This window comes from Microtus pennsylvanicus, chromosome 17 (assembly GCF_037038515.1).
Source record: "Microtus pennsylvanicus isolate mMicPen1 chromosome 17, mMicPen1.hap1, whole genome shotgun sequence".
NCBI lineage: Eukaryota > Metazoa > Chordata > Mammalia > Rodentia > Cricetidae > Microtus > Microtus pennsylvanicus.
The window spans coordinates 3371271-3659628 of NC_134595.1; the positions used below are offsets into that span (position 1 = coordinate 3371271).

Sequence of the window (288358 nt, forward strand, 5' to 3'; positions counted from 1 at the left end):
AAGTTTAAACAGAACCAAGGAGGGAGCCTCTGACAATACGATGATTAAACATGGTATGACACCTGAGATGCGATCCTGGGTTCAGAAAGAACATTAAATAAAAATATAAATAACCTGTGAACTTTAGTTAACAGTGACACACCAATACTGATTCATTAATTGTAAGAAATGTCCCTTCCGAAAATAAGAGCACCTTAGGCACAGGGTAGCCAACTCACTATGCCATTGGTTCAGTTTCTTTATAATTCTAAATCTTTCCTAAAAAACTAACATCAGTTTGGCAAAGAAGAGAAAACACCTATAGAATATTCCTGGCCATGGAAGTGGGAAGGAGTCGACTTGGCAGTGGCCCTTTTAGGAAGAAGTGACTGTTGTCAAGCACAACGCCTGTAGCTTGGTCCCGCTGCCCGTAGCAATGCCGAGTGCTTGCTCGCTTTCCCCAGGTTGGAGTTTTGGCAGGCTGCGGCAGCATTTGCACTGATTATAATTCTGAGATGCATTGTCGGTAACCGGGGTGTATAATGGATCCTCAGCTCTAATTACTCCTCTCTCCACAGGTGCCTGGAAAGGGTCCAGATGGAAGCACACACAACCTCCGCTTTGAAGGGATTGAGAGGCAGTATGCGTCCTTACCCAGGTAGGGTGGAGCGGGGTCTCCCATCCCCTGCTCATCCACAAATGAAGTCTTTAGAGATGTCTGTGTGAACTAGAAATGTGGCTTTGAGATGGGGAATATGTTAGAGTTTTGCCGTACTGCCATCGTCACAACTGTGCTAATAATTGGAACACTTGGGGGTTCTTTTTTAAGGGGAGAAAATAGTATATCACTGCAATTGAACATGTCAGGAAGAATATTGGATACTGAATGGAAACCCTAAGCCATTGCTATAAAAATGGTATTGAACATCCTGCACCAAGCTTAGAGACAATAAAATGGTAAATCCTGTGGCCTAGAAGATTCCTGAGAGAAAGGGCAGGTGGGTCTTAACCTTGGAGCTTCAGGGAGGTGTCAAAGAGCAAGAAAGAAACGTGAGCCTGGAAGGTGTTTCAGAAACTGACTTGTCCTCCAGGCAGTGAGCGAATGTTGCTAAGAGGCCCAGATAAGTAGGGAAACAGAAAGAACTTCGTGGGAAAAGTTTGCTTGGCCAAGCTGGCCTAACTTGATCCTCGTATGCTGTAACGAGACACCCCTGAAAATGAGATACAGTTCACAGAGGTTGGGGTTGTTATCTGAGCGGTAGAGTCCAGTCTTGCTAGTCTACAATCAGGAGCACATGACAAAGAGGGACCTTTCCAAGATGCCTTACAGCCCCCATCCCTGGGAGTCTGATAAGTTGTGAGTGTGAGCACTCGTGATTTCAGAAAGGAACAAAGAACAGCTAATGCCAGCCACCAGCCTGAAATAACTGAGTCTCACCTTAGAGAGGGCAGGCGAGGCTTCGCTGTCATGGGAGCTGAGCTGCAGAGCGGTTTACTCGGAGATGCAGTTGCTCTTGAGTGACATGTGGACTCTACTTCTGCAGGTGAAGTGTCAAAAATAATATCCTGAATTTTGTGTCAACCACAGCCTAGGTGGCCCTCTGTTCTTAGGAAAAGTGTTAGGGCTGGAGAGATGGCACATTGTTTAAAGTGCTTGCCACGCAAGCATCTAGCATGAGGACCAGAGTTCGGATCCCCCAGTACCCAGGAAAATGGCAGGTGGGGTGGTGTCCTACCTGAAATTGCTCCACTCCTACGGCAGAGGATCTCTGAGGGAGCTGGCTAGCTAGACCAGCTGTAACTGCAAACTCTGGCCTCAGCTGCGATACCCTGCCTTAAAGAGGAAGATGGACTTCAAGGAAGAACCCCCCATGCCAGCTTTAGGCCCTACCTGCACATGAACAGATGTGTGTGTACCCACATAAGTGTATTTACGCACATACGTGCACACGCATGCATGCCTGTGCATGCACACACACATGCACCCCACATACACAAGAAAAATATGTTTGTGTTCAAAAACAATAAAGCCTTATATTTACCAGGGCACCAATTTTTAACATTTTCCATGGTTGGATATAGGAAGTACAGGCTTTAAAATGTTTGATGCAGCTGTATTTTATATATCTCCCTGTTTCCTTTGTACGTTATCATGTAAGGTTTTTTCCCCCTCATCTTTGCTTAGTTTCCTGCCCCTGTTTTTTTTCCCTTGGCTTAGCATTTTGTTTTCATTTTGAAAAATGGAGTCATTTCCAAAACTCATTTGAAATATAAGGTTTCCGGCGTTCACTGTTGAAGTCTATGGAAATTGTGGTTAAGGCAAAGAAAGGAGTAAATTCTTAGGGGAAGTGGAGAGAGGAGGGGAAAAAATCATTTTAATGTCTTCCTGGCTAGCTTGCATCCTGAATTTAGAAACTGTTTGTGTGTGTGTGTGTGTGTGTGTGTGTGTGTGTGTGTGTGTGTGTGTAAATCAAAAACACAGAAATAACATTTAAAGTTCTATAAATATCACTCCCTTATTAATTCCCCTGTTCTAGGGATCACTTGCGGTGTAGAGAGGGCCCCAAGGATATGGAGGTAGACATGGTCCCAGTCTGTCCTTGGGATGCTGTTTGGTGATGGGAGCAAGCAGTAGGTGTTTTCTGATCAGATGATGTGCTCAGAGTACCAGCTATTAAGACAAAGGCCTGTAGGTTTCCAGTTCCTGTTTATTTTCCCTAATTAGCCCTGAAATGTCCCATTATGGCTGCCTCCAAACAAGTCTGCTTAGGAGTAAACACTGCTGGAGGAGTTTGGTGACAAAGACAGTGTGGAAGCTGTTTGTGGTGCAGGAGCTTTCAGGGCAACGGATGAGTTGGCAAAACCCTGCCAGCTCTGAGACATCAGTGTGGCGACTGGAAATAATGCTGGCACCAAGTCCGTTCCCACACACAATGACAGGCCTGATTAGCCGCACGTGCAGCCTCTGCGGCTGCCTTGCGGACAGAAGAAGCCACGATGGAGCGCGGACAGATGTGCCAGAGCACCTGTAGTGAGGGGGGCAAACCCACGTCTCCGTTTGGGGATCCAGAACGAAACCACACAGTTCCCTCTTGGGATAGGGGCGCTGTCCCTGGGGCCCATGTTTGCCCAGAGAGAAGTAGAGGTGAGGAGACACCTGACCTTCTGGCACCTGAGGTGTGCAATCTGCCAGTCCTGCCGAGAGCCTGTGATGTGGTTTTCTCCATCCCTGCCTGGGGATTCTCCTGTCCTCTTAACTGAATCACAGTAGCTCCCTGCTCTCTCCCATTGCGAGGGGTGAGGAAAAAACAGATCTTTAAACACAAGGTTCTTTGTTATCACAAAAACAGGAGAGTTTAAATATTTGTGGAATTAATTTTTTCAATTAAAGATAGGACTAGGTCGTCTACGGAAAGCCACTGGCCGTCATTACAGAGGATCTAGTCTGCCGCTTGCTGATGTCAAAGGAGTTTTTTAAGATGAAGTCAGTAACCTTGACTTATATGTCAAATTTGGAAACATAGATATAAAATGCATTCTCATCTAGGGGTTCATTCCTCAGCTTTTGGGGAACTCCATCATCTTTAAAGCAAGCCTGAGCGGGCGGCTGTCTAACTAAATGACACCACACAAAAATAAGGCAGAACCCTGGCTAGTGCGGGCAAAGACAATTCCTGGCGCTGGGTAGTTAGGAGCTTGCCTGAGGCTAAGGGCTAAGCAATGTTAAGTGTTATTGTTAAGCAATGTTAAGTCTTCTGCCTCCAAAGGAAAATGACTTTATTTCTTTTCTCCTGAGGCTGCTGTTTCTGGAAAGCTGGGTCTGCTTGTAATACAACCTCATTAGCAAACCCCAGGCCTTGACTAGGGCCAGTCTTGCCAGCCTATAGAGTCTCAGTTTTCTTCGGTAGTAAACAATGAAATCAGCATCCCCTTAGTAACAATGAAATCAGCATCCCCTTAGCAACAATGAAATCAGCATCCCCTTAGCAACAATGAAATCAGCGTCCCCTTCGTCTGGCCTGACACAAATCATTACCCACCCACTCACTGGGAGTGAGCGGTGCTTTCTGGGCTGTCCTAACAAGTAAACACCAACACACACATTTCCACTAAGGGCTTCTTTCCCACTCCAAACTACCAGCCCCTTCCAGTTCTCCCAGACTCCACTCTCATTTCACAGGCCCCCCCAGCTGTGGGCTTCTCTGTTCCCCCATCTCTGGAGCCTCCGTCATTCATTCACCTGACCCAGTCCTGGCCCCCTGGGATCCTATTATCCTCCTCCCTACAGACGGCTCCCCACATCACCACACGATGCGATGCTGCTCTTCCAGGTTTGCAATCAAGTGTGAGGTCGTAAGAAATGAGCAAGACAGCAAGACACAACGCAGCTCATCTGCGGTCCCCTGTGCACGGAAAGTGGCTGGAGAAACTCATAAAACCCCTTTTATCAGTTCCATTCCAAAATTCACATCAGGCAGCACCAGCTGGGCCCCTACTGCTGGCCAGCATTCCTTTGAATCATGTGATCAACTCCCTGGACTCTCCCACAGTGGATGTTCAGACCACAGTCTACCAAGATGACTAAACATTCCCAAGCCTTGTCTCTAGAGATGACCTCACTTCCTTTCCCTTACGACCCCAGGCATCTGACATTAGCCTCCACTTCTGCTCCCTGCAGCACGGTCTGCTGTCTTCTCCAGCACACACTTCCCACAGGAACCCAGGAGGGCCTAAGCTTGGAGCCAGACCACGGGCGCAGCCGGGTTTAGTCACTCCACCTGTGTGGCCTTGGCCAGGAATCCAACTGCTCCAGGCTCTGCTCCCTCATCTGCAAACTGGGGATGACGTGGGGGTCTCCATCTACTGGTGGCAGCATACGGATCAAATGCATGACAGTAATGCAATCAGTGAATAATATTTCAGGGATTTTTTTTTAGCTCATTTTTATTTGATCCCCATGGATGAGAGTTTCCTTTTTATAATGAAGTAAGCCCATTCTCACTGGTGCCTCTGGGACCTGGGAACACCGACTTTCCTTCTCTGGGCTTCATCTCTTCAAGCAGACTCCCGCCCCCTCTGGCTTTCTTCCCTTTGCCTGTGATGGTAAACACAGAGGCTCATCTGCACAACTTGCTGGATGTCCCTTCCACCCTGTGGGAGATGCAAGGTTCACACCTGCTTGGAGACAGGCTGAGGGTCCTAATGCAGAAATCATTGCTTGACCCTGGGGAAGTCCCAGGTGTCCCCACAATGGAGAAGAAGACAGCCTAGCAAACAAGTGTGATTTAGGGTGCCAAGCTGTGCTAACAGTCTAGGGGACAGTGGTTCCTATAGCTGGAGGATTCCTACAGCAGGTCCACAGTATTGAGTTGGGTCTAAAGAAGAAGACAGGGCCTCTATCCAGCAAGATGTAAGGACAGGTCTAGGATCCTACTCATGGTAGAAGGCTAGGCATGCCACTCTAACTGCTGGAGCAGCACCCTTTGCTCCTGGAAGGATCCCCAAATAGTTACCTAGATCTGAGCACCGTTTTGGTTCAGGACAAGGAAGACAGACGTACTATTCTAGGGCATATACCTAGGGAGGGCGAGACCATCTCCACAACCCCGACTTTTTTCCTCAGCCTCCCGACCTCCTCGTACAATGTCCACATTTCCTAGAGAAACGTGACCTGTAAATGTTGCTCCTATTCCCACGGGACACTGCAGCCTCCCGCAACAAGGCTTCTGATCACACTCTGGTCCTTCCACCTAATTCCGCTGCTGCTTCCTTGGTGTAATTATCTCCTATGTCTCGAAGGATTCCATTCTAATCATTGTGATAAAGGATCCAGTGGAACAGCTAACCTCCATGCCTCTCTCTTGCTGAGACCATGATCACAACTCTCTGCTTCACACATCCATCTTTGCAGCAGGGAGCTCCCATGCCAAATGTAAGTCCTCTCTATCTATCATTGGTCTGTCTGTCTGTCTCTGTTCCTCTCCCTCTCTCCTCCTCTCCTTTATCTCCCATAGTATTTTCCCCAGTCCTCCACACTACCATTCTAAGCACTGAATTATAGAATTCTCCACTGCCGTGTTCTGCTCTCATTGCACTAAAATTCCTAGAAGTGAGAAACGTTGCCTTATACTCACTATTATTTGCTCCCATCCCTAGATGCAGGCCCACACATATAGTGGGCTCTTAATCCATTGGTATAACGATGAGCATACATTTGTTTTCATTCAAGTAATTTAGGAGAGAGAAATTCTCCAGAGCTTTCTCGACAGTCTGTCTTAAGACTGTTTTCCAATATAGTAAAGATTTCTCCATGAGAATGTCTCTTTTTCCTGGAATCAATACAAGTTCAGACTTCTAAACGGTTAACTCTTCATAGCATTTACTGTGTACCTGGTACCTTCCTAAGCACTTTGCATGGATTGGCTGACTGGCAATACCCGCTTTGACTCAGCGGCAGTTCTGCCCTTACCGTCTGCTCATGGGCAAGGACTCTGGGTTAAAGATAGTAAATTGCCCGAGTTCAACAAGGAAGTAACAGAGATGGGAACTGAACCCGAGTCCTGTGCCCACCAGTCTGCAGAGTTAACCACTGCAGCTCAGTTTTCCTGGCCGTGAAACTCCCTTACATTATTTTATCATCGGCTTCTCTTCCTCGCTAAACTGTAAGTGCCTTTAAGGACAGGGACTGTGTCTTATTCATCTTCGTATATGACACAGAACATTCCTAATATCCAGGTTAAGTAATGCCTTTCAACCATCTCTGTACTACTGTCATAAAATCAATTCCTTCCTCCTTCCCATGGGCCCTTCATTTGAAATATGAACAGTTTAATGTGTAATTGCTAGATGAACATTAAGCAATATACTTTGCCTACCAAAAAGAGAATCCTGTTTTGTTAGAACGCTCCTGAGACTTGAAATAGCAATGTCTGCAAATTGGTACTTTGGTTCTTGAAGATTAAGAATAATATCTTCTCAAAAGGAAAAAGATTATACAAACGCTTTTGGCAGAACGTTGTGTAGAGAGCTCTCTCGTGGAGAAAAGGAACCCAACTCCCAGGACGGATGAAGTACCGCTGCAGCCACATCCACTCTCTCGTCCCGCCGCTGCACTAGCCCCTACAACAGACGTTATTTGGGAGGAAAAACTGTATCCTTAACATCTCACGCAGCTTTCGGCTGGGCTGTGTGATGAGGTGCAACCACTAGAGTTGATTTCAGATCAAATGAGCAACTTTAGAAGGAGGAAAACAGCCTATTCTTTCTTCCTGGGACCCCAAAATAAATTTGCTTCTAAGTATGTTCCCAAAGTTTTCGAATTAGGTATAATTATATTCCGATCAGAAGCTTCCAGAAGAGTATCTACTGTCGTATTCCAGCCCATTCAATTAGGTGATTTCAGCTTTCTTGCCTGGGTTTGCCTTTGTCTGTCCTCAGGAAGTCCCCCAGCCCAAGGTCATGGCTAGCTGGGACATCTTCTGCTCACTGTATTCTATCATTCCCAGCAGCAACCCCCGGGACACTCCCTGTCATTTCGTTCCATTCTGAAAGGCTCTCCTTTGCAGATTCCTCTGTCTTCTTCTCCTGTGGCTTCCGCTCTGCTTGCTGATTTGAGCTCTCTTTGCCAACCTGGCATTAGCTATAGCACTTGCTCTTTAAATTGCAGCAACATTCAGGCTCTGCAAGTATTTCCATCAGTGCCACATTGAGGGTCTATACCTGGAGAGAGTCCAGCTCAATAATTCAATGAAAACTTGAGCAATCGGCACATTGGGTGTATATGGAGATAGGGTTAGTCATCTGAGTCTCTAAGCGCCATAACTGACGACTCTCTGCCACACGCCAGCTTGTCAGATCACATGCTGTGTGGGCAGATATGGACTGCTCCTAGCAGTCATGACGATGGGATGCCTTCCCAGAATCTGGGCCGATTCAACTCAAATACTACTTCCCTAAAATCCTTAATCAGAATTATGGCCTTTCTCTAGACACCGTTCTATTGGGGCAACTTTATCTCTGGGACCTAACTTACCACTAGAGACCTGCTGGGCTGTGAATGAGACCGCCATTCTATATGCAAGAATGCTAAGACACTACATAAACCTGTATAGATGGAATCTTGCACCATGGCCTTTGACAGAGTTTAATGCCTTTTGAAAATCAGTTGTAAGTCCTCCTGCGCCCCTCCTGTGACACACCCTCCTACACCCCCTGGCCTGATCTCTCTCATCCGTTCTGGCCAAGTTCACTGTTTTGAAGATCTGGTCTTTGGTCTCCCTCCCTAGTGGCGTGGACTGCCTGTTTGAACGACCTCTGACACTTCCTCCGTCTTAATGCCAAGGACAAAAATGATGAATTAGCAGCAATTTAATTCTTTGTGAGATGACTGTGTGCCCAGTGTCAACTCAAACTTCCTGAAAATGCAAAAAGCTCTTGCATGGAATGTCGCTTTAAGATGCCAAACAGCTGAGATCAAGGGTTAATGCTACTGCCATATCATTTTTATGTCACTTAGTTCCTCAGATAAAAGTCCATTTTAATCAAACTTTTCATCATTTCCTCATAGGCAATATATCCTTGATGCCAGATAGAGTATTTGATATTAATTATTCAGTCGAAGGCCTCCATTATGAGTTTAGTTGGAATATTTGTGATTTAAAACATGTTAAGACCCATTACAGTACTAATGTTCCCAAAGTAATTTTAACTGAATCTTGATGGGCCATATATTAAATTCTATACTTTTTTTTTTTTACTTTATGTCTCATTTTCCATAGCAAATTCTAAACTGTTACATATTTGTTGGCTAAGTACTCTTTTCAGGGGAGGAGTATGTGCCTGCAATTTCAAGAGTGCCAAATCTAACATTACCTTGGACTTGAAATATGCTAAGCTGGGTAAGCTGGCTCCCATGTTTTCCCTCTTGCATGTATTTAAAGGGTGTCAGCATTTCCTTCCCACGTCTCCAGCCAACAGTAAGGAAGGTTGTTTTGTGCATAGGCATCTGCTTGGTTTAGGCTGCTGCTCTCTCTCATGTCTCATGTTCCTTGGTAATTCTTGGTGTTTTCCTGTTCCATTCCCATCTCACCATCTGCCTCCAGAAACTCATGCCCTGCGATTACGGTGGTGCTTTTCTGAAATGTACTGCCCTGTTCTGCACAGTGTGTGCGCTCTTGCTCTGCACCCACCTCCTGCTTGGTTCTGATATACTGCCAGCGTTGTGTTAGTGTCCCTTGGCTCAAGTTCCTGGATTTGTATTAACTTACTGCGTATAGGTGATTAATTCATCCTTGTGTCTGATGCAAGTATTTTTGCTGTCCGTACCACTTGATTATTTCAGATGACACAGCATCACTACAACAGGTGAGCATCGTAGATAAAACATCTGTGCCTAACCAATTGTGTGGATATGTTGTGTTAGTCTATAGGAATCATTAGCAGTAAAACCCACTAGGTATGCTTCTCCTCTTTATATGCCAATATCCACATGAAACTATTTCAAAGATACCATGTCTATTCCTCAGCTAAGCCATAAACAGTTGAAGGTGGGGTGGTGGCAGGTATGTGAAATGCTTCAAGGACTAGTAATCTTGGTCATTGGTTTGTTTTCATAGCATGGTCTTCCTCCCCAGCTAGCTGGGCATTAGTCATTATGATGCTCATTTAGTTAACAATTACAAACTCTTCAAACTGGAAAAAGCAGGACCAGAATCCAAACTCATCTTTTTCTGCTTTCCAGAGCCTTTTCCGTTTCTTTTTCCTAAACCATTAACTCAAATCTCAATTGGTTAGAATGTTGTGCCTTCTTTTTTCCTTGCATATAGCTTGTTTATAGAATGAAAGATGGCCTAGGTCATTTAAAAATGTATCCGTAAATTGGGGTGTAGAAGGGACAGAGTCCCTGCCTAGCATACTGGAGGCCATGAGTCCCCTGCACCAAATACATCCACATTCATTTGAACATCTTTCCAAAGAAACTGGAAGATGAGAAACCAACAAAATATAAGACAAACAGAGAATTTATGAGGGAAGAAGAGGATTTTCAATGCTGGATAGCATAACGTTTATTCTTTTTTTTTTAAACTTAAAAATTTCCACCTCCTCCCATTTCCCTCCCCCTCCTCCCCCTCCTCCCCCTCCCTATAGCTTTTATTCTTATATCACTATAATAGTCTTTTCCCAAGTAAAACCAACTCAACCATCTTTTCCTTATTAACCATTAAATTGTTCCTATTGGGAGCAGATATGGGGAAGTGGATGGCTCTGGCTGTACAGAACGTAAGCACTCTGGACTCATGCGCCAGGTCAGGGTTCCTAGACCCCAAATTTGACTTTGCAATACTCTTTTACATTGGGACTTGTAAATGGAACATTTGATGAATATCTATTATGTTCTAACTAAATGCTGTGGGGAGGATGTTGATTTAAACAGGTCGCTTCATCCATTTCTTGTAATGTCTTGATGTTTGGATAAATAGAAAGACACTTGGGGATACAAAGTAACATGGCCAAGATTGTGGGCCTTTCTACCTCTGAGATCTCTGCACTATGTCAAGGTGTCTTGTTCGAGCCTCACTGGAAACAGTTTGGAGAGATGTATCCCATAACCATCCACAATGAGGCAGCCCTCCTGGTACTGAGCCTGTCCTAAACTAGCACAAGAAATAACTCGGGGACATTAACAGGAACAGGTCCCTAGTAGGTATTCAAGATTACTACAAGCAGGACCCATGAACCATGGAGCCCCCATAGCATACGTGGTTAAGCACCCACCTACTTCTTCCTGCTGAATTACTTTTGTAACCGTGCAGTTTTTTAGACACTGCATCTGTGTTATGCAGAGTGGTTAAAAGTGTGTGAAATAAGTTGGTCCTACTTCAGCAGCTCTTGTAGCTGAGAGAGAATTCTTGATCCGTTCAGGGTGTGGTTCTGGCAGATCCTTGAGGAGACTTGGCTAAGATGAAAATACCAGATCACTGTGGGAGATTTGCTTCAACCGACTCTGCTACTTCAAATACTGGTAAGGGGGATTGGCAGTGGATTGCCATGGCGGTGCCACAGGCGCCCATCTGTGCCCTCATTCTCATGTGGCACAGGCCCCACGGCCTCAGTCATTATGCTGAGAACACCTTGGTCCAACGCCATCATTTCCAGCAAAGGCAAACATTTGTAGTACAAATGGAAAAGGGGTTGGTACAAAAAGAGCAGCTTCCAGAGTGCATTCTGGCTTATATTCCAAGTCTTCAATTAAGCCCAGACAGAAGTGGCTGGGGCTGGTCCCAACAGACCATTGTCCTGTGCCACAATTAGTACAACTGACCCTTGTGGTTGAGCGTGGAATAACACGTTAAGTAGGTGGAGACCCAGCAATTCTCATTGGCCATGCTCCACCAAGGGTACTCTGAGGCATCATTAGTCCCCTTCAAAACCGGCCCGTGCTTGGAAGTAGACAGGGTGGTGACTGCTTGGAGGTTTCTGCCTGCTAATTGCCTACATGGAGAGGAAGCAAATGCAGACCCACGTCCAGAAATGATAGTGTCTGACAGCCTGGTTTTTACAAGAAACTAGAAGGAACTGTAATTGTTCTAGCGGGAGGTTAAAATGGAAAATAAGCATGTTGCGCTATTTTGAGAAGGCATTTGCTGCAGTGAAATTCTCTTCCTGGAAGCATTCGTGTAAATCCAGAATGGAGTTTGTATCGAGCTTCTCATACGTTTCCACTGGAATGCTGGTGCCTTTGATGATTTAGGCTAAGTGATCTGGACTGTGGGATGACCCTGTACAATACTTCTAACATCAAAATCAAATCCATGTATAAGACAGAGCCTGTAGCCAGCACATTATATGAGTAACTTCCCGGTGTGCTGCCTTCACTGGGGCATAGACACTGTGAAGACTACCTGCTGTGGCCAGTTACAGTCACATAGGTCCACCCCTCATCAACCGCTTGGAATCCTCTGTCCATGTGATTTCTTCTTTCATATTTACTTACATTGGTAATCATGATAATGAGGATGTTGATGATGATGATGATAATGATGATGATGATGATGATGATGATGATGATAGCAGGAAGTCACCGGGACTATGGTGATAGGTGACAGGCAACTTTATCAGCCCAAATAGATGAGCTAAGAGAGGAGCTGACCTGTTCTTCGTCCATCACTCAATAGCTGTTACTGAGTGCTCGCTAACTTCATGTGCCCTGTGAGCCCGGAGAGAACCACAATAAGCCCAGAAGGGCACGGCTCCTCTCCCATAGTATTTATATTCAAGTGAAAAACAAAGTAACTAATCAATAACAAATAAATGGGAAATTGCCACACTGCCCAGCAAAAAAAAAAAAAGGACAGATGTATTATTCCAAAAACATAACGTGAATTTGGACTAATTAGAGAAAGAGACGTAGAAATGCATCATCTTCTAAAGGAGGTTAAGAAGAAGAAATAGAACGTGTCAGGCCGAGACAGCATGTGTTGTGGCTAGGAGGAGGCTTGACAACAGAGCTGGGAGAAAGCTGTGTGGCTGGAATAGAGATGGTGAGAACTGAGCAGGCGAAGCCAAAGTCAGATTATACGTGGGCTAGTGAGTGCTTTTTATATTTACTCAAAGATTAATTAGAAGCCGCGGCTGAGTTTTAAATAATGAGAGGATGGAGTCAGACATGGCTTTGCAATCTTGTCTAGCTGCGGGGTGAGAACCGAGGCGAGCAAGCTGGTGAGGGTGCAGGGCAGTTGGGAGAGATTTATAGCAGCTCAGAGGAGAGCCGCTGGAGGTCCACACAAGGGTGGGGGTGCTGAGGACAGAAAGGCAGGAGGATGGTGGGGGAAACGCTGACAATGCAAGATGCTGGATCTTAGTGGGTGTGGTGGGGTACGTGTACCCCCGTGTCAAGAATAAATCTGCACACAGTTGCTGGAAGGTAGTGAGTGCCACACCTGGAGAGGAAAAACACCGAGAGAGGAGAAGGCTGTGGAAGATCCTGAGTGCGGGTTGGGAGGTTTGAAGTGTCCTTCATCCCTTGCGATGCTGGAGACAGAGCTTCATGTGGATAGAAAGTGCAATGGCTGATCAAGGACGCTACCCAATGTATATTCATGAAAACTGAACCAAGTCCCCGGGGCATACCAGGGAAAGGTGATGTGATAAAGTGCAGAATCTCATCCTCAGAATGCAGAAAAAGAGGCAGGAGGATGGTGTGGCCCCCAGAGGCCTGGGCACTAGCCTGTGGCTATGGCCTGCCATCACAGTTTGTGTGGGCAGAAAACCTTATGTAGCACTGTCTCTGTAATTTTATTCTGGAAGTAATATTTTTCTCAAGTAGGAAGAATTGAGGACTTAATGTCATCTGGCATTTGGTGACTAAGCATAGCTCTGGCCCCATTTGGCCTAATCGTGAGGGTAAGCAAGAGAGTGGTAGTTATTTAGCTGTGTGCACTGTGTTTATAGAATTGAAGGTCCTTTTTCTGAAGAGCTATGTACTGGAGTGCGTGTGGATGAAGAGGCACAAGCGTTCAGTTCACTCCTAAGTGGTTTGGAAAATAGCGTCACATCTACAGACTAAATGTATGTGCAACTTCAAGTGTATATAGAAGAGAGGAAGGAAAAGGGGGGAAGAATGGAAGAGAATGGCTAGAAAGAATACATGATAAAATGTAAATGGTAGGTTTGAATAAAGGACGCAGAGCTGCTTGTACGACTGTCACAATAGTACGTGAGTAGATGTCCCCAGAAAGTCCCAGAAACCATTCAGAAGTTAAAATGTTCTCATTCTGGTGTGTTAAGCTGGGTTTCCATGCAAAAGTCCACTCTGAGGCAGGGATCTTTGTGACATGAACCCAGCAAACATCTAATACAGTGGGGATAGAAAGGGAAGAAAGCCCTTTAAGGAGGGTTTATCACTTTTTTAGGGCCTTCCAGGACAGCATAGCCACCTCACCCAAGAGGCAGGAATGTTACGGTGTTTTTCTTTCAAGTTCCATTAGTCATCATTGCCAAAGGGATTCTCAAGAGGTGCCAGCTCCCATCACCTGAGCCTGCCCTCTGCACCTCTGCTCAGAACATCTGTAGACATAGGTGCTGGGATAACGGAGGGCCGTAGCCCCGCTGCTCCAGTGAGCAAGGTTCCAGAGTCAGCAGTGAGCTGATGTCCTAATGGCCTCCCATGAAGGAAAATACAGAGTTATAAAGTCGCTACAGACTCTTCTAATATCTTCTGTTTATTTCTCGGGTCTATGGCTTGGTGGTATCCTGTGTGAGACACAATTGACCACCTTTTCCATCAGCAGAGCAGCAGGGATGGGCAATCCTGAATGAAAGCATTACTGAGTTCTCTTTGTTTTACTCAAATAAACAATTCATCAGAAGGATGGAAGGTCTTTGGCAAGTTCATTTTATGTTAAGCATGTGCTCTGGACATCACCAAAATGGAGCTGCACCTCTGAGATGCTCCTGAGATTACAGGGAGCCTGGAAAATGGAGTTTGGTTTTAAGGTATTTAACTCAAGCACATCCATCAATGAAGGATGGTGATCTAAGTCTCTATGTCAAGTACCTAGCACTGTGGTTTTCAATGCCCACATAGTAAAGTTTTGCATAGATTCCTGTTTACGCCTCTGCTACAGTTGAAGAGCAAGTGGACTCAGTGGCTATAACTACACACAAGCATAACACTGGACCTGAGTTCTATCTGCAGACCCCACACTAAAAGCCAGGCATCGTGCTGCATCTGCAAAGGGGAGGCAGGAATAGGAAGATCCGCTGGGCTGGCTGCTCAGTTAGCCAACCAGTATCCAGACGCCAAAGAGGCCTTGTCTAAAAAAGCAAGGTAAGACAGCTCCTGAGGAGCAACACTGAAATTGTCTCCTGGCCACCACATTCTTCCCCTCATGTGGGCGCGCGCACACACAGACACACAGACACACACACACAAACTTGATCAAATGCAGGGTTTCATCTTAGAACCTGGGTCCAAATTCTACAGTCTTACATCAGCATTAGTTGTTCTACTTGACCATCCGTGTTGTATCCACGAAGCCCAGAAATCAGTTACAGCCAGTTCAGCTAAGATGAACTCTAAACCAGAAGTACTTGTCAGAAGTCAAGAAGGCTGCAAGATAAAGTCCTAGTGTGTAATTGGCAGGTCAGAGAATGTGGATATATTTAAGTCACTCATATATGGTTAGACTGACCATATATGATCTGTGCCAGCTCTATACCACTACCAGGACAAGTGATCTTTGAGAACCTATGTCAGGCCAAGCATAGCGGTGCTGTGTAGCAAACATGAGCACAAACTGTTTTAATTTGTATTGTATTTTACTCATAGTGAGAGTGGATATTCCTTTTTTTATCCAAGGTGAAATTTCTTTCTTATGGTGGCTCTTCCCCTTGTTCCTCTTCCAGTGGATCTAATGTTCTGCATCATGGGCAAGTGGACTTGTTGTCATGCCCTATATCTTCTGGGCGACACATTCCTGCGCTGCTCAGCTCTAGTTCCTAGTAACTCGAGAAGGGCTCCTTAGACACCACCTTTCAATCACTGGAAAATGTCATTCGTTCTGCTGGATCAGGAGAATCACCTACAGTAGCCATACTGATGGTATGAGCGAGTAAATTTTATTAAATATACAGCAAGTCAAAGAAAAAGAGAGGAATGCAAAGGTGGGAGGAAGGGAGGGAGAAATACTAAAACATCATATTGGATATGGGCTGGGGAAGTTAAGGCAGTCAGCTGGAGTTCCAGACTGAGTGTTCTTCCCATGGCTGGACTTCTGGCTTCTCTTTCCCACCCCAGGCATTTTCATATCATGGGATAAGCAACAGCAGCCTCTGTTGGGAATAGCTTGCCTGCTAGCTGTTCTCAAGGGCACCGTCTTTTAATCTTGGCCTGTTGTACTGTTCTCTTCCCTGCTTGTCACACACTTAGGGGGCCCAGCCCATTCCCAGACAAGACATCTTAGAAGACATTTGGTATAGAGATGCATGGTTCTGAAGTGGTGAGGACCAGTTTCCCTTCCAAAGTTGGCTTCTCAGCAAGCTCAATAGCACAGGAGAAGGTAGCAATGTACATTAGACTCCCTCAGCTCTGGGAGAAGGGAGCTGCTGGAAGCCTTGTCTGGCAAGTGTAGGTGTTAATTTGGCTAAACCAAAAGGATTCTGAAACTTGGAGATGTTCTTCATCTGGGGGCCTGTGTGTGTCCAAACTGTCCACTGATTGGTTGCAGAGGATCATCAGGCTTTCTGAAATCACATGCCAAATGTTTTCTGAGTGACATTTTGCACACATTCCTACTAGAAATGGCAGGCCAATGAGTTTTGTGACCCAACAAGTTTAAGATTTACCAGATTAGAGAATTTACTGCAGAACCGTCTTTAAAAGGGTCATTTTTTTCAATTCTCAAATTCGGATTCCTATGTTACTAATACCCTTTTGCCACAGATTGATAGGGACTTCAAAGAGTATTCAATTTGTAAAATTTTATGAAAACAGTAATATTCAAACGGTAGCTTTTGGGGCTGCAGGGTTTCTTTAGTATAAAAACTATATAATCATTTCAGCAAATGACCTAATTATGGTTCACCTTTTAGCCCCACACAGCAGTGTGCATGTACTTCTTCTATGAATATAGTCTTGACTTGTGTTTAAACACAGTGAAGACTTCCCAGCAGGCTGAATGACGTCAAACTCTTGTTCGTGTGCCCTCACGTCCTCCCACAGAAGCACCTGCTTAGGCGGGAAAGCCAAATTTGTACAGGAATCAGTACTGCCTAAACAAGGAGTCACAAAGCTAGAGATGTCTCAGAAGGGAAAACGCATTCTGTGCAGGCATAAGGAAGTGAGTTTGGACCCCTTGCACACCCATAAAAGTCAGGTATGTTGTGGTATAGTCTCATAACTCATCCTTGGGGACACAAAGACAAGAGGGTCCCAGGGATTCACTGGCCAGCTAGTCTAGCCAAAATGGTAAGCTCTGAGTTCAATGAGAGATTTGACTCTAAAATTAAGTGTAAAGCAATAAAGAAAGGCACCAAAGACAACCTTTGGCCTCCACCCCCACACACGCACAGAGACACGAGCAAGCACGCCTGTGTATTTCATGCGCACACACACACACAACATACACACAGAAACACCAAAGATAAATAACCTTCCCAGAAAGCAGGAAGGAAAGGAAGGATTCACAAGGGTGAGCAGGAAGCAAACTCCATGGGAACAAACAGCATTGTGTGGATCCCACTGTAAATGATAACAGCACAACGCAGTGGTAGAACCAAGGAAAGTAGAATGTAAACGTTAAACCATGCTGCCCTGCCGTAAACAAGTGAGGTAAAGAACCCACTTAACATATGGGGGACATTAAAATATATTTATATCCATGTCCGCATTGTGTATGGTTGCTTATGTGTCACTGGCGATATTTTACACTGAAAAGATACAAGACATTGCCTGCTGGTGGAGGGCAAATGTGTTCTATTCTTTCCTAAAAGCCAAATACCCTCAAGTAAAGGATTAATCAATGGCCAAAAGCTGAAGAGCTGCTGCGTCTCTGCTCATAATATGGACCTGAGACCTCCTCTAGCCTTTAAAAAAAAAAACACATTTTGCCTAGTAGTAGGATATGAATAAGAGAAGGGAGTTACACAAAACATCTTCAAAAAAACTCACCCTTTTTCATGTGAGTAATTTCAGGCGGCTAAAGATGAGACGGATGAACCTGAATGCAACAAGCTCACTGTCTCGGGCAAATCAAGGTTAATGCTAAGCCATGTCACAATGGGCATTCTTACTGGAGAAGTCAAGAAGGCCGAGAGTCAAGTCAGCAGGCCCCGGAGTGCAGCTGCTGGACCACCTCATGCTGTCCCTAGGGGACCAAAGAAAATATCTCAAAGAATCGACATCTAGAGTAAAACAAAAATAGCCAGATGTCCCAGAAGGCCCTCGTGGTATTATGAAGAAGGCTGGGGCAGGAATAACAGCCTTTGGGTTTTATCAACCTTACTAATAAAAGTCAGTTGGATCTCCATTGAGAAGAGCAGTTGGTACAATATGGAAAGGTTTTAAAGACCATTAATTTCTTGAAATGAAACAGCTGGCCTTATTGGCTATTAAATAATGAGCCAGATTCTCCCCAGTGCCGAAGTCACCCTCTGGTAGTAAATTAAGCATTTAGGGAGGCACATTAACTCTTTAAGAAGATTAGAGTTCAATTTAGGGCACTTTATGCGTAGCAGGAACACTATAGGGAATCCGGCTGCAGCTAAGCAAAGGAAGGGTGAAGAAGAGATGAATTATGATGGCAGAGCTACACCCACAGCTAGGCCTGACTGAATGACTCAGGTGCACACGGGAAACGGGAAACGCTGAGTTGAGTGATGGTCCATCTATTGTTCTCTTGTTGGATGGGACCGTGAGGGCAGAGTTGAGCCTCCATTCGGGAGACTTTGAGCTAAGCCTTGTCATATAGTGAGGAAGGAGAAGCCAATAAATGGGTGATTGCAATCAAGTACAGTAAGTGCTAAAATGGAATTCAGGATGGAGAGGAACACCATGTACAAGGAGCTAAGGAGTTTACCCTACCAAAAAGGGCCCAACGGCTTGATTCTATTTGCATCGTAGAAAAGGTTCCTTGATAATTTCATGGAGAATCACCAACTGAAGGGGAAAGAATGAAGTGGAGAAAGCAATGTGAAGGTGTTGGAATAATTCCTAGGAAAAATGCCAAATAACTCTAAGCTAAGCGAGAAATGGCAGAGACGGGAGAAAGGACTGTGCTGAACAGTGGCTGACTAGAGGTGCCCAAGAAGGTAGGAGATGGCAGAGGTGGAGCTCTGAGTCCAGGGCTTGGGCAACAGCATCGATGAAGACATCAGTTTCCTGGTGAAAACATGATATGGAGACAGTTTTGGGCCCCAGAAGCACGTTGAGATGGCACACAGAGAACGATTCAGTATAGCTATGAATCATCTGCTAAGACTCACGAGGGTGCACTAAAAAGAATCTGAGATTCACAATGTGGTACGATTCCTAGAAGTTAAATTGAATGTCTAAGCTAGTCTAAATAGTGTTTGGTTTTGTTGTTCTGATCTCTGCCTGAAGGGAGGGACTTCAACGATACTGATGTCTGTGAATGAGACCCTGTCATTGTCAACCATTAAGACCATTAAAGGCGTGGGAAATGAAAAAGTAGAAATGATTGTCTCTAGGGTTAAAAAAAAAGCCTTTTTCCTGGGAATATCAATAGTTAATAAACCACGGATCTGAATATCAGGCAGTGTGTGCTCTGTGCGAGAAGGAGAAAATTTCACAGGTTGTGGACTAGACAAATTAACAGTTCTCCTCTGTCAGCACCTAAAATCTATACCATGGCTTCTCTCTATGGTATGAGGCAAAACGTGCCAACAAATTGGCTTAGATGATCTCTCTGGAAATGTGGAAGAAATTATATACTGGAGAGAAAGGGGGAAATTCTTGTAAGTGTTGACAACCTCACCGCAGCGTAGCAAAAAAAAAAAAAAAGGCCTTAAAGACAAACACTCGAATTTCAGAAATGCTGTTACAGAGGTATATGCTATATGCTGCAAAAGTTGCATTTTTCGAAAGAAAACTGACATCAAAGTTGCCCAAACCAATAGCCCTTGTGGCAGCTTTGTGGTGAGAACCTCATGCTTTAGGAATTTGAAAAGCCTAAAATTAAAAGGGTGGAGAGCTTGTGCATTGCCGAAAGAGAATTTAGCAAAGACAACAAGACTAAACCTGGCCCTGAAGGGTTTTGCAAGTCATGGAGTCACCTTCATAGTTACAGATATAGAGTTTAAGAATGATATTTCTTGGTCTTGAATGTCTATGATGATATCTTGTTTTCTGTTCCAATAAGGACTCAAAACAGGGAGGCATTCAAATCTACAGGAGCTAGAAGGAAAAAAAAACACTGAAAAGTTCATCAAAGGGAGATGCCTTGCTGAAGGTAGTATTTACAGGCTTAAAAACAACCGTGGGCCCTGTGAAGAAAGGGTCATCGTGTCCTTTTCAGTTGACAAACGCCCTTAGTGGAAGGGGAGAGAAAACCACCACCCACTTCTTAGACCATTTGCTGCCGATAACGGAGCCCCATGATACATTTCCCCCTAAATTCTATTTTGAAGAGACTTAGAAACTGCACAACAAAAATAAATGAAAGCTACAGAGAATCCTTGTGAATCCCCTACCCCCATGTGTGCATGATACCCCGCCATTGTCAACATCCCCCAGCAGAGTGGTTCGTTTATTATGACTGATGGCGGTACATTGGCTTCATAAGCAGCCACAGCCCTGCTTTATGTTAAGGTTCTCTTCTGGTATTATGCCGTCTATGGATTTTGACATAGGTACAATGACACACATCGACCACTGTGATGTCATACAGAGTAGCTGCATTATCCTAAAGTTGTCTGTCTTCATCCTCCACCTACCCCCATCTCTGATGACTAGTGATCCTTTTACTGTCTTCATAGTTGTAATTCTGAATGTGACATGGTTGGATTTGTATAAAATAGAGGGGCGGTTCTCAATCTTCCTAATGCTGTGACCCATTCTTCATGTTGTGGTGACCCCCAACCATAAAATTATTTTTGTTGCTACTTCGTAACTATAATTTTTCTACTTATGAAGCATAATATAAATGTCTGTGTTCTCCAATGGTCTTAGGCAACTCCTGTAAAAAAAGAAAAGTTGGTCCACTCCCAAGGGTCACAGCCCACAGACTGAGAATGGTTGACACAGAGCCTTGTCAGGTGGGCGATTTATTTAGCAATATGCATTAAAGTTTCCTGCATTCTTTAATTGCTTGATCAGCCAAGGTTGACTAACATTCTGTTGTGTGGCTACATCAGTTTGTGTAACCATTCACCTACATCTTGGTTTTAGCTGCTTCCAAATTTGGGCAATTAAAAACCAAACTTCTGTAGATATCTGTGTGCGCAGTATGTGAGAGCCTTAGTTCTCACATCCCATGGGCGAACTCAGAGGAACAAGATCACTGGATCTTATGTAGGAACAAGCTTAACTTTGTAAGAGACCACCATTCCACCTCCCAAAGGGGCCGAACTTCTGCATTCCAGCAACGTGGAGCATTCTGCCGGTGGTGTCCGGATTTGGCCATTCTTGTGGCTGTGCCATGGCGTCCATTATAGACGGCAGAGCATCCTCTCGTGTGTCTGCTATCTGTGTATCTTCTCTCGTTTGTGGCTGTTAACATTTGAGCCCTTTTTTCAAACTGTGTCTGGGGAATCCCTTGTACATTTGGCTATCAGATGTGTCTTTTGAAAATATTTCCTCTCAGCGTGCAGCTTCTCTTTTCATTTTCTTGACAGTGGCTTTCATAGAGCAGAATCTTTTTGTTGTATTTTTTAATGAAGTCCAGCTTATCAATTTTTTCTTTCCTGCCTTATGTCTTTGGTTTATCTAAAAAATCACTACCTTGTCTAAGATAATCTATCTTTTATTTTATCTTCTACGAGGCTTACAATTCTGTATTTTGTATTTATGCCAATGATCCGTTGTGATCTGATTTTTATGACAAGTGTGAGGTCTGAGCATAGGTCCAGTCATGCTGTGGACGGGTGTCCTGTCCTGAGTGTAGGTCTGGTCATGCTGTGGACGGGTGTCCTGTCCTGAGTGTAGGTCTGGTCATGCTGTGGACGGGTGTCCTGTCCTGAGTGTAGGTGGTCATGCTGTGGACAGGTATCCTATGCTGAGTGTAGGTGGTCATGCTGTGGACGGGTGTCCTGTCCTGAGTGTAGGTCCTATGCTTTCAGCACATTTTTTTAAAGGCTGCCTTTGCTCCATGATATTCATTTGGTCCTTTGACAAAGGCCAGTTGAGTATTTTCATCATTCAATATCTGGGATTTTTTTTTCGTCCCATTTCATTGGCCTGTTTATCTCCTCTTTTGCCAGTACCACACTGTCTTGATTCCTCAAACTTTATGGTAAATTTTGAAGATCATTAGTGTCAATCCTCCACATTTGTTCTTTTTCAATATTTTGATGACTGTTGTTCTAAGCATTTTACTTCTGCATATAAACCTCTTAATCTGCTTATCAATATCCACACGGGAACTCTTTGAGGGTTGGACATCTTAGTTCTTTCCTGTTGCTGTGGTAAGATACCCTAAGAAAAGCCACAAGGGAGAAAGACTTACAGGTTAAGGTTCTATCCCAGCAAGGTTGGGAAATTCACAGAGGCAGGGTCTTGAAGCAATTGGTCATTTTTCATCTATAGTCTATCCTCTCCTTATCAGGACAGATGTTCTCATCCAGTTGGATCAGATAAACTTCTGTATGTCAGGTTGCTGTATATAAATTCCGAATTATAATGTAACATCTGGAGTCATTCAAAACAGGAGGTGTGTGCCTCTTATCAATTAAGTAAGTATATGCATTCAAAGAACAAGACAGCCAGGCTATCCTCATTTATACACTTGTGGTATTTATAAAGATATGTGTTCTACTCCTTGCACAGCTTAAGGGATTGACTTAAATGCTAAGAGAGTGAAGACAAGACAGACACATATATCTAGATACAGAAAGGCTGGTATCAGTTGGTAAAAGATCATGAATGGAGAAGCCACAGTGTGTTTATTGTATACAGTTAAACAGGGAGGCAGGGTTGTTGGATAGAGCTCAACAGAAACACCATGCTTATAGTGTACAGCTGAACCAAGAAGGCAGCGTTAGCTAACCCCAGTAAGAGCAGTCTCTATAAGGAAGCAGTCTTTGAATTGTAAACATCTGGGATAGAAGGCTAACCTGAGGAAGGCTGGCCATCTCTCTGAGCTTCAGCCAGAGAAGACTTGGCTACTCTCATAGGGATGAAGCATTGGCTCTTTGGCATGTTCGTACCAATGACAGCAGCACACATTCACTCAGGATTTCCTCCACAGCCCACAATCAAGTATCATTCATCCATAAAAAGAATAAAATGTTTTCAGGAAAGTTCATGGAACTGGGAGATACCGTGTTAAGTGAAATAAACCAGGCTGGGAAAGACAAGAAGCACATGTTTTTTTTCTCATGCAAGGAGATGAAAAAAAATGTTTTTATCTGTTAACAGAAGCAAGACTAGGAATTCTTAGGAAAGGTGAAGGGAAACAAATGGAAGTTGGAGGGAAAAAGTTAAAAAAAAGAGTAAACATAATCAAAGCATGGTATGTAAGCATATATTGAAATGAAATACATCCATTTGTGCAATTGATATGCATAAACAGCTATAAATAAAAGTGAACCTTACAAAGTTAGGGAAAGCACACCCATATTCCTCACAATCATTCCGCCGTGTGCAGAGAAAGCAGTGTACAGTACTGCCGAAGGGCATAGTGAAAGTCTGTTAAATATAAATAAACTGTCTACGTCCTTATAGGTCAGAGCAACTAATGTAAACTCGAGTCACAAGGTTAGATGATAAGCACTCGGGAGGCAGAGGCAGGTGTGTCTCTGTGAGTTTGAGACCAGCCTGGTCTACAAGAGCTAGTTCCAGGACAGGCTCCAAAGCTACAGAGAAACCATGTCTCAAAATTCCAAAAAAAAAAAGAATAGATGATAAAATTTGAATCATAAAACCTAATATTCATGTAACAGTATCAGAATGAAGAATGGGCTCCAAAGCTCCAAGCTGACCATGTTATATCCAGATTCTACTGCAAAATATGATAAGGTATAGTTTAACATATAGACAGCCAAAATATGTGTCATCCTGACATGGGTTCCTGAGCTGACATATACTGTTAAATTATGTTTCTTTTCTCCTTTTTTCCCCTGCATTTTTAACATATCTTCACCACTAAAATGTATAAGCTTTGAAAGGGTAAGGACAATGTCTTTGGTCTCTACTTCCTAGCTATATAGTTTAGTATTTGTTTTTAAATTTTTATTATGTCATAGTTACCTTTAATACTTTAAATATTCAAGTAGCCCAAGGCAGTGGTGAGGCACACCTTTAATTCCAGCACTCAGGAAGCAGAGGCAGGCAGATCCCTGTGAGTTCAAGGCCAGCCTGGTCTATAAGAGCTAGTTCCATGATAGGCTCCAAAACTACAGAGAAACCCTGTCTCAAAAGACAAAAGAGAGACAGACAGACAGACAGACAGAGAATCCAAGTAGCACAATAAATAGTGAAGTGTGACTGTATTTCCATCTAAAACAGGTGTTCAAGACTCTAAAATGTGTTCTTTTTCCTAGAATTTTTATTTTTTTTCCTTTTGTAGACCCTGGATTCTCTTTTCAAAACAGAAAATATTAAATAAGAATTACTTATAACCTACATGTTGGGAATAAGTGTGGATGAGATACATATCCAAGATAAGGAATTAATAGAAGAATCTAGACAGGTTCCTAGGGGAGAAAGAATCCACTGCGTCCTACCTAGTTAGCCTTTTCTGGCCTAGCTTGTCCTCCTCGGGAGATGAGCTCTCCATGACCCGGGGCACCTTTGCACTGCTGGTTTGAGAATTCAAATAAGCAGGCTTTGGGGGTGCAGTCCTCACATGGGTAGCTTCATGCCCATAGGGAAGAAAGTCAGCTGTGGTTATGACCCAGCATGCACCAGAGGCCACCAAGTGACGGGGGCTTCTGCTAAATGGATGCGAGTTTTAATTTCAGTCCCTGGCAGAGGTGGTACCCAGCCAGCACTACTTCAAAGCAATTTTGCAAATCACATTTTGTGGCTGAAATCTGGATTAGTGCCTCCGTCCCATTTTGAGGTTAGAATTCCCTGGTTTGTGGTGGTGTCTTTGCTGAGGTTGGGCAGCAGAACAATGATCCTCTCTCTTCTAATTGAAATGACAGCTTATTCTCTCACAGATTAGTTTTAAATTATCCACGTTTCTCTGCTTTAATCAAGATGATAAAAACGGCACACATAATTTTCTGCGCTATTTTTTTAATTTTTTTCAGACTAATAACAGCCAATTGGCTCTTGACATTTATTACCACACATGGCACTTTCATTCCAAGCATGCTAGCTTGGACTGTTGATCATTTTATTCTTTGTTATTTTTAAGCTTAATTTTGTATCAAAGTAAATGAGGAATAAGGCTTAAAACATAGACTGTGATGAGACTCCTCTCTGAACTTAAAATTGATGCTATCCTAAAGAGAATGTGTCCCCGGATGATATGTCACGCTGAAATAAGGGCCCTCTTACCGGAAGAAATATTTCTTTAAAATGAGTAGTTGCAAGAAGAGCTCATCTGTGAACTTCTACCAATTAGAAATGGCTCCACACTTAAGATGCTTTAATAATGTCAGTTAAGCAACATTTTAGCTCATTTTTACAACGCATTCAGGTTTGGTGATTTATATTAAGCATTAAACATAATAAATTTAGATCTTTATTCCAAGTATGAGGAAGAGCATGTCTGAATCACCCATTTAGCCAAGTGCCTCAGGAGGTCTGATCTCACACGGTCATTCACGGCTGGGATAAAACACGTCCCTCCTGTTTCTTCTTTGACATCCATAATCATGGACATGGCATGTGTGTTGTGACATTGTAATAAAGGGGCATACTGACGCGGCTTCATGGCTCAGACCAAGGGTCCGTGACCAAAGGGCAAGTTGAGGACATGCATCAGTGACTTCTCTCTCAAATTTGTCACCCAACGCTATGCTAATGTCTTTATTTTTAGTCCCATAAAAACCCAAGAAATAAAGAAAGAGAATCCTACTCAATATAACCAGCAGTTTAGAAGCAATTAATTTTTTAAATAAAAGAGCACTAAAGCACAAATGAGAGCGGGAGAGATGATTCAGAGCGCCACGTGCACGAGCGTGAGGACGGGAGTTGGAAGCCCATCTAGGTGTGACGCTGCCTGCACCTGGAGGTGGAGCAAAGTGGGCCTGCTAACCAGCGCCTGCCAGCTGCCACCTCACCAAAGCATGGAAGCTCTGGGTTCAGCCAGAGACGCTTACTCACAGGAACAAAGTGGGCCTGCTAACCAGCGCCTGCCAGCTGCCACCTCACCCAAGCATGGAAGCTCTGGGTTCAGCCGGAGACGCGTACTCAAAGGGACAAGACTGAGGGTGCTAGAGACGGGCCTGGTGGCTTCCTGCAGCCACATGCATATACAGACAGTACACGTGCATTTAAAACACACACACACACACACACACGGATCTGCTAGGAGATAAGACCTCCCTCATCAGGCACATAAGAGTCCCTGTTTTAGCCACTCCACTGACAGTTCTTTCCTTTTCCGTTTATTAAATCACGGGAAGGCATAAGATGCTGAAATACATTGGGGGAAAGTATTCCCTTTGATGAAACAATCATTGCAATAGTCTTCTGTACAATTATCATGACAAGTTTAATTCTGCTCTGTTTCATTCTGAAAATGATTTGCAACGAAGTTTCAACTTCAGTGAGTATAAAATTCCCGGATGCTTGTGAGAATACATAGGGTAACTGAGAAAAATGTTCATACTTCCAGTGTTGTGATAGAATGGAACATTAATTAACCCTTTAGTTTAAAGATGCCTTGGGCGGGAGCATACTCGCTGCTCTTGCAGAGGACCCGTGTTTGGTTCCAAGTACCCAATTCAGACAGAACACAACTGTCTGTACTCCAGTTCCAGGTGATCAAACACCCTCTCCTAGCTTCCATGGAGACCCACATACATTACACAGTCTCTCTCTGTCTGTGTGTGTGTGTGTGTGAGAGAGAGAGAGAGAGAGAGAGAGAGAGAGAGAGAGAGAGAGAGAGAGACAGAGAGAGAGACAGAGACAGAGAGAAGGAAGGAGGAAGGGAGGGAGGGAGAGAGGGAGGGAGGGAGGGAGGGAGGGAGGGAGGGAGGGAGGGAGGGAGGGAGGGAGGGAGGGAAGGAAGGAAGGAAGGAAGGAAGGAAGGAAGGAAGGAAGGAAGGAAGGAAGGAAGGAAGGAAGGAAGGAAGGAGAAAAAGATGCCTAGTCATCTCAAAGGTTTCATGACATTCTCAGAAGACACTGCCTTCCTCCTTTTGTAACACATGAGTTTATTTCTGAAGCAGCCTTTGTGGACTGGGGTTAGAGATGGGCTACGCAGCTTGGGTGTGTGACTTAGATTAACCGTCCCGAGTCCGCCCTCGTGTACTTGCTCCTCAGGCTCATCCGGATTGGATTGTTTCTCAGCCTATGTGGATGACAAGTGCTCTGGAATTTGATGTGTTCCTCTCATAGCAATGAAGTTCTGCCCTGTGAGAAGGAGCCGGGCTAGCCCACTACATCACTGACATAGCATCCTATTCAAATCTCTTAACAGTGTTGCCTTGAGACACTGGCTGACCCACCTTCCCCAGGGCGAGCATTCTCTACAAATAACCAACTCGGGATAATTCGTGCCCCTCGCCTTGACACACCAGAGCCTGATAAGAAATGAAAAGAAATGAAAGGAAACAGAAAAAGGAAGCATTGCTTTTAAGAATGTCATTACAATGATAGCAATTAAAGCATAAAAATATAAAATTGAATAAGTAATTATGCTTCATCTATTTTAATAATTGTGCTTGAGAAAAAGCAGGTTCAATCAGAAGGATGAGGAAGTAACTGGAAGCTGTGTTTGAGGTTTGCAGTGAAGCATCTGGCCTCTGTCCATCTGATGACTTTGGTTCCTTTGACATTTCCTTTGGTTTTAATAACTCGGGAGACTAGCCTGGATTATTGCCTTTTCCTTATATGCTTTTAGCTATGAGACAAAATATAAATGGAACCAAGAGAAACAAGGGGAAGTTTTCTTAAGGTGCCTGGGAAGGCGTGTGAGAGATAGGACAGCAGAGACGGAGTTTAGAAAGTGGTTGGCCTCTGATGGCACTGACTGGGGGCTTCAGGTGTGGCACGGAGAAAAACTGGGCGTGCTCTGGTGACTGATGTGGGTGAAGTTCAAAGCACAGAAAGATGGGAAAGGGGTACAAAATACAGGCCATCTGGACAACTGAACTTATCATAACCAAGGTAGGAGGGAAAAGCATGCAGCGTGGCTGTGGGAGGGGATATGGCTGTGAGGTATATATATAATTATATAGAAATTTAACCTCATTGCTACAGAGTATGAGAAATTGGTTGTTCTTGATTTGTGCAGGGGAGAAAATCCATGGTGTCTGCACTCTGTGAATTCCTTATTGTAACAAAAATGGGAACATCACAAGGGCTTTGAGCCTGCATTGACCCACTCTGCAGCAACTCCTGAGTCTGGAGTTTAATAGTCTGTTGGGAGTGGGTGGAAGAATCAAAGATCCTTGCCTCTTATTTCTGAACTCCAAGCTCTTGCCTATGTCAGTAACACTAAGGATTAGATGGCACCAATACTGGGAACCATCTGTAAGCAAAGATGAGAGTCACCTCCCTCCTTAGGGGTGTGAAGGTGTGGAGAGGGAGGGAGGAAAAGAGGGAGATTTCTGAAAGGCATGAGAGTGAACATCATGATGATAGGAGTTTGGAGGAATGAGAAGAAGCCTATGTTCACTGACTGCTTGTTCCATGCAAAGCCTGGGGCTAAGCGCAACATATGCTAACTTAGTGAATTCAGCTTCAGCTCCCCAGAGATGTCTCTGTCATGTCTTCATTTTACGACTGAAGAAAGATGAACTCTTAGTAAATTTTAAGGCAATAACCCCAAATGCAGCCAACATAAATCTGATCAAATTACCTAAAGCCATGCTTATTTGGATGAATTGGAATGACCAGGAGACTGAGAGCAAGGGACAGATCTGTCCTGGCTGACACCTGCCCTTCCACCTCTCTTTCAGTTCCCATTGCCCCTCTCCTGACGCTGTCTACACAGTAAACTCTATTCCAGCGTGCTCCTCACAACCCATACTAAGCCACTGAAGACATGTTCTTACTGTGTCTTTAAAGCCCAATATTTTTTTTCTTTTCTTTTCTTTTTTGTTTTCTTTTTTTTTTTTTTTTTTTTTTTTTTTTTTGGATTTTCGAAACATGGTTTCTCCGTAGCTTTTGGTTCCTGTCCTGGAACTAGCTCTTGTAGACCAGGATGGCCTCGAACTCACAGAGATCTGAAAGCCCAATATTTTTAATATTCAAAAGGGTTTTTAAAGGTTAAAAATCTAAGCATCGGGGTTAAGGAGATGGCTAAGTGGGTAGAGCCTTACAGCCAGAATTGGAAACCACAGAACCCACATAAAGCCAGGCAGAAGTAGCAAGCCCGGCAATGCCAGCTCTTAGGAGGGAAAAATAGGGACTATCCAAGGCAAGGTAGCTAGCGAGGCTGGCCAGAAGTGGTGAGTTCCAGCTTCAGCAAGTAACCTAGCCTCAATAAATAAAGTGGGAAGCAATCAAGGTGAACAGACATCATTTTCAGGCCTCCACACATAGGCACACACGTGCAAAATATGTACTCACATACCACACACCACATCCACATGCAAAATATGTACTCACATACCACACACACCACATCCACATGCAAAATAACAATAAATTCCAAGTAGTCAGTCACCTTTGAAAATAATTCTTTGCAGATGAGCACCATCCAGTATGGCAACCATCGTGGCCATGTAGCTAGGAGGTAGGAACTGTGAGATTCTTGCAGTGTAAAATGTACCATGCTCTAAAGCTCAACACTAGTAAAACTATAAATTATACTGACATCAGGTTGAAGTGCTAATGTTTTGGATACATTGAGTTAAATAAAGAATATTTCAATTAGCTTTATGTGGTTTATTGTTTTTTGAATGTGACCACAGAAACATTCAGGTTGTTTCTGTGGCTTGCCTTGCTTTCTCTTGCACAGAACTGCTTGGATCTACAGCAGTTAGGATCGAGGTATATTTATTTCTGGTGGCTTCTGATGAGTTGCCCAGCTGAAAGATTGAAGGGGGTGTGTTCATCCCAAACCATCTTTTTGGAAGGACACTTTTTCTCCCTTAAATTGTGCATAATACCGGGCACACCTGGATTTTTGATAATTGCACCCACAAATGACTACTTGCAGACAAAATTAGGTGCTTGCAACCTGTATGACAGTGCAGATGTCTAATTGTGCCCACAAATGGCCATTTGGCAGGCACCACTTGTGCACACAGCTAGCTGATTAGAGGCAGAAAATGGCACCAACCAACACACCCTTGGCAGAGGCATTAATAGGTCCACAGAGGGATGACATAGGTCAAGGGTAGGTCCACAGAGACATGACATAGGTCAAGGGTAGGTCCACAGAGGATGACATAGGTCAAGGGGAGGTCCACAGAGACATGACATAGGTCAAGGGTAGGTACACAGAGGGATGACATAGGTCAAGGGTAGGTACACAGAGGGATGACATAGGTCAAGGGGAGGTCCACAGAGGGATGACATAGGTCAAGGGTAGGTCCACAGAGGGATGACATAGGTCAAGGGTAGGTACACAGAGGGATGACATAGGTCAAGGGGAGGTCCACAGAGGGATGACATAGGTCAAGGGTAGGTACACAGAGGGATGACATAGGTCAAGGGTAGGTACACAGAGGGATGACATAGGTCAAGGGGAGGTCCACAGAGGATGACATAGGTCAAGGGGAGGTCCACAGAGGATGACATAGGTCAAGGGGAGGTCCACAGAGACATGACATAGGTCAAGGGGAGGTCCACAGAGGGATGACATAGGTCAAGGGGAGGTCCACAGAGACATGACATAGGTCAAGGGTAGGTACACAGAGACATGACATAGGTCAAGGGGAGGTCCACAGAGGATGACATAGGTCAAGGGGAGGTGCACAGAGGATGACATAGGTCAAGGGTAGGTTCACAGAGGATGACATAGGTCAAGGGGAGATCCACAGAGACATGACATAGGTCAAGGGGAGGTCCACAGAGGATGACATAGGTCAAGGGGAGGTCCACAGAGACATGACATAGGTCAAGGGTAGGTACACAGAGGATGACATAGGTCAAGGGGAGGTCCACAGAGACATGACATAGGTAAGGGGAGGTCCACAGAGGATGACATAGGTCAAGGGGAGGTCCACAGAGACATGACATAGGTCAAGGGTAGGTCCACAGAGACATGACATAGGTCAAGGGGAGGTCCACAGAGGATGACATAGGTCAAGGGGAGGTCCACAGAGGGATGACATAGGTCAAGGGGAGGTCCACAGAGGGATGACATAGGTCAAGGGGAGGTTCACAGAGGGATGACATAGGTCAAGGGGAGGTCCACAGAGGGATGACATAGGTCAAGGGGAGGTCCACAGAGGGATGACATAGGTCAAGGGGAGGTCCACAGAGACATGACATAGGTCAAGGGGAGGTCCACAGAGACATGACATAGGTCAAGGGGAGGTCCACAGAGACATGACATAGGTCAAGGGGAGGTCCACAGAGACATGACATAGGTCAAGGGAAGGTCCACAGAGACATGACATAGGTCAAGGGGAGGTCCACAGAGGATGACATAGGTCAAGGGGAGGTCCACAGAGACATGACATAGGTCAAGGGGAGGTCCACAGAGGGATGACATAGGTCAAGGGGAGGTCCACAGAGACATGACATAGGTCAAGGGGAGGTCCACAGAGGGATGACATAGGTCAAGGGGAGGTCGACAGAGGATGACATAGGTCAAGGGGAGGTCCACAGAGGGATGACATAGGTCAAGGGGAGGTCCACAGAGACATGACATAGGTCAAGGGGAGGTCCACAGAGGGATGACATAGGTCAAGGGTAGGTACACAGAGGGATGACATAGGTCAAGGGGAGGTCCACAGAGGGATGACATAGGTCAAGGGGAGGTCCACAGAGGGATGACATAGGTCAAGGGGTGGTCCACAGAGACATGACATAGGTCAAGGGGAGGTCCACAGAGGGATGACATAGGTCAAGGGGAGGTCCACAGAGGGATGACATAGGTCAAGGGGAGGTCCACAGAGGGATGACATAGATCAAGGGGAGGTCCACAGAGACATGACATAGGTCAAGGGGAGGTCCACAGAGACATGACATAGGTCAAGGGGAGGTCCACAGAGGGATGACATAGGTCAAGGGTAGGTACACAGAGGATGACATAGGTCAAGGGGAGGTCCACAGAGGGATGACATAGGTCAAGGAGAGGTCCACAGAGACATGACATAGGTCAAGGGTAGGTTCACAGAGACATGACATAGGTCAAGGGTAGGTCCACAGAGGGATGACCTAGGTCAAGGGGAGGTCCACAGAGACATGACATAGGTCAAGGGTAGATCCACAGAGGGATGACATAGGTCAAGGGGAGGTCCACAGAGGGATGACATAGGTCAAGGGGAGGTCCACAGTCTTGATAAAGATCTTCCTTTAAAACTCAGAGGTGCCCACGTAGGTGTCTGTGACACGAGATATGTTTGCTTTATGGAGGCTGGGCGATAAAAATGCATGTATATGCCCCACCTCACTAAATGAATGCTTTCTAGGACTTTGAAGTAATTGGGGCACACAAACCTACACTGTCAGTCTGAGTAGCTTTAGAAGTAGATGGAGCCCACCTGCTGGGCCTCGCTGTTTTTAATAACTAAAAGATGAAGCGTATACATACATATAAGAATCCCCAGGGACCCTTGGGTAAACAGTAGATTTTAAAGGGTTAATCCAACTTAATGAATCATTTAATGAGGATGAGAAAGCCAGAGTGGTAGCCTCAGGAAGAATCATGGGCAGGGATTTAGGCATGGAGCACGGATGGAAGAGGGAGGTCAGCATCCCCATGTGAGGAGTAACTGATATCCCCAGCTCTGCCTACAGCTGAAACAACAAGGCTGGACATGGAAACACGTCCTCTTACACAGATCCCAGTGTCTACAGGAAATGTGGGCAGGCACTTGGGCCCTGCCTCCTGGACGTCATGCTAAGTCCATGAAGGGAGACTTCAGCAACCTGATTTCAGTAGCTTTACCAATCAGCACTGTTGATCCTAAGAATCATATGGCCCAGGCCGTATCAGGATTGGTGACCATGAATTTTTTTTCCTCAGAGATGATGCCATGTACCATAATCACTGGTCTGAGCATTGTTTTTTGACTCTGGGAAAGTTATAAATCTCTTAGAGCATGTTGGGAAACTCAAAGCATGGCAGCTTAGCTTAGTTTCCCTAGAACATTAAAAAAAATGTTTTGTTTTCTTTTGTTTGCTAATGAGTGATTGCCGTTAGTGGTGTGTATTTATTTGCAATATAAGCAAGCACAAGATTTACCTACCTTGACAGAGCCTCCGTCTTTCTTGGAGCTTCACGTCCTTTTATGTCTGTTCTTTATTTATGATGATAGCTGCCTATTCTTGAATGGCAATGCTATTGTAATAAATCTCCATAGAAAGCCAATTTTCAGTTCAAGCTACTGTGGGCTGCATATGAGCAAAGCAGCCTGAAAATACATATTGATTGTCCTTCTTCAGAGACTCCATGACAGGCTCAGCTCAGGGCTGCTTTCCTTTTGACTGGACTGCAGCTCAATCTAATGTCAACTTACCATAATTCTTTTATGTGAAAGGCTATTATTCTATTATGATTTTCTCTTTTGTCACCTAATATCCACAGAGGCTTCTGTTGGTGAGAGATTACTGGGGAATTTTCTCCATCTCAGATATTCCATCTTCTTCCTTTCCTTACTTAAAGGGCAGTGGAAAATGTTCTGTTTCCTATTATCAACTTCTTTTTTATACATTGCCTTGAAATATACATAAAATATATGTAATTTATTTAGGAGTTTGGCATAAAGATAAAAAATGATTTACATTTCACAATTTTATAAATTCCAAGTCACGGTTTTCTTCTATTTGACATGTTGCCTAGAATTCGATGCTGATTTAATGGAACAATTTAGCTCTGGATGGGACTATCATGGGTGATGATTTTTCTCGTATACACGTATACAAATTTTTAGTCTGGGTCAAGCAAAGCTGTACTTTCTTATTACTTACAACGTTTTTAACAAGTTGTAAACTTTGATACCAAGAGCATGCAGCAGTTACCCAGCTGAGCCCTTCATCTCTCAAAATCCTTGAGTCTCTTCTAAGAAGTCACCCAAAGAACTTCTTTGCCAACACGTCTACTTCCACCCTTGGGTCTCAGGAGGAATCCTCACACTAGTGTATCTCAGTATTCTCAGGAACCACATTTCCAACACAGTTCATCAGAGAGCCCCGAGGACTGCCAGGTGCCTGTGAAATCTAGGCTCTAATCTAACACAGATCTAGGTCTCAAAGACCTAGAGTGGTTTTGGAATGAACTACTGTGTACTGGAAAAATCACAGACAGCATTGTTCAGAAGATAAGTGCATAGTTCAACTCTTCTGGAATTTTTTCATTTTTTTATAAGCCACAATTATGTTTGTGGTGGAGACTTGGTTTTACTTCTTCGTGCTTTCATAAAAAAAAAAAGAAAAGAAAAGAAAAATGAAAAAAAACTTACTTCAATGGGAAGGATGCAGAAAGCTTATTCTGCCACCTCTACTGACGACCATGCATGCTAGGGTACCTTGTGCCTACAGTGGACTATCATACGATGTGTGTCTGTATTTAGTCAGCAGCTCTACAAATGTTCTGCATAGTAATTCCCCAGCCATGAGAAACTTTGTGCCCTTCTGCAAATCCATGACATGCACAAAATGCATTAATGGCCATTTGCGGCAGCTCATTGTGTTGACCTCGACTCTACTTCCTGCCTGCACCCTTTACTTCCTCTAATGTGGAAAAGGCTGAGGGGGGCTTTGTATGTTCAGTCAGACTCAGGTGCTGGACTAACGCCTGTTTCGTTCATTTGTCTGTCTGTTAGGTTGTTGATTTTTTTCCCATTAATTTATGTTTTTAATGTCCTCTTCACTGTGAACCTCAGCCTTGACAAATGATGGGGAAATGGATGGAATCGTTACTATTCATGAAACAGAAAGTATTCAGTCAGCTGTTTTTAATCTCCTTGTTTCTGGTTCTCTTTCCCAGTTCCCCACGTATAGCCTTCCATGCAGAGAGGGCAACTGTTACTGCGTAAGTGGGATGGGATTAAAGCGAGTTTATGACCTATAAAGTGAAGGCGACAAGGCCTCGAGATCAGGACTCTGCCTTGTCACCGTGGTGACTTCAGTGTGGTAAGCACTCAGCACATAGTGGGTAGAGTAGAACACAAGAAAAACTATGCAAATGATGGCGAATATTCCAGAGTTTCTCCTGGAAGCCGTCAGGAAGGACAGCTCTCAGTTTCCCACTATGCTGAGTGGACATTCTGTTCCTGTACGTTTCGTGGACTTTCTTGTTAAGCTGTGAAAATTGTTTCACTGAGAACAAATTCTTTGGGGGAGGGGGAAGGAATTTGTATTTTTGCTATTTTCTTAAAAAGCAACAAAGCAATCAAATAATTATGACTGAGATGACATGACATGTCCAAGTTTCAATAGTTTGTATCTATCCCAGAAAATTTTCCTTCCAAAGCTCAATTTCTCATTTTTGTTCTGCATCCAGACCTGGAATTTTAAAACTATATTCATCAATTTTTATCAAACATGAGTAACTGGAGTCTTTCCAGACAAATTATGTTTTCTCTAGAGTCTGGAAATGCCAGTTTTGTTTTGTTTTTGTTTTTGTTTTTGTTTTTTTTCGAGACAGGGTTTCTTTGTGGCTTTGGAGCCTGTCCTGAAACTAGCTCTGTAGATCAGGCTGGTCTCGAACTCGCAGAGATCCGCCTGCCTCTGCCTCCCGAGTGCTGGGATTAAAGGCGTGCGCCACCATCGCCCAGCTGGAAATGCCAGTTTTAAGGGTTAGCAAAAAAAAAAAATTAAATAAAAATAAAAAAAGGACCAAGTAGCAAAGTGGAATTAACAGTCACCCTTGTCCTTGATTCTGGAGATTCAGATGTGCACGCATAGAAAACCTCAGGACCTGATATTTAAGATGCATACACCCAGTGTCTGTAAATCCTACATGGATATTTACTATAAATTCAAATAAAAGAACGGTCCATGTTTTCCAGGGCTGGACTTGCCAAGCCCTGTCATGGTTGGGCTCCAGCCTTTGGGGAATCACCTAGTACTATGGCCCCAACTTGCTCCAGGGAAAACTCCCGCTCTCAGAGACCCCCAGGAAGCCCTGGCTCTATCCTCTTTTCAAAAGCATACAGCAAAGAGCCCCGGAAAGTTGGCTGCTTTGTGCTTCTCCTTAGAAACAAGTTTCCATGTTCTTAGGCAGTGGAACAGTCTGTTTGCCATTCAAATAAACATCACAAGCCTTATTACTCTTTTTATAAAATCAGTATGCCGCAAGATGAGATTACAATCTCGCACAAGTCAGGCTCCCCAGACCTCCGTTCCCACAGCAACTCCAGATCCAAACCCATCTCAAATGGTGAACATAAACAGAGAGGCAGACGGAGATGAGGACCTGATTAAGTCTTCGAGGTCCTGCAACTCAAGAGATGGGTGTAAGGAGGAGGTCATTCTGCTAACTCCCTCTGTGTTTATTCTTCCTGCTGTGAGCAGGTAGGAATTTCTCTGCTAACCTTCATAATTATACACCTAATTGTGAATTACACACCCCTACTGATGTCACTTACAGAACCGCTGGAGTTAGTGTCTGGGAACATTCCCTTTCCTAGAAATAGACCACCACAATTGCTTGTGTTATGAAGGTCAGTCACAGGCTCCTATCCGTGCCCAGGGAAATGTATCCGAGTACCAAAACTCCACCCGGCACCAGCCTAATTTAAACACCAAGCCTCATTACCCATCCAAGACAATTTTATCACAACAGGAAGGATTATCCTAAGCCTTTTGCTTTCCTCCTTCTCTACCCTGGGGATGCTGGAAGCTGAGACAATATGGGCTGCGACAGATCCTTTGTTCTCCCTGTGTGGTTTCCAAGGAGAATGATATCTGTTCCAAGTAGCTCATTCTATGGTACTTGTATTCGCAACAGCCCATTCTCTTCTCCACAACACACAGTTAGACAGCATCACTGACCACTGCATACATTATATGAACATTTGTATACCCCTAATACAGAAAAAGAAATTGACTAGCAAATATAGCTTTTAAATAAGCCCCCGGACAGATTATCTTCACGCTCAGTTTCCTAGGACCTCTGAGACACCATCATCAGCATTTGCCTTTCTCCTCCTCACCTGTTGACTCTTTTTGTGTTCTTTTATCCCAAAGCGGCTCCCCCACCCTGGTGTCAACAGGGACACTCATGGCAACCAGTGTATCTCTTCTCAACCATCCACAGCGGAGGGATTCTCCTACTTCACTCTACCCAGCAGTCAGGGACTTTTTCTTTGGTTTGTTTTTATTGGTGTATGTCCTTAACCACCAACAACCACTGTGCTCAAGGGGATGGAACATTCCAGCTGACTAGGTATGTCACAAGCCAGTTCTGCAGTGGAAGGTGGTGTGACTCCATCTGAACCACATGACTGAAGGGAGGCGTCAACTGATTCTCAGAAGAACTGGGTGCCACCACCAGGATCAAGTAGGGCAAAACGGAGACAGGCAAAACACAACAACTTTCGACCATCCCAACTGTGATGACAGGGCAAAAGGAAAGGCAGTAGCAAAGATGGAGGCCAGTAGGAACTGCTGTCCCCTACAACCTTGTCCCATGCTCATAAAAAGTAGAGTGGGTGCGAAAAATCCACCTGAATCCTGCAAAGCAACAGACCAGACCCTTCTCTTCTTCCAGGTCTGATTGTCATCTACCCTTATAATGCTTCCTCCCTGCCTCAGCCACCCAGATAGTCCCATATCAAAGAAAAGACAAGGAGACCGGATGTTTACTTGCTGGTCGTTTGGCTGCTGGCCAGCCTCCTTTGCGTTTAAATGCGTGAGCACACAGCTCACTGCAGAGCTGCACAAAGAAACTTGTCTTTTCCCCGTGACTCCGAACAATTGCAAGCTCAAGTCCATCAGCAATTCTGTAAGCAGCGACTTCAGTGAGGACCCAGACATAAGAAGCAATTGAAAATACGCTATGTAAGCAGGGGAGAAAAGAGCAACTGTTCGGAGTATACGCTGTAGTGTTTTTGTATACATTTCTTAAATGCACACAGTCCATAAATTTTGGGAGAGTGGTGATAACTTGCCTCGCTTCCATCTGGAGGAAACAGATTTTTTAAAGAAGAAACAGACTTCAGAACATATGAAAATATTTGTAAGACTGGGAAAAGCACGTAAGAAGTTATGGAATAACAAATAAGTAAATAACAAGTTAGAGCACGGAGAATGATGATAAAAATGACATAGCCTTATTGATCACTTTCCATGTTCGGCCACCATGCTAAGTGCTCCTCACAGTTCTCATCTAACCCTGCTGCTGACCCAGGGGAAGCAGACAGCCTCACCACCCGATTTATAGATGAAAAAACTGAGCTATGGCGTGAGGATAAGTAACTCACACAAAGTCAGAGGTTCACTCCGTGGAAGCCCAGAGCCCTTTGCTCCTAATTTCATTCTTTCACCTTTCAGTAATCAGGGAAGGCTCTGTGTTGGCAGACAGGGCTGTTCAGCTCCACTAGAGGTGTGTCGAGCCTGGGATGAAAACGTGGAAGCATGAGATCAGGAGAGACACCTGGGTACCAGATTTTTTAAAGTCTGGTGGTTTGAGTCCTGAGAGAAAATAAAATCTATGCAGTTTGGACAAAAATCTAAGATCTCAATTGGCAGAGAGCAGTGTATTTTCAGGGGGTCTTTAAGGGACAAAGGCAGTTTTCTGCTGCTCTCAGAATATCCAACAGCAAATCAGGGAAAGGACGCCATGGCTTGGAGGATGTTGATGGACAGGATGAATCTCAGAAAGTGGAGTGGCAATTTACAATTGGATAGTGCTTGATTGGCTGCCTTTACTGTCCCGTGTTTCCCTAATTTTGTCTCCTAACAGCCCAGTATATTGTACACACCAATCCATACTTCACTTTGTCGTTTCATTTGACCTCAGAATCTTACTTTTTCGGGCAGAATCTGACTGTGTAGCCAAGGATAGACCAGGACTTCCTGAGATGGGAGCTTTAGCACTAGACAGCAGCCTGGACACCGACTGGGAAATGAGATTTCCCCATCTGAAACCCAATGAGATTCCAGTTCAAAGAAAAGAGAACTTGGCAGATAATATCCACTACTAGATACTAGGCCATGTGTCTTGTGCTGGCTCCGGGTGGGTTACAAGAACTCAGGAGAGGCCCTGGCTGTCATGAACCCCTAAGACTGTTGATGTCACACAAGAAAACAGATAAATATGACTAGTCATCCCATAGAGGCAGAATTTTATTTAAACAGTATTGAGTCATCATAATGTTAAAGTGTTTGTGTGACCTTTTATGGTCACACCAAAGAGCTTGAAACAGAGCATGGCTTAACTTTCCGTCTACTGCAGGGCTGAAACTCACAGAAAGGGCGTCTGGTTCAGGGAGCAAAGGACCAGATGCAAGAGCATTTCACTTGGCCTTTGACCTTACCCCCCAGTATTGCCTTTTGGTTCCATTCCCAAGATGCACTTTCTTCCTTATAGAAAGTCCATTGTTTGTACCACATATGGCGGTTTGAAAGAAAATGCTCCCCAAGGGGGGTGGTACTTTTAAAAGGTAAGGCCTTGTTGGAGTAGGTGTGGCCTTATCAAAGGAAGTATGTCACTATGGAGGCGGGCTTTGAGGCAGTTTTTAATACATGCTCACACCATGCCCAGTAAGACAGTCTGCTTCCTATTGTCTACAAGATGTAGGACTCTCAGCTACTTCTCCAGCACATCTGCCTGCACCATGCCCCACCATGATGATAATGGACTGAACGTCTGAAATATAAGCGAGCCACTACAATTAGATGTTCTCCTTACAAGAGTTGCCATAGTCATGGTGTCTCTTCACAGCAACAGGAATCCTAACTAAGACACCAGGTTCCTAAGCCTCACTCAGCTTCCAGCTTCCGTGTTGTTTTGCTCCTCACTCCACTGCAGTCCAGGTGGGCAATATAATCTTTGAGATGGGTCTTGGGCTCTTTTTTTTTTCTTTCAGCTGTTTGGTGAGATCCGGAGATTGGTTTATCACTTCGCTGTCCAATCAGCCAGATGGCCTTCTAGAGCAAGCTAACGGTAGGAGCTTAATCAGTCCAGATTTAGAACCACCGAAGAGAGATGAGGGGAAATATTTTAAGGAAATTTGACATCTAAAAGCAATGCTAACCACCTATCCCTGGCAATGAAAGGGAACTCTGCAGCAAACCAAGTAATAGATTTAACTTTAGTTAATTTTCCCCCAACTTGATTCCCCCTATTATTTTTTAAATTTTTTCATTATTGCCAAGATTTTATTTAACCTCAACTGAGTAAATTAACAAATGGCTTTAGACTGCTAAAATTTGAGTTGCTATTTTTTAGCTTCTGGTTTTACCAAGCTGTACTTCACTAAACTAGTCTTGTATTAATCACCTAAGTAGAGAATCCCCCAATGGGACGTTAGTGAACTGTATGTTGTAAATAAAACAATTAAAGGGCTACTTCACACCTCATCAAATTGCTTAACAGCCTGATAACAGTTACCCACATACATTCCTCATAAAGCCACGGAACCAGGAGGTAAATTAGAGCCCAGCACCTCAGAAGTGGGCCACCTTTGCCCTTCTGCGCTCACCCTGCTGAGAGCGGAGATAAAATCTACAATACTACCTTGCTGTCTGTGAAGATGGTGGGCATGAGGCCTCTCAAGGGGCTGCAAATTCTGACCCGTTCATCCCATTAGGCAAGGCCGGCTTCCCTTCGTAATTATTGCACAAGAGTAATATAAGATCTCAGACTCCTTTTATCCCAACTTTCTTCCACAATGCTTTTATCTATATCATTTCATTTCTTCTAAAAAGAAAAGCCCGTGTTACTTTACCGATGGTGAGACCAAGGCTCAGAGAAGTAAAGGGATCCAGTCAGAGTTGAGTTTGCACGGGTCAGGCTGAAAGGCAGCAACGTGAGCTGAGGTCACCTTGAAGCTCCTGTGTGGTTCCTGCGGGGGTCATGAAATGGTAACCTCCCACAACTCAGCCGCCCTTGCCTATTCTATTGCCTACACTTTGCAGAGCTGAAGATACTGTCTGAGAAAATATAATGTCTCGTCTGAAACTCCCCAAATATGAGCCACTCTTTGGAGCCACTCTCTGAAGTCTAGATGAGAAATACATTTCTAATGATTTAAAGTGGACTGGGTAAAGTGGAAATTGCAGGGCCCTCCCAGAAGCCTCACTCTTTAAATGAGAAAGCATGGCTGGTGCACATCTTCAAGGGGGAGATGCAAACTGGATTTGATGGTGTGGGAATACAGAGAGTGAGATTTCACCACACGAAGCAGAGACCCTGCGCCTAAGTTACAGTGGAGGCTTGTGGGAAATGCTGTGAAAAGCAAGAAGAAGCAGAGTCTCAAAAAGACAAAGACCTTGCCTGGAGAGGAGAGAGAACTCCAGCTGACTGTGGAAAGTCTTCAATTTCAAGAAAAGTGGAAAGGCTGAGTTTTCACATGAAAGACTATTTCTTTTGTGAAATCACTTGAATTTCAAATATTAGGAGCCAACTGAAAAAGAAAATCCAGCGCCACATAGCTCTGTCTGCAGTGTGCAGTGTGCATATACGTGTGCATGCGGCTATAAATCACCACATAGCTCTGTCTGCAGTGTGCATGTGCATATACGTGTGCATGCGGCTATAAATCACCACATAGCTCTGTCTGCAGTGTGCAGTGGGCATATACGTGTGCATGCGGCTATAAATCACCACATAACTCTGTCTGCAGTGTGCAGTGGGCATATACGTGTGCATGCGGCTATAAATCACCACATAGCTCTGTCTGCAGTGTGCATGTGCATATACGTGTGCATGCGGCTATAAATCACCACATAGCTCTGTCTGCAGTGTGCAGTGGGCATATACGTGTGCATGCGGCTATAAATCACCACATAGCTCTGTCTGCAGTGTGCAGTGGGCATATACGTGTGCATGCGGCTATAAATCACCACATAGCTCTGTCTGCAGTGTGCATGTGCATATACGTGTGCATGCGGCTATAAATCACCACATAGCTCTGTCTGCAGTGTGCAGTGGGCATATACGTGTGCATGCGGCTATAAATCACCACATAGCTCTGTCTGCAGTGTGCAGTGGGCATATACGTGTGCATGCGGCTATAAATCACCACATAGCTCTGTCTGCAGTGTGCAGTGGGCATATACGTGTGCATGCGGCTATAAATCACCACATAGCTCTGTCTGCAGTGTGCAGTGGGCATATACGTGTGCATGCGGCTATAAATCACCACATAGCTCTGTCTGCAGTGTGCATGTGCATATACGTGTGCATGCGGCTATAAATCACCACATAGCTCTGTCTGCAGTGTGCATGTGCATATACGTGTGCATGCGGCTATAAATCACCACATAGCTCTGTCTGCAGTGTGCAGTGGGCATATACGTGTGCATGCGGCTATAAATCACCACATAGCTCTGTCTGCAGTGTGCATGTGCATATACGTGTGCATGCGGCTATAAATCACCACATAGCTCTGTCTGCAGTGTGCAGTGGGCATATACGTGTGCATGCGGCTATAAATCACCACATAGCTCTGTCTGCAGTGTGCATGTGCATATACGTGTGCATGCGGCTATAAATCACCACATAGCTCTGTCTGCAGTGTGCAGTGGGCATATACGTGTGCATGCGGCTATAAATCACCACATAGCTCTGTCTGCAGTGTGCATGTGCATATACGTGTGCATGCGGCTATAAATCACCACATAGCTCTGTCTGCAGTGTGCATGTGCATATACGTGTGCATGCGGCTATAAATCACCACATAGCTCTGTCTGCAGTGTGCAGTGGGCATATACGTGTGCATGCGGCTATAAATCACCACATAGCTCTGTCTGCAGTGTGCAGTGGGCATATACGTGTGCATGCGGCTATAAATCACCACATAGCTCTGTCTGCAGTGTGCAGTGGGCATATACGTGTGCATGCGGCTATAAATCACCACATAGCTCTGTCTGCAGTGTGCATGTGCATATACGTGTGCATGCGGCTATAAATCACCACATAGCTCTGTCTGCAGTGTGCATGTGCATATACGTGTGCATGCGGCTATAAATCACCACATAGCTCTGTCTGCAGTGTGCAGTGGGCATATACGTGTGCATGCGGCTATAAATCACCACATAGCTCTGTCTGCAGTGTGCATGTGCATATACGTGTGCATGCGGCTATAAATCACCACATAGCTCTGTCTGCAGTGTGCAGTGGGCATATACGTGTGCATGCGGCTATAAATCACCACATAGCTCTGTCTGCAGTGTGCATGTGCATATACGTGTGCATGCGGCTATAAATCACCACATAGCTCTGTCTGCAGTGTACACAGCATGGGGAAGACAGAGAGACTCTACCACTTGGGTGTAAGGGAGAGACTTGTTTGCACTTTATCCTAAATATTTGGCCAATAACATTTGACTCGACGTCATAAATACAATTTTACTTCAAAATAAAACTGTGAGTTCAAATTCATCTGGAGTGAGACCCTCGGTAAAAGCACTCTTTCCATTTGCTTTGTCTGCATCAGAGCCCATCACTGTAGGAAGGGAAGAGGGAACTTCTCAAGATCCCCACTTCACATAGGACACTGAGCCCTCTGGATCAGACTCTGAGCTCTCCACCTCTAATCCAGTTCCTCCTGCTGTGCTGACCCCCAATCATAAAATTACTTTTGTTGCAACTTCATAACTGTATAATTTTGATATTATTATGAATCATAATGTAAATATCTGTACTTTCTGGTGGTCTTCGGCGACCCTTGTGAAAGGGGTCTGTGACCCACAGAATGAGAACCACTACCCTACACAGTACCTGCCACCTCTGCCTCTCCTGTTCCTCACCCCATCCCACCATGCACCAATGGGTAGGGACATCCTGAAGTCCCTCAGACAGGCTGAGAGTACCTGTGCACGCAACAGGGCCGCAGAGACTCGGTGGGTCAGTGGGTTTAGAAGGAGGAGGAGGAGCACCGTCTCTCTTAGACCCCCAGACAAACTGGTGTGGATATATGGGAAATGACATTTTATTTGGTAATAGCTCTTTAGTTTTAAATCACTTCAGCATTTACTTTTAATTAATTTCTTTAAATTAGATAAATCATACTTGTAAATATTTGCTTTCCTGAGATAAGCTTTTATTTAAATTATTAATGCCACGGTTTCATGCCCGATTTTAAGGATTGAGGTTGCCACTGCTCAGACAGAATGCATGTAGTACAGAAGGAAGGAAAACCGTCTCGCGCTGGTACACACACCCGTACCAGACATGGCCAAGAGCAAAGCAACATTCAAAGCAATAGGATGCAGGGTGGGTTTTCAGTTTTCTCTGACTTGTTTGAGGAAAGAATCAATAACCCAAGGCATTCGGGAGCAAACGTAGGCTGGGGTAACAAAGGGAGGAGCCCCTTCACCATAAAAGCTTGTCTTTCTGTCCGTCTGCGGCATGTGCTCCTCAGTGACTCCGGCTGCGCATCAGTGCGGCTGTGTGGGGCTACAGGTGGGTGTGGAGGTCTTGGGACAGTAATTGCCTCTACGGAGCAGTAGAAATGAACGAGGAGAGCAATGAGGAGGAGAGGACAAAGAAAAGAAAATGATGCTGAGTATAGGGTGATTTCATAGTCCACCCATCAGTTTGGGGGATTATAAGCCTTAATTTGCTAGGTGCTCTTTTTTGCCAGCACCAAAGCAAGGCGGGGCCCAAAGAAGCCAGGCTGATGTGCAGTACTACAACAGAAGGGAATGAAGGCCCAACAAATCTTATTTTAATAAAAGATAAATTGAAAGTTAAAGGTTAGTAATGACATTAATAGCTACTCTTGCCAGCCACACAAAGTTCAGCCAGAGAATTTAGGGACCTCAGCAGGATGGGGAGCCCAGCCCAAGTCACCAGGACCTATGAATCCCTTAATCACCTTCATCCGAAAATGCCTTTTCCTAAGCGCTACACTACTGAGAGGATCCTAGGCTTAGTGGGCCAACAACTCAACCGCAGGTGTGCATACGGAACCCAGCCTGACACCTCAGAACCTGCTTAGTGCAGACAGGAAAAGAAGGCTGAGAACCGTCCTCTATGTCACAGTGAAAAACACCACGAGATACTGAGGATCTACGTCAAAGTCAGCACAGAGAGGCTAACAAATTTCCCCTTCCATCAGCTCGTGGAAACCGGAGAGTGGGGGCTGGAGGTGGCCACACTGCCTTCGTGTGGGGCATCAGGACAGCTGTTCAATGAATAACCCTAAAGTTCACCTCGCCATGTTTGTGAAAGAGTAAGTTTCACCACCTAAATTTCTCCCAGGAGACCTATGAGTCCACACAGTGCTGCCCTAGAAGCCACGCCCCTACACTTGAAGGTGGCACCAAGAAGCTCAGGCTACTCTTGTGAAAAGGGTACTGGAAGCTGCTTTCCAGGGAAACCCCGCAAAGAAAAGGAGACAGAGGCCGTACTAAGAGGTGCTAATAGCAAATCCTTGCTCCCACTCCTATGGTTCCCAGGTCTACCTGCCTCTTAGCCACCTTGTTCCCACTAAACTGCATGCCCACTTATTAGAACAGAAGGTGACCTAGAAGTTCGCAAAATGGTCGAAAAGCTTTATTTAATCTAATTCTCATTACTAGATGTGAAAGTAGGAGGGGCTCGGGGCATTTTACATATTGAAGCACACACGAAAATTGACAAGACTTCAAACCTGACAACATCACATTCAAGCAGTGTAAATATTCATGAAGTTTCCCCAAAGGTCAAAGTCGCCCGCCTTAGAAGTCATACCATGTTCTCACTCGAGAGTTCAGTATGTTCAAAATTGCTTCAGAGCTGGTGATCGCCGTCCAGCTGCCCTTTGGGCCCACAGGCACACCTTTTCCAGTGCTGGGCTGTAGAACTGCACTTCCTGAAGTGGACTCCAGCTTGCCCTGCTTGTCTGTGAGCCCAAGTGACTAGTGCTGTCGTAACTAAAATAAAACCACAGCAGCGAGCGCAGGGAGCCACAGATGTGAGGACATTGGCTCAACCAGGATGGCTGGGCTGGAGAGGGAGTGAGATAGCAGTCTGGGTTTCTTGTGGTCCACAAGCTATCATGGCGTTCTCCAGAAAGGCCATGGCAGGCGGCTGTGTGTCCTACAAACCTCACAGCCATGGTGGAGTTCCTCAGAGCCCTGTCTAACCTGCATCTGTACCTTCAGGGCCACTGGGAGAAACGGTGTTTTGTAGCCCCATCAAGTCTGCGCGGGTTTTGGAGAAAGGTGTTTGCTGAGTAAATACACCCTTGGGTATGGACACTGGTATTAAATATATTGGACCTTGAACACAGGACCATGCAGACAGAACTATACAAATATCTGATCTGGCTTTCCGAAAAGGGACCAGGAAAGTCCCCCTTCCTACACTGCTGGCAGCTCCGAGTATCTGAATAGGACTTCTAACTCGGACTCCTGGGTTTTTCTTTGGCATCATACCAAAACCTCCAGAGTGTCTAGCTGCGAGTTTCCCAAAGCCAAAGCACTTACAGGAAACTCTCCTTTGCCTCTTTTCAGCCACTGGAGTAATTTCTAAAATGTGCTTCTAAGTATAAAGGCCTTTTTCACCCAGCACCAGGACCCTGTAAGCTGGCACAAGCGAGGACAGGATTGGCAGTCAAGCAGGAGGACAGACCCTGGGCCCTTTCTACCGCCCCCACTGCCTGTGGGCTTTCAATCAAGTCACTTGACATCTTTGTTCTGCCTTTCCTGGTCTCAAGCAACGGATAATAATGGTGTCTGCCCTATCACACTATTATGAGGAATAAGGAGGTTAACGTGGAAAAAATGCTTAGGATGGGGTTTGGTTTGCCTTGGGCACTTGCGAGGGAACTATTCTGCTCAGCTTGCTTTGAATCTTTGCAATTCTAAACCACCTTCTGATGCTGGTTACAGAGCCCGTGGAGCGCAGAGGCACAGGGCCTAGCTCTTAACATTTCTCTTTCTGGATTTAAGTAATATATTTTCAGTGCCAGAATCTTCCTGTGTCGTCTTTCTGTGTCCTAATAAAACCATGAAGTGGAAGATCTTCTTTCTCTCTCTCTGTCTCTCTCCTTCCCTCCCTCTCTCTCCCTCCCTCTTCCTCCCTCCCTCTCTCTCCCTCTCCCTTTCTCTGTCTCTCTCTGTCTCTCTGTCTCTCTGTCTCTCTGTCTCTCTCTCCACACACACACACACTCTCTCCCTCCCTCCCCTCCTTTCCTCTCTCCCTCTCTCCCTCTCTCTCTCTCTCTCTCTCTCTCTCTCTCTCTCTCTCTGTGTGTGTGTGGTGTGTGTGTGTGTGTGTGTGTGTGTGTGTGTGTGTGTGTGTGTGTGTGTGGAGAGAGAGACAGACAGACAGAAAGAGACACACACACACACACAGAGAGAGAGAGAGAGAGAGAGAGAGAGAGAGAGAGAGAGAGAGAGAGAGAGATTTGACTCTCTCGTTGCACTTCTTGCCCAGGGTGAGAAGGGATTGTAATGATTATAGGTGATTTACATCAAATTCTCAGGCTTTGGAAATTGATGGGAGGAGGGGAAAGGGAACATGACTCATTTAATTTATATTAATTTAGAAATCACTCGAAGGAATAAAGAGGTGTACGTGAATATCTTCTCCGAGAACTGTAGGCATTAGCAAACTGTAGATTATATGTATATATAATCTACACATACAGCAGGGAAAGGCAGCTTTTGTGAATCTGTGTTTTACCTCAGGAATATCCTGTCTACAGGAAGTAACCTTGGGCAGGAGTTCTATAGTGCTTCCCCTGAGGGGCAGAGGAGGCCCCGACCTGTCAGCCCCTTGAGTCTGCCCTTGAAATGTTACCGTACTCTCCTGTGTGATGAGCAGATGGAATCCTCCATGCTTAGATAATGACATTCCAGAACTCCTGATACAGTAGGGAGAAAGGAAGGTGACTTACTGGCATGGTTGGTCAAGTTACGATTTCTTTCTTTGGTCACCATTCTCTTTATATAAAGCGCCTCTCTGGCTCCAGAAACAACAGGGGAATTATCTGCTAGTTTGTCTCTGAAATGGATTCCATGACGGGTTTTTGCAGTCAAAGAATTCCTTCTCCCCCTGTGTCCTCACACTTGTCCTTTCTAAATGTCCTTGACAGGATACTTTAGAAAACTCTCAGCTCCTCATAAAAGAGGTTATTTAAGCAGGATCACTGTTACCTGACAGGATGAAGTACTCTAACGGCCATTTTCCATAGCTCTCTGCCAGGCTGATGGAGAAGCTGAGACTCCCTGTACGTGTCATTTGTTCTGAAATGCATTCTATTTGTGGTGGTTGATGAAAGACACCGAGGGAGAAATCAAACGGGGGTGATGGAAGTGGTGTTTGTCTTCCCAGCACTCCACTGGCAGCTCTCTTCCATTTTCTCTGGAAACATCCCCTCGGTGTGTAAGAGGGACCAGAAGTATCTGTAGTGACACTCGCTTCTGCTTTCCATTGCCTGCAACGACTGATGTGAGTGATGAAAGCGGGAATTCTTTTCTGCAATCATTCCTGTGTCGTAGGTCATCAAATGGTCATTATAGTTTATGGCTCTGTAAAATCTGCTGAAATCAAAGCTATGTAATATGCTTTGCAGAGGGCTCCGCTAATCCAGGCCAACCGCATTCGTGCCTGGACCACGGATGGAGGCTTGGTAACTGGAAACCTGACCCTGAAGGAATTCCAAACACAGACTAAAAGCGTCTGTCCACATCACATGGGCAGCTGAAGAGCATATTCGTTTGCACTGCCTTTTTTTTTTTAATCTTTGGATACTTTGCAAATCCTGGGGCAGAGACCCAGTCTGTATGGCACATTGAGAAAGAGCATGGCTTTACCAGTGTCCGCATCCTGCCAACAAGAACACGCTTGTGAGTCACACACCACCAGGAGGCTTGCACCATAGGACCCCAAATTTGGTTACAATCAATTATTACCAAGAAATTAAAAAAGAAAACCCATAAAGCAGTGGTTCTTCCTGACGCTGCCACTCCTGAGTGCAGTTCCTCATGCTGTGGTGACCCCAACCATACAACTGTTTTCATTGCTGCTCCGTAACTGTAATTTTGCTACTGCTCTAGACTTCAATGTAAATAGTTTTGGACGCAGAGGTTTGCCAAAGGGGTGGTGACCCACAAGTCAAGAACCACTGCCATAAAGGAAAGAGGGGGTTGGCTTTACTTTGGTTGTCTTGTTTTGCTTTGCTTTTTAAATTGTCTTTTGTTTAGGCTACAACACACATGGTATCTTATAGAAATTAACAGGGACGAGAATTTGGCCTTTGGAAGTTTATCCAAAACTGAAAATAGAAAAGGAAAGAAATCCATTATCTATGTCTAAGGTGGGCAGAGCCCTTGCTTATAAATTCCTGTGGCTCCACACTTTGTGCTGCAAACCTTAGTTCTTTGTCTTCACACTGGCTTGTCCCTTAGTTACCGCCCCCCCATTCAGCTTCAGTGTACTTTCCTTGCCCTACAAGGAACTGTTGGATGAGATGCAGACATGGTCCTCAGCCCCAGACCTGACACATGCGTGTCTCTGTCAGCAAGGCAGCTCGGTGCCATTAGCAGAACAGAAGGCTGCGAATAGTTCCCATCGTCCCTCAGCAGAGCAGGTCCAACTATCCCCAACGCCTCTGTTCTCTCTTTGCTGGGAGGAAAGGACATTGAGTTACAGCAGGTGGGAGACAGGTTTGCATAATCCTAATTCCTGCCTCTCTTGGGCATGTGTGGTTTATATGAAAGTCATCCATCATGTGTGCTTCTGTGGAGAAAAGTGGGTTAGTGCTGGGTCCGAGGGGCAGTGGACATCACCTCCACCTCTGGTTTATCTTCATCAATCAACCACGAAACTCAGGGCTTGAAGCTATGCACATTGCACGTGAGCTCAACAGTCTCCCTCCAATCCCTTATCTGGAGCCTGATCCTGAACATGAATCAAGATGTTCCTACATTCTTGTGTTTATGACAGAAATAAAGAAAAGTTCCTCGCCAGACTATTGTGAAAACATTCCTTAACTGATTCTTAAATAAGTGCACATAACCTGTACCTAGTAAACCCATCATTTAAAACAATAATAAAATAAAAATAAACCAGATCATTTAAAACACAATTTTAACTAATTAACCAAGGATTTCATTATAATGCATTTTGAACATATTCACCCCATCAACTCCTCTCAGTAACCATCTCTTCCCACCCAATTTTGAACTTTCTTCTTTTTTTTTTTCCTTTTCCCACTGAGTTCAGTTTGTGCTGCTCCAACTGCTTTTGGGAATATGGCCAACCTCCTAAGGATCCCATCTTTAGGAAACTGACTTTCCCTCAGCCCAAGGACAAAATGCTGATAGCTTCTCGGCCAGTGCTGGGCTTTCCTGCCCATCTTGTCTCCTCTATGCTGGAGCTCTGACTAGCTAGAGCTTGCACAGCTCTGATGTGTGTTGTTACAATTGCTGAGTTCAAATGTGCATCTTCCCTGTTGTGCCTGGAAAATAGTCTTTCTATGTTGGATCTGATCGGACACTTTCCTCACCCCTACCTTCTTTCCTCCGGAAACATTAAGAATCACTCTTACTTCAGGCATCATGGATCCCTGGCTCCAAGTGAGCCTGCTCTTTCTTCTTCCTCTGCTCTCCTCCTGCCTGTCGCTCACCGAGCCCCACCTACTGATCCCCGCTTACCAGGTCCACCTGGGCATCTTCCCTTGAAACCCTCAGCGTACACTTAGGGAGCACCATGAGACAGAAGCCCTGTGCTGAGCTCCAAGGCGATTGCCAGAGGCATAAGAGTCAGTGGCAACTTCCCAGATACCCACTGTGTAAGTTCTTCAAGGCCAAAGGAAAGACAAGAGCAGTGAGGTCAACTAACTGTAGTGTCTCAGTTAGGATTTGTTTTATTGCTCTTACTGAGCTCTGCATTTTTCTCTGCTCTCCTCTCTTCCTCTCCCCTACCCTTCAGCCCTCTCCCATGGTCCCCATGCTCACAATTTACTCAGGAAATATTGTCTTTTTCCACTTCCCATGTAGATTAGATCCATGTATGTCTCTCTTAAGGTCCTCATTGTTGTCTAGGTTCTCTGGGATTGTGAATTATAGGCTGGCTTTCTTAGTTTTATGTCTAAAAGCCACTTATGAGTGAGTACATGTGATAATTGTCTTTCTAGGTCTGGGTTACCTCACTCAATATGATGTTTTCTAGATCCATCCAATTGCCTTCAAATTTCAAGATATCATTATTTATTCTGCTGTGTAGTACTCCGTTGTGTAAATGTACCACGATTTTCTTATCCATTCTTCGGTTGAGGGGCATTTAGGTTGTTTCCAGGTTCTGGCTATGACAAACAAAACTGCTATGAACACAGTTGAGCACATGTCCTTGCTTGAATATCCTTTGTGTATATACCCAAAAGTGGTATTGCTAGGTTTTGAGGAAGGTTGTTTCCTAATTTTCTGAGAAATTGCCAGACTGATATTCAAAGAGGCTGTACCAGTTTGCACTCCCACCAGCTATGTAGGAGTGTTCTCTGTACCCCACAAACTCTCCAGCATTAAGTTGTCATCAGTGTTTTGATCTTAAACATTATTACAGGTATAAGACGGAATCTCAGAGTTGTTTTGATTTGCATTTCTCTGATGGCTAAAGATATTGCGTATTGCCTTAAGTATCTTTCAGCCATTTTATTTTTTTAACATCTATTATCAACTTTTATTTTATTTTTTTCCCACTTTTTTATTAAAGATTTCAGTCTCCTCCCCGCCACCGCCTCCCATTTCTCTCCCCCTCCCCCTATCAGGTCCCCCTCCCTCGTCAGCCCAAAGAGCAATCAGGGTTCCCTGCCCTGTGGGAAGTCCAAGGAACCCCCACCTCCATCCAGGTCCAGTAAGGTGAGCATCCAAACTGCCTAGGCTCCCACAAAGCCAGTACGTGTAGTAGGATCAAAAATCCATTGTCATTGTTCTTGAGTTCTCAGTAGTCCTCATTGTCCGCTATGTTCAGCGAGTCCGGTTTCATCCCATGCTTTTTCAGACCCGGGCCAGCTGGCCTTGGTGAGTTCCAGATAGAACATCCCCATTGTCTCAGTGTGTGGGTGCACCCCTCGCGGTCCTGAGTTCCTTGCTCGTGCTCTCTCTCCTTCTGCTCCTGATTTGGACCTTGAGGTTTCAGTCCGGTGCTCCAATGTGGGTCTCTGTCTCTATCTCCTTTCATCCCCTGATGAAGGTTAATATTCAGGAGGATGCCTATTTGTTTTTCTTTGGGTTCACCTTCTTATTTAGCTTCTCTAGGATCACAAATTATAGGCTCAATGTCCTTTATTTAAGCTAGAAACCAAATATGAGTGAGTACATCCCATGTTCCTCTTTTTGGGTCTGGCTTACCTCACTCAGGATAGTGTTTTCTATTTCCATCCATTTGTATGCAAAATTCAAGAAGTCATTGTTTTTTACTGCTGAATAGTACTCTAATATGTATATATTCCATACTTTCTTTTTTTTTTTTTTTTTCTTAATCCATTCTTCCATTGAAGGGCATCTAGGTTGTTTCCAGGTTCTGGCTATTACAAACAATGCTGTTATGAAAATAGTTGAGCATATACTTTTGTTGTATAGGGCATCTCTTGGGTATATTCCCAGGAGTGGTATTGCTGGGTCCAGGTGTAGGTTGATCCCAAATTTCCTGAGAAACCACCACACTGCTTTCCAAAGTGGTTGCACAAGATTGCATTCCCACCAGCAATGGACGAGTGTACCCCTTTCTCCACAACCTCTCTAGCAAAGGCTATCATTGGTGTTTTTTATTTTAGCCATTCTGACAGGTGTAAGATGGTATCTTAAAGTTGTCTTGATTTGCATTTCCCTGATTGCTAAGGAAGTTGAGCATGATCTTAAGTGTCTTTTGGCCATTTGAATTTCTTCTGTTGAGAATTCTCTGTTCAGCTCAGTGCCCCATTTTATAATTGGGTTGATTAGCCTTTTACAGTATAGTTTCTTGAGTTCTTTATATATTTTGGAGATCAGACCTTTGTCAGTTGCGGGGTTGGTGAAGATCTTCTCCCAGTCAGTGGGTTGCCTTTTTGTCTTAGTGACAGTGTCCTTTGCTTTACAGAAGCTTCTTGGTCTCAGGAGGTCCCATTTATTCAATGATGCCCTTAATGTCTGTGCTAGTGTGGGATTTATTCAGCTTCTTTATGTAGGCATTTAATGCTCTGATTTTCTTTCAGCCATTTTAAATTCCTCTGTTTAGGTCTGTTCTCCGTTTTTTGTTTTTTATTATTGGATTATTTGTTGTTTTGATGACCAATTTCTTGAGTTCTTTGTATATTTTGGAAATCAGACCTCTGTTTGATCTTTTCTTCTTCTGTAGGCTGTCAGTTTGTCTTGTTGACCCTGTCCTTCGCTTTACAGAAGCTTTTCAGTTTAATGAAAATAACCACATAACACACCCAAATTTATGGAACACAATGAAAGCAATGTTAAGAGAAAAGTTCATGGCATTAAATGCCTACATAAAGAAGCTGAATAAATCCCACACTAGTGAATTAACAGAACATTTGAAAACTTTAGAACAACAACAAAAAAGTAAACTCACCCAGGAGAACTAGACTGCAGGAAATAATCAAATTGAGAGCTGAAATCAACAAAATGGAAACAAAGAAAACAATATAAAGAATCAATGAGACAAAGAGTTGGTTCTTTGAGAAAATAGACAAACCTTTATCCAAACTAACCAAAAGACAGAGAGAGAATATCCAAATTAACGAAATCAGAAATGAAAGGGGGACATAACAACTTTCTGGATAAATATCACTTACCAAAATTAGTTAGGATTTCTATTGCTGTGAAGAGACACCGTGACCATGGCGACTCTTACAAAGGAAAACATTTACATGGGTGCTTTCTAGTTCAGAGGTTCAGTCCATTGTCATCATGGTGTGACATGAGGCAGGCAGACATGGTGCTAGAGAAACAGCTGAGAGTCCTACAGCTTGCAGGAAACAGGAAGTAGTCTGTCTCACTGGGAGTGGCTTGAGCATATATGAATCCTCAAAGCCTGCCTCCACAGTGACATACTTTTTCCAGCAAAACCACACCTTCTCCATCAAGGCCACACCTCCTTATAGTGACACTTCCTTTAGGGGCCATTTTCTTTCAAATTTTCTCTCCACTGAGCACTAGGGATGGAGATTTTCTCTGTCAGAAGGGTACAATGATAGGGGGATGGACACTTGCCTTGTACCTCTCTCTACTCCACTGAGAACAGTAACCTACTTCTTCATAAATAGAATTATAGGGATCTGTCCTTCCAATATCATCCCCCTTCCCGAGCATAATTGTTTAACCAAACAGAAGCATATCTTCCATCCTTCCATATATGATGATGACTGGCCCCAGGGATTAACTGATCAGTGTGGGCTCTCATTTCCAAGTCTTTTCCATGAAATGTAAACTAGTTATATAGTAAGATGCCACAAAAAGAAAGTTTCCTTGGAAAGCACACGATCTATTTGTTACTTTATGTGTAAATAACCCATGTCTTTGTCATGTTTTGTTATTATTTGCACTGTTGCATGCATGTGTGGTTTAAAACATACCTGGAACCATTGCTGTGAGTTTCCAAGCAAGCCCTAAGTCTCCAGATTCCAGAAATGATCCTACTCAGAAAGGAAACAGGAATTTGAAGTGAATTTTCTCACACATTCACTCAAAGTTACAAGAAAAACAAATACAGTCATGTTTCTCTTTCCTATAGTAAATTTGGTTTCTGTGTAGTAAGATTTTAAAGTTGAGCAGCGTCTTCTTTATTTTAAAGAAATTAATAATACATGCAAACAAGCCTCATAGGGTCACATGAAAAATCTGGAGTCCTGAGTTCCTGACACACTTGCCTGTTGGGTCCTTGTTATAATCAGATAATCAGAGTCTCCTGAGGAAGCTGCCCTGGATGTCTTAGGATTGGCTCAAGGCAGGACATGTCAGTCCCTCTGACAGGTCTTCTCCAGAACAGACTGAATTTCTCCTCTCCTCACCAACACTCAGTCTCACAGAGATACCCTATAAAAGAAGACACTAAAGACTAACAAAACAACAATAGCTCAGCTCTTTCTTCCTTATTCAGTTACATGGCTAAAGAGGATGTTTTATGGTTTGAACCTATGACTTTGTTTGAGGAAAATAATTAACGTTCATCTTTTTCATAGCTGCTTGCATCCCTGTGATTTGGAACATACCTGAAACCATCCCTAAGAGCTTCCAAGCAAAGGCCTCCAGAAATGAGCCTACTCAGTGGGAAAACAGAAACTTAAAGGGAATGTTCCCCTCACAGGATCATTGGGTTTAAATATTTGGTACCCAACTGATGGCACTGTTAGGGAGAGTTGTTGAACCGTTGGTCTATGTGACCTGTCTAAGGGAAATAGGTTGGCCTGGAGTGGACCTTGAAGGTAATGTCCACTTCTGGTTCCCATTAGTTTACTGATCCCGCATCCATATGAGGAGCTTAGCCCTACACTCCAGTTCACCACATCTCCATCAGGGTGACTGTTCCCTTTGAAACTGTGAGCCAGAATGAGCTCCCTCTCCCACCATTCCAGTTGCTTCTGGCCCACTTCTCTGTGGTGGTCAGGGCTGCAGGAGGGACTCATAGAGGAGGGGTTTTTTTCCTACTTAAAAATTGTTACTTTTTAAGTGTGTGTGTGTGTTGTGTGTGTACACATGTGTACATGAGTGTAACTTAGATTTTATGGAGCTAGAGCTACAAGAGGATGTTAGGCCACCCATGTGGGCTCTAGGGAATAGAACTCTGGTCCCCTGCAAGGGCACCCTTAACCTCTAAACCATCTCTCCAGTACCCCAAAAAATGGTTCTTTTAAATGTTGACATGAGCATGCTCATGTGATAATATTAGCAATAGTTTAGAAGTGGGTCTGGTGAAAGTCTGTAGAAAATGATAGGCTTTCAGGTGGATGTCATAAACAGCAGCCTAGGAGGAGAGGTCTCCCAGCAGTCTCTGAACTTTCAATCATGTTTTTACAGGGCAGCTCATTGTTTTTCTTCTCCCTGAAAAAATTACAAACAATAACTGTTATGATGAGTTCCACAGAGAATGACAATGTCCATGCCACCCCTGCTTGACAAAGAGCAGCACCTCACTGTGTCTGCCACATGTAAGCAAGCCTCCCAATTTATAATCCAACAGAGAAGTCCTCTGGGACCATGCTGCTATCTTGGGGTCTCCCTCTCTGCCCTTGGACCCCTCCCTCCTCCTTGCAGTGAGTGCTGGCTAGTGGCAGGGTGAGGTGTGAGGGAGGAGATAGTCTCCTCTCTGACCCCACATGCAGCCAGGCATGCAGGGTGGCTTCTCTCCCATCACCACTTGCTCTGGATTTTCTCCACAACTTAAAAAAGAAAGAAAGAAAGGAAAAGCAAACCCAAAGGCATTCTGTCTTTTATAATGTTCTGTTTTAAAAGCAAGAAATCTTTAGAGAGAGACCAGGACCACAGGAAAAAAAAAAGGCCTGGAATTTCTCCCTTCTCTCTTTCCATTTAAAACAGGAAACATTCCTGCTAAGAGAGTCCAGAGGGAGCGTTGGTTGTGTGCTGGGTTGAAGGCAGATAATGTTTGTGTGTTGCAAATGTCAGTGATTTATCCTAAGGACTTAAAATGAGGACAGAGAAACCACATGTTCCACTTCATGCAGAGAAATACCTCTGGTCGCTTTTGAAAGGAAACACAGGTTAAGGAATTTTCTTAAGTGTTTCTGCAATCTACAGCTTGAGCCAAAGGAAACAGAAATGAGCACGGTGGTTGAAAGACGAGGTCTTTAATTTTTTTTCTTTTTCTTTCTTTCTTTTTTTTTTTTACAGTAAAAGATACAACAAGTGCTGGAAATTTTCTAAATAAAAAGATGAAATTGTCAAGGAAAGGGATGGTGACAAATGGGTCCTTTATTTCGCAAGGTCCTAGTGACAGGTGATTAGCGATGTACGCCTGCTCTATTTGTCATGGCAATTTAGCATAGAGCAAAGCGGCCCAAACTGAATAGGAACCACTGATGGCTATGGACAATTTGTACGCAAACAATTTGATTTTTGATCTGAAAATTCTCACTAACTAAATTACCCCAAATTCAGGAATCCATCGTTCATTATTATACATAGCAAACAGGGCGCACACACCTCCACAGATAATTGTAGACGGAAGACTAGATTGTTCATCCTTAGGACCACATTCACAGGTGGCTTTCCTCGGGTTCCAGGCGCTCAGACTTGTCAAGTCTTCATTGATTTGGGGGAACAGGGTTATTTTAACATCCAACTCCACAGGTCACAGGGTGATTTGGGCCCTCATTGACGATGTCTGATTAACCACAGGTATGGTATTTGTACAGACCTGTCATTGCTGTCAAGTGTACAAGCAGTCTGTACCCTGACATTGGCGGGCTTTTCAGTGGTCATTATTGTTGGTAAAAATCACGAGGAGCAGAGAAATAAGAAGGGGGGGGGGATCTGGTGGCGTGCTGAGTGCCACTGGCCAATACGTGCGCGTGCGCAGAAGCTTTACTGGGATTTCAAGGGCTGCAACAGAAGACACTGTCTCACCCCAGGCTCGCATATTGTCTGGAGATGTATTGTTTCTGTTATGGCCAGCAGATCAGATAATGCTTGTCTTCAGTAGAAAGTTCCAGACAGGCTCGTTCCCCATTAGTATGTGTTCTTGCCCTAGACCTTTCTGTATGCAGCCTCTTATGCGGGGCACCGTGGTTTTTGCTACTAACTTTGTGGTAGACCGAATTACTTTTATCACAGTTCCAGGTGGGCAATTTCCCAGCTCTGAGTTGAGAGTTCTTTGGGGAACAGTGGAGGGAGGCACACTAATTCAAACAGGGATGTGACAGCAGCCACCGGACCTAGCCAGGGCCACACACAGCCCTTTCAGCGAGCACCCCTGCCATCTAGGAGGGAAATGAGTGCGGTTTCTGAGGACCCCGGCCCAGAGTATTATTGCTGCCGTCTCTCTTACAGACTCGGGTTCTCACAGCCACAGGCTTAACGGGGCCAAGCATCCCTCGTTTGATTGCTGTAATGAACGTGAATATAAAAGGGCATAAGCAACACAGGAATGTATTTCTTCTCGTGTACCAGTGTGAGTGTAAGCTGCCCTAGGTGGCATGGTAGCTTGTCTGTCAAGGACCTGCGTTCTTGAATTCTCGTTGCTCTGCCTTCCCCGCACATGGTTTTCACCTTGAAGTCTACGGTGGCAAAGAAGAAGAAGGTCCCCTCTCCCATTGTTTAAGGGCACACATCATATCTGCTCATACACCCTGGCCCAGGCCTAGGGTATGGTCACAGCCGATGCAGTCAAGGCAGAAGCATGGGGTCTTCAGCTGGGAGCAACACCAGAGTCCTGATGCATCTCTCTGCTTTTCTTACTAGGGGAGGCTCCGCAGATCCTGTGGACTACCTGATGGCAGCACCCCGAGGGCGCTACAATGAAAGAGAGCTTCCGTACTACCCCGGGCCTCATCCTGTGCACCCCCCAAGAGGGGGCTATCCCCGCCCCTCAGATCTGAGGGCGGCTGATCTCCAGCGTCCTCAGTACTACCCACGCCCACCAGCGCATCAGCACAGAGGACCCTTCAGACAAGACGTTCCACCTTCCCCACCGCAGCACCACAGAGTTCCGGTCTATCAGGAGATGGGCAGAGCAGGGCCCCGAGGGGGCAGCCCTGACCGGCACCGCTATGGTAACCAGGATCCCAGGCAGAAAAACCCCATGACTGCAGCCGTATAGCTGAACATCGCAGAGATCTTCCAAGCAAGGAAGCTATCCAACACCACCTTTGCCCTTGCTAGACCCTAAGGCCTTCTCTAGTTTAAGGTGCTCCAGTACAGAGCGGCCCTTGCTCACTGAGGATGTTGACACTTGATTGCTAATCAGAAGAGGGAAAAGGGGGACAGGGGGTTTGGGGATGTGGACTCCAAAGGAAGAAGGGGGAGGGGTCATAAAAAACAGTACTTCCTGATACTTGAAAGGCTGGTTGATTGAAGGAGGGTGGGAATTGATTAACAATCAATGGAGTTACACTATAGTAAACCCTGGTTAGAAAACCAGAGCTGGTTACACCCCCCCCCCCCACCTCATCACCACACAGAGAGGAAACAGCACAGAGGTCCCTGTCTCGGCCAGGCCTAGTCACCCTTTCAGAGATGGAGCTGTGAGATCTACACAGTGACAAAGTAAAGAGGCTGTGAACATGGGTGTCTTCATAAGAACGGTGTTTTCACTGAGAACCAAGTAACAATAATCGTGACCAGTGACCTCTGTGAGACTTTGGAGCCCAAGGAAGACTGCGTTTTCTTATTTATAGTCTACCTTGGCTCCCTGGTACTGCTTGTTTGATATAAAGTGTCCACATTTCCTTGCTTTTGATGTAAAAGCCAGTAGAATCTGAGTGCAGCATTAGCGTCCTGGGAGGATGTGGTCTTTCCAGCCAAGCACCACAGTGAGCAGGTGAAGAGGGCTGGCTCTCCCGTGGGCCTTGCTGGTCTCCCTCCCAGGCCCTGGCATGCATGCTTGGACAGACAGCCGATTTCACAGTCCTCCCCAAATGCCTGTCATTAGCTTCACTGAGACTTCTACTTAAGGGGGAAAGTATACATGTGAGTAGCATGGTAAAAGGAAAGAGAGCCTGCTGGTCAGGCCGCACAGAGAGCAATGTCCTAGGGATGTCAGTTCCAGACTCAGTGCCAAACAGTACCCATCTGCCTCTGCCGCAGGGTCAGGGTCAGTGAGGAAGCTGGTCACCAGAAAGTAGGTGGAAGTGTGTGTGTGTGTGTGTGTGTGTGTGTGTTTCCAAACACATGTGATTACCGGTATGGAGAGTAAAAGAGAAAATTGCCTTCTGGATGTTTGATGAGGAAGAAATCAGAGGAAGTAAATCAGCCTGCATCTGCTCTGTCTCATTAACAAACGTCAGGGCCAAGCCAAGGGCTCCACCTGATTTAAAAGACAAAGACAGAAAAAGTATCTGGCTCTGGCACAAGAACCTGAAAAGCCACCCTTGCTCCCTTTGAGCTTTTCTTCACAACAGAGCATCTGAGGCTTCCAAACTGATCCAAGTGGGAACACAAGCAAAAGACTGCGAAATGGCAGACACAGCCGGCTCTCAGGATTTCTCGGTGTCTGCTAAGCTGTTCACATTCCCTCTTCGCCCCTGTCCCCAAAAGGTCTTTAGTTCAATATAGGCATATTTTGGCTGAGAGTAGAATACCACTGACCGACAGAATTTATTGCATTATGGTATTCTAAAATACATAGAGTAGTCATCTGGCCCAATTTAGTCTTTTTATTTTTTTTCTTAAATAGTTTTGTTACCAAGAATGATGCAACCGCCGGTTTTAGCCGTAAATAGTGTCATTTGCTGGACTTCAAGAGAGATCATTATCTAAACCACAATTATGGTGGCCCTCTGAAAAATTGACTGTCAAGTTGCTTTTTGTCCCCTGCCATCTCTCCTCAGCCAGAACCCTTACATCATATGTAATTTGTTCAGTGGAGTGGGGGAGGTCAGGATCTACCCAGCAAGGTGCTGCAGCAACACCACAGGGTCCCTGGCCACCAGGCTGAAAGGGCCTTTTCTTTGGGAGAAAAGACCCAGTGAAGGAAATGCAGCTTTGGGGGCGGGGCGAGCATTAGACCAAGCTTAAGCCAGATAGGGTAGCACAGGCCTAGAATCCCGGGAGGCAGAATTCAAGGTGGAGGCTAGCCTGGACTGCAGGGTGAGTTGGAGGCCAGCCTAGACTATATAACCAGACCCAGTGGTTTGTGGGGGGAGGGTTGTTGATTTTTTTTTTTAAGATACTCTTTGATGTGGTCTATATTTTACTCAAATTTCGGTAAAGCACTGATTCTGTCCAAGGCTGAAGTTTCCCCTGGCAGGAAGGCTGGAGCACTTAGTGGGCCATGGGTAGGTGACCGTGGTGAGCTGTGGAGAAGGGCACCTGCATAGTGGGCCATGGGTAGGTGACAGTGGTGAGCTGTGGAGAAGGGCACCTGCATAGTGGGCCATGGGTAGGTGACAGTGGTGAGCTGTGGAGAAGGGCACCTGCATAGTGGGCCATGGGTAGGAGACAGTGGTGAGCTGTGGAGAAGGGCACCTGCAGATGACTGCTCGTGTTTCCAGCTCCAGCACTGACACCTTAGGCACACAGCACCCTATATGCAGGCTTCAGAAAAGCTGCTTCAGACCTTGGCTTTGTGCTGTGTACACAGTCCGTCCAATAGCCACTGTTCCCGAGAGGCCCTCAGAGGCTCAAAGGTATTATTAAAGAAAACAAAACAAAAAAAGAAATGATAACAGCTTTCTTTTCTTGCTTAAAAGTATAGCAATCTCTGCGTTTGATCCTGCCCTAAAGAACTAACATTCTATTTGTGACCGAGGCTGCACCAAGCCGGGCAATGATTAAGAACAGCTCGTACAGTAAGCTTTAGAGATGCCTGAGTACTATCCCTCCAACTGTCTCCTCTCCACGTCATCAAGACCATTTTCCGGTGCTCTGGGAGAACAGGTGGTTATCTGGAAGTCCATGCTATTATGATCAGCAGGTCCCCTGAAGAAGGAAAGAGCTCCGCGATATTTACAACCTTGGGAAAACTCACTTGGGTATCTCTCTGTAGTTGGAAACTGGGAGAGGGCTCATCAAAACCTGTAAACTTGCCTCTGGGCTGCTCAGCTTCACGGGTCCTCTTTCCTCCCTTTTTTTCTATGACTAGAAAGACAAGAGAGAGAGAGAGAGAGAGAGAGAGAGAGAGAGAGAGAGAGAGAGAGACCACCAAAAACCTTTAGTCCCTAGAATTCAGTCTTCTCCAAGAGAGAGAAACACAGCTCACTGGTCTATCACATCCCTGGACTGAGGCAATCATCCCTCTTGGCTTAATACAGTTTCCCTCCAGAATTGAATCAGGGGACAAAGGAACGTTTTCTTAAATCATGATTTCAGAGTAAACAAAGCTTAGGGAAAAAAATTATTTAAAATCTCTTTATTCTTAGACTTTTCAGAACATCTGTGTTGAGCCCACAGCACCCCATGGAGAAAAAGTCTGATGTATTCAATAGAATTCTAGAGAAACAGAGCCTTGGGGGCTCCGTTGGAGCCTTATTTCCGCTGCCGACAGAATAAAGTTAAAACAAGATCCACTGCCTTGAATTTTCTTAGCTAAACCTACCGTGTGAAAGAAATCCTCCTGCAACTTCAGGATCCGAGAGCTGGCTCCTCTGTTCCCTGGTCTCAGAGAGAACAAGACTATAGAGAAAATCAACACCATTCGGTTTTGTGTGCCTGCTGTTTAGTGTTTGAGCAGTGTTACTGAGTTTCAGGCCTATGGAAGGAAGTGAAGAGTAGTTGATAAAGGAATGTGTCGCTGTAACACGAGAAGCACTGAGAGCAGCTTTCGAACTGGTGTTAAATTGGGTAGACATCCCACCGCCTCCCCGGTCCTTGTGAACAGAAAGGCCGAGTTTCACACAGTGAGGCGGGAGGGAGTTCCATTCAGAAAAGTCCATAATGGTGTTTCTCCATTCTCAGTTCATTCCAGCCTTGCGTAGAGGCGAGGCTACAGTGAGATGGGGACGGGGATTCTTCATAAGTTATCCCTACAGAGTCACCTTTCTAGTAAAAGGGAGGGCAAAAAAGTTGGAGATCTAAAAATAAGCCAGGACGCTCACATGAAACTATGGCTTCAAAGTGTAACTTTCTCCCTCCTCTCCTTAAATAGACATGCAGTCACCCACAGCCTGGCTGTTGAAGTCGAGTTTGGCCACTAAGCTCCAAGTGGGAAGTGAACCATTCCCAAGGCCTTGGCCTGCCCTTCAGAAAGTGTTCCGTTCCATCTGCAATGCTGGTGATGGCTGGAACACAGCACAAACCCTGTTCTTTATGCCCGCACTTTCTCTAGTCTCTCCCGTTCTTCTGTGATCACCAAGTCACCTGTTCACACAGTCTAAAGATAAATTATGTGAAATCATATTTTGGCATACGGGGATGGAGAGTGAATTCTCTGCAAACTTTTTAATATGGTTCCATTTATATCACTGAAGACATTTTGGATGTTATTGTATATGAGTATATAAATTTTTCATGTTTTATTTTGCATTAAAATAAAGCTTTATTCAATCAATGATACATCAGCATCTGATTTGTTTGGGGCATCTGATGAATGATTAGGTGGGCTTGTGCCTGCTCACTCTGCAGCAGCAAATCTAATGCAGCGGTTCTCGAACTTTTTAATGCTGCCATCCTTTAGTAGCGTTCCTCGAGTTGTGGTGACACCAACCATAAAAAAATTATTTCCATTGCCACTTCATAACTGTAATTTCGCTGCAGTTAGGAATAGTTGCGTAAATATTTTTGGAGGTTTGTCAAAGAAGTTGAGACCCACACATGGAGGACACTGATCTAATAGTTAAGTGCTTCATAGTGACGCCTAAGAAGAGCATCAGGGCACAGGAGCTTCTGCTGCGTGCAGACGAGAGTGGACAGAGGCAGGCTGATCTGCAATGCGCTCAGAGTACTAGTGCCAGCCACGTCCACAGGAAACTCTGGAGAACACTGGACACTCAGAGCTTCCTCGAGTGAGGATGAGAGAGGTCTTTATGCCACATGGCTATTCTAGGAAGAGAAAAAAAAAAAACTAAGGTCAGGCAATTTTCTTAGGCTCAGGCATGTTACAACAAGTCTCAGCCCTGAAATAATCACACAGAAACCATATTATTTGCAATACTGTTTGCCCAATAGCTTAAGCGTATTTCTGGCTAACTCATATCTTAAATTAACCCATTTCCATTAATCTGCGTATTGCCACAAGGCTGTGGCTTACCAGGTAAAGTTCCCATATTTGCCTCCAGCAAGGCTACATGGCTTCTCCTTGACTCCGCCTTCTTTCTCCCAGCATTCAGCCTAGCTTTTCCCCACCTAGTTCTGTTCTGCCCTGCGATAGGCTCAAAGAAGTTCTTTATTAATCAATGCTAATCATAGCATACAGAGGGGACACCCACATCAGAGGCACCCCCAAAAAGTCATAGCAGCTGGGACCATTTTTGGTTGGTTCTCACAGCAGCTGAGAAGGTTTTTCTTTTATGGAGGAAGACCAAAGGCCACCATCATGGTATCCACATCATTCAACACATTCTAGAACCACTCTCCCCTCATCTGCCGAAGGTCATCTTCAACAACATCACTGCCTGTCTCTCTCACACTTATTTTCAGCCCTTTCCATATTTCTAGCAAATTCATCTATTTGGCAAGTTCCGCAAGGTTTCATTAATCTCCCAGGTCTCTCTAGGCTGTCTGCTGTAACCCACATCTTATTCTGAACATCCTTTCTTTCTGTCTGGGCATCAAGGCAATAATGACCCAATGACCCCACAAGACCTCTAAACTCAGCATGCCCATCTTTCTTCCGATATACCTGTTCTCACAATTCTGTTTGCTTACTACTGCCAGTTACAGGGCAGAAATCTGGAACCTGCCACCCAACCACGCCCGTGCACCGTATACACTCTGTAGACACTGTTCAGCAGTCCTCAGACATGCCCACACTCCCCGGTGCCGTGGCATAGCTAGGCTTTCTCTCCTCAGCCTCTTCCATTGCCGTCTATAGCGTCTCCTTCATCTCTGAGCTTACTCTCTGCAGCCCTCCTCTGTTCTCCAAGGCCTGCAACCTGCTCTCGTGAATACCGCTTCCCAGAACACCTCCACGCCCGCTCATTTTCGTAGTGGTTTAGAATTCTTTCACATGCTATCACCCACCTCTAACTCTATTCTTGGCAGGGTTTTTGTTGTTTTTGTTTTGGTTCATTTTTCTGAAACAAAGAACTGGCCATACTACCCAGCTTAGGGCAGCAAAGTCTTTTAAGAAAAAAATATTGAAAATTGGGAGACGTGGATTTAAAACATTGATTAGGTGTTAGCTACTAAGTCACTGTGTAACCTTGGGCAAAATACTCCTCTCTCTGGCATTTCCTGTGAAATGAACTCGGTATTCTCACCGAGGAGCTCACTGTGTGCAGCTCCTCCCAGCACTGCGCTGAGTGACGGGTGCTGGCAGCCTAAGACAAATCAAGTTGGAAGTATTTAAACCACAGGTAACAGATGTACGTGGCATACATGAGTGTCTTCTAGTCTGGAGAATAAGGTATCAGACTTTATCCGAGTGCTGTGGTAATAACCCTCAGGAGAGGGCTGGCAAGGCTTTATCATCAGTGGGTAAAAGCACTGGCCAAGCAAGCCCGATTACCTGGAATCCACAGGGGGCTTAGAAAATGACTCCCAGTGTTGCAATCAAACTTCCACAAGTCTCTGTGACAAGTACATGAGCATGTATGCATGCATACGCGCGCGCGCGCGCACACACACACACACACACATACACACACACACACATACACACACACACACACATACACACACACACACATACACACACACACAGTAAAACTTCTAAAAAATATTCAGAATATTCACCGCTGGGCAGTGGTGGCCCGTGCCTTTAATTCAAGCCCTTGGGAGGCAGAGGCAGGAGGATCTCTGTGAGTTCGAGGCTAGCCTGGTCTACAAGAGCCAGTTCCAGGACAGGCTCCAAAGCGGTACAGAAAAGCCCTGTCTCAAAAAACCAAATCATCATCATCATCACCATCACCAAAACCACAATCTCTTCCTGCTTGTATACACAGGTATGCACATACAAACGTACATCTTCAAACCTCTCTTGTATACACAGGTATGCACATACAAACGTACATCTTCAAACCTCTCTTGTATACACAGGTATGCACATACAAACGTACGTCTTCAAACCTCTCTGGACCACTTGCAAGCCTATGCTGTAAGCAGCCCCATCTTCCCTCCCTGTCTCTCACTGTTGCTCATTTTCCATCCGTGCTACTACCATTGTGACGTCTTAAATCTAGTCTGGCAATACTGCACCGTGGCTTGACAGCAGAAGCATGGCTCGCTCTGCTTACCTGCCCTAGAATGGACTTTTCCTAGGCCCTGAAGTCCCAGGGCAGGCAGCTCTTTCTCTAAAAGTCGGGAAGTTATAGCCGAGTGAATGCTTTCCTGACCTATATCTCACCTTCGAAATCAGAGAGTCCTACCAGCTAGATGACCTGGTGCTGGAGAACACATTTCTTCACAACCTGACTTCTACACAGGGCCCAGCTTTGACAAGGCAGGCTACACACCTAAAGAGATGAGCAGGTTAGCCATGCTTCTGCTCCAAACCTGGTCACAGAGCCACTGGACTGTGCTGCAGGAACACACAGACCGCAGCTGCATGGGGACCCACCACCATGGAGGGTAATCATGAGGTTAGCATGGGTCCCACCTGAGGGAAGGTGATTCATTCCTGCACACTGGAGTCTCTGACTTTCTGGTCATCCCAAGAATAGCAGCCCCCAGAGGGCTAGATCTGTTACTGTGACCTTATTCCTGTACCTTTTCCCACAGAGGTACAAGGAGCTCAGTTATCTGCCACTGAACAGAACAAGACATGGTCCGAGCCCCTCCTCCCAGCACAGAGTGGGTATTTCCACACTGTATGTTACTGAGATACCTTGTGCAGATCCTCAATAAAACTTTTATGACCTGTATTACTGTGATTAGTTTCCAAGTCTGTGTGGCCATCTAAGGTGTACCGTGTTTGTAGCACATTGCCTGGCTCTGGCTTTATGCTCTAGAAATATTTGTTGAATTCATCCGAATGAAGAAATGAGGTGTGAGGCTCTTTCCCTGAATTTCTAGGAAGCTGACATTCCTCCTCCAAGCCCAGACCATAAATCTCTAAGCTCTGTTGTTAAAGGTCGCCTGGCAGTATTCTTGAAGGGAAGGGTGTTAGCTCACGTGGGCATGCCGGAGCCTAATTTAAAACACGGAAAAGCAGGCCAGGAGATGTGAACGCAAGCGGTGGTGAGCACATTATTTAGAGGGTAGAAGAGACTTACGTAGAGGAAGTGCGCTACTTATGAGCGACGGAGATGGAAAGACTTGTTAGTCACACATGATTACTATTATTATTGTATAATTCCCGGATGTTAGCAAGATCTTTGCAGCCACTCGCATTGCTTGTTCCTTTCAAGAGTCCTGGATGGCGAGATGGACAACTCTCCGACCTTCCACACAGAAGCCAAGGACTGCATACAATGTTACTAAAACAAAGGCTTAATGGAAGCTGTTTGGACACGTCCAGAGAAGCCACAGGTTACTTTGTCTTAGCCACTGAAATTCTCTTTCAGTGGCCGTACTTCTTCTGACTAATTATTGTTCACATCTCCTGCTGAATATTTTATGATCACAGTAATTTGGCTTCTCGGGTAGTCAAAGTATATCAGGTTCTTACTTATTTTACACACGACAAAACCGAGGCATTCAGAAGTCAGCAACTTGTAACCTGGGGCTGCAAAGGAAGATGGGAAAGCTGAGTCCACTCCATCCCTTCTCTTTCAGAGTCCCTTCTCTTTCAGAGAGCCTCCTATGTTGTAGGCACTGGGCTAGGCGCTCTCCCTGCAGCTTGAGTGGGCACCCCACCACACTTCTTAAAAGATCCCCTGAAACACAGACCATCCATGCTTCCCATGTGTGCTTCCCTCCTCACTGGACTCTCAGAGGTCACACAGGTCATGGTGAAAATGCTTCTGCTGTTGCCATTTCCAAGACTGTTGTGTTGGCTACTCTTGCTGCTGTGACAAGAGCATCTAAAGAAAGGAGGATTCTGCTTTGCTGGTTTTGATGGTGGTTTTCCTCACTCTAAGGGGACAGAATCCATTGCGGCAGAGGAGGTGGCAAGACTCTGAGGCAGCCCGGCAGAGAGAAATAGATGCTGGCTCCTGGTTGTCTTCCTGCTTCCCCCATTCTATTCCAGCTCACGGGACGATGCTCTCCATATGTGCAAAGTGGGTCTTCCCTGCTCCAGTAAGCATCTCTGAAAATGCCCTCCAGACATCCCCAGAGGTATGTTCTCCATGACTCCAAATCCTGAAGAGCTGACGTGAGGATTCACCATTGCACCATTTTAAAAATCGCCCGTTGAACTTGAACCTTTGGCTACTTCAGAACACAAGCCTAAATACTCAAGTTTACTGAAGAAGAGCTAATGTGTGCGACACCCTTACTGTTAACTGAACCCTGTCAACCCTTACTTAATTTCTGAGCCCTTCTGCCCACTCCGTCTCATAAGAATTACAACAATAAAATGACAATGGTAGACCAACAGGTCCCAGAACAGCCAGCCTCAAGTTCAAACTGGCAGGCTCTGGGAGGAGAAAGCCATACTCACAAGAGCAGAGACAGAGCTGAAGGTGAAGTGCGGTTGAGGGAACAACAGGGCTCAGAAGGAATCCAACTTTGACCATAGAGTCAGGGAGTTTCTATGAAGATACAGTGTCTGAACCACGCTAAAGGACAGGAAGAATAGAAACAGGGCTGACAAAGGGGGACATCGTCTTTCCAGGTAAACAGCAGGATGGGAGTGTCTAGGTGGGGCAGGAAGCCCCCAATAGATGTGAGCAGGAGGCAGGAGGAGGTTTGTAGTTGTTGGTAGTAATCAACAGCTTCCAGGTCTGAATCAGAGCCTGAATGCTTTTTCCTAACTTTCCCATAAGATCCCCAGATTTACGATGTATAAATCAGAGCCATAGTTGAAGGCAACTTGCCTTTAGGATTTCAGATCCAACAAAAACAAGCTACTGAGTTTCTTGAAGGAATCCCTCACACAAATGAATGCTTAAAAAATAACGGCCTTGTAAAAGCACTGTGCACATAAAGCTGGAAAAATGCCAAAGCCAGTTTGTCCTAGAAAGGAAAGGGAGCCTGCTCAGTCAGTGTGCAAAGCTGATGATAGTTTCCATGTTCACTCGGTGGACACAACCCCTTTGTACAGATGAGAAGACTGAGGCCTTAGGAGTCAGTGAATGACGCATGCTAGTGCAGAGTCACATGACTTTCAAACCCAACTGTGACCTATACCCTATATTCCCTTTTGTTGTTGTTGTTGTTGTTGTTTTGTTTTTTGAGACAGGGTTTCTCTGAATAACAGCCCTAGCTGTCTTGGAACTCTCTCTGTAGACCAGGCTAGTCTCAAACTCACAGAGATCCACCTACCTCTGCCTCCTGAGTGCTGGGATTAAAGGTGAGTACCACCTCTACCTGGCGTACACCCTGTATTCTCTCTGCAGTGATGGAAAGACAGCGGGGATTAAAGGTAAATCCCACTGTCCTTTCTTTTAATTATTCCATGACGATGACCTTTTAAAGTGTGTGCAACGTAATTCCGAACCTGCAAATGCAGGTTTTGACGTTTCAGTCTTGGGCACAGTCAGCTTCGTGTTAGTTCCCCTATATATGAAATTATAATCTACATAGACAGCAGTTTTGAACGGTATCCAGGCAAGTAAGTTGCACTTCTGGGTGAAGTCAGACAGGTAGATGAAACGTTGATGACTTAATCCCTCCAGCGATTAAAGGTATAAGCAGACCAGGGCCCTGTGCTGCAAAGAGGCTGCCAGAAAATTTATTAAGAGCCATAAAGTGCAAGGCCATAATTTCAACAGGTTATCTGCTTCCACAGCTAATTGTTTTCCAAGGCTTCCCAGCTCAGACCCATTCAGCATTCTTATCACCTGGGAAATGCTTGCTCCCTGGGATATTTTCCAGCAGGCGGGCCACCTCTGTCCCTGCAATCACAGTGATATTTCTGCTCAAAGAGTTGCGGATTAGATTTAAGGGCCGTCCCAGTCACAATGCGCAGCCTTGCTGATCTTCAGTGAGAGCTGTGGCGTCGCCCTTTGATTTATGGCGAGAGCTGCTCAAGCCAGCCCTCCGCTTTATTAAAGCAGCTTTTACTCAGCATTAAGCATCCCCAGCTTCCAGGCTCCCAGGAGCTCCACTACCCCACAGTCAATGTCCCTTTGATGTGCAGCATTCTGGGTGAGTGCAAGCACAGTGACTGCTTTGGGCCCGCCCACAGTCTTGCCTCCCTTGACCTTCCAGGTGTGAGCAGGGGGTTCCAGAGGAGGTAGGGTAAGCACAGGCCCAGCCTTCCTCATCAACTGGCCTCTCAATATCCGTTTTCTGACCCCATTTGACCTTCTCCGTATGGCAGTGTTTGGCCTGAGGCTATACCTCTTCATGGTGGATTTCTTTTTCTCTGTTGCCCACTCAGGCTTTAAAGGGGAAGCCTCAGAGAGAAGCAGACACCCGGCTTTGGGACCTGCTTTCAAAGGCACTTGCTCTCTGAACTGTGTTTTTGAGAAACCAAGTGAAAGGAGGGAGGACCTCCTGCCCCCAATAAAGGGAACCGTTAGATCAAAGGGCATTTACACGCCTGTCGGTGAACAGTCATTTGAGGGGCTCAAGTGTGCGAAGCATGTTATGAACATGGGAACTTCGCTGGTGCCGTTGTCTTACCTCTTCCCATAACACACAGCCTGGGCCTGTGCAGGGGAGGCTGAGAAGGGACAGTATTCACTATAGATGACAGCCAGGCTCAGTGTCCGTGCTTTTACCAAGTGCTTCCCCAAGATTCCCCTCCTTTTAGTCATTCCAGGGAATTCTGTGCAGCAGGGCAGAGAAGCATGGCCAGCTTGGGGGAAGATGGAGCAGGAATCCCTAGCAGAGAGAGCCTCCGCTTTTTCTCATTGCAGTTGAGAAGAGCCAATCGGGCACGCAGCTGAATGAGTTTGCAAGAAACTCTGGCACAGAAGAGCTGGGTGACCCAGCCAGTGACTGACCATCTGCCAGCCTCTGCTAACTATTACCTACCTGTAAAGTGCTGACAATCATGGTGACATCGAGGGTCCAGTGAAGACCACAGGAAGCCTTTAGCACTGCGGCCGAGGAGGACTCCCTGTTACTCACCAGCCCCAGCCTTGGTTTTCACAAAGAATCCGAATGAGGGTGCCCATAGCATGCAATTGCCAGGAGACCGCAATTTCCTCTGGATATTCTACTTACGGCAGCATGATTAGCGTTGCTCAGCCCAGATAATCTGGCCCTACCACCGGCTAGGATTCAGTCAGGTGTCTTCAACACCCAGCTATGCAGACATGCAGCTGGCGTATTTCTTCTCCGTTAGTGAGCCGGCCTCTGACTGTGTGGTCTCCATCTTTTCGTTACTTTGTTCCAGGAGGTCTCAGCCTCTGTCTACTGTTTCTAGTTTTGGCCTCTTCAAGGAACTGAAGTAAAGCTTTGCAGAGATTGAAAAGTAGAAAGGAAATTGCTTCAAAAGCAAAGGGCTGGGAGGCGGGGAGGGGGGACACGGACATGACAACAGACAGATCAGGAAAACCACATGAGTTAAGGTACTCAAGGGCCCCGATTATTGCTGGGGCTTCCTTTGATGGAGTTCAAGAGAAAGGGGACTTTGGTTGCCACAGGGCATACACAGCACAGTGGTCTTTTGTTGTTGTTGTTCACAGACTTGAATTAAGCCTTTGCTCCCTACATGTCAACCTGTGTCCTTCCCCAGCATACACATGCCTAAGTATGCACAGGCGTAGGATAGTGACAATAGATTCTCTCTAAAAGTCTCTGGGAGATACAAATAACTTCATTGTGCACATACCCCAACCCAGTTCAGCACAGATCAGCCTCCTTGTTCTCCTACCTGGTTCTAACTAGGAATATGTTTGAATAAAAACTGCCCAGGAAAGAGAATTTTTGATGGTTTGTCAGGGGGGAAGGAGTGTCCACGCACTTTGAAACACGTGGAATCCCAGGTTGCCAGATGTATTGTCAGGAGAGGCGTGTGTGTGCATACTGGCTGAAAGTGATGATCCCGGGTAACTCAGTGCATAGTCAGGAGATGTTTAGAGCCTGAGCCAATCAGCATCCAGACTGCACCTCCTCCCTGGGTTTCACTGCCTCCGCTTTGCTTTCTGTGCTAATCGTATTACCATTTCCTTAGAACAAAATGATCTTGATTTTTTCCAAGGTACTGCAGTGAATCTTAATTAAAAATAAATATAAGTGAATGCCCGTACAAATGGACACAGGAATAATTAGTGTGATTTCTGCGAGTCTCTGAGACTTCTTGCAGGTAGAGCCACTCCTGAGAGATGCCTGTTGTGCACCTGAATGCTAGAACTGCAAGTATCGTGGAGGTGGGGCTGGGCCGGTGTGTGAAACAGGGTCAGGACGTTCTCAGTCTGACACTCTATGTTCTAGGTTTGCTCCACAAGGAGGGCTGCCTTGGTCCCAGCTTCCACCTGCCCATGGGTCCTTGGCTCTGATGGTTCTCCTGGAAGCCCCAAAGACAAACCGGACTGTAAGCAAGGAAGGGCAGCAAAAGTGATTGCTCCCGTAGTCCTTTCCCAAAACCTGAGAATTGCATTAGCATCAGAACAAACCACAAAGTTCACCCCCTTCTAGTGTCTTTCAAGTAGATTTTGACCTTGGCCCAGACTAAGACATACAAGTTACATCTCAACCTATTACATATGTACATTTATGCATTAAAAATCAGGTTCATAAAATAGTACTGACTTGTGTCATTCTATATTCTGCTTCTTTTTCATCAAAAATATCGCATAAAAAGGTTCTTGTGACCTGTATGAATTGAAACTCAGAATGTTAAAAAAGTAAGATGCCCCTCCCACCCGCCACATGACATGATTTGCTTAAAGTCACCCAACTAACTGCCATCAAAATTATCAAGGGTTACCATACAAAATACCAAATGCTAGGTAGCCTAAAACTTAAACAACGTACTGGCCACACCCATAGATAATAGAAGATGGAAGTTGGGTGTCAATAGTCATGATTCCCCTTATTGGGGGATCTAGTCCACGTATCTCTCCTACATTTGAGATTCTTGACATTTCTTGGTTTTAAAACACTCCATTCTGATCCCTACCTCTACCACCAAATAACATTCCGTCATTGTGTTCAAAAATCCCCTTTTTACAAAGCTGCTAGGCTCAGCACACCTGTAAGCAGGGGTCTTAGAAGGGAGAAGAAGGGAGATCGGGAGTTCAAAATCAACTTCACTATACAGTAAGATCAAACCTAGCTAAGGCTATCAGAGACACTGGCTCAACCTCCCTCCCCACAACCCCAGTACAACTTCATTTTAACTGAATTATATTGGCAAAGACCCGATTTCTAAATGAGGTTACTGTTAGGAATTTTTCCTAACGCGAACTTTCTGCCAACGCAAAATCCCAATCAGGCCAAATCAAAACAAGCCAAATTAAGAAATATCCAGGTTTAATGGGATTTCCGCACTTTCGGGTGGCCCAAAGGGGGAACCGGGAGGCCACAACTGCAACCACCAGGAGGAAGGAAAAGAGACCATGTGTTCCTCTTTTGGGAATTCACTTAAATACTGTGTGGGAGTGGTCCTGGCATGCTGGGATTTGGAGTCCAGACCAATACAACTCTCAGGCCTGGGAGCTGGGATAGATGGGAGGGACTGGGGTCTATGCTTCCAACTTAACAGTTACATTTACAAATGCCAAGGGTTAGGTCTTAAAAATAACTTCAGTCTCGAAAAACCAATAAAAATAATAATAACCTTTGGGACAAAACATTACAAACTAAACAGTAGCTAATATTCAGAGAATTACTCTGTTGTATGTACCTCAGTCAAAGTCTTTGCCTAGGGTGCAGCAAAGACTCTTGCAGGTTGAACTTCCAGCTACTGATTTGCAGAAGCTGCTGGTGTCTTCTCAAGGTCAGGAGCGGGGCTGGGTGTGGTTGTTCGTTCTCCTTTACAGAAAAAGAAATAATTTTTTTAGTGGGTGCTGGAAAGAATCATGAAGAAACTGGGTACAATGCATGTCTACCCTCCCAAACCCTTGCTTGTGCAGAAACAAGATATTTGCTCCCCCTTCCAGACAACACAAAATCACGCAGCAGAAGAGACTGAGGGTTTCTGGGAAGCTTCTTGCTTCTTCCTTCTCTGTGTCCTTTCCCGCCTACAGTCTGCAGAGGAGAGCTACAAGTACCAACAACTAGCTTGTGTGTACAGGCCAAGCCCAGCACGCTAAGCATGATGAAGCAAAAAGAGCACTGAAAGCAGTCAGCGTCCGCTGAGAAAGCAGCTCCGTGAGTCAAGCACCTGAGACAGGAGCATAAAGATCTCCACTCTGCTCCCAGCACCCACACAAAAGGACTGCACATGGCAGCACACAGCACGGATCCCAGCACAAGGAAAGACAGGGATGAAGAAAGACTGACTGTCAACCTCTCCAAATCTATACATGTGCGTGTAAGCCCACACACTTACACACACACACAAACATGCATAAAAATAAGGATAAGCTAAAGGGCAAATATTAAACATGTGATATGCAACAGGTACCGTTATGGGCACAGGAGATATATTAGCCTTATTGGCTAAATACAGTAGTATACTCATTCATGCAAGCAACCCAAAAAAAAAAATGAAACTTAAATGCTTTTAGGGTCCATGCTATTAGCTACTAGAGCAGTGGTTCTCAACCTTCCCAATGCTGCGACCCTTTGATACAGTTCCTCATGTGATAATCACCCCTAATCATAAGAAAGGAGAAAGGAACCTGGGGTTCTGGTGGTACCATTTAAATGTTAGATGGCTCATTTTTATTTGGTTGCTACCAATATTTGCAGCTGATTTCATTCTTGGCTGACATATGAATATTACATCAAGAGGAGTGGGTATGATAATACGGAGGAAGGAAAATGATGGCAGTCAATTAAGAACATCTAAACTCCAATGGTTCTCTGCAAATACCTGGGTTTAATGTTTAACCATTTCAAGAAGCAGGTCAGTTAAATGAATAATGTGGCAGGCAGATAGCATCATCACAAAGATACTCACGTCCTAGGAACCTGTGAATGAGTCCTTGTTACCTGGCAGAGGAGACCCTGTAGCTATGGTGAAGTTTATTGACCTCAAGATAGAGAATTGAGTTTGTATTAACCATGTGAGCCCACTCCAATGACAGGGGTCCTGAAATCCAGGAAAACACACACAGCCCTCCCCCATCACCCCCCAACTCCAATGAGGGAGAATTAATGGCAGTCACTTGCAAGGTGGCAGCAAAAGAAACTTCCAGTGCTCGGCTGTTGGTTTGGAGCTGTAGTGAGGAGGCTGAGTGTAGGACCAGAGAGGTCTCAGGAGTAGGCAATCAGCAAAAAAAGTGGAGCGTGCAGTGCTTCCACTGCTGGAGCTGAGTTCTGCTAACACCTGAGTAAGAGGAGGAGATAACTCTCGGCTAGGACCCAAGGAAAAGGGCAAGCCCTGCCTGAACCTCACAGAGCCACGCTGGACTTCTGACCTAAACTGTGATGGGGTATTTCAATAATTTAAGCCTTTAAGTCTGTGCTATTATGTTATGGTTACAGCAGAAGAAACCTGAAGCCAATCAGACATGATCCAGAAATTTAACAACCTTTTGGAAGCTAAGACCATAGCTTAGCATAAGGTGACAAGGTTTGGGGTACAGTTCTGTAGTTCATCTTGTTTTAAGGCCAAGTGCAGGCTTTTTGAACATCCCATTCACCTCATCCCAGAGGAACCACAATCAGATTGGAAACAGGGCCTGATGCATTGGAGAGAAGAAGACAGGGGCCTCCCTGGGCATTGCTGGCCAGCCAGTCCAGCCAGGTACTGTAGGAGACAAGAGCGTTGCTAGGTAGCAGGGATGCAGACCACAGTGGGAAAGCTGGCTGGAGCTGGGAGGGCTGGGGTTAAACTGGGCAAATGTCTGTGCAGGTGTCCACAGTGGCCTCTCTGAAAGCACCTAACTTGTACCCCAGTGATGCTGGTATTTGATAATGAGTACAAAATGCCACCGTCTAATGTCAGAAACTCCATTTAAAAAGAGAAGAAAAAGAAAGCTCCGTGTGGTTCTTTCTCCCACTCAGTCAATGTGGTGAGTAAGTTGGGGTCACTGTGGACATTGTGTGGCCCAGCTGCTGTCTCTCTCAAGGCTAATGAACAACAAGCCAGTCAGGTTTCAGTCTGAAGGTTAAACTGAGGACAAAGTTGACTTTGAGGTGACAAGGGTCTGCCTGTATTTTAAATCAAAATTTGATAACAGAAATATTCCGGATCTCAAGAGAAATGTCTGTCCATCGTTAACATGCTTCTTAGGGCAAGCATCCTTCTAATTAGAGATTTGGAAAGCTACGGACGTCGTGACCTGCAGCGATATAGATTACAGAGCTGGTTTGTCAAACACAGCTACATCTGCTGACAAGAAACCAGCTATGTAAAGATGCGAGAAATGGAGATGCCGCACCAATTTTCCAGAACCAAATCTACCTCTAAAAAGGTGTAACTCCATGCAAAATCTGCTTCATCATTTGAATAACAAAATAAGATATGCAAAAGAAAATAAGACTCCTCAAAGAGAATTTGTATTCAGGTCACAGTGATTACAAGCAGGGGGAATGAATATTTCTGCTGCTGTATTCAAATGTTTTGTGAAGAAAAGAATGCATTTTCGAAATGGAGCTGAGATAATACCAGGGACTTTGCTTCTGTGACTATAAAGGAAGTTCCCAGGCAGGTTTTTTTCTGTTTCTTATAAATTCCTGGAGGTAATGGCAAAAGCGGCCATTAAAATTCATTAGATGAAAAGTAAACCTCTTTTGCAATTGATGGCGCTCTCCCTAAACTGTTAGCCCCTTTACGGAGACACCTCTGTCTGCCAGACTCTATCTCTGGTGTCTGTTTCTTTCTAAACAGTGCTCTTACTCTTTAATCTTAGGAATGTCCTTCCAGAATAAACGTTCCTTCAGGCACCACCTATCCCTCTCCGGGGCATTCCAGGAACTCGCCTCAAGATGCCTTGCCTCTGCTTTTACAGTTTTGAGGTTATGAGGAAATTTCTCTGTCCTGAGCATCAAGGTTGGAAATGAAGAATGACAGAAAAGGAGACTTGTTATATTTTAGTGTGTGTGTGTGTGTGTGTGTGCGCGCGCGCATGTGCACGGAGACCTGAAAGCAGCACTGGGTGCTGTCTTCAGGAATGTCATCTACCTGCTTTAAGACAGGATCTCTCATTGGCCTACAACCCACCAATCAGGGAAGAACGACTAGCCAAGCATCAGGAATCATCCTGCCCCTACCTCCCCAACGCTGTGCTCTCCCATATCCACCTGGCTTCTCTTCTCCCCTTGCCCCCAGATAGGGTTTCTCTGTAGCTTTGGAGCCTGTCCTGGAACTAGCTCTGTAGACCAGGCTGGCCTCAGACTCATAGAGATCCGCCTGCCTCTGCCTCCTGAGTGCTGGGATTAAAGGCGTGCGCCACCACCGCCCTGCCCACCTGGATTCTTATGTAGGTGTTGGGAACCCAGACTCAGATCCTCTGGTCAGAGGACCTCTCTGTCCATGAAATTCAGCTGCACCAAAGCCCGGAAGCAAAGAAATGGAACAGAAAGACCTCTCTGACAGTGCCCAGAGGAAAACCCCTGCAGCAGGCACTGAGGGAGGGAAAGGGGGTGGAATCCTCTTTATGCAACCACCTGCTTTGTGAGCTGAATGAATAATTGAACCATTTGAGCTGCAGTGTCCTCATTTATGCGAAGGTGTTAATTTCTGCCTAAGGGCATGTTTAAGAAGGTGAATGATATCTTTTTAAGGGCCAGCCTCCCCATGCTCTTTGAGGCCCAAGGTTTGGTCCCCAGAAATGGGGAGGGGAGTATACAGTTACCATTTGGGGAACACTATGGGAGAGGGATAACAGAAACTTAGAACACGTATAAGTTTTAAAATGCCATACTGAAATCTGTTACTCTACATGCTAGCTTGTAAAGAATATGTTTAAAAGTTCACCTGACAGACCGTCCAGCAAGTCTCCAGCCTCTCCCCTCCTCTTTTGGGCCTCCTTCTGAACAGCCTAGCAGCTCCCAGAGGTGGCAACTGCTGGGGTCTTTCTCAAATTACCTGGTGTGAGTGAGAAGGAACCACAAAACTTGCAACAAACCCGCTTAGTTTATTAGAAGGGGCAAGCACAGTTCTGGGAAGTCAGTGAGCAGAGAGCAGGAGGAAGATTGTGGGCCCAGTCTTTAAAACCTGCCTAGCGCATGCGCACAGGGAGTTGATGTGGCTACGTCATATGCAGATGACGGGCTCGCGCATGTGCACAAGTGCTTAGCTGAGTCACGTGGCTATAACCACTTATGTGGGTCACGTGGGGCCCTTTAACATTCAGGCACTTCTGCCTGAGGGCTTGTCTGCACGTGCGTGGCTCTAGAACCCAGAGTTCAGCCTTATTTGTGGCCGAATAATTACACTCTCCCTGTGTTACCTCCACCGTTCTTTCTAAGCTGTGCATCAGGAGTTCAGACATAGAGAGAGAGCCCCTCCCTGAGGAAAAAGTTGACTGTTGCTTGGTGGGGCATTCATGGGAAGATATCCTGGCTCCACTCTCCTGAGATTTACCTCAAGAGAAAGCAGCATAAACAATAAATACTACACTAGAGGGAACACGAGGGGATCAGCGCACAGCCAGGCACCGTCATATGCACCTGTAATCTAAGTAGTCAGAAACTGAGACCGGAGGACCAGTCTGGATATACAGCAAGGCCCTGCCTCAGAGTAAACAGATAAGTAAGCACACTGACAACAACTACTACAAATTCATGAGCCCAGAGGTGTTTTTTTGTTTTGTTTTTTTTGTTTTTTTGTTTTTTTTTTTTGTCCTTGGAAAACAGAAAGTTGGTTGTAGGTAACTTGGCTTGAAGAGAATGAGGGCTTTGCTCTCTGCCTGCTGAGACAGTTGAGAAGTTCGGGCCCTTGGTATTAGCTTCACACTGAAAGTGAAATTGATTTCAAGTCTGTTCATAAGCCGGCTCCGCATCTCACCCTCTCAGAACCTGCGGCAATAAAAATAATAAAAATAAACACAAGAGAAGCAACTCAACTTATTTCATTACCTTAGATTTTACACTTCATGTTTGGTAGCTTGACAAGGAATGCCACGATCTTTTATGATATCAATCTTTTGTGATATTCTTTTTATTACACTAAACGGCAGGGGAATTGCCCCAAATTAATAAAAACCATATGCTGGGTTTTGATTAGAGATCGCTTTGGAATAATGATGGAGCTGGCTGGGGAGAGAGCTAGGCACTTCCCTTCCCATCTCGGTCAGTCTTGCAGGGTCCCTCTGGCTGTCCTTCCTCCCTGTCTTTACCTTTACAAACGAAACCAAGATAATGAAAGGTCTTGTAACCTCTGGTGTATAGACTGGTTACCAAAAGTCGCAGTGTACTCTGCGCTGTTTGTAGCACTGGGGGCCATACTAGCAATGTTTCACGGCTATAACTAGACAGTGGCATATGTGATTCAAAGGGTCCTCCGAGCACTCAACATGTGGCACTGGCAGAGACCATTCCTTCGGTGTCTAGAGAAAATGGGGAATTTCTCCTGCGGGGAAAATAAACTTTCCTACATGTCATACGTATGTCTCCAAGTGTCTCCCTGCTTTTTGGCACCAGCCTACCTAGAAACTGATTTTTAGTCTTTGACAATGCTGCTAGCAACACAAATAACTGAAACCCAGCAAGATAGTCCATCTTTCTTTCATTCCCTACTTCAGAGCCACTCCAGCTGTAAAGGTAACCTAAGAAATGCATTAAAATTCTGGTTCTGGGGCTGAGAGATGGTTCAGCTGTTAAAAGCCCATAATACTCTTTGGAGAGGATCCAGATACTGATCCAGCCCTCTCATGGAAGCCCGCAAATGTCTGTAACTCCAGGTTCAAGAGAACTGATTCCTTCCACTGGCCTCCATAAGCACCAAACACATCCACAGCACCCATACATCCAAGTAAAATACTCATTCATATGAAATAAGAATAAATATATCTCTGTTTTTTAAAATAATGATTCCTGAGTCTGTCTCCAACCATTTAGTCACTAAGGCTGGAGCTGGGCCCAGGAATCTGCATTGACAACAAGTGATCCTATACAGGTAAGCTAGATATCACTCTTGAGAAGAAGCTCAGCAGGAACCTTCAAAATGTCTCAGTGTGACTCAAATCACTGTTTCTAAAATGAAGTCTAAACCCAAATCCAGCCCTGCCAAGAACAAGCCCTCTGATCCTGGGACGTCATCCGCTGTAAACTTGGTTTCCTACTATTGAAAATGACTCCAAGACACCTATGTTGTGTGGAGGTTAAGGTTATTTGAATTCTAAAAACTTTGTTTAGTGCTGTGCTTGGTATTTCACATATCCCACATCTAGGTAAATATTCCTGAAGTCAAAACATGCTTCAGAGAAGGGAGTGTAAGTCCCAAGTCCCTGTCTCTGGCCTCCATCTTTGGAGACCATGTCCCTGTGCCCACCAAGCCTTGACCCCCTCCCTGGAGGAGTATCAAGACAGCCCCCCAAAGTCTTGTCCTCCAGTCTACTTAAACTGCATCCCTGGAAGGTCCCCTTGTCCTCCCTTTCCTCTCCCTCCACCCCACCCCAGTGGTTACCTTCGCGGCCTCCCAGTTCCCCCCTCGGGGTCACCCAGAAGTGCAGGAATCCCATTAAACCTGGATATTTTTTAATTTGGCTTGTTGTGATTTGGCTTGATTGGGAATTTGCGTCGGCAGAGAGCTCATGTTAGGAAAAGTTCCTAACAGGGAGTTCTTATGGTTTAGGTCTAAATGTCTCCCTCAGGAGCATTGGCTGTAAACACCTACCTGTTCACCAAGTGGTGGCGCTGTTTGGGCAAGTGGTAGACCCTTCCAGATTCAGGGCCTAGCTGACAGAGAGGGCCTCTAGAGTCCAGCCGCTGAAGTTTGCAGTCATTTGGTCCTGTTCTACAGCCACCGTGTGAACAAGCCTCTACCACACACACCTGCTACCTTGTCCACTGTGCCAGACTGCGGCTCTTAAAGCGCAGACTAAGAGAAAGCTTTCCTAAGTTGCTTATGGAAGGTATGGTATCACCACGGTACGAAAAGTGACTAATACAAGAATTGTAAATGAACAAATAATGGAGATAAACCAAGAAAAATCTTAGGACGATCTTAGGTCAAAACTTGAGGAAAATGAAAGTAAAATGAGAGAAGGTAAAAATATGATAAACTATAAAATGTTGCAGTAAATTGAGAAGAAATTCATAATTGTTCTCATTGGATTCTGGACAGTTGTGTTGTGCTAGGTAAGAACATGCCTTAGTTCTTGGAGACCAAGTATGGTTCAGGTTTTTTGTGTTTTTTTTTTTTCTTTTCTTTTCCTTTTTCTGAGACAGGGTCTCTCTGTGTAGCTTTAGAGCCTGTCCTGGAACTCTCTTTGTAGACCAGGCTGGCCTCAAACTCAAAGAGATCCGCCTGCCTCTTCCTCCTGAGTGCTGGAATTAAAGGCATGTGACACCACCACTCAGTCCGAGACCAAGCATGTTTTAAAGAGATTTGAATGGGTAATAAATTATCAAGAAGTGGACCAGGACGACATTTTGATATGTCAACTTAACTATGTTATAGTCTCCACTCATTCGAACACTAACTTAAGTGTCACTGTTAAAGGGCAGTAGCAAATGTAACTGAGGTCCTGATCAATGGCTTGAACTTAGAGTTTGCCCTGCTGGCCCTGGGTGGCCAAGCAGACTGTCCTGAAAGCTAGCTGAAGCTTTCCTAAGATGGGGGAGGGGAGTTCAAGCCTGTGCCTGTGGGCTTCTAACTTGCCCCTAATTTTCCTTTCCTGTTGACCTGGCAAACGTCTAATACAGTACATAGCAATCCATACCTAGTATCTTTGTCGTGAGTGAAACCACATGGGTGAGTATACAAGAGAATTATATGACAATTACTGGTTGCCTCTGTCTCCTGCCCTATTTGCAGCCAGTGTCAAGTCACCATAGTGTCTAAAAGAAATGACAAATGATACAGCTCCAAAGAAGCACAGACAATGTTTAGAAAGACACTCTCTCCTCACCTTGAAAGTGACTAACTGTTAAAATCTGCCTTGGACAGTAGCTTGGAATTCTGTGATAAGTACTGAGGAGACGGCAATGAAGTAATGGATTTTTTGTTTGTTTGTTTGGTTGGTTTTGGTTTTGATCATTCTACTATTAGTCCAAAGAAGTTCACGATTTTATTCTACTATAACTCTGGAAATATCTCTCTGAGGGATTATGACAGGCATCCGTGGCCTCATGGTATGTAAGGAAACAAAAGTTGGAGGAAGGTTGAGCTGCTGGCCACTGTGTAAGGCATGTTCTGGGAACATGCGGTCTGAAACACTCACACCCGGTTTGTGGGAGAAAGGATTGAGAGGGGGGTGTTTTATACTTTACTTGAAGTAAAAAGAGAAATACTCATGAACGATAGATTTTAAAGAGAAAAATACATGAGTATGACATGAAATTCACATTAAAGAGTTTCTCAATGCGCCACAAACTGTAAAAGGATTAAAGTACAATTCCTACTGGGCTCCACCTTCATTTCTAGAAGCATAGGGAACATTGACATTGAACTTACTGAGTGAATTCTTTTCTGGTTTTGCTTCTTCCTGCTCTCAGTTTCTCTGCTGACGTATGTGCTCCGTGCGTGGATGCATGCATGTGTGCGTGTATAAAAATTATTTTCTGGTAGTCTTTATTGCTCTGGTAAGAGTCAAGAAAGAACATCGGGACCTAAGGATCTAATGTTTTGTCTACTTCAGAGAGCACAAGAATCCCGGGAGAGTTAACAGTGCCCATTCCCTCCATCACTCTCTGCCTCGACTCCCGACATCAGAGGTCACATGAGGTGCGGTGGGGATAAGGATGACTTAAAGTAAGTTTATCCAAGATAGGAAACATAGACCATGCTCACCCTCCTGAGTTAACAGAACTGGGTGCAACCTCAGACCATCCATCTCTAACACACTCCCACCGTGACTCTTTCAAAAACCAACCCAGGGATACCATTTTGAGGAGTCACTTGACAAGCACCACTCCATGCGGAGAAGAAATCTATCTCTATGGGTTACAAAGTACCCAATGTGTTGACCCGAGTGACTATAGGAAACAAAGTGGCGGTTACCAGAGGCAAGGGCAAGCAGGGATCAGGTACAAAGACGCTGAATGAGTTAACTCATAGGAAGAAGCAAGACCGCTGGTGTTTAGTCGTAAAGCAGGCTAGTTGTAGATTGTAATGTACCACATATCTCAAAAAGCTAGAAGAGGGGCTGGAGAGATGCTCAGTGGCTAAGAGCACTGGCTGCTCTTCCAGAGGTCCTGAGTTCAATTCCCAGCAACCACATGGTGGCTCACAACCATCTGTAATGAGATCTGGTGCCCTCTTCTGGCATGTGGGCATACATGGAGGCAGAATGTAGTATACATAATAAATAAATAAAATCTTTTTTTAAAAAAAAAGCTAGAAGAAAAGATTTCTGAATGGTCTTACTGTAAATAAATGATAAATATCTGAGGCTATTGAGGAAACCCTGATTTTAACATTATATAATAAATACATGAAGTATATCAATACTTTACATACGGCCCATTAGCATCACAAGTTTCTTGTTCTTATGTGCCATTTAAAGTTAATAAAGGTTAGATGACAAATCAAGAAAAGAAAACCGAATGTTAACTTTTGCTGTCTCCAAAGAACAAAGCGACACTGCCCATGCCTGGCGCCCCCGAATCTCATGTATGCACTTCTGCTTTTGAGCTAAATGCTTCAGTCCAAAGTGTGGTCTCAGACCGCAACAGCCACATCACCTGAGTCAGCTGGCGATGGAGACTCCTGGTTCACATCCCAGACCTCTGTTTGGTGCTGATGGAGATTTACAGCCATGGCAATGCAGGGTTACAAACTCCCCAGATAGGTCTTTTTCAGAAAGCCCTGTGAAGAGGCTTGTTCCCAGACCTCCCACGCTCCCTGACCACAGGGCAAGCCGCAGCCCCCCTCCCCCAGCTGAGGTCTGAAGGCCAGGTCAAGGGCATCCTTCCCGTGTGGATGTGTCTGTTGTCTGTCTCGGCCAGCAACTTCCTCCAGTGGCTTCCCTTGCCCAACCAGCCAGCTCACCAAGTCCGGAGACACCCATCAAAGCCTTGCCCTGTGGCTGAGCCAGGGTGGGCTCCGTCCATTCATTTCCCAGGCCCCTCCCTCTGGCATCTTGGATAAACTCAGACAATTTAAGTCATCCTTATTGTCACACCAGCAAATGTGGCCCTATGAAGACAGAAACACAGGAAAAGGCCAAGACAAAAGGGAAGAGGGCATAAACCAGCACACCACACCCTCTCTGCGAGGCCAGACACTCTTTCCTTCTGCCCAGCAGGATGCAACACCTCTGGCTATTTTCCCTCCTCTTTGTGCTCTTTTCTCCTTCGCTTTTCAAATAGGCACATTTCAAATGTCAGTGGGTGACAGTGGGGCCAAGTCAAACGGGGAGGAGACCAAAAAGCTAAAGGATCTGATCTTTGCAGTAAAGTTGCTTCCAGGGAAACTCGGGACCCTGCCCCTTGCAGAGAATGGAGAATTTATGAGTGGCTCAAGTGGGCATTTGTTGTGCTAACTCAGGCTCTCTCGAGCTAACCTTCATTTACAGACCTGAACCAAAGTGGTTAAATGCCTGAAGAGAATTCCTTCCGTTCCTTCCACAACCCACTTCCCTTCCCCTCCCCAACTCCGGAGGGAATGAAAGAGAACAAGACAGAAGTTAACTGAGGCAGACAATACAAAGGAGGGGGTTCCCATCTAAACCCCCAGTCACTGACTCTCCTCAGTTTTTCATGGCTCCTTCAAAAAGACCCTGAGAGAGACTTAAGCAAACTGGTTCTCTCCTTACCGAGACAGCCAATTGAAAATCAGAGTCCAAACATTGCTGTCCCCTGAGAGAGGTCAAGACTGCTCAGGTATCTTCTCAGAGGGCCTGAGAGTCCAGGGACATTCCATATTTTAGATGACTAATATAGACTTACTTGTCTAATGCCTTACTGAATCTCGTCAACACAGCAGCCAAGTAGAAATTATGTCTGCGTGCTGTGCAGGGCTATAAATCCAAGGTGCTCTGACGTTCTCAGTCCATCCATATTTCAAGGCAAGGAAGTTTATTCCTACAAGGAGGTTAATAAAAAAACGTGAATGTACAAGAACGGGAAGCTTGCTTCTACCACAGGCCCCTCACAGACCCATCCTCGAATCTGAGAATCTGAGGCATTTAGGATAGGATTCCCCGTGGAACACTGATTAGTCACCATGCTTATCATAATGTCCTGTCTGAAATTACCTGGCGCGAGTGAGAAGGAACCACAAAACACACAACAAACCCGCTTAGGAGTTTATTAGATGGGGCGTGCACAGGCCTGGGAAGTCAGTGTGGAGAGAGAGGAAGATGGCCCGTCTAGCCTTTAAAACCTGCCTAGCACAAGCGCACAGGGGGTTGACACGGCTGTGTCCTACGCAGATGACAGGGCTCACGCATGTGCGTAAGGGCTTAGCTGAATCCCGCATGAATGTAACCACGCATGCGCGCACATGGGTCACGTGGGCCCTTAAACATTCAGGCACTTCTGCCTGAGAGCTTGTCTGCGCATGCACGGCTCTAGAACCGGAAGTGCAGCCTTATTTGTGGCTGAATAATTACACTGTCTCTTCAAAACCTTGCCCCTCTCCACCCATACAAGCTGGTCTTACCCTCCTCTGTGTTTCCCAACTACTCTTAGTAAACTGAGATCACATACTCCTCCCACAGAAGGGAGTCTAGGGCCAAGGGAAAAAGCAGAGCCTAGGATGCGAGCCGCTACCTCCGGTTTCAAGCCTGGCTCCCACTTACAAGCCGAACTCACTTGGACAAGCTTTCTAGCTCACAGCGCCCGCGGAACGAGACCCACGGCACCACCTACAGCAGTGGTCACAAGAAAGAGGTTTCTATGGCTCACTTCAACTTTCAAAAAAAAATTGACAAATTGCTGTTGAAAATAGATTGACCACGGGTGCTACATTGTTGGGAAATTTCCATTTCTCTAGCAGACAAAATTTCCATAATTAAAAATATATATACAGGAAGACATTCTGTTTTCCCCCATTCCCAAACCCAGTGGTTCACAAGTCTTAAGTTTCTGATGTCAAAAAGAGAGAGAGGGAGGGAGGTTGAGGGAGGGAGGTTGAAGGAGGGAGGGAAGTTGAAGGAGGGAGGGAGGGCGGGAGGGAGGGAGGGAGGGAGAGACCCTGCCTAACCTGGTATTTTCCAACTTTATTTGACCATGAGGTCCTTCTCTCTCTTGTAAAGCCTTTCAACATCCCAGCGAATTGTCTGAGGTTCTAAGGAACACACAGCAACATTTATGTGTTTTTCCTCTTATTTGTCTTTCACACCCAGAGAGGAATATATTGACTTTCTTTGAAGGAGTGTGAGCACACTCGCGTGTGTACCTAAAGGCCGCTCAGCTCAGTGGTGTGCCAGATGTTCACGAGTCAGCTGCTTAGTGAGATTTTAAGAGCTGACTCCTTTACACAAAGATATAAAACGCACAACTTACATTTAGTTGTACACACATTAATTAATGTTTCTTCATGCCCCATTTAATCTGTACATAGGCTGTTTTGGAGGTTAAATGTTTAATTAAAGCCTTCTGAGCCGGGTGGTGGTGGCACACGCCTTTAATCCCAGCATTCTGGAAGCAGAGGCAGTAGGATCTCTCTGAGTTCGAGGCCAGCCTGGTCTACAAGAGCTAGTTCCAGGACAGGAACCAAAAGCTACGGAGAGGTATACCTAGTACAGATGTCTGCTTAGTCTGGGATGTCAAACCTTGCTGCTCTTGCCTGTCTTCGCTCCCTCTCAGTTGGTGTGAGCTTCCCAGGTCTCCATTTCCTCAGTGTGAAAAGCACGGGGCCAGCTCACCTTGAGAGCCTATTCAGCATCAACACTTATATTTCAGAACCCTTGCCCCAGCCAGCCTCTCTCACCATGACCGCCGCTCTGTGATCCAAATATTTGACTTGTAAAATGCGAACAGATTTCATTTACTAAAAGCCTCTAATCAAAACCAAAACCTTTTACTTAAACAATTAGAAAACAATTAGCCAGGGGAATAAAAAAACAATTTTAATTTGCTAAATGGGCTTCTTCCCTCCTAATAGATATGGACAAGACCCCAACCGATGCTCCTGACCACACGTTAACCGCCCAGCCATCACTGAATCTGCGGATGGAGATGTGGGTTGGCTCCATTTCCTATTAGGAAAAGGGAAAGTGTCCACTTTAACCTCGGGCTACCACGCTGATTCATGTTTAAACATGTGCCTAACGTTAGTGATGTTAGTGCTCTCTGAGCATCGATCTGCCCTGAAGCTGAAGCACAGATGGATCTCACACTAGCCCCGCATCCTGCATACCTTTGTCCTCATACTGGTGCAATGGCTGGGGACTAATGAACCTCTCCTGAGACACCATCTCCCTGAGGGTACTGTTGAGCCCAGTTGAGATGAACAATCAGAGCCCCTTTTAATTAATGAAATGTGAGGGCAGTTAGCCCAAGTTCTAGTAGATTCTATCCAGGAAAAAAAAAGGAGTCTTTATTTTGCACGACACTCAAAGGGATCAATAAGGAAACCTTCTGTTTGCAACATGACCCAGCAGCAGCATGGACTGTATTTAACAGACTACCTTTATTTGGCGGAAAGAAAATTTTTTAGTTTCGATCACAGAGGGAGCCCTTTCTGTTTGCAAAAGTTCTCATAAACTGACCTTTCCTCAGTTCCTTTTCTTAGCCTCTGATATCCGCAGATTTTAATTCGGCAGATTATTTCATCCCTCTACATTGTATATTTCTGTTTATAAAGCAAAATAAAGATGTGCGGCGTCTTGGTTCTGGAGAGTCTTTGTGTTCACCTTCCTTTAGCCTCTCAGAATACACCTACTTTCGTCCCAAGCAGGTGCTTCACCTCTCCCAGGCCCAGTTTGTCTCCTTATGAAATGAGAAGGGTGGATTCGAGTTCTTGTGACTAAGTGAATTCACTGTAAATACTGGACTCTGAGGGCCTGGACCCCGCGTTGCCACACGAAACAGAGTACATGACAGAATTATGTTGCTGCGGCTCTGACGGTTAGAGGTCCAAAGTCAAGGTTTGCGGCAGACTGGTTTCTTCTGAGGACTCTCTCCTCTGCTTGAGATGCTTACCATCTCACGGCCACCACATTCTCATTTCTACTCTTGTGCTCTGTGTGTCCTAAACCTTCCTTAAGAGGACACCAGTTATACTGGATTCCAGCACATTCATCCAGTCCTCATTTTTCCTTGTGATTTCTAGAAAGTTCTGCTTCTCAACAGTCACAATATTGAATCACTGGCAGGTAGGACGTCAACACGTGATTTTGGGGGCAACTACGTGCATTTAACTTTTCTTTTGTTTTTCTGTCCTTTTCAACTTCTCTTGTATTTTCCTCCCCTCTTCTCTTCCCCATATCAGTCCAAGTGGGATGAAGAGGGCCAGCAGGTCCCAGACCACCTGGATCTGAAGGTAGTCCTGTGTCTGACTCTAAAGCTGTAGAGGCCATAGCCTGGCCATGAACTGTCAACTAAGACATAAATTTCTATGTTACAGAATTCTTGGAAGAATCCCCTGGCTTCATTCAGATGAAGCTGTCCTGTAGAGTCAGGGTCAGTAAATGTTGGCTCTTAGCATTCTCTTTATCTGGACATGACCACAGGGCTGGCCATGAGGGGCCAACTTGTACAGAAAAAAAAATTGTGAGACATTCTAGTTGAAGGAGCCTGAGATGGGACAAGAGCAGCACTCTGAGATAAGAAGACAGTCAAACATTAGTGCTAGATTGCATCTCTCAGTGAGCAGGATGGAAGCCTGTGGAGAAAGATGGGCTGGAAGGACAGAGTGGCTTTAGGGGACTTTCTGGGTAATAAACCATCATTTATGGTGGAAAGTGGGAATCTCCCTATTCCTTCTGCCCGAGGCCCAGGATAAAAATCTTTGTAATGAGCCCCACAGGAAGCCTACCAACTTTGGATGCACATAAAGATGAAGATGAGGGACACCAAGAGCTGGAATTCTGGGCCCCGACATCAGCCTTCTCAGGGGATTCCAGACCCAGGGTTAGCGCTGGGGAACTGTTTAAGCAGTGAACACCATCAGGTGGATGAAAGATTTAAGTAGACAGGCCATAAAGAAAAACAAGATAGTTGCATCTTTGGCCAGCAAGATGTCAGGAATGAACCCTCCATTGCAGCTGGGCAACCAAGACGAACGCCTTTAGTCCCCGCACATAAGAGGCAGAGGCAGGCAAATCTCTGTGAGTTAGAGGTCAACCTGGTCTGCAGAGTGAGTTCCAGGATGGCCAGAGCTACACAGAGAAATCCTGTCTCAAAAAAACTGAAGAAGGAGAAGAGAAAGAAGGAGAAAGAGTAAGGGGAAGAAGAAGAGAAAGAAGGAGGAGGAAGAGGAGGAGGAGGAGAATGAGAAGCCCTCCATCATTCCAGACAGAATTGGCTAATGAAATTTGGATGCTGAAATACTGTGACCGTGGGTATGCCGGGGGTCGGGTAGCACTCTAACTTGGGTAGCACTTAGAAGTAAAGAGCAACTGCTCGTCCCAAGCCTAGATGCACATTGCACACATTATCCAGACCAGAAACTCCACCTCTGAAACACATCGGCAGGTTCCTCATGGATGCCTGGTAAGTCCACGTGGAACACCGGGCTTTGACATCATAGCCCACTCAGCTTGCTCTACCCCTTAACTAAGCATGAGTAAGTAGTGTTGGAGTGTGGGTATAAAAAGGCACTCCCAAACTCAAGTGTTAATGTCTTAGTCCACAGCACTATTAAGGGGTGACTGAATCATGCAGATGTTAACATCTGCTGTTTTCACTGACAAAAACCATTATACAAGTGAGCAGATTGTATTTATGTTTTTAAGAATATATATATATATATATTTACACTTATGTATATATATTTTATATGTATGTAACGACAATTGTAAAAGAGGTCATGGATTTGGAAGGAGGAAAGGGAATGGGTAAATGACCTAGTTATAATCTCAAAAAAGTTAAATCTATTCATGATTTTAGAGATGAATGCGCTATTAGGAAGTAGTGTCTGGATGGAGGAAGGAGGTTTCTGGGAGCACTGGGGATGCGTCTTTCCCTGCCTTCTTCCTGTTGCTTTCTCTTTCTGCTTCTGGCCGCCATCTGGTAAAGGCCGTGCTCACCCGAATTCATTCATTCTTTCTTTCTTTCTTTCTTTCTTTCTTTCTTTCTTTCTTTCTTTCTTAAAGATTTCTGCCTCCTCCCCGCCACCGCTTCCCATTTCCCTCTCCCTCCCCCGATCAAGTCCTTCTCCCTTGTCAGCCCAAAGAGCAATCAGGGTTCCCTGCCCTGTGGGAAGTCCAAGGACCACCCACCTCCATCCAGGTCTAGTAAGGTGAGTATCCAAACTGCCTAGGCTCCCACAAAGCCAGTACGTGCAGTAGGATCAGAAACCCATTGCCATTGTTCTTGAGTTCTCAGTAGTCCTCATTGTCCGCTATGTTCAGTGAGTCCGGTTTTACTCACCTGCATTCTTCTTCCATAATGTTTGTGTTGTCACAGGCCAATAGCCGCAGAGCCAAATGACCATGGACTGAATCCTCTGAAACACATAAGCCAGAATAAACTTTGTCACAGTGATCCAGAAAAGGACAGCCTGAGTGGTACCACAGAGAGGGGTCCTTACATCTACGAATGCTCCCGCAGGCGGGCAATACTCTCTGATGCTGCTTCTCAATCTAGGACGTCAAGGGAAGAAACGAGGCTAGGAGTGTTACACGAAGGATTAGCCACACGAAAGGAAAAAGATAAGGCGTCTGGCTCCCTAAACAGCCTCAGCTGGAGAAACACATGGGAACACTTGGATACAACAGTACAAGCATGTTGAGCTTATAGTGAGCAAATTTAGGGTCTGAGAAATGATGGGGGACAGACTAACAGAGTTTTCATTTAGATTGCAAAAATGTCCCTGCCCTGTCTGAACATCTCAAGGCACAGCCCAGACTCAACTTGTGCCTGCTGTAACAATGCAGGGCTGGGTACCAGCCAAGCTTCTGAATTACAATCCTTTTTGAAATGTGAGGTCTGACTGTTATTAATAAACACTGACATGGGACTGGGGATTCAGCTCAGTGACAGGGCACTCACCTAGCATGTACAACGCCTCATGTTCAGTCTCTAGCATCTTAACAAACTAATGAAATAGAACTCCATGTTTAAACCGGATGTGAACTTCACAGATCTCACCCGGGGGTCACCAACTGTGCCCTAAGAGAATGTATCTCGAAGACAGTGGACACCCAGCACCCTTCAGTAAAGGGCAAAGGAAAACGGGGAGGTCCTTCAACAATAAGGAGTCCAGGAAGGCTAGGGACAGAAAGCAGCGTTTTGGAGGACCCTAAAGTCCGCAGATCTGAGAGACAGCGTCAGAGCCCCAAACAGAATCATGGACTTTTATTCATACATAAGGGGATATAAAGGTTTCTCATTGCTTGCCAGCCTCGGCCTGCTTCCCCAAGCTCACACTCTCTATTGTCCTTAGCGGTCACACTTTAAAGCAGAGAAACTGAGCAGCTGAGCCACCAGTCTGGGAGGACATCCTTGTCCTTCCTTCCTTCCCCTTGGCTCCTCTTCACTCATCGTTTCCAGGGCTAGCGCTGGGGGCAGAGTCATCCAAAGGCCTGCTCTGTCCTCCACCCTGCTAGTTCAAGGAGCCTTTTACCAACCCCTCCTTATTTCAAGCACCAAAACCTCAGAAGGAAAGAGATTTCAAAGTGCTAGGGCCCAGTTTGATTTCTGGACATGGCAGGTCTCTCACTCAGCAGTGGGGGCAGAAGGAAAGTGTGAGTCCACCACCCCTGGTGATCCTCGGGTTCTGCTCATGCCCGCGGAGTTGCCAACTGCTCATCAGAGCACTCCACTCTGCTGTGAGCCTTCCCTTTCGGGATCCTTCCATCTTGGCTTCAAAGCAGAGCTCCCCTGTAGCTCTGACACACCCTCCTGCTCTGTGGAGGGTCCCCTTGGAGCAGCACAAACAACAAGGATGCTGACTTAAGCTTTCTTTGGGTCTTGAGACCCAGAAGTCAATCCCTGGCCCAGCTCCTGGATTTTCACTTCTTCTTGCCCCTCCTGGTTAGAGGCCTATTTCCTATAAGCATACATACCTAAGAAGGGTCTCTTCCACAAACCAAGTACCAACGTGACTTATCTTCCTGCTGACGACAAAGTGATTGAAACGGGACATGACCACTCCAAGGTATGTTGAAGGGGTGGTTTTTATTATAGCTATGAGGGAGAGTCTAGTCGAAGGCATGTGGAAAAGTCCAGAGCAGGGAGAGAAAGGAGTAGACTAAACATGGCCAGTGGACTGAAGCAGGCCATGAAAGGGCTGAATGAAAAAGGAAGAGAGAGAAAGCAAAGGAGACTGAGTGTGTGTGGACCAAAAGAACCAAGAGAGTGCGTGGCCGAAATGGCAGGGTTATATAAGAATGAGAAGCTGGGGGATGAAAGGCCATGAACTGGAGAAGTTTAGGGTGGGGATGGGATGAGAAGCACTGAGAGGAGCCACTCTGGGAGCCTGAGGGAGTGGACCTGAAGGCCAACGTGTGCTCTGGAAAGGTAATAGTCAGCACACTTACACAGTCATTTCTCTGAGCCACCTGATTTGTGTGTTTTATTCAGTCTATTCTGCACATTGAAGCTGAGATGAATTTTCAGTGTGTAGATTTTAAAACATCCATAGGGTGGTCCCATGAGGACTGCATACTGAACATCAGCCACGGTTTCTGCCTGTCATCACCTTCTCATTTTCTTAGGTGAGAGACTGAGCGGAATCCCTGGACAAAAGCATGTCCTTAGCCTGCCTAGGTCAAGCACAAACAAAAGGCAGCGTGGGGCGTCAAACGTGGATGTGTAAGCTGTCCACCAAATGACTGCAAATCGGCTAGATTTTTGAGCAATGGGTTTCTGATCCATTTATAATCATTATTTGCAACATTAGCTACCGTAGACCCGAAGGTGATCAGTCATGAGGAAGAACTGTCCATGAATCAACCAAAAAGCTGAAGACAAACTCTTACCTTATTTGTTATTTCTGAGTATTGTATGTTTGCTTGCTTTCTGATTTTTTTTTCTGCCCTAAATCTGTATCAGTTTCTGCTTAAGGACAGTGGGTAAACTTGAGCAAAATGGAGCTGTTCCTTGACTCCCAGCTAACTTCCTAGGAGCCAAGACATCGCATCTCGCTGGCTCTCACCTCTCCCACTGCTACCCCACCTAGCACATCCAGGAAGGCCGCGTGGTGGACACCTTTGCAAACGTGTCACGCCGTCTCTCTAACCTCAAGGGCCTCATTCAGGGCCATGCAGATGCCACCTCACGTGTGCACTCCTTCCAGTACATCAGGCCAAGTTCAAATATACGGGAACTGACATGGAGGTCCAATGGGATTCAGGCCTCAATTCTTCTACTTATCATTAGCTGTGTAACATAGGCCCATTTCTTTACCAAACAGGCAGGTTATTTATTTAAACTCTAAACTGTAGATAGTAAATCTGGTGTTTAGGGAGAGTTGTAGGTTTTCAAAGCCCTATAGGAAAGGACCTTGAAGTGACGGCGGATAATTCTGTGACTGCCCACATCTCCCTTCTTGTCTTTGCTGAGAAGCCACCATCCAGTTGTAGGGCTTGGCACTGACTTCCTGGATGAGAGCAGCTTAGCAGCAGCCGCCCCCACCCCTGTTCTTTGTTACTCAGCACCAGTGAACGCTGAGCCTGAAGAAACACCAGTGCCAAGATCCTACCTCCCTTTAGACTAGAATCTGCCTATGGATGTGGGTATTTTAATTTTTTTCTCTTTATTTATTTATTTATCGTATGTGTATGGGTATTTTATCTCACACATGTCTGTGTACCATACAGATGCCTGATGCCCACCGAGGCCAGAAGAGGTCTTCTGTCATGACAACAGCCTTTCCTCTGTGTACAGGGATGAAGGTGAAGTCTTCAGACTTGGGCTCATAGGCTACACGATAATGAGGGGGTCGTGACTTCAGTGTTTCTTCCCATTTACTCCTCGGCTGACCAGTCAGTAGAACAGTGTTTTCCAAAGTTTTCATGTCAAGACACACAGAGAAGGTGAAAATAGCTGTAGAACATTCAAAGGGAAACATGACCGTCTCGGGTGCTTCATCCATCTCAAGAGAAGAGCCGATCCCCCACAACACACACTTACCTTGCTTTCAAGGCCTGCTGGTTGAGGGTTGGGCAAAAAGAGCAAGTTGGGAAATTTGTGTCAAACCAGTCTCTAATTACAAAGTAGAGCTAACAGGAAACAACATGCTTCCACCTTCTCATTGCACAGAAGAAAGTGAGGCTATCCAGGTGCAATAGCTCACTCAGAACATACCAGATTGGTATGAGCCATAGCCTTCAGTCATAATCAGATGCAAGGTCCAGAGGCTGCCAGCCTTCTTCTTGATCACAGGCAGTCATGAGAGAGAGCACGCCCATCCCTGTCAGGCTTCCATCCCCACGGATGACCCATTGATTCATTGGCACCACACTCTTGCAGCCCAGGAGGCTGGCCAAAAGACAGCTGTCCTGGAGCACAGGCGCCTGTGGGGAGTGACAGCAGGCAAGTCGCTTTCTTCCTCTTCAATCTGGGAAAGCTGCAGTGAATGAGCGTATGCGGAATTAAAGCCAGGATTTGGGGACAGGAGCATCCTCAGAGCGCCATTCAGAAACAGACAAGCCAGCCATCAGCAGGCTGAAGTCATCTGTCTAATCGGAGGATCACTTTTCTCCTTTAGGTTTATTTCAGATGTGGAATGGCCGGGGTTCCAGGAAACTGTTTGGGTCCTGACACTTACGCTGCTTCTGCATTGCTGACTTATAACAGCCCCTTCATGCTGAAAATGCTGGTTGCCTTTTTGTATGCATCTCAGACTCCTTACTAACCCATCGCCAATTCTGTTTCCCCAGCGCTGCACGGAGATGAAAAGCCAGAATATAAAATGTGAAATCTGCTGTTAACAAAGAGAGGCCAGGAAGCCACTGGTCACAGGGGTTTGGAAGTGGAAGCCAGGTGCATTCTCTCCAGTACGGCTGCAGAGTGTCTTTGAAACAGATGTCGCCTGCCTTTCCCCTACCCCCTCTGCACCATTCTTTCTGCATAGAGGAGGCGCCGAGTTCCCGAATGGGAGACAATAGGCATTAATATCCATTGGAATGACAGCTGCTTATGACTAGCTTTGCTCAGGACACGTGTCCCCCAAGCAAAATGATTAGCGCTGCAGCAGAATACGATATTTGTGGATAATCAAAAGTGAACGGCAGATAGTTTGGAGTAATGGGAAGCAGGGTTCACATCAACCTTTCTGGAAGTTCCCACCAAAAATAAATATTAAAGTTAGTTCATCGCAGTAGCCTCCCTCCAACTCATAATATGGTGGATTTGTTTAGTGTATCCTGGGAAAACATACCTGCCTTGCTGGAGTGTTATGAGGATTAATTAATGTTTGTAAAGCACTTGGAATTCCACTGAAGAAATGTACCTTGTTGATGCAAATTATTATCATTATATAGTGCCTTTCATCCCAGAATCTCAAAGTGCCTCCCCAACAATTAATTAAGCCTCACTACACCCCTGTGAGACAGTTAAGCATCATTCTGTCCTCACTAATACAGGCAGCGTCTGCACCTGAGTCACAGGGCCTAATGTTCAAGTCACTCTCCAGGAGGGAGTGAGGCTCCATTAGCAACCACCCCTAAGTGCTTCATAAGGCACCGTCACTAACAATGCAAGGCAAAACGCTATAGGCTGATACCACGGCCATAAGAACTTGTTTCATTTTGTTTAATCTTTAATTGTTTGGACTACTTGTTTCATTTTTATCCCTCCCTGTAAAGCAATAAGGTGTTTGTTGAATGAGAGCCCAATTAACCAATATAACCAGTTATATTGTACTAAAGACACCTTCTAATCCCTTTCTTCAGCATCTGAAACTCCAGGCATACACTTCATCCCTTCCCTCACTATTCATACCTCTCCAAAGGAGTTAACTTTCCTTTCCCAACATTTTTATGGCCTTATGAACAGAATGAACATTTGGGTATGTGTTTGCAATCTTGGACAAGCATGTCTACCTCACATGGGAGCAGCTCAAGTAGATGTAGTAATTCTCTTATCAAGGCAAGTGCAGTAATTCATAAACACAAATCCCTTGTATTGACTCCTTTAAATGGAGCCTGGAAATCAAGTGAGCATGTGTTGCATTCCAGGGTGCAGTTGTGCTGGAGACAACTCCGCTGCACAGCCTTTACAAAATGCATTTTGAAACAGAACCTTTCGACATTGTTTCTTGACAGGAGATTCATTTTTTATAATAATGAAGTCATGAAAACTTGGGAAGAAAATTACAGTTTCCGGTTCCCTGTGAGCTCCGTGGAACCCTGCCATACATCCTGCTCCCAAACTTGGGGAACTTGGGGTACATAGGAGAACCTTCATCCAACAACAGATGGGAACAGAGGAAACGACCCACATCAGAGCACTGGACTGAGCTCCCAAAATCCAGTTGAAGAGTGGAAGGAGTGAGAGTATGAACAAGGAATCAGAGACCATGAGGGGCTCATCCACTGAGACAGTTTGCTTGAACTCACCAACTCCAACTGGACTGGAAGTCAACTCTGAAGGGAATTGACAGTTGGGGCAGACTGGGGGGCCACTGATAGTGACACTGGGATTTGTCTCTACAGCATGTACTGGCTTCTTGGGATCCTATTCTCTTCAGATGTAAGGCTTGCTCAACCTAGATGTAGTAGAGAGGGCCTTGGACTTTCCAGAGGGCAGGGTGTGTGGCTCTGTCTTAAGATTGGAGGGGGGTGGGGTGAGAGGGTCTGTGGAAGGGGTGGGAGGGGAGTGGGAGGGGAAGGAGTAGGAATTTGGATTGGTATTTTTTAAGTAATAAAATAATAATAATAATAGAAAATCACAGTTTCCAACTCTACTCCTACCTTAGTGGTGGAGCCGCTGCATGGTATCAGCATCATCTCCTGAGGTCCTTGAGGCTCCATCTTCTTCTTGTCCAGATCTTGGAGCTGGGAGGCCTGGCTTTCTAGTGGAGGCGACTGTTTCCCAATCATGGTACCTGGAGAAATCACTAGCCTCCTTGAGATCCCGTTCCCTCACCTGGAATGATGGCATCAGCCCTATGACTTTCCACGTTGCTATGTAAATGGAATGCAATGATTTTTGTGTAGGAGCCTTTTGTCAAGCATGGAAGCTCTCCAGGTATAGGTAGCTGACGACAGCTGGAGTCACGGCACTGTAAGGCCCCCTGTTCACAGCTCTGACCCACACTGAAGAGCCAACCTCATAAGATACTTATCAAGTACACTGGCCAGCACTGAGAAGGAAAATCAAGACTGAAAACCTGAGTTGCTGGTTGTGGTCTTATTGGTCTAACTTCCCCCACCCCACCCTATCTAGTCTCCTAATTCTGTTCAGGAGTTCTCCCCTCACACCGTATAATGTGGTTGGGCTTTCATACATGGTGTCTCACCTATTCCTGCAAACAGAACGAGTAGGAGACTTAGGTAAGCCAATCAGATTATTCTGTCCTGTGGTCTAAGGACTGGATATTAACCCAAGCATAGCCATTTAGATATTTTTTTTGATGATTTATGTGTAACTGTGAGTAGAAAGAAGTCCCATTTTCAAGATATTGCTAAACTGAGAGGGTGTGAGTGGTTTGTCACTTGAACAAAACCTGCTTGGGAATGCTGTTGTGGAATATTATTTTAAGATGTGTTACATTCATTTATGCTGTGGAATATTTGTTTGATGACGCAAAGATGGGCCACATTCTTAATGTTGCATTTATTTAACTCTGTGAAGCTGTGTTACTTCGCATCATAAAACATCTGATAGGTCTAATGAAGAGCTGAACGGTCAACAGCCGGGTAGAAGAAAAACCAATAGCTGGGTGGGACTGACAGGCAGAGCGAATAAACAGGAGGAGATATCTGGGAAGAGAAGATCTGGGAATGAAAGAAGACGGAGAGGAGGATTCCAGAGACAGCCAACCGGCTACACAGCAAGTCACGGAGACAGAAGTAAAAGAAAGGCGTGTAGAAAGAGAAAAGCCCAGAGGAAAAAGGCAGACAGAATGATGTAAAGAAAAGCTGGCTAGTAATAAACCAAGCCAAGAATAAGCCTCAGTGTGGATGATTATTTGGAAGCTGGATGGACACCCCCCCAAAAAGAGAAAAGAGTAAAAACGAAACAAAACTACAGAATGCCACCAAGCAAAAACACGCCAAGGAAGGAGACAGTCATTTAGAACACACGTGGGCTCGGGGACACTAGTTCAATCCTTTGACATCATTGACGTTCCTGGATAAGCTGTGCTTTTATTCCCGGTTCTCAGAAGAATCAATGAATTCTCCCCCACTTAAGGTGACTTCAGTTGAACATCTACTCCTCCCAATAGTGAAAGGCTTAACTAACACTGCTGCAAATCAGTGAACAACAGATAAGACTTTCCAGTTTGCTTTACGGAGAAAGCAAGCCATAGAACCCCAACTTCTGACTGGAGGAGACAACTTTCTGAATGGCTTCACAATTCTTAGGAAGCAGAAAGAAAAGGCGATTTGAAATCACCCTGTTTTTCAAAGGCTATAATATCGTAGACCTCCTCATTTGCTGGAGTTTCGTTAGAAGCTGGAGATCGGCAGGATATGATGGTAAACACTTTTAATCCCAGCACTAGAGAGGTAGAGGCAGACAAATCTCTGTGAGTTCAAGGGTAACCTGATCTACATAGTAAGTTCCAGTTCAACCAAGGCTTCACAGTGAGACCCTGTCAGAAACAAAAACAAACACACACACACACACACACACACACACACACACACACACAAACAAAAATCCTGAGATGCATTCTTCCAGTCTGCTTCTTCTACTTAATCCCTATTGCCAACTACTAACCCTTCTGATGTGAGTGCTTTCATTTGGGTCCTCTCTTCTGCTCCCACCCCATCAGAAGTTTCTTCACACCCCATTGTTCCGCCTCTTGCATCAGGATTCTGAATAGGATTCAGTACTGTTCCATCTGCAGAATAGAAACTCTTTAAATACAAGGTCAGAAATCCCAAATACTTAGTGCCCTACTTGGCTGTGCCAGCTTGTTGCTGTGGTAAAACACCTGAGAAAAGTGACCAAAGGGTTTTCCTTTGGGGATGGGGGTCTATAGTTTCAGATGTGCCAATGAATTGTCAGCTGGCAACCGTGAGTGCATGTGACAAGACAAAGACATTACGGCGGAAGGGCAGGGTGGAGGGAAGCTGCTTGCCTTCTGGAAGTCAGAAAGCAGATAGAGATGAACCATTTTTGGCATAAGAGAGCACCCTCAAGACAGCCTCAGTGACTCACTTTCTTAACCAGTTCTACCTCCTAAGCCCCTATTTAGCCATGAACTTAATTAAGGATTAACTCACCAGCGATGCTAACACCCCTGCAACCCAATCCCCTCCCATTGTCACCAGCTGCAGGTGGAGCCTTCAACAGATGAGCCTTGGCAAACATCTTGTATCCAATGAAAACCTGATCCATTGTGGGAGTCGTGCATGTGCTAAACTGTCATTGGTTGTGACATGTTACTTACTATATTGACGGGAACACTAAGCACAAAAGAATCTCTCTTCTCTCTCTCTCTCTCTCTCTCTCTCTCTCTCTCTCTCTCTCTCTCTCCCTCCCTCCCTCCCTCCCTCTCTTTCTCTCCGTGTGTGTGTGTGTGTGTGTGTGTGTGTGTGTGTGTGTGTGTGTGTGTGTGTATTGACTCACAGATTTTTCTTGACTGGATTGGGATATGTATATACAAGAGTACATGGCTATGCCCTGTCCATGCCCAATTGCTTGGGTTTTAATACTAGCAAATTGCATGACTTTGGGCTAAGTAATAGCACTGTGTGCTTGACTCTTCTTATCTGTAAAGGGGAAGGCAAAACTAAAACTCCAACGTCATTAGTGTGGAAATTAAATAGACCGCTCTAGGAGAGTATTGGAACAGTGCCTGGATTGTAGCAAATTCTCAATTGATGTAAGCTGGTGTTATTATGAATGACATCCAGCCTTCAGAACACTTTCAGCTCTAAGTATATACATGAATCAATCAGCAATTCTCTACCACTCAAGATACACTTCATATTTTTCTTTATTCTTTGGCCAAGAAATCCAGATACTGTTTCTACACACTGAACCACTGTCCTATGGAGTTGGACAGCAAGTGGCATGCTCATGTAAGGTGATCATTTTGTATGACAACCAATGGCAATTCCAGATGGCCCCCTGAGGTGCACACCTCAGGATGAAATTGGCAGTGCTCATGAAGCTCCCATCAAGAATCACAGTGCTCTCTTCTTCTTCTTCTTCTTCTTCTTCTTCTTCTTCTTCTTCTTCTTCTTCTTCTTCTTCTTCTTCTTCTTCCTCTCTCTCTCTCTCTCTCTCTCTCTCTCTCTCTCTCTCTCTCTCTCTCTCTCTGTGTGTGTGTGTGTGGGTGGGTGTGTGGGTGGGTGTGTGTGTTTGCCAATAATCCCCTCTGGCTTGCTATTTTGTGAACATTTGCTTTGCCTTACCACGCTCCCATGGTTGATTTTAGGTCTCCCTTTTTGGGCACACACTCTTCCCTTTCACCCAGTCGCCTTCCCCACCAGCCTTCATTTAATCTTTTCCTACATCCCTTTTGCCTGCATGAGAAACATAGTTTGATGTGAGTGTCAAATGGATGAAAGGTTTCTCCTAGTAAGGCGAGTTTATGTGTCCTTGGGGGTCTCCCTCAAGGTACCTTCTGACCTACATTGCACTCTATTCCTAGAGCTTTGAAATTTGTTCAGCTTGCTAACAAGTCGGAGAATATTTACAGAGCAGAGATGAGTCAAATGGGGAACATGAACAGATGGAGGAGAGCCAGTTGTTGCGCTTCAAGTACATTTCCCACGTTGGAATGTGTCAATGCCTGGCGGTACACACTGCCGGCAAGTCACCCACATAGTATAAAACTGATTTCATTTACTAACAAGCGCCTTTGTTTTGCCATTACATAATCATAAATGTGCCCCAAAGAGGAGCCATTAGAATGTAAGCCAGGGCAAGCAGCCAGACAGACGTGAGTTCTAGTCCTCTTATGGAACAGGGCCTACCATGTTCCTACAAATCCTCAGTGGCCTTTCAAACCTGGGACAGGGCCATGCTGAGGGGCCTCTCTTGTCAGATGGCTCGTCTTCCCTCTAATTGTCTGGCGAGGCAGCTTCCCACGTGTGTTGGGAAGGGTATGTGAGGGATGATTGACATTGGTGCCCTGAGGGGTCCAGACCTATCCAACCCTACACCATGCCTATTCCAGCAAAACCTCTGCTCCAAGAACAGAGCTCAGCACACCTTGAGAAGAGCTGAAGAGGAGCCCTTGCCCCATTTCCCCCTAGGCCTTGCTGTTAATCTCCACAAACTGAAAGAGCAAATTGTCAGCCATCCACTTAGCAGGCTCTAAACACCTCAGTCGCATCCACCCAGAGGAAGGAAATTGCTTTCAGGGGATAGATGCATCTCAAGAAAGTTGGCTACAAAATGGATTTCTATAAAAGAGAATTCCATTTTCTCTTGGCTTCCATTACAAAATTGGAAAATTTGTCACACTGGAGGGAAGAATCCTCACAGGAGATTTTAAAAAAATGAACATTTTGGATGAAAGGAAATTAAGAAAAAGCTATCGCATTGGCACTCTCTCTGTGGAAAACGCTGGAGCCAGTTGGGAGCTCTTGAGCCCTCACCCCAGTCATCTGTAGCGTCGAGAAGAAATGTCGGAACTCACGGTCCTTACCAGCACCTTCCATGCCCCTCATGTCTTGTAGGATTTCCTAATGAGCGGGAGTCCCAGGTCTGTGTTCTTGCACCTCACAGGGCTTGCCATTGCTCACCCATGTTGGCCAAGGGTGGCTTTCGTCTGGAGCATGGCCTCACTCACTTCTACCCCACTTCATTTCAGACATAATGTGATGTGGCTGACAGGCAAAAATAGGACATCTGGGTTTCATTTTTCCATGCATTTCAGGCCTAAGCCTATTTATTTGACCTAATTCAGTCAATTTTGACATTTTAAGATCATGAGCCCTAAACACTAAATACTAAATTTCAATTGATTTTTTTTTTGGAAGAGCCTGAGAGGTCATGACATCTGTATCACACCCAATTCAGCTCCTACCATCCCCATTCCTGGAAACAGTCATTCTTACCTGGCTCTGAAATGACCTCCTGAGAGGCTGTGTAGAGCTTCCTTTGTGGACTGGTCCATGAGATGTCTTCACTGAAAACAAAGCCATTGAGTTTCTCAGTAGGCAAAGAAAAGTTCACGTCATTGGGAAGACTCTCACCTATTACCTGGGTCATTCCCCACTGCTAACAGAAAAGATTTCCCCGAGACCTGAGGCATTTCCAGCTTCTCGTTCAGCTTGTCTGTGCTTGCGTCAGCAGCAGGAGTTTGCTCTCTGGACCCCAACCTGATACCACTTTTCCACCTTCAGATGAAAGCTTCTCATTCTTTATCACTCACTCTCTGAATCAGTGGGATTTTCTGGAGCCAGTCCACAGGATCTCCAGCCCTCAAACTTCCTTTGTTGTCATCTATTTCTACTTATTTCTGATTTTTAAGTGAACAATGTCATAGAAAACCTTCTCTTGGGTCCCTAGGAGTTGACTATCGTTGTCCTTTGAGAAGGGCGAAGGTGTGGTCCAGGACACTTGGCTAGCAGCTTAGCTTAGCTGACATCCTGAGCCAGACACCTCTGATCTCTCGCTATACACATGGAGGTGAGGTGAGTTCAAGAGCACCTTCTGCTGCTGGTCTGCTTCAGACTTCTAGCGAACGGCACCTGTCACTTCATCCCCGGCCCCACAGAATGATTTGCTCGCTCGAGATGACTGACTCCCGAATCTGGAAGGCTCTCACCACAGAGGTCTCACATGGCTCACCTACAGCCAGGCCCTGCTGGCCAGCATTGGGGCAGCCTTGGCCTGGCATGTGCCACTTCTGTGGAGACAGCATAGAGCAATAACCAGACACCATGATGCTTTCCAGGTATCCACGGATGTCGGCAATGCGACCTCCACTCACATCCCACTTCTGATGTCAAAGGTGTAGACGTTAACACTACTCCTGGGAGAAGGCCACGGGGAGCACATACAGCAATCACGCAGTCCATCCCCATTGGGGACCTTCTAGCTTTAGGGCTGCCACTGAGGACCTAACTTCTTTATATCAAGTATACATAAGCTATTGGGTTACACTGTCTAGGTGGTTGGAATGCTGACTTACTTCCATTTCTTCTTCTTCACGCCATACCATCCCCGTTCTGCCTCCCCAGCCCTACATTACTCAGCACCCGAGCTTTCATTGCCAGGTTTACCTGTGTGTGTTACCTGCCTGCCCTCAAAGGCTTCCTCTAATGCCTAAAGGAAGAAGTGGTGACATTCTCATGAGCTTTCCAGCTTGCACATCCTCTGCTGGGGAAGCCTCAAGTCCTCTTGGTGAAAGGGAAAACAAAGAAAGACCAAAAGATCTGGACTTCAGGGAGCCCTCTACTTTTGCCCCCCCCCCGACTCTCTCTCTCTCCCTCTCCCTCCCTTTCTCTCCCCCTCCCTTCCCCTCCCCCATCTCTCTCCCTCCCCCTCCCCCCTCTCTCTCCCTCTCTCTCCCTCCCTCCTCTCTCTCTCCCTCCCCCTCTCCCTCCTTCTCTCTCTCTCCCTCCCCTTCTCTCTCTCCCTCCCCCTTCCCCCCTCTCTCTCCCTCCTTCTCCTCCTCCTCCTTCCCCTCCTCTCTCTCTCTCTCTCTCTCTCTCTCTCTCTCTCTCTCTCTCTCTCTCTCTCCCCTGTGTGTATGTATGTGTGTGTGTGTGTGTGTTTGTGTGTTCTGTATTTGTCTTTGCTTGGACCTCAACGGGTAGGGCAGCTAGTTTCCACACGTGATCCCTTGCCATCCTCAGAAGGGTACCATTCAAATCCACTGAGCTGACTGACTCATCCCTCCTTCCCTATTTCTCCTCCACACTTTCCCCTCAATCCCTAAAGTACCAATACTTCAGTATAGTTCTTAGGACCATCCTTCTTCCCGGAGAAGCCTGGTTCAGAGAACACTCTTAGATTCTGTGCCCAGTGTTGCAATCTTCCTTAGCATTGACTGATTATTTCAGATCACTGTATACCCCGACCCCAAGTCCCGTGAGGCCATGAATTTCAGAGGATTAGCCTAATAAAAACTTACATGTTCCAGGACTTGCTCCTGTGTACTAACCATCTTCCTCTAGTCACAGTCTGAACTCTTCCCAACCTACCCTCTCTTAAAAGCCCCCAGACCATATGACTCACAGAGTACTATAGTCATAAGGAATGTAGCCATTGACCCAGCTCAAGAACCTGCATAAGCTCAGGTATGCAGTTGTCTTGGTTTCCACCAAAAAAAAAAAATATATGTGATCTTTTGATTCTCATGATGCATGCCTATCCTTGTGCCTAATCCTGCATCTTTGGGATGAAAGATGCTCGACTACAAATTGCCCGGCTCTTTCTTCCAAAAGATGGACAAATCCAAACACTTTGAACAATGAAAAAACATGCCCTGAGAGAAGGCTATTGATCCAGAGGTCCAGAACATTTGGAGAACTGTGAAGTGAAGACAGCAGTCGTCCAAGAAGACCAACCCATGCTCCCCATTTTATAGAAACAGAAACCCAAAGACTTTCACAAAGTATGTCGCTTGCCTTCCCATGACTGTGACAAAATACCCGAGCAAATCCATCCAAAAGGAGGGTGTACTGTGCTTCAGCCTTCAGTTGCTTGGCCTCATCACTTCGGACCTGTGGAGATAGTGGTTCTCTTGGTAGGAGCAAAGTGCAGAGGGAGCATTCAGAAAACAAAGAGAAATAGGAGAATTGCCAGGGTCCTACATCTCCATAGGCACTTCCCCAGTGGTTCTACATATCTCCTCTGGACCCCACCTGCCAGTAGCAGGCTGGCCTCCAAGCCCTTAGCATGTGACCCTTTGGAGGATATGCCAAGTCTAAACTAAAACAGGTTGCTGGTGAATAAATGATAATCTAATTGCCAAGTCCCTTTATTGCTAAGCACAGAAAAATAAAATTAAAAAAATTAAAATCTGAGGGAATAGCAGTCCATAAGGAAATACCTGAGATATCCTAATTCTGAATGCTGCATGATAAACAATGGAAACTTTCCCCACTGTTATGAGTTTACTTCACTTAGCTCCTATAGGAACTAGCAGAGATAACAATCAGTGCTTCTCTCCATGACCAAGCACATCCTATGTTTGATTTTGGATGAGATCTTCCAGTAGACCAACTCCAGAGGCTAACCATGGCCAGACTATCTGGCACTTGCTCCCTGCTCTGTCTAGAGATGTTTGTGATACACATATGCTATCTGTGGAACATATGGGAACTTATTGTCAGGTGACATATTTGTATTAAGGCGCTGATAACTTCTGTGTCTCTCTCTCTTGTTTTTTTCTTTCTTTTTTGAATCAACATTCTGGCGACAGATCCCAACTTGATCAGTTGATGATAATTTGTGGTTATGTTACAAGATTTCTTTTCAAATCTATTACCAAGTTCTTTTATCAGTGTGTATGTAAAGAGAACTTCAGAAAAATGTGGGGAGGGGCAGAGCTGGAATCGGAACATTGTCCGGTGGTGAGAGCACAGAACTTGGTGTCAGACGTTTAGAGTTTAATTTCCTGCTCAGCCAGCAGTTCCTCGTGTGGTAAATAAACTGACGTCCCTGTACCTGTGGCAGACAGATTGTCTAAACTACTCCAGAACAAGGGGAGATCTGTTTATTTTGCAATTAACAAAAGGTAAAGGGTCTTGTCTGGAGCTTTTAGTTGGGATTCCAGACTTGACACTCATCCCACTGACTGTACAAGCCTTTAAACAAACCCGCCACCACTGCCTTTTAAGGGCATCCTAAGACTTTTACAGTTCATGCTAGCAAACACGGTCATGCTGTTGCAAAGAAGCCCGAGTACAGCTTCCTGGGAATTCGCTGGCCTGCAAGCTGTCAAGTGACATGCTCGGAGTGAGTGAGGACAGTCAGCTTTAGCTGCCCTCAGATTTTAGCATACTTCACCAGAACGTGACTGATAACTCGGTTCTATACAAGATTCTGAGATGAAAAACACAATCTCCAAAGCTGGAATGGCTTAGGGAAGGACCTGGGACGAGTTTTCATTTCACATGCCTTTCTGTGGGTAATGTACTAAAATAAAATAAAATAAAGTTTGACTGTATTGAATTCCCCTGACCTGAGCAAATTTGCCTTGTTAACAGAAATAACAGAAACAATAGCAATATAGGCAATAACATAGAACAATGCAAGAGTCTTTCACAGCTCTGCAAGTTTGATCTAAACAGTGGCTTTAGAACCAATTCTGAGAAAATACACTTTATTTCATTTTCTGTCAATCTAAACTCAGAAGGCAGATCAACTGTAGACTCCATATTCATTTTAAATTATAGGCTTCCAATTCAAATATACTTTGATTTACGTGAATGTGATCTCCCATATTAAATCCTGAATATGAGCACTTTTATGTGAGAAACAAGGTGGGCTGTAATGCAAACAGGACCTCAGTCATCGGCGTGTATTGGGTGAGAAAATGTCGTGCAGCTGGCTGGCTGATGCCTCCTCATGGCATGGGTATCTCTGCCCTTCTTCGGAAAAGGCAGGAAAGTGTGGTTATTGGGTGCAGCAGTCCTAACTCTGAGACAATTTGCCTGGTCATGGATTTTCAGGCAATTAAGGAAATGGACTTGAAAATTAACTCACAGAGATGTTGGTTGGGCTCTCAGCGGGGTCCATTGCCTCTTGCCTTTCTTGAGGATAATGTATCGTTGGTTCTTCAATAGGATCCGCACGGTCCAGTTCTCCCTTCCCAGTGGAGTCAACAAGGGTTCCCAAGAGAGAGATGGAAGACCTGGGTCATCTATTTCTAATCAAATGTGTAATTTAGGAAAATGATTCTAAGATGAAAGAGCTAGAACAGGGGTTGGGGGGTGAGAAAAAGATTACAACTGCTCTGAGAAAGATGACTTAAGAAATTATAGTTCAGGAGATCAGAAGAATTTTCCAGAAGGCAGAATTACTTGGGTCCCCAAGGACAAGAAACAGAGGAAAGAAAGAAAAAAAAACCCTAGTGATTCTTTTTTTTTTTTTTTGAGACAATCCAAAGGGTTTGGGGGGGCCACAGTTATAAGAAGGCAGTTTGATCTATTTGGGGAAAACACTTGAAGTCCCCCCTTCTAATATTAATACAGTTTCTGAAAATTCCAAGAAAAGATAGTTTCTAGTATCATGAGATGGTAGACCACTGTAATTCTGAGTTTGCTTCATGTGGCTGGCATTTGGAAAAAATAAAACAAATTACTTTGTTATGTCAACTCGTAAGGTTTTTAATGATTCACGTTAGGTTGCTGGATTTATTAAAAAGTCTAGTATGTAAATCTAATTCTCATTAATTTTAGAAACATTTATCAAGAGTCGTCAGTCATAGTGCCTGAAACTAAGTTCAACACTTGGATTCTCTGGTGGGCAATACTATTTATTTAATGATAGTAAAATCAAACAAAAATGATACTATATTTGACTCTTGCTATAAAAATTTATAGAATCAGAAAAAAGCTTACCATCACAAAGGCCATATAAACCATGACAACCCATGAGGAGGGACACATTTTCTACATAGCCTCATGGGTGTTTATGTGTGTGTAAAATACACATGTGAGTTTCTACATGTGTGTATGTGTGGAAATTAGCTCAAAAGTCAACACCCTTCTCCTGATTAACTGTGGTTTTTAAACGTGGATCGTGTTCCTCTAAACTGACTTTATAATCTACTGATGGGTCTCGGTTTAAACCTTGACACACAGGATTATGTCAGAAATCCGAGTCGTAAAGACAGATGTTCCTTACTTGTTTTACAGCCTTGGTGAGCAGAAAGGCCCAAGCAGACTTCCTGCCTGATGGTTTGCCGGTCTCTGGCACATTCTCTTGTGATATTGTCTTCTTAGAATTCACCATCTCCAGCTGTGCTAGTCCAGCTTTCTGCCCAGATTCTTATCTGTCCCTCTGCTAGGAAATAATGTCCCTGACAACATTGTCTCTAGGCTACTTCCAGATGTTTCTCTACCCCTGCAGAGTTTGGCATATAATACATGCTCAATAAATGTATGTTTTTAATGGGTGAAAGCTCTAAACTGGACTCTGCTTCCACTGAGTGTAGATTCAGTTAAGGGGTGTTGGGGAGCCATTGCTGAAGAATGCCTTTTAGAGTGAGGAAACAGAATTCTAAAAAAGGATTTAACCCAAGTTACCACCAAGTCAGAAGCAGACACTAGGCGATTGGGTTCTAGGTGCCCCATGATCTATGTTTTCATGGTGTTTACCTAAACACTACGTGACTAGGTGGGGATGTCTAGAATACTCCTTTCTCCTAAATATCACTGGCTCTATTTTCTGGGTGCTGAGGCTCCATGTGTCAGAGGCCACATTATTTCCGCCAAGATACTCCATTTCCATCAGCCACAGCCAAAGGGAAACATACTTCCAGTTGTGCTGCAAAGACAAAATGGCACTGACTTCTGCATTATGATGAAATGAATGGGAGATCAAATATGTTCCATGTTTGCAGCCAGCATCCTCGCCAGAGTAGAACAGAGAGACACAAAAACTAAGTCAACTTGTAATTAAGTGGGGACCTCGTTTAAGAGGGTTTTTTTTTGTTATTGTTGTTTGGCCAAATATGAATTAGAAAATTTCTTAGGAATTAAACTCTCAAGAATGTATGGGACACCAAATAAGGGAATCTACAGAAAGGTTGGAGAGAATTTCTCATCCGACGTTCCAGGGGCAAGCTTGGAATTCTGCAAAACGACCAGTTCCCAAAAGCTGAGTCCCACCATGTTGAGGTGGTTGAGAACCAAGACGGTGCCTAGAGGGGGTGTTTGTTCTGGTTTTGAAGAGCAGCGCTAGGTGGAAAGTTCAGCCTAGCGTCGGAGCCGTGACCCTTCTGGATCATGTGTAGCAAACCCTAGGCAGAGGCAGCCCAAGCATTGCTGGCTTTATCTGGGTCCTCTAGACAGGAATTTCCTAGAGTTTTTGTCTCTTTTAAAGTTGGGGTCGGGACATTTGGATTAAAGACACAAAAACATTAACTAAAGTGATAGAATTCATTGAGCTCTAGAAGCAAGTCTCCGTTTACCGTCACCCCTGCATTCCATTCCACAATGCAAAACATAGGGAACAGAACTCCCATGAGAGTTTGTTTCTGTTTAATGTACCTGGAAGTGGGGGTGGGGCTCAGGAACATTAAAGCACAAGCTCAGAGCGTTAATGAAGTTAACCTGGCAAAGCCAGGGAGGTTTGCCCGAAGTGCACCTGAAAGCGCTTTGATTATGGCATCAGCTTCAAAAGAAACCGTTCCCGGTGTCTGAGCTCGGCTGCACTGAGAAACAGAATTATACCTTCACATTCAGGCTAATTCTATGGCCTTGCTGAGGGCTGAAAGCATTCTAGAGAAGTAAGGGAGGGTGATGCTCCTTCCCCCCCAACCCCTCCACATCACAAACCCAAAAGGATAGAAGATGCTTAGAAGTTCTAAGAATGTAAGGTCTTAGCAAATGCCTTCGGGTTCAGAAAGAGATGAGGCCCTGCTTTCTGCTAACAGTAAACTGGTTCAGGTTACACAGATTTGTTTTAAACACCACACACCACACACACACCCTGCACACACGCATCATGCACACCACACACACACCCTGCACACACGCATCATGCACACCACACACACACCCTGCACACACCCATCATGCACACCACACACACACCCTGCACACACCCATCATGCACACCACACACACACCCTGCACACACCCATCATGCACACCACACACACACACACAGCCATCATGCACACCACACACACACCCTGCACACACCCATCATGCACACACACACACACACACACAGCCATCATGCACACACACACACACAGCCATCATGCACACACACACACACACACACCCATCATGCACACACACACACACAGCCATCATGCACACCACACACACACACACAGCCATCATGCACACCACACACACCCTGCACACAGCCATCATGCACACCACACACACACCCATCATGCACACACACAACCCATCGTGCACACACACACACAGCCATCATGCACACACACAACCCATCGTGCACACACACACACAGCCATCATGCACACACACACACACACCCATCATGCACACACACACACGCACCCTGCACACAGCCATCATGCACACCACACACACACCCATCATGCACACACACACACACACACCCATCATGCACACACACACACACACACACCCATCATGCACACACACACACACACCCATCATGCACACCACACACACACCCTGCACACAGCCATCATGCACACCACACACACACCCATCATGCACACACACACACACACACACCCATCATGCACACACACACACACACACCCTGCACACATCCATCATGCACACCACACACACACCCTGCACACAGCCATCATGCACACACACACACCCATCATGCACACACACACACACCCATCATGCACACACCACACATATGTACACACAACACACACTCACATGCACACACTTCCTTTAGCTTTTTAATGCTATTACCTCATCTCCCGTTTCCTTTGATTTTGTGATGCTTCCGTTAATTTTCTCCTTTTTTCCTTTTCTCTGTAGCTGATTTCTGTTCTTAGCATTCCTTCCTTTTCCTTTTGCACCCTAAAGATTTTAGCGCGTCCCTTTTCCTTGAGATTTTCTTTTTTGGTCACAGCTGCCCCCTAATGGTTTTCAAGCCCATTACTGCTGTATGAGGATGAGAGGGAAAGAGCTGGAGCAGGGAAGCTGGGGAAAACATCGGCAATGCCTTTACTTTCCACCTGGAATATCCTTTCAATAACTATGGAATGGTTCCAGCAACTTACAGCAATGGACAAAATGGGGAAGGTGACATTTTTATTAATTATCTTTTTATGCTATTTGGATTTATTTAAGAATGTGTATGTAAAATGTATTCTTTTTCTTTTCTTTTCTTTTTTTTTTTTTTTTTTGATTTTTCAAGACAGGGTTTCTCCATAGCTTTTTGGTTCATGTCCTGGAGCTAGCTCTTGTAGTCCAGGCTGGCCTCGAACTCACAGAGATCCACCTGTCTCTGCCTCCCGAGTGCTGGGATTAAAGGCGTGAGCCACCACCACCCAGCTGTATTCTTTTTTTTTTTTTTTTGCAAATTTAGAAACAAAATAGAATCATAGTATCGAAAAGATAACTGAAAAGAGGTTGCCTCTGACTATGCTTCCCTGATTTTTGCAGAAAGCCAGCCTGTTCCAAGCCCCTTCCCGGTCAGTGCGCTCACCCAATCCTAAGGGTTGATTGGCAGTTCAGTAAACTGTGTAGGAGGAGAGTGAGAACTCACGACTATGGTGGATATGGAATAACCCACCCTGGAGTACCCTCAGTAGCCAAAGGTCAGCTCCCTGGCTCCTGCTTTTCCATCACGACTCTCATGCTCAAATTAGCAGCTCTTGCCACCATGATGGAACGTGTAGATGCCTAACTAAGGCACCAGAAGTTACGGGTTACACATTTGAAAACAGCAATACTAAACAACAACGACAACAAACTCCTTTACAGTTCTGTGGGGGGATCGATAGGGTGTGCCTGCACGCCAGCGAGAGAAAAGCAAAGCGCTCTCAGGGAGGCGGGAGTCAAACTCCCAGAGAAAACTAGCCCATGGGTTTGATAAGAGAAGGAGAATTTTCAACTCCGAACAAGGTTGCCAATATATGTGTGTGCGTGTGTGTGCGAAATATATGTGTGTATGTATGTAAGTATGCATGTGTGTATTTGAGATTGTAACCCTAACATCTCCAATCACATACACACTGTGAAACTGCAAGCACATTCAACTTTATAATGCTTGCATAATGCCCCCGTTCATACATTTCAGTATTAGGGACAAGTAGTAATTTATGGAGCTTCCCCAGGATTCTGCTGCCCCACGTGCTTCCTACAGTGTCTTCATGGGCTGGAGTTCCAGTGAGGAAGTCACAGAGTACTGGGATAATTCTGATTTCTTATGAATGTTCTAGAAAACTCATCTAAGAAAGCTGAACAAAAGCACATATTAGATAATATGAGCTGTGCCTTCTTTGGTCAAACAGACCCCTCCCTGAATTTTCAAACCATGCCTTGGCAGCCAGAACTTCCACAGGTGCTGAGATTCCTCATCAAATGCCCAGCTCCCCATCAAAGGCTGCTCTGTCCACACGGTAGGTGGTAAACACAAATCAAATGTAGATTAGCAGGATGAAATACAACTTATGATTGACCTAGTCCCTTGGTCATGCTACCTACAGTTCATATACAGAAGAGCCAAATAGTGTGTGACAAAACTTATCCTGGAAAGAGGCAACACACAGGTATACTCACCCCAGACAGGGACCCCACAATAGATAAGGATATAAAGTAAGGACACCAACCAAGTTCATCTTGGTGAACCAACGAGTTTTAGCAGCTTCTCTTACGGGAGTATTGGTGAGGGGTTACTTACAGGACCAGAAATGACTCAAAGACAGCTGTGGCATCAAAGCTCACTCCAGCATGTGACAGCTCACAAAACTGGGAACCCAGAGCTCACTGCGCAGCCTGCAGGCTGTTCAACAGGTTGGCAAGGGGGCCTTTCCAAGTGGCTCTGGCCTAAACCTCTTCCAGGAACACTGTCTGATTTTGGAGTCTTCACAGCAGCTCAGCTTCCTGCTGTCTTAGAAGGCCTCTCTCAGGGTTGTTTACTCTGGCAGGGAGGGTCCTAGCAAATCTGGTCAGTTTCAGGGGCTTCCGGAAGCTGTTTTGAGTTGTTCCCTTCTGGTTTAAAAAAACTTCCCAGCCAGCACGTTTTGATCTCAGAGGGAACCATTACGCAACACAGATGAAAAGCGCGGGTTCTCCATTACGGTGGGGAGTTGCTTTGGAAAAATCCTCCTTTAAAGGACAGGGTTGGTGGGCTGGGTCTTTTTGATGTTCCAAAGCTCCAAATGTACATAAATTATCATAGCAGAGGGAACCTTGCATTTTGAGGAAGCTAAGGAGAGGGGAGGAAGCAGACTGGCTTCATGAACTCAGTTTGCCAAGGGATATTTGGATACATTTTGCATTTTGTTGCCGCTTTCTTGTTCTTGTTTTCATTTACAAAGTTCCCTCCTCTCAGATTTAGGTCTAAGACTGAAGAAGACCCAAGATACATAAACACAGCAATTAGGAATAGAGAAGATTTCAATACCTCATGAAAACCTGCAAGGGTTCCGGGAACTCACCAAACACAGTATCGAAAAAGAAACAACTTGGTGGTGCTCAAGAATGTTAAGAAACACAAATGATTGTTTTCCAAGTAAGTGTTTTGAGCGTGGGGGTGGGGGGCTCCTATCGGATCAGAACCCAGAGTTCAACTTTAAACAAGAGAGAGAATACAAAATGAGCATCTATTACATTTTAACCAAAGGTTTGCTTCTGGGACAGCTGCAGCTAAACATTAACTGGGACAGAGCAGTAAATTACAGATTAAGATGCAATTATGCCTCCTATCTCCCCCTTCCAGGGTGAGAGCTTGTCGATATGAGGGCTCCAATCAGGGAGCACCATGTGACAGTGGTGTCTATTGTGGAAGCATGAAACTTCTGGAGCCTTTAGATGCCACGTTCCCAGGAGGCAGAACGCCATGCCTGTCTGGTTTCATGCCCCCTGCATAGTCACACATCTCTGAACAGTTAATACGATCTGATGAACACAAACCGAAAACCATACCTGAGAGGCAGCTAGCAGCAACCAAGGGCTGTGTGGAGCTGAATCCAGCACCACAGACCCCACTGACGGGCCCTCCCCTATCCCAGGTCAACTCTCAGGTGGTTTCCAAGTAGTCTAGACCCACAGCTTCTCAAAGTCACAAAGAAAGCCAGGACACCCCTGCCATTCGAGCACTTTAGTTGATATGTTCTTGGTGGGGCTCTCCAGAAATCCGAAACATCAGACCCCATCTGAAAAGTGTTCAAAGAGGAAGTGTGAGGGAATAATTCTCCAAATATCCTTCAATAGAGGATATATTGAAGGCTGTTCAGTAAATGTCATATTTCAGAATTATTGTTCAGTTGGCCTATGGGTCTTGGCAACAGAATCACCTAAAATGTGTGTGGGGGAAAAATTCCGGATGCCCAGAAATCCTTCCAGACTAAGGGAATCCAAGCTGCAGGAAGCTCATGCCCAAGGACCTGAATTTTTAACACCTGCCTTCTGTGAGTCTGATGCCCCGCAGTTTGGGACTGTGTGGCCGGGAATCCCCTAATGTCCCGCAAGGGACGGCCAATGGCAGCTTTCTTTAGCATCATCTTGAAATTTTGTGTTTCCCCAACCCACTTTCTTCACCAAAGGAATGTATGGTGTGGCTCTCTATTATTTTCCACAATTAAAAAAAAATCATATGAGCATCCCAGGTGAGTGAGAGACGTGGTGAGGAATCCGGGCTTCACTATTAGCTGATTGGGCCCAGTTCTGTGTTTCTCTTTACAAAACTATCCATGACTTTTTTGTAATCTAGAGTCGGGGATTCGGATGCACAGGGAGAACTCTGGAACCCCGTTCTTCAACCACCTCTGGTAAAAGCCATACCCAAGGCAGCAGAGATTCCACCCTAGATAAAAGCAGTGTAGACAGGCCCCAGCCAGCCACAGCCATATGGGTTCTGCTCCGCAATCCTAAGCGAAAGCAATTATAAGCCGTCCAGAGACCATTGAGATGTTGCTCAGAGCGGGCCAGAGGAGAGCAGCCTGATTCTTGAACTTTCCCCGCTCTGCGGAAGCCCTTTGAAAGGGCAGGAGCTCATCACCACGTGTAGAGGCCTTTGGTGGCATGGGCATTATTTATTGAGTGCTGCCCCCTAGAGGATTGTAAAGGCCTGGCCACTTGGAGTCCCCAGGGCGGGGAACCAAGGCTTTCTCCCTGAGGCCATCTGCAGAAAATGAGGCCTTCATTCCAGAGGGCTGCAGTGAGGTCTTACTTGAAGACACACGGAGGCTCCCAGAAAGCAACTTAGCGCCCCCTTTAGGACACCTCTGAAAAAAAAGAAGCTTCTTAATGACGGAAACATGATCCTGGAATGGAGCACTTAAAATTACTCTGACTTTTCCCAGAAGCCTGGAGAACCCTGGAAGTAGCCAGATGGGGGTCCTCAAGCCTGAGGCCCCAAGACCAGCAGTCCAGGGCTGTCGTCCTGACGGTTTCCCAAAGCACTTTGGTTTTCTTTCTTTCCCGTTTTTTCCATTCCCCTTACCTAAACCCTCTTTGTAGTGTTCTCAGAAACCCTCTAGTCGGGGCTGGACTGGTTTGGTATATCTAGAGAGCGGTGCCTGCCCTGACACTAAGTAACTCTTTCCTTGCAGGCCCTCTGAGTGCATATAGCGTTATTTGTCCTTAGATTAGAATTTTGGCAGCAGCTCAAACCGGGATCTGTGTTTGAGGTCCAAAATCCAGGCTTTCCCCTCCCTTCAACAAATAATTGGGAGTAGGAGTCGTCCTTTACAATTGGACTTTAAACCAGGAAAGTAAATCTGGAGTTTTTAGTGATACGGATTTTCCTCGTAAACCTAGAAAAGCAAACAGGGAAAGGGAGAAAGAAGGGAATCAAAAGGGGTGTGTGTGTGTGTGTGTGTGTGTGTGTGTGTGTGTGTGTGTGTTGCTCTCTGGCAGAACTCGGGGGGTCCTCTGACCCCTCCTTTGTCTTCAGGTATCTAAGATTACTGCCCTGTGACACTGAGCCTGTGGACTCCCACTGTAAAATCCCTCTATGGCATCACTCTACTAGTGGGGAATCACTTCTGATTCGGTTTTGTGTGGGTTTATCTCCATGTAAATAAGAGTGAATTAAGAGCTACCTGGATGTGATTAACAAAGCTAATGGCAAGTCCTGCTAAGGAAAGAAACCACCCAGAAGAAACCTCAAGTGCAAACCAGGGAGAAATGGTATAGTTAGATGTGTGTGTTCCTCGACACCCAGACTTTATATTTCTTGATCTGCAGGCTACTAGGGAAGGGATGGCAATGTTAGCCAGGTGTGCCTGGTGAGGGTAACAGTTGGGGAGCACCAAACCACCCTTAAGAATATAGATGTGAGTGTTTCCCCCAACTGTTAGCTTACAAGCACACGTTTAGATAGTTTTCATGCCTCCACTTAAAAATAGTTACCATAATGCTATTTTCTTTCTGTCAACACGGTGACCACATTTCCTTGGGGAACCATGAGCAGAAGTAGTTCCAGTGGCATTTCCAGAGGCCTTCATCTACCTGTACTATGTGCTGAAGCTTGGAGGTGTGTTGGGGGGAACAATTTTATTGCTTGGAGAAAATTTTTATTGAATAAAATCGTTCCTCGTCTTAAGATAACTACAAGTTAAGGGCGCCGGGGTAAGTAAATCCTTACCCAGGTAGCAAAGGAGTCTGCTTGCGACACAACAAAGGATCTGAGTAGTAAACACAGGAGTGTTTGGGGTTTGCTTCAGCTGGGGCTGACAGTGTGTGTCGCCTCCACGCACTGCTGCCTCTGGGACCACAAGGCTGAGCCGCGAACTGATTCCATACCCCAAACACAGTCTGCCATCCAAACTCCTCCTGTAACGCCAATGCAGGTGGCATTGTGTTGAATTCTGCGTGTGTGGCATCAGAGTTTAGGAATTTAGGAGGAACAAACATTTCCTGGGCTCTGCGGAGTTTCCCACCCGGCAGGGATAGCGCGCCCTGAAGGGAGGGCGCTCCTTCCTCGGGGTGTGACACACCCGCAGCCCTGCACAGCGGTGCGCTGGGCGGGGAGGAGGTGCGGGGTGGGAGAGGTGCGGCGGTGCGCGAGGCACCTTAACTTTGATCGCGCGGCCACGGGGTTGTGAGCCACCACCGCCCCGCCCGTTCTGGGTGCCGCGGCCCTCGGCTCTGCGCCGCGCGCCTCCGCCGCTGCCTCTTTAATCAGGAACACAGAAGGGGCGGGCCCTGAGCCGGCGCGTAATCGGATCGCTCTGCCGCGGCTCTGACATCCACATGCTGCTCGGCCTGAAAAGGCGAGGGGGGGACCTGGAGGGGGAGGCAGAGGAGGCGAGCGAGGCATCAGCCCGCAGCCCGCCCCCGGCACATCCTCAGAAGAGCAGACACTCGGCCAGCCGCTGGGCGAGGTGGAGGTGAGGGCGGGCGCCAGCGAACTCGGAGAGCCGCGCGCACACTCGCGGGCGATCCCTGCCGCCGCCGCACCCGCAGCAGCACCGGCCGCCGCCGCTTCCTGCCTCGCACTCCCCTCGAGAGACTGGCCAAGCGGGTGTAGCTGCCTGGGGTGGCTCCGGCTAAGGGAACCGGGCGAGGACAAGAGCCGGGAGGCTAGCTGCCTACCACTCCGCCTGTCCAGCGGTCGGTGTCTCTGCCCGGCGTGTGTGTCCCGGGTGCTGGAGGGACCTGTGTCAGTTTGCGCCACTGAGATCACACAGCTGCCTAGGGGCCGTGTAATGCAAAGGGCAAGTCTTGGCTTTCATTTTTATTATTATTACTATCTTACGCTTGGCTTTCGGGAAACCCTCGTGATGTTGTAGGATAAAGGAAATGACACTTTGAGGAACTGGAGAGAACATACAGGCTTCTGGGTTTGAAGAGGAAACCGGTCCCCGCTCCCCCCAGCTTGCTCCCTCTTTGCTGATTTCGGGAGCTATCACCCAGTGAGGTGGGGATTCCAGCAAGAATTAAAGGTGAAGACAGACTGGCCACCAGGACCAAGGAGGGAAACGCTGATCATTAGAGACCTTTGCAGAAGACACCACAAGGAAGAAAATTAGAGAGAGGAAAAACACAAAGACATAATTATACGAGATTCCACAAACCTGGCCACGGAGAAAGCCTCTCTCTCAAAAAATGGATATGCTCCCTCTTACCTGGGTTATCTTAGCTCTGTACTTTTCAGGACACAAAGTGAGAAGTCAACCAGGTAAGCCCTTCAAAGTTTTTTCTATATTTTTATGTGGTTCCCCTTTAAAGGCGACTGGTAATGCAGAGAAGCCACGCAAAACCGCTCTGGAGGAGGCTCCCTCAATGCTCAATAATTTAAAGGGAGATCTTTACACCACCAGGGCTGCGAAGCCCAACTTTTCTCTCTTGCTAGGAGTGTGTGTGTGTGTGTGTGTGTGTGTGTGTGTGTGTTTTGTAACAGAATTTGGCGGTGTTCAGATGTCACATATGGACTGAATCAAAGGTTTAAAAATACTACAAAGCCTTTGCATTACAGTTTTTGGGATTTTTTTTCCTGTCTTGAAGCAGAACACATCTCCCTCGAGTTTCTTCAACCTAGACAGTGAAACATAAATCATTTACATTCCCTCCACTTAGCTACATTGAGCAATGTTGGCTGAAGGACTTGGAGGGAAAGCGGGAGTCTAGCTTTGGTTTTCAGATGTGTGGATTCTTTTCAGGATGGGTGGGTACCTCTCGGAATCAGAAGACTGAAGTTAGCTTACAGCTAAGATGGGGCTTTCCTGTGGGCAGTTGGTGGTCCCCACTCTCTCCATGTGTTTTCCGGGAAAGCAAATCATGTTCTTTAAAAAATTTACTAAAAAAAAGAAAGAAACTGCATGCCCTGGAAGGTCTCTCCTTCTTGTGAAGTGGTTAGAAACTTTTGAGTGGAATTTGTTCCCAAGCACTGCCAAAAAGGGTGTGTGGACACAGGCTGCAGAGATAAGCACAGTGGGGCCTAGAATAGTCCAGGGCCGGCTTTTGTGGATACCTCCCTGAAAACAGGTCTCTGGTCTCAGGGAATGCGGTTCTTCCTCCCTGAAATTGCTCCGGGGGTGGGGTGGGGGATGCCTTTCTCTGCTCTGAGACAGTATCAGGAACTGACAAAACTCTTAGCAATCGTGGCTACAGGTGACTGTGGATGGGATTCTATCTACAGGAAAATGATGAGAGGAGGAAAGAGGAAAGGCAAAGACACTTGGATAAGTGTTTTTTCCTCGAGGCGCTTGGGAAGTGACAACCAGCCGCAGTGACGGGACTCACTCCCCACAGCCACCCCGCAATCCCGCACCGTGCTTAGCCCGTCCTGAGGAGAAAGCTAAATGCTTTGCCAGGCTTCTTGTCCCTTCCCCAACACACACCTACAACCACTTATGTGGGAGAGATGTGGGTTTTATTTTTGCTATCTTTTAGGTTTGTTTGTTTGGGGGGGGGGGTGCCTTTGAGACTCAAATCCAAGCCTTTGCAGTTTCTTCCCTGCGGTAATTGGTTCTACAGGCATAAGCTAAGGGATGGGTGCAGGTCCGTCCTGGGGAAAATTTCTGGGCCTCACATTTGGTCTTGCCTTAATTCTGAATTCCCAGCTTGAATTGAAATTAAATTACCTCCAATGGACCTGAATGCTGCGTAAATTATGTATGTGTGTGGTTTGCTGTGTATGTGTGTGTGCGCGCACACACACACGCGCGCGCGCGCGCACGCGCTCCCTCCTTGAGAATGCCCAAGGTATATTATGTATTCAGAAGCGGACCCGGTAGGCCCGGGTGTGCGAGTGGGAGCTCACTGGCACACACACCATACAGACAACTTCGGGTTCCCTGTAATGTGCAGAGCGGAAGGGGTTGTGAGGACTCGGGGACCATCTCCTATCCCAGATGTTCGCACATCTGTCCCTGAGCGCAGCATGGAGCATGTGTACATGTGTGTGTACAATACCATCTCGGACCCACTCCTGCTCTGCCACCTGCCTCCCGCTCTCTCTGCAGAGCCCCCTCCAATCCCAATCCCTGGTCTCGCTGCGTCACTTCCAGAGAAGCTCTAAAGCGACGAGTGCGAAGCAGGTCACTCACTAGAACACCGTGGGCAGCCTCGGACCCGGGATGGGATCCGCCCAGAGTAGATATTATCCCGCTCCCAGAAAAGGTGATCGATCACCGGTCACAGTATCAATCGAGCAACTGACTGGTACCCGGAGACCTAGCCCGGGTGGCCAAGGGCGAGGCCAAACTAGACCTCTGACTCACCCTATGTGCGCCCGCCAGGAGGTGGGTTGGTCCCGGCACTACGGCGGCAGCGGGAACCTATTCCGAGAAGGAAGTCAGGAAAGAAGGTGGCGGGCACACGTGGGGGCAACTGAGCAAATGCCCGGGCAGTCCCTGGCAGCAGGAAGGCAAAGTGGGTACCGTGCACCCGGCTCCCAGACGCGTAGCCTCCAGCCCGCTCGGAGCTGGCGAACTCTGGGGAGCTGGGCTGGGCCGGTTCGGTGCGCCCCCTCCTGCCCCCCACGCTGCACTAGGCGCCGCAAGCTTGCCGCAGCCCTTGGAGAACTGCCTTGTAGAAGCTGAGGGTCTGAGGCCGAAAGGTCCCCGCGCTAGCCAGGCGGGGCGGCAGGAAGCCGGGGTGGGATTGCAGCACCGAGGGCGGAGAGAGCGGGAAGCAGCTAGGCAGTCTAAGCCGCAGGAATGCGCGCAACTCGCACAGCCTGCGGGAGGACAGTGCGGCTAGCGCCCGCCTGAACACACGAACAGGTGAAGAGCACGCGGCGCGGGCATCCACGTGGCCGAGACGTGGGCGCCCCCCAGCGCTCCCACACACACACCCCCATCCCCCAGAGCCGTCCCTACCGCCGCATCGATTTGTTTGGGCTACGCAGCAGAAACAAAGCTGAATAATCCATAAACATTCTATTTCCAGCAAAAGCAGAACCAAGACTACAGCCTCTACTAAATTTGCCTCCAGGCCGGTCCCCTTCTCCAGACTAAGGACACCCCCGGGTAGGAGCCTGCGGCATTTCCCTGATGCTGCCCAGTGCCAGAAAGTTAGGTCGTGGCTGAGGCTGTCCTCCAGAGCAGGCACTGCTGTCGCCTGCTGGTGAATTGTGCCCCCCCCCCCCCGCTCCTGGCTGCCCGTGAACACGTGAAAAAAAAAAAAACGGTGTTCACGACCGATGCTTTAGTTTCCCTGATTGATTTCTTTTTAATATCGACACAAGTTAATGGAGGCGAGGCGCGTTATGATTAAACGGCTGCCCCCACCTTTCGCCTCGGACTGACTGCGTCCCTAGTAAGTCCCACCAGCACCTAGGCAGCGTCAGAGTGGAGGATTCAAGTCAAGACTGTCCTAAGGTGGGCGTTGCGTGTGTGAGGAGGCGGAGGATTAGGCGACACTTTGGGAATCTCCGGGGCTCGGGGCACTGGAATCTGCTTTCCAGATCGCTTAACCGATCCTCCCACTCTTGCCGCAGCTTCTGCGGCTCTGGCTAAATTTCTTCTGGAAAGGAAGGAAGTGGACGCAGGGTTTATTGGCGTGGACTGCCAGCTTGGCTCGCTCCCTCTGCCTCCCTTCTCTTCAGTTTCTAACAGAGGAGAGCCCCCTGGCGCTAGCCATTCCCCAGCAGCTCCGCGCCACGAAATTGCTGTGGTTGAATGGATCCGCTGGGGCTTTAATTCTACCAGGAAATGGCTCGGTCTCTGCTTTGGGTTCTTCAGAAGGTGGCAACTCCCCGACTACGCCCCCTCTCCCCCAGCTCCACGAGACCCATGGCTTGGGGCCAAAAGAAGCCAGACCCCATAACTATCTCCCCCTTCCTTCTTACTCCAGGAGATCTTTGATCTGTGATGGCCTTTAACACCATTGCCATGGACACGGGCTGACTCGGTCAATTCAACCTTCAGTCTGAGCTGAGTGATCAGATAAGAGGTGTAAATTGGCTGTGGGAGACAGGTCCGAGTTCAAATAAATCCACTAAGAGAAGCAGTGATAGTCCAAGGGCTTGGTGCGGGGTTTGATGAGTGTTTTAGACTGTCTCCCCCAGAATGTTCCATAGCCGCGGATGGATATAATCCTTTACAAGTAAACAGTAAACTCCCGGATTATGAACAGACAGCCTACTCGGAGCCCTGGGGACGGTCTCCTGCCCTCATTGAGTAAGTGCCCAGTCACCTTTTCCCCAGAAGCAAGCACTGGAGGTGGTGAGGCTGTAACCAGTTGCCAACTGAGTACACGGTATAAAACCGAGGAGAGCGCCCCACGGGGCTTCAAGGCAGGCCCTTACTTGTCCAGGATGCACCAGGTAGAATAGTGAAGGCCCAGTAGCACCTCCAGTGTGAGGTTTTATATCAGCCCATGGAGCCCTCAAAGCATTCATGGCAAAGTGTGAGATTGGAAAGCTGTCGGGACTGGAGACTGGGCTCTCCGGAAAGGGCCCTGCTGCCTAACAAACGGCTCCAGCCCCCTGCTGTTCAGCGGTTAGTGGGTACTCTTCTGCTTCTACCTTCCTGATCTAGGGGAAGAGTGCAAAGACCAATTCCTAGGCAATGAGGCATGAAGGCAAGCAGCAGTAACTGGGGGGGGGGGTGGGGGCAGTGGGAGAAGAAACCGAGGTCCCAGATGTTTTTCATCTCATTCAACTCTTCATTAAAGCAATTAAAAGAGTGAACCGACCAAGTGAGGGACGATTCCAGAGCCAGGCTTAGTGATGGTTTTCAGAACATGTTCCCCAAAGGTCCAGTCTGGAAAGATACAGAGGTGGGAGTTTGCTGTGCAGAAAGCACAAAGCAAGTGCCGTTAAATGGATGGGGCCGAGTCACAGCCATCAAGGAGAAGGTGGCTTTGTTATCTGAACAGCTAAATTTGAGTCCCCTTTGCCTCAAGCAGGTTAGAAAAGTAACCTGGCCAGTTCTTGTTTCCTCTGGCCTCTTGTATAAAACACCTCACCCCCTCTTCTGATAGGAGCCTTGCTCCTTCTATAGAAAGGCAAATTGCAAGATTGTGAATCAAATAGAAAAGCCAGAATCAAATTTACTGTTATTTTGTGTTTTGACAAGCACAACACATTTGAAATCCATTGAACAAAGGAGTACTAAAAAGTGACTGTGGAGCAGGAGTTCATAGTGGCATGAACATATTTGAGGTATTTTTCTCATTGGGCTATCGTTTGCCAGATGAGGTATCTACCTTGAGTGACAGATGTGTTTTCTAAGCCCCGGGAGTTAGCCATTGTCCTGTTCCTTCCAGGAAAGGACTTGCTTGCTGCTAGCTTTTGAAAAAGATAACTAACCCATTTTTGGAAGACACTACAAAAGTTGTGTGTGTTTCATGCCCTCTTTCTCCCCCAACTCTGAGTTCCTACTGCATTTCCCAAGACTATCTGTCTTGTAGAGAAAGGGCCCAGCATTTACCGGTTTCATTCCCAAGCAAGGTGTAGTGGAGTTGGATTCCAGGACACGCTGGCCTTGTCCTGTGGCTGGCCCAGGAGAAAGCTTCTAAAGGTTTAGGAAGCTGTCAAGTTTAGATAAGACTGAGCCCTTATCCTATGGGACCTTGGTTGTATTAATAAGGAGAAATTAATTTTTAACCACTGGGAATGTTGCCAAATTATGTGACCTTTGGCAGACCAGCTGTGCTATAAAAATAAATCCCCCATTTCTGAAAATGCTGTTTCTCTCCAGTAGAACAATAACAACGTGGCAGTTGGGACAGAGACGCACAGGCTGCAGAATAAAGGGGAGGAATGAGTGTTGACAAAAAAAAAATTAGAAGAAGTCTGTGATGCTATGAAACGTGACTACCAGACCTGAGCGTCCTACCAGCCTCTCCCATGGGAGGACTTCCAGAATACAGGAAAGAGTACTGGCAAAACAGGGAGCCAGGAGCCTGTGCGTATGCAGGCAATGGAGAAGGTGCTAAGTGCTTCCAGCCCGCTCACACCCAGTCTTGAACACATCCCTCATTGTTCACACTGGCTGGTTACTGGCATGGGCAGAGAAAAGGGGTATTGACTGGGGCAAAACATTTATCTTTCCCTAAATGCCACCAATAAGTGTCACTGGAGTTCAAAAGCACTGGTGTTGGATCACTTAGCTTCTCGATAATTGGTAGCCGGCGCTGTGTTTTAAGAACTCTGTGCCACTAGAGCACTTAATTGGTTTTTGCCTCAGTTTCCTTATCTGTGAAGGGTGTGTTTGATAACAGTGCCTACCCAGGATGCTGTACCGCATGACATCACGTAGAAGGGATGCTTGATGAGCCTGTTCTGCTGTTAGTCTTGGAGACAGCTAAGCGGGGTTAGCCATCTCATGCTCACACACAGCACTCTCCAACAACTCTGGGGGGTATTTCACTTTTGTGAGATTTATTCATTCTCAGCTGCTCCCTCACTGACCCTCTGTGTGTGTGTGTGTGTGTGTGTGTGTGTGTGTGTGTGTGTTGTAAGCACCAGTTTCTCTCGTTCACAAAGTTCTTCACAGGCCAGTCGCTCCTGCTGGATTTCATCTCCACAAAGGGTCGTCTTCTCTTTGCATTCTTTTACTTCCATATTCTATTTTCCATGTTCTTGCTTTCACTCCTACCCCTTCAAATCTGTCTTTTTTCATTCTATCCCCCATCCCCACCCCTTCCATCCTTTCTGACTGGAAGTGTGCTCAGCAGGGGATGCTGTGTTTAAGGCACTGTTTCGAATTTGTAATAACTTATTCTCGGGCTTTAAGTCCCTTCAATAACTGAAGTAAAAAAAAAAAGTCATCAGAAAAACAAAATAGCTTTTACCCAGCAAGACCCTTAATAATCCCATTTCCCTCTGGGTCTTTATAAAAGAGGCAAGATCTAATCCAGAAAAAAAGGGGGACAATGAAAGGAAAGCTCTTCCCATCTGAGAGAGAGAGAGAGAGAGAGAGAGAGAGAGAGAGAGAGAGAGAGAGTGTCTCTGGTACCCTGCTCCCAGCCCCCAAAGATGTTCTGATAAGTATGTTGGGTTCTGGAGAGAGCTAGTCCTCGAAGAAGATAAAAGGAATTGCAAATTACTGGACCAAACGATCATAATTGTGAGAATAAATGGACGGAAAATGAAGCAGATGTACCCTGAAGGCAGAGTAGGAGCCAGCGATAAAGGCACAGGCCAGATTTAGTGGTGAGAGGCCAGTTGAAGACACATAGGAGACTACCCGCAGTGGCTCACTGATGACGTTGTGGTTTCGCATCTTGCCGATACTACTGATAAATAAATATTTGGAAGTTACCTTTTCGAATGAGAAAAGACAACTAACAATAAACAATCTTCAAGGAAAATATTGTGTTTGCTGTTGCCAGATAGAATGTGCGTCGCCACTGAACTTCCTCATTACTTAAGGTTAGGGTGTCCTTGGAGATCTAGTTCACATCAAGTCCTCCTTGATCTATGCCTGTGTGCTATTACCACAGATGATTAATCTGCCACTTTAAAATCTGTATTTAATAGCAGTTGATGATAGAAAAGGAAAGGGTAGTGGCTGGTGTTTTATAATTTGTGGTAAAATGAATTTTTGATATCTGGTGATGCTCTATTGTGATAAAATATAGTTCTACTTCCATCTTAATCCCTTAATTGGCAAAAGTTCATTGACTCTGACTGTTGGGAAAACTGTGGATTTGATCACGCAGGGCTTGCCGAGGACGGGTGGGGAAGGAAGGATCCTTGGCTTTGGGTGGCTGGTGGCACAGCAAAGTGGACGAGGTCTCTGAACTTTTAAGTTCCTTAGAAGATGTTCATGACTTTGGCTTTTGAGGTAGAGAAGGGAGGGCAGTCCCTGGCACTCCTGGTGTGGAAGTGAAGAAGGGTCCAATACAGGTGAGATTTCCAGCCAAGAAAGCATTCAGAGGAAGGGGCAAGTGACATGCTCACTGGGTTTGTTTAGGGAAGCTTTAGCTTAGAATACATGGTTAGAAATGGTTGCCAATAAAGTTAGAAATGGTGGCTTGGGCTTAATTCAAGACCCAATTTGCAAGGCCAGGAGTTCAAGTTTCATGTGCTAACCAAGGGGGAACAATTGACATTTCAACCTAAGCTTTAGTTCATCCAAATAACTGAAAATATATTTTTTATTAGCTCCCCCTCCCTTCCTTTGGTTATTGGAGATACCTCAAAATTATTCTTCTTCTGTTTCCCTTCCCAAACGTCTGTTAAAATGGTCAGGATTTGTAATCCCAGATCTCTCATCAATGGCATCAAACCTGCATTTGCAATGAGGTCTGGAAAAGAGCAGACATAAAGACAAGCTAATGACGTTAAATCTGCTGCCCTATTGGAATTGTATTTGTTTATGATATAAGGTGACATATAACAAGGTTACCATAGGTGGCATGATTCGAGGTCAGGGGAGGCAATCACGTCAAACCCACATTTTCCCGACTAAGTGCCTGGTCATTTTTAGCATCCAAATCGAAGGGGAAGAGGCGTGCCAAAGGCCCTGCTTCAGCCCTGTCTCCCAGTTGTGTCCAAGGCAAGCTGAGGGTGTGGAACAGAGGGTCTGCTCTGTTTCTCCCTTCCTTCCATACACACAGGCTTGCTTCCTCTCCTGCTTCTGGCTCCGTGTCTCCCTCCCTTCCCAGATGGTCCTTTTATTCAGATTGTGAACTTTATCATGGCAAAGGTTCCAGGGGATTCTCATTTGCTGTACCTTCAGGAGTGCATTGCTCACTGCCACTGCCCCATAAATTGAGTAGATTGCACCCCCTCCTAGTTGCCTGAGGAAGTGGTCAAACTGCCGGCCACATTCCTGGGCTGATGGATTGGCTCATTTCTTCCCAGCTTAAGCCAAGACATGGATTTTATGAGACTGTTTTGTGACAGGCTGAAGTCGCTTTGAATAAAGTAGTATCTCCACGAAGCTCATCCTGAGTGAGTGAGCAGAATCTGGCTAAAAGCCCAAGCAAAGGCCGTAGATGGTGAAGGATTTGCTGCTGCTGCTCTTGGTCTGAGTTTTCGTTCATCCCTGTTGTTGACATGCTCACACAAGGAACTGTGTCTCCATAATATTTATAAACAAGCAGCCAGAGAGCCAGTAAGAAAGCTCCCGTCGACACAGTTAACATGATGAAGAGAGACATTCAACTCTCCATAATGCAGCGTAGCTATGCTCAAGTGGAGGTCCCAGCATTTGTTTCAGCTTTACCAAGTAAATGAAGCAAAAGGTTAACACCTTGTAACACCTTGAACACGTGACTTGTTTTCTTGGAAGGAAGTAACTCCTTGGAATTTGAGGTTGCTTTACAGGTTATAAGAACTTTACCCCAACTCATGGCACAGCCTTTGAATTTTAGAACTAGAAATAACCTTTCAGAGGAGAGTCTCAGCATGGTCTGCTCACTTACCCAAGGACCCCCAGCTTGAGAGTGGTGAAACTAGATTTGATTACGAGGCTCTTTATCCTCACCCAGTGCGATTCCAGTTAACCACCCAGAAACAGCAAGTGGTACGAGAAGGTCACAACCTCCTGTTTAAGTAAGGGAAGAAGAGCATCTTCTTTGCCTTGCTATGAGTAATTAGGTGGAAACAATGTTGTGGGATTCAGGGCAGGGTGGAATTATGTTGTGAGTAAAGACTGAGTTGTAAAAAGTTTCCAAGGGAAGTGACACAGTGGCCCTCAGGTAGATAGCAACCCTACATGGCTGCAAGGAATAGTTCTGCACTCCCAGCAGATGCTTGAAACCATGAATAGTGTCCAGCTTAATGGACTCCACCTTTTGCTATGCATATGTACTTGTGACAAAGTTTAATCTAAAAATGAAGCACAGTAAAAGATTAACAATAGCTAAAAATAAAATATAGCAATTACAATTGCATGCCACAATAAAAGTTATGTGGATGTAGCCTACCTATCTATTATCTACCTACCTACCTACCTACCATCATCTGTCTATCTGTAGCGAATGCATTCTCCTATTGATGATGCTGTGTGCTATCACACAATGAAGCGAATAACTCAGAGTGACTGAACAGCAGTGTTAGGCTGCCATTGACCTCCTAACCATGCGTCAGAAGGAGGATTATCAAGGCATGGATGTCACTGACCACAGGTAACTGAAGCCACAGAGAAGTGGGGGTTACTCACACGAGAAATAGATGTCTCCAATCTGCCTTCTTGTCTCCATGCCATGTTAAAATCACAGACAGAGATCCAAGCTCAGTGGGTTTCAAGCAGATCCAGGAGGTCCCAGAGAACCCCATGAGAAATGAGGGTAGAGCCTAGAAGCCAAAGTGACTTTCTTAGCTTTCTGGTTCCTTTCCTTGGAACAATTAAGGTGAGTTTATTTTTTACTTCCGTTGTTCTTTGGTATTCTGGGCAGAGTTTTTATCCAAAGGGAAAGAACATGACGATTACACACCTAATGCAGTCCACACCTTGAATTAAATGCATAAAGGTGAGACCCTGAAAGACTTCACTCAAGTAAAAAGTAAGCTTCTCCCCTTGTTTGGCCAATGTCAAGCGCCCACCTTCCCTTTTCATGGTAAGCACACACATGCATACACGCATACATGCTTGCACGCATAGGCATGCGCACCTCACTACTCCCAGAGTCGTTCAGGTACCAAGTGTTCCTGCTCATGCTTTCTTTCAGCTCCACTAACCTGGGGGACTACATGGTCTTCATCACCTGTGGTCACAGGACGCCGGCTGCTGAAGCCAACCATCAGAATTCGGATTATTTAAAAGTCCTCACCACAGGGGCCTGGAGAGATGACTAGTTAAGAAGACTTGGTGCTCTTACAGAGAGGGTTCAGGTTCAGTTCCCAGCACCCACATGGTCACTCACAACCATCCAGGAGAGTTCCGAGAGATCCAGTGCCCTCTCTGACCTCCAAGAATCCCAAATATATATATATATATATATATATATATATATATATATATAGATAGATAGATAGATAGATATAGATATAGAGAGAGAGCCTGCATACATATAGGCAAAGCTCTCGCACATATAACACATATAAAATAAATAAATCTAAAAAGGACAAAATTCTCCCCACAGCCTGCTCTAAATCCTATCATCAAATTCAGGCAATACCCTTTTCCTCTAAAACAACCCCAATTAAATGTCCTAGATGGCAGACTAATTTGTAGGGTTCTTCTGCCATTTTCTAATATCTCCTAGAAATCAACTTATTACCAAGGAGCTCTGTCTAATTCAGGCTCTCTAGGAGGGCCTAAGTGAAGGGGTAGGAAATTCTTTCATCTTCAGTGGTGCGAGGAGGGGGGTAGAGGAGTGGGGGTGAGGTAGAGGACTGGGGTTTTAGGGGGGGAGGTTGAGGGGAGGAGGTACGAGAGGTGGAAGGGAAGGGAGGTAGGGGGTGGGAGTGGAGGTGAGGTAGAAGGGTGGGGGAGGTTGAGGAGAGGAGGTAAGAAGGGGTGGAGGGGAGGGGAGGTGGCGGGTGGGTGTGGAGGTGAGGTAGAAGGGTGGGGGAGGTTGAGGGAAGAAGGTAGGGAGAGGTGGAAGGGAAGGGAGGTAGGGGGTGGGTGTGGTGACAGAAAACCCATTGGCAGAGTCAGATGGTGTTTGATTAGGTGATGTGAGCAGGAACATAGAAATTTAGGAAAAAATATATTTGACATTTTACTTTTAATAATAAAAGTGCGTAAGTATTTACTATGAGGGAAAAGTCTAAACTCCACATTAGCTTTCTCTTCTCTAGAAGTTGTGTGGCGTAGAGGCGTTTCATCCGTCCCTCTCACGCACTGACCCCTCACCTGCCCTGCTCACCCCTCCGGCTTCTCACCCACATGGACCTTGGCCCTTCTCTTTGGGAAATGAATTTGCCCGAGGTGAAAGGTGTGCACAAAATAGTTGCAAAATGAAATATCTTGTCAACTCACCAAACAGGCTCAGTGGCTCGGGCTTCATCGGGGTCTGGGTCCCTCCCTGTGTGAGACTGGCCTTAAGGGGTTTGCCCTTGAGTTCAACTTTCTCTCCACTTGGTTTGATGCCTCTGAAACAAGACAGAAAGCATTTATGCAGCTCTTTCAGAGCACAATAAAGGCCTACAAAGTAATGGGCGATCTAGCTCTTCACAAGAAACTAGCTAATTCTTATTGGGACATGCAAGCCCCCCCCCCAACTAGAAACAAAAAGATTAATTATCAAGAAGAGATGTAGAAGGATTTAGTGTGTTTTCTTTACAGTTTTCACTGCTGTCTTTCAAGAATTCCATTCTCTCCAAGAAAAATAGAAACAGAAATTCTAGTATTTGTCTTTGTGGATCTACGTCTGTGCCAGTGACGTGTGATATTTTATGAGTGGGTACAAGACTGAAGTGTGACCCACTGACATGTTTGTGTAGTTGAAGGGAGTATCTAGGTGTGTTTCTGAGTGTGAAGGCAGTCTCGGCAAGAATGCCCACTTATAAATGCATGGCTGTTGGAGAGGTCCCCAGCACACAATGAGGCAGATGCTAACAAGTCCACGGGTATTTCATTAATGTCCTGATTTTCTTCTGATAAAGAAATGATGTGTGGGGGGGGGGGAGACAGAGGAAAGCAGTAGGGTTTTCCATTTTGCTTTCAGTTAATAAATTTCAACAGCAGGAGTGCAGAATACTGGCTACAGAGTGTGGTGGAGTTAAACAAAATTCCTTTTGTGGGGCAGTAGTTACGCTGAGTACAGATAAGAAATGAAACCTTTCTGCCAGGAAGTCGTGCTCCGACGTTGCCGATCTGTGTGTATGGTCTAATTACCGAAAGCTCAACCCTGGGCTTCGGGAGCTGAGGGGAGAAAGTCTTCTTTTAAGAGTAATTGACAGAAGCAGGGGCGGGGCTTGCATAATTGGGGAAACCATAAGGTTACTAAACAGGAGCTCTGCTCAGGTCCCCCCCCCCCTCGTGAGTTCCAAGACACAAAGCGTGGTTTGGGGGTGAGGCCAGTCAGTTTTCTGCAAAAACTGGGGTTAGCCCAGTAAAACATTCTTTCTTCTGCTCCTTTGGCGAAAGAGCTAGCCATCTAATACCTGCTTGTCTGCCTCTTCAGAGGGCTTCTACCATCCCCTTCCCCACTCGGAAGCCAAGACTAATGGACCACCCTATGACCAGCTGGAAGATACTGGTGCCCGTGTTGGCGGAGTGCTTTGGGGCGCCTGCAAGGCCTGCAGGCACGGGCTGCAGAGGCAAGGGAGGGGAGCTGGCTACATCTGGGTGGGAGGGATGGACCCCATTGTCCTCCAGGCCTGGGGAGGATGCAGGGTCATTAGGTAGAGGATGATTCTGTCGCTGTTAGCCCGAGGAAACGGCTCACTTTTGTTTTCCACCCAGTAGGAAATGGACCTGAATCCATTAGATTCTGGGCAGTTCAACCCGGCACAGTTTGAGCCCTTGGAAACTAGATGCCAAAAAGGCTACTTGTGTGGATTTGTGCCCCACCACCATTGTGCAGCACGCCTATCATTTACGCGTTTAAAGCCTGTCAGGCTGGCAGTGTGCAGCAGAGGGCTGGAAGACGGTAATGCCAGCAGACACGGGGGTTGGTAAAGTGCACCTGTAGAGTTAAAAATGCATGACCCATTCGCTCTTTGAGGGAACACAGGAGAGAGACCCCTGTCCTGGCCGGTGTCTGCTGAGATGTAATACATAATTCACGGGCCCATGCTGCTCCATGCAGATGGCGATATTAAATCGTGATTGATGCTCAGAGACAAACAACGTTCACCAAGGGCTCCAAGAGGCTTCGGAATATTACTACGTCTCTTGTGCTCCTCTGCTCTAACCGTGGTATTAAGCAAACCCCACTATTTCCCAAGAACCCCTGCTAGGGACTGCAGAAGTTCCCTCCTGGATAGATGAGAATCTTGAAATGTCATCACCTACCTTTTCTGCCTTTGAAGGTTGTCCCTTCCCTTCTGACCCACTGAGGAGAGGGGGAGCCAGTTCCACCCCTACCTCTGCCTTTCCAGAAGCACCAGCACACTCTGGTGGCCACGGAGCCAGAGGGACGGTGGGCAGAAAGCACAGAGAAAGCTAAGGCGTCTGTCCACCCAACACAAAGCACCTTTGTGGAAATGCTGAGATTGGAGCCAGCAGATTCTCTGATAGAGATTCTTCCACTGGGTGTATATTGAAATAATAAATCAAATCTGTGGGGTGTGTGGAATTCAGTGTTTGGGGAGGTCTTTAAAATAAGCTTTAATCACTCTCCAGAGCCTGTTTTGGCCCAAAGCTGAAAGTGCCGCCCTGCACCTCTTGTAATTGTTGCCAGGCTTGCTTGTGGGTTGGTACCACAAAACCACCATCGTCAGTTCCTGGAGCCCGGCTGCTGGCTGACTGTGCTGGCCTAGGAGACACCGAAAATTAAATGAAGGATTTACGAGACCAAGATAGAGATGGGAGGCTTGACGGAAGAGAGGAAGATAGCCAAGAAAGTGAGACAGGAAAAGGCAGGGAGAGTTCTTAAGAGTACACTCGTGTTTTTATAATCTCCAGCCTTGTAATTGTAATTGGAATATTTATGACCATTTTCTAGATTATGCGTGTGCGTGTGCGTGTGCGTGTGCGTGTGCGTGTGTGTGTGTGTGTGTGTATGGCTGGGTGGCTACAAGGAGTGAAGAGTTGAACTAATCTCTCCCACTGAATGAATAAATAGGTTAGTCTCTCCTGGGCTACCATAAAAGGTTCGTAAAATAGTAGTGATGGTCACCGGGAGGGAGGCTGCTGGAGCTTGTCTCAAGTTCTTTGGGGGTGTTGCTCTCTCTTCCAGACCCACCCTGCGGAGGTCGACTGAATTCCAAGGATGCTGGCTACATCACCTCCCCAGGTTACCCCCAGGACTATCCCTCTCACCAGAACTGTGAGTGGGTTGTGTATGCCCCCGAACCCAACCAGAAGATCGTCCTCAACTTCAACCCTCACTTTGAGATCGAGAAACATGACTGCAAGTAAGTGCAACCCTCCTGTCTGGGGACATAGACATCGGCCACTGTCCTTATATTTTGTCTTTTTGTCCATGAAGGGCAACAGTGGATCCCAGCCGCAACGGGACACATAAAGATGACATTACCTTTTAGGAGAAATACGGTGGAGTTGATTCTAGGGTGTTGTGAAAACTTTGTGGAATAAGGTACAGAAAACAGTGGTACCCTGTAAGGAGAAGTGGAGAGCGTTTCCGTGGGGGCGGGAAGTGGGCTACAAAATCCTACTTACTGGCTCTATGATTTACGTTTCCTGGGAGAGCTCCTCCATTTCAACCGTTGCCTTATTAGGGAGCCCTGCCAGCTTCCCAAATAAAATAGTAGCTGGTCCTTAATATATCCAGCATTGGGGATTGGCTTCTGAAGGGACTGCTCGTTACTTAAAAAGAGTAAGAAATACTGACTTGATGGAGGCAGGTTTGAGACTCCAATTGATTCTTGATGTCTACGCTGCCCAGGTTACCATCAGAGATGTGGGTGTGGATTTGTTCTACAAACATAGTTCCAATTGCTTTACAAATAACTGAGCCGCTCGGTCCTCACTGTGGCCCTGGGAAGTCAGTGCCATCATGATCTCTGTTTTAACACCAACACACAAAAACACAAGAGTGGTCAGCCACTCAGGGAGACTCAGATGATCTTAGCACAGGATAACATCTTTGGAGACGCTGTGCTGCGGGGCGGGGGCGGGGAGCAAGCAGGGTAGTCGTGCAGAGAACAGAGATGACAGAGTCGTCATCAAAGGTGAGAGAAGGTACCAGTGACAGTTTTGGTCTTTGTACCATAAGCCCCAGTAAGTGTTCTGTGTTTACGTTTTGGATAAGCATTCTTTACTGTGACCAAGAACTTGTGAGTCCTGAATGATTAATAAAGGGATAACTTGTGGGGCAGGTATAAGAGAGCAGGCGACACACCGGCCTCCATTGCAGAGCAGGCTTCGGTCCAGGCCAGCACTTCCTCCTTAGGAAACGAGGCCCGTCTGTAACTAGCGCTAAACTCTAGGCCTGGTGAGCTGTTGTCCTTATTACCCTCCCAGGACCATTTTGCACCTACAGAATGGTTTCCTTCTCACAGGAGGTAGTCCCTGTTGAAAACCAAAAGTTTCCCGGATGGAGGCTGCATGTGATGGAGAGTCACAGGATGGGATGGGGTTTCTAACTCCAGGGCCAGGCTGGCTGCCTGGATGACACAGCATGTGAAATCCCCTTTGTCTGTGTTACACAGACACGCCGGACACATTGACTCAGCATCCCTGGGCTCCCACTTCCCTAACAGTGGACTTTACAAAGACTTGGGGTTAGTACCGTTTCTGGAAAAGGTATTTTGGTTCTGGGAACCTTTGGCTAGGCTACAGAAGGCTGGCACCAGCTGAAGCACAGGGTACAGGGTGCCTGAGAAGGAGCGCAGAGAAATTTGACTAAGCATCTCTCTGGATGGAGGGCCAAATTCGGTCCTGCTGACACCAGCAGAATCTCTGGGGGAAATTGCTAAGAGACTATTTTATGGATATTCACGATGACAGAGGGAAAGGGCCCCGTTTTTTTTAAAGACTGTTGGGCCCAGATATCAAGGAACAAAGCTTCAAATACATTGGAAAGACTGAAAGACTAAGGAAGCACACTCCAGCCCCAGGACCATCCCCCAGGGTGGGGAGAGCCTGGTGTGGAGCCTTGGTCAGCAGAAGGGACACAAACCTCACCCTTGCCGGAGCCTGAAGAGAGGAAACAGGCAAGTTACAGGCTATCTCCCAGCTTCTCCGCCTTCCTAGGCAGCTTCCTGTTTTCCTCTGCACTCCCCATCCGTGCTGCTGGCTTCAACCTAAAAGGTCGAAGAGGTCAGAAAAAGCTCTTTCTGGAATCTCTTTCCCCCAGTGTCAAATTGTCTGCAAGGCTCCTCTAGGGTTAAGCTTCTTCCACTTAGTCTTGCTCTCGGTCCCCCCACTTCTCCACTTCCCAAAGTCTGTCTCTCTCGTGAGTTCCCAGAGTTAGAAGGCCATATCTGGTCTCAGTCTTTTACTCATGTACATTTGCACGCAGAATAAGGGGCTTCCCCTCCCAATGCCTTCCTCTGCTCTCCTGGGAAAGAGCACTTCACTTCACTAAATCCCCCAGAGTTGTTCTGCTTCACACCCCTTGACTCCTCCCCCAACATTGCATTTTTTTTCCTCTGAAAAGTTCCTGATAGCATTCTCTATCAGAAGATATCAACCTACCATTCTTTGCATCTTGAGTACATGTTCAATTGTCTACCTCAAAATTGAAGCAGTAGCTCCCTCACCCAACAGAAATCTGCCTCCGTTGCCCTTCTGCAGCTGGGCAATAGCTCTTTGCAGAAAGGGGAAACGAAGGCCTTCATGACTGCCCACGTTTTTTTTCTTCTGCCTTCCATTCATGCAATTAACTACAGAAATTGCCCTTTGACCAAAGACCAGGGCCCTGACAGGAAGGATTATTCTGGTGTGTGGTACCTAAACCTTTGTCTTTCTGTAGTTTGGAGTCTCTACCCCAAAGGTCAAGACTGTTACTGAGCAAACCCCAGACAGATCTTTTCCTGACCACTACTTGTTCATTTTGTTCCACCGAAGCTTGCTGTCTGCTCGGAAAATTTCGCTCACGAGCATCAGCCGTTCTGTGCCAGTGCAATCCAAAGCCACTGTTAGCTTTGTCTGCCTCCTCCCTCGGGCTATCCACAGAGAGCCAAACCCCGAGCACCAGCATGCTGTCCTGGGGACCTGGTAACAGCCACAGGCAGAAGCAAAGGCTGCTGTGGCATTGCCAGCTGCCTGTGTCAAGGGACAGAAAGACAGGACTCAGGGCTGTCTGGGCAAACAAGAGAGAATCCAATCCATCCCCCCTGGGAGCAGAAGATACCAGGAGGCTGCTGCCTCGGCAGACAGAGAGGCCAATTGCTTGAGTCATCAGCCAGAGGGTTCAATGTTATGGTTTTAGAAACACACACACAAGGCTGAGTATTTTTCCATTTCTAAAGTTTGAACTGTATGTATTTTTTAAAGCACTTACCAACATGCCATCCTACAAGCACCAGTCTTCAAGCAGGCATGCACACGTATGCACACACACAACACACACACACACACACACACAGCATTGCAGAGGCCCAACCAGAGGTAACTAAAATCAAGAGCTAGTTCCTTGAAAGAACAAATACTTACCAAATAGGTATCTTGAAAATATTTTTAGGAAGTTCTAAAGCCACTAGCAAGCCATGAAAGTACATTTCTTAGGTCAGCGGCCTCACATGTAAGTCTACATAGACTCAGAACAAAATGACCTCATTCATATCAAAATGAGCACTGTTGAGGAACGGTGGTTTTCTGGGTGGAGTTCCTTGGTGAAAAGTCCCAGAATGTCTTAAATTACATGCCACGCTTCCCTGTTCTCTTAAAGCCAACAGTTAAGAAGAGTACTTTTTCATTCTTGATAATTCAAAATAGTGATTGCTTGCTTCTTCCTGAGCAATGGAGTCCAAGTAATGTCCTCTTTGGATGTGACTCACACTTAGGGATGTGAGCACTTGAGTGCAGTACTGGCAGAGGCCAGGAGAGGGCACAAGACCCCATCGTGAACTCCCTGATGTTGGTGCTGTGAGCAGAGCTCATGGCCTCTTCAAGAGCAGTGTGTGCCCTTAAACCCTGAGCCACCTCTTCAGTCCACATTGGGGTTCTTGTTGAGCTTTTAAACTTTAAGTTATCAGTTTACCCCTTTCTCAAAACCATGACAACTGCTTTGTTGTCTCTTGTTGATGTAATCACAGTAAGTTAACAAGCATGTTAAATGCCTTTGCACTGTATCATGGGAAACTTGAGACTATTTTATCCCAGTATTTTTCTTTTTGAACTTTTTTATTTGTTTATATTTTATGTATGAGAAGCTCTACATATGTACCCGTGGGCCAGGAGAGGGCATCAGATCCTCTTATAGAAGGTTGTGAGCCACCAAGTGGTTGCTGGGAACTGAACTCAGGACCTCTGGAAGAGCAGCCTAGTCTGAACTGCTGAGTCATCTCTCAGTCCCTTCTCCTGGTACACTTGCCATCACTTCTTCTTATGAGGAGCCTTTCTCCTACAGCTTTCCTCTTCTGACTTTTATTTATTTTTTCCTATGTATCAAATTTGCTATAGAAAATCTTTGCTGAATGTGTTAAAAAATTAAGTCCTGGGGTTCAAGATTTCAACCCTAAGCCAGTGCAAATTCAAGATCAACATTTCTCATTTGCTTCATTCGGCCAAGTTTACATCAGAGTAAAGTTGACTCCACCCTGTCCGAGCACAAAACAGCATCTATATTTCTGGAGGCTTTTGTTCTCCCCAGTCTGCTACATTCTGGGTGTGGGTATTTGACCTCTGGCCAAGTGTCCTAGCTAAACAAGGTGCTCCTGTGTTTACTTACCTGCCGAGGGACCCTCTAAGTCTTAGAAGATGTGTCTGTAGGAGACTATATTTTAAAACAAATAGCAGATTACTGGGCTAATAAATTAACAATATGCTAAACAGAGAAAGGAACCAGATCTCGAACAATTAGTCTTTCCCATGCCCAGTAAACTGCCAACACCTCCAGGAACCGAACACAGCCTTTCCTCTGTGGGGACACCTGAGCTCTGACTGCATGCACTGTCCCTCCTTCCCTGCCCACTCTTCCCCTGGGCTCCTCACTCCATCTTCTTGTCTTTTATTGGCCCCTACTCCAAACCGCCTTAGCTCTTGGTCTGAGTGGACAAGCTCTCCCGTGGCACAGGCCTCCTACTTCATCTCTGAACTGCAACACGTAGCCCTGGAGGGACCTGAGTGGTTGTGTGCCAACGCTTGACTTATTGATATATTACCATTGATTGCACCAGGGCATAGGTAAGTGTAGTATGAACGGTGTTGGTAGGCAGGCAGGGCTGTTTTTCCCATTCTCCCATCAGAGATTACAAAAGGATCATAAAATCTAGGCTATAAATGTTGCTGACTACTCTAACTTGTGCCTGTCACCAACAAAATGACATCCAGGAAGTTCTGAACAAGTACCTACTTAGTACAAGCTTGAGGGCCCGTTTTTGAAATATAGAGGTTGGTATACCATACCCTTTGACCTGGTAGACCTTGGGATTCCAGAATAGGAGGTGATGAGGTCATGTTGCCCCAGCTGGCATAGAACGTCTGAGCCTGGCCGCGGATTGGCACTTCACAGTCTCTGTCCCAATTAATAGTGGCAGAAAGACACATGAAGTGGCTACCCTCTTTCCTGCTCGCAGTGAAGAAACATAGCCTCGCAGGGCTCAAGCAAGTGGCCTTAGACCCGGCCCTCTGAAGGAGCTGGGGAGGGATTTGAACCCTACTTTTCAGTCTGCATTCTTTACTCTGAGGGTGTCTGCCTTCCCTCCCCTACGCTACGTGTTATGACTGTGGCATGATGGGAACCTGGTATATGAGTCCACAGTGCCCAGATCCAGGCCAAGGTTGCAAGACACAGGGAGGCGCCCTGGAAGAGGTGTTTCCTATACTGACCCTAGAGCAGTCTTCTAGGCAGGGGGGAGGGTGTAGGTCTAATGGCCCCAGCAGAGGGTGACACACTCAACAACCTGAAGAGGGGCAGGTGTTCGCTCTGGGAAGCACAGTCATCAACATTGCTGACCCCCATTTCCTTCACTATGAAGATTGTAAGGGCAGGAGCAAAAGAAGGCTGCCCTTGTGACTTGTTGCTATAAACCCTCTTCCTGGCAAAAGGTGCCCGATGATGTTACTTAACTCTACTTCCTGGCCAGGCCACTTCCACCTCCTCCTCAGGAGAGAGACCTAGGGCAGGAAGCAGGAAAGGCTGAGATTATGGGCCTCTGTGCCCCCACCCTCCCTGCTATTGTAGTCTCTTCAGACTATGTTCCCTGTGTCCAGATGTCCTTAGTGCAATGCCTGAGAGTGTGCTTTGCTCTGGGAAAGTCCAGGTAACAAGCTGGATCAAGTCCTCATCAACTTGGTCTTACACAGACTTTCGATCTCTTTTCTTTTCTTTGAGAGAGAAACCAAATTACCCATTTGGAGATGTGGCTTCAGTAGGGGTTGCCTGAAGTCAGAACAGAGCCAGTCTCTGTGGTGCAAGATCATGCTGGCTCAGGAAAGACCCTTGGGTTGATTACTCATGACATTGTGACAGATTTACTGCCTACCCACCACAAAAATGTCCCCATTCTCTGGGGCTCCAGTGAGCATTAATATTTTTCTATATTGCAACAACCCTCCTAATGACAGAAACAGACCCACCTCTGGGAGCATGGTGCAATAATGGGACTAACCCCGTTAGCCAGGGCCCAGCTACCAGCTGACCTATCTGTCCGCCACAACCTTGGCCAAGGACTCCCTCTGCCCGGCAACTTCAGCTCACCCAAGAAGGGGAAAACAGCAACACACAGACTGTTCTCCTTCTCTCACCAAGGTTAGAGAGCAGTTAGGACAACAGTTATTTTTGGCTGTTTGTTTTTAAACATTCGATGTTGCAATCGTAACTCTCGCCCTGCAAGCGATCTTCACTATGGCTGTCTTTCTTAACAATGTGTTTTATCTTCTGATTGAGAAAATCACTTGAGATTTTGTCATACGCGATCCCCCTTGCTCTGCCTCTCAACCTTGGCACTTTCTTGAAAGCTGGGGATCCCAGAGGAACAGCACCTCGCCCCATGTAACTCCGTGAAATTCTCTCATCTAATTACAGCGCAGGCTGTCTCAAGAAATTCAGAGGGACAGGGAGCAGATAAAGGTGTGGAGGCGGTAAGGCAGGGAAGGAAGATAACACGTCAAGACCTCAGACTTCTCTACAGAGGGATTTGTGTTTTCCTGTGGCCATGAGTCCCATAGGGGGGAAAAAATCTGCTCTTTTTGTTTGTTTTAGAAGTAAGGAATCTAGACCTTGATGGGAGACCCTCAAGAGATAACTTAATTCCATTTTTCTATTCCTGCCTAGATAAATCACCATGCACTCACAGGCCTTGTCTTGTCTTTCAGAGGAGAAAAAGAACTTCATAATCGCCCTTCATTAGGAGACCTTTTGGCTCACAACCCACCCCAGTTGATTGCAGAATAAATGGCTGTATTCAATTTACATCATCAAAATTTTTTCCTAGAAGGAAAAATTCATGAAAGAATAGTTAGCTGGGTCAAAATTAAATTTTAAGAAACTAAGAAAAAGGAAAAAGAAATAGATCCAGGTTTGACTTAGGTTTGAGGGGATCCCATGATAAAAGAAAAAACACACGATTTCTTAATGCCTTGTCTTCGTGGCTTTGTGCTCAGCCTCTGCAGTTTTCTGACTCTCAGCTCTGTATGTTAGAGGCCCAGACGTACGGTCGTGGGGGAAGATGGTCAGTAAGACAACAGCAAACACCGATGGCATTCTCAGAGACATAAGATATTGTCCATGTTTACCTCCCAGAGCAAGCTCTGCACCCAGCACCGATATTAGTCCCACTGACCAGAAAGAAATACTGAGGCCTTGGGAGAGCACACCCTGTACTACAGTGGTCTGACTGGAAGCCAGGTGGCCCTACACTGCTTCTGTGTGCCTATGTCAACGTGCCGAAGGCAGTCACCTGCTGTCCAGCACGCGGCAACGCTGGCCTGACTCCCTTAGACACTGTCCTCTTTTTATAGCCTTGCTCAGCCTCTTCCTGCTGCTTGGTCACTTGTGGATGGTGCAAGGCACTCGAGGAAAGAGAAGTCTTTCTAGGTCTTAAAGGACAAGCTGGAAACCAGATTCAGTCAGTAGTCTCCATCTGCCTCCTACTCCCCTGAACTCCCCCCCACACAAAAACACACACACACCATATAGGCACACACACACACACACACACACACACCATACCCATAAGCACCACACATCTGCACACAATATACACACACCATACACACACATATGCCACACAGGCACACACACCACACATATATACATCATACCCATACTACATACATACACCATACACACACCTCACACAGGCACACACATGCTCTCGCTCTCTCTCTCTCTCCGACACACACACACTTACACCACATACTATGCACATACACACATACATACTCACATGCACACATACAACACACACACAGCACACATAGACCATACACACCACACACCATAAACCCGCCCCCCACAGGCACACACCCATGCACAAACACACATGCTCACCACCCTCTTTGGGTCTCCACCACCACCTTTTCTTTCCATCTGGAATCTGAAGCTGTGAAGGCCAGTAATGGAGTGTCAGCGGAAGTAATTGATTCCTCACACACAGAGAACGCTCCTGACTTTAGTGTCAGTGGAGCTGAACCAGGTTCTGGGCGGGTGAGAGAGCCGTGTAAACAGTTCATGGCTGAGCTGTCAGGGCCAAGCCCGACACTGCAGAGAGTGAGTGGGAGGGGAACCCTGGAACACATAATTGTTTTATTGGGAAAGAAAGCAGTAAATAATATTTCAACCCAGGGATGAAGACTGCATAGGGGCAGAAGGAAGCAAGGCCCAGGTTTGACTGGAAGAGGTTTTCTTTGTCTCAAGGTGGGAGGTTTCCTTCCTGCCCCACCCCCATTCTCCCATTACCATCATTAAAATAATTACCGTAACAATTACAGTTGATGAGCCCTCTGGTTTACGGAGCACCTTTCATCTGAAAGTTCAAAGTGATTTATCTGTGCGTCAGCCTCTGAGAACTGTAGGAGGGTGAGAAAGTATTATTATTATCATTACTATTATTACTATTACTATCATTATTATGATTATTTTGGGGGGTCTCCTCAGGAAACTGAGATCCTGCCAGATAGAAGGCTCTGCCCAACCTCAGAACAGCGGCTGGGTTAAGTGCTGGGGGATAGACTTCTCTTCTGGGGTCTCCACTATGACATCCTCCCAAGCTGGCCTCTTATCCACACGCGGCTCAACGCCTTCCTATGCCATGGGATTCCCACTGGTCGCTCCAACATGGTGCCCAGACAGCCGGCAGATCCATACAGAAAACAAATGGCCTGTTTAGAGCTTCGGGATAAATACAAGTCCATTAAGTCCAACCCATACTGTTTCTTTCCATCCAGCTCGGAGACGTCCGGCAACCTGCTTCTCTTGTAGATAGAAGCTGTGCACTTTCTAGACAATTTCTTCACGGTTCAGTGGGACCGTCTCCCAGCACCCACAGTCCGGAGTGCTGTTCATCCAACCAACCCTGGGCTTCAACCCAGAGCAGTATTTCCGCCGTGCAGCGTTCCTGACTGGTCTGACTTGACCGAGTGCAGTCAGGACACACGTCAGGGCGCAGGGTCCAAGTGGCTCTTCCAGAGGAGGAAGTAGTTCCAGATGACTGGCCACCAAGGGCTACATTCAGAATCTCCACCCTGGCGTGGCAACAGCCCCTTCCTCCTGGACATTAGTGTGTGACTGTCATTTCCACACCTCTGTAACCTGAAGCGCCAAGAGAACAGGATCCCAAATCAGGCTGTCAAACCTGCCACCCGCTCCCAAAGGCCAGGGTGCCCCTGTCCTGGAATTCTTCAGAGCACATTTTTCAGACAAGTTTTTCGTCTTGCCAGTTTTGTTACAGAGCCTAGGGGGGATATTAAAGTAACTGGAAACCCATCCCCGGAAAATGCAGATGAACTCTGACACAGTGATTGGTTCCCTGGTGCCTAGCTCTCTTGTTCCCAGCAGGCTTCCATTTTTCGGACAGATGGGAGGTTATGATTTCTCTCTTACAATTGGCTCCACCGGGAGGCAGAGTTAGTGAACTCCTTACCCAGAGGGAGCCCTTCTCTCAGCCAAGTGAAGGGATGCTGCCAGCACACCAGGGCCCCAGGATGACGTGCTCTCATTTCCCCTCAATGACTACCAGTTGCCTTACGCCCCTAGTTGGTCCCAAGAGGTGATGAGGTAGGTACGAGCCCTGTGCCCATTTATGAGGTGAGGTAAATCAAGGTAGAACATGATAGAACCGGGCTAGCATGAGACAACTCAACAAGTCTCGGCTCTGTGGGGTACCACTTTCAACATCAGAGCATGAGTTGTTGCTGCTGCCTCTGAAAAGAAAGAAGTAAATGTAAACCATGGGGGTTCTTCTTATTTTCTTAGTACTCTGGCATCATTACAAAATGCTAGCAAGGGATTCTTGAAGTGGACACCAAAGGACAGAAGTTCTATAGTCACAGAACAGACTAAAGGAATTCTGACAATCGTGCCCAAAAGAGTCAGCCTCCATCCTTCAACTTCACCAGTTGCGTAAAAGCCATCCCTTACGTAAGTGTTCCATCTCAGCAGCCTCCTGAGTGCATAAGTCCAACAGATCAGTAACTTTGTGGCCTCAGAAATGCACCTTGCTGGGAAGCCAGAGCAGAGGGGAAATAGTGTGTACCTACAGGGTCAGGGCAGAAGTGTTGGAGGCTTTGTTGTGTGCCCTTCACTTTCTGAAAGTTATCCACAGCAAGGCTTCTCAGAGCTGCGTCTGGAGCAGCCTGCTTCCTCACGTTGAGAGTGTTCTTGGCAGCCTGCAACCTGAGGAACAATGAGATTCTGAGGCCTCTACATCATCCCAGGGCTTCTGCGGAAAAACAAGCAGCAATTATAAATAGATGGTATTTGCAGTTTCCACTTTCTTGCCTTCAAGGTTTTTTAGAATAATTTCTCCAGTTTGTTTTGGGTTATTCTCTGTGCATGCTTCCTTTGCTGGGTGGTCAGATTTCCTCTTTTCCAACAAGCATGGTGACCCTGGCTGGGAGGGGACTGCAAACGAAAAACTGCAAACATCAGAGATTTGTGCTTTGAAGAAACGAAGGAAGAGAATGCAACCGCAAACAGCTGCTGTGGAATCGGCACTGGGTCCTGATGCAAACACACAAACAACCCTAGAGTGTTGGGAACGCAGAGGTGCATGAATAATAATGATGACACTAGCAGCGGTGGCCACTTCTACTCAGTGAGGATGGACTGTATGTCAACTGGGATACCCAGCTACTCGTGTGCCTCAGCTCAGTTGACTGAGGGCAGAATGGGCGCCCCACTGCTCACAACACAGCAAAAGAGACTGGAAGTATGAACCAGTGGCAGTGGGGTGTCCTAGCACACAGGCCCTCAGGCTCTAGGTTCAACCCAGCACCATTTAAAGACAGATAGATGGATGGATAGATAGATAGATGATAGATTAATAGATAGATAGATAGATAGATAGATAGATAGATAGATAGATAGATGGATAGATAGATAGATAGATAGATGATAGATAGATAGATAGATAGATAGATGATAGATAGATAGATAGATAGAAGATAGATAGATAGATAGATAGATAGATAGATAGATAGATAGATAGATAGATAGATAGATAGAGAAATAGATAGATAAAGAACTTTCCAGACTGGAAATGTAGCCCAGTTGATAGAATGTTTGCCCAGAACACACAAATCCCTGGGTTCACTTCCCAGTGCTACATAAAGTAGACGCGGCGTACACCTCTATACCTCCCATCCCCTATCCCCCCCCCCCCAAACACACATACTTAGGAGATAAAAGAGAGCAGGCAGGAGTTCAAGGCCATTCTCAATAACAAAGAACGGTCAACCTAAGCTACCTGCGATCCTGTTTAAAAACAAACAAAACCCAGTAAGTAGCTTTGAACCCGTCCCTGGCAGCCTGGACCCAGATCCCAGGCTCAGAACTTCGAGACTAAGATAAATCTCCAAAACTCGAGTACATGGATTTGTGCAAAAGGTAGATTTGTGGAAATTAAACCCCAAGGTTGGCAGCGCTGGACTGTAGCTATGCTGTAGCTAGGGTTATTCATGGCATCTTTTCTAACTCCAGGATGCCGTGTGTGTGTGTGTGTGTGTGTGTGTGTGGTGTGTGTGTGTGTGTGTGTGTGTGTGTGTGGTGTGTGTGTGTGTGTGTGTGTGCGTGGTGTGTGTGTGTGTGTGTGTGGTGTGTGTGTGTGTGTGTGTGGTGTGTGTGGTGTGTGTGTGTGTGTGTGTGGTGTGTGTGGTGTGTGTGTGTGTGTGTGTGGTGTGTGGTGTGTGTGTGTGTGTGTGTGTGGTGTGTGTGTGTGTGTGTGTGTGTGTGTGGTGTGTGTGTGTGGTGTGTGTGTGTGTGTGTGTGGTGTGTGGTGTGTGTGTGTGTGTGTGTGTGGTGTGTGTGTGTGTGTGTGTGTGTGTGTGTGTGTGTGTGTGTGTGGTGTGTGTGTGTGTGTGTGTGGTGTGTGTGGTGTGTGTGTGTGTGTGTGTGGTGTGTGGTGTGTGTGTGTGTGTGTGTGTGTGTGTGTGTGTGTGTGTGCGCGCGCGCGTGTACACAAACGCAGCTCATCTCTCACCCACCCTTACCACCGTGTCTTGTTAACGTGGTGGCTGTAATAAAAATAAAACCTCTCTCTCAGGCATTGGGGTCTTTGCTGGACCTCAGCGGGGCTGTTGTTGTCTCATTTTGTAGATGAACAACTGAGACCGGGTGAAGGTACGTGTCTTATCTCCAGCTTCGCTAGTGGCTAATGCCACAAATGAACTGGCTCTGTTCACAAAGTCCACTTCTTGTGCCTTTTCCCCAGAGTACATCATGGCTTCTTAGACATGGATCTCTAAAATAGTTATTTCAGCTTGGTCTTATCACAGATCCCGTCCCTAGAAAAATATACCTGCATGGGAAGACACAAAGCTTCAGAGTGTGATTGTAGGGGCTGCCCAGCCCATTGAAATTCCTGCATGGACCATATTGGAGATCTGTGAACTCAGAATATGTGGATGGCACTTGGAGCTCTTCTAAATACACTGGATCCTATTTTCTCACTTGCTGGGCCATATGTTCGCATTCGAGTGTACACACACTTATAAAAATACTGCGCTTACAGATATTAATATGTTATTCCATCTGAACACTGGAGCTGCATTTCCACCATTTCCAATGGGCAAATCTTACAGCCACGCATTTTAAACCTGCTCGCTGTTCTCACAGGTGACCTGTCTATCACTGTTCTCACTGGTGACCTGTCTATCAATCACAGTTCTCACTGGTGACCTGTCTATCAACCACAGTTCTCACTGGTGACCTGTCTATCAATCACTGTTCTCACTGGTGACCTGTCTATCAATCACAGTTCTCACTGGTGACCTGTCTATCAATCACTGTTCTCACTGGTGACCTGTCTATCAATCACAGTTCTCACTGGTGACCTGTCTATCAATCACAGTTCTCACTGGTGACCTGTCTATCAATCACTGTTCTCACTGGTGACCTGTCTATCAATCACTGTTCTCACTGGTGACCTGTCTATCACTGTTCTCACTGGTGACCTGTCTATCAATCACTGTTCTCACTGGTGACCTGTCTATCACTGTTCTCACAGGTGACCTGTCTATCACTGTTCTCACTGGTGACCTGTCTATCAATCACTGTTCTCACTGGTGACCTGTCTATCACTGTTCTCACTGGTGACCTGTCTATCAATCACAGTTCTCACTGGTGACCTGTCTGTCACTGTTCTCATGGTGACCTGTCTATCACTGTTCTCACTGGTGACCTGTCTATCACTGTTCTCACTGGTGACCTGTCTATCAATCACTGTTCTCACTGGTGACCTGTCTATCAATCACTGTTCTCACTGGTGACCTGTCTATCAATCACAGTTCTCACTGGTGACCTGTCTATCAATCACTGTTCTCACTGGTGACCTGTCTATCACTGTTCTCACAGGTGACCTGTCTGTCACTGTTCTCACTGGTGACCTGTCTATCAATCACAGTTCTCACTGGTGACCTGTCTATCAATCACAGTTCTCACTGGTGACCTGTCTGTCACTGTTCTCATGGTGACCTGTCGTCTATTAACTTTGGCACGTCCTGTAGGCTTAGTTTAATCGGGATGGCTAAGTAAAAAGAGCAAGGTTCTGTGAAGCTGCTTTCTACTTCTGCCCACTTTATAGAAAGCTAAGGATAGAAGGCTCCTTCCACCTGGCCCCTCTCATGCCTTTGTACTGCAGCAATCTGATGTATCCAGATAATGAAGCAAAGGAAAGGAGGTGAGGTCTGTGTGCCAAGGGTTCAAATCTCACCTCTGACCCATCTTCATTGTGAGTTTGGGCTGTCAACCTGAGTTGTAACCATGACCAGTCTGTATTAAGTTAGGATTAAATGAAGTAATATCTAAACTGGTGGGTCCGGCCCCATAGTAACTACTCAGCAAAATACAGTGACATTCCATTGATTTGCTTACTAAATGAGCAACAATGGAAGGCAGAAATTCAAGGAAATGAAATGTACTTCTTTATAAAGAGCTAGTCCTACAGCAAGGCGATTTCTCCGTAAAGACTGGACCCAAGAAGCAGGTGGCCTGGCTCTGGGCCTGTGTTGTCCAGAGACCTCGACACTGTGCCGACCCACACGGCAGCTCACGAGTCTCAGGAGGCTTCTTTGTTGGGAGTTTTTAGGCGCTGCAAGCGGCTGTGATGGCATTTCCTCCGATTTTCCCTGCAGGTTTTAATGTAAGGATTAATAAGACAGTGTTTGTAGCTGTCTTTGAGCTTTCTGGAAGAAAGGCACTCCGGGAGGTGGCAAATTCTCTGGCCTGGATAATCCACTCATGAAATATGGAACTTTGAAAGTGTGAGAAAAATCTCCAATCACTTTGACAGCATTTTAATTATAGTTGATTTGTTTGCCGCTAATAGTGAAAATGCTGTCAGCAGGATTTGAGATGTTTCTTCTTCACAAAATGTTATATTTCGTGTCTTTGTGGCACAAAGCAGCATTTAGGTTTCCACATACCACCAGAATAGCTCAGGAGACGCGCTAGGGTGCAAAGTCAGAAGATACACCAGGGGCAGACCCACCATGCCCAGAAAAAGCATATTCTGATGCACAGCACCAACTGCAAATCCCGTCTTCATTTAGTCCCTCAATATGCGGGATCCCTGTTTGTGTCGCGGACCCCAAAATATCTCACTGTAGCCTCCCCCTGCTTCCTTCCTTGCGAAAGAGGCAGAGTTGAAGAAATAGACAAGATGCAGGTAAACCTTTCCATAAGGAGATAAGCAGAGGAAGGGTCCGCCTCCTGAAGAGAAGGGCAGGGCAGGCCTGAAAGAAGGGAATGGGCCACAGGCAGAGCTAATGAGTATGGCAGACACAAGAAAGAAAGGGGAAAGGGCCCGAAGATTGGGAACACCCTCTATCTGTGTCATAAACATCAGCAGCATGAAGGGAGGAAGGGCTGCCTGCCAAGGAATCCAGTTTCTCTGGGTGCAGGCATCCCTGTGTTCAGATCCAAATCCCGAAGTTGAGTGTGACACCCTTATAGGACCTAAGAATTCTGCTTTTGGTATACTCTCTTCTTCCACAGACATCTGTGTACCCAGAAAGGCAGACGAGACCCAGGCTACTCCTTAAACGGCTCTGAACAAGGGTCTTAGCCAGGGAGCTCTTCCACACCCTCAGCAGTAGTCAGCCCTGTGAGAGATGGATGCCAGAGAACCTGTTTCCATGTTTTCCAGGGATAGGAGGGAGACATGAAGCTACTGCCCCCCCCCCCGCATTCACTCTCTCCCCTTGGACTCAGAAAATTAATTCCACTGTCTAGGTTTCCAGGCCACCCCCGACCCATGTGGATTTGAGGAGATGCAATGAAGACTTGGAGGCTAAAGGAGAAAGCAGAGGTGGCATTCTCTAGACAAGCCCCGCCCGTGCAGATATCAGCAGCTGTACAGAACGAGAAAGTACTCGAGGACCATAGAGAAAGATCAAGAGTGAGCTAGAGGTGGCTACCTTGGCTCAGGGGAAGAAATAAATAACCAAAATAATAAGAGGTAGTGTTAAAGCTTCGAAAGGAATTTTTTCATTTGAGAGAGATTATGGATAATGAAATACAAACACTGTAGTTAATATGTCTGTTAGCTGCTCGTGTTGGCTTCTGGGAGGCAGTAATGGGCTGGGTGAGGGGGCAGCTTTCAAGTCGGCCCGTTTCACTGTCCTTGGGGTGAAGCTCAAGTCTGTACCCCAGATTTCTTGCTCAAACAAACACTGGAGATTCAAGGCTGCGCACAAAGCTTGTATTTATTCCAAAGCCACAAACTTCCTGAGCCTCCTCAGAGCCCTTCACAAAAGAACCTGACAACATGGAAATTTCTGAGGAGATTTGCTCCAGCTGCAGCAAATCCCCAATAATAAAATATTTCCCCAAATGGGTCTGTCACATGGGAGGTAAATGAGATATTCTGGATGAAGTCAGCATGTCACTTGAAGTGTGCCCTTTATAGCAAAAGACCAGCCAGAAGGTCACATGGTTAAGTGGACTTGTCCACAGGGTGCAGCCAGGACCCTGCAGGGAGAAGGAACTTGCCTGCCGACTTGTAACTCCTGTCTCTCTCTCATGTATACTTGATAGAAAAATCCAGTTTCCTAAGAAGTTCAAGTTCAAGTTCAAGGTTATTTGCTTCACAAAGAGACTCATGGAGGAGGAGGTGGTGGGGAAGATGGAGGGGTTCCCTTTAATTCACAAGCACACACACGCACAGAGAATTGGTTACTGGCTTAGAGGAACAGTTACTTAAATTGTATGGCCTTCACTGTAGGTAGGTGGTGTGTGTGTGTGTGTAAACATGGAGTTGTTGCTGGGCAAGTCTCTCTCTCTCTCTCTCTCTCTCTCTCTCTCTCTCTCTCTCTCTCTCTCTCTCACACACACACACACACACACACACACACAAAGCCTGAGGGAGGCCTGATCTATAAGTAAACTGAGGCAAGCTCTGAGCAATGGCAGTTGGTTGTTGGTAGCCCTGCCTCCTGGCTGATTCTGTCAATCCTCTAAATGACTCCACTCACTTCTAAGGACTAGCCAGTATGGTGGCAGGGCCTCTCTGTCCTTTGTAGAAAAATCACCAACACAAAACCAGACTTTTGTTTTTGTTTTTATTCTATTTTTAAATATTATTTACTGAGTACGCTATGTGAAATTCTATTCCTGGGTTTTTGGACATGCCATGTCTCACGAGGCCCTAATTCTGCACACCCCAGCTCAGAGAGAAGGGTAATAAGGAGATAGTGGAAAAGAATCCACACCTGCGTCTGCTAACTTTGTTTTCCACTTATTGGGTCTTTGAGACAGACTATTATGTGGCCCACATTGACCTTGAACTCTGACCCTCCTGCTTCAGCCCCCAAGTGCTGGGATTTTTGGCAAGTTCCATTATGTTCATCCCTGCTAAATCCTAAGGGCTTGTTTTTCTCAACATTTCTGCTTTAAAAACTTAAGGAATGTAGCTTTATTTTTATGAGTCTGTCTTATTAAAGAAATGTGAACTTGTAATAATTCAGATAGCAGAAGGAAACAAAGAAGGCACAATCAGCCTGTCAATGGTGTGTCTCCGCCAGTATTTTAGATGTAGTTTTTCAAATGCTTTCTGAATTTTTATGCAAGAAAATAATGTGTGCATTTTAAAATGGACTTTAAAAATCTGTTCTTTTTGCATTAATAGTATATAATGCAATCTTTGTATAAAAAACAACCCAGTCCTGCCACACTATTTTCTGTAGCAACTGAATATTTCACCTTATAAATATAGCAGGATTAGTTTACTCTCCCTGTCTGGTTGGATTTTTCAACACAATGCTATCTATAAAGGAAGCATCTTCTCATTTATAATATACTTTTAAAAATTCACGACGATGCATATACATCTGTACGTGACCCTTTGATTGTTTTCTTGGCGGAAAAATGTCCTAAGGATTCTGGTTTAAAGGCTACAAATATAGTAACTTTCGTCGCTTGCATTTGCCCCAAAAGTACCTTCCAAATGTTTAAAGCGATTTACATCTCTACCTTCACTGTGCCAATATCCCCAAGACCTCTTTCTCTTCAGACAGGCGGAGTCTATGTATAGGCCTCAACCTCTCTGCTCCCGGGAAATCGGTGTGAGAATTCGACAGACTGGTTAGCTTTCTTAACCAGAGTGCTGGACCACAGAGCCATTCTTGATGCAGATTAGGTTCAGTCAGGCAAAGCTCACGACTGAAGGAGGTGGCTCCTAATAGCTCTCTTTTATGGTAGCAGCCTTCATTTGAAAAGTATCTGCTCAGTGTGTATGCCAGTGTCAGGGTACCGTGTGAAGACAGAGGGCAATCTTGGGCTCCACACTGTATCCAGACTTAGCTGGTTTAAGAGGCTCCTGGTCAGGTCCTCACGCTTGGACCCCAAGCACTTTTCCCTCTAAGCCATCTCCTCAGCCCTATTCCCCCTATTTTTTTTTGAGGCTCAGAAAGATTCAAAGCTTAATTTTTCTCAGTTCTTTTGCTTTGAAAAAGAAGTTTTTAGTGGATATAGCTTTATTTTACAGATGGATGGCTTATTAAAGAACTGTAATTTGGGTTAAGAAATAGAATGCAACCCGCCCAAGTCTAACCCCAGGTCTGGGATCTGGCACCCAGAGAGAAAGTTCGTGAGGAGTGAGTAAGGGCTGCTTGACTTGTGTTCACACAGCTTGCTGCGCCATTGCTCAGCTGACACCTCTGGCTTAACTAGGAGAGGAACAGCAAGGAGGGGTTTTCCAGAAGGGGTTGGGAATTTCCCCTAAGAGCAAACAAGTGTCTTTTCGCTTTTGTTTTGGAATTGAGGAAGCTTACTTTCAAAATCAGTACTATCTCCCACACTGAAAAAAATCCCAGATTTGAGTAGCTCCTTTACCCCACCCTGGGCCTTTGGAATCTGGCTATCTCACCAGAGCTCCGGTGGAAGCTTCTATCTCACCAGCTCCACCTCTCTGGAGGAACCCAACACCAGCCTTGCTGTGATGGCAGGAGTCCATCCCTCCAGGGCCTCAGGAGAAACTGGCCCTGGTAACAGACTCCTTCTTCCTCCTTTACAGCCCTATTTATTCAGAAACGGCTGAGCAACCTGAAGTACGGCCCCTGGAGGCTGAGGTTCCAACCCCTTGTGCAGGCCACCAGCTTCCACAGACCTGTGTGACAGGAGCTGTAGGCCACACCCCAGGGGGCTATATTGTCGGTCCCTTCCTTATCCACATGGAGGGAATTTCTTATGTGTTGTTTTTACAGTCTGATGCAAAATAAATCAGGGGAGAGGAAAGAGGGGAAGCCGGGTTTTGAAGAAGAGTCCCACTTGGGCTGTGGGAGTTAAGTAGTAACTGGAAACATACAAGTGCAGAGAAGCTGGAGGATCTTTGCTGCCATGCACCCCAGCTGGAAAAATGTGCCCGTCAAGATGGGCATCGGTCTATGAAACTGGCCAAGAAAGACTGTGAGGCATCTATGTCCACGCCAGGCCCATCTGACTCAGTCTGAAAGAGCACAGGCCACTGATTGGGGGAGACCAGCCAGCCATTGTGGGTGCACAGACACGGTCGCTAGAGAGTCGCCAGACTTTGGGGGAAGTTTTTATTGCCTTATCTGAGTTAGCTCCAATCCTCTTTGAAACCATGTTGACTAGATAGTGTTGACCTTTGTAGGCATATCTCAGGGAAGGAGGTAACCTGCAGATGGGGACACTGCCAAATAAGAACAGGAGGTGATGGCCCAGGAGAACACGAAATCAGGGCAGGGGGCAGGAGAGAAAACACCGCTGAAGCATCCCCAGGGTGCCAGTCCTGACGTCTAGTTTCCTTCCCATCTTCTCGCCGATTCTCACGTTCAAGGCAATGACAGAGTTAAGGAGAGACAAAGATTTAGAGGGGTCACAATGGAAATAAAAGTATGTGCTGCTGCCACCCAAGGACAAACAATGCTTGCTCTGAGATCCTGAGAGAACGAGGCAATGCTCTTCCGTGAACAAGAGATAAGGCCGCCCACCCACGCACTCACGCGGTGTAGCTTGAAAGCAACTTCCCGCGTCTGTGTTTGCCTGTGTACCAAAGCAAGCAGCGTGCCCTTTGTGGATCACTGCAGCACCTGCGTGTCTGAAAGAATGGGGATAGTGGTCCTTCCCAGATCTTCAGAATGATCTTTTTGTTCATCTGTGTCCTTTTCGCTGTCCCCACCTAGGTATGACTTCATTGAGATTCGGGATGGGGACAGTGAGTCAGCTGACCTCCTAGGCAAACACTGTGGGAACATCGCCCCACCCACCATCATCTCCTCTGGCTCCGTGTTATATATCAAGTTCACATCGGACTATGCCCGGCAGGGGGCAGGTTTCTCCCTACGCTACGAGATCTTCAAAACAGGTCAGTGGGGTCGGGAGTAGAGGTCAGAGATGGGCATCATCGGGAAGGTGGGACAAAGCGGGGAGACCTGGTCTGCGGACAGCATCACGTGGGAGGACTTCAGACATCTGGCTTCACTGTGGTGGCCCGGTGAAGAGACGTCTAAGGTGAACCTAGGAAGGTCTGAGGAGAACCTGGAAATGCCTCCTATGAAAAGGCAGGTCAGGTGACTTCCAACTTGAGGGGAGAGGTGAGGCAACAATCCAGAGGGTACTGGAGGGCAGGAGGAGTAAATACAAGAACATCTCTTGAAAGAATTGGATTTTTGTGTTTTTAAAATCAGGCTGTTCTTCATGGCTGAACTTGGTTGAACTTTATTCCAACTCCTTCATGGTTTAATACTGTCTTTATTTGGAGTTACATGGTGCTGGAGGACATAATCTTTTCACTGTTTAGGGTTTCTGAAGATCTCACCATGACCCCTAGAATGAGGTCAGTCATTGCTTTTAAATTAAATTATGATTCCAAGACATTCTCCTTGGCCATCCATTTACCACCCTATACACTGAACTCCTATTTTTTTCCGTATGCCAGGGAGTCAGATGGTCTGAAGTGCTAATGAAAGATACTGGAAATCGGGGCAGAAAACATAACACTGCTTGGGGTTGACTGCTGGACCCCATCTGTCTCAAGGCCGTTATGGGCAGTCCTAACTTCTGCGGGTCACTAGGACCGCTCTCACCTGAAGGTGCCACATTAGGTCCCCTCTCCCAGTGGCATGTCCTTCTGTCTCGTGTCAGTTCCCACAATGGCTGAGGAAGGAATGTCCTCCTTTCCTGTCCACTCCTTACCTCAGCAGCTCTGCCCCCATCTTTGCGCATTTTCTTTCTTTAGGAGTCCAGGTTTTATAACTCCTACGTGGAGCCTGAGTCCAGGTGATGTTGTCACCCTGTCGTTGAGAAACCCAAGTCTGGCACCTGTTAAATTCAGTGCAGAGGGAGCCATTCATCTGTATATATTTTTTTTGTTGTTAAATAGTTCTTGGAAGGAAGTGGTGGCTGTTGAAAGTACTTTTTATATCTACCCTGTCTAAATACTTGGTGGACTTGTCTGCCTTTGAAGGAAGAATCAAATGAAGGGGCGTGGTTAGCAGAACTGTATTGTGCCAGAGTGGAGCCCTACGCTATGGTCTATGATGGCCCGTCCGCCGTGCATTCTCATGTTTCTGGCCACAGTAAGGACTTAGGAACTGATCTGTGTGTCCTGGCTGGGGCTGGTGTGAGCCCCCTGCATAGCTGGAGTCGCATCTCTTTGGGTCCCAGTGCAAGATGCAGACCAATGCACCAGCTCCAGGGAGCATTCTCTGATGAGTGTTAAATTCAGTGCAGAGGGAGCCATTCATCTGTATATTTTTTTTTTGTTAAATAGTTCTTGGAAAGAAGTGGTGGCTGTTGAAAGTACTTTTTATATCTACCCTGTCTAAATATTTGGTGGACTTGTCTGCCTTTGAAGGAAGAATCAAATGAAGACGGGATGAGGAGCTTTCCTTGTCCTTGGCTTGTGGGAAAGGCAGGCGGACAAACCCTCCCCACACAGTTGCTCCGTCAGTATTATTGGTGATATTTAAAGGAAGATTGTACTATGACTAAACGTTATGTGAGGACACATGTCACTTGTTACTGTTCTGGAAATGCAATTGAGGAACTCTGTAACCTAACAAAAAAACAGCCCCAAGCGCTGAGCCCATTACTCAGTTCCTCTGCCTCAGCCTCAGAAGGAAATTAGCTCACGCAAGACCTTCCAGGGAGCTCGCCAAGGGAGTCAGAACAAGAGTGAGCAAGGCCCTTAAACTCATCTCTGGTCTCATGGCTCTTACCACAGTGTTTCACAAAGCACGATGCCACACTCTCCAGAAAGTGACAGAAATGGAGAACGTTCACTCCATCCATCACACAAACGTGAGCATTAAGAGATAAACACATGAGGGTAGTATGATTCAGCCTGCTGTTTGGTGGCATGCAGAAGGAGAATTTTAAATAAGGCAGCAAGTCTGTGAAGACCCTTAAACAATTGTAACCGTCAAGAGAAGTAGGTGGCGTGAGCGTGGAGCAGTGGGGCAGCCATTTTCAGGATTAGGATCACCCCTGGAAGAGATGCTCTAGTGACAGCCCTGCCCAAAACCACATGGCTGGTATGGATAAAAGGAGAGAGCCCAGGAGCCTCCTCGGGGCCATCTGGCCCATCAGCAAGGCTGGCTATTGGTATGAGGGTCAGTCCAGTAAAAATAAAACACAGGAATGCACAAGGGAGCAAAGCGTCACAGGTGAGATGCTTAGGACGGTAGACGTTCTTCCAGGTAGGCGCCTTGTCTCCTGTCCCAGTTTCCAGAGCTGCAGTCCTGGGAGGAAATACACAGTTTACATCATCCACTGAACATGAAAGAAATGGGTGGACATGCTGAAAAAATCCAAACACACACAGCCATGTTTGCCAGTTCGATTCGTAAAAAGAAAGAGGGAAACTGTAAACACAGATACGCAAACAGCCACACAGAAGGCCCTGGAAGCTTGGCTTTCCCCAGGCTCTGCCACGGGGTACACTGAGGGGCACACTCACACAGAGTTACACTGAGGGGCACACTCACACAGAGTTACACTGAGGGGCACACTCACACAGAGTTACACCGAGGGGCACACTCCCACAGGGCTGGGGCAATCGGAGCACACGGCTGGAGTGGAAGGTCTTGGCTGCCCTAAAGGAAGGACAAAATATTGTTGACATCACCAAACTGTCTCACCTGGAAAAGGGTAAAGCAGAAAAAGATTGCAAACCTAAGCAACCCAGAGTCACCAAATCCAGAGTAGAGTAGAGAAAGAAAAACTTTAAAGGAATATGGGAAGGCAGAATCAGCAGGAAATGTTTGTTTTTCTTCTCTTTCTTTTCTGATGTTCTTTTAGCAGAAATTCAAGACCCACATTTCCCTCCTGTGTCAATTACTTGGTGGTATTTCTGATAGTAAAATTGTAGGGCTTGCTCCCAGGCAGAGGAAACTCTGAGCCCCTAAATAAAGGCCTGATTCCCTCGCTTGTGGTCAAGTCAAGCTTGACTTCAGATAAGGCCATTGTATTTTCATATCTTCGTATGTATAGGGTCCTCTTCAACTTGCAAGTTATAGATGAGACCGTCCAGGGACATGGAGTTGACATCCTGCATGCCAAAGTCTGAGCACCTGGGGTAGGCATCCTGTGTGCCAAAGTCCTTGAGAATGGAATTGTTTACTACAGCCCCCCCCCCATTTCAGTTTTGTGTTGTTTTGCTGTCTTATGAGACAGGGTCATTCTGTACCCCAAGTTGTCCTAGAATTCAATATGTAACTCAGGCTTGCCTGGAACTCCTGGTAGTCCCCCTGTCTCAGTCTCCTAGGATTACAGTGGTTGATGACAGGTATAAACCACTTCCAAACCTCTAGCTTGTATGAATAATCTCAATAGTGAATTGACAGGAATATTTGTCAGCTGGTATTTTAAATTTTTTTGTCCTTTTAACCTGATGCAGAAATGGGTTGTGGATCAGTCAAATTCTAGAAGATGCATTTTTTTTTGTTTGTTTCCATGATCCCTTTATTCAGTTGTCATTCTGGTGCTTGGACAAATACATAAGTTTAATAGATACCAGGTTTTTCTGCTTGCAAAGGATAAAACAATAATGCTTTCTCACCTCCTTCAAAATAAGCCAGAGAATGTACTCGCTTCTTACCATTTATCAGACAAGCATGTTGTTGGTTTCTTTGTTGTTTGCTTGTTTGGCTGTAAGTACTTAAAGCTGAAAAATCCCTTTTGGTTACATGCAAGACCTGGGGATCCTGAAAGTAAATGGTTTAGGATCTCACATTCTCTGGGGCCCATCTTGGGCTTTAAATGTCCATTGTTGAAACACTTGTCCCCCTGGATGAGAAGGATCAAAGATGCTACCGTAATTCCCCACTCCCAGGGTGGTGCAGAGTCCCTTCTAGACTGACAATGGTGCCCACTCTAGGAAGGGACTCTCAAGAGGCCTCGGCTGACTCCCAAGTCCGTTGTGAATAGAGAATTAATTTCCAGCCAGCGCCCTGAGAGGCTCCCTAAGAACCCCGTGAAGAAGCCTGCTTAGCATCCTTAAACTCTAACCTTTTCAAAATTCTTCTTGGCCCCCTGAAGACAGAGGGCCAGCTGGCCTGGCTTTCCCAAATTGCATCACCCCAGGCCGCTGAGGAAGCCCTCAGGAGTTGGAGGCCTGATGGTAAACAAAGCTGAGGGGGAGGGGAGGCCACCCCAGCTCATCCCGCCAACCCTGTTGCCCACTGGCAGCTCCAGCCTGCCCTGCTGTAGCTGGATCAGGGAGTGAAGTGCAAAGCCTCTGAGATGTGGTACCCAGACCTCCAAATAAGGCAGGGAAATTTGCTCTTGCTTCTGGTCCTCCTTCTGTGCACAATCCAGCCCCAAGGGGAAGCACTGCCAGCAGAGAGAAGATATCCGATGGGTAGGAGGAGATTCTGGAATTTTCTTTGCTGCCTGAGCTACAGAAAGTTATGAGCCTACCCCAAATGCACGCATACTTATTTGCATGGTACCTTTTCCAAATCACATATTTGCAGCTATCAATAGGGAGACTCGCAGAGGGTCCTGCTATGGGAGCTGCAGAAAAAGCGATCGCTGCAGGCTAAGAGCGGCATATTGACATCCCATAGTTCTTTATCAGTGTGATCCCCAGAGGACACTTCTTGCCAGTAAACACCTGGTTTATTGAGGATTTCTGTGTTGGTGGTGGTGTTTTTCTTCATGCTTAAGAGTGTCTATTATCCCCTTTATAAATCCTGCTTCCTTTTCTTATTTTAGAATCCAAATCTATTGTAATTACCAGCATTTACCTCCCTGTCATTAACTTGTAGCTCTCCTTGCTTTCTCTGTATATGCGGGGTCCCTATGCTTCCAGGCTTCTTTCCTGGCTCTGCCCAGAGGAGCAGTTGCTGGGTTAAAGCTCCAGGGCTCTTCTAAGAGGACTCTACCTAGAGGCGTTGGGAGACTGGGGCTGTAATCCTCTTACTGCTCCTGATGCTGTCCCAGCTAGCAGCAGGCTGTGCATGTGTGTCACGGTTCATCAGGACACATCCTCAGAAAGCAAACCCAAGAGCTTAGGAGAGAAACACAAGGCCGTCCCCACCACAAAGGCACCAGAAGCCTTCCAAATGTCAATACACTGCTGTATTTTTCCAAACTCGCCGTCCAAGCGGCCTTTAACATCCTCAACGCCCCACTGTGATCCACCGGCTAAAAACCTCAATTGTTAATTGTCCCGCCACTACAGAGCAGCCCGTTTTAATACAGTCAGGACATGAATGAGGCTTGGGCTCCCCTTTGCCCCTCCCCTGAGGCACCTTGGAGCTCTGGGGGAGAAGGGGCACTTAGCTGGCTGGGGTACAATAGAGGCTAGTGTTGAGGTCAGCCATAAATAAGGGATAACATTGTTTTCCCTGATGGCAACCAGCAAGCCTTCCTTAAGGATTGAAATAACTTACATTTCTGGAGTGAGCAGCTGAGTAATTGAAAGAAGACTCTGTTCTTTCTCTCTCTTTCACTTTCTCTCTCCCTCTATCTCTTAGCCTCCAGTCCCTCGATGGCTGGTCTCATTCTGATATACAAGGCAATCAGCCTCAGCTTCCTAATTTCTTTTTAAAAGGGAGGCTAGCTTGAGGGTTTGAAACATAGATGGGACGGGTGTGTTGCTCCAAGGGCCACTTGAGCAGAAACAAAAACCTTGTGAGTAGAGGAATATGGACCCAAACATTTAAATAACCCAGAGGCAGAGGAGGCAGCAGAGAGAAGCTGCGCCCTAATGCTACATCTTTTTCCCTCCCCACTCCCTCTCCACTCCCTCCCTACTCGTCTCTCTGGTACATAGGCTCTGAAGATTGTTCCAAGAACTTCACGAGCCCCAATGGGACCATCGAATCTCCTGGCTTTCCAGAGAAGTATCCGCACAATCTGGACTGCACCTTCACCATTCTGGCCAAACCCAGGATGGAGATCATCCTGCAGTTCCTGACCTTTGACCTGGAGCATGACCCTCTGCAAGTGGGAGAAGGGGACTGCAAATATGACTGGCTGGACATTTGGGACGGCCTTCCACACGGTGAGTGAGTGCTTCTGCTCAGCTCACTTCCTCCTTTTTAAGAAGTTCAGGATCCTACTCCAGGGAATGGTAGCACCCAAGGTCTTCCCACTTTAGTTAGCTAACCAAGGTAATCACCCACAGATAAACCCAGAGCACTGTCTCCGAGGTGATTCCAGATTTCATCAAGTTGATGATTGACATTAACCCTCAGAGGTGACAAAATTCTAGGTGATGTCCCATTCCAACCAAGTTATTGGGATAAAAGTGAATCACTAGTCAAATGTTGTGACCACATAGAAGGACATAAAGCCAGGCTGACTACTTGAATGTCTCTGCTGTGCAATCCTGGCGAGTTATTCATCCTCTCAGTATCTTGGCTTTGAAATGATCTGTCATCACTATTATCATGAGTTCCATTATTTCATTCATACTATTAAAATAGTCATCGATGTTGAAAAGGCAGCCATTCACAGCCAAGAAGAGCCAATATAGATTGGGTGAAGACCACGCAGAGCTTAGGTGTAATCAGTATTGGAAAGGAAATAATTTGTTCATCTTTGTGGTTGTTCTAAGTGTTTTCTGATATAAAGGATACTTGGTAGCTCTGCAGCAGCAATTTCATCTTGGGAAAAGCATAAGACTTAGGCAGGCAAAGTAGGGTCTGGTTGCCAGCTCTGCTATTTCCTAGCAGTGTGTACCGGAACCTTGAACTGGGACTCCTGACACCCTGAAACTCATTATTTTTTTCCTCTGTAGAGCAGCAGCTGTAATGTTGTATACTGGCTCATCACTTGGGGATGGGAAAACGGGATGTAGCCAACTCAGGGAAAGCACTTTTTAATGTCCAAGGAAAATATCAGATATTATTCTCAAAGCACTCCTTTGGTATTTATGCCAATGTATTGGCAGTGAGGTTCGCAATGGTGAGAAGAGAGAAAGCATTGAAAACCAGTTTTAGATGTTCACTTCCTCTGTCCACTTTTTTTCCTCCGTATCTAGTTGGCCCTCTGATTGGCAAGTACTGCGGGACCAAAACGCCCTCGAAACTCCGCTCGTCCACAGGGGTCCTCTCCCTGACCTTTCACACGGACATGGCAGTGGCTAAGGATGGCTTCTCTGCGCGCTACTACTTGGTCCACCAAGAGCCTCCTGACAGTGAGTTGGCCATTTGGGATTCCCTGTCCTGTCTTCTCACTAGGGACATGAGAGGGTACAGGTGAAGGGCTGACCTCTGTGAAAACAGTAGACAGAGAGGCCTCAGACTTTGTGGTGGCTTCTGAGTTCAAGAGCCATGCCTTCTTTCCCAGCCAAGATGAATGAGGAAGGACCAGTGTCCATCTGGTGCTCTTTTTCTTAAGAAAAAACAAACAAGTATGTGTTGTTCCCGGAGAAAACTGTGGACCATCTCAAGCCTCCATCCGCCCATCTATGGATAGAAAAGGGTTGTTAGATGGAAAAGGGTTGTTAGGATAACGGTGGAATGATGTTTGTGGAAACTAACCCTCCTCAGACCTGCACCGGTCCATTAGTCTCCAGACCTCAAAAGTATCAAGACCATCGTGGCGAAACAGCCATATGTATCTTGACAAAAGTCCTGTAGCTCTCAGTAGAGATTCCCTGGCTAGACAATGCAACCCCTTGGACTTCAACTTCACACAGGCAAGAAATACAGCTTTGAGAAACTGAGTGCTGGGCACTGTGCATAGCATTATCAAATTCTGCTAAGGGCCTAGCTGTTTGGAACCTGCCACCTAAACCACTGGTCTCCCATCCTGAGGCCCATTTTCAAACTATCTACTTCTTGGCCCTACGCTTAAGCTGCACTGTCAGGACTGCTTAGAGATCCAAATGGTCTCCTGGAGGACAAAGAGAAGCACTCTGAGATGATGAGACTGAGAAACCCGTGTCTCTGCCGTGGACAGCTTACGACCTATGTTCACTGCGGATGCAGCAGCCTGGCCTGCCTGAAAACGAGCCAGCTCTGCTCTGCCCTAGGCTTGGTTTCTTCTTCAGAGGTCCGGAGGACTGCACGAGAAAGAGGGCAGCCAGCTGCAGCAGGTTCGGCAAATGGCCAGTGCAGGCTCAGAAAAATCTGACACCTCAGAAGAGTGTCCAGTGTTTATTGAACCCATGTCTGGACAAGCATTGATCAGTGTCCACGGCGTCCAGGTGAAAGACGGCAGTTTTGCTGGTGGCACAAGACCAGAATCAGAGTCTCCTAGGTCTGTCAGCCCAGACGGGGGCTGTATAGGAACACAATGGGGCTTGTATGTTCTCACAGAGAAGTTTCCTAAAGACGGGTGTTTATACTTTGTAGTGTCTGTCTTCCATGCCAGAAATCAGAAAACACTTGTGTGAAAGAGAGAGACGTGCGAAAGTGCCTCTGGGTGTGTGCAGGCTTCCCACGATGGCTGAGCCCACCCAAATTGCCGTGTTCACCTGTACCCCACGGCTGGTGCATCTGGCACCCGAGAGCTTCCATAGCCTGCAGCACTTGCGTTTGAGATGGTATTTTTAATTTATATGATGATTCTTATTTATCTATCGCCTAATTTCTTTTAGGCCCAATTTAGTTCCTTGAAGACCCAGAGGGGTTGTTAACTCTGTGACTTAGTGTAGTTGTTTTTCAAATGCTAGCATGTAATTAGATTCAGGATGAGGGAGTGCCTGCAAGGACTTGTCCCTAGAAGGAGACAGTGGGGGGTGGGCAGCATCTGACCTTAAGTTACCTAACTCTGCCCTTGACCAATCTCCACTCCCCAGACTTTCAGTGCAACGTTCCTCTGGGAATGGAGTCCGGACGGATTGCTAATGAACAAATCAGTGCCTCATCCACTTTCTCCGACGGGAGGTGGACTCCTCAACAGAGCCGGCTCCATGGTGATGACAATGGCTGGACACCCAACTTGGATTCCAACAAGGAGTATCTCCAGGTGCTTACCCAGATACTGGTGTGTGTGTGCACGCGTGCGTGTGTGCGTGCGTGTGTGTGGTGTGTGTGTGTGCGTGCGTGTGTGTGTTGGGGGTGAGAGAGAATGTGATGATGTGATGTCTGTGTTGATGGGATGGTGATGTGACCCCCTCAGCTAGAGTCAAAAGAGGATGCTAAAAAAATAAACACAGAATGTACAAGAATTACATCCATCCATCTGTTCATTCACCTGTCCCAAAGGCCCTGTGCTATGTTAAGCATTGTGCTGTGTGCTGGGATAAGTTTTAGAGGACCACTGCACTTGCCCTTGTGCGGATTAGTGGGTCCGAGGAGAGTTGTTTGGCCATGATCCTGCTTACCCTATCAGTATCAAAGGAATGTTCCCGAAATAGTTCCAGATCTTCCTCACTCTTGGCACAGGAAGGCATCAGAGATGTGGGAAGAGCATTTTCCTAAAGGCAGGTTTGTTGGGCGCTAGCTGAATATGGCAACTTCTTCTGATCTTTGCTATCTGGAGGGAGCCTGCCAGGGAGGTTTTACACATAGCTATCAGAGAACACATGGGAAAATGTCACGATGGAGAACGAGAACTCGCTCCCCAGATGCTCGGCAGCGTCTTTTCAGACTATTGTTTGCTGTCTTCCTGAGAAAGTCTTGCAGCTCATGTTGAGTAATCTTCCTGCCCTGCACACGGGCTCAGCTCTGATCCCCTGGGAAGAAGTAAACAGGGGGAGAACAAACTGCCAGTTCTATACCAGAGCAATGTCTGCATTTATGACACACAGAGACAGCCTTGTGACCCAGGGACAAGCCTGTCCCAGCTCTGATGCGACTTGGTAACCTCTGCTCTGAGACAGATACTGCAGTGCAGACAGCAGGGAAGGGAGAAAGAGCACTTAGAAACTCCAGGGGGCCACGGGGCTCTAACAACACAACTCTCGGGTCATTTGTCACTGTCTCTCCCTCTGCCTCTCAAAAAATCCTTTCATCCTGCAAAGCTTCTAGCAAGTTCTTTGTTGTTACACTCTATGTACTATACCCCTGTTTTCACCCCTTTAATCGTCTAGTTTTTCATCATAGCAATCTACCTTTTCTAGTGTACAAAGAAGTTCCTGCGCATGTCTCTTGAATGTTTCATGATGCCATGCACACACTGAGTAGCCAATAAGTGCTTACTAAATTGTCTTTCATCAGTTCACAAACACTAACGCACTCACACAGAGGCTGCCATTAAGTAACGCCAAAGACCACACTGACAACATCCAGTAATTTCCAAGTGGTTTTGGCATTGTTAGAGGGGAACTACCTCCTCACAGGGTAAAAGGTCAAGACTTGGTGCATAAGCCTAATTAGTTGGGCAGACTCTGCATGCCCTTTGACCCCTTGGTGACCTGAGTGATTACAGATACAACGGAGTGTGGGAATAAAGGGAGAGAAGACTGCTATGAATTGTCACTTCTAGAGAGTTACAGTCGACCGCTTTGGAGTATGCTGTGGGACAATGGCCTTTTATCCTGTCATTTGTATTATTCTTAATAAAACATGGATTGGCCAGTAGCTAGGTAGCAAGTATAGGCGGGACGACCAGGCAGGAAGTAGAGGCAGGGCAATGAGAATTCAGGGAATGAGGGAAGTTTAAATCTGCAGTTGTGATGCAGCCACAGAAAACACAAGATGTGACTGACTCATGAAGAAAGGTACCAAGCCACATGGCTAACACAGACAAGAGTTATAAGTTATAAGAATTAATCAATAAGAAGCCTGAGCTACTGGGCCAATCAGTTTATAATTACTGTAGACCTCTGTGTGTTTATTTGGGACTAAGTGACTGGGACCTGGAGGGATAGAAACATCTGTCAACAGGAGTAGAGTAGTTTTTTGCCATTCAAGGTTCCTATAGGACTCTTTTGCCTTCATGGTCAGAAACAGACTGTCGGTTAGTTAATGAAGGGGTCATAAGTCTAAGTGTCCGCTAGTTAGAAGAAACTGAATATTATCCATTCAGTTTTGCAAGTGGAAAAAAATCAAGTGCTGTTTTTCAAGGAAGGATGCCTACCCTGGTAAGAGTCAATTGACTTTAATTGTCCCCTGTAAGTACATAATGACGATTCTAAATACAGACCGGATTGTGAATTTAGCACGACAACCACGTCCTTTGCAAAAAAAAAAAAAAAGCCAATGTGTTTGGGAGTACTGGCCCTCTTACCTTCTGACTTCTCTTTCCAGGTGGACCTGCGCTTCCTAACCATGCTCACGGCCATTGCAACACAGGGAGCTATTTCCAGAGAGACCCAGAGGGGCTACTATGTCAAATCATACAAGCTGGAGGTCAGCACGAATGGGGAGGACTGGATGGTCTACCGGCATGGCAAAAACCACAAGGTAGGTGGCCTTCCCCCAGAGTGGGTCCGGGGAATTTCAGGCTGACCCCACGAGGAGCCTTGGCTTACTGAGGCTCAGAGAGCTCATGGAGGCAAAGGATACACTGTTACTGAGATTTTCCTTTTTTTATGTTAAAGTGATTGGAAAACTCCATTTCTCCAGCAGCCTAGCTGCTGTTGCATTTTGCACAGCAGAGAGGGAGAGAGAGAGGAGGGGGACCGATAGAATGTTACCTAACTGCAAATGAAGGAGAAAACGCCTCCCCCGCTCAAGCTTCCCCACACTGCACAGGACTCACTCGGTGAGCATTTATGGCCCGAGTCTCTTCCACACGCTGGGCTAACAATCACAAAACTGCATGAACCTACAGTTCAGGAGTTACTGGGGTCTGAAAATGAAAGGATACAAAGCCCTAAGAGGGAGTCCCCGTGTCCCTGAGAAGAACCAGGACAATAAATAATGAGGAGAAATCCTATTTGTTGGGGTTTGGATCTGAACTGGCAACTGTGATTATCGGGGAAGCATTGAACCCTCCCTGCTGGTGCCTTCAGTGTCTGGGGCTCCCAGGCATGCGGTCCATGTGACCAAGATGAGGCTTTTGTTGTAGCGGGGATGAGTGTCTGGCACTCGGCACTCTGAAAACACGTGGCGTTCTGTGTCTGCAGCTGGTAAATGAGCTGCATTTGGCATATGGAGGGCTCAGTGGAAACACTCTGTCTTCACCTAAGTGGGGACAGGAGCCTCTGTACTGGAAGTGAGCTCAGGTAATCCCTGCAGGCTGGTTGAGTCTCACATCAGGCAGGTGGGGGAGACATACTGGGAACTCCCAGAGCAGGCTGACCCTCCCACAAAAGGGAATCAGAGTGCTGAAAACACAGGTCTGTTTCTCAGCCTTTGCTGCAGTCCCGCCAGGTGCAGGTCTGCAAAGGTATAAAATATCAAAATAAGGCATCTGCGACCAAAAGGGCATCTCTTTGGTCCATGTCACCGTCCCAAAGCACCACGCTCTCCAACTTACACATACAACTAGAATCCTTGGACCCAGAAAATTCAGCCCTATGATGTTGCGATCTCTCACATAGGAGGAAATGTGCGTTTTTAAAGGAGTAGGTTTTGTTCGCTTTTTTTTTTTAAATCAAAAATCGCCATAGTAACATGGCACCATTCATATGAAAGCATGGTTCCTAGACATTTCCGGCTATCTCTCTTACATACAGACTGCATGTGACCTCATACTTCATGTAACTAGTAAAGAAAGTGAAACATTTAGCACTGGAAAGACACCCTCTCCTTACCTGTGAGCTAGGTCTGCAGCTTGAGAGGCTGGGTACCAGTCAGAAGGGATTGAGTCAGCACTGGAGGCCACAGGAGCCCAGAGCTGAGTCCTCATCTCACCCCGTTCCTTTCCCCCCACTTTCTCTCTCTCCACCCACACTTTCAATAAGAGAATGCTAAAACCTGGGAATTCAGCTAGCAGGTAAGGGCCAGCAGCCAGGTAGGAGTGGGTGCAGGGGAGAGGCACGAGGCTCCCTGACAGTCTCCTTGGCCAGGTTCAATGACTAAGCAGTGCTGGCCAGAGGGACGCTGTAGCATAAGCTGATTTTAAAAGCACACAGATGGACCGGGATGCTATTTAAAACACCATTTGTAGGAAATCTGCTTTTGGAAATACCTTAGCACTGCACATTTTGATAGGACGCCATCCTCCTGGCTTTATCCCGGCTATTCAATTTTGCAGGGAAGATATTCCTGAGCCTGAATTGAGCCTTCTAGTTCTTCAGACTCATCCTTTTCAATGTTTCCAGGTTGAATACATTCTCACTATCTTCTACATCCTCCTCCCACCTTTGGCAAAATGTCTCTCCCCAGTAGGCGGTGGGTAACTTGAGGGTCTTGTTTCTGGTTTTGCGTTAGAGGATCAGTTTTGCCCACATAAAAGGAGCTGGGGCAGAGGAAAAGCCCTTTCTCTTTCCATTAGAAACACATTCTCCTGGTACTTAAAATGATTAAGGAAACGGAAAGCCTACCAGTTAGGCTCACCCCATTGTGCCTGTGGTGGGAGGCCAGGAGGCCAGGAGGCCTTCCCCTCCTCTTCCACGGCAAAGATGCTCTCAGCCTCTGCGTTAGCTGCTTCCCCAGATAGCTGTGTTTACTGTGCAGTTCCCTGGGCTGTTGGGGTTGAAATAGTGGAGCGAACCATGCCAAATAGATTTGTCAAGTCTGCCGTAGTTTGATATGATGCCATGACAGGGAGGCAGGAGGAAGGCGGGGCCCGGAGAGCAGGGAGGAGCTCATCCACCGCTGGTATTACCACTGAGTTTCTCTTTGTGGTTTCTGGATGCTGGGCACTGTGCCAAGCTCTCTGGTGTTCTGTGGTGGGTTTAAAAGTACAATTCAGACAGCAGGACTTAACGGAAAAGCAGAACAGGGAAGGAGGCTGCAGCGAGCTGGGCTTGAGAGTGCAGAGTGAGGGTTGGACACCACCTCCCTTCTCTGTGCGTAGGAAGCAGAGAGGGCACAAATTTGGAAGCTCAGTTTCAGTTCCCTGACCACTGTCAACAGCAATGCAGCATATCAAAGACCAGGGAACTGGAGAAAGCAGAGAAAAACAAGATTAATGAGCGCTCCAGTTGGTGGTGGAAGGCTGTGCTGTGTCACTGTGATTTTCACCCTGCTGGGGCAAGGCAGGGTCTAAACCTGTGAATACCTTTCTTCTTCCTGCCGGGAGGTGCAAAAGACTAAAGAACCCTTTTCCAGCCTCCCTAGTTGGCGAGCAGCCTCTTTTCTGTTTCTTTATGTTCAACAGGTATTCATGAGGCTCCCCACAAAATGTCTGGTCCACGTTCCTGGCAAAATGCAGCCTTGCTTACGCAGACCAAGTGTACAACACACACACACACCGGTCCTCACCCTGCTCCAAAGGCCAGAAGGATGGAACCCAGGACTTTTATACAGGCAGGCCCTCCTTATGCATATTTAGGGTGCACCCACAAAGCAGAGAGCCCATAACCAACCCGTGTGCTCCTTCAGATTATCCAAATTACTTCACATACGTCCATTCAGAAACCACAGCAGAAACTACCGCCTTTGGTTTTCCCAGCTGTGTGAGTATCATCCCAGATACAGGCAGAGCTGTCAATACAGTGGTAAGAAATTTTGTGTGTCCATGGGCAAGTGTGTATAATTACAGGCGCAGTTTCGTGCATACACACCAAGAAAGGTGCACAGAGAACAAAGGGAACAGCTCAAAGGCATCAATGTTTAGTCATCGTCCTTCCCGCCACTAGGACTCTGAACCCACAAATTTACCCGAAAGCTGAGCCTATGGAAGGGATGGAGTCATGACTGTCCTTTTAGTTGCCAGTGTAGGCAGCTCAAATTGGTATAGTTTTGGTTTACCGTCCCCTTATGTATGCTCGGCAGCTTTTTTTTATTTGGAGGTGGGGAAGCAACATAAAAGAGATGTTCTAATCCCTGATGTCCAGGTTTGAAGATAGAAAAGATAAGGTAGAATAAGCCTTGGGCCTGCGGTTCTGCAGAGTTACCCAGTAATAAGTGGCAGAGACACGCCAAACTCACATTAAAGCAAGGACAAATGCTAGGAGGTTCTGCAAACCCTCAGGCACTGACTTAGTTGCTCAGAAGTTCATGATGTTTCACAGGTGAAGTTGTAGCTCTGAACCTAAGCAGCTTGCCCCAGGGACAGGAGGATCTTGGAGTCCCCAGGAAAGGCAGTCCTGGTCACCAGGCTTCGGCATGGAAACAGATGCTCTCGCAGTCTGTCTCAGGCCTTGTCCTTGCCTTCCATCCGTTCCTGGCAGCCAGGAGGCCCAAGAGGCATGCACAGCCTGGAGTCCCTGTTGACTAACAGAGTCTAAAACTGGTCCATGCAGTTCAGGATTCAAAGCTAAGCATTGTGTGGGGAATTGGGGCTCCATCACAGGATCCTGAAGATGGAGTGTAAAGAAGTTGCTATTTATTTGATTTGGCCACTTCCCTTCAAAACAAGTACTCCTGCTTATAAACTCTTCTGTCCTGTATTATTTTCTTAATGAAAACAAATCATTTTGTAAACCAGAGACTTGGAAAGGGGAGTGTTCAAAGGTCACACCCCAAGCTCAGGGCATCTGCCGTGGATCTCTGAGGTGGTGGGCCATGAGGCCTTGGCTATTCCCTTCCCAGTGCTGTCTTAGTGTTCACAGCCGCCCCATGCAATGGCAGCCGCACTGGCATCGCAGCTCCTGCCGGAGGAGCACCTGGCCATCTGCAGAGGGAAGGAGCGCCACAGATGCAATCAACGGGTCAGAACACAGAGCTCCCTTGAGCAAGCTGTCAATTTAAAATGTAACAGATTCCCATGGGATATATATCTGCCTCTTTTAAAACACAGACGGGAAGGGGCCACTAGAAGTCATCCAGGCCTTGTTGCCTCAAATAAATGTCTCCTCCTAGCTTCATTCTTTATGGGGGGGGGGTGCAATTATTTCCTCCAATTAATAATTTTGAGGATTTTTAAAAAGCCTCTTCATGAATACTTGTATTTATTCCTTTTGTGGTTTGTCTTCTTAATGTTGTTCTTATAAAAAGACAAGAGTGTGACTCAAACCTCAAGCTAAGAACATCAGCCTCCAGAATCTGTGGGTATGAGTGTATGATCTAAACACGGCGGGTGATATGTGCTCTGAAGGGGCAGCTGCCCTCTCCGAGTTCAGGTTCCCAGTTCGTGCGTCCCCTCCATTATGACTGAGAGGAGTCCAGTGTGCTTGGTAATTCAGTTTGTCCTTCATCCATTTGTCGGGGGATGAGCTCAGACCTTTAGCCTCTCTACTTAGGAAGCTCAAGGGAAAATTTCATTATATACGCGCTTGAACGGTTCCCTGTCAGGCTGCTGCTAGCCAACTTCATCCAAGTCCCCTGGGTGCTGAACTGTCTCAGAGCTGAGGCCAGCCTCCCGGGCACTGCCAGCCTTGCTGCTGGCTTCTTTGTGCTCCTAGGCCAAGAATGTGCACAGAGATTCCAGGAAAGAAGTGCCTGGGATTTGGGACGGACTGCCGTTGGCCATTTCTAGTGAGCCTAGATAGGCAGGAAGAGGAAGGCTTCGTCTGGTGGATTCTCCGCCCTCCGTTCACTGCTCTGTGGCTGTAGAAACTGGTCCTGGAAGTGGCATGTGGGTAGTGGGTGCTGTTTGAGCTCAGTCCTTGGTGGCATTTTGGTTGTTTGTTTATTTTGCTTTGTTTTTGTTTTGTTTTTGATTGTTTTGGGATCTCTCTCTCTCTCTCTCTCTCTCTCTCTCTCTCTCTCTCTCTCTGTGTGTGTGTGTGTGTGTGTGTGTGTGTGTGTGTGTGTTTGTGTGTGTGAGAGAGACTTTCTCCTGCCCACTTTAAAGAAAGAATGGCCACAGTGACTGGTGGTGTCAGAACGCCTCAGATGTTGAGGAACTTCACCGCTGATAAAGTGTCTGCCTTCGTCCCTCCCTGCATCTTTCATAATGGTGTATGATTCTTTTGCAGCCTGTTCCTCAAACCATTCCTCCAGCCTGGGTCCCCAAGTGTCCTCCTCTCCTCTCCTGTCTTCTTTTCTCTGATGCTTTCCTGTCTCAAATCCTGAAACCTTAATCCTGTTAGTAGGCTGTGTTCCAAGGCTCGGTGTCTCCGTGGGAGTAACATGATCTTGCATTAAATGCAGAGGCCCCACAAGGCACACACAGATGGGGATGTGCACAACCCACCCACCTCCATTCACCCCCAGAAGAAAGCAGTCTGATGACAAAAACAGCCTTACAGTAGGGGAGGAGGAGAGCAGAGGTCATCACAGTCACAAATGAACATTTGGTTATTAAAGAGCTCCTTTACCCTCCCACTCCCAGCCCTCCTAGCCCTCCCTTAGATGGAATAGATAGGTAGATAGATAGATAGATAGATAGATAGATAGATAGATAGATAGATAGATGATGAATAGATAGATAGATGATAAATAGATAGATAGACAGACAGACAGACAGAAAATGTCTGCACACACATGCACGCGCGCACACACACATGCACACACAAACACATCCCTTTGACTGCATCTGGCTAAGTTCCCACATTCATTGGAATTAAGGCAGCTTGTTTTAAAATTTTGGTTATGGTCTTTAAGGAGGAGTCTTAAGAGAGACATGTCAAGACTGTGATCTGCAAACAGAAAGGGAAACAACAAAGCCTTACCATTACTTCCCTCAGTGCCACGGCCCCTCTTCCACCTTGCCTGTTTGGTACAGCAAATTAATTGAATGGGATGCCATTCATTGATTAACCATTTGGCTTTATGTGCAGAGGTGATGGGTGGTTTAGAGAAAATGCGAGACAACAGGAAGGAGAGGAGGAAGGCTCCTGGCCCCACATCAGGATAAGTTGCTGCACTTCCTGAGGTGGCAGTGGCTCCCCAGTTCCCCCATTCTTCTTTCCTGGCCTACTCCGCTCTTCTCTTAGGTCTGCACCAAACATAGTGAAAAGGAGAACTTTGGATGCAATGAAACATTTATTAATGGGGAGAAATCATTTTTAAGAAAGAAGTTATCTGCATAAATTCTACCTCAGAGTCGAGCATAGAATCATCTTTGAAACTTGCTTCTGCTTTCTTTGCAGTCCCTGGAGCTGATAGAGTTCAGATGTTTACAGCCACCTAGAAGTAAACAGCAGACTCGATCTATGTAGAAAAGAGATAGGTAGATTCTGAATTTTTCTCTCCTTGGACACCACATTCATGTGACAAGCAGCTTGCCTATCAAAGGGCTTTCCTCACTTACACAGCCACTAGGCCTGAAAAGGTCTTTGCTTTCAGGAGCTCCACAACTTTTCCAGAATATTTTCCTTAGTCCTTGAAGCAGGCATAATGACCTGTAGCATCTACATTATCCCAGACATATGGATGTAGCAACAGATGAACAGGACATAGGATAGGGTCTTAGAGTAGGCAGCACATCTCACATGTAGGGGCCTGGAAGAGTGTACCATTCCAAGCCAGGCCAAAGCTCCTATCTGTGCTTTAAAAAATACATAAGGAAGGCCAGCAAAGGCAATGTGGCCAAGACTGGGAATGGGCAAGAAACAGGGAAAGGAGCTTAAAAAATCATCAGTGATCTCATCTTGCTAGATGGATGGATTTTTTTCTTCTGCATTATATTATATAATCCATAAAACCCAAGCCTGGGGGTCACGGGCCTGGTGAACCTGTGCAGACTGTTTTTCCCGGGGGGTGTTAGATGACAAGGAACTGAGGCGCTGGATAGCAGTTGACTCACGTGGCAGAGGTGAGAATCAGAAATCCATTTTATGCTGCCCGGTTTCCGATTCTGTCTTACTGAAAATAAAGCAAAGGCCTCGAGAATCAATGGGAAAATGTTGGATTATGTTCAGAATTCAGCAAGGCACCAAATGGTTACCAATTCACTTTGAGCCCTGAATTGGTTTTTGAACCTAATTTGCACAGATGCACTCAAAGAAAGCTCTTTGTTCATCGTAGCTTTTTAAAATATAACATACATATACACATTTAATCAATGACCCCCAGAAAGCTAAGGTCAGCTTGAACACACTCCTGGCCTTCTTTTGGGTAGTAAAGTAGCTGTATCATATTTTTCTTTTAAAAAGATTAAAATGTGTATCCTCTTCGACATCTGGCTTTTAAAGCAATTGTGAAAATTCTACCACTGTTTGGTATGTTCCCATCTTGGCATAAGACATGTGAGCAACCTATTGATTTTCCTCACCATTTCGGACACCTCACTGCCAAGGTTCGGCTTGATGGTTTTTAACCACAGCAGGACCTAGAAGTGTATGTCCTTCCAAACTGGAACTCTCCTGATCACCCAAAGGCCTAGCTATGACTTGGAACTTAGTTCCTACTCCAACATCTGGCCTAGGAGCAGGTCAGGTCTCAGGCACTGGAGCAGGTCACAAGGGCTGCTGGGGTGCAGTGTCTACAAGCTTACAATGACTTTATCTTTCTAAAGGAGAAATTAAAGTATCTAAGGTTTATTGATCAGCCTATTGTGATTTAGTGAGTCGGCAGAGAATGGGGAATAAAACCAATTTCCTGGCATTATTTCCCAGGCATACTGCCTTGTGATGCCTGGACTGCAAGCCAAAAATCCATCTTAGGGAATTTGATCAGAAAGTAAATGACAGGTGGTTCTAAAACCACAGAGCATTGAGAAAGTTATAAAGATGTATAATATATGATAGCATTTGCCAGCTATAAATAGGAGAGATGGGAGGTGCAGGGAGAAAAATAGAGACCTTGTAAATCTACTGGGTCAGGAGAAATAGAAACTGCTTAATATTTCATTAAAATGGATTTTCATAAATTGCACTTTGACATCTTTGGACAAAACACAGTAGGTAAGGACTAGGGTGTTGTTATTCATTACTCTTGGTTATTAATAATTTGAACTGTTATTGAACCAACACGTCAACAAGGTATATCCTGCCTGTGAATGGAGCACTCACCGTGTGTTCTGGGCACTGTCTGAAGTGAATTAAATAGCCTCAGCCATTGCCCACAACAGCACTCAGATTATAAGGAACAATGGGTCATTCGTGTGCCCTTTTACAAAGTGGATGTTCTTAGAGGAGCTCAAACCGGGAAGACTCTTGTGGAGGAAGCTTAGAGTCTGCGGGCCAGAGAAGGAAACAGCAAGTCGACTTCTGCAGAGCCCTCACTCACAGTGAAGGACAATGTGGCCCGAAGGAGACAGAGACATTTGCCCACCTTGTGCTCCAAGGGCAGCAGAGTATGCCTCCAGGGTCCTGACGAAGTGGTGGGGTCTGTTTTGTTCTCTCAGCTGCACTCAGAGAGGCGTGAAGAAAGTTCCAGAAAGGTGCTGGGTTTGTTTTTTTTTTTCTGCAGAGAGTCTGGAAATGGGGCAGACACAGATACACGGTCAAAAGCCAAAACGCAAGCAGTAAGGACCTAAACTTGGAAACATGGAGAGTAATTTGAACTTAAGTTCAAAAGAGGCATTGTTTGCTCCCTGAGACTGGAGAAGAATGAGCAGCAGAATAGAATGCCATGGGAGAGAGTTTGCTTGTTTCCCATCCTGCCTGAGGCTACGATAGGCGGAGCATGAGGGCCTCCACCCAAAGTTCGTGGTCACGTGTATTCATGGAGAGACAACCTCTCTCTGACTGGTGCATCTGGACATGTTCACCCCAGTGCCCACACGCGGCACACTTACTCCTGTGCTGCCCACTCCCAAGGATATTCCAGCTATGCAATCACTTTCTTAAGAAGGGAGGGTCAAGAGTCAGGCATGGGGGTATGCGAGAGTAGTATGTACCTGTGATCCCAGCACTCATGCAGCTAAGGCAGGAGGATCTCAAGTTCAAAGCCAGACTACACTACATCATGAGTTCTGGGCCATCTTGGGCTACAAAGTAAGACCCTGTACCAGAAAAGGCAGAGGGAGAAGGAGGAGAGAAGAAAAGGCTTCCTAGGATTGTCTGCCAAGGCTGAGAAATGAAGGGGGTCAGACGGGATAAAATTGGATATTAAAAACACATAGGGCATGCTGTGTTCCTAAATGGTACCAGCATGGTGTATGTGTAGTGGATTAACAGCTGTGTGTGAGTTCAAATCCTTTCAGTTCTCCAATTACGTATTTATGTGCCAACGGAAGCCACCTCCAGTAGGAACTGCTTGGTGTCTCCTGATGGAGACCACACACAGTCACCATCACAATCCACAGGGAAGATCCAGAGGTGGTCCCCAAGGCTCACAGCACCCGTCCGAAATCAGCAAAGTGTCTCATTTGCTGCTCCCTTGCCAAAACAAAACAAAACAAAAAACCCGAAAATGCCTCTGTTACATGCTGAACCCTAGAAGGACTGACTCATGGTTTGAACATGGGTTCCGTTCCTCCAGCCCTTTCCCCAACGCTGTAGAGTCATTGCCAGACCCAGGAGCCAAGAAATGGGAAAGGCGAGGCGAGATCTTCCCTGGACCCCAGGCTCCTCTCAAAGATTAGAATATCAAGGGGTCAGGCAGCTCTCCTCACAGGCCTTTTCCAGGTGCTGACTCTGGCGCATCCCCCTCTAGATCCTTCCTCTCCTTTGCTAGCCTGCTCTTCTCGATCCTCCCATCCCCTGTCTGCAGGCAATGTACGAGCAGCAGCAGGGGTAAGCCTGGGCAAGAGGAGTGGTTCTTCTGTCCCTGGGTCACAAGGCTGCAGAGAGGACCCCAGGTGCATTAGGACCCTGCATGGGAGAACTACCTAAGGGGTAGAGAGACCAGCGAGCAGCATGGTTGAGTAGGGTTCTCTCAGACAAGGTTTCACACTGTGGGTTAAGCTCAGCGGGCTGACGACGTTTGTTTCCTTTTTCCCACGTGGAACAAGCTTCTTCCCCACTTCGTTAGGTTGCAGAAGGTGTGAAGCCTCTTGCCCTTTCTCCTGTCCTCCGTGGAGTGTTCTTAACTGCCTCTATTTTTGGCCTCAGCAAATGGAAAATACGGAGGGTTCGGGGTTGCCAAATGGCAGGGCTCACAGTTTATCGAGAAGAAAAGGCTGCATTGTTGGCTGCCTGTAAGCTTGCCCCCCTCTCCACTGTTCCCATCTGTAGTGGGACTGTAAACTCCACATGGGATCACATCACTACTGTGACTTTACTTCTCTTTAGCCCACGATAGGACTCCTAGCTGCCAGCTAGACTGTTGTAAATTCATCAGAAGAGATAAGAGTTCACAAAGGAAAACAGACTTGAATGTCATGGGTCCACACAGGGATGTGTGAGCCTCAGTTTTCCCATCAGTAAAGTAGAGGTTGTGAGTGTGGTATTCAGTCATCAGGTTGACAGTGGCTGGCTTCATAGGTGTTCAAATACACTAGGTTTCCATTTCTCTTGTCCCTCTATCTGTCTGTGGCCTAAACACCTGGAGGGTACTGAGTGTTAAAATCTAGAGAGCATAGTTTCCCTGTGCAGGAAAGAATGTTGGACCAGGAAGACTGGCCATGAGCAAATCTACAAGGTCCTGTGGTTGCTATATGTATGACAGGCATGAATTAGGAATGACAGTTGGCTGCTTCTTTCTTCCATCCGCCATTATCCAGGGAAAGGAAAGAAACCCCCATACTCTTGCTAGAGTTACTTATTTTTAAGGGGAAACACACAAATACATAAGGGTCCATATGGCCACTGTTGATGTGGGCCATCTGGTAAGCTGGGGCTTGTGCCTACCATGTTAGGTCAGAAGCCACTCCCCAAAGCCTTTCCTCCCATACGAGAGGCCCCGGTCAGCTGGGGACAGGGATGGATTTCATTACAGACTGCAGGCTAAACTAGGAGGAAGCTGGAGCATGACTCTTAAGAGGCTGCCTCCAACAAAGAGGAGAGAGAACCCAGAAAAGTGTGGACTGACAGAAGGTCCAGGGTAGACGGCATCCCTCACCCCTCGCCCACTCAGAACGGGGAAGTGTCTAAGGAGTTAACAAAAACAGCAGTGAAGTGTTGTGCAGTTAGCAAAGGCCCTGCAAGTCCCCACCCCCGTGTGCCCACATCGTGAGGACGAGGGAGTGTCAAGTTCAGGCTGGAGTGTGAGGTCTGCCGGCCCTTACAGATGACAAGTCTCCCTCCTTTGTAGTGAATGCTCTTTTTTCTCTTTCTTAGCTTCTGAAGTGTTTGCTTTTTGAAAGCTCCTTCCTCTGTTTGCTCTCAGCCCAGAAGCAAAATATTCCTTCCTTCCAAAACTTTTTGCAAAGTTTTTTTTTTGTTTTGTTTTCAAGTTAGAGCAGAAGGAGAAATTGACCTTTTTTCCACAGTTATTCTAAAGAGCTCAACGTGACAAAGCCCCTGGTGCTTTCCAGGCTGGTGGCCCTCTCTGACTGCTCAAGCGTGGCCCTCAGAAACAGGAGTTTCACTGACGCTGCTCTGCACCTCACCTTGCAGGTGTTTCAGGCTAACAACGATGCGACTGAGGTGGTTCTAAACAAGCTCCACACGCCCCTGCTCACAAGGTTCGTCAGGATCCGCCCACAGACGTGGCACTTGGGCATCGCCCTTCGACTGGAGCTCTTTGGCTGCCGAGTCACAGGTGAGTTGAGGGGTTCCGGTGAGACAGGAGAAACAATTCTAGGCTTCTCCCGCTCTGTGACCTTCCCAAAAGGAATGGCTGAAAGGTCAACTCCCATCAGACTTAACCCTTTCATTTATATTTTCAACCCTCCGTTCATCTAATGTGTTTTTATTATGCTAGAGCTAGTTCTGCTTAATAAAATGCACTGAAGGATAATTTGATACCCAACTCTCGTCCAACTATAAGTGTGCTATCTATTATTCTTAGTAGAACTCAGTGGCATAAGTCTTGTCATTTTCCTCACTTTACACAATAGGAAACCAGAGTTAAGGAACTAAATCCCAGTAAGTGATGGCGCCAGGGTTTGAACTTGCCTCTCAAATAGTGCCCTCTCCTGTCTCACGTGGAGACTAAGGTCTAGACATGGTACTGTAGACTCAATGGGAGCGTGACAGACCCAGTCCTGTGTGGCCTTATTGAAAAGTTGGATGGACAAATTAATAACCAGAAAGATGATAAATAAATATAAATTTAAAAAAAAACTCTGAAGACTATCTGAGGACAGGGCCTTGGGGTCCTCAAAGTGTTTTACAGTGTACTTGCCTGGCAGGTCAAGAAAGACTTCCTTGAGGATGGGTTACTGAGGTCAAAGGCAAACGAGACACTACTTCCTGAAGAAAGATTGGAGAGCAAATTCCTGCTTGTTTGTTGTCATTGTATCAAGGGAACTGAGAACAGTGTTTGAGGATAGTTCTGAAGAAAAAATGGTGCTCGAACGGTTTTAACCCAAGGACTGTGTGTTGGCGATCCCCAGAGTAGGAGGCGGAGCCTTTGTAGGCTGGTACCATGGTCTAGCACCATGGCAGTTGGACTGGCAATAGTATGAGTGTATACAGGTCATTTCCACTCTTTGAACTCCATCTAGGAAAGCAGTTGCTCCTTTGACCTGCAAGGGTCTTCATTGTCCGTCTCCTACCTGCCTACTTGCCATCCCATCTCTTCCCCTGCACCATGGTGTGATCCTGCTTATGGTTTCTGGTTCACGTACCCCGTGGCTGCACTTTCTCTCCATCCCTCACGACTCTGCCCTGTAATTTACCAGAAGTTAGGAAGGATGGGCAGATCTTCATAACGCCTAAGGTGATGCTGATGAAGAAGTTAGAAAGGTGACAGTTTGACCCAGACCATCATCCATTCCTGAGGCAACGGAGTCAGGATCTGTATCCATTGTTCCTCAGTACAAATCCCTTGTCACGTTCAGACAAAGACCTGGCTTTCTCCTTGTGGAGACATTTTATCCCAAAAGGACTGTCTTCTGTCCCTTCTGTGCTGCTGGCTTACCCAGCAGGCAACAATGAGCAAGGATTTACTTAGCACTTGTGGTCCATTCGTTCCCTGTTCCCTCAGTCACGCCACAAAGACCCTGCGCTGAGACTTGAGATAGAGAAGTGTACAGAATGAGGTCTCAGGTGTCAAAGAACTTTCAAGCTAGTAGCCAAGATAGATAGCAAACCAATACAAGAAGGCATAATTACAAGCTAGCGTACGGGTGCTCTGAGGAGTGGAATGAAAGTTTGGCCAGAGCCGAATGTGGGCCTTATACCCCAGGTGAGCAGAGGTTAGTCTGGTAGTGAAAATGGAAGAACGCATCAGGTGCTGGAGAGAGTTTAGGGAGGATCTAAGGCAGTAAAAAGCTCTGGTCACACACGTGGAGGACTTGGTTCGGAGCCCAGAAAGGTTCCCATCTTTTAGGCAAAATGATCTTTCAGGAAATAATTCGATTCTTGGCTCCTAAAGCGCCACTGCACTCATTGAGGGTCGGTGGAAACTGGTGTCACAGATGGCCGTGGCGACATACGTTCTCAGAAGCCCTGGTCAGAGCAGTGAGTGCAAACGGCTAACAGTCACAGAGCCCTTAGACCTGCTCTGAGTGACTAACAGAGTCCCCGCCACAGCCCTCAAGAGGTAGGCACTGCTGAGGGAGCCCATTTAGACTTGGGGAACTTGATGCATGGAGCAATTAAATCACCTGACCAAAGTCACCAAGCACAGTGAACACAAAACCAGGCATTCTGGGTCCAAGTTCAGACTCTGAGTCACAATGCTATACAGCCTCAGAATGCTAACTAAAACAGTAAGCACGTGGCCTGAGATCTGATGATCTGTTTGATGAGTGGGCCTCAGCCATGACTTGTGGTCTTTCCCTTGTCTCTCCTAGATGCACCCTGCTCCGACATGCTGGGGATGCTCTCAGGCCTCATCGCTGATACCCAGATCTCCGCCTCCTCCACCCGAGAGTACCTCTGGACTTCCAGTGCTGCCCGCCTGGTTAGCAGTCGTTCTGGCTGGTTCCCGCGGAACCCTCAAGCCCAGCCAGGTGAAGAGTGGCTTCAGGTGGACTTGGGGACACCCAAGACAGTGAAAGGTGTCATCATCCAGGGAGCCCGTGGAGGGGATAGCATCTCTGCCATGGAAGCCAGGGCATTTGTTCGAAAGTTCAAAGTCTCGTACAGCCTAAATGGCAAGGATTGGGAATACATCCAGGATCCCAGGACTCAGCAGCCAAAGGTAGGCCATTCTCAGAGAACTCTAATGCCATTCTGAAGGGAGGTTAAGTAGGGTGCAGGGAGTTAGGGAGCTGATTTCCCATCTAGCAGTCACCATCAAACCCCATCATCCCAATAAAACAAGTATCAACCAAGAGACTATGCTGTGCCAGACCTGGTTTTTAAATTGAACCCCTTCTTAGTAGCCACAATCTTTCTACAAAGTTTATTATTTGGTCATTCACATTTTTGGAGATGACAGAACCGAGGCTTATGTTATATCCAGGTCCACACTCTTTACCAGTGCCTGAAACCAAAAACTCAGACTTCAAAATCCAGACACTTAACCAGTGCTCAACACTGCCTGCTTATGAAGTCTGGTGCTCTTCTCAACCTCTTCTGGATAGAGTTTCTTTGAAATGGGCCAGACGTCCCAAGGGGATGTGGTTCTTGGAGGCCAAGCTATAGAAACTGCGAGTTTACTTCCAAAAATAACTGTTTTTTCCTTTGAATTTCCTTAGTCTTGATTGCTCAGATCTTTTGGGCCGCTCACCCTGAGTGTAAAAGAAAGAAAGAGAAAGATGCTAGGACAGAAGTACCAGGCCAGTGCCGCCTACCCCTGCCAAGAGAGAAGGGAAGGCTGGCCTTCACCTTAGCACACTAGGAGTCCCAGAAGGAAGAGCACTTCCTGTCTCTTCCCTTTTCCAATTCGTCTCCTGGTAGGCCGGGCTACCTGGTCCTCATTTCTGTAGAAGTACAATATCTTTAACACGGGAAGGAGTCGTCCCTGTGATAAGCAAGGCTTTACTTTCTGAATGCAGAGGCTAGGGCTAGGTTGGAGGTTTTACAGTACTGATGTGTACTTCCAGTCGACAGTTCCAGGGACTTGGAAAGACTTGGGCTTGGAAACCAGAACCTTCAATCAATAGAGCAGAAACTAGACCACAAGTTCCCTGGTGACAGCAAATTGTGGCTCTTTTTGGGAAAGAAGTGATTTGGGCCAGTTTCAGAGCACGTCCTGCCTAAGGCAGACGGTGCATCCTGAGTACCTGCAGATGGTTGATCCCCCAGGCATTCCTGGACATAGCCACCTCAATACATGTACTCTTCCTATGTGAAGGACTCTGAGGTGGTTCTAGGTGGAGTTCCCACATAGTTCCAACTTCTATCAGCAATTTTATGCATTGGCAATCTAGGAGGGGTTTCTTTTGGTAAAATTACTTCTGATAAATTGAGGTCTAGAAGACAATCTTGGGCCATCAATTTGTAACCAAGAGGATGGTGTTATTACCCTACAGCAGCAGTGGTCATTTATCTTTCAGACTCTCAGTGAGTTGGGAACTATTGGTCACTGGGATCCTTTTGTCCCTATGTTTCTGGGGATTAAACAACCCATAGGGCCTCATTCATGCAGGCAAGCACGTTACCAGTTGACGTACATGTCGGAGTTTATTGAGTTCTACATCCAGAACAGCCTCAAGACTGCAGAGATGATCCAGCCTCACAGAATATTCCAGTCAGGACTTGACCATAATCCTAAATTTTCTTTGGGTCCCCATAAGATTATCATGGCCCCCAAATCATCAGAAAGTAGCCTAGAAAACTACGCCCACAATCCCAAAAAGTGGATTATGGGGTGTTGTCTTTGTTCAGTGTATTGGTTACACGTTGTTATGGACAAGGGTTAGAAGAAAAAGCTTAACAAAGGAGACTAGACTCAAGGTCTTGTTTTGAAAAGAAAAAAGGGGAAAATGCCATGGGATAGTTCTTTTGTACACTATAAAGATTTGTCACTCATACTGGTTTAATAAAACACTGATTGGCCAATAGCCAGACAGGAAGTATAGGCAGGGCAACCAGACTAGGAGAATTCTGGGAAGAGGAAAGGCAGAGACATAGTCACCAGCCAGAAACAGAGGAAGCAAGATGAGAATGCCTTACTGAGGAAAGGTACCAAGCCACATGGCTAAACATAGATAAAAATTATGGGTTAATTTCAGTTGTAAGAGCTAGTTACTAATAAGCCTGAGCTAATAGGCCAAATAATGTTGTCATTAATATAGTTTATTTGTGATTATTTGGGTCTGGGCCAGTGGGGAAACAAAAGCTCAGTCTCCAGCTACAGCTATATTCTCATCTCATTTATCAAAGCGTTAGAAAAAGAAAACACTTCTTTTAAAAATAAGGCAAGGAATCTGGACTGTTAAACACAGCCATCCCTGCCTTCTGTTCTTCCTGGCCAAGGTCAGCTTAAATCACATTTGAAGCTTAGACCTCCCCTGACTATGGCCACTCTAATGCTCCCCAATTTCCATATTTTAAACTTTCCAAATGAACAAAGACCTTAATTTAAAATGAAGTCACATGGTAATGCTTCATGAATCAACCAGAAAGCTGACTTCTGGGTTAGCTGTGGTGGTGGGGAGAGGTGAGTGGAGAGAAAATCCACAGGAGGAAGGCTGAGCAACCTGTTTCCCTACAGCTGTTTGAAGGGAACATGCACTATGACACTCCCGACATCCGAAGGTTCGATCCAGTTCCGGCACAGTATGTGCGGGTGTACCCAGAGAGATGGTCACCAGCAGGCATTGGGATGAGACTGGAAGTCCTGGGCTGTGACTGGACAGGTAAGGGGGGTTTCTTCTTCATATCTTGCTCACTTGGTCTTATGGTCTTGGCATCCTGGCAGGGAACAGGGCAGTCAGTCTTCACTGCATACCTACTGTCTGGTCCCTGCTGAATTCTTGGACCACCTCTGAACTTAGAGAAGTCCCTCAAGGGAAGCGTTTTGTCCTTTGTCAAGGATCACTTCAGTTCCTCAACATGAGTCTCTAGAAAGACAAGTCTTAACTATCCACCGACTACCCAAATTCAATTAGACCCCAACTCTTCAGGCCAGGGACAGTGGCTGTTGATTTAGGAAAGAAAAACCCTCTCATGACAATAAAGTAATCGGTTTATGTCTGAATCTGGCCTCCAGATGTCAGAGACTCAGACTGCATTTTCCTTTCAAAGCTACATCTGTAGAAGGCTTGCTTGCTCAGGAGGGACACTGGTGTAGGGTGTTATCTTCCCAGTATGTAATCCTGCTAGGTAACACAGGCTGGGGCAAATGCCCCCATGAATTCTCTCTGTGAGGGTAAGGCCACAGAGCTCACCCTTACCCCTGCTGGTTGCTGAAGGATGGAATACCCTACCTACCCTTCTGAGTCAGGCCCTACCTTGCCTCTGGCCACTGGCCCTTCTCCTTCCGCAGAGCTGGCACAGCCTGGCAAAATGAGCTTTTGGGGAGCCACCTGGAGCTCAGGCCCCACCCAGTACCAGCAGGAACCCCGAGCAGCCATGGCTCTCCTGCTTCTCCTCACCAGGGCCCCAGGTATTCCCATTTTCCTGTCTGCTGTACCTGTCACTGGCTCAGGCGACAGGAAGGCATGAAGGATTAATAAGGGCATGTCAGGGGAGTGCTTTTGGCTCCCGGGGAGAAAAGTGCTGCCTGTGTGCCAGCTGCAAACACACAGGGGAATCCTGTGCAGAGGCGCAGGCCAGGAGTGGGGCCCCAGTTCACCTCTAGGCTTGGAATCCCTACTAGGAGGAAGACTCACTGTCCCCCAGCACCACACACACACACACACACACACCTGTAAGGGTAAGGCTAGGCCCCCCAACGCCTGAATGCTTATCACCTTTGCCTCGTAGATACTAAAAACCTACCTCAGACACAAACTAGTTTCCTTTACCCAGAATTAAAGCTACAGAGGACCCAGAAACGTCTAGGCTCATAGCTTCCAAACATGTTTGACCATATGCCTCAAGTTAAGCTGAATTTCCAGTGAAACACCAACTTCACTGATAAGCACGCACATACATGTGCACACATGGGAAGTTCTTGGATGCCAGAAACAGATTACTAAGCTCAAGTCCTTCCCTGGCAGTAGGGGCAGAACCTAGGACAAATTACTTTCTCTCTTGCCTGGAAAGTGGGGATGGCACCAGTCCGTCTCGAAGCCCCACAGCTGTCGTGAGTGGCAGGAGCATTTAGACTGCTGCCCAACACTGGCAAACGTAACGGAAGGAGTTTCTCTCACACACCAGGCAGTACTCAACCTTACCAGGCGAGACACCCTGATAGATTGCAGCTCTGACTCCTGAAAGGCGTAGTAACCCATTAAACCCATTCCCTGACCTAACGCCCTTTCAGACTGGGAAATAGTCCCAGGAAGGTCACCCAGCCAGTTGGGAACTAAGTCCTATTTCTCTCTGGCCTCTTCTCTTCTGCCCCATGCCCCTCCCAGACTTATGGCCAGCTGGACATTTGCTAATGTCCTCCTCCCCTGATTGTCCCTCCAGCCACAACCTGCCCCAGATTGGCCCTGGTGACAACCACTGGTTTCCCATTTCAAAGTCCAGCCCTGCTCTCGGAAGATCAGAGTCGAGGCGTGTTAGCTTCTGCCCAGGCTCTGAGTCTTTGAAGTCTCTGACATCTGGTTTTAATTTCGGAGGAACGCTGCTGTTTGGTGGGCAGTTACCTCGGAGCACCCAGCACAAACAGTGGACACAGAAGCTGTCCCCTGTTTCTTCACTTTCCCTCACACACCCTGCCCTCAAGGTCACCTCACCGGACCCTCACGGCCCCTGGGTTTCACGTTATCTCGCCCCACCAGCTGACCAGTTTCTCCTGAAATAGTTCTTAATACACATTCTTCTTGTTTTTGACATTTCCATCTCTGCCTGCAACTTGCCCTTGTTTCGCTTCTTGTTGTTCTTTTATCCCCCCCCCCCAAAGGAAAACAGAAAAACTGAAGGGCTTGGCTGAGCGGGTTTGGTAAATGGTTTGACAGGGCTGCTCCACCTGTTAGCCAGTGCGTTTGGGTTTCAAATGATCACTTCTCGCCCCGCCACTCATAGTTTGGTTTACAATTGAGTCTGAGATTCAGAGGCGCGGTGACAAATTTGAACTCACAAATTAGGACGCCGCGAGGTTATTTGCTATTTACTTTGAGCAAAAGGCAGACACGGTAGTGGGGAGCACGAAAGGTTCCGTGCCTAGTGTTTACTAGCAGAGAGGTGGGAAGTCAACCGTGAAAAGCCTTTTCAGCATTTTTACCTATTCCCTCAGCTCCCGACTTTATTAAATAGTATCCTGAAGGGTACCCCCACAAAGACACCTAATCACAAGCACTAGCACTAAGGAGCTTGTACAAAGGCAGGAGGAACAATGCCCTCACTTCTTCAGGGCATCTACTTGGAGGAACTCTCGGGTACACTCACCACCACTGCACAACACACCGGTTTCCAGACCCTCCCGCCCCACCCATGACCTGACTCACAACCTCATTCATTCCCGAAATAGTTGATGAATGAGCGGCCGGGTGAGCAAATAAACGAGTGATCGGATGGGTGTGTGAGTCACCTCTGGCCCAGGTGAAAACCGGCAGCCTACACCGTGCTTTGACCTAGTCAGGTTTTTTGTGTGCTCCTATTATAACATTTGTTATAAGTTGCCAGCATTTGGGAGCCTGGACTTTTTACTAAGGGTTGGTAGGCTTCTCTGGCGGTGGGGGATTTTAGAAGAACTAGCCAGACTTGGTTATCTCTTCTTTGGGCCTCTGTCTTTTGAATCAAGTCGTGGTGCCTCGGTGTCCCTTTGCCTGCGGCCACTCTCTTCCCACCCCAGTCGGCTCCCCTGCAGAACAGTAACTGTATCCAGTGGGTGTTTTAACTTGCCATACCTTGACTAGAAGGTGTAGCCCAAATTACTTCACCTAGCCCAAGTCTCTTTAAATCTATTTTCCCATCTGTCCATGGCCACAAAACACCAACGGAGTCTGGATTTGGGCTTCCTAAGCTGCTATTTTGCTTACAACTTTGGTGACAAGTGCTTCTGATTATTTTATTGTAGGTGGGCCCCACAGGCCAAATTGTTTTATGGAGTTAGTTTTGAGTCCAAATAAATCCTGTCTAGCATAGCGAAAATGTGTTTTGTAAGAAAGCAGAGCCAAGCAGCGAGGCCCACCAGCAGTCATGAAACAGCAGAGTGCTTGGGGCCCATTTCCCATGTAATCTCAATAAGCATAGAGATTTTTCAATTGATTTTGGTGCGCAGCATTTTGATCATGTGCCCTACGCCACTTTGGGGTCAGTGTCATCCGCCCCCATGGCTGCCACTATGGTGCCGCCCTTAGAGCCTCCAGGGTGGGGTCAGGAGCATGGCTTTGTGCCCGTGCCTGTTGACTGTTGTCAACTGAAGTGACCGTCATGGCCCCACTGATGGTTCCCAAGGGTGAGCTCAGGTTGTGTGCACATCTGTGTGTCTTCCCTTTCCTGCTCACAAGTTCACACCTAGAAAGAAGATTTTAGTTTTTGGCTTCTTCCCCTGCCGGGTCACAGAACATCCTGCTGGAGCATTTTTCTTTTCTCCCTTCCCCTGCACGCAGACTCAAAGCCCACGGTGGAGACACTGGGCCCCACCATAAAGACTGAGGAGACTACTACCCCATATCCCATGGACGAGGACGTCACGGAGTGTGGGGAGAACTGCAGCTTTGAGGACGGTAAGCATGGCCATGCTCCTCACAGTTCACCTGGGGTGGTCTGGGTATGGACCAGGCAGATGGCCTGGGATCGGGCAAGAGCTTGACTTATAAGAGGGTTCACGGAGGTGCAAACACTCACAGGCCTGAGGCCGTGGCTGCTAGGAACACTCAGATGTTGTACCAACTAGTATAGCCCTATAGATTTAAACCCGCTGCTAAGGGGAAGGCTCACATCCTCGCTGCCTTGATTAGTTAAAGTAAAAGCAGCCCCAGCCCAAGAATTAAGAGCAGGAAGAGCTTCTCCTGTTAGCTTGTGTCTCAGCCATATGAAGACCTGGTGCCCTTCGTAGGCAAGGGTCATTTTCCGTGATAGCCAAGTTAGTCCACCAATTAACCAGAACCAAGGCACTTCCCTGTGTCTTGCAATAGCCTTGATTACAAAACTGTAGCAGGATGATTCTACCAGACTGTGTGTCACATCTCACAGGCCTGGGACAAAGGCAGGATGTGAGGGACCCTCAGCCAGTTCTCAAAAACCCAAGATGTTTGGATCATCTCTTAGCATGGGAAATCTTTATTCCCCTTTTTGCCTTTGTCTTCGAAACATATCCAAGGTAGATAAAGCCAGTGGTTGGAAGATCTGAAAAGCAAGGGCTGTTTTTATTCCTACTGTTCAGGTCACCATGTATTAGGATACTCCGAATAAGTCACAACTTATTACAGCACCTGGCATTTGGGGTTGGACTTTTTAAGTTTGACAAACTCAGTTTACATTAAATTGCTGATTATTATTAAATGTTCATTAAACATAATGAGGAACGATTAGCAAAGAAGCTTGAGGAAGGACTTAAAGATGTCCTTAGCTGATGGAGCCAGGAAACCTGCTCACAGCCGGAGGGCAGCATGGGAAACTACCAGCATGGTATGCAGGGCTCCAGAAATTATTCAGTAGGAAGAGTGGGGTGAAAGCCAAAAATTAATGCTAAAACTGTGGGGCTGAAAACTGAGAATCGAATGCATGTGTTTTAGGGAGGGTGCTCTGGTATATTGTGTGGGTAGGGGACACTGTTGGTCAGGGTTAGCTGAATACAAAACCTTGACATTTTAATGAACTTGTTTTAGTTTCATAAGGAAAAGTGGAGAATCTTCCAAGACATGTCCAAGACAGAGAGCTGAAAAAGAAACACACGGGGTTAACGCATGGTATTAGATTCAGAGTTAGCGTGGCAAGAGCACGGGAATGGGGAGTCTAGCTGAACGGCAATCCAAAGGAAAATTTAAGGGTTCTGCTGCAAAATTTCAAAAGTTTATTTTTAATATAATTTTACCGTTTACAGTGGTTTGTTTGATTTGAGGTTTCTTTGATGGTCCCTCCCTTCTTTTAGTAAAAGATCTTTTTGTGGAATTTAGTTCCTGAGATATAGTATGCATATAAACATTGCAGAGGAATTATGGTATATTGAATTACCCTGTATTTTTGAATGGAAAAATAGACATGTGGAGAAGTTTGGAGAGAAGAAGTGGTGAGGGCTAGAGCCCGACTTTCCCAAGCCACAGGTTGATGTTTCTGTGATGGGTTCCATGTGTTTCCACTCCAGCTGACTTTGGCTAAGGGTGGGCCAACATTAAATGTTCCCTCGTGGGCAGGCGGGACACGGTAGGGTCTGCGGGCAATCTGCGTCCTGCTGCTGAGATCAGCAGTACCCTTGCCTCTAAAGCCAAGCATCCTCCACCCCATGGTGGGCAAATTTGTCTCTACCCAGCTGCTGTTGCCTTTAGACCATTCTTAATCTTCCCCGTGGAAATTCTTCTCTGGGAACTTAGGAAGGGAAGTGAGAAGGCCAAAGACCCCCGTCCCCTGGGCTAGTAGCATTGCTAACTCTTTTCCCCTGTCCTGGCAAGTATCCAGGTTTGGGTTCCCATTTTCTCTTTCACCACCTTTGGACCACCCCTTTATTCATTCCAAGGTTAGCATTAACTCATACTGGGTTTTTAGATCTGGGTGGAACCCCAGAGAAAACCCACTTGGTTCTGCCTTTGGACTGAACTAGGTAACTCTCTAGAGCAGCCAGGGTGAGCTATTGTGGTCACTTTGTCGAGCTACAGAGAACATTTTCTTCCCTCTCAGCTCTCAGGGGCTCCACACGGGTGCTGCGCAGTAACTGGCATGACAGGCCTGAGCCTCCAGCCTAGCAGATAAAAACATGCCCCATGCTACTCAGCTCAGGAGATTTCCCTCCTGACAATGCCAAACTATGCCATCCCTCCGGAATAAGGGCTATGCCTTTGTCTCAGCCAGAAGCTCCCCGGCATTGAGGTCTCCCCATCACTTCTGAGAGCCCGACTGGCAGGACTTGAGATGATCCTCTCAGGAGCCAGCAGTCCACTGAAGACTTCTTCCCTGGCATCGTAGAAAGTAGCAATTTTCCCACTTGTCAGCTGTATGAGGTAGACAGAGGAGGCTGATTAGACCCTGAAGCCATTTGGGGGTCTCTTTATAATTGCTTACTATGGGAACCACTGGCTGACTTGGTTTTCATGCTGGGAAGGATGAGACCAAAGCCTGACCCGAAAGTCAACAATCGTCAAGACGAGTGAAATAAATGAGCAAAGGGAACCCCTTCTTTCTGTGCTTCATTTTCAGGCCTTGCCAGCTATTGAAGGGCGTCGCCTTGGCTGCATGCTGGGCCCCTTTGCTTGCTGGCCTTTTGGTTACTTTTATTCTCCTTTTAGACAAAGATTTACAACTCCCTTCTGGATTCAACTGCAACTTTGACTTCCCCGAGGAGCCCTGCGGTTGGATGTATGATCATGCCAAGTGGCTCAGAAGCACCTGGATCGGCAGTGCCAGCCCCAATGACCGAACATTTCCAGGTAAGGCAGCTGAGACATCCTATGAGAGATGGAAGGCCAGTCTTCCGTCATCATCCTGACTCCCTTGCAAGCTTCCTAGATTCCCACCACGGAGCAGTTTTCCCACAGACATGCATCCACTCACCACTGGCTGGTCGGTGGCTCCTAGCCTACTCAGGATTTCGGACCAGCCTGAAGTTGCTAGAGAGAAAGAGAAACCAGGATAAGTGAGAGAAAGCAGCCTTGGGAGGTTTTTGGGAGATGGTAGGCGTCCTCTAGTTCCCTCAGCCAGCTCTGTCTCATTAACAGGTGCCTTCTGGAAATGTTTTAACAATAGGCTTTCCAGGGATTGAAACAAAACCCCAAACTTGTATGATAAGGCTCACACACATTCAGTGGTAAAAATATCCTCCCCACAGTTCAGTGGGTCAGAAACACAGGGGGTGGGGCTGGGACATGCAATGACGGGGCTCAGGGAGTGTATTTTCACTCTACAGATGCAAGGAACCTAAGTTACCTCTGGAGACGAATATACTGAAATGATCAGGAGATGTTGAGTTGAGGGTATTTATTACTCTCCTTTTTAATATAATTTAATATAGCTTATGTAATTTTTAATAATGATTATATTTAATTGGCTAGTAAGGTTTCAGAAAATTTAACAAGTGGCGTTCACAAGCCAGCATGCATTGGTCCAAAACACTCTGATTAGCTTTCAATTTTCATACACCTCCTGCCTGGCTCTCAGATGCCCATAAACAAGCCTTTGGGAGAAAAGAGGGTTAATTCTGGAAACTTAGCAGGCTAAATGATGATGAGGTGCACTGGGAAAAGACTAGAAAATGGGAAGGGGAGGGGCTCCCCTCTTCCTGGCTTCTTCAGGGCTGCCCCCACCCCCGGTCCCTAGGAGTTCAAGGAGGGAGGAAGGCTTAGAAGAACACTTGGGGGCCAGTCTTCAACCATAGCCCACACTTGCTTTCCCAGAGGGTTACAGCATCTGCTCTGAAGAAAAACATTTTCCTATTTCAAGTGTTATCTCTTCAGCCTTTGAGTGCCAGCTCAGAGAGATTGTATCTGAGGCTCAGCACAGCCTCAGGCACAGGAGAGGGAGCACTTACCCTAGTCCCGGCTCCAATCCCCTCCCGGTCTCGTGCTAGGCAATAATGTTTAATTAATATAATGAGCCTCCTGCACGTCGGGAAGAAAAATACTTATTTTTATAACCCAGCCAGGATTTTTCGTTTCATTTCCTCTCCTTTGAGACTGGGTCCAATTAATTGGTGGTTTTTCCCAGCCCCCATCTTTATCTGAATGGAAGGAAGGTGAATGAGGTATGTGTGTACATGTGTTTATATTTTGTCTGACGGCGAGATAGGGATTGAGGAGGGGAGGGTTCTAAGGTGCAGCTTGGCTGGGGCACTCTGAATAAGGTTGTACACATGGACTCTGTGTGGGAGGAGGATTGGTCATTTCTTATCCAGGCCCTGCTTTTAGTCCTTTCTAATCCTCTGCCCCCTCCCCCATACTTCTAAAAAAGTTTCCTCTGGGGGTTTCTGAGGCTAGCCCTAGACTACAAGGCCACCAACAAGCAGGCAGCAGTTCTGTCGCCTCCTCTCTGCCATAGCCTGCACCTCTACCCACTTTATTAGAACCCACCCTCACCTCAATACCTCGTCCCTTGACCCTTGCTTTGCTACTCATTGGGAAATTGTAGTCTTTGTCTTCGTTTTAGCTGATTCATTCTGCCCTGCAGTTGGAGAGGGCTTCTGGGAGCAGGCTAAGGAATGGGCACAGTTCCAACCTTTGATGAATAGGATAGATGGGGACAGAAAGAAAAGTAGGGCAATATGGAAGTGCTGGATCTAATGCTGAGAAGGAAAACGCTTATTCTCCTGTAGTTTAGAAAAGCGACTTGTGACCTGACCCCAGGAAACAAAGTCACAATTTTGTTTTCGGAATCCTTCCCTTTAACCTCGGATGATTAGAACACCCATCTTCTCTGTTTTCTGACTGCCCTGCTTACTAAACTCCAAATCACACTGTAAGCAGACGATAGAACCCTTTCTAGCAGTGAGAAAGGAAACAGCTGTGCTGGGCTCAGGGCAGGGTCGATGCTGATGGGTGCAGAAGGCCTGGCGCCTGTCCCCAAACCTGAGAGCCACAGTGCCACCTGACTGTGCTCTTCCACAAAGAGAGGCCAGAGCCATTGTTCTCTGGAAGCACACAGCATGCTTCACCTCTTCATAAGGAGGTAAACAGACGCCATTCACAGCTGAGGCTGAGAGAAGGAAGGAGGAAGGGAAACGGGGCGGGGTAAGATGGCCATGTTGAAACACAACACAAGTGTCCATGGAAACTACTTACATTGCTCAGATGTTTTCGGATTGTTTTCTCGCTCTCTTTCCTTTTTCTGCTCACTTTTAAGCCTGCAGTTAGCTCAGTCCCTTTGCCTAGTGGTAATGGTTGCTCCAGGCTGACAAGACACTCACTGGTTTCATTCCACTGTTTTTGTTTTCCAACGTCCGTCTTTCAAGCCACTCAGAATTTCTTTTTTTAGCTCTTGTGGCTGAGCTGCCTAGAGTGTTCATACCAATGCCCCTGGGGGGGGGGGGGGGGATGTGTTCCAAACTCAGTGACCCCCTGGTGGTAGCCGAGGAGCCTGTCCAGCTTCTCTGACAAGTCACTTGCCTTCCCTCTGAAGCTACAATGGCAGCGTGTGCTTAGCAGAACAGACGTATTTTCTACAGACATGCTCTGACGCTTTGATATCAACAGTCCCAAGAATGATGAGAGCTGGGTCTATAAGGAAGGATACAATCACTCCTTAAGGCGATAGGGTGGGCCTGGTATCTAGTTCTCCGGTTTTGGGTAGGGAGTCCCGACTGTTTGTGGCTATCTCTATCATAAGTTTAAAGAGTTTCATGATTTTAAAATGGTTTCATCCGACTCTTCAGTCCTGCCATGGCACTGGTCCTTTTTCAGGGATGCAGGGGCTACATTGTCTATATGTAGACCACGTCATCATCACATACTGGATTAGACAGTACTGCTCTAGCACCTTGGACACTAGCAGGGGAACATCCTTAATGTTGCTTTTGTAAGCTGGTTTAGTGAAAACCAAGAAGCAATGAGTTAGGGGGATGAGTTTGCGTGAGCTCGTTCTCGAAATGTTGTACTTGGTGGTTGCTATTTTGATTTTCCTATGTATGTCACTCTGTCTCCCTCCGCAGTCATGGGAAATAACCAAGGGAAATAGCATTAAGGACTATTTGGGGGTCCCACAGAAATAGTATCCCAAGTAAACAGTAATCCCAATATTACTGATAGTTGTTATTTCTATGATCATTAATACTGTCAAGAATGAGGTAAGACCTGGGATTTGTGGTGTTGTCATGTAATCTCAGCTACTAGAGAAACTGAGGCAGGAGGACTGAAAGTTTAAGGTCTGCCTGGGCTGCAGAGTTCAAAACCAGTTTAGGAAGTTTTGCAAGACCCTGTCTGAAAAGGAGAAGAAAAAAGGAGAGTTGAGGTTGTAGCTCACTGTCTGGGAGTACCTGGGTTCAATTCCTAGCTTCATTGCGGGAAAGGGGAGCGAGAGGGGGAGGAGATAAGACCATAAATTACAGAATTCTCCCCCACAGCTTCCTGGGTGATCCACTGGGATCTGGAATGTACGTGCTCTTTTAAACATTTGACCTTGTGAAGTGCGATTTTAATGCTACTTTACTTCACTCACCAAGAGCCATGAAAGCATCTAAAGAAAACAGGCAAAGCCTGCTTGGACTATGACACCCTTTTGAAGCTGTGCCCAGCTCAGGGAAGGAGCTGAGACAACTGTGCCTTTACTGGGGTTCAAAGGAAGCTCAAGTGGGAGTAACCCAAAAATCGAAACATTCGGGTTTACACATGTTGGCTGTCTCTTCAAATATCAGTAGTAGACCCTGTTGATGTCTCACTGGGGTTATTTGGATGCAGATTTGGTTGCTGATAAGCTCCAGCAGAGTGGGGGACTAGAGCTCTTATGCACCATGTGTGTGCAAGGGAGAGAATGAAGGGAACTCTGCCTGAGTGTGGCTGGTACAAGTTCATGCAGCAATCACAGGAAACAGCGGAAGGATGAGCTCACAGTAAGCTTGCGTTTTGACAGTAAGCTAGCCATGCATTTGAAATTCTGAATCTAAAAATCTCTCTCTGAGCTCAAAAAATCATGTATGAGCTGGCAATTCAGACACTTGAATGGCCTCAGTACAGTGGTTCTCCACCTTCCCAAAGCTGCAACCCTTTAATACAGTTTCTCATGCTGTGATATGCCCCAATCATAAAATTATTTCATTGTTACTTCATAACTGTAATTTGCTACTGTTATGAATCACAATGTAAATGTCTGATTTGCCACCCTATGAAAGGATCATTCTACCCGCCCCCCCACACACACACACATAAATGGGTCAAGACCCACAAGTTGAGAACCAATACCTCCAATTGAATTACCTTCAAAGGGGGTTGCTGGAGGACAGAAAGCTGGGGCTATGGACCCATGATAGATTACTAAAGGACAGGGAGAGACGAGCTAAAAACAAACAATAGTCAAGGGATAATTTCAGCTAGACAAGGAAAGAATAAAACCTCTTGTAAGATGGGAGAAATACATTCCTTGTGTGGAAAAGATGACGAGAGAGAAGCTGCTATCCCCTTTTCCTGAAAACCACGAAGGACCGACTTGATAAGCAAGCGTCAAAATGAGAACAGAGCTACCTACATGGCAGAACTTTCTGTGGAAGCTGACACATCCAAAAAGTATCTCCAGGTAGCTGCCTGCAAGGACTGGCCAGGCTGAAGACTTAAATGTCCATGGAATGTTCTATCATAAACCTTGAAAACACCCTGCCGAGTTCATCCAAAGTCAATGTTTTTCTTAACTGCTTGTTAATTTGAGGACCTTAGCAGAGATAGGCTGACCTTGGGAGGCCAGCTGAGGGGCTGACTCATGTTTTAAGTATGACCTATACTAAGAGGCTCCGTCTCCTGCTTCGCCAAATATTCTTTCAGATGGCTGTTCTAGTAGGAGGGCAAGATGCTAGCCAGGAGATGTGTGTGAGGGACAGATGGCGTGTTTGGCTTTGCGATAGCCAGGAGGATCAAGCTGGTGATTTATTCTGGGGTTTGTTAAAGGGGAGTAGACACAATTGAATTCACTGCGATTGGCACAGCCTCAGTCACGTGGCCATAGGACACTTAAGCAGCTGAAGCCAGATGGGGTCATAAATCGCCAGGTTTGAGACAGCGTAGGGAGAAATGCCTGAATGACCTACCTCTGCACTTCGTCGCTGCCCTTGTGAACCTGTGTTGTTCATTCCCATGTGGTCGCTTGCTCTGTGTCGTTAGTGACAACTGAGTCAAGAATGCAGATATGCCTCTTGAATATGTCCTTCAGGAGGACAGGAACTGTATTTTGGGGACCTTATTTCTTCCTTCTCTTTCGATAACTGAGTGCACTTCCTTTCCATTGTCTTTCTGTTGGATGCTATCCATTGCCAGTTTCCTAGCCATCAAACACAGAGCGAGAAGGGAACTTCTGGCAGGCAGGGTCGGGTCCTAGCTAGCCACTTGTCATGTTAGAGCAAATTCTTGACAGTTCAAAGGGTTCTTCCTAATGACCAGGCAAGTCATAAAGCAATCCTGTCCCCCGGCCATGCCAACCTTTCCTTCTACCAGGTGACTGCCAGCCTCTGGGAACTTTCTTAGTGTCTAGCAGTGGCAGGCCACAAACTGGAATATTTCAGAATGGTCTTCACTTTGAGAATACACGCGTGTCAACTGAATGAGAGATGAAGCATTTAACTCCAAAAGAGGGGTCAATGGAGACCCATGAAGACCCAGAGAGGGGACGTTAAAAGGGGCTAGGGTTGTGTTTCCTGGAGAAGCACAGACTAAAGGTCTTAATTCATTCTCTCTCTCTCTCTCTCTCTCTCTCTCTCTCTCTCTCCTCTCTCCTCTCTCCCTCTTTCCGTCCTCACCCCTCTCTTCCCCCTCTTCCCACGAGTGTGTGTGTGTGTGCCCTCTGGTATTAGTCTTTACCTTGCGTCTTGTTTGAACAGTACGTGTTTGTTCACTAGTGTACCTCACACTAGCCCGGAAGCTTCCATTGCTTTCCCTATATTGTCCACCCATTTCCACATAGAAATACAGGATAGAGAGGTTTACAGACTTGTGATTTTGCCTCAGTTCTGGGCACCTGAGCGTGTTCTGTTGAGCTTGTGAGTCAAACACCTTATTTACTTAGCCATATTCCCAGTCCCCTGGACTTCTTAATACTTTATGAGTGAAAATATTTCTCAGTCAGAGGACAGAAACTGGCTGCGTCCTTTACTGGATGGAGGAAATGTGTCCACAGGACAGCAGGAAGTGTAAAACTGAATTTGAGATATTCCTGACCGCTGGGGCTGTGGCCTGGAAAAGACCTTTCTGAAGGGATGGATGGATGGATGGCGTGGTGTCAGGATGTCCCTGCATACTTCCTCTGGCCTATGCTAGCACTCACCACGTGTGTGTGTGTGTGTGTGTGTGTGTGTGTGTGTGTGAGAGAGAGAGAGAGAGAGAGAGAGAGAGAGAGAGAGAGAGAGAGAGAGAGTCCCAGTCAAAATCTAAGACAGTATCCCATTTTGTCTCATCTTCTATAGATGCTCACAGAAGGGAGCTGGCTGGTTCCTATAGTTGAGACAGTCTGGGAGATCAACTTATTTCAAAGAATGTCAAAGCCCTCTTTGAGATAACCCATACCTTTGCATCTTGCACTGGCTTCCCCAGGTTGCTGGTCTTTGGCCTGCAGGCAACAACGTGTAAAGAGGCATCAGTAGCTTGGCTAATCTCCTGCTACAGCCCTGCTACCATTCAAGTGATTTACAGGCTCCATTCTTACAACCCTGTGCAGTAATGCCACTATTATATCCATTGTACAGATGGGAAGACTGAGGCTTTCAAAGGTTTAGAGCCTTAGGCCAGGATTCCACCCCAGGTGATGACCAGCCAGCGAGCTTCCTCAGGCCCATCTCAGTTCAGATCCTGCTTTTATCAGTCCTGGAAATATGGCCTCACATCTCCGAGCCTCAGTTTCCTTCTAGAAATGGAGAAGATAAGCTTGCTATGGCGTGGGAGATGTTTCCAATGCCAGCATTTGAGAAAAGCAGGCAGGAGGATCTTGAGTTCAGGGCCAGCTTGAGCTCCTTTGCAGGACCTGAGCAGGAGTTGGGAATACTGACTTCTGTTGCGTGGGGATGGTACCTAAAGGAGAAACTCCAGTCTCACACAGTATCTGTTCAGTTCCATCATCCCCAGCCTCTACCTTTTTCTCTCTCTCTCCCATTCTTTGAGCTTTTCCTGGTCAGAGCCTCTCCCTTCATGGTGTCCCTGGTTCTAATCAGGCCTCTCTTCATGACAGGCAGGGATGTTTTGCAGCTCAGCGTCCCTCTGACTGATGTCGCCTGTTAATTCCTTAAATTTACATATCGTCTTTCTTCCCTGGAGCTCATAGCACTTAACAGACAAGTGGGGCACAAATGATTTAACCGAGTGAAATCCAGAGGCCTGCTTGTCTGGAGACTCTGCAAATGCGTGGATTAGCTCAGACGTCAGCGCTGAATTATGATCCTTCGGCTGCTCGTGCTTAGCACGCCACTAGCATTAACTCGGTTCTTGCCGTGGTCCTGTAAATCATGCATACTGATTATCAGCCTACTGTGAGGGGAGAGGGGAGAAGAAGGGAGGGGGCTGGGAGGCTCCGGACCAGCTGACTGGGAAGCCTCTGGCCTGGCTCAGTTCTAATGACAGGGTGGCTAGCTAAGATAGACCCGGATAAATCCTTGCAGCCAGCCATTCCACACCCTGCACGCTTTTCTGCTATGATTCCTTTGCTTAAGAATGCAAATTCACACAAGTGACAGAATTTCTGCCAAGCAATTCTCAGGCAGCAAGCGGGTCTTATTTGTGAAACTGTAAAGGGAGAAGGCTGAATAAGAAGTCTCTCAAACGTGCTTCCCTTTGTAGATGGGGTGGGAAAAGGAAGGACTTGGAAGTTACTGGAGTACAGAGGATAGGGGTACCCTCACTGGCCTGCCAGTCTACTGGGTGCCTCCACAGGTTACCCTGGTGTGAGGCTGCCTCACCTTTAAAAGGGGGCTGTTGGCTCAAGAAAACAGAGGCAATGGCAAAAAGGATTGTGTGAATCTGAAGGCTTGGCAGACTCTAGCAGATTCTCCCTCTGTCCTCATTCTTTCTTCCTCTGTGTGTTTCTCATTCATTCATTTATTCATTCATGAAATCAAATTTCCCTGAGTAGTGTGATTTACATGGACTAAGAAAAGGAGAAGCACATAGTATTAAACCTTATATGTGCAAGACAGTCTGGGATGGGAGAGTATAGAGTGACCCAGCAAGTGAAAGTGCTTGCCCCAAACCCAATGGCTGGACTTCAGTCCCTGAACCCACATGGTAAAAAGAAAGAACCAACTCCCACAAATACTCCTCTGTCCACCAAACCTGATGGCTGGACTTCAGTCCCTGAACCCACATGGTAGAAAGAAGGAACCAACTCCCGCAAATACTCCTCTGTCCACCAAACCTGATGGCTGGACTTCAGCCCCTGAACCCACATGGTAGAAAGAAGGAACCAACTCCCGCAAATACTCCTCTGTCCACCAAACCTGATGGCTGGACTTCAGCCCCTGAACCCACATGGTAGAAAGAAGGAACCAACTCCCGCAAATACTCCTCTGACCTCCATGTGTGCACTGAGGTATGCTCATATGCACAAACACATGCACACATGTGAATATATGCACATGCATATACATTAAGTAAATAAAAAATATTTTTAAAGTCTTAGATGGTACAAAAGACACACATGACCCAGTTAAGAGTATCAGGTGGTGGGTAGTTACCATGGAAAGGGGCCTCAGCTCCTTTTAAAGGTGCAAGATCAGTGGTATAGCCAACAAATACTTGAATTGCTGAGAAAGTGGGGGTAAATATTATATCTGCCAAGAGCTGGGCCATGTGGAGAAGAGGAAGAACCAAGAGGTGTAGGCAGGCTGAGACAGCAAGGCAGCAGACCTAGGGGGAAGCTGGTTTTCCTCAAACAGAGAGTGAGTGAAAGGATTTGGGGCAAGACCCCTGCAGACAGCTGAAATAAAAAGTTTACTGTGGAAAAGCGGGGTATCCCTCAGTTAAGTCTGGGCTCTACCTATGGACAGTCATTTCCTCCTTGGCCAGGTCCTTTAACCTTTCTTGGTTTCTCCATTGTGTGCAAAGTAAAATTAGATGTCTTAGCCTGCAAGCATAGAGCGAGCATGAGATGGGATAATATGCGCTCGTGTGCTTTGTATCCTGTAAAGCAGTCTTGACTTGTAATTATTATCATTAATACTGGTAGCAGAAAGATCTGATGGGGTAACAGAGGGTTGGGGGACCACTGAGTGTCTGGTGATGCTATCAGCAACCCTTCCTCGGCAGACCCCACCATTAACGTCACGCTTTGGAGGCGGCCCCCTCTCCCTTATCTGTACCTGGAACAGGCTTGCTGCTGGAAGGTCTGCTATAGGCTTAGTCCTCACCTAGCAAGATGATGCCCACAGATGTGACAGACGCAAACCAGACATCCCCATCCCAGAGAGGGTGCTCGCCCAGGCTTCCGGGATGTGAGCCTGTCCTTCCCCAGCAAACCCAAGGTTCCACCATCGATGTTGACTGGAAAAGCTCTGTGCCCATGTCTAGGCTAATGTGTCTGGCCCCCTCACATCCCAAGCTGGTTACATACTGAAAATATGTCCCTGCCCTCCTTGCCCGCCTGGCAGAGAAGTTTAGCAGACCATGACCCATGTCTCAGTGCCCAAGGCAGATTGTGAGACCTCCCCTTTCTCCTCTGCGCATTTGCTCTCTGCTCGCAGGCTGGAGTTGCCCATCTCTGTACCGGTGTCTGTAAGGCCTAGAGGCTGCCAACCGTAACGAGAGCTCAGCCTTCTGCATAAGTTCAGATGGGTTTAAAACCAATCTGCCAAAAAGGCCATTCTTGAAGCATTTGGACAGTGAACCTTAATTTCCCGGGACATGTATATTCTCTGCTAAACACACAGCCTTCGTTATGAAAATGGCCATACCTTTTAAACCACTGGCGCTGTGTGTGCATGGGAAATGCCAAGTCCAGGAAGAAAGTGGGATGTCCGTTCACCCCACCCCGATCTGCTTTAGGTTAACATGAGTGTCTGGGTGACAGTTACTGAGGCCCTGGCAGCATCTGGCAGAGGCAGGTTTTTTAATGTCTTTCATTTGGACAGTGCCCAGCCAGACAACAAAGGCTTGAAGCATAAGCCACCTGGCCAGAGTCACCCTCCAATCCAGCAGCCGCTTCACCCCTATAAACTGTCCCCTTATAATTCAGTTCAATAGACGGCATTGACCCTTTGGGTAAGCCAGAGATGGATAAGACATGGGTCAGGCCTCGTAGAATCTAGAGAGAAGAGACAAGCTTGTACACAGGCAAGGTTTCAAGTTGACTCTGGCAGGGACTATATATGACCCAAATGATCCAGAGAATGGGAGCAGGGATCCATGTGACTTGAAGAAGGAAGAAAGAGCTTCAAGGAGACACAACATTTGAATCAGGACTCCGAGGGAGCCTTAGAAAAGAGCTCAGCAGGCCCCACATGGTGGCACACACCTGTACTATGAGCACTGAAGAGGCAGAAGCAGGAAGGTTGTAAGTTCAAGGCCAACCTGACCTACATAGCAAGACCCAACACGTTTCAAAACACCGAAAACACCCCAACTCCAGCCCAACCTTCTGATGGAGGGGTCACAGTTACAAAGTGGTGTGTTTCCCAAGCACTTACCACCTGTATTTGGATTTGTCTTCCCCAGATGACAAGAACTTCTTGAGACTACAGAGTGACAGCCGGCGAGAGGGCCAGTACGGGCGGCTCATCAGCCCTCCTGTACACTTGCCCCGGAACCCTGTGTGTATGGAGTTCCAGTACCAAGCTACAGGCGGCCACGGGGTGGCGCTGCAGGTGGTTCGGGAAGCCAGCCAGGAAAGCAAACTCCTCTGGGTCATCCGTGAAGACCAGGGTAGTGAGTGGAAACATGGCCGCATTATCCTGCCCAGCTATGACATGGAGTATCAGGTGAGTCGGGCTCAAGACGCAAGGGAATCATTGTGATTCCTCTTTCAGTATTTCAAAGAGCCTTGCCCATTCATCATTAAGGGACGCGGTTAAGCTCCACTGTTTTCATTGTGTTTCTTATGTTGCTATGGCAACTAAATGACACTCTTATTTGTTATTCAGAATGAGCCTATCTCAACACCCAGACTTGGTTCTTTGTTCCTCCTATTGCCTTTTATATTGCTGAAATTTTCTCCGACAAATGTTTCTTCTCTTCATTTTATTTTAGACTGCTATCAGGTGGACTGACAAAGGGATTCACAGGCCAGGGAAATAAACACAAACAGCCTCTCTACATCCACGGCAGTGAGGCTCTCAGAATGGGGGAAACTGGGCTGTGCCCCCCCATACCTGCTCCAGAGAGCAGGAATCTAGGAAGGGCCGCAGATGGATAGACATTAAACTCCGTGGCCAGTGGACCCGGGAGAGCCCCAAACAAGTGGCTTCTCTCACTCTCTGTCTGTCTCAGCTCCAGGAATTGCTTTCTGTTATCTCTATCCCATGGAACAGGAGACTGTGGCACGGATGGACACACACATCTGTAGCCGCATCTTGGGCAGGGGTAGACAGACATACTGTGGATGAGGTGACTGAGAAGCAGCCAAGGCATTGACCTGCTCCTCCCCAGATGAAGAGCCGCAACAGACGGCTGGTCAGGCAGCCAACTGCTCCTTCAGCTTGCCAGAGGACATGTGCTCGTTTGCAGAAAGAACCTGGGGAGGGTGAGAATGAGGAATGATTAAAGACCACAGAGCTGAGGGGCTTCCGTGCGCAGGCTGAAGCATCCTGAGACCCTCGGTTTGCAACCTGGGTCCCTACTTGCTAACGTCAATGCTGGGATTAGAAGACCCTATTGGAGTTTTTCTCTCACCCCCTGTAGGATGGGCTTCTCCGGGCAGAGCTCTTGTCTTAATAGATTTTGTTACTCTCTCACCTGTGTGCCTAAAACATAGTAGATGTTCAGTAAGCAGTTTCCTTGTTGTATTAATGGAGTCGGTGTGCAGGGAGCAGTTACCTAGAAGGCAATGCAAACCTAGGCGCCTCGTGTTCCTCTTTACCCTCACCTGCTCATGGCCTCTGAGTTTTCAAATAACCTAGGTTGAGAATTTGAAGGATTTATGAGAAAGGAACCTCAGAAATAACTAGGGAAATTTTAACACCCCCCCCCCCTTATGTGTGCTCCAATTGTGGTCCTTTTAATCAGGATATTCTTGTTACTGGACAGCAGTATCCATCAACTTGCTATATTTTCTTATCCTCTGAAATATGCACTTGATTTGAACCAACTCTTTTTAAATTAAGATCTCAAGAGATCTAGCCATGTGGTCCACAGATGTGTACCAGGTGCAATGACACTCTCTCTCTCTCTCTCTCTCTCTCTCTCACACACACACACACACACACACACACACACACACACACACACACACGGCTGTTAGCAGAAACTGGGAGTCTTTACACTAACCATGGCTCTTGTCCTTCTGGCTCTAGATTGTGTTCGAGGGCGTGATAGGGAAAGGACGATCGGGAGAGATTGCCATCGATGACATTCGGATAAGCACCGATGTCCCGCTGGAGAACTGCATGGGTATGTGACTACCTCTCTTTTGGTGGCAAAAGGCAGCAACTGCTTTCTTAAAAACACAGTAGGTAGGGCTTAAAACAGTAGTAGGTGGGGCTGGGCCTGTCTGTAGAGGAGGTGAAGTGTGGGCACGGTTCTGTCTTGGGCTGAGGCTGGGAGGGGTATGATGTGAAGTGAAGGTTTATATCCATCTCCCAATCAGAAATAGATGTGCATTCAATATATGAAAATTCAGAGTGCCAAGACCCCATCATCAGACTCCAGTTTTTAGCGAAGAAAACGCTACAGGCCAAGAGTACCTGCCAGTCAGAATTACATGCTGGAAAGGGTTGATGGACTTAATGGAAGCCTCCAGTGGTGGACAGAATCGGTACACATGCTATATAAGAATGATAACACAATTACCCACGCCGTTCTTTCACCTGAATGAACTGCAGGGAAAATTATGGCATAAGAAATAAAACGTTACATTTTGTTTTTAAGCTAATACTTCTAAGGCCCAAGAGTCTGGAGCTGTAGGGTTAAGCGTGGCATACCACAGGACCGGTTTAGAAAAAAACACCCCTATCTAGCTTTCTGGTCAGAAGTCCTACGAACCAGCCCTTCTGAAATGCACATAGCTTTGCTCAAAGCTTCATCCTGAAGCAGGGATTTGCCTAAGGGGACCCTGACCACCTCGCATCAGAGCCATGGATTTTTTTTCCCCAAACAGAAAAGGATCCTGAGAAGGAAAAGTCTTGACTCCAGCCAGCAGAGTTGCTGTAGTAAATTATCAAGTGCTTTTCTTGGACCTTGGGTCCCGGGTGTCTGTTCCTAGTGATGTAAGAAGCAACTAAGACTTCCTCAGTCCTCCAGGCAACTCTCAGGGCTTGGGCATCTAAAAGTAATCCCAGGTCTGAGAAAGTAATCAGTACTAAGTTACTGATTACAATGTCTTCCGGACCCGTTACTCTATGAAGACTTTTTGATCCAAAGCAACTTGAGAATCCTCTCTAGTCATCCTTGCCCAGTGATATTGGACACAGTCTAGAAACCTTGCAAGAAATGGGCCACTTTCTGTAGTGTGTTACCAAGTGATCTTACAGACGCCATCTTTGTTTGTTCAATTATTTCTTCCCTTTCTCTAACTCAAAGTTGTTTTTTTTTCTTTCAGAACCCATCTCAGCTTTTGCAGGTGAGGATTTTAAAGGTAAAAAAAAATATGCTCGTTTTGCATGGCTTTTTCTCTTTCCATGTGATGTGAATTTGGTGAAGGGAGCAATGCCCGGTTTGACAAAGCTTGTAGGAGAAAAAAAAAGGATGCTCCACTTTCTCACCACTAGGTGGCACCAGAGACACCCATAGTTACTGGGGATTGAGATTGTCAATGTCTCTCACTTAATTAAAGTTTAGAAACCTATAATAGAGACAAATAGGTTACAGATAAACCTTTGAGCCTTGCATTGTCCAACCGGGAGCAATGAGCTTGAAAATTCAGGAGTGGTGAGAAAGGAGAGGCTGTGGGAAGATCAACACCACACGCACATACACACCCTGTGAGGGAAAATTATCCATAGTAAATTAAAAGTGAAACAACGTGGCAATGCTTGGTTTTAGGCTGAAGATGGTGTTTTTCCTGCTCCAGGGAAGCAAGGCCGTGGTGTCAATTATCCCACAGTGAGGTGTGGAGGCAGGCGTTCTAGAGAGGGCGGCTGAGGGGAGTGGTGCTGGATTCAGAAGCTAGGAAAAGAAACAAGGGAGTCTTCCCTGACTGGAGGCCGAGCCCTTGCATTGGAAGGCTGGGAGCAGAAAGGGGCATTTTCTTCCTAAGAAAGCAAGTGGAGAACAAAGCAAAGCAGAGGGAAATTGGGATGCTCGTCTCATCCCAGGAAGGAAGAAAGGACTGCTCTCCCGGAGCAAAGGTTCTGGTTGTGCTGCTCAGATGCAGCTGGTTTACTCTCTCTCTCCAGCCTGGCTACTGATGCGGCCACCTCGGTTTCCACCCAGGTGTCTCATACTGAGCATGCAGTGGTGCTGCAGAGGCTAAGTGTCCCCCTGCAGCCAGCCAACCGCAGCATGTTCACAGACCCTCACCTGATGCGGGGTCTCCGGGGCCTGCTTGGTACCAGCCGTGTGAGGGCTGTCATGTCCTGTTTGTGCTGGCTAGACGTACCTTCTAGGTGACAGCATTTTAGAGATGAGCTTCACCACTTCATGCCCACGTCTCCACTGGCTAGACGTACCCTTCTAGGTGACAGCATTTTAGAGATCAGCTTCACCACTTCATGCCCACGTCTCCACTGGCTAGACGTACCCTTCTAGGTGACAGCATTTTAGAGATCAGCTTCACCACTTCATCCCCACGTCTCCACTGGCTAGACGTACCTTCTAGGTGACAGCATTTTAGAGATGAGCTTCACCACTTCATGCCCACGTCTCCACTGGCTAGACGTACCCTTCTAGGTGACAGCATTTTAGAGATCAGCTTCACCACTTCATGCCCACGTCTCCACTGGCTAGACGTACCCTTCTAGGTGACAGCATTTTAGAGATCAGCTTCACCACTTCATGCCCACGTCTCCACTGGCTAGACGTACCCTTCTAGGTGACAGCATTTTAGAGATCAGCTTCACCACTTCATGCCCACGTCTCCACTGGCTAGACGTACCCTTCTAGGTGACAGCATTTTAGAGATCAGCTTCACCACTTCATGCCCACGTCTCCACTGGCTAGACGTACCCTTCTAGGTGACAGCATTTTAGAGATCAGCTTCACCACTTCATGCCCACGTCTCCACTGGCTAGACGTACCCTTCTAGGTGACAGCATTTTAGAGATCAGCTTCACCACTTCATGCCCACGTCTCCACTGGCTAGACGTACCCTTCTAGGTGACAGCATTTTAGAGATCAGCTTCACCACTTCATCCCCACGTCTCCACTGGCTAGACGTACCCTTCTAGGTGACAGCATTTTAGAGATCAGCTTCACCACTTCATGCCCACGTCTCCACTGGCTAGACGTACCCTTCTAGGTGACAGCATTTTAGAGATCAGCTTCACCACTTCATGCCCACGTCTCCACTGGCTAGATGTACCCTTCTAGGTGACAGCATTTTAGAGATCAGCTTCACCACTTCATCCCCACGTCTCCACTGGCTAGACGTACCCTCCTAGGTGACAGCATTTTAGAGATCAGCTTCACCACTTCATCCCCACGTCTCCACTGGCTAGACGTACCCTTCTAGGTGACAGCATTTTAGAGATAAGCTTCACCACTTCATCCCCACGTCTCCACTGGCTAGACGTACCCTTCTAGGTGACAGCATTTTAGAGATCAGCTTCACCACTTCATCCCCACGTCTCCACTGGCTAGACGTACCCTTCTAGGTGACAGCATTTTAGAGATCAGCTTCACCACTTCATGCCCACGTCTCCACTGGCTAGACGTACCCTCCTAGGTGACAGCATTTTAGAGATCAGCTTCACCACTTCATCCCCACGTCTCCACTGGCTAGACGTACCCTTCTAGGTGACAGCATTTTAGAGATCAGCTTCACCACTTCATCCCCACGTCTCCACTGGCTAGACGTACCCTTCTAGGTGACAGCATTTTAGAGATCAGCTTCACCACTTCATCCCCACGTCTCCACTGGCTAGACGTACCCTTCTAGGTGACAGCATTTTAGAGATCAGCTTCACCACTTCATCCCCACGTCTCCACTGGCTAGACGTACCCTTCTAGGTGACAGCATTTTAGAGATCAGCTTCACCACTTCATCCCCACGTCTCCACTGGCTAGACGTACCCTTCTAGGTGACAGCATTTTAGAGATCAGCTTCACCACTTCATCCCCACGTCTCCACTGGCTATCCTCACACTCATTCATCTGTCCAGCTCCCGAGTAGAAAGAGATGAATTCTTGCCTTGACACCTAGACAGTCTTCCTGAATACAAGTCATCCTGCCTAGTTTGCTGTTTGTTCCTAGCTCTAGGCCGAGCAGCGCGGGGGAAGAGGTAGAAGAGAGGGCCTGTATATGTTCTCTTTCTTACCCTCTCTGCCGTGTCCCCACATTTGAAAGTGTTGAATATCCGTGTGCACATTTCACTGCTCCCTGGGGACGGGGCTGCAAGTGCGAGGCACTGTAAGGAAAATCGAGGTCCAGACTGAACAGCTCAGATCACAGTTGGGTTCTAACCTCCAGGATGCAGAGTAATTCTTGTGCATCCCATTCCTGACTCTCAGTGGCTTGTTGAGCTTTCTCAAAGCTCTCAGGAAGGCCAGTTCAAGACTGGTCAATAACTGCTCTAACAGCTGTGCACATACCCTGTCTGGTCATGACTGACAAGTAGGGTGGCTGAGGGCTTCACTTCTGTAAGAGAATAAACAAACCAAGCACATGCACTTTCCTTGAAGTCATGTGCAGCACGAGACCTGTTCGCCTGCACAAAGATATATAAATAAAGTCTCATTTGAGTGGCAAACGTGCACTTAGGTTAAATAAACACAGGGCTCGGTGGCTTGAAGGTAAGACTTTCCAGTAGCTTATGATACTTTGGGGCTGTGCAGACAGGCCTCGAGTTGCAAGCGTTGACGATGGCAAAGAGGCAACCAAGTCTTAGTGGGTCGAGACTTGGCCTAAGAACATAGAGTTGAGAGCAGAATGGGACTTGGAAGTTTCAACCACATTGACATGTTCCTTGATGCTCTTGGGTGTGATGAACCTGGAACCAGGCATTAGGACCTTCCCTCAGGCCTCTATCTATCTTGACTCAAGCAAATGCCTTTCCAAAAGTAGGGGCCTCTTGCTTAAGACGGAAAATCAGTCATTTTCCTCAAAGCAGAGAAGCAGATGAAATGGGATTTGGGCAAGCAAGGTACAGAGAGGAGATGTGGGAACACTGCTTACAGCTTCCATTTGCATTGTTTCTGGGCCTTTAGAATTAGGCTATTTTCTTTTCCATTATAAACTAACCATCCAGCAGAAGTAATCCCATTCATTCAGGGAGATCGGTGTGCTCTTGGTGGATCTTTAGGGAAGTGCAATAAAAAGTGATCTTTGGACCTGTGCTGGTGGCTGCTCTTGATCTTTCTCAGTTTGAAGGGTTTTTTATTTTCTGCCGCTAGCTGGTTTCTTGCCATGAACCTCTGTCTTTTTATTCTAATTGCATTGTGCTTTCTGCCTCATTACCTGCACGTGGGTTGTGTGCCTGCCTGTGAGTTAGTGTTGAAGATGAACTGTGTAGAGAAAGAGGAAACAGGGAGAAGGGAAACACTGTGTTGGCATGCCATTCTTAAAAAGATTCTTTCATTGTTGATGCAAGTCGTATTTTAAACAATGTAACATGGGTGTGCTCGCTTGCTTGCATAAGCAGTGGCTATAAACATGGTATGGTCGTGTATCTTTGTTCTTAAGGCTTGAGCTTTAACAAATGAAAAACTGTATGAAGGGAAGGGGGGAGACTGAAAAGTGCTATAATTAAGGTGATGGGTTGTTTCCTCAAAATCAGTGCTCAATAAGAGAAAAAAAAATCAAGCAAGGAGCCAGTAAAAATATATAATGCCCATATTCAGAGTCCTGTGCCTGTTGACCAGCTGGATATTTTGAGCAGCTTGTAGCGGAGGCAAGAACTGTTGCTGCTCCTGAAGCAGGAGCAGGCTGTATCTGGAGAGAGATGGAGACCCAGGCAGGAGCAGGCTGTCCCTGGAGAGAGATGGAGACCCAGGTAGGAGCAGGCTGACCCTGGAGAGAGATGGAGACCCAGGCAGGAGCAGGCTGTCCCTGGAGAGAGATGGAGACCCAGGTAGGAGCAGGCTGACCCTGGAGAGAGATGGAGACCCAGGCAGGAGCAGGCTGTCCCTGGAGAAAGATGGAGACCCAGGCAGGAGCAGGCTGTATCTGGAGAGAGATGGAGACCCAGGCAGGAGCAGGCTGTATCTGGAGAGAGATGGAGACCCAGGCAGGAGCAGGCTGTCCCTGGAGAGAGATGGAGACCCAGGTAGGAGCAGGCTGTCCCTGGAGAGAGATGGAGACCCAGGCAGGAGCAGGCTGTATCTGGAGAGAGATGGAGACCCAGGCAGGAGCAGGCTGTCCCTGGAGAGAGATGGAGACCCAGGCAGGAGCAGGCTGTCCCTGGAGAGAGATGGAGACCCAGGCAGGAGCAGGCTGTCCCTGGAGAGAGATGGAGACCCAGGTAGGAGCAGGCTGACCCTGGAGAGAGATGGAGACCCAGGCAGGAGCAGGCTGTCCCTGGAGAGAGATGGAGACCCAGGCAGGAGCAGGCTGTATCTGGAGAGAGATGGAGACCAAGGCAGGAGCAGGCTGACCCTGGAGAGAGATGGAGACCCAGGCAGGAGCAGGCTGACCCTGGAGAGAGATGGAGACCCAGGCAGGAGCAGGCTGTATCTGGAGAGAGATGGAGACCCAGGCAGGAGCAGGCTGTCCCTGGAGAGAGATGGAGACCCAGGCAGGAGCAGGCTGTACCTGGAGAGTGATGGAGACCCAGGCAGGAGCAGGCTGTCCCTGGAGAGAGATGGAGACCCAGGCAGGAGCAGGCTGTCCCTGGAGAGAGATGGAGACCCAGGCAGGAGCAGGCTGTCCCTGGAGAGAGATGGAGACCCAGGCAGGAGCAGGCTGTCCCTGGAGAGAGATGGAGATCCAGGCAGGAGCAGGCTGTCCCTGGAGAGAGATGGAGATCCAGGCAGGGTCACACTGTAAAGGTGGTCTTGAGCTGGGGAACCTTGAACTGCCTTCTTTCTAAGCGCCCTAAAAGGAGTCTATGTATGTCCTGAGAGCCCGATGGTTGTGACTGTGTCTCCAGCCATTTTTAAGGGTGTCGTACTCCATCTTTTGCCTTCCTGCTGCCCCCCACAATTTCCATAGAGTATAACCCTTAGAAAATGGTGGTCAAAGGCTGCCCCCTGCCATGGCTGGGAAATCTGAGGTGACTGGCATCTGACTCCATGCCTCAGATTTGGAGCCAATTTATTTGGGCCCTACAGGACAATCTGCCAATTTATAGCCACATCTCTTTTTCTATTCCCACCCTCACTCCCATGACCCGCCTCCCACCCAGAAGCTCTGCCAATACAGCACCCCAGTCCCTGGGCATGAGACCGGACGGCCCCATCGGGGTGCCTTTCTCATTGGGCTTCCTTGCCTCTGTAGCCCCGCCCCCACCTTCAGCTGTCAAGTAGAGGCTAGGTATTGCAAGCAGAGGGATGCAGAGAAATGTGTGGAACGACCATGTGATGCTCCACCGCCATCTCTGTCCACAGGACCCCGAGACATTGTTTATGAAGCTTACGTGCTTACTCAGCCTCTCCTGTCACCGAAGCTAGAGGCATTCCCCTCCCCACACCTGCATCTAAGGCAGCTAGCTGCCAGAACAACCAGAGAAAGGGCAGGAGAAAATGCTCCTCCCCAGCCCCTCTCTCCAACAGCACAAAGTGGCAGGCCTCAGTTTTATAATGTAGCCTAAGCTCCAGAAGGAGATGAGAAATGCCTGCTTCTGTCAGATGAGGGGCTGAATTTAGAGGTATTTCAGATAGACACGGGGAAGGGGAACAGTGGGGAGTCCCCCAGGTTTCTGCCCATTCACCTCTGATGAATCTACCTCTATGTACTTACTCGTCCAACAAGTGAAAAGTTATTCTTGGGGTGGTTTGGATTTCAGCAACCTTTAAACAGCACAGGAGACCTGGCCGCATCCTTCCACTACCTTCCATAAATTTTTCTAGTGGATCCAAGCCTTTTCTTTTGTTTGCTTAATCCCACAGATGAAACAAACCATTCCCCTCCACTGTCCCTTCAGCTGTGCTCATTCTGAGCTGGATAGAAAGGCCCATGCCAGCACCTAAAACAACCTTTAGGTACAAAGAGAACAGTCCAGGTCCTGGTGGCATTTTATAAACGTGACTGTGAAAGATGCTTGCTGTTTTCATGGTGAGACGCTGCCATGCCAGTTCTCTGACAGCTTCAGACAGAGTGGAAGGCAGGAAGGGAGAGAGGGCTGCTTCCTGTTCCTGCCTTACTTTCTTTTTTAGAGCAAAACTGTGCTATGAAAGACCAGATAATAAATATCCCAGGCTTTGGAGGACATACAGCCTTTTGGAAAGCTCTCTGCCCTGCCACTGAAGCAAAGAGGCAACCAGAGTTGTGTGTAAACAATGAGGATGGCAGTGTTCAAATAAAACTTTACTTAAACAGACAATGTGCTGCAGTTAGGTGAGAAGTCTGTATACCTGGTTTCACATCTGACTTCATCACTAAGCAGCAGTAAGCAAGTCTTCCGAGCGCTGAGCCATCCCTTGGGTTTCCCTATGTGTTTGCTGCTTTGCCCTCTTCCTTTGTCTTCCAACTGCTCATCCTCTTAGGCCCTCACATCCCCCATGTCAGGCAGCTCAGGTGCAGCCATGGATCAAGGGCTAACGCACTGAACACAGCCACTCTATGACTGCTCTTACAGCCACACTTCCTAAATCATTAAAACCTAATTCATTAAATCAGTGACGCTATTAACAGGCATGGAAGGCTCGCTACCTAACAGGTAATTTCTTTTCATTTTTCCCATATGTGACTTCTCAGAACTGGTTTCTCAAAATCTGAATTCTTTGCATCCACATGTCTCTTCTCCAGGGAGTTCAGAACTTTTGCAGATGGGCGCCCTGCTCAACCTTGGAAATACACTTTGGAGTTATTGACTTTTTAAGTATCTGTTTCTCATTATCTTGAACAATGAGAAAACTTTGTGGAGAATTGGGGGTGGAAGTTAATAAAAAAAATGGTTGAGGAATTGAAAACATTTTTCCAACCGAAAAGAAAAAAAAGATCTGTGACTGAGGGGTAAAAGAATAGTTGAGCGGAAATAGGGACAGACATTGTCAGCTCTGGGCAAGGCTGATGTCTCACCTCCAATTTTTGCTCCCAGGTTGGTGTAGCTGGCCCAGGACATTTTATTTGTGAAGTAATAGCCTAGTCACCCATTGGAAAAGGGTGCTGAATAAGGTTGTTATCCAGCTGCTTGTGTTCCAAGGCTCTTTTCCCCTTCCTGTAGAAGCATTGTGAGTGGGAAGTGGTTCTAGTAACTTTCTCAGAGCAGTTCTGTGAGGCCCAGTGGAAAATCAGCATTACCCAGGAAGCCTGAACATCGATCCAGAATGCATTCCTCTACCACTCATCTATTGTCTGTCTGTCTGTCTGTCCACCTATCCATCCATCCACCCACACATCCATCCATCCATCCATCCGTCCACCCACCTACCCACCACCCATCCATCTAGTATTTATTGGATTTCTGCTTTGCTAGGAAAACTTTTTGAGTAGAGATTTAAGCCTGGCTGATTTACTGCCTTCCTTTCTGTAACTTGCAAACCACAGTCTATTGAGCACACAACCCTTCAAGGCTTTGGCCGAGGTAGATTCCAAACCTGCACAACCACTGCTCTTTGGAATCAAGCCTCAAGCTGGAGGATGTTCTGAGAAATTTCTGGTCCTTACAAGCCACCCCTAAATTGCTTGGTGCGGCATAGGGAAGGTATTGTTAGTCATATCTTCTTTTTCCTAACTCCTTTATCATTAAAAGTATACATTTACGTAGTATGTTTTCCCATTTTTCCAAGAAAAAAAAAATGTTTAAGAGGTCAAGACAATGTCTCCAAATGACTCTTGTCACTCACATTATCACATGTTCTACATGTTGATAACTTCAGCCAGGAGGGCTTTAGTGGGAGGGGATGGTTTTTAACATACAGTGCAGTCTGTCTTCCAAAGGCTGACTCTGAGGTGATGGCTCACATATCAGATTCTGAATACTAAACCCCACGTTACAGTTAACCTCTTCTGGCAGGAAGAAAGATCTTCCTGCTGTGCCCTAAGTTATTTCTATCATCAGAAACACTTTCAAGGTAGCATTAAGGCTTCCTCCCTTCCCGCTCCTAGCTCCCTGAGCAGTGAACTTCTGTACTGAGGCCAGGAGGTGGTAGAGGGAACAGGAGCAGCTGCCACAGTGCTCTGGCACTTCACGGAGGCCTTAATCACTGAATTTGCCACCTGCCTTTTCGCTGATGGGCGAGCTGCAACCTCATTTGAGGATGGCCTCATAATGCAGCAGATAGAATCTAAGGCACAGCCACAGAACAGGAGGAGAAAGAAAGGTGGCTTTGGTGAACTCTGGGCCCACCGGTACACTTAGGCATTTCTCAGCATCGCCGTGAGCTCACATGAAAATGCAGGATCGGAGCGGTTGCCAAGCAGCAGACGCTCTTTGACTTCAATCATAAGCTGACATCAACTGGCCCTGACTGGCAAGCTGGCCTCTTTGAGCAGCTTGCATTCTTTGTATCTTGGTTTCTATACAAAATTCTCAATTTGACTACTGAGAGAGAAAGAGAAAAAGGGAGGAGACAAATATTTTTCTCTTAAGTCATAGGAATGAAGGTATTAAAGATGCAAGTCATAGCTGGGTGTGGTGGCTCACACCTGTAATCTAACCACTTGCTAAGGTGGGATGGGGAGGCACTGGTCAAGTCTTGGCTACCTGATGAATTTCAGATTAGCCTCTGCCACAAAGTGAAGACAACAAACAAACAAAACAAACAAAACAAGATGGGAATGGTTAACGGAAAAGGAAAAGTAGGTAGTCATATGGGAAGGATACAGGAAGCAGCCTTGAGGGGTCCTGGGATAATTTTCACCCCAAGGATATAGATGCAGCCTTCAAGCTGTAAGCCTTTGTCAAAGCCGTTTCAACACTGTGAGACTTCCAGAGGCCTACATGGACCTGTAAAACTGCACCCCGATAGAAGGGGACCCCCAAACTGAAGGAAGCAATGACTCCCAGCTACCAAGGTGGGCAGGCTTCATTAGATTTTCCAAGAAAAATTCTCCAGTTTTTCTCTCATTTCTGAGGACATGCGAGAAGGTCTGACCACCTCTGGGCTATTCCCCAAATGGAAAAGGGCACTGTGGAGGTCAGGCTGTGGGAACCTGCAAACTGTGAGAACTGGGGTCGGGTCAGCAGTCGCTTCCTAAGGCATTTGCGGGACACTCTCTGCGCGCTCTTCCGTGGGACCGAGTCGGGCAGCTTGAAGTCTCACGGGAAGACAAGAAGGGTAGCCAGGTCCAGCCTGAGCCGCCACAGAGGTGCGGCCACAAAGCGGAAGCAGGGCATAGGCAGCACCCCTCCCCCATACACCCGTTAGTACAGGAAGCATCTTTGTGGTCACCAGCAAGGGACACAAGCAGCTTGGGAAGCGTTTCTCATAGGTTAAGCATACATCATCTTTCAGAAGCAAAGATCATGTCTGCCTTTGGCAAGCTCTAAAGCGCCTTAGTCCCTTTCTGGGCCAGATTCTCATCTGATGTAAATCTTTGGGAGAATCAAGTTGTAGCACTGTTTTGCATGGAGTGGGAGTCAAGCCAGTCTTTCCCCTGAGTTACCCTAATCTTAACTCTACTACAGTGTCTCCATGGCAACCAGAGGCTGGCCAGTAAACTCAGATGCCTTCTAAATCTCCCACCCCCAGCTTCTCTTCCCTCCTTTTTTCCACAGTTAAGAAGGAGCCTCTTTTGCCCTCACTCGCTCGCTCAGCGTCCCTCGCTCTCACATTCCTTTAGCGTTTTCTACTCAGATTTTTTTCTTACAAGTACTCATCCAACCTGCTTTTAAAATCCTACGTCCAATTAAAAAAAAATGAGACGGGTTAGTCATTGCTTGACAGTAGTAATTGACCTGTTTAGACAAGACCAAGCTGATTTCAATGGGCACAGAAGCTTTGGCAAACCTAAGTGGAATTTACCTTCAAGTCTAGCCAGCCTAATTAATACATTGTTTGAGAATTCTGGCCAGCCACACCAAATATGGCATTTCCACTCACTTGGAGAATTCACCTAGCTAAATCCCAGCAGTCACTGCAGCATCATTTTCCGTGTGTGTGTGTGTGTGTGTGTGTGTTTGTGTGTGTGTGTGTCTGTGCGCGCGCGGGCACGCGCGGGGGAACGTGCATGCATGTGGGTATGTGCACGCATGCACATGAGTGAAAGAGCAGAGAGAGAGAGGAGAGAGAGAGAGAATTAACACTTTTACACATGATAAAATAATTCTGCTTAAACAGCAAAGAAAGATTTGTAAGGGTAGCACTCTTGGCTGAAGCTTATTTACTGACTGTCTCCGAGCCTGTTTCCTCATCTGTAGGATGGGTTAAATAAGTCCCTGATGTATACAGGGACCAATGGAGAGATTTCAGCATTATAAACTGCTTGGTATATATGAAGGTGGACTGCCACCGAGTCCCTAGTCCCCTGCTGGATATTCCAAAGCATGTGTGTTTCTCAGTTTCTTTCTTTTCTTTTTTCGTTATTTCTTTTTTTAAATTGATTTTTTTATTAGTCCGCATGCTCTCAGCGCTAGCAACACTCTCTGTGTCTTTCCCCCAGGGGGCACCCTCCCGCCAGGGACCGAGCCCACAGTGGACACGGTGCCCGTGCAGCCCATCCCAGCCTACTGGTATTACGTTATGGCAGCCGGGGGCGCAGTGCTGGTGCTGGTCTCCGTCGTGCTGGCCTTGGTGCTCCACTACCACCGGTTCCGCTATGCGGCCAAGAAGACCGATCACTCCATCACCTACAAAACCTCCCACTACTCCAACGGGGCCCCTCTGGCGGTGGAGCCCACCCTAACCATTAAGCTAGAGCAAGAGCGGGGCTCACACTGCTGAGGGCCGAAGCAGGAACAGCGCCCAAACAAACAAGAAAGACTGCAAACACGTTGCCTCGATTTTGCACTTTTTTCTCCTCGCCTAGTCTCTGCGTGAACCCGCAGACAGCTCTCTCCAGGGTCCCCAACCCTGAGCGCTCTTATCTGCCCCAACCATTCTCTGTGTTCCTTGGTTCCTCTTTCTTTGTTCTGATATTTTTGTTTGTTTTCCTTATCATTTTTCCTTTTCTTCTTTTTTTTTAGTCTTCATGCTTTCCTTTCCTTTTCTTCCTTCCCTCTTTTCTTACCTTTCTTTCTTTTTCCTTTCTTCCTTCCTTTCTTCTCTCTTTGTGTCTTTCCTCTTTCTTTTTTTCATGATTCTAAACCAACAAAACTCAATTCTAATGCTGCATCTGGACCCCCAGAAGAGATCACCCCTAAGCACTCCACAACCTAAGGCTCAGTTGATTTTGTTCCAGAGACAGGCCCTCTTGTTTTCTCCTCTCCTTGCCTTATCCCATCCCTCCTCTCCTGGGCAGGTTGCCAAGTGTCTTGAAGGGAGCCTGGTTCTGTATGTATGTACACAGTACACTCCCATGTGAAGAGGTGTGTGTGTGTACGTGTGTGTGGTGGGTGTGTGAGGGAGAGACTGACTCACTGTGGGGGGGAGTGTGGGTGTGTGTAGAGAGGACCCTTCACTCTTGCATTACTTCTCCTGGGGGACATTTTACAAGAAAATAATATACTGTACACATTTTGTTTACTTGGAGAAGAAACTGAAGCTTTTTTGTTGCCTTATCTAGCTCTGTCTGGCTGGGTTTCTGTTGGCTGTCATTGTCATCTCTAGGTACCTAGAAAACTAGAGGCCACATGGAATACAATGTGGCTGCACCCATCAGTATCCCCCATCTCCAACCCACCTGACCCAAGAGGATGGTTCCTCCAGGGTACTCAGACCTGGTCCCTTTTGTTATGTCTCCTGTGTCTTTGAAATCACAAGATAACAGCCATTGGGTTCATGGAGCCATCCTCACTTCTAGTCCTGAAGCAAATGTGTCTCATGTTGCCTTATAAAAGGAAAAAAAAGAAGAAGAAGAAGAAAGTTTATATTGAATGTTTAGCTCTGGTGGTTCAGCCATGGACTAGGTCCTAAAGACTAACACACCTGAGGTGATGGCAGTGCAGTCATCTGTTTAAACTGAGAGCAAGAGGGGGAGAGAGAGAGAGAGCAGATGGAAGGATTCAAATGTTGTCTTTTCAAAGTCTCCTCAACCCGGGGCATCACTGCATTGAGCCTAGCCTGGGATGGGGTTGATTAAAAAGGTATTCTTTGGTATTATTTTGGTCATTGTAACAGCATTTGTAAACTATGAGGGAGAGGGTGTTATTGCTTTCTTTTCGTGGTGTTAATGTGTGAAGCATAAGGCTGTCCACCTGACTTATTCAGATACTATGAGAACACAGAAAAGAATCATTCGCTGAAATGTACCAGTGTGCTGCCTCTTAAAGCATTTACGTCATCTAGGCTGGTGCACTGGCTGACATCTGCAGATGCCACAGCATGGGCAAAGAGAAGGTGCATGAAAAAAGCACACCCATCACTGCCTGCTCTTCCTCCCCAAACAACACACAGGGAGGGATGTTAGTGAGCTGTGCCCAGTGATGCTGTGCAAAGGATGGACGAAATGACAAAGTCAGCTTCATTATAAGAAAGTGTGTGTTTGAAAATTTCAGATATACCAGGGCTCAGTTTGGAGGTGTTTGTTTTCTGTCTCCCCCACCCCCCAGAAAGTCTCTTGGGAAGTGTAAAATTCTCTCAGGATGCTTTACTGATCAGAACATCTTCAGACACCCTCTAAGAACAAAATACTAATGATTCTTTTTTTTTTTAATTGCTTGGGCGAGAGCCACAAGGCATTCTTGCAGAGTAGCCAGAGAGGTGCCTCTAGCAGATTCTCAGTTTTTGTATCTGCTCCTTTCATCTTGCTTAAAGGATGTGGTCTCCTACTCTTACTTTGTTTCAAAGACCTATTCTGTCTCAACTACATCAGCCCTGCCAAGAAAAGATGAAAGGCTAGAGTGTGGCTACTTTGAGTTGTCCTACCTCAACTGAAGATGGAGAAGGAAGGAAGCATGAACAGGAGGTGGGCAGCAGCCCTGGGCACTAAGAAAATTCTGCCAGTCACCAAAGGTTTATTTTTTTTTTAAGATTGTTCACCTCTAGCTGAGTACTTAAGGACAGGCATTCTTTGCAAATGATTGACATTCCTACAGGTGTCCTGTGGAGGCATCAGAAGACCATAGCTAGAAAATCTATCCAATGTAGCAAAAGCAAGATGGCAGACACTTTGTGAGCTTGTTCTATGCTCATCCAATGCTCTTAGGCAGGCAGCACCATCTTCAAGTACATGTTATAGACGGTGAATCCCATGATACCCGTCAGCTGTGATTCGTGCTTAAGTGTTCTCTCTCTCCTCTCTTTTGCTTTCTCACTTTCTCCCTCTCCCTCTCTCTCTCTCTCTTTCCTGCTCTCCCACCCCAGCATCTTCAGTAGTATTTTCTAAAAGGGTAGCTCATGTAAAATGCCATGTGCCGCTTTAAAAAGCAAAACTCCCTCTCCGGTGGGGGAGGAAAGTGTCACTCTCTTCTAAGGAAACTGGACTGGACAGATGAACGTTGCTCCAGTGTAGCGTTGCTTCCCAGAAGACAGAGCGGTGATACCAACTGGTAAAATGTGAACGAGGGCATGAATGAGGTGAAGGGCCAGCTGGGGCTGGAAAGCATTTGCCTTACGAGAGGTCTCACAAGAACCCTTCCTTGAGAGCACGCTAGCAACCGCCCTGCCTGTTGCTGGCAAACGCAGAAAAGGAAAAGCAAAACAAATGTAGCATTGCCATTGACAAAACACGATCCCGAAAATAAACTCCTCCTCTCCCTTGTCCCACTCCTCTTGATTAAAACCAGAATAGGCAATCCAATGATATTTTTGAGGTTGATATCCCATCTTTTAAAAGACTCCATCTTTAAAATAAAAACGAGCAGGCAAGCAAACACCTAAAAGGTCAAAAATTACCAAAGAATAACAAAACAAGAAAACCTAAAGATTTTTACTTCCTGTTCTTATCCCCTCTCCCTATAACTGTGATGTCCCCTGCATCGCTCAGTTGCCTGTGTGTCAAAATAACTCGTGGATGTTGGAAACTATTTGAAAATGTATTGTGTGGAATGTAATAAAATGATGATATTTTTATACAAACATCTGGGTTTCTTTCCCCCACCCTTTGCCTGTAAGAACAAAGTTTGAAGTATAAGCCTTGAAAAAAAATCGATGTCTCCAAAGTTCACACCTCGCCTTCTGAGCTATGGGGCATCAGTGTGGGAGGGGGAGAAGTACTCTCCTTGAAGCTGAAGGCCAGCACTCCTTTCTTTCAATTTTCATCTCTGCTCGTTAGGAGTTTTATCCAATTTGTGCAGCTGAGCCAACTTTTATGATTGGTGTGGGATTTTTGTGAAAGTTGCTAAGTGCTAAATTGCTCAATGTAATTCCACAAAATTTGTCTCGATGGCAAATCCGTGGAGACTAGCATCTCCTTTCAAACTGCCCCAGGGGAGCGGGTGCAGCTCTTGTGTATGCTGCACTCAGCTCCGAAGACATACAGTCCTTCTTCTGGAAAAGAAATGATGACCTTTTGTCCCACGCCTATCAAATTATTACTTTCTGGGGGACATTAATCTCCAATTTACGAATGATTTCCCTGAAGCAAGAAGAACAGGAATTCTAGCATGTTCAGGGCTCAGAGATGGTCAGGATTTTGGAGAGATGATGAAGATTATGGGATAGACATTGTGTACCTGAGGTTGTCTGAGTGGACATTCATAAAATGAGCAGTCTATAAAAGGTGTAAGCTGAAAGAGACTTACTTGAGAGTCTGATCTTCTTCAACAAGTGGTTTTTGCATGGTTTGCTTTGGCTTGGTCCACCTCTGTGAATAGTTAATGATATGGTTGTGGGAGAGAGCTGAATCTGAAGGTGATTCCCAAGGGAAAAAATACATAGGAAAGGTAACTTCCTAGTGGCTTTGAGTCCCTCAGCAGGAGGTAAGAATTGGTCACAAGAGGATTCACATCACCCCAGAGTCCTAAGAGGCAGAATGTTCATCCTAGATGGTCTTGTAGAGAAAGACCTGCCCAGAGGACCCTGTGTCTGCCAGGGTCCTGATTTTCCTTGGGTACTATGGAAACCTAGACCCGGGATTCAGCACCTCTCAAATCTAAAGCCTGTCCTAACACTGCACAAGGGAGCCTGGCTTTTCAGATCACACAGGAAACTATTAGTACAGATGGCTCAGGGCAGATGTCATTATCTGTCCTCTGCAGGAGTGCAAAGTTGAACGTCCATGATTAGAGCAGGGCCTGTTTTTCCTGTGCCAAGCGCAATTACCCATTCTGTCTAAGTAACATTTGGCTGGCCTAAAACTGTTTGTTCCCGCTAACAAAGGGCAAAATGGAAGCATCTCAATGTGTTTATTTCTAGCAAAGACCCAGACTCGGTCCACATTCACTTGCCATGACCTAGAACCACACACGCCAGGATGAATTGAATTCATCAGAGCGCATGCTTTGTTGGCATTGATCACAGTTTTGGGGCAACTTCTGGGGAGTATTCTACTTTGACACTGGGGCCAAGACTTATTTTCTCCCCAAGAGGGTAACAGCCACCAGGAGTCAATTTTACCCGTCATTCACAACATTTTGACCAGTAAACATTCCCGCGTGTATTTCAGATTTAACCCAAATGTAAATTATGTTTCCTTGAATCACAGAGTGCAGATGTCAAAGCCCAGCTTACTCTGTACTTACTCCTACCTGGCCTTCAGTATGACTTAAACGCACATTCTGGCTTCAACACTGCCCTCCTAGTCCAGACCACCAAAGCCCAGCCAAGCCAGCGTGGCGTGGAGTTTGTTTTCCCCACTGTTCTTCACCGACTGTGTGGTTGTTCTGCACAGACATTGCGGTCTTTTGAAATCTGTGATGAAATGAAGCTCATTTTGAAGTTTTGATTTGTCTGCCTTGTGGCCACACATCTGAGGCAAATGCAGACCCATAGGTGTGGGCTTGGTTTGGTTGCTGCTGTTGTTTTTCTCATTAATTGTGCAGAGCGCCGGGGCTCTGGAGCAGCTGTAATTTGCCTTTCATCCACTTCAGTGATGGCCCAAAGACAACACAAAACAAGTCCAGCCAGAGAAAAAGGAGGAGAGAGGGGGATGGGGGGTGGGGATTGTCCTATACAAAGAAGTTACAAGCTGGAAGTGGTGGAGGATTTAATTAAGCTTCACCTAGGTCAGGTGCACAGGAGTTTGCTGAGGTCAACTGGAACCAGAAACTGCTCCCTTAGGAGTCATGGGCCATCGCTGCAGCTGGAGTATGTGTACACTGACCCCTGGAGCCCTGCTAACTGGAATGCTACAGATTTCAGAACTCTGCACAGAGCAGAGCCTTAGCTAGCAAGATGTGGGGGGGATAACCTGCAGAAGCCATTTCTGCCCCAAATCCTATGGACAAAGGACCCACAAATACCTCTCTTCTGGGGAATGCCATTGCTCTTGGGAATTGCCTGCCATGACCTTAAAGAGCCACAAGAAGTAATTATAAATAGTTAATGATAATCTAATGTAAATTCCCATGGGCATTGGACCGCGAAATGAGAAACATCTCCAGACCAACTAAGAACAGAAGGCCTGGAGGCAGGGCTGGGCGTTGGGTGAGAAAACACCTTCTCTCTCTCTCTCTCTCTCTCTCTCTCTCTCTCTCTCTCTCTCTCTCTCTCAGTTTGTAAGTGTATATGATTCCATTTCAAAAAGAAGTACAATACTACAGAAAAAGCAATTATTCCCTTTTGGCTTGACCCACCCCATCTCCTCCCCAGAAGTGACCACAAAGATGATTTGAAGCCATCTCTTTATATCTTTATAAGCACACAAGTTCATGTCAAATTATGTAGTTTGGTTTAGCTGGAGTTCATTTTGTTTTCCACCGTGCTATCATGGTACTTCTTCTCTTGCCTGGACAATCTACTTCTTTTTCATGTGACGTCTTGAAGATTCTTCAGTACCCATAGTCAGGTTTTACCCCTCCCCCTGTTTCGGCCATATTGTGTGGATATGTCGTAGTTTATTAATCATCCCCCCATTTGTGGCTGTTTGGATTGTACCTAATTTTCCTTGTTGTTCCTTTTGTTTTGCTTTCCACTGTTGCAGCTGATACTACAATGAACACTGTTGAAGTTTGCTTCTTTTTCTGCTTGCATTTTTAATAAACAATGCAAATAAATAGCGAAGGTTTACCATGAAGGAACTTGTTTTCATGTGGGAGAATTGGAGAAACTAGGGGACCCCACGGGTATGGATCCCTTCGTGCATTTGCAGAAAACACTTACTCTCTGTGCCACTGTCTAAAGTAGGCACAGCCCTTGCCACAGAAGACTCTGGACAGTTTTAGAAAATTTACAACCCAGGCAGTTCTTCTCTGGAACTTGAAAATATTTTTTAACTGCCAGGTTTGTAGAGAATACAGTCCTGTCTGAAAGTGGCAGCTGTAGCCCAGGTTGGTTTTGTCCCTGGGTTCAGCAAAGAGTCCTGCTGTCCATGATTAATGAGTTCTGCTTGGTTTCTGCAAAGAGCGACTGTGTTGTGCCTTGTTGTTATTTATTTATGTTTTCTACTAAAAAATTTATGTAAAAATATCCTTTAAGGCCATTGCACAGCATTGTACTGCAGACCAGATGATTCCAGCAGCTTCAGGTAGACCCATGTGCCAAGAGGAAGTCTGAAATCCTCGAAGCCCCCAAAGGAGGACCTGGAGAGAAACAGTGTTTGTGGGCTGAGAGGGGGCACCAATCTTTCTTCCAAGGAGGCTTGGGGCTTTGGCAATAAAGGAAAGACATTGGCAGCAGGGCGGTTGTTTGATGGGATGTCTCAAAATGTAGGAAAATCTATTTATCCCACAGAACTCAAGCAAGGAATGGCGGCAGGAGGAGAAGCAAAGAGACCTGAGTCTAATACACTATTTCTAAGAAGAGCACTGCCTTGAGTTCCATTGTATGTGAGACAAGAGGGTCACAGTATTAGCACATTAGCTCTGAGCACAGGGAAGAGTGTCTAGGGCCATGTATGTGCCTTGTGGGCTTTCTCTTAATCTTCAAAAGAACTAGGGTCCCTTCCTCTTGGGCCTTCGAACTGTGCACATGACTCTGGAAATAAAGAAGGCCCAGAGTGAGACCTGGCAGGTTCCAAATGCCAATATGCCAAGCCTTGCACACAGTATCTTCTCTTGTCTTCTCTGTTCCGTGTTGCACACTTGATCCCTTTTAGTACCATTATCGCTACCCAAGACAAAGACTCCAGTCCGACTTAAGTACCTTCTGCAGCTTGCGGGTATCTTTTAGATCCAGTCATAACAGGAGTGTGCAAAGCACTTTGAACTGACATGTCCCTGACCGAAATCCTGCTAACCATGGAAACACATTTTAGCCCCAAGGACTTTTTTGTCTTTTGTATTTCCTTATATTATCAAAGGCTAGAAGGAGTATTATAATGATTTGGAGAGGCTATTGTGCCTCTCAATTGCTTCTCTAGGAATAGCTCATCATATGGAATTGAGAATGAGAAGAGAGTCATTGGGACTTAGACCAAATGACTAGGGTACATCCTCAGAGCTCAGAGAAGTCACTATAGCCCGAGCCAACTGTGCACCAAAAGTGTGATCCAATCAATAATGTTCATGGGAAGCGTTGGACCCAGCATCATTTCCAGGGTCTGAGATTCCAGATGGGGTCACTGCACCTGTCTGTCCTGCACTCGCTCAAGGAAGACCAAATCGTCACCTCTACCCCTGTGTCAGGTACAGTTCATCTTCAGAGTCCACCCTCTCCCTCTTGGTAGTCTCTTTTGTTTTCTGGTGTGTTTACATTCTCTCTACCATCCTTTGCCAATGCCTTCTCTTGGAAAAAAATCAAAGGGAAGAGTCCTTCACTCAAGTGCTTAATTGATATTTCCTCCAAAAGGAAAGTTCTTGTGTGAAGACAGATCTAAAGCCGACAGAACCTTTCTGTTGGGATCATAACCCTCAACCACCAGCAAGAAGCTAGAGAAATTTATCTTGTGAACGGATTGAGAATGATACCGTTTTGGCCTCTGTAAAATTATATTATTAGAAACTCGTTCTTAATTATAAGAACGTATAAGCAGAGCCCAACTCATGAGTATTGTGAATTTTCTTGGTGACAGTGGTGGAGTTTGTTAGCCTTCTAGAAAATGCCCACTTTCACACGAGAAGTTAGTGTCCGTTTTGATTCTTCAAATCTGTCTTCCGTCTTGTTGATCAAGGTTGTGCCAAACCCCATTTCGGAGATTTGTTTCTTGTAACTTTTATGGCTTGGGTAATAAAATGTCCCCAAAGACTTAATCTGGAGTTGGTAGAGATCTGACTGTGTCCCAAAGGCACTGGTTTAATCAGTGGGTCAAAGCATTGACAGATAAACATGAAACAGGCTAGCAGAATGTGGGATGTGCCTGGAGAAAGCGTGACACTGAGGGTGCGCCTTCTTGTCCCCACCTTCTCTCTCTCCTTCCCAAAGCTCACTGTGAAGGGAACAGTTTTGCTCGGCCCTTCCCTTCTTGCCATGCTCTGCCTCCTTGAGAGTCCGCAGTAAGGGAACCACGTGACTGCTGACTATGAAACCTCTGGCAAAGCGAACAGCGCCCCCCCCCTTTGTTTGTCCCCTCAGGCATTTTAGTCCCTGTGATGACAAACTGACTGGTACAGCCCGCTTGATTACTGGGACTTTAGGATGGAAGAAATGGCAAAAGTCCCACCGGGAAAAGAAGAATCTCTGGCACATACATTTAGAAGAATTCCTTTTTTCTTTACATCTCTGGGAATGCAGGGAGAGAGGCAGAGTGTCTTTCCCCGGAGAGTCTCTGTGTCTTCCCCTCCATCATTCCTTAATAAATCTAGCCCACAAAAAGGACAGAGAGCCAATTGCTTGTTGACACACCTTCTTTGGGAGATGGAGAGATTCCATAACTTTCTGCCCTGCCTTGTAAGCTCATCTATATTATAGCTAAACATGTCTCTGGCTGCATTTTTCCTTTCATGCAATAGTTGAGGCTCAGTGCAGAATTCCTGGCCCCAGCTGCTCCTCTCCCTCCATGCTTGAATGTATTACTAGGTCATCTCACAGCCTTCTTGTTTGCCCTTAACATTTCCAAATGTTTTTAGGAGTTCTTCCTAGTTTTTAACTAAGTATAATAGAAAATAATGACTGCATGCAAGATCAGACTCCCCCAGTAATCTCATACCAACCTTCTTTGTCTTTTCCTAATGGAAGCCACATGGAAAAATTCCAAAATTTGTTTTTTCCATGCCCCTCCATCCATTTGATTATACCTTGAAAGGTAGAAATCCATGCTAAAGGATCTTCGGGGGGGGGGGCTGCTAAACTCAGGCCAAACCCAGCAAGGGATAGCAGCTCTCAAGTGGCCTGACTCTCAAATGCAGATTTGGCAGGGTCTATATCAACATCTGAACTGCTGGCTCCTCTCTGTAACTGGGGATGAACAAGCTGAATTAGGGAAATTAAGTGTGGTTGGGAGGAAGAATCCTCAGCCAGTACTAAACGCTAAACCAAATTAAACATTTTGAAGTGCCAAGAAATATCTCCTTAGCCCTCCATTATTTCTGGTTTATTGAGATCTCAGTGTCGTGTCTCCTGCTGGGAAAATAAAATACAACAGAATGGCTGAGAGAATTTTCTGAAGGCGAACTTCCACCTGGATGACCCGTAGATTCAGCTGGCTTGGGGCTTCCGGAACTTGGAATCAAATCCAATAATGGTTCTAAACAGCCAAGAGCATATCCCAAATAAGTCACGGGCTGTGAACAAGGTGCTGAAAATCTGTAGCTTGAGTTCAGTCTCCCGCTGTTTTGTTCAGTGCCTTCCTGCATTTGACCTCCCTCCGTCCACTTCCTCTCCACAAGAGAAGTGACGACACTTGGTACCTGCAGAAACGAACATGGTCAGAGGTTCCCTGTGGTGGGCTCTTGACTTCTTTCAAAGGTAGTTAAATTTTAGTGGTTTCTGTAGGCATGGAGACTAGCTTTCTCCGAGATGTTATTAGCCCAGTTCCAGGTGTGAGGCGAGGGTCACACAGGAGCCATTTTGTCACCAAGTCTACAGTTAACAGCAAGTGTTGAAAAAGTGGAACTTTGTGGCTCCCAACGCGCCACGCTTTTCATGTTCTTCTCACTGACTTCAGAGAGGACAGGGCCAGGCTGAGGGATGGTCAGTGAGTACTATGGGGATGGCGGGGCCCTTGTGTTTAGAAGTCTCCTTGTGTATGTCAGCCCTCATCAGAAGAGCAGATTGGGGGAGCATGGAGAGACAGCTCAGCTGTTAAGATTGTATACTATTCTTGTAGACAACCAGCTCACAACCACCTGTAACTCCAGCACCCTCTTCTGGCTTCCGTGGGCACTCACACAGGGCATGCACACTCACACAAACACACTTTAGGACAAAATAGAATCAATGTTTTGTAAGGAAGGAACGGTAGATGCTAAGATGGGCTCCAGAGCAGAGGAGCTAGAGTGGACCCAGGACAGGCAGGGCTCTGACGTCTAGGACCAAACTGAGAAACGGACGCCTGCTCCTGGGCCTGCGCTTCTCTATGCCCCGTGCTGCCTCTGCTCAGGATCAGAGCAACGCTAAGCCAAGCGTTCCTCTGAGTGTCTTTCCCCATGCTCTGGGTGGCAAGCTTGGTCTCTCACACTCCTGCTCAGTGTTGTCATGGGAGGGGCTCATCGGAGAAAATCAGCACATCAGTGTTCTGAAATGATCACACGCAAGTGACCCGGGGATGGGCTGTCTTAAATTATTTAAAAGCAGCCAGTGGCTTGAAGCAGGCTGCCCATTCCCCTGGCAAGCTTGTGAAGTTCTCTTACGATGCAGAGAGTACACAGCACACTGGCAAGGCCGCCGCACTCACAGTAGACCACAGCCTACCAAGTGGTGAGAGTGAAGGCTGAGAATCTCCTGACAGAAACTGCAGAAAGGGGCGGGGCCCGGGATAGGAAGAAAGCCAGAGCAAGAATTCTATCTGGAGAGCTGAAAATCAAGGTTGGTGGGGTTTCCCAGCTGCAGGTTGGCATATCAAGGGGTGTTTCCCCTGACTAGCATGTGTGGTCCGACAGTCCCAGGCAGTATTCCAGGCCCCTCAGGGGAGAAGCACTCACATTAGTGAGTAGGCGTGGATACTCACCGTCGGTGCCACAGTGCTATGATCTGCTGACCGGGACACCACCATGTTGATGCTTCTAGGGTGAGGGAGTTATGGAGACGTGCAGAGATGTTTGGGTAACTAGCCTCTGTGTCTCCCATTCCAAAAACACAGCACAGCAGGAGACAGGCAACAACTTGAGACACTTCTTGTGCCTACTGTCTCTTGATCTTGCAGAAAGAAAGAGACACCTGAGGGAACAAGGTGACTCTTGGACCTCAGGCTACCGTTTCCACATGAAAGTGGCCAGGGTTTTGTTAGTTACTGGTTTTCATTCTGGGATGGGGGCAACTCTGCTGGCGTGGCTGTTCAAGCTATGGCTAACCCCTTTCAGGCACCTGAGCTCATCTCAGCCGCTCACTGCCTGGTCTTCAGCAGCTGACAGCAGGTACCAGTCTGCCTCACTGGTAGAGGAAGACACAGTAGGATATTTGTGAGTCATGGGGGATACAGGCCAAAAAGCCAAGAGATGAGGGTGTGGAGAAAAGGCTCAGCTGCTGATCCTGACAGTCGAACAGATGGGGAACAGAAGAATGTCCCCAAGCCCAGCATAGAATGTCCCCAAGCCCACCTCGCAGTAGCCGGGATGCTGAAGTGTCCCCTTTCCTATACCTGCATCTTCCTTGCTGACAGTTGCCCAACTTTATTTTGCCTAATTCCCTCTCTGGACTCCAGCTGCACTGTGGAGTCCCCTTCATAAATGCTTTCTTTTCCCCTGTGCTGTTCTGGGGCTGAGAGTTTTGGTTTCCCCGCTATACTGAGGAGTCTCAATGGTAGACACCCAACTCTGTGCACCCGTATTACCCAAATTCCAGTGTGTTCTCTGGACACCAAGTACACCCTCTTTATGAGTGATGTTTGCTTAACTTGTTAGTCAAGACTGCTTTGAAGCATGATGTGATGTAGCCTCCCCTTTCTAGGTGATGCCTACCAGGGAAATCTTGAAACTCCAAACCTCAGGTCACAAATAAGAAGTCTTTAGAAGCTACCGGAGAAGTGACGAGTCAGTGATCCAGTCAAGTGGTAGAGGATGCCCATCCTGCTGCCTGGATGGGTAGCGGCAGACCTCTGGGGCTCACTGGCCAGCCATAGGGCTCACTGGCCAGCCATAGGGCTCACTGACCAGCCATAGGGCTCACTGGCCAGCCATAGGGCTCACTGACCAGCCATAGGGCTCACTGACCAGCCATAGGGCTCACTGACCAGCCATAGGGCTCACTGGCCAGCCATAGGGCTCACTGACCAGCCATAGGGCTCACTGACCAGCCATAGGGCTCACTGGCCAGCCATAGGGCTCACTGACCAGCCATAGGGCTCACTGGCCAGCCATAGGGCTCACTGACCAGCCATAGGGCTCACTGACCAGCCATAGGGCTCACTGGCCAGCCGTAGGGCTCACTGGCCAGCTGTAGGGCTCACCGGCCAGCTGTAGGGCTCACCGGCCAGCTGTAGGGCTCACCGGCCAGCTGTAGGGCTCACTGGCCAGCTGTAGGGCTCACTGGCCAGCTGTAGGGCTCACCGGCCAGCCGTAGGGCTCACTGGCCAGCCGTAGGGCTCACTGGCCAGCTGTAGGGCTCACTGGCCAGCTGTAGGGTTCACTGACCAGCTGTAGGGCTCACTGGCCAGCTGTAGAGCTCATTGACCAGCCATAGGGCTCACTGACCAGCCATAGGGCTCACTGACCAGCCATAGGGCTCACTGGCCAGCTGTAGGGCTCACTGACCAGCTGTAGAGCTCATTGACCAGCCATAGGGCTCACTGACCAGCCATAGGGCTCACTGGCCAGCTGTAGGGCTCACTGGCCAGCCATAGGGCTCACTGGCCAGCTGTAGGACTCACTGACCAGCCATAGGGCTCACTGGCCAGCCAGGCTTGCTGAATTGGCAAGTTCTAGGCCAATTGTCTAAAAAAACAGAAACAAAAAAATAAGGTGGATAGATAGCATCTGAGGACAATATTTGATATTGTCCTTTTGCTTCCCTGTGCATACACACACACTACACACACACACACCACACAACACACCATGCACACACACCACACACATCACACACACCACATACACACCACACCACACCCCACACACACACACCATACATACACACACCACAAACACACACCTCTCTCACACACACACATACATACCTCACACATACCACACACACCTCTCATACACATACCACACACACATACATCACACACACCACACACACCTCTCTCTCACACACACACCACACCACCACACACTTCTCTCTCTCTCTTACACACACACACACACACACCACAGACTTCTCTCTCTCTCTCTTTCTCTCTCTCTCACACACACACACACACACACTCACACACACAAGGATGGCGTGATGGAGATGTGGTTGCAGTGCAGTGTCCTGCATACCCAATGGAAGTGAACAAATCTCAGCAGCCCACTGAGTCCAGTACAGTCTGAGTAACCAAGCGGGGAGGGGAGCCATTGCATTAGGCCCTGAGGTCAGGCTTTGTGGTCAGACTGGCCTGAGACTGAATTCACACAGGGACCAAGAAAGAAACGGGGTCCTGGGAGCACAAAGGTTCAAGTGGGAGTCCTGTGGGTGTTGCAGTCTCCTCCTGACCTGGACTGCTGTGAGGTTAGCTCATTTCACGCCGCAGCCTCGCTCACACTCACAAACACACCTTACCACTAACACAATTTTGAGTCCTCCTCTCTAGTGTTGCGGCCGCTGAGGCTGAATTCTAAATACTGTCATCGCCAACCTGTCCTCGGTTCCCCAGCTGGCACAGCATCTTCAGGCTGACATTTCCCCCTCCCACACAGCTGCCACCTCACTCCCTGCCTGGAGCTCCAAATCATCCTTCTTCCTGTCTCCTGTGGGAGCCAGGACCCCTCCTTCTGGACTTCGTGGTGGCAACTGCCCCTCCCTTTCTTACTTGTCTTTGCCAGAACTCCAGAACACTCCCCTCCCCATGTATCAACCTTCTTGCCTGCATCCTAAAAGGAAAGAAACAAACAAACAAATAAAAGCATCCTTAGGTTTATCTTGTGGGCTCAACTGAAAGAACAAGAGGCCAGCGAAAAGCAAAGGAGCTTCCAAGAGAAAAATCTCTTAATCAAATACAGATATCAAGGACATGAGCAAAGGGACTAGAGAAATTGCTATCAAAGTGAATTGCTTTCTGTACAAATGTTCCTTTTATTTGGGTTTTCCCCAGTGTGCTATTCTCTCTTTAGGCTTGGCGAGCAGATGCGCTTTTGAAAAGGCTGATTAACTTCTTCTTTTCTTGACCCCTTCCCACTCACACAAATTCCTGGAATCAGTGTTTATTCCAAGAGCGAACCAGAGCCACTGAAGTGTTCCTTACCTTAAGTGGCCTTTGATTGTCCAGGTGCAGAATCTCAGCTGGGCCTGAGCAATCAATTCCACTGAAACTTAGCAACGGGTCAATTCTTAGGAAGCCATCTTGTCCAGTCCACTGCTTTTAGAGCCAGCAGGCCTAGGAAAAAAATGTCCCCACAGTCACTGCCATCCACTTAATCCTTTCCTTTCTAGATCAATGCCACAGCCTTCCCTCTCTAGTCAGCGATCAGTGGTGACCTCGGTCTTCTTCTCTGGGGTGTGAGATGGAGCAAGGGAACACTACAGCCTCTGAGAAATTTTCTTGTCTTTGATAAAGACCAAAAGCAAGTGCAGGGTTTTACCCGAGGTCACTGTTAAGAGCCCATGGTTATTTCCCTAGTCTGACTCACGTATTACATATATACAGTATTCTGTATCTTCTAACCTTGAAGATGCTAAGACGTTTGAACATCCCATCAAACTAATTAATTGTCAGAAATGTGAGCTTTTTCCAGGTTCTTATTTTTAAAAATACATATAATCCTATTTTTAAAAAAGTCTGGGTTGACTTTCACAAGCTCAGTGTGATCCCTGTGACAGACACCACCTGCCTCTTGTAGAATCATGTTCACATCTTCATTTCAAAGCAACAGCCTGCTTTGTGGGGGCCTGGAGGATAATGCAGGAGATGGGCATCAAGGTAGGAAAGCTGGCATGGCCTGCAGGTGCCAGTTGCTACGCTAAAGCATGCCGGGACTGGGCTGGAGTCATAGAGGACCAGTGCCACATGGCAGTGCCATGTGGCACTGGTCCTTTGAGTGGATCTTGGCAGGTTGTTCCGTGCGGCCTTTTCCAGAGGCTGTGGGATGTGTAGACGCTTTAGCACTTGGCCAGTCGGGAAGGAGACTTTTAGTATGATTAGAAATAAGTAGATTTTTTTAAAGAATGACAGTGATAGATCTCTCAGTTCAGTTCATGGTCAAGGTGATGGTCCCCGATACACAAATGCTGACGAGCAAGACACTGTGTGTGGTCTAAAGTTCTTTCTTCTCCTTGTTACTTCAGCTGTTTGAGGTTTTGAGTGTCCTAATTAGCTGGAGACATGGGCAGAAATGAGAAGACTCTGTTTACTATCACACATTTGAATCTCTTTTTAAATGGTTTAACATTTTAGACAGGTAATTTCCTTTGGTTCGGATTTCTATAAATTGGACAGTGTTGTGCATGAAACACCTTCAAATTATCATATAAAAGAAAAAGATAGGCATTGATAATACTGGAAAATTTCAGGGTAAATGAATTTAGTAGCTCTATTCAAGCCTGAACTAGTTAGGTTGGGTGCCTATGTTTGATCTAGTCTAAGCTGTAAACAAACAAACAAAACATAAAAATAGCCTAGGTGGGGAAGGTAAGAAACAGCAGCACAGGTGGAAGGGAAGAAGACATCAAGATCGTCTTTACAATCCTTTTACATTGAGGCATCTGATGAGGAAGCATGACCTCCTTCAGCTGCCCTGTGGTTACCCAATCCATGCCTTAGCACTTTGTGTCTACTGAGAGTCCTGCATGTGGGGAGATTTAGTTTGCTACGTTAAGTATTTGTCATTATAATGGTGGCTGGGGATACACATAGAAGTCAAGGGGCCTCACTGAAACCCACACTTCAGCTAGTAAAGAAGGGCAGTTGTGAAAAGACAAGGGACAGAGGTTACTGATTACTGAAGATGTGACCTTTCTTTGTGCTTCTCGCTATTGTAGGAAGAAAGCTCTTTTGCAGGAGAAATACCCTAGCAACACGCATGCTAAATGATCTAAAAGCGTGGGGTTCTCTAGAAGCCCACCGCAATGGGGAACCAGGCTCAAAAATGGTTGAGTCTTTGCCTTTTGGTTGCAATGACAGAACTTCTGATAATTTGGTGTGTTTGTTTTCCTTTTTTCTTTATTTTAATAGTGGACATTCCAGAAATCCATGGGGGAGAGGGCTATGAAGATGAAATTGATGGTGGGTATCACTATGATTTAACAGATAATCATGAAATTCAACTTTTGTTAAAAACATCAACAAAAAATAATGTTTTGGCTATTGGAAGACCAGCAGTTACAACTATCAGTCAGAAATATAAGTGAAAAGAGCCCAGAGGAGAACAAAGAAATCACTTTGCGAAGTGATTTCGCAAAATCTCCAGGTTTAGAAAGTTTATCAGATTTTCTTGGTCTAATCCAAAACAGGCCCCCATTTCAGGCAACTTCCTTTATCGGTGGATTTCAAATCTGGATAAACCCTTTAGAGGTGTAAAGTGCTCTCCTCTTTGCTGTCAGTGCTTGACCCCAGTGACATCCTCCACAGAGAGGCCTGAGTGAGTTGTCTGACTGTGAACCGTCTCCAGCTAGCATGAGCAATGTGCTCCACCATTTACAGGGAATCTTGTCCAACTATCCAAGATGCCAGGTGTTGCTTATTGAAGACTTAAGGGTTTGGTTCACGCTGGCCACCTCATTTTTTTTCACACTTATTCCAAGCTCTATCTTGGCATTTCAAATGCACATGCTTCTAGAGGCTAATTCAAGAGTCCTGGGGGAGGGGAGGCAAACACGTAGATGTAATTTCTACCTTGAACTCAGTAGTGAGGTCCTCCGGGACTTGTGTGAGCACCAAGTCTGATGACCGGGAGCCCCCACACTCACAGAACAACTTCAGGTCAAGACTGAACATTTAGAAGTTCCTAGAGAAGTTGCTTTTAACCTGACCTTAGTCAGAAACGTCAAGCGTAGTTATAGAAACTGGAGTGACAAACCCAAACAGCACCTTGTCAGCTGGCTGCAGGAGCTCCCTGCACAAAACACTCCAACTCTCCTTTTATGGGCAAAAGAGCTCAAGTGACCTACGTGGGAGTCTGCAGTAGATCAAGGAGAAGCATGAACGTCTAAAGCCAGAGGAGGGGTGTGCAGGGGGCTGTCTCCTGGCCCTTTAACTCCTCTGTGGCAAACCAGAGTGAGTTACCTGGTCACTCAGGTCCTATAAACCTCGGTTGCAGCACCGACTAACAAAAATGTAGTGCCCTCTCCTTCTCTCGTGGACTTTTTAGGGGACCCTGAGGAGCTGGGTCCTGCACACAGTTCCTACGGATGTCTTTTCCTGAGTTGATGGCAAGGCCACAAACTGGGTGTTTCTCCTACAGAATTTATTTTCTTTCCACTTTGGAGGCTTGTCCTAGGTGAAGGTATGGACAAGGCTGGTTCTTTCTGAAAGCTGTGAGGTTCTCTCTCCCCATCTCTCTGTCTCCCTGGTTTGTACATGACCGTTTCTGAATTTGCTCATGTCCACATTCCTCCTTTCTGTGAAGTACCAGTCAGATTGGGTTAGGGCTCAACCTAATGGCCTCTTCTTGTTGCCTCAGCAGAGGCCTTGACTCCCAGTAAGACCGCATCCTACTAACGTGCTAAGGGTTTGAACTTAAACATGAACAGTGAGCCAGTTTAACCTGTACCAATCTAGTGTAGCTGTCAAGGAGAGCTGAGGGCTAGAAAGGAAATGTGCTACTTACATGGCCAGGAATGCTAAGCGGGGAAACTCTTGATATAAAAACAATCTCAGGTTGTGCTTTGATTTAACTTGAGGCGGTTGGAAGTGAGGCATGAGATAGACAAAGAAATGAGCCCACAGCATATGATCCATCCCGGGCACTGCACTGTCCCCCGAGGAGTCTGCTAAACCCTGAGTGCTCCAGACACATCGGAGGGGCGGCACACCTGCCTACTGTGCATGGTGCCCTGGGTTTGATTGTCACCAGCAAGACAAACTAGACAACAAAACCTGAACTAAGTAATGGAAGTCGGTTTACTTAAACATCCGCTGTGTATCTATTTCTGTCTTTCTTCTGTAGTATTAGGGATTGAATTTAGGACCTCAGGCATTTGAGGCAAGTGCTCTATCACCAAATATATCACCAGTCCTTAAAGAACAAAAATGTAAGAGCTGGGACTGTAGCTCAGTTGGCAAAGAACTTTCCTAGCTGTGGGAAGCCCTGAGTTTGATCCCTAACATACATAAAACTGGGGGTGGTGGTACAGGCCTATAATCTCACCCCCCATGAAGTAGAGGCAGATTCAAGGTCAGCCTGGTATGCCCTTTATAAATAAATACAATGATACCATAGAAAGAAAGATAGATAGGTAGGTAGATAGATACAAACATACATCCATACACATACATACATACATACAAATAGATAGATACATACATACACACATACATACACATAGATACATACATACTACACATTGATACATATAGATAGATAGATAGATAGATAGATAGATAGATAGATAGATAGATAGATAGATGGATGGATGGATGGATGGATGGATGGATGGATAGATAGATAGATAGATAGATAGATAGATAGATAGATAGATAGACAGACAGATACAAACATACATACACATAGATGATAGATAGATAGATAGATAGATAGATAGATAGATAGATAGATAGATAGATGATAGATAGATGATAGATAGATAGATCACACATACATATAGATAGATACATACATACATTCATACAGATATATACATACACATAGACAGATACATACATACATGTAGATACATACATACATACAGATAGATAGATAGATAATAGATAGATAGATAGATAGATAGATAGATAGATAGATAGATAGATGATGGATAGATAGATAATAGATAGGTAGATGATAGATAGATAGATAATAGATAGATGATAGATAGATAGATAGATAATAGGTAGATAATAGGTAGATAGATAGATAGATAGATAGATAGTAGACAGACAGACAGATAGATAGGGTGAGGCTGTAGTTACCATGTGCCAGGCTGCAAGCACTTGGCAATTATTGGTTCACTAAATCCTCCTAACAACCCAGAAGATTGTCTTATTAATGTCTCCATTTTATAGATGAGAGAATCGAGCCAGGGAAGAGGTTAGGTCCCAGGTTCCAAAAGATACAGCTAGGACATAGAAGCTTCCCAAGTGCCTGCTGCTCGCTGCTAAGCCCCAAAGAGACTCGGGGTTGGGGAACCTCAGTTACGATGTCTCCATGCCTCTAATCTTGTGTGTTTTGTGCCATAGACGAGTATGAGGGAGACTGGAGCAACTCCTCTTCCCCTACCTCAGGGGCTGGTGGCCCTTCATCCGGCAAGGAGAAGAGCTGGCTCTACACACTGGACCCCATCCTCATCACCATCATCGCCATGAGCTCGCTGGGCGTCCTGCTAGGCGCCACCTGCGCGGGGCTCCTGCTCTACTGCACCTGCTCCTACTCGGGCCTGAGCTCGCGCAGCTGCACCACACTGGAGAACTACAACTTTGAGCTCTACGACGGCCTCAAGCACAAGGTCAAGATGAACCACCAGAAGTGCTGCTCTGAGGCTTGACGGACTGCACCTGAACTGCGCCTGAGGCTTCGTCCCAGTGAGAGGAGCTAGGGAAGAGTCCATTTTCCCCCTTTGGAAACTGAATGCCATAATCTCAATCAAACTGATCCAGAATACTGAAGGTATGGACAGGACAGTCTAGGGAGAGAGTGAGATGCAGCCAGGAGGAAGAGTGCCGCCCCCCAGGACTGTGGTGGCCAAGTCAGTGCAGGAATCGGGCTGCGTCCTCTGTGGGGACGGACAGGAACGTATCTCTTTGGAGTCACAGTTCTGTTCATTTGTGGGTTCATTATGATTATGATTGCATTGTTACATTTTATCTTTTTGGTCTGTGAGCAACTCAAAGAGGCAGAAGAGAATGACTTGTCCAGTGGGGAAGTGGGGAGAGGGTTGGGATCCCCTCCTCTCTCTAATCAACACTTGAAAAGCGAAAGATCTTTCCAGCCCTTCCATCTTGAGAAAGGAAACTTAAACAAAAGCCATCCAGTTTAGCTCGTCCTCAGATGGTCTCACAGTTGAAGAGACTTGTTGGGCTGCGTTCAGATTCTGCCAGCCGCCCGAGGAGCTGCCATTTCCAGTCCTAGCATATTGAAGTGGGATGTTATTGCCTTTAGCTTTTTTTAATCCAGGGGAAGATTGCCATTTTAGGGTCAGCCTGAACAATTCTTTCTTATATACAATTTAAAATAAACCAGAACCGAAACTTCACACGCCAGAATCCATAGACACACCTCTATGGTTAGACACAGACGAGCCTTAAAATGCTTTGATGACTGGGGGCCATTCCTTAATCTAGACCCAGAGTTTGTGACTGTGGGGTGTCCCTTTGTGGGGCCTCTGCTGGTGGCTTTGCCTTTTCTTTTTCCTATTAGTTCTTCTACAACATATACGTATATTCACATACGCACACAGCACACACACACACAGAGTGAGAGATGGAGAGAGATTTTTCTCTATTCTCTGGTCTCAGAGCAGGGTGGGAAATCAAGCTGTCAGTGTGTCTCCTCCTGGCCACTAGACGGACATCAGAGCAAAGGAGAAGGAAGGAGAACCCCAGCTGTGTCGGGAAGACTGAGCAATGTGGACAGAGACATTTTGTCGACTCGGTCTCCTTGCTAGGTTAATGGCACTGATTTCTTGTAGGGAGACTCCATCCTGGCAGCGGTGTGAGCACAGCGGCATCGTGAGTCACTGCTACCCACAAGTCCACAGGTGCTGTGGATGAAGTCGTCACCACACTGCTTCAGAATCAGAAAGACCAGTTCTTATTCGTACACATCACGTGCCATGAATACAGACACACACACATGCACGCACTCACACACACACACATACACAGAGCAGTTTATATGTTTTTTATTAAGTGCCTTGAAAAACAATGAAGACAAACCTATTTTCCCTCTGGGTAGGAATGACGACTGTCTCACAAGTTAAGGCATTCCTCTCTCTCACCCCGGTGACTCCATTCCCAGCTCCCCTACTCACCGCTGACCCACAGCGGGATGAATCCTGCTACCTGGGGAAAATCAGACCCTAGATGACTCCTGAAAGGGAGGTATGAAGAACAGAATAAAACTGTGTGAAAGATAAGATTGTCCTCAAGATCCAAATCTTGACTTTGTGTTAAAATGCCTAAAGAGTGTCTGTGCCCTAGAAATACATTACAGGCCCTGCCAGTCTGCCCAGACTGTTGCATATAAGTGGGAAACTGTCTCACTATTTTTGCTGCTGTGGTCACCCACAATTTTGTTTGTCTCGAACCCAGGCAAATGAAGAAGGGTGGATGGACTGGCTGGTTCCTTTAAATGTTAACTTATGAAGATGCTAGTTCAGATGGTGATGTCCCAGTGTTTTGTATGCAGAGAGGGAACAGTCCTAGCGACACTATTTATCCACATGTGTGTGTCTGTGCGCGCCTTTGGGTTCTCTGTATCTACTGTGTATGTGAATGGTCACGTGGATTTCAGTGGTGGTGTTGTGACTTTGACCCAGAGCCTGAGTGTCACTGCTGATCTTGGCACTCATTGGCACAGTGGTAGAGGTGAAAAGTTAAGCTTTTAAGCCCTGGGGGCTTAGTGTTAGATGCCCTCTGAGCTGGGCACACAGTAGAAGAAAGTCTGTGTTAGCTCATTCTCATCTTTATCCCCGCTGCCCCCAATGAAGCTAGAATTCAGAACATTGAGAGCTTGTGGGGAGAAGAGAAGTTCAAAGGCCCACTCTGGGAGCCCTGGCCCTCTCTGATTCCCCAAAGACCACCCCGTTTAAAGCCTGCAGTTCTAAGTTATGTGCAACTTAACCTGCATCCCTCTACAAGTCCTGCATCCATTTCACTTTGGCTGATTTGAGGCTCTGAGTGGTCCCTGAGGGCTAAACAGAAACAGGGTCCCCAGGGCTACAAGTAGATACCTCACCAAGGCTGGAGGCTGGTCTGTCGTAAGATGTAAAGAAAGGGGGCTGGGTCTGATTCTGACTTGACCAGGGGGCTCCTTGGTGCATTGGTTATCTTTATCGGCAGATAGGCCAACTGGCCCATCTCCTTGAATTGTTCCCTTTGGGAAACCTAACTCACAGTATTGATGCCCTTTTTGCCTTGTACTGAATGACACATTACCTCCACGCTCTCCCGGACTAGGCGGTCCACAGGACCACAGGGTTGCTTTCTCTCTTTGGTGGGGATGGGGAGTTCACAGGGATGAGGGTCCAAGGAATGAGCATGAATGACAAGAAAGCGGGCGGGGGGGAAGTTAAGCTTTTCCAGGATGTGCAGTTTTTGACCATTTGCTGGCTGAGCCAGATCACGGAAACTCGAGAGATTTTACTGTGATTCTACAATGTAAAAAATAGACAATGTCAAACTGTGTTTATATTATTTGTATAAAGCCTTTTTAAGATTACTATTTAAATAAACATTATGCCAGAACTGCATTGTCTTTATTGGAGACAAAAAACAAAAAACAAAAAAAAACTTGGATTTGAGTAACCAGATTGTTCCATGTGTTGGGAACCTTTCCGGATTTTACCACTCACACTTGTATGTCCTGGGAAATACTCCATGTTAGCCATCTTGGACTGCTACAACAGGATGCCATTGGTCAGGTGAGTTAACCATTTAATGCTCTTCATTCTGGAAGCTGAGAAGTCCAATATCAAGGAACCAGCACATTTGGCGACGTTTTAGTTTGTAGACAACTTCTTTCCCTCCATGTGCTGTCTCGCCTTTCCTGGGTGAGTTTCTTTGACTGTCTCTTCCTGTGAGAGTATTAACCTCATCCTTGCGACCTAACGTAAACCTAGTTACTGCCCAAAGACACTATACCATCTCAGAGGTGTATACTTTCAACATATGATTTGGAGAGAATACCAAATACCCTTCATTCTGAATCAACTGAGGTGGCTTGTCATTCTCTTGAGACCGTATGACTCAGCTTTGGAGCTAACAGCTTGTACAACTTGTTGGCATTTTATGGCATTTATATCCTGAAGTCAGCAATGGCTCATCTGGCTGGGTGGAATACCTGACTACCTGTAGACCTTACCTGATAGTCCTCAGAAGCTGGGACCCCTCTCACTGTCTCTCTCCTCTTGCCTCTGCCGCCTCAGATTCCTTGCTGTTTTCTGTTTTCTCCGACTCTTGCTTCTCCACCTCTCCAGTGGCTTCAAGGCCTGGACGAGCTCTCCAGGCGTGGTCCCAGGCGAGGAGCACTGGCATCAGTTGGGAGCTTGCTGGAGATGCATATTTTGGGTTCCATCCCAGATCTACTAAATCAGAAGCTCTGGGGACAGGGCAGAGGGTTCTCTGTTTCAAAAAGACCCACCAGGGAATCCTGTTGTTCTTTCTGTTCTAAGAACCACTAGAGTCTATAGTCTGAGTATTAGTCCCTAAGTTGATATGTGATTTCCAGATGTTTTCTTCCATTATTTCAGCTATGTTTTCATTTAATTTTTTATCTTTCCAATTGTTTCTTTTATTTTTGAGATTATAGCTACATCATTTCCTCCTTCCCTTTCCTCCCCCCAAACCCTCCCATATACCCCTCTAGTTCACTTTCAAATTTATGGTCTCTTTTTTCATTAATTGTTGTTATATGCATATGTGTATATGTGTGTACATATATGTTACCAAATATAATTGCCTGTCTGTATACTGTGACTTGTATGTATGTTTTCAGGGCTGACTATTTGGTACAGGATAACCAGTTGGTGTGCTCTTCCCTGGTGAAGTTGTTTTTCTTCTGCTCTCAACATTCCTTGGTTGCCTGTAGCTCTCTGTGTAGATTTTAGGCCTTGTATTCTTTACCCTGTCCTCTTTAGCATGTGTATTGGTGTTGTCCTTGCTGAGGTCATTTTTAGGAAGCCACATTGGTGAGGCTCTATGGATGTAGCTTCTGACATGGCTAGGAGCACAGTCTCACAGCAAACCCTTACCCCTCTGGCTCATACAGTCTTTCTGCCAACTTTTGCACAGTGATCCTGAGCTTTAGGAGTGTTTTCTAAGACCCTGACTCACAACAACCCTGATTGTGGTTTTCTAGAATGGTGTCCATCGTTACAAAGAGACGTTTCTTTGATGAGGCATTGACACTTCCTCTTCGGGCATCCACAGACACCTGCACGTATGAGTATAGAGAGACATATCCCCATACACATAAAATAATAAAAAACAAATCTTTAAAAGCCAATGAGATCCTGATATTCAATTGAATAAATAGAAATATTCATACAATGGAACTCACGGTCCAAGAGGGGTAAAGACAGCCACAGGCCCACCTGAGTCCTCACAGCCCAGGCTGGCTGAGGACAGCTACAGACCTGCTTGGTGCCTTGGTGCCAGGCGGTGGACACCATTATGATCAGCAAATATGTCGTGGAGAAATGGAAGAGAAAGAGAAGCAGAGTGGTCTGTGCGCTGTGGAGAGAGGCGGAGCTGAAGAAGCAAGGGTGGTAAGGAGCAGGCTGATGTGGGTGGCCTGCCCATCACCAGGGCCACGCTGAGGGCCACGTCAGGGTCTGTGGTCCTACTCCAGCTGGGTCTGAGCTGTCACCTGTGGCTTTATTGGTGTCCAAGGGCTGTGCAGCTGCAGAGGCCACGTGGATCTGAATGGCCTGCGGTGCCACCAGGTGCCCTGAGCTGCACCTGAGGGTCATGTCTGAGTTCAAGGCCCTACCGCAGACAGGGTCTGTGTTGATATCCGTTACTCCTGTTACCAGCAGAGGCTATGCAGATACCTGTAGTCTGACCTGCCACCCGAGGCCATGCTGGTGTCTGAGAGCCACGCTGTACCATACTGATGTGAGTAACCTGTGCTGCCACCAGGGGCCATGGTGAAGTCACCCAGGGCCATGTCTGTGTCTGTGGCCCTGTAGCAGTCAGGGTCTGATTTTATGTCCGTGGTTCCTGCTACCACCAAGGATCATGTAAATGCCTGGAGTCTGGTCAGCCATCTGAGATCATGTTGGTGTCCTAGGGTCTTACTACCCCTGGTGTAGAGAGCTGCGTGGAGCGCACCTGAGGGTGCTGGCTCCCGCCCTCCACAATCCCGAAAGCAAGTACTCTCTATGATAATCAATGATCACGCAATGATTATCAGCTGCCTGCATATGCGTGAACCTATGGGCAGTGCCCACCTGGCAATCCGGGTTTGGCAGCCTGTGCCTTTTTAAGGGCTGGGAGAGATTTGCCCAGAGAAAGAGGGGGGGGGGAGGAGAAAGATTGCTGTGAATAAAGTCCTGAATAAAACTGCAGTGAGAAGAGCTCCGGGTGTGGCATCATCCTTGCGGGTCGAGGGTGGCCGTGACACCCTGGAGTCATACTGACCTGGATGGCCTGCAGTGCCCTTGGGGCCATGGTGACATTCAGGCCCAAACTGCTAGCAAAAACCATGTCTGGGTCCATGGTCCTGCTGCAGTTGGGGTCTGTGTTGATCTCTGTGATCCAAGATACCACAGGGGATCATAGGAAGTCATGTTTGTTGAACTCTAGGGGCCATACTGAGCCAGCACCACACTATGCTGGCCCTGGGAGAGCTGGGACTGCCCCTCACTGGCCACTGCAGCAAAACAGCTGGCCCCACCCCTCATGGGAGAGTTGGATGCACACCCTGCAGAGTTGGCCCCACCCTAACTGTGAGTGTAGAAGACCTAGCTCTGCCCCTTACCTGAGAGGGGATCCCCAGGGGCCCAGACTGACCAACTAGACCCACTCAGACCCACATCCAGGGCTTTGAGTTGGCTACTCCAGCATCTACCCCATCTATGACCTGCTAGAATGCATGAAGGGACTGACTAGTGCTGTGGAACCAGAGCCCTGGGATCTCCATGACTAGGGGCAATGGCAGGTGTGATAGTTTGAAAGAAAATGGCCCCAAAAGGGAATGACAGTTTTAGGAGGTGTGGCCTTGTTGGAGGAAGTGTGTCACTGTAGGAGCAGGCTTTGAGGTCTTTTGTTCAAGCTTCCCTCAGTGTGACTCTCAGTCTACTTCTGTCTGCCTTCTGATCAAGATGTAGCCATGTCTGCCTGCATGATGATGATGGACTGAACCTCTGAAACTGTAAGCCAGCCCCAATTAAATGTTTTCCTTTATAAGAGTTGCTGTGGTCATGGTGTCTTTTCATAGCAATAGAAACCCTAACTAAGAGAGCAGGATCTCCAGGATGAGTTTTGGTGAGGATCCAGTGAGGACAGTGCGCCAGAAGCCAAAGCCTTGCACCAGACCAACGAGGGTAGACAAAGCCATCTACTGTGTGACACTCTGCAGCTCCCAGTGCCACCAAGATGAATGAAGAGGTGTCGAGAGGCGGGAAAGATGGAGGAGCGAAGTGGGTGTTTTGTTTGCTTTGTTTTTAAGTAATAGTTTTTAAGTTTTCTTTTGGGAAGAGGCTATGGGAGCAAGGGGAGAATCTGGAGGGACTGAGAAGTGAGTGGGATTGGAGCACAAGATGTGAAATTCCCAAAAAAATCAATAAAAGTTATGTTAAAAATTCATGCAATGGCATATGGCTTGGCCGAAAGGGGAATAAAATACCAATATATGGGGAAAAAACACCGAAGGGAAATGAACACCGTGAGTCTCGAGATGGAGGAGGGTTGTGGAGGTAGGGAATTAGAGAAGCAGCTCAGACCCAAGGGCAGATGTGGTCACATCCTTTGTTCATTCTGAACAGGAACACACACCCTTTACCCCAAGGACATTTATAAAGACCAAAAGTGACTTATTACCAGAACTAGTGACATAACAGCCATGGTTATTGATTACTTGCTGTTCTACGTATTCAGCAGATGCTATCTTAACTAAGTCATCCTGGACAGCACCATGCTGTCTGAACCTTGATGTGGTCCTTAGGTTTCTAACCACTGCATCCCATTTTCAGACAGAAGGTACTTTATTCAAATGGGTCCACAGGGCATCCCTTGTGTGGAGCCACAGTCTGCAGCAGAGGAAGGACATGTGACCAGCAAAGAGGCTTTACCTCAAGGTTAGCATGGTCCAAGTTAGGGTGGTGGACCTGGCCCTGCCCTTGAACTAAGGGCTCTCCAGCCAACTGCTGGATTGTCTGTTCCTCCATGTCGACTTCCGGTCAGACAGACGTCACATTTCTTTGATTACCACAGGCAAATGCCTGCCCTCATGAATGGATTTGGGATTCTTTGCTTTCTGAATGATGAAGGCAATAGGAAGCCAGATACACTCCAAGGAAGTACTGCTAAGTTCTCACAGGGGACTTTCCACCAAGGAAAGCCAGATAGAAACTTAAGATGACCCCCTCCCTGCGGAAGCTACAAACCAGAGCTGATTTTGCTTCATCCTGGGACTTTATTTACACCACAAAAAAGGAAATTTGACCACATTGTTTTATTTGAGAAATGTTTTTGAGCACTTCCTGACTTCTTACACTCCAGTGGGAGAACAGAAAACCAATAGCCAAACACATGGATCAGCGCTGGTTACTGGAAATGCAGCTCGGCAGTTAGCAGGTGCCTCTAACAGGAGCGAGCCATCAGGATTACTGTCTCTAAACAACTCATCAAGGAAGAGCCTCCAAGATAATGCTCTATCTCCTGACAGGAGACAGAGATGCTAAGAAAGATGCCCCCAAGGAAGATCTGTAGATCCTGCGAAAAAGAGGTCATGCCTTCCCAGGACACAAAGCAGCCATTAAGACTGTGGCCACATGGGGCTGGAGAGATGGCTCAGAGGTTAAGAGCATTGCCTGCTCTTCCAAAGGTCCTGAGTTCAATTCCCAGCAACCACATGGTGGCTCACAACCATCTGTAATGGGGTCTGGTGTTCTCTTCTGGCCTGCAGGCATACACACAGACAGAATATTGTATACATAATTAATAAATAAATATTAAAAAAAAAGACTGTGGCCACAGAGGGCAAAGGTCACACTGGTGCCTGAAGGTCAGGGTGAAGAGGCACGGGTCTGTGGCTTCCCTTCATTTTCAGCAAGAGCAGCCTACATCACAGTCCACCCAGGCCTTAGAAGGTCACTATAGTCAAATCTGCAACTTTGCTCTTAGCCCCTCCTGTGATCTTCATGGACTTCACAAGGCTCCTGAGTCATGGGCTTCTAGCGTGTTACTGACCCCGCAGCAAGAGCAGGGGGAAAGAAGAGAGCATCTCTTCCTTCCCCTCGTTGAGCTTTGGGTATTTTTAAAATCTTAATAAACTAATAACATCTCCTGGTTGCTAGCCATCTAGTGTTTACATAAGAACTTTTTATTTTTTATTTTTTTCTTATCTGTATCCTTCTGGAAATGTTTACGAGCTCCTCAGAGGAGGCAGGCCAGTAAAATGCAGTTGGAACAGGCCTATGCTTCAGGGAACAGGGCCCATCTGGAGGCTGAGGCTGTCTCTTTCCTACCACTTGATGACGGGATGGGGTGGGGGAGGGGACCTAGAAACAGCAGAGCCCTGACTGTGTTTCCATTCTCTCAGGCCTCAGGCTATGCATGTGAGGTGGGGTTAGGAACAGGGCAGCAACCTGCTACCTGTCCTGGGTCCTCAAAGCTACTCTGCTCCCCCCAGGGCCTCGAAATAATTTCAGACCCTATTAGCATCAGCAACTAATTGGATAGGGTCCTAAGAGCTGAGAGAAAGCAGAGCTTGGCCCTGAGCTCTACTGCTCAGCACTGCTGAAACACACACGCATACACGCACACACACACGGGTCCCACCACATGAACTAGGCTAGTCGTCCCTTATTCCGGGCTCTCTCTGTGACTATGAGATGATGCTCTTGGAAGAAGGATATTCCTTCCAAGCCCTCCCTGGAGACCTCAGAAACAAACCTCAGGGGGAGCCACGATCCGAATTGCTTCTATAGTTTATCCAGAGAGGCACCTGCTTCCTCTCCCTTCCCTGCCAGGAACAAACCTGGAGATCATGTGTGTGCAAGTGTGTGTATGTGTGCATGTGCGTGAGTAGAGGAGCATTTTTCCAGTCCTCACCAGTTTTCAAGGGCCGTACAAGTAAACAAACCAAAAAAAGAGGTTACTTTGCTAAAGAAATGTGGGCGGAGCCATTCCCTTCTTCCAGGCCCCAGGTACAGCAATGCTTCACATTCAGCTTTCGAGAGAGACCCCACGGGGCAGCACCAGAGTCCACGAGCCCAGAGTCAGGCCCTGTCTGATTCCATGCACACACAGGAGCATCTGCAGAAAGGCCTTGGTGAGGCATTGAAGATGTGAGAATCTGGACAGTGACCCCTTGGAAGGGCTTCACCGTGCTCCTTGTTGAACCAGCAGGCACACAGTGGACACACCTCCACTCCCAGGTTCAGCCTTGCCCAGAAATGTGGTTCTGTCTGTGAGGCAGCCTGTGAGCTCCACAGATCCACAGGCCTCCTAGAACTTTCTGCAGAAAGAAGCTCTCGACTGCTTCTGCCTTGAACCACAGCTTTGCCCTTCTCTCTTCTCTGCCTTGCTGACTCCATGTGCAGGTGGCCAGTGTCAGCACTGTTACCCAGGCAGTTAAGCTTGGCCACCTGGGCTCGCCTTCCCCTTCTCCTCTCCCTGCCCTCCTCACCTCACCCCTCCTTGAGAATTCCTGCTTCTCTTTGGGGCCAACTGTATTTAAGACCTGTGGCAGTTCAAAGGACATTCATAAGGTTTGAAGTTCCCAGTCCTCTACTTTCCTTGAACTTGGACATGCTGAGAGGGTAAAAAAGAAAAATGCTGTTCTTGGGATCTTAAGAGACCAGGGTTCAAGATACAGGTCTTCCTCAAATTCTGTGACCTTGGGAAGCCATGACTCTGGCTAAGTGCATTTTGATCTCTGACTTCTGTTCTGTGCTATAAACAGTGAAGGACCAAGCTCCAAAGACACTGCCTATAACCTCTGAGAGTCTGCGCAAAGAAACCACGTCCACAAGTCCCAACGAGGATGTTGGCACTCCTGGCTTCTATTTAACTTTGGTATTTTAGGTTAAATAAAAAATTCAAATTAAAATTCTATTGAGATGGTTGGAATGTTGCCAGAGTCAGCCAATAAAATTGTCCTATGGCCCAGACTTGCTTCCTTCCAGGGACCTAGTAAGCACATGCAGACAAATGTAGTTCTCACGTTCATCAGCAAACCTCTTGGTGCTGCAGAAGGAAGGGATCACAGAAAACCACTACTAGTCAAAGTGTGGAGAGCAATGCAGAGTGGGGTGCCTGACCCCAGCTGGGACATCTACAACACTTCCTATACGGAAGGTCAAGGAAGAGGGGGCTGGAAGACCGTGAGAGCCAGAGGACCAGGAAGTCTTTGTAGCTATGACAGGGAAGCTATACCAATGAAATCTCGACAACATGGCTGCCTAAACAAGACCTTCACAAGTCCAACATTAGTTGGCATCCCCCCAAAAAGGTGGAGAAAAACCCATAGGAGCCAACCCTAGATGAAGAAGTACAAGCAATTAACAACTGCCAAGCCAGTGAGTCTTCATGGTTGGTTATTCAATATCAAGTGGTCACCCCCAGAAGCATACACATGCAGAAGTACTGAGCAGACTCAGAGGATTGTATCTGTATTTATTCACTTACATGCATTTGTGTCCATGGTTGAGGAGGGGACATGAGAGGGGCAAGAAGAAAGGGGGGGCTTAATGGTATGATTATATTTTAATTAATATTTTAAAATGACCCAGCCAACCACCAAGGAAAACAGTACAGCAGTTGCTCAAGGTGGTAAACAGAGTCACCATATGATTCAGCAGTTCCCCTGCTGGTCTCTCGACCCAGGGCAATTGAAAGTCCAGACTCAAGCAGATCCCTTGGCAGCTCTGCTCAGAACAGGATCATTCTCTACGGGCAAAGGGGGGAAACATACAAATGCCTGTCACCAGTTTAAAGATAAACAAAAATGCCTACTATATACAATGACATATTCTGACACACATTAACTACATAAATGGGTTTTGTAAAGCATTGTGCTAAGTAAAATTGTGCCAGACACAACAGGACAGATGCCAGTGGGTCCACTTATACCAAGTACGTAGAATGGACAAATTCATACAGACAGGAAGTCGGTTAGAGACCTCCAGAGGCAAGAAGGAGAGAACTTGCAGTTACTGTTAAAGATATAGGGTTTGACATGAGAAAGTTCTGGAAATGGGTAGTGGTTACCCATCACGGGGAGGGTACTTAGTACAACTGAATTGTTTATTTCAAAATGGTTAAAACAATGCAAAAATAATGCATCATGTACATTTTATCACATTTAAGTCTTTTTATTATTGCTGTGTGTGCATACAGTGTATTGCGCACATGTAGTGTGTGTGTGTGCATGTGTACATTCACACCTGTGTGGCGCAATGCAGGTTGGAAATCGAAGGACGGAGATGACACTCAGATGGTCAGGCTCTGTTACCCACAATCTGTCAAGCCAGCTCCTCACATTTTCTCTAAGCATCTCACCTCAAAACTGTAACACTTAGATGTATCTCAGTTAATCGTATTCCTTGACTATGGAAAATTCGTATTTAACTGAGTATTCTGCATTTTATCTGGCAGTGTTGGTTAAGGAGTTTCTGTTCTGCCAAGGATTTCTCTCGAATTCAAGATCCATAGTATTCAAACAAACAAACAAAATAGCGTTTGTGGTCTGACTAGAATAAATGCATAAAACCAGAGTAGAAAATGGGGCTGGTAGTGTTTGCCCTAATTATAGACAACCACAGAGAGGCCACCCAGCAACTCTCTCAGTGAAGAGGTAGAGATAGGAAATCTCGGTTGTTTTCCCATCTGTTGTTCAGTAATCGTGATCCACAAACGCAGTAAAAGCTGGTGACAAACCCTTCTTCCAATTGACCACGTGGTTAGAATTACAGCTGCAGATGGCGACACTCAGACATGTGAGTCAGACGATAGTCTTCTGCCCTGCCATCACCCCAGAGTAGGCAGGAGCCCATGGGGTGTCCAGATGTCTACTGGTACCCCCATTTCCACCCATGCCTTCAAGAAGGAAACAGCAGCTTGCACAGCTCACTCTGCTACAGGAAACAACAGGTGAGGAAGGCAGAGGCCACTGTGGAGCCATTGAACCCAACACTGGAGCTTAACACAACAAGAATGCGACAGGCTTGGCAAGCCCATGCCAATCTGCCTGGGAGACGGACCTAAAGTCACATCACTGCCCGCCCCCACCCCATTGTCATACCAGTCCCACCTACTCTTTCTCTCCACTAAGATGAAAGGCAGCTGGGGAGGGCATGTCTTAAAGAGATGGGTCACATCCATTTCTTTTTTCCAAGGTGCTGACAAGTCACTGTGGAAGTCTGAAAATGCACAGCAAAAATACACAGGCCTTAATGCTTGCTGGTAAATGATTACCAAGGGAAAAATTCATTATGCAGGGGCTCTTGGCTCCCATCATGTAAGGACGTGTTGTTGCAGGAACAAGATGGAAAGTCCCTGAAGTTTCCTCCCCAATGCAGACCCCACCGCCACTGCTTTCCACCCCACTTCCCATTGTTTCAATTTCTGGTGCTTTGTGGGGATCTGAGTCCACAGACAAGAGATGTCAATTAGTCAATAGGGGGTCACTGGTAGCCAACACCAATTTGAAGGCAATCTAACCTATAACTAGGTGGAATCTTTCTGCTGACCAGCACCAGCTATGATCACTAAAGTCAACCACTCATGCTTAGGCTCAGACACAGAGTGACTTCTTAAAAAATATTTATTTATTTATTATGTATACAATATTCTGTCTGTGTGTATGTCTGCAGGCCAAAAGAGGGCACCAGACCTCATTACAGATGGTTGTGAGCCACTAGGTGGTTGCCGGGAATTGAACTCAGGACCTTTGGAAGAGCAGGCAATGCTCTTAACCACTGAGCCATCTCTCCAGCCCCAAAGTGACTTTTTTTAAACTGTTTGTATAACTTGCTTTCCCATCTGCAGGGCAGAGACCGCTTTGTTGTTAAATCTGGACAAGAGGATATCATTCTTGTAGGGATGTAGGGCAGGGGGTTGCTTTATCCCCTGACATGGATGTAGATCCCAGCAGGCACAATGGAAATTGAGATGAGAAGGGGGAACGTCAAAGATGAGGAAGACACACTAAACTTGGCTCTGCTCTGGACCAAGTTTGAAGGTGATGGAGAGAGAGCCTTCATCTTGGAGGTAGCTTGAAGGTTTAAAAGGTTTCACATCCTTGCCTCTGAGAGCCCGTCTGCAATTCTAGTCTCTCTTTAGAGTTTCTCTCCTCTGCTCTCCACCCTGGAATCCCAGACAGTTAGCCAGGTCCCATGGGAAATGAAAGGGCAACCGTTCTTCCTAAACCATTTTCTACCCCTTTGGGTTGCCTTTCACACATGGTGAGGCCAACTGTAGCAACCTGCTCTGAAGCTGGGTGCACAGCCAGGCCCGGGACACAATGCCTTGACTTGGCCAGTAGACCCTAGTAGACCCAAAAGCCCGGGAGCTGGCCTTGCCTGGTGCCCAACCTTTCACCTCCAATCGCTGCTAGGAATGTCAAGCTAAAGTAGATGAGCCAGGCTGGGAACATTCACGAGCCAGAGCAATGTTAAATATTAAACATCCTCGGTAGCGGGCCGGCCTGAAAGCTGCCATTTCATTACGAGGCTTTCACGGGCTTGGGAAGAGAGCCTGTATCTCCCAGAAGCCAGCGTGGAGACCTGCCCTCCGCCTGCTCCGTGCTGGGGAAGCCTTCAAAGCTGTTCAATTTGTCTGAGCCCCATCCATCTTTAATGTCACAGTCTACATTTTCTCCTCTCTTCCTTTTTCAAAGCAGCCAGAAATGAAAATGTCACTTCATCTGGGGCCAATTCAAAAGCCAGGCTCAGACGGAGTTCTGTCCCATTCTCTTGGGTTCCCCCATGTTTTTATCTCCCAAGGAGCCTTTAGGGGGTACTTCAGCCCCTGTCCCTGTGTTCATGTGCCTTTCCAGGACTGTGTCCTTCACTGGCTTCCTCTTTGGACCTCTGTGTGGCCACAGCACCCGCAAAGAGGAAAATACATGGATGTTTATAGGGACAGGGTTGGAGGGAGAGGGGTCCTCAGGGTTGGCTGTCACCACACCCATCGAATCCTGACAGGGACTGGAGGTTGTGCTGCCTTTTAGAAACCGTATTCCCCAAATTTATTGAAAACACACAGACTCTCTGCAGCCATGGAAGGCATGCTTGGAGGTGTAGTGTGAGTCTCCTGAGGCTCCTTTCTCCCCTCTGTGTTGTGAAAAGTCCAGTCAAGCTGTGCAAGGCAGGAGGAAGCTCAGATGAAGCTGACAGTCAGGATGCATTTGTGACAACCCCCCACACACACACACCAGCCTCACCCAGGAATAGAGAGCTAATGCTCTGACTGATACTTAAGAGGATGGCTGTCATCAGGGAGGACCTGGGCGGGAGACGAGGGACGCCATCAGTGTCAGGCCAGGCCCAGCACAACACAACCACAAATCACTTCGGCTAGGATGCTCAGCTTCTCTCTTGGACAAGGGCAAGCTGGGAAAAGTGAAACAGGAGTGCATGACTCTGCAGACAGGCAGCGTGTTGGTCTCCACCTGGGGCCTATTCGTTCTCTGACTAATCAGCTAAAAGTGTTTGCTGGGCAAGCCTGGTCACCTGAGTTTGATCTCTGAACCCATGAAAGCTACCCTCTGACTTCTGTATACACCATGGTGAACAAGTACACACACACACATGCACCATATATACACAAAATAATTATAATAAATTTTAAAATGTGGTAAGATCCATATAATGCACCGTTTATTACATTGTAAGATAGATGAATGATGGATTGATAAAGATAGATAGACGATAGATGATAGATGATAGATGATAGATAGATGATAGATAGATAGATAGATAGATAGATAGATAGATAGATAGATAGATAGATGACAGATAGCTAGCTAGCTAGATAGATAGATGACAGATAGATAGATGACAGATAGATGATTGATAGATAGATAGATAGATAGATAGATAGATAGATAGATAGATAGATAGATAGAGATAGAGAGATAGATAATAGATAGATAAAAGATAGAGAGAGAAATAATAGATAGATAGATAGATAGATAGATGATAGATAGATAGATAGATAGATAGATAGAAGATAGATAGATAGATAGAAGATAGATAGATAGATAGATAGATAGATAGATAGATAGATAGATAGATAGATAGATAGATAGAAGATAGATAGAAGATAGATAGAGATAGATAGAAGATAGATAGATAGATAGATAGATAGATAGATAGATAGATAGAGATAGATGAAAGATTTATAGACCGGCCAGCGCCCAGGAGGGCTGTGCAGGTAGCTTTCTTCCCTCACTGCTTCTGCCCACTCCATCCAGGTAGTGGATGCTCTGGCCTGAGCAGCATGGAACAAATAGTGAAGTGGGAAGACATTTAAAAAAAAAACAATAACCTTAGTTTGTGTGGGTTTTTTTTCTTTGACCAAGGTACAGAGATTCTTAAGTTGCAAATAATGAAAGAATTAGTGATTAATTAATTGCTGACAGGTGTGGGACGAAGCCATAATAGATAGATAGAAGATAGATAGATAGAGAGAGAGATAATAGATAGATAGATGATAGATAGATTCTTAACTTCCCCCTCCCTTTCTCTCTTAAGATCATTCTTTCTAACTTTAATTTTTTGCCACCCTAGCACTTCTCTTATCAAATATTCTTAGAAACTAAACAAATAGAGTGTACTGAGACCAAAGTACTCAATATGGTGTTTAATTGGAATTGTAGCCTGTTTTCCCCCAGTGTTTTCTTGGGGTACCTGGAAGTTTTCCCTGGCAACAGAATTGGACTCCAGAAGTGCATTTTTAGCATCTAGTTAATCTTCCTTTCAGGTGCCAAGGGCATGGCTTGATTGAATCAAGGAAATGTAAGCCATTGAGTGGTTTGTGGTTTCTCTTGCCTGCAAAAGAGCAGAGGCGCTAACATAACAGGGCTGTTGATCTCTCCGTTCACTTCACTTACCGTGTGTGTGTGTGTGTGTGTGTGTGTGTGTGTGTGTGTGTGTGACTGCTGCACAGTATTGTGGGTGCCTAGCTCAGCTGTTGAATGCTCGGGTCTGCTAGCTGAAGCATGCCCCAGCTGCCTGGAACTACTGCATTGCTGCTCACCACTGTACAACTGTGTCAGGGCAAAAATTCTGCATGTATGCAGCCACATCTAAGCACATGGTCACATGCCAGATCACATGCCCATGCTAAGGCCTGCAACGCCAGTCTCTTAGGGACTGTGTACTATCTGTTCTAGCCTTCCCAAAAGAGTGCTGCCCAGAACACCACGGTGTCCTCAAGCACGTAATAAACAGAACTGATTTCTGAGTGAGTGTACCACCAATGTCACAGAGAGGGACTTTGTAATAGAGCCAGAGTGGGGGCTGCTTCAAAATGAGTATGAGGTTTCAGAATGTTGTCCTGGTGCTGCTGAGTAGTCCAGAGATTCCTTAGGAGGGAGGCGCTCCACTATCTTCTCGAAGACCACAGATTCACCCAGAAAAGATGATTTGCAGGAATGAACAGCAATGGAAGAGGAGTCTTTAAGATGGTCTCCAGTGGCCACTGTAGTATTTTCCCCCGGATTGGAGCAGACAGAAGTGAAGTGCTGTGAGTGACGGAGCCCAGATGACATCACGCCAGCATCATCACAGTGCTGTGAGTGACGGAGCCCAGATGACATCATGCCAGCATCATCACCACAGTGCTGTGAGTGACGGAGCCCAGATGACATCACGCCAGCATCATCACAGTGCTGTGAGTGACGGAGCCCAGATGACATCATGCCAGCATCATCACAGTGCTGTGAGTGACGGAGCCCAGATGACATCACGCCAGCATCATCACCACAGTGCTGTGAGTGACGGAGCCCAGATGACATCACGCCAGCATCATCACCGCAGTGCTGTGAGTGACGGAGCCCAGATGACATCACGCCAGCATCATCATCACAGTGCTGTGAGTGACGGAGCCCAGATGACATCATGCCAGCATCATCACAGTGCTGTGACTGACGGAGCCCAGATGACATCACGCCAGCATCATCACCGCAGTGCTGTGAGTGACGGAGCCCAGATGACATCACGCCAGCATCATCACCGCAGTGCTGTGAGTGACGGAGCCCAGATGACATCATGCCAGCATCATCACCACAGTGCTGTGACGGAGCCCAGATGACATCACGCCAGCATCATCATCACAGTGCTGTGACGGAGCCCAGATGACATCATGCCAGCATCATCACCGCAGTGCTGTGAGTGACGGAGCCCAGATGACATCATGCCAGCATCATCATCACAGTGCTATGACGGAGCCCAGATGACATCACGCCAGCATCATCACAGTGCTGTGAGTGACGGAGCCCAGATGACATCACGCCAGCATCATCACAGTGCTGTGAGTGACGGAGCCCAGATGACATCACGCCAGCATCACCACAGTGCTGTGAGTGACGGAGCCCAGATGACATCATGCCAGCATCATCACAGTGCTGTGAGTGACGGAGCCCAGATGACATCACGCCAGCATCATCACAGTGCTGTGAGTGACGGAGCCCAGATGACATCACGCCAGCATCATCACAGTGCTGTGAGTGACGGAGCCCAGATGACATCACGCCAGCATCACCACAGTGCTGTGAGTGACGGAGCCCAGATGACATCACGCCAGCATCACCGCAGTGCTGTGAGTGACAGAGCCCAGATGACATCATGCCAGCATCATCACAGTGCTGTGACGGAGCCCAGATGACATCACGCCAGCATCATCATCACAGTGCTGTGAGTGACGGAGCCCAGATGACATCACGCCAGCATCACCACAGTGCTGTGAGTGACGGAGCCCAGATGACATCACGCCAGCATCATCATCACAGTGCTGTGAGTGACGGAGCCCAGATGACATCACGCCAGCATCATCACAGTGCTGTGAGTGACGGAGCCCAGATGACATCACGCCAGCATCATCACAGTGCTGTGAGTGACGGAGCCCAGATGACATCACGCCAGCATCATCATCACAGTGCTGTGAGTGACAGAGCCCAGATGACATCACGCCAGCATCATCACCGCAGTGCTGTGAGTGACGGAGCTCAGATGACATCACGCCAGCATCATCATCACAGTGCTGTGAGTGACGAAGCCCAGATGACATCATGCCAGCATCATCACAGTGCTGTGAGTGACGGAGCCCAGATGACATCACGCCAGCATCATCACAGTGCTGTGAGTGACGGAGCCCAGATGACATCACGCCAGCATCATCACCACAGTGCTGTGAGTGACAGAGCCCAGATGACATCATACCAGCATCATCATCACAGTGCTGTGAGTGACGGAGCCCAGATGACATCACGCCAGCATCATCACAGTGCTGTGAGTGACGGAGCCCAGATGACATCATGCCAGCATCATCACAGTGCTGTGAGTGACGGAGCCCAGATGACATCACGCCAGCATCATCACAGTGCTGTGAGTGACGGAGCCCAGATGACATCACGCCAGCATCATCACAGTGCTGTGAGTGACGGAGCCCAGATGACATCATGCCAGCATCATCATCACAGTGCTGTGAGTGACGGAGCCCAGATGACATCATGCCAGCATCATCACCGCAGTGCTGTGAGTGACGGAGCCCAGATGACATCACGCCAGCCTCACAGTACAGGAACAGAAGTGCCACAGTGCAGAACAAAGAGAAAGAGACATGGCCTGCCAGGGTGTGGCCAGTCAGTTAGTATGTAGAGGGATGAGATGGCATTTGAAGGCATCCCATCCCTTCCGGTCACATGAGGCATCCCATCCCTTCCGGTCACATGAGGCATTCAGCCCCTATTTTTCTCTTATTTTCTCTCACCCAAGTTTGGAAGCATCAAAGGGCTAGAAAGTTGGGGTAGGGATCTCTAATGAATTCCTAAGTTAACTAGGAATGGAGTTTTTCAAATTCCTCAGGACAGATGACTGGGTAGCAGTACAAATTATAAGAAAGTCCTTTATGTATGAACATGAAAAGAATCCTTAAGGTTCATGCTTAAGCAAAAAAAGCCAAAGGAAGAATAGGCCATGCATTTGCATGGTCCAAGGCAAAATGAAATTGTGATGTTTAAAATTATCCAGAATTTTAATAGTTGGATGTGATGGCACTCTCCTGCAATCCCAGCACAAGGGAAGTGGCAACAGGAAGAACATGGATCTCGCCAGCCTGGGATCTATACAGCCAGATTCTGTCTCAGAAAGAAAAAGAGAGAATTTCAGGAGACGATATTAACCAAGCAGTGCATCTCAAGCTCCTACAAAGCTGTGCCTCCTGGCTTTCATTACTGCAAATCTGAACTGTTATGTAAATAATAAATAATAAAGTTTACCAATGAGTTTTGGATTACGACAACAAAAAGGGGGAGAATTTCCACTGAATGTCTACTTGCCTTTTATTTTTTTATTTTTTGCATTCATACCATGTGAATGAATTAGCTATTACAAGAAAGAAAGAAAGAAAGAAAGAAAGAAAGAAAGAAAGAAAGAAAGAAAGGAAGGAAGGAAGGAAGAAAGAAAAGCTAAATAAGAAAATGTCACCAGGCCTCCAAAGAACCCAACTCAGGCCCTAAACAATATGTGAACTCAGAGTCACATTTACCTGTGATTATATACTGGGGGGGACAAAGCCCAACACAGAAGCCTCAGGTTATAGCAACTAAAGCAAGAACTGCCCTCTCTCCTGGAAGCACTCACTCGCCAATGGATGCAGATTTCTGGGAAGTGGATGGAATAGAAAGCGCTGCCTTTCCCTCTAGTCCCTGTTGTCTACGAAGTTTCCCTCACACTATGAACTTCACTAGGCTCAGGACCCTGGGCCGGCACTTGTATTCATAGGAAATGCAGGAACTGGATGGACGTTTCAGAAACAATAAAATGCTTCAAGCTTACACTGTCAACATACTCCCATGCATTTCCAGCACAGTGCAACCCAGAAGACAGGACTAGAACATAAACCACAGCAAGCAGCCTGCATAGTATTTGTGCTAAACATCCGCTACATGCTAAAAGAATTACCCATTTAAGCATCACAGCTCCCAGAAAGGCTAACGGTGTCAGTTACTTTTCTATTCCTGTGATAAAACACCATGATCAAGGCAACTAACAGAAGAAAGGGTTTATTTGGGGCTTACAGTTCCAGAGGGATAGGAGTCCATCATCATTATATTAAGAAGTGAGGCAGGAGGCAGCCAGGATGCTAAAAGCTCACCTTGTGGTCCACAAACAGGAAGCAGAAAGCTCACTGGGGATGAAAGGAGGCTTTTGAAACCATAAGGTCACCCCCAGTGTCACACCTTCTCCAATAAGGCCACACATTGTAATCCTTTGTAAACAGCCGCTGACTGGGAATCAATTCAAATACCTGAGACACGGTAATTCAATCCACCACACAGACCCTAAGGAAACAAGCCCAAAGAGGAAGAGAAGCTTGCTCAACATTACCCAGTGAGTGAAGACAAAGGCAGACTGAAACAAAACATCTAGTGCCAAGTCCATACCCTTAACAGCTTACCACAGAGCCCTTATTTTAATGCAAATGATCGGTATAATATCAAGCTATGCAATACGTCTTCTCAGCTATTCTACTGCACAGAACCTCCTGCATTCTAGAACACAATAGGGTTGATTTGGAAGTAAGGTTATTTTCACTTGATTAGACACAGTTATGAATTCCTTTGTGCTATCAAGTCAGATGAATGCTGAGCTTGCCATTGTTTGAGGCCCACAAAAACGCTCTGTGTGGCCCCAAATCCTCTTTTCCTTGACAATATTTTTAAAAGTAAGGCAATTTCACAGCTCTCGGAAATGTCTCACCTTTCCACATAAGAGGTTGAACCAGTTAAGGAGTATTAGGGGTGTTTACATCCAAAAGTACAAAAGTCAAAACAGCAATCAAGGGTCTGAAGAGAGCGTGTGTTGTTCTCCAGAGGACTAGTGTTCACTTTCCACCCACACGACAGCTCACAGCTGCAGTTCCACGGGAGTCAGTGCCTGCCACGGGCCTCTGGGGGCACCAGGCATGCGCATCATGAGTAGATGTACAGATGGGCCAAACTTCCATACACAATTTTTAATGAAAAAATAATTCAGGAGAGGGTGGCAAATGCCTTTAATCCCAGCACTCAGGAAGCAGAGGCAGGCAAATTTCTGTGAGTTACAGGCCAGTCTGGGCTACAGAGCAAGTTCCAGGACACCCAAGGCTACAAGAAGAAACCCTGTCTCAAAAAACCAAACTAAATAATTAAACAAAATAAAATAAATAGAAAATTCAGGGCCTGAGGAGATGGTCTGGTGGATAGAGTGTTTACTGTGGGCAAGTGGGAGTACCAGAGTTCAAATCCACAAAAACCATGTAGAAAGCCAGGTACATGTGGTAGTCTCCTGTAATCCCAGTAAGTGGAGAGGCTGAAACAGGGAACCCCCAAACGAACTAACCAACCAGATGAGCTGACAATTGTGAGCTCTGAGTCTAGCAAAAGAACCTTCCTATTTTAGGTTTCTTTAAAAACATCATGACCAAAAGCATCTTGGGGAGGAAAGGGTTTGTTTGACATCATCAGGGGAAATGGAGGTAGGCATTGAAGCAAAGACCATGAAGAACACTGCTTGCTGACTTGCTTTCCATGGCCTGCTCAGACCACCTGCCCAGGGGTGGTGCCACCCGTAGTGGGCAATCAAGAAAACCCTTCACATACTTTATCTCCTGACCAGCCTTATGGTGGAGTTTTCTCAGTTGACATTCCCTCTTCCCAGATGACTCCAGATTATGTCAAGTTGACCCCCTGCCAAAAAAACAAAACAAAGCAAAGCAAAACAAAACAAAACAAAAGCCCTGGCCAACACACTGCCTCAGTATATAAAGTGGAGAATGAAGACACCAGTTTAAACCTCAGGCCTCCATATGAATGCACACAAACTTGTATGCGAACCCACACATGTGAACATACATACACACATGCACAGTACACCTCACAGAATCACAGCTGCATATCAATATATTGCCTGACTAAGAAAACGATGGGGTTCAAATTGGCCAGAGGTAAATTTAAAGTGTGGAAGCAAATCTCAATGATCCCTTGAATGATTCTCTTCCGGGGATGCCCTGAACACCAGGAAGAGTCACCACATAAGAGAACCGACATCAGTGCCATCTACATTGTCTTATATTTGTCCTTTATTAATTGGAAATGTCCACTTCCAATTAATAAAGATGCTGTATTTCTTTCTGTCTCAGAACCTGAAACTATGCTATAAGACACAAAATGAGTCTTTAATAAATGCTTGTTGAAATGATGAATCCATGAATCATCAGTCAATTGAGACAAAACCTCCTCTTTAATGGCCATACTACACAAGTAATATCTCATCATGACAACGCAAGTCATGAGTCAATAAGCTACTTAAACGTTTTATGAAGCCCAGGCTAGGCTCCAACGCTCTATCTAGCTAAGAATAACCTTGAACTCCTGGTCTTCCTGCCTCCAGCGTTCTAGTGTTAGGGTTACAGCTGTGTGGTACCACATCTGGGCTCAGAAACACATTTAATGTCCTCTACTGCATCTCTCTGGAAATAATCCTATCAACAGACTTGAAGCCCATGTGTACTGCCTGGACCCAGAAGTCATCACGTGACTGCTGGTCTCTGCCCCATTCACCACCTTGCCCGAGTAAGTCGTGCCCAATCTGTCAAACAGTTCAAACCGTGCTCTGTAGTTTACTGGCAATGAGGAAGGTATGGAAAAAGATTGAACTAAAGCGGACCCCTCCCTCAGACAGCCTTCCATCCTCCCACCCCCCAGAATGTGCATTGTAACAATCAAGGGGGACAAGCTTTGGGTAGCTCGCTGTCCCCTTATCCCCTTGCTGCGACATGTTTGACTAGGTAGGCCAGAGACCTAACATCCACCTGACTCTCACTTCCTTCCTCAGCACAGCTGCAGATGGCACCAGGCATCAAACCTTTGTAAGTAGCAGCTGCCTCACAGCCTGACATGAGACAGCTGGGAGCATTTGGCTTGAGTCGGTAATTTGCATGACCAAGGGCAAATTACAGAGCCTATCTGGGCAACATTTCCTTACCCCATTAAAGGGGCATTTCTACCTTCCAGGTTTGTGAAGGTTTGCAAAAGGCCTGGAATATAATAGATGTTCAATAAATGTTAGTTATTACTTTATGCATGAGCCTTGGACTAATGTATGTATGAACGTTTAGTTATTAATTAGAAGGTAAATGAAAACTGGCCGGAGGGAATTGCATGTGACCTTTAGCAAATTATTTCATTTAGATGCACTGATGTAAAACTACCACACCTTATGAAGAAAGATGAAAATAAATCTGGCTGACAAAAGATATTTTAATAAATACTGTCTCCCTCCAATCTGCTCCCAGTTGTCTGCTGTCCAGAGAGGCTTTTATGCCTCTCCCTCTCTCTCTCTCTCTCTCTCTCTCTCTCTCTCTCTCTCTCTGTCAATCCCTGAGTGATCATAAAACAGATTATGCTAAAATCCTTTTTAGGCAACTGTATCTAGTGACTCCTTCAAAGCATGGACTTCTAGCGCCTTCCCCCTTTCAAATAAGCTGGCCGCAAAATAAGCCTGAGCACCTAGGGCTAGTATAAACTTTCTAAATTATTTCCAAGCTAACTAATTCTCAGCCACTGTAGACTATGATGCTCTTCCTGAGGCTTGGGCCCTCTCTGTGCCCATTTTATTGGCAGACAGAGAGACCCCATTGGACTCCATGTGGATCACCTAAGGAGAGACCCACATGGCTCACTTTGCTTGCATAACTGCAGTTTCTCACTCACAGAGCAGACAGCATCATCTGTCTGGGTTGATAAAGAGGAAAAAAGAGGGAGCAACAGGCAGAAAGAGTCACATACATAGCTGCTTTGTGGCCATATTTTAAGGATCTTAGGGTGTCCACTCAAGGATGCAGGCATCCTGAGTCTTGATAGACAGCTATGGAATTGAGAAGGGGATACTGTGGAGAAGGCAAGGGTCCACAAGGCATTCCTGGACTGGAGGATGGTACTGGGAGGATGAGAGCTCCAAGAGAGGTTGAGGTTAGACCTCTGCAAGAGAGTCGGTGGCAGATGATAGACTGGCAGAATTGCAGAAGAATGCCAAGCCCTATATGGGAAAGGAAAACAGCCAGAAAAGAAAAATGTAAAGGGAAATAAGTGGGGACCTTTGGGGATACTCTCCCTCTTGGGCAAAATGGCAGGACTCACAACTCAGAGAAGGGATTCTCTCACCTGAAAAATCCAGGGGCAAAGTGGTACCATTGGGGGGTCTCCTCTTCTGTGTCTCCGAGTCCCTACCTAGGGTGAGGATGAATTAGACAGTCTAACCCAATGAACTCTGCAAAAGGGCTGTGATTGGCTTCAGATGTCTCCAGCTGTGAAAAGCAGCCGATATAATAAGATCACATGCCACGACTGATTGCCCCCATTACCGCATCTGCATATTTCTGCCTTCTAAAGCCCACAGCAGAATAAGGCAAGAACTCATGATGGTTTTATTAAGCTCATCTTCTAGGCATTGCCCATTTTTGCATCCTGAGAAGTCATCAAACCCTTTGAACTTAGTGTTTGCATTAAAAACCATCTATTTTAAACAACAATGCAGTGCATTTAGGGATTGCCTTTTATCTAAGGACTTCGAAATACATTATTATTGACTGACTGCTGATTCTCAGCATTTGGTAGATGACATTCTATTAATTTTCTAGATTGTTAAAGTATCTGATGATGAAGTGTAACAATCAGCCACAAAGTCAGGGAAATCGTTTTGAGAACTGGGGGTGGAGCCTTAGACCCACACTGCTAGACTTAGTGTGTCTATGTCAAGACCTAATTGCAGAATGAGCAATTGGAGGGTTCATCTTCCCAGGCTCCCTTGCAGCTTCATCCCACTGCACCGTCAGAGCCAGCAAAGCCTAACCACAAGTACAGATATTACAGGGCTCCTTTGTAGCTCCATCTGCTGTGGGACAATGGTCTCGTACCCTGTAGAGATCTGTTACTTGTACTGGTTTAATAAAATGTTGGTTGGCCAGTAGTCAGGCAGGAAGTATAGGTGGGGTGACAAGAATAGGAGAATTCTGGGAAGAAGAAAGGTTCACCCAGACCAAGAGGAAACAGGATGAGAAAGACCCACTGATAAAAGGTACCAAGCCACGTAGCTAACACAGACAAGAATTATGAGCTAATTTAAAATGTAAGAGTTAGTTAATAAGAAATCCTGAGCTAATAGGCCAACCAGTCTGCCAGGCCTCCTTATTCTTATTCCCCAGGGAAAGGTGAGTATGCTATCTGCTCATTCTGCAGCCCAGAACACAGGTCAATCAGACATGATAGAAAGTCAAGTCAAAGCAGGAACTCGGTTAATTACTGTGAACATCAGCTTATATAGGTTAAGTGACATTGTGTGATGTAGGAGTACCCACAGCCAATGAGAGACAGCCAAGCCCTTCCTCTGACTGGTGGGGCATCTGTCTAGGTTTTGCTGTCTCATCCTCACTTGGATCCTTCAAACTTGAGCCAGGCTTTTCTCTGTCCTACAGGCCTTGAGGTACAGGCCCTGAGATAATTTTGGCCCAACATCTCCCCTTTTTTGTTTTATATCCCACTCCCTACCCTGGTCACCAAGCCAGAATAGCCCACTGGGGAGAGAGTATGGGTCAGAACCACCCCATCTGGAGTTTCAGCCTGGATATCCTCAAATTGAGAGTTCATCCATGGGGCAAGATGTATTGAGTTTATCATAATGTACTTTAAGGGCTATGAGTTGTACCTGTTGTATCTGGTTTTGGAATGCTTTTCAGCCTTTGGAGAACACATGGGCCAAAAAGACAGACCAATAAACAAATAGCCATTGACCCAATTAGGGAAGAGATGAATGTGGTAAGCCATGGGGACCAATTAAACCAGGTCTCATATGGAGTCTTTGACTTAAATGAATCAATATTTGTTCCTAATTCATCTAGGGTTCTTGTAACTATCCCAGAATGGTCCGCATAGAAGCAACATTCTTCCCCCAAGTGCCCTGCAAATTCCTCCCTGTTGCATAAACAGCAAGTGCAAACTTTCCTATTTTGTAAGGTTACCCTTACTAAGGAATCCAAAGACTTTTGTAAATAATGTAATGCAGTCTCTGTCTTTTCTAAGGTCACTGTCAATTGTGAGCAAATCATTCCCATTTCTTGTTGTGAAATCACCAGGGATGAGGTGTCCAGGGCAGTCCTGGCCACCTCTACCCCATCAATGTGGTGACACCATTGGGGCTCTCTCTTATGCCTTCAGGCCAGGAATTCTTCTTGCATGTGGTAAAACACGTGAGGGAAATTAATGCAAGCAGGCAAGTATCATTATGCTGAATGATCAGTGGGTCAGACAGGCAGGGAGTAACCCCCATCTCTTGGCAGATCCAAAAATATACATGATCTTTGGGCACCCTTCATGGAGCTATAGACCCATCACTCATATCACAAGTGAGGTTAAAAAGAGGGTGTCTGGTGTATGAGACACAAGTTGCGTTCAGCATCTGCCAAAGGGGGATAGTCAATACGGACATCTCCCCCATTTGAGGGTTTTTCCATCTACAAATATCAGCTTTATCTAGTATTTCATAAGAGTCATTTACCCCAAAGGCTTCAAAGTAGGGGAGTAGTGGCTGTAAGCAAAGCCAACAGACCTCAGTGGCTTCAGGATGGGTAAGGTTTAAGGCTGTAAAGACCATCTTAATGGTCTTCATCAAACAAAATGATGCTTCTAATCCCCCTACATCTCTAGATAGCATGGTGAAGGATACCTTAGGGGTAGATGATGGGGGTGTTGAGGTATGTAAAGTTTATGTATGTAAAGTTGAGGTATATACAGACATGTTCCAGTGGGCATTAGCTTGAAATCAGGCCCCAGCATCCAAGGAGGGTCCTCAGGAAGTATCTCCATTCGAAGCATGCATATAACACCATGATCATATCCCTTTTTGGTATTGCCTTAATCCCTACATCTTCCCAGATAAGCAGGATGGGTCCTTTTTATTCCCCTGATCTGTAAACCTTAATATCAGAGGGCTAAATCTAAATTGAGTGCATCTTTCATATAGGGGGTTCTGGGATAGAGGTGCCTGGAAGACCCTGACGATCACTATATCTCCATATTGTTTTATCCAATGTCCAATCCCAGTTTGCTCACATCCCCAGGAAGAACAATAGTAATCAGGAGCTACACACACACAGTTTCTAAAAGGGAAGACAGTCTGGTTGCTTCCTGGGCATACATAAAAGGGTATTTGCAGGAGGGCATGTCCCCTAAGGACATGAGAACACCCAAGCTCATTAGGGTAAGATGCTGGAGTAGGGTGCACCCCCAAGAGCCTCCACATTCAGGTCTCCCTTCGATCCCCAGAATCTAGTCTTCCATGTCCCAGATCCCATGTGCCAAATTGAAGAGGTCAAATATCAGCTCAGGCCACCATGTCCAGGGTGTCATCATCTGAGAAGCCTGGTCTAGGATCCCTTCAGTGCCCACATTTGACAAGATCCACATCACCTTCTGTGGTTGGTGGGAGCATGCTGCCTAGACCTTGATACCCATGAGAAGAGTTAACATAATTACTGCTGGGAGGGCCATCTGAGCTAGATAAACAGGCAACACTTTCCTCAAGGGTCAGTCTCCCTTGGGCAGTGGTGATTTTTCTTATCTTGTGTTTGAATTTAAATGGGTTGTCCACCATAATCTCTTTATTTCTTTATTGGTCATCTTTGTCTTCCCCATTGTCCTGAGGGGAGGGGAGAAATTTAAAGTTATAAGCAGGTAGCCATATAGGCGTTTCCCCTCTGTTTGGGAAGACACATCCGTATTCTAGGCCCTATGTCAACAAGGGATCTGGGCCCCTGCATTGGTTAGTGAGAGATTCTTCCACCTAACCTTTAGGGAGGGCCTCCTTGGTAGGGATCCCAAGAGTTTCTGGAATCTATTTTGTTCATCTGATTTTTGAAAAAATTAAAATATTGATGGTTAATAATGCCTTTTGCAGTTGCAGATGCCAGGGAAACTTCTCCCCTTTTTTGTTTTATGAGGACCTCTTTAAGATATTGGTGATGTCTTTCAACAATCGCTTGACCCTGAAGGTTGTATGGGATCCCTAAGGTATGGGATATATTCCATTTTGAAGAAGTCTTTTAATGTTTTACTTATAAAACAGGGGCTTTTGTCAGTCTTAACCTGTTGTGGTAGTCCCAATGTAGCAAAACATTGTAAGAGGTGGCTTTTGGCGTGGATTGCCTTTTTCCCTGAGTGGGTGGTAGCCCAGCATGCCTTAGAGTATGTGTCTATAGTCACAAACACACATTTTAAATTGACAAATGAAAGGTAATGTGTTACATCTGTTTGCCAGATGATATTGGGTTCTAACCCTCTTGGGTTCTCCCCTGGTCCTTGTAAAGGGGGGGGGGGGTGTGGAGAAACTGTTGGCAAGTCTTGCATGTATGAACAATTCTCTTTAATTCAGTTGCGGGGATCTGGGATATCGGTATTTGAGTCCTCTCCAGCTGACATGAGTTAAGTCATGCATTTGTGTAGCATTTTGCATGGACAGAGTTGAGACCTCTATGAGACATGCCCCTGAAGCTGCAGCATCCACAGCAGCATTCCCTTGGGAAATGAGGCCAGGGAGGTTTTGGTGACCTCTGAGATGTTGAATATATTTGGGATGTTTTCCACCTTCAAAGAGTGATCTGAGTTGTATTATCAAGGCAGAAATAGGATTAGCATCCAGTGTGATGTAGACATAGGGTAAGTGTGGCATTAGGTTCACCACATAAGAGCTGTTTGAATAGAGGTTTGCAGGGTTCTGGGACCTCTTGTAGGACAATATATACAGCCATCATTTCCTTATATTGAGTGGATCCCCCACAAGAGAGAATTTTGGTAATCTTTGTGGTGCGGAAGAATTGTCTATATACAATTATGTTTTAAATAAACACTGATTGGCCAGTAGCCAGGCAGGAAGAATAGGCGGGACAACCAGACAGGAAGTAGAGTAGGGCAATGAGAACAGGAGAATTCTGGGAAGGAGGAAGCCCATTTCTCCAGTTCTGTCCAGACATGGAAGAAGGAGGATGTGATCTACCCTGCTGAAAAAGGTACCAAGCCATGTGGCTAACATAGATAAGATTAATGGGTTAATATAAGTTATAAGAGTTAATAAGAAGCCTGAGCTAATGGGCCAATTAGTTTTATAATTTATGTAGACTTTCTGTTAGGGACCTAACAACTGTAGGAACTGGGCAGGACAGAAACCCCAGCAAACAAGCCCTCATGTTACATATTTGTCTTCATCCCCCCCTGCAGGGAAAACTACAAAGGCAGCCCCATTCTTCCTGCCATCCATGCAAACAGTGAATGCTAGGAGCAGGAGCCTAGAAGAAAAGTTAGGGGACTCTCTAGTTCTTGATATAGCTTCCCTAACTGGGACTCCCCAAAGTGGGTGTTCAGGGTCCCCAGAAATCCCTCCAGGGTAAGGCTCAACCAAGAACAATGTCTGGCTGCCCATTCTAAATCCTTAATTTTGAATTATTAGTTTAGAGGGATCTTTTCCATAATGTCAGAGGGACGTGTCCCTGAGTTTTATGATCATATCAGCTATTTGATTGACTAGAGAGTACACTCTGGGAGTGCCCCCCAGGGTGGTGTGTAACCATTCTAGTGGTTGTGACTGCTGAACAATGGCAGCCAGCATGGTCTTTTTCCATAATAATATGCAACCTTGGATTAGAATGTCAGGATTATATCTCACCAAAGAAGCCTGATGGAGCTCATTGACCAATTCAATGAGTGCCTGACAGCCCTCAGTGGACAAGGAAATGATCTCCTAAGGTTGCCCCCTTTTAGGAGATCATATAACACATCTAGTCTCCCAGTCTCCACACAGGGCCTTACCCAGTTCATTTTCCCCAGGATCTTTTGTAACTCCAATAAAGTGAGAGGCTCAGGCAGGATTAATCGGGCTTCATTCATTTTGGCTTGAATAAGTGTTAGTTGGGACCCCAATATATAAAATGGGGGTGTTTTGTTTGGGGCTATTTTAAAGCCATGTTGTTGGAAGATATCAACAATAGTGGTTACCCGGGGAGCTAGCCCTGATTCTTCCAAATGCCCAATGATTAGATCATTCATATAAACATATAGAAGTGTATTGTCTTTGTCAAAATAAGGAGAGAGGGTACTATACAAATATCGTTGGCAAAAGGCCAGACTATTGGCCATCCCCTGTGGGAGAATAGCTCATTTGTATCTCTCGACAGGTCAAGAGGAGTTAACTGTAGGAATGAAAAAGGTGAACTTTTCACAATCCCCCTCATGAAGAGGAATTGAGAAGAAGCAGTCCTTTAGACCAATTACAGTGAGGTGAAACTGGGAGGGGACTGCTGGGACCCAAGGTAAGCCCCTTAAAGGGGCCCCTACTAGCTCCATATGGGCATTGACTGCTCATAGGTCCTGTACCATTCTCCAGGTCCCATAGGCTTACATATCATGAACACAGGGCTGTTCCAGGGACTCATCAAGGGTCTTATCCATCCGTTTTTAAGCAGATTTCTGGTGATTTCCTTGAGCATCTTAAGTTCAGGCAATGGTCACTGCTCCACCCATACTTACCTACCAGGTGCCCACCTAATGAGGGGAACTCTGGGAGCAGTGGCCTCTACTTTTGGGGGTGAATCCAGGTGTCAGGGGTCTGCCTGATGACACCTTGCTCAGTTTTATCATCATAAAAGGCTAGGTGGTCAGCTGTAATAACAGCATCCATTTGTTCTAACAAATCTTGTCCCCGGAGGTTTGCAGACAACCCTGGGATGATCAGAGGCCTAAACTTTCCTTTGCCTCCATCCAGCCCCACTTAAGTTATGGGGCTGACTGTTTTTTGGGATGCAGACCTTTCTCCAGCCCCCATGACAGGCAACCCAGTTATGAGATCCCAGCTTATCGGGACCTCTTTCTTTCTGAGGACCATCCTGTCAACTCCCGTGTCTATCAGCCATTGGAATCTTTGTCCCCCAAAGATCATAGTTATATTGAGTTGGAACCCCTCTACCATTGAAATGGTTCAGTTAACTGAAGGTGCATCTTTCCTTCCTTAGGTTAAGGAGGCTGGAAGGCACCCCCTCATCCAAGTTAAAGGTTGATTTGAGATGGCTTTCCCATTTGTATCAATTTTGGAGCAGCATGGTACCCCTTGTGACAGCGAGTCCCTCTGCACCTGGGTCTTATTGCCCTTTTGTGGGCAATCCCTCTTAAAATGCTCCAGTTGACCACATAAGAAATATTTCCCAGGTGTTTACTTTTGCTGTCCAGCCACCAGGGCTTGACTAGTGGAAGAGGCTAGAGTTTGGGTCTGGGCCTGAAGGGCCGCCACAAGAGTCTGTTTGGTATGTGACTGGGTCCCGACATTCTGCGATGCCACAACCCATTGACTCATGGACCCTTCCCTAAGGCCAGAACAAGCCATCCTAGTATCTTGGTTCATTCCTTCCCAGACTAGGAGCTTAGTAAATTGGGTGGGTCCCTCCTCTAGCTTGGCCCAAGCCTCCAGGCCTGCTTGTCTAACTTGGTCCCTATACGGAGCGGAGTGGCAATCATGGCTGTTGGGCCCCAGTGGAAAAGCCTTCCCCCATACCAGTCAGCATCGAATAAGTGATGGGAATTGGGGGGGGGGGTGTCGGCCGCTCTATTGAACTCTGCCCTAGTGCAACAGGCCTCCTTAAGAAGGCAGTCCATTTAACATATTGGGATCCCCCCAGGGTAGCCTTAGCCAGATCATACCAGTCCTTGAGGACACAAGGATGGTAGGCTACCCAAGGGGAGTTGGGGCCATCCTCGGCCACTGCCTCTCTCAATTCTTTCAGGTCCTTAGATTCCCAAGGAGACCAAACTAGTGGGAGATTAGGGTCGGGGGGTGGGGGCAACACTGACCCAGAGGGCTTGGGGTCCATAAACTTTAGCCCTATAGGCCTCGGCATAAGTAGGATTTGGATCCCCAGGAGGCTCTGCCCCCTTTCCTCTGTGTAAGAGTCCTAACTTTGCATTTCTTCCCGGGAACTGGTATATTCATTTTCTCCTGGCAAGCATGGAGCTCCTTTATTTGTCCCATTCCCCTCTCCCATTTTATTCTTTTCCAGGGTGGCTGGGGGCATAAGGAGACAATATCTACTTTCCTTTTTGTTTTTGCGTCTGCCTGTTGTATTCCTTCCCCCTTTTTGATCTCCCCTCCTCGTCTGTCTCCTTTTCTCCCATCCTTTTGGTTAATTGGTTACTTTTAGATTCTTCAGATCTCTCCCGATCTTTGACCTCCTGCTCCTTGCCTGTCTCCTTCTCCCCTGCTCTTCTAGCCAGTTGGTTAGAATTTCGGATTCTTTTTTTTTTTTAACATTTTTTTTATTGATAAAAGAAGAATAAAGAAAAAAAAACAAATTTCCACCTCCTCCCAGTCTCCCCTTTCCCTCCCCCTCCTCCCACTCTTCTCCCCCTCCTCCCACTCTTCTCCCCCTCCTCCCACCCCTCTCCCCTTCCCCCCACTCCTCTCCCCCTCTCTCTCCAGTCCAAAGAGCAGTCAGGGTTCCCTACCCTGTGGTAAGTCCTAGGTCCTCCCCCCTCCGTCCATATCTAGGAAGGTGAACATCCAAACTGGCTAGGCTCCCACCAAGCCAGCAGATTGCATAGGATCAAAACTGCGTGCCATTGTCCTTGGCGTCTCATCAGCCCTCATTGTTCGTCATGATCAGAGAGTTCAGTTTTATCCCATGCTTTTTTTGGTAATAGTCCCGCTGGCCTTGGTGAGCTCCCAGTAGATCAGCTCCACTGTCTCAGTGGGTGGGTGCACCCCTCGTGGTCCCGACTTCTTTGCTCATGTTCTCCCTCCTTCTGCTCCTCATTGGGACCTTGGGAGCTCAGTCCAGTGCTCCAGTGTGGGTCTCTGTCTCTATCTCCATCCATCGCCAGATGAAAGTTCTAAGATGATATGCAAGATATTCGTCAGTATTGCGCTAGGATGGGGTCATTTCAGGTTCCCTATCCTCAGCTGCCCAAGGAACTAACTGGGGACCTCAGCTTGGGCACCTGGGAGCCCCTCTAGGGTCAATTCTCCTGCCCACCCTAAAGTGGGTCCCTTAACTAAGGATTGTGCTTCCGTGCTCCCCTATCCAACCTTCCTTTATCCCGATCCTCCTATTTCCCTAAGTCCCCCCTCCTTCCCTTCTACCTTTTCTATCCCCATCTAAGCTAAGTAAGAATTTCGGATTCTTTAGACCTCTCCCAGTCTCGGACCTTTCCCTCACCTGCCGTTGGGGAATGCGGAGCAGCGGGGTGAAAACATGCCTTAAGGGCAGTGATAGCTGGATGGAATCCCAGTGGTGGAGGTATATCAAAGTGTTTTCCTTTTATCTGGCCAGAGTCTCCATCCGGCTCCATGTGACCCATGAGAAAAGATTCCCGGTGGGTACCCAGGGGCCAGGGTAATTATATCCTCCCGTGCCTGGATCGCACTGTGGTCTGACAATTCCAGGCCTTGAGAGAGTAGCATCTATCTCAGCGCCTTGAGCGCTGGGTCAGTTTTGTGTGGAGGTGGGTTACCCATTGTGGGGTCCCACTCACCTTGACGGACCGCTTGGCCCTGGGACCAGTCGAGTCCCATGTTCGGGGGCCAGTTGCCAGGCCTCCTTAGCCTTATTCCTCAGGGAAATGTGAGTGTGCTGTCTGCTCATTCCACAGCTCCACCACCATAAGATCCGAAGGCCCACAAAGCAGGACAATCAGACATGATAGGGAGTCAAGTCAAAGCAGGAACTCAGTTTATTACTGTGAGCAGCAGCTTATATAGGACGTGATGTCATATGGGAGTACCTCCAGCCAATGAGAGACAGCCAAGCCCTCCCTCTGGCTGGAGGGGCGTCTACCTATATTTTGCTGTTTTATCCTCACTCAGTAGCTTTGAGATTATTCTTCAAACGTGAGTCAGGCGTTTCTTCATCCTACAGGCCTCAAGGTACAGGCCCCAAAGTACAGGCCCTGAGATAATTTTAGCCCAACAGGCCTGTGTGTTTCTTTGGGACTGAACGGCTATGAGAGCGGCAGGACAGAAACATCTTAACATCACCCCACTGCACTGCCAGGGTCACCAAGTCTGAACACTGTGCTGCTATTACAGGGCTCCCTTGCAGCCTCACCCCACTGCACTACCAGGGTCACCACACCTAAGCACTGTGCTGCTATTACAGGGCTCCCTTGCAGCCTCACCCCACTGCACTGCCAGGGTCACCAAGTCTGAGCACTGTGCTGCTATTACAGGGCTCCCTTGCAGCCTCACCCCACTGCACTACCAGGGTCACTACACCTAAGCACTGTGCTGATATTACAAGGCTCCCTTGCAGCCTCACCCCACTGCACTACCAGGGTCACCAAGTCTGAGCACTGTGCTGCTATTACAGGGCTCCCTTGCAGCCTCACCCCACTGCACTGCCAGGGTCACCAAGTCTGAGCACTGTGCTGATATTACAGGGCTCCCTTGCAGCCTCACCCCACTGCACTGCCAGGGTCACCAAGTCTGAGCACTGTGCTGATATTACAGGGCTCCCTTGCAGCCTCACCCCACTGCACTACCAGGGTCACCAAGTCTGAGCACTGTGCTGCTATTACAGGGCTCCCTTGCAGCCTCACCCCACTGCACTGCCAGGGTCACCACACCTAAGCACTGTGCTGATATTACAGGGCTCCCTTGCAGCCTCACCCCACTGCACTACCAGGGTCACCAAGTCTGAGCACTGTGCTGCTATTACAGGGCTCCCTTGCAGCCTCACCCCACTGCACTACCAGGGTCACCACACCTAAGCACTGTGCAGCTATTACAGGGCTCCCTTGCAGCCTTACCACACTGCACTGCCAGGGTCACCACACCTAAGCACTGTGCTGCTATTACAGGGCTCCCTTGCAGCCTCACCCCAATGCACTACCGGGTCACCAAACCTAAGCACTGTGCTGATATTCCAGCAGAGCAAACTGTATGATCAAGTTCATGGTAGCGACACTGTCAGTGAATTTTATAAACTCTCCCACTTATTTTTAAGAAAATTTTCTACAAAATCAAAATTAGCTTCTACCATTTATGACTAAAATTCTAGGCAGCTGTTAACCTATATCCATGAAAAATAAGTCACAACCTTCCTTTGGTGAATTTAGATGGTTAGCAACTGATTATCACTCCCTAGCTAAGACTGAATGTCAATTAACTCAATGCTTAATAGATAAATATGCTCAGTATTATTTAATACCATATGAGTGCAAAACTCTATGAAAACTATTGTAGACAATATTTGCTAAATTCTCATATGTGTGTGTATGTGTGTTTGAGACAGGGTTCCTTTGTGTATCTTTGGAGCCTGTCATGGAACTAGCTCTTATAGATCAGGCTGGCCTTGGAACTCACAGAGATCCGCCTGCCTCTGCCTCCCAAGTGCTGGGATTAAAGGTGTGTGCCACCACTGCCCAGCCTCTCTATGTGTTATAGAGCTGAGAGATGTGAAAAAAAAATGAGCCATCATAAATGACATCACCACTCCTACGAACTTGATGTCTATAGGGTCAAGCAGGAAATAATTGAGAAATTACACAGAAAAAATGCAAGATTGTCACCATGACAAGTGATAATAAGCGCAGAGAAGGCATTCCTGGGTGAGTGGTGTGTTACAATGAGACAAGTCCTTGACAAGAGCACTCTAGACTCCACAGAAATACGGGAAGGAAGGCAGACTGAATGCAGAGAGATCAGGTGGGAGGCAAGTTAGTAATTCAAGAGCAGCAGCTTGCATTAAGAAATGAAGCAGGGAGTCACAGGTTTAAAGAGGCGTACCTTGGGGATCAAGAGTTCAGGCGGCAGACTCAACATGAAGGAATGTGATTTCTTACAAGTGGCCCGCAGGCTTTTGACTTGAACTACTAGGACAGGGCATCGTGGCACGTGCCTATAATCCCAGCACTCTGGATACAGAGGCAGGAGGACGGTTCATGAATTCAAAGCTAGCCTGGGCTACATGGCAAAATCCAGGCCAGCCAGGGGTATATACTTAGACCTGTCTAAAAGAGTTGAATATTTAAAAAGAAATAGGAACACTGAAAGACAATCAAGTTGTAGCACTATTGTTTGGCTTCATCGCTGGCATGGTAGATAAGCCTCCCTCAGAGCATCAGGAGAGAGTGGCACCATTCAATGTGACTGCACTCCAGAACAGAGACGTGGTTGAAGGCATGAATGAGTCTGTAATGGGTGGTGTTGATTATCAACTCTGCAGAATCTAGAACCACCTGAGGGCGGGTGGGTATGCCTGCCAGGGTTTATCTTGACTTCATTCAGTAATGTGGGTGGTGCCTGGACTGAGTGACAAAGGAGGAAGTGAGATGAGCTCACCTGTGTCTCTTTGCTTTCCAGCTGTGGATGTCTCACACTCCTGCTGCTAGTCTTTCCTGCCCGAAGGACTGTTCCCTCAAACCGTGAGCCAAACAGAACTCTCCTGCCGTGAAGAACTGTTCCCTCAAACCATGAGCCAAATAGACCTCTCCTGCCGTGAAGAACTGTTCCCTCAAACCTAAACTGTGAGCCAAATAGACCTCTCCTTCCTTAAGATGATTTTGTCAAGTATTTTTTCACAACAATGTTAAAAATAATTAATATACCCAACAATGACAGCATATTATGAATCCAAGAAGGAATTAATCCATTGATTATGCGAGAGCACTCAGGATCCAATCACACCCTCCAAGCATATCAGTTGGTAACTCAGCCCTGTTGTAGGTTGGCTTGGGATTTGTTTGTTTGTTTGTTTGTTTAACTCTTTGCTCTTTGATTCTTTTGGAGGACCTCACCATCCAACTCCCAAATAAATCAAAAGGAGTCTTAATCTTACTTATGAAGACCTGGCCTTAGCTTGGCTTGTTTCTAGCTAGCTTTCCTTAATTTAAGTTTTCTCATGAACCTTTTGTCTCTGGGCTTTTATCTTTCTCTATTCTATATACCTCTTTACTTCTTCTTTATGGCTGCTTGTATAGTTTTGTAACTGGCCCCTTATGTTCTCCTCTTCTCCTTCATTACTTGTTCCTTGATCTCTCTTCCCATATTTCTCCTCCTATTTATTCTCTCTGCCTGCCACCCCACCTATTCTTTCTCCTGCCTAGCTATTGACTCTTCACCCCCCTTTTTAGGCAAATAAGGTGTTTTAGGCAGGCACTACTATAAATACAGTTTCACAGAGTTAAATAAATGCAGCATTAAGGAATACCACATATCTTTGTACCACTGAACAAATGCTCCACAGCATAAACAAATGTAACACATCTTCAACTAATATTCTACAACAAAGCCCCCAACACATGAGCCCTGGGAACAGCTCAAATGGAAGCTGATATTCTGACTCCATGGTATGGGAGCCAGGATAATTGAGCAGATACATCAAGAGTTATCCTGTCCCAGTAGCACTATTAGAGACACAAAGAGAAGGCCATCTTACATAAAGAGAGAGTAGTAAGGACTGAAGGGTTTTAGAATAAATTGAAGGTAGCCTAGGGCAGAAGAGAGCATAGGAGAAAAAGGAAAAAAAGGAGAAACTAATTGTCAGGGGCAAAGAGTTTAACCTATAATTTCTCTTTCTTCTTGATACTGGCATATTTACTCACAGGTCTAGGAGACACTTTTCATTACAAGCCCTTAGATTTGGGAAGACTTTTCTCAATATCCCTCTATTGTACAACATTGTATGTCCTAAGTATAATTGCCAGCTATTGATTAAGTTTGATATGTAGTTAAGTTAGATTTATCTCTTAGCTTAGTATTACAGTATACCACACCCCCACACCCCCACAATCAATTAAGTTCCCCCCTTACCCCATGTCAAACTTAAACTATAATAGTTAAACCAAGAGTCATGAAATGCAGGCTCACCATCACCATGCATGTAGTGATGAGCTCTTGTACTTCCGCACTCACCAGCTGAGTCTGCCACTCACCTTGCCTGGCAGCTGCCAAGGCAAACATTCCCTGGTGAGCATTATACAGCACCGGAAGCAAAACCACAGTTAAATCTATTGGAGTTTTTTGCAGCATCTTGGTTGGTATAAGAACTTACTTCAAAAATTCCTATTCTGTTGACATTGGGCAGGATTTTTATCAACAAAAATTGCATCAACCAATACCTTGTGTAGTGTCCAGTATATAGCAAATATTCAACATTTGTGTTTTCTAAAATATGAAGAAAACCAAATGAAGACAACCCATATCTAATCTGATAACTGTCAATAAAATAAAGGCTTTCATTGCAGGCACACAGGAAGGACTGTATAGCTGTTAGCTGTTGTATTACAATTGTCCAGAGTCACTGACACTCCTCATTCATGTTCAGGAATCCAGAAGAGCCTTTCCTAGACTTTGTCCCTCTATCCCTCTCTCTCAAGTCCTATCACAACTTTCAAATTTTAACTCTCTCATTTCCTCTTTTCGCTCCTCCTCGTAGATACACATACTCACAAGCACACAGGGCACGAAACTATCATGCATTGCTGATGGGAGTGGGCACAGTTTCACAAAGGAAAACTCAAAACTAATCAAATTACATGCATATAAGCTTTCCATTCTGACAGATCATGCTGGAGAGGCTATCCTAAAGTTCAGCACACGCTCGAATGACCTTCAACATGTACAAGGTCATTCCTCCATTCATTGCTGTCCAAAACAGCCAAAAGGAAGTGTCAATGTGTGCGTGGGTGTGAAACTCACTAAGTATTGCCACAACATAGAATCAAATTTGATATAGCAAAGAATTTTGTTAACATCCCCATGTTCTTATATGAGGTGATCCCCCAAATGTTTTGCTAAGTTGAAAAACTAGGTACCAAAAGACAGTGTATAAAAAATCCTAAATTTTATGTAAAAGGATGGAGTCAAATACAGTTGGGGATATACAGTTGATCTTTCCTACCAATAATTCGTCAGTCAAAGAGCAAAATATTTGAAAAAAGTTATGCTTATACTGTGTATGTGAAAATGATTTCTTACAATTATTCCCTAAATTATCTGGAAGAACAGCACAAGGTTTCGTGTATAAGTGATCCAGAGTCTCATTGAAGTATATGGGATAATACATATAGATTACATTATTTCATGAAATGTATAGAGCATGACTTTTGATGTTCATAGTGGATCCTGGAACTATCCGAGCTCTGAGAGCCAGGTTCTCTTCAATTTGCCTACATTAAGAAATTTCCAGCTCTCGGCGCCAGGAGACCCAGCGTTGGGATGAGTTTCTGGCCCGCGGCCCCAGCCTGGGACGGAGAGCTCGGGGGTTCCTTGGCCCCCTGTCCTTCTTGGGCTCTCTGCAGGGTCTCTTCTCCCTGGATGCTGCCTCTTTCTTCCTGGCCCACCTAGCTTCCGTCCAGAGCCCTCCCCACTTCGACCCCACCGCCCTCTTTCGGCGCGTGGCATCGCCCAGCCCAGCCTGTCTGGGCACTGGGTCCGAATCTTCGGGGTGCCCAAGCGGGCTGGAGTTCCTGTGTTTCTATGGCCTGCCTGCACCAAGCGGGGTAGGCGCTTTGTTTGCGAGCTGCACAACCAGCACGGAGGCCTGATCTCTCCGAGCCAGGAGAGCCAGCGTTGGGCTCGGAGACCTGATCTCTTGGCGCCAGGAGAGACAACACTGGGGAGAGCCAGCGTTGGGTAGGCAAGAAGACCTGATCCGGTAAAAGAAGATCCATAAGGGAGCATTTGGAAGAAGAGATGGGCAGACGCCAAGGCAAGAATTCGCCCAACAAGCTGAAAAGCAACATGAAGCCACCAGAAACCAGCGACCTCACAACGGGAGGACATGAACACCTTAATCAAGAAGAAGGAGAAAAGATTGACTTCATGAAAGTGATTGACGCCCTTAAACAGCATGTAAAAAACGCCCTTATAGAAATGGATGAGAAATATAACAGAAAGTTTGAAGAATTGAATAAATCAGTGAATGATACCCTAGAAAACCAGGGAAAAACAATCGAACAGATAATGGAAACAGTTCAAGACTTGAAAACTGAAATGGAGGCAAAGAAGAAAACACAAACAGAGGGCCGGCTGGACATGGAAAATCTAGGTAAACGAATAGAGACTACAGAAACAAGCATAACCAGCAGAATACAAGAGATAGAAGAAAGACTCTCAGATTCTGAAGATACCGTAGAGAAAATAAACACACTGATCAAAGAAAACAGCAAGTCCAACAAACTCTCATCACAAAACATTCAGGAAATATGGGACACAATAAAAAGACCAAACCTAAGAATAAGAGGAGTATAAGAAGGAGAAGAAGTGCAGCTCAATGGTCCAGAAAATATATTTAATAAAATTATAGAAGAAAACTTTCCCAACCTAAAGAAAGATATACCTATAAAGGTGCAAGAAGCATACAGAACACCGAATAGGCTGGATCAAAAAAAAACATCCCCTCGCCATATAATTATCAAAACACAAAGCATACAGAATAAGGAAAAAATATTAAGAGCTGCAAAGGAAAAAGGCCAAATTACTTATAAAGGTAAACCTATCAGACTTACACCTGACTTCTCCATGGAAACCATGAAAGCCAGAAGGTCCTGGATAGATGTACTGCAGAAACTGAGAGACCATGGATGCAAGCCCAGATTACTATACCCAGCCAAGCTTTCGTTCACTATAAATGGAGAAAATAAAATTTTCCAGGATAAAAACAAATTTAAACAATATGCAGCCACAAATCCAGCCTTACAGAAAGTAATTGAAGGAAAATCACTAACCAAGGAGTCCAACAATGACCACAATAACTCAGACATCTAGAGACCCTTCACCAACACAAATCAAAGAAGGGAAACACACAAACTCTACGACTAAAAAAAAATGACCGGAGTTAACAACCACTGGTCATTAATATCACTTAATGTCAATGGACTCAACTCACCTATAAAAAGGCACAGGCTAAGAGATTGGATAAGAAAACAGGATCCAACATTCTGCTGTTTACAAGAAACACACCTCAACCACAAAGACAGGCACCTACTCAGAGTAAAGGGCTGGGAAAAGGCCTATCAAGCAAATGGACCTAAGAAACAAGCAGGTGTGGCCATACTAATCTCTAACAAAGTTGACTTCAAACTTAAATCAATCAGAAGAGATGGAGAGGGGCATTTTATACTCATAACAGGAACAATTCATCAGGATGAAGTCTCAATCCTCAACATCTATGCCCTAATATAAAAGCACCCACGTACATAAAAGAAACATTGCTAAAATTCAAGGTAGCCATCAAACCGCACACACTAATAGTAGGAGACTTCAACACTCCTCTCTCACCAATGGACAGGTCAATCAGACAGAAACCTAACAGAGAAATAAGAGAATTAATGGAGGTAATGAAGCAAATGGACTTAACAGACATCTATAGAATATTCCACCCAAATAGGAAAGAATATACCTTCTTCTCTGCAGCTCATGGAACCTTCTCGAAAATCGACCACATAGTCGGTAACAAAGCAAACATCCACAGTTACAAAAAAATATTAGTAACCACCTGTGTCTTATCAGATCACCATGGATTAAAGTTAGAATTCAACAACAATGCTACCCCCAGAAAGCCTACAAAGTCATGGAAACTGAACAGTCAACTACTGAACCATACCTGGATTAAGGAAGAAATAAAGAAAGAAATTAAAGTCTTCCTGGAATTCAATGAAAATAAAGAAACAACATACTCAAACTTATGGGACACTATGAAAGCAGTCAGTCCTAAGAGGAAAGTTCATAGCACTAAGTGCCCACTTAAAGAAAACAGAGAAAGCATACATTGGAGACTTAACAGCACACCTGAAAGCTTTAGAAAATAAAGAAGCAGACGTGCCCAGGAGGAGTAGAAGACTGGAAATAATCAAACTGAGGTTGGAAATCAACAAAATAGAAACTCAGAAAACAATCCAAAGACTCAATGAAACAAAAAGCTGGTTCCTGGAGAAAATCAACAAGATTGACAAACCCCTATCCAAACTAATCAAACGGCAGAGAGAGAATTTGCAAATTGATAAGATCAGAAACGAAAAGGGGGACATAACCACAGACACAGAGGAAATTCAGAGAATCATTAGATCTTACTACAAAAGCTTATATGCCACAAAACTGGAAAATGTAAAGGAAATGGATACTTTTTTAGATAAATATCATTTACCAAAGTTAAATCAGGACCAGGTGAACAATCTAAATAGACCTGTTAGTCGCGAAGAATTAGAAGAGGTTATCAAAAACCTCCCTATCAAAAAAACCCCAGGACCAGATGGTTTCAATGCAGAATTCTACCAGAACTTCCAAGAAGAGCTAATACCTATACTCCTTAATGTATTTCACAATATAGAAACAGAAGAGGCATTGCCAAATTCCTTTTATGAAGCTACAGTTACTCTGATACCAAAACCGCACAAAGACTCAACCAAGAAAGAGAATTATAGACCAATCTCCCTCATGAACATCGATGCAAAAATCCTCAATAAAATACTGGCAAACCGAATCCAAGAACACATTAGAAAAATTATCCATTATGATCAAGTAGGCTTCATCCCAGGGATGCAGGGCTGGTTCAACATACGAAAATCTATCAATGTAATCCATCATATAAATAAACTGAAAGAAAAAAAACCATATGATCATCTCATTAGATGCTGAAAAAGCATTTGACAAAATTCAACATCCCTTTATGATAAAAGTATTGAAGAGATTAGGGATACAAGGGTCATACCTAAATATAATAAAAGCTATATACAGCAAGCCGACAGCTAACATCAAATTAAATGGAGAAAAACTCAAAGCCATCCCATTAAACTCAGGAACACGACAAGGCTGTCCACTCTCGCCATACCTCTTCAATATAGTGCTTGAAGTTCTAGCAATAGCAATAAGACAACATAAGGGGATCAAGGGGTTTCGAATTGGAAAGGAAGAAGTGAATCTTTTGTTATTTGCAAACGATATGATAGTGTACATAAGCGACCCCCAAAACTCCACCAAAGAACTTTTACAGCTGATAAACAGCTTTAGTAATGTGGCAGGATACAAGATCAACTCCAAAAAATCAGTTGCCTTCCTATACACTAAGGATAAGGAAGCAGAGAGGGAAATCAGAGAAGCATCACCTTTCACGATAGCCACAAATAGCATAAAATATCTTGGGGTAACTCTGACCAAGGAAGTGAAAGATCTATTTGACAAGAACTTTAAGGCATTGAAGAAAGAAACTGAGGAGTATACCAGAAAATGGAAGGACCTCCCTTGCTCTTGGATTGGGAGGATCAACATAGTAAAAATGGCAATTCTACCAAAGGCAATTTATAGATTCAATGCAATCCCCATCAAGGTCCCATCAAAATTCTTCACAGATCTTGAGAAGATAATAATCAACTTTATATGGAAAAACAAAAAACCCAGGATAGCCAAAACAATCCTATACAATAAAGGATTGTCTGGAGGCATTACCATCCCTGACTTCAAACTCTATTACAGAGCTACAGTGATGAAAACAGTGTGGTACTGGCATAAAAACAGAGAAGTCGACCAATGGAATCGTATAGAAGACCCGAATTTTAACCCACAAACCTATGAACACCTCATTTTTGATAAAGGAGCCAAAAGTATACAATGGAAGAAAGAAAGCATCTTCAACAAATGGTGCTGGCATAACTGGATGTCAACCTGTAGAAGAATGAAAATAGACCCATATCTATCACCATGCACAAAACTCAAGTCCAAATGGATTAAAGACCTCACTATCAGTCAGAACACATTGAACCTGATAGAAAAGAAAGTGGGAAGTACCCTACATCAGATGGGCACAGGAGATTGCTTCCTATGTGTAACCCCAACAGCTCAAACATTAAGGGCAACATTGAATAAATGGGACCTACTAAAACTGAGAAGCTTCTGTAAAACAAAGGACACTGTCACCAAGACAAAAAGGCAACCTACTGACTGGGAGAAGATCTTCACCAACCCCACAACAGACAAAGGTCTGATCTCCAAAATATATAGAGAGCTCAGGAAACTAGACTTTAAAATGCTAATTAACCCAATTAAAAAATGGGGCACTGAACTGAACAGAGAATTCTCAGCAGAGGAAGTTCAAATGGCCAAAAGACACTTAAGGTCATGCTCAACCTCCTTAGCGATCAGGGAAATGCAAATCAAAACAACTTTGAGATATCATCTTACACCTGTCAGAATGGCTAAAATAAAAAACTCCAATGATAGCCTTTGCTGGAGAGGTTGTGGAGGAAGGGGTACCCTCATCCATTGCTGGTGGGAATGCAATCTTGTGCAACCACTTTGGAAATCAGTGTTTCGGTTTCTCAGGAAATTTGGGATCAACCTACCCCTGGACCCAGCAATACCACTCCTGGGAATATACCCAAGAGATGCCCTATCATATGACAAGAGCATTTGTTCAACTATGTTCATAGCAGTATTATTTGTAATAGCCAGAACCTGGAAACAACCTAGATGCCCTTCAATGGAAGAATGGATGAAGAAAGTGTGGAATATCTACACATTAGAATACTATGCTGCGGTAAAAAACAATGACTTCTCGAATTTTGCATGCAAATGGATGGAAATAGAAAACACTATTCTGAGTGAGGTAACCCAGACCCAAAAAGATGAATATGGGATGTACTCACTCATAATTGGTTTCTAGCCATAAATAAGGGACACGGAGCCTACAATTGGTGATCCTAAAGAAGCTAAATAAGATGGTGAACCAAAGGAAAAACATATAGTTATCCTCTTGGCTATGGGAAGTAGACAAAGTTGCCGGGGAGAAAATTGAGATCTTGGGGGTGGGGTGAGATGGGGGTAAGGGGAGATGGGGAGAGAAAAGGGAGAAGGGGAGGAAGGGGGAACTTGGGGAAAAAGGAGGATTGGGATAAAGGAAGGCTGGATAGGGGAGCACGGAAGCACAATTCTTAGTTAAGGGAGCCACCTTAGGGTTGGCAAGAGACTTGACCCTAGAGTGGCTCCCAGGTGCCCAAGCCGAGGTCCCCAGTTAATTCCTTGGGCAGCTGGGGATAGGGAACCTGAAATGACCCTATCCTAGAGCAATACTGACGAATATCTTGCATATCATCATAGAACCTTCATCTGGTGATGGATGGAGATAGAGACAGAGACCCACACTGGAGCACTGGACTGAGCTCCCAAGGTCCCAATGAGGAGCAGAAGGAGGGAGAACACGAGCAAAGAAATCGGGACCACGAGGGGTGCACCCACCCACTGAGACAGTGGAGCTGATCTATTGGGAGCTCACCAAGGCATGCTGGACTGTGACTGAAAAAGCATGGGATAAAACTGGACTCTCTGAACATGGCGAACAATGAGAGCTGATGAGACGCCAAGGACAATGGCAAAAGGTTTTGATCCTACGTAATGTGCTGGCTTTGTGGGAGCCTAGCCAGTTTGGATATTCACCTTCCTAGATATGGACGGAGGGGGGAGGACCTAGGATTTACCACAGGGCAGAAAACCCTGACTGCTTTTTGGACTGGAGAGGGAGGGGGAAAGGAGTGGGGGGAGGGGGAGAAGGGTGGGAGGAGGGGAAGGCTGGGAGGAGGTGGAAACTTGGGTTTTTTTTCTCATTTTCTCAATAAAAAAAAGATTTAAAAAAAAAGAAAGAAATTTCCAGCAGATATGGTAGAGACTAAGAGAGGTGGTTATCATGGAGGGGATGGAGAGTTAGGCAGGTGGAGAGGGGATGGCAAGGTTGAAGGAAATACCTTTTACCATGAAATTTCTAATTATCAACTCAGAAGGGATGACAGAGAGAGGAGGGAGAGAATAGATAGAGTTTAGACAGACAGAGAGATGGCAAATAGATAGGTGATAGGTGGTAGATAGATAGATGATAGATATATATAAATAGGTAAATGATGATGATAATAGATAGATAGATAGATAGATAGATAGATAGATAGATAGATAGATAGAAGATGATAGATAGATAGATAGATAGATAGATAGATAGATAGATAGATAGATAGATAGATATAAATAGGTAAATAATGATGATAATAGATAGATAGAAGATGATAGATAGATGATAGATAGATAGATGATAGACTCATAGAGAGATAGATGATAGAAGATACATATCAAGAAAGAAAAAAACATAGCCTCTGATCATCTAAGGAGCTCATTCAAGGATCCGTGTTGTGCAGCTGTTGGTGATGCTCCTGAAAGTCAAACATCTCTTCTCCCTCCTTGGGGTTTCATCCTCTATCCCTTTGGCTTGCTGCTACCTTTAGGTGCTTTAAGAGTTGGGCCTTGGATTAGCCGGCCTAATGTAGTCTGTTGACTTATGGCCCTGTTCTTACATGAATGTATTCCTACTGGGGCACAAGATTATCCATCAAGAAAAATTTCTTGGGTCACATTCACTAATATAAATCTTCATTTCTTTGCTTTAATCAGTTCAAACACAGGCATTTCATGTGGTTTGCAAATAGCCTTAAGTGATGTGATAGTAAAGGTCAGAGGACTTCTCGCTCCATCTAAAATATGTAAACACACTGCAACGAAATCCATTAAAAATAGAAGTAGCTAATCCTTTACATGGGGAGAATGGTAATTCACCTCAAGGTCCCCCCTCCCCATAAATCAGCTATGCCGTTATCAAATGCCATTGATGGCATATGGAAACAAAGTAGATGAATTAAACTTGGGCAATCTTTGAAAGGGGACAGAAAGACTCTGGATGAAAGATTTGCTTTACTTCCATGTCGTTCTCAAAACAGATTACAATAGAAAGGGGCCGGAAAGACCAGTGATGCGGTTCCATTTCTGATCTTAACTTTAACCTCAGGCACAGTCTTCGTGGTGCTTCTGATTCGTCCATTAAGGATTCCTGCAAGGCCACCTGCCAATCCTCAGGTGTGACTCAGGCACCTTCTCAAACTTGCCCTGCTCTATGGAGGGATCAAAAGAAAGGAGGCTGCCATCTTGGCACCCTAAAGCTAAGGAAAAGAAAGAGAACCTTTGGGTCAAGGAACAGAGAGTTCATTCTATATTCAATCTCTACCGTCAGGGTTTCTGGACTCAAGCCCAGGTGAGAAGCTGTTCCACACTCCTGTGAGCAGCCAGGAAAGCTGTGGAAGAGGTTTAAAGATGGGAAGGTCCTACTCAAAGAACGAGGCTCAGCTCAACTCAGCTGCTCCAACAGAGATAGCCCTGGGCAGCGAGCTTCTTTATCACTTAGTTTAAAAACATTTACATTGTGTTTGCTTTTGCCAACTGCTCTCATAAGGGCATCAAAAATTTTTTTTATATCTTCACCATATATTTTGGAGATAAGTTTGAATACAACATCTTCGCCTCTCTGATGAGGAGACCAAGGCAGAATGATGAAGAAACACACCAGCCTCTCTCAGCTATAGTGAAGGAAGTCTGTGGAGAACTCAGCTCATCACCAACTTCTCATGATGCTACCTCTTCAGTTCTGTTCTGGACTTGGCAAGGACTGTATAGGAAGAGCCACAAGCTACAAATTGAGTCTACGGGTGAAGCAAGATGATTTCAAATCCTAACAACTTGTTAGACAAGAAGCACTGAGGTTTTTGATGGGCTTGATTTGCTGATCATGCAAACCTCAACCTTATCCAACTGAGAACCACAGTGAAAAAAATAGTTAATAGTCTTCTTCAATGCCAATTAATACAACCTATCAGAGGGAATGTGGCATCATTATCAATACAACCACATTCTCCTTCCTCTGCTAAGATGAGCTCCCCAGAATCCTGACTCAGCATGGTCCTTTAGACCATAGAGACTAATAGTGAGGATTTACACAATATGAGGAAGAAATGCAGAAATAACAACACAAACTTCAAACCTCAAGGGCTTTTGTTAAGACAACTACAGGTAGACATATAAAAATGGTCTTGTCTCATTATTTACAAATATTAACTCGAGTTGGGCCAAAGGCCTGCCTATGTGAGCTAAAACTGTAAAACTTTAAGGGGAAAATGTAGGTATATTAAGGTTTGGATATGAAATATTTTTTAAAGGATTCATGGGTCAAAGACTTAGTCCTCAGATAGTAGAGTCAATTATTGAAAAGTTGCTGGGCATAGCACACTTTTGATCCTATAACTCATGAGGTAGAGGCAAATGGACCTGTGTGTTTAAAGCCAGCCTGGTCTACATCATGAGTTCCAGGACAGCCAGAGCTATGTAGAGATACCCTGTCTCAAGACATTCTGCAAAGGAAATAAAAGTGTTTGCATCTTGAGGGTTCTGACCTAACAAGTGGTTGTACCCCTTGATGAATTCATTTGTTTTATGACGACAATCTTAGGTAATAGGGCCTAGTTGGAGGAAGTAGGTCACTGGCTTCATGGCATGCCTGGGACAAGATAAACCTTTCCCCAGCCCCTTCCTGCCTTTCTATGCATCCTGGGCTCCATGATGTGAGCAACTTTGTTCTACCATGCCATTTTGTCATGATGTGTTGCTCCCACACAGCATGGAAACATTGGCTAAAGTCTCTGCACTGTGAGTCCTTACCAAGAATTCATTCCTTCAAGTTATGCCAAGCATTTCATCACTGCCAGAACTAACTAACAGAGAACAATTCTCTATAATCTTGAATTTGACTATAGAGTCTTAAATACACAAGAGGTACAGAAGATAATATTTTAAAAATAATTGGACTTTATAAAGATCACCAAGATAAGATTTTAAAGGTAAGTTGGACTCCACTAAAAAACTTAAAAACTATTTATCAAAAAGAATCTCAATAAGTTTAAGATTTTGTTCTAAGGAAACTGTAATGATTTAGATGTAAAATGACCCCGACAAGCTCATGTGTTGGAAACTTAGTGCCCAGATAGAGGTGTTGTTCTGGCAGGATGCCGAAACTTTGAGATTTAAGTACTTACAGTGGGCTTTGAGATCCCTTGCCTGGCCCTACTTCCTGTCTTGTCTCTGCTCTCTAATCTTTGGAGATTTGAGTAAGCAGCTACCACAGCTCCAGCCACTGTGGAGCTGCCTTCTACAACGTCTTTCTTCCCAATGATGAACTGTGTCTGTTAAAACCATGAGCCAAAAGCAATTCTTTGTTCCCCGAGTTACTTCTTGGCAGATAATTGTTTCATAGAGACAAAAACAAAACAAAACAAAACAAAACAAAACAAAACAAAACAAAGGAAGGGAAAAACACTAGTATATCAGCCCACTGAGTGGGAGAGGATATTTGCAAATCATATACGTGATAAAGTATCAAAAAGTCAAAATACAAAAAGAATAATTTCAACTTAACAATAGTAAAACAAATAACCCACCAGTTTCTCCTTTTTGTTTGTTTGTTTACAGGGGACAATGACTTGAACAGATTTTCTCCAAAAATATGCAAATTAATAATAAGTACATGAAAAATATCTCAAACATTAGTGTCTTTAGACAAGGCAAACTGAAACGGAATGACAACCTGAATAAACAACAAACGATGCTGAGGCCTTGGAGAAACTGGAGCCGCCCAGACAGCTACAGGCAGAGAATACACTGTAGCCCTGGTGAGACAGTTTGTCAGCCATCAGACTGAGGACTGATCTCCAAAATATACAAAGAACTCAAGAAATCGGCCATCAAAAGAACAAATAATCCAATAAAAACAAAAAATGAAATACAGACCCAAACAGAAAACTCTCAATAGAGGAATCTAAAATGGCCGAAAGACACTTAAGGAAATGCTCAACATCTTTAGTCATCAGAGAAATGCAAATCAAAACAACTCTGAGATTCCATCTTACACCTGTAAGAATGGCCAAGATTAAAAACACTGATGATAACTTATGCTGGAGAGGTGGTGGGGAAAAGGGAACACTCCTGCATTGCTCATGGGAGTGCAAGCTGGTACAATCCTTTTGGATGTCAGTGTGGCGATTTCTCAGAAAATTAGGAAACCAACTTTCTCAAGACCCAGTAATGCCACTTTTCGGTATATACTCAAAGGATGATCAATTGTACCACAAAAACACGTGCTCAACTATGTTCATAGCAGCATTATTTGTTATAGCCAGAACCTGAAAACCACCTAAATGTCCCTCAACTGAAGGATGGAAAAGGAAAATGTGGTACATTTACACAATGGAGTACTACACAGCAGAAAAAAATGACATCTTGAAATTTGTAAGCAAATGGATGGATCTAGAAAATATCATATTAAATGAGGTAACCCAGACCCAGAAGGACAAATATCATAGGTACTCACTCATAAGTGGATTCTAGAAATTAAGTAAAGAAAATTAGCCTACAAATCACAATCCCAGAGAGCCTAGACAACAATGCGGACTCTAAGAGAGACATACATAGATTTAATCTACATGGGAAGTGGAAAAAAGACAAGATCTCCTGAGTAAATTGGGAATATGGGGACCATGGGAAAGTGTTGAAGGGGAGGGGAGAGAAAGGGAGGAGAGTAGAGAAAAATGTAGAGCTCAATAAAATTACATAAAAATAGTTTGTCAGCAGCCCAAAAATTATATGGAAAAATTTCATAAAACTTTGAAATTCTACTCCAAGGTGTATATCCCAAATAATTGAAGACACATGTTCAAACAAAATGTGTTCATAATAGTTCTATTCACAACAGGCAAAAAAAAATAGAAAAACTATAACATCTGTTGACTGGGTAACAAATGTGCTAAGTCCTATGATGGCATGCTATTCAGGCATGAAATGGAATTAAGAACATACGTGAACCTCAAAACCAGGTGATAACTGACACAAACGATTGGAGCAAGGCAGACGGGTTCATTAGTTAAATGCCTCCTGTGCAGACATGACGACCTGAGCTTGCGTCCCAGCACCCTATAAGCCAGACACATCTCTGTGACCCCAACAATAGGAGGGGGAGACATGCAATTTTCTGTTTGCTCTTTTGCTTTGGGAGCCCACCACCTAGCTCCCAAATTAATACAAAGAGTCTGCTTCTTTTTTTCTTATGAATACCTGGCCTTGGCTTGTTTCTATCCAGTTTTTCTTAACTTAAATTATCCTATCTACCTTCTGCCTCTGGTCTTTTATCTTTCTCTTCTTTATATACCTTTCTTTACTTCTTACTCTATGACTTGCTGTGTATCTAGGAGGCTGACTCCTGTAGCCTCTTTTCCTTCTCCTTCTTTTCTCCTTGATCCTCTCCTCCCAGATTCCTCCTCCTATTTATTCTCTCTGTCTGCCATCCCTGCCTATCCTTTTTCCTGCCTTGCTATTGGCTGTTCAGCTCTTTATTAGACCAATTGGGTGTTTTAGACAGGCAAAATAACACAGCTTCACAGACTTAAACAAATACAACATTAAAAAAATGCAATACATGTTTGCATCATTAAACAAATGTTTCACAGCATGAACAAATAACACATCTTCAACTACTGCTCCACAACAGAGATAGGTGGATCCCTGGAGACTGTTGGCCAGCAAGTCTAGCCACAATGGAGAGTGTTCGGTTAAATGAAAGATCCTGTCTCAGACAATCAAGTAGAGAATGCTAGAGGAAGAAACCCAGTGTCAACCTCTGACCTCTGCACTGTCATGTAGTTATAGATGGAAGTTTCTGTCTTACCTGGTTCCACAGACATTCAGTCCCAAATAAACACACAGAGGCTTATATCAATTATAAACGGTTCAGCTTATTGTTCAGGCTTATTACTAACTAGCTCTTACAACTTAAATTAACCCATAATTCTTACCTATGTTTAGCCACATGGCTTGGTACTTTTTCTCAATAAGGCATTTGCATGTTGCTTCCTCTGCATCTGTCTATATGCACCCCAACACACACACACACACACACACACACACACACACACACACACACACACACACATATTTCTTTAAAGAATGACTAAGTAAATGTGGAAAAATTTAAGGCTACCAGTTATATGATTCAATTTATATGAAAGAGCCAGCAGAATGGGCAAATCCTTTGAGACAAAAAGCTGATGGTTCCTTGGGTCAGGAAAGAGAGATAAGAAGGCTGCCAGCTTGGTTGTTTGGGGTAGCCTTTTGAGGTAAAGGTAATATTCTGGAACTAGATAGTACTGGTACTGGTGGTTGTATAGCATTTTAACTAAGTACTAGTGAACAGTACCCTTTAAAATGTCTTGAAGGTTGACTTTTATATAAATTCTACCTTTTCCCCCCATTTAATCCAACACCTTTAACTGAAAAAAGTATACTTGCTTAAATTACCCTTGTATTAAGTGGGCATAAGGTTAGTAAAACAAATAGTAAGACCCTGAGCTGACCCAGGGCCACCTCACATGCCTGTCATCATCTTAGCCAAGAGACTTCACAGGGCATGGGCTTCTCATGGTGACCCCAAAGGCAAGATGGCAGGCCAGTATACAAGTGTATTTACAATCTTGGTTGCATTGGTCTTCTAACAGCTCATTGGCCAGGACAAGAAACACAGTTGGACTCGAGTCAAGGTTGGGAAGTGCACCCAAACACTGCCAAGAGCTGCTGCAAACCTGGGCTGTAGAGAATAAAGATAAAGGAAAAGAGGAGCTGCTGGGATGTAGACAACCTTCCTCGTCTCTCTCTCTCCACACAGATGGCCTCTTCTGCCTCTGCACTGTTGAACCCCAGGAAAGGATCCCCTCCATACCCTTTCCATTATACTTTTGTGGGTCTTCTTCTAGGATCAGGGCATGATGCATTCAAGGTAACTGTTGATTGTATTAAAGAAAAGACACATCGAAATGAGCGATGCAGTGCGTGGGTTTCCAGACATTTACAAGGCCTTAACATACACCATCCCAGCTGCCTTGTATCTCCCCATCACATCGGTCAAGAGAAGCAAGCGGAAATGGAGGATCATGTGGGATTATATGGACCAGTCCTAAAAGCAGTGTGCACCATTCCCACTTACATTCTATTGGCTGGAACTCAGTCGTTGCAGTTGCAATTTTCAGTGCTCCAAATGAAACTGGGAAATGCATCCATGAAGAGAAGATCAGTAAACGGGCTGCTTGCCAGCTTCTGCCACCCTCTACACTAAGCTGCCATTGTTTGAGTGACAAACCTTCTAAAGCTGGCTTTTTTTTTAAAGTACAATAGCCAAGGGTACTGCTCAGTGCTTCAGGGATTATCTAGCAAGACTGAGGTCCTGGGTTTAGTTCCCAGCATGTTCCAAAAGATAAAGGTGGAAGCCAGTGGTGACTTGGAGCATTCCTCTCAAGGATAGAGGGAGAGAAGAGAGCCCAGGAATATGGCTGAGGACAATGGAGACAGAATCATTAGAATCAACTTAAATGCATGGAAAGCTACTCATGAACTTAAAAAAAAAATGGCCTGTGAGACATCAATGACCCTATGACTTCCATTCCTATACTCCAACCAAGAAAATGGAGGTGCGGATGGAGACAAGTGACATCAAATGATAAAAGTCTTGACTTCACTCAAGTCTAGCCTGAGGAAGTGAGACATCCATGGATGCTATCAATTTCAGGGTCCCATTAATAACTTCTTCCCTGGACATCCACAGCCACACGGAATAAATTTAAGATTGAACAAGCAGTGAAACCAAAGTGGTTCAGACACAAAGACCTCCTTCCCTTCTTCTCCCCAACCTTAGAACAACCTCTGCCTGGACCACAGCAGAGGAAAAGTCAACAGAAGGCAAAATGGATTCCAGCATCATACTTCCAAACCACTTACCTTAACATCCCCGAGCTGGCAAGCTCTCTGTTTGCCTATGATGATGACCTTTTCCCTTGAAATTTCG

General features: G+C 46.2%; 2 protein-coding genes across 7 annotated transcripts in view; both read left to right on the plus strand.

Moving 5' to 3' along the window:
• The window catches only part of Pard3b (par-3 family cell polarity regulator beta), a 1014383-nt gene extending 951229 nt beyond the window's left edge, over positions 1-63154 (plus strand). For 2 of the 3 annotated variants that reach the window (XM_075951370.1, XM_075951371.1), the window contains exons 22-23: positions 558-637; positions 58406-63154. In XM_075951370.1, coding sequence (XP_075807485.1) covers positions 558-637; positions 58406-58763 — 438 coding nt within the window. In that variant the 3' untranslated portion in view covers positions 58764-63154. The remainder of the gene's footprint in view (positions 1-557; positions 638-58405) is intronic. The other variant, XR_012908166.1, reaches the window with a different exon arrangement.
• A 53958-nt stretch (positions 63155-117112) lies between these two features.
• On the plus strand, positions 117113-236903 carry Nrp2 (neuropilin 2). Of its 4 annotated transcripts, XM_075952041.1 has the most exons (17): positions 117202-118114; positions 132631-132808; positions 152826-153007; positions 158924-159154; positions 160136-160291; positions 161900-162069; positions 164295-164450; positions 176372-176516; positions 178717-179066; positions 181527-181671; positions 185479-185595; positions 188311-188451; positions 199342-199604; positions 201135-201231; positions 202379-202399; positions 230519-230569; positions 233681-236903. In XM_075952041.1, exons 1-17 carry the CDS (start codon positions 118042-118044, stop codon positions 233983-233985), a joined length of 2781 nt encoding a protein of 926 aa, XP_075808156.1. In that variant the 5' UTR covers positions 117202-118041; the 3' UTR covers positions 233986-236903. The 4 variants fall into 4 exon arrangements, with proteins under 4 accessions (XP_075808158.1, XP_075808156.1, XP_075808159.1 ...); XM_075952043.1 differs by lacking the exon at positions 230519-230569 and having other exon boundaries at positions 117113-118114; XM_075952044.1 differs by lacking the exons at positions 230519-230569; positions 233681-236903 and adding an exon at positions 213638-214050 and having other exon boundaries at positions 117321-118114; positions 202379-202414.
• The last annotated feature ends 51455 nt before the right edge of the window (positions 236904-288358 follow it).

Coding starts and splice junctions, on each gene's coding strand:
- Nrp2 (XM_075952041.1), top strand. CDS start 118,042: ATGGATATGCTCCCTCTTACCTGGGTTATCTTAGCTCTGTACTTTTCA. Junction 185,596..188,310: donor GAACTGCAGCTTTGAGGACG/GTAAGCATGGCC, acceptor TTCTCCTTTTAG/ACAAAGATTTACAACTCCCT. Junction 202,400..230,518: donor ACCCATCTCAGCTTTTGCAG/GTGAGGATTTTA, acceptor TTATTTTAATAG/TGGACATTCCAGAAATCCAT.